This window comes from Dermacentor variabilis, chromosome 7 (assembly GCF_050947875.1).
Source record: "Dermacentor variabilis isolate Ectoservices chromosome 7, ASM5094787v1, whole genome shotgun sequence".
Classification (NCBI taxonomy): Eukaryota; Metazoa; Arthropoda; class Arachnida; order Ixodida; family Ixodidae; genus Dermacentor; species Dermacentor variabilis.
In genome coordinates this window covers 102,960,560-103,242,350 of record NC_134574.1, presented here as the reverse complement: position 1 = coordinate 103,242,350, position 281,791 = coordinate 102,960,560, and the positions used below count along the sequence as shown (strand labels likewise).

General features: G+C 46.4%; 7 protein-coding genes and 63 non-coding genes across 76 annotated transcripts in view; 63 read left to right on the top strand and 7 right to left on the bottom strand.

The window, feature by feature from the left end:
• The window catches only part of Atg2 (Autophagy-related 2), a 118,521-nt gene extending 102,913 nt beyond the window's left edge, over positions 1-15,608 (bottom strand). Inside the window, exons 1-3 of the mRNA XM_075698916.1 lie at positions 15,308-15,608; positions 6,657-6,825; positions 1,343-1,498 (exon numbers count right to left, since the gene is read on the bottom strand). Of these exons, the coding sequence (XP_075555031.1) occupies positions 1,343-1,498; positions 6,657-6,825; positions 15,308-15,472 (490 nt within the window). The 5' untranslated portion in view covers positions 15,473-15,608. The remainder of the gene's footprint in view (positions 1-1,342; positions 1,499-6,656; positions 6,826-15,307) is intronic.
• A 414-nt stretch (positions 15,609-16,022) lies between these two features.
• Positions 16,023-47,047, top strand: Coq8 (ubiquinone biosynthesis protein COQ8, mitochondrial). The gene is made up of 12 exons (XM_075698911.1): positions 16,023-16,591; positions 19,803-20,285; positions 21,221-21,287; positions 24,902-25,108; positions 31,094-31,179; positions 34,486-34,626; positions 35,072-35,153; positions 39,408-39,501; positions 39,631-39,772; positions 41,220-41,327; positions 42,490-42,642; positions 44,579-47,047. Exons 1-12 carry the CDS (start codon positions 16,394-16,396, stop codon positions 44,852-44,854), a joined length of 2,037 nt encoding a protein of 678 aa, XP_075555026.1. The 5' UTR covers positions 16,023-16,393; the 3' UTR covers positions 44,855-47,047.
• Positions 47,048-50,833: 3,786 nt separating this feature from the next.
• LOC142587718 (tubulin-folding cofactor B-like) lies at positions 50,834-68,873 on the bottom strand. The gene is made up of 5 exons (XM_075698913.1): positions 68,718-68,873; positions 63,832-63,998; positions 61,160-61,344; positions 54,410-54,562; positions 50,834-51,595 (listed from the first exon to the last, which is right to left on the bottom strand). The coding sequence occupies exons 2-5, from the start codon at positions 63,968-63,970 to the stop codon at positions 51,305-51,307; spliced, it is 768 nt and encodes a 255-aa protein (XP_075555028.1). The 5' UTR covers positions 63,971-63,998; positions 68,718-68,873; the 3' UTR covers positions 50,834-51,304.
• Positions 68,874-69,047: 174 nt separating this feature from the next.
• LOC142587717 (mitochondrial genome maintenance exonuclease 1-like) lies at positions 69,048-74,735 on the top strand. The gene is made up of 4 exons (XM_075698912.1): positions 69,048-69,823; positions 70,308-70,524; positions 72,327-72,459; positions 74,336-74,735. Exons 1-4 carry the CDS (start codon positions 69,064-69,066, stop codon positions 74,492-74,494), a joined length of 1,269 nt encoding a protein of 422 aa, XP_075555027.1. The 5' UTR covers positions 69,048-69,063; the 3' UTR covers positions 74,495-74,735.
• A 6,006-nt stretch (positions 74,736-80,741) lies between these two features.
• Positions 80,742-121,911, bottom strand: alph (protein phosphatase alphabet). 3 transcript variants are annotated; one of them, XM_075698909.1, is made up of 10 exons: positions 121,216-121,911; positions 98,960-99,080; positions 98,375-98,705; positions 96,931-97,278; positions 96,320-96,541; positions 91,349-91,466; positions 87,219-87,321; positions 83,915-83,975; positions 83,786-83,819; positions 80,742-82,087 (listed from the first exon to the last, which is right to left on the bottom strand). In XM_075698909.1, exons 2-9 carry the CDS (start codon positions 99,019-99,021, stop codon positions 83,817-83,819), a joined length of 1,248 nt encoding a protein of 415 aa, XP_075555024.1. In that variant the 5' UTR covers positions 99,022-99,080; positions 121,216-121,911; the 3' UTR covers positions 80,742-82,087; positions 83,786-83,816. The 3 variants fall into 3 exon arrangements, with proteins under 3 accessions (XP_075555024.1, XP_075555023.1, XP_075555025.1); XM_075698908.1 differs by lacking the exon at positions 83,786-83,819 and having other exon boundaries at positions 121,216-121,910; XM_075698910.1 differs by lacking the exons at positions 83,786-83,819; positions 98,960-99,080 and having other exon boundaries at positions 121,216-121,907.
• Positions 121,912-122,648: 737 nt separating this feature from the next.
• On the bottom strand, positions 122,649-162,803 carry Pgant7 (N-acetylgalactosaminyltransferase 7). 5 transcript variants are annotated; one of them, XM_075698907.1, is made up of 12 exons: positions 162,706-162,803; positions 161,922-162,070; positions 161,596-161,831; positions 157,969-158,135; positions 149,002-149,215; positions 146,177-146,353; positions 144,984-145,101; positions 142,071-142,196; positions 138,167-138,385; positions 135,792-135,890; positions 130,043-130,192; positions 122,649-128,682 (listed from the first exon to the last, which is right to left on the bottom strand). In XM_075698907.1, exons 1-12 carry the CDS (start codon positions 162,737-162,739, stop codon positions 128,545-128,547), a joined length of 1,827 nt encoding a protein of 608 aa, XP_075555022.1. In that variant the 5' UTR covers positions 162,740-162,803; the 3' UTR covers positions 122,649-128,544. The 5 variants fall into 5 exon arrangements, with proteins under 5 accessions (XP_075555022.1, XP_075555021.1, XP_075555017.1 ...); XM_075698906.1 differs by having other exon boundaries at positions 161,596-161,837; positions 162,706-162,802; XM_075698902.1 differs by having other exon boundaries at positions 161,596-162,070.
• An 11,255-nt stretch (positions 162,804-174,058) lies between these two features.
• Positions 174,059-185,907, bottom strand: LOC142586990 (uncharacterized). Its single transcript, XM_075697859.1, has 3 exons — positions 185,203-185,907; positions 182,288-182,537; positions 174,059-174,510 (listed from the first exon to the last, which is right to left on the bottom strand). Exons 2-3 carry the CDS (start codon positions 182,453-182,455, stop codon positions 174,187-174,189), a joined length of 492 nt encoding a protein of 163 aa, XP_075553974.1. The 5' UTR covers positions 182,456-182,537; positions 185,203-185,907; the 3' UTR covers positions 174,059-174,186.
• Positions 185,908-192,458: 6,551 nt separating this feature from the next.
• Positions 192,459-192,530, bottom strand: TRNAQ-CUG (transfer RNA glutamine (anticodon CUG)). The gene has a single exon. It is a non-coding gene; the product is annotated as a tRNA-Gln (tRNA).
• An 11-nt stretch (positions 192,531-192,541) lies between these two features.
• TRNAE-CUC (transfer RNA glutamic acid (anticodon CUC)) lies at positions 192,542-192,613 on the bottom strand. The gene has a single exon. It is a non-coding gene; the product is annotated as a tRNA-Glu (tRNA).
• A 15,699-nt stretch (positions 192,614-208,312) lies between these two features.
• Positions 208,313-208,384, top strand: TRNAE-CUC (transfer RNA glutamic acid (anticodon CUC)). Its single transcript has one exon. It is a non-coding gene; the product is annotated as a tRNA-Glu (tRNA).
• Positions 208,385-208,395: 11 nt separating this feature from the next.
• On the top strand, positions 208,396-208,467 carry TRNAQ-UUG (transfer RNA glutamine (anticodon UUG)). Its single transcript has one exon. It is a non-coding gene; the product is annotated as a tRNA-Gln (tRNA).
• A 93-nt stretch (positions 208,468-208,560) lies between these two features.
• On the top strand, positions 208,561-208,632 carry TRNAE-CUC (transfer RNA glutamic acid (anticodon CUC)). Its single transcript has one exon. It is a non-coding gene; the product is annotated as a tRNA-Glu (tRNA).
• Positions 208,633-208,643: 11 nt separating this feature from the next.
• TRNAQ-UUG (transfer RNA glutamine (anticodon UUG)) lies at positions 208,644-208,715 on the top strand. Its single transcript has one exon. It is a non-coding gene; the product is annotated as a tRNA-Gln (tRNA).
• A 93-nt stretch (positions 208,716-208,808) lies between these two features.
• TRNAE-CUC (transfer RNA glutamic acid (anticodon CUC)) lies at positions 208,809-208,880 on the top strand. The gene has a single exon. It is a non-coding gene; the product is annotated as a tRNA-Glu (tRNA).
• An 11-nt stretch (positions 208,881-208,891) lies between these two features.
• Positions 208,892-208,963, top strand: TRNAQ-UUG (transfer RNA glutamine (anticodon UUG)). Its single transcript has one exon. It is a non-coding gene; the product is annotated as a tRNA-Gln (tRNA).
• A 93-nt stretch (positions 208,964-209,056) lies between these two features.
• On the top strand, positions 209,057-209,128 carry TRNAE-CUC (transfer RNA glutamic acid (anticodon CUC)). The gene has a single exon. It is a non-coding gene; the product is annotated as a tRNA-Glu (tRNA).
• An 11-nt stretch (positions 209,129-209,139) lies between these two features.
• On the top strand, positions 209,140-209,211 carry TRNAQ-UUG (transfer RNA glutamine (anticodon UUG)). The gene has a single exon. It is a non-coding gene; the product is annotated as a tRNA-Gln (tRNA).
• A 93-nt stretch (positions 209,212-209,304) lies between these two features.
• Positions 209,305-209,376, top strand: TRNAE-CUC (transfer RNA glutamic acid (anticodon CUC)). Its single transcript has one exon. It is a non-coding gene; the product is annotated as a tRNA-Glu (tRNA).
• Positions 209,377-209,387: 11 nt separating this feature from the next.
• TRNAQ-UUG (transfer RNA glutamine (anticodon UUG)) lies at positions 209,388-209,459 on the top strand. Its single transcript has one exon. It is a non-coding gene; the product is annotated as a tRNA-Gln (tRNA).
• Positions 209,460-209,552: 93 nt separating this feature from the next.
• Positions 209,553-209,624, top strand: TRNAE-CUC (transfer RNA glutamic acid (anticodon CUC)). Its single transcript has one exon. It is a non-coding gene; the product is annotated as a tRNA-Glu (tRNA).
• An 11-nt stretch (positions 209,625-209,635) lies between these two features.
• Positions 209,636-209,707, top strand: TRNAQ-UUG (transfer RNA glutamine (anticodon UUG)). Its single transcript has one exon. It is a non-coding gene; the product is annotated as a tRNA-Gln (tRNA).
• Positions 209,708-209,800: 93 nt separating this feature from the next.
• On the top strand, positions 209,801-209,872 carry TRNAE-CUC (transfer RNA glutamic acid (anticodon CUC)). Its single transcript has one exon. It is a non-coding gene; the product is annotated as a tRNA-Glu (tRNA).
• An 11-nt stretch (positions 209,873-209,883) lies between these two features.
• TRNAQ-UUG (transfer RNA glutamine (anticodon UUG)) lies at positions 209,884-209,955 on the top strand. Its single transcript has one exon. It is a non-coding gene; the product is annotated as a tRNA-Gln (tRNA).
• Positions 209,956-210,048: 93 nt separating this feature from the next.
• TRNAE-CUC (transfer RNA glutamic acid (anticodon CUC)) lies at positions 210,049-210,120 on the top strand. The gene has a single exon. It is a non-coding gene; the product is annotated as a tRNA-Glu (tRNA).
• Positions 210,121-216,545: 6,425 nt separating this feature from the next.
• Positions 216,546-216,617, top strand: TRNAE-CUC (transfer RNA glutamic acid (anticodon CUC)). Its single transcript has one exon. It is a non-coding gene; the product is annotated as a tRNA-Glu (tRNA).
• An 11-nt stretch (positions 216,618-216,628) lies between these two features.
• On the top strand, positions 216,629-216,700 carry TRNAQ-UUG (transfer RNA glutamine (anticodon UUG)). Its single transcript has one exon. It is a non-coding gene; the product is annotated as a tRNA-Gln (tRNA).
• Positions 216,701-216,793: 93 nt separating this feature from the next.
• On the top strand, positions 216,794-216,865 carry TRNAE-CUC (transfer RNA glutamic acid (anticodon CUC)). Its single transcript has one exon. It is a non-coding gene; the product is annotated as a tRNA-Glu (tRNA).
• A 16,022-nt stretch (positions 216,866-232,887) lies between these two features.
• On the top strand, positions 232,888-232,959 carry TRNAE-CUC (transfer RNA glutamic acid (anticodon CUC)). The gene has a single exon. It is a non-coding gene; the product is annotated as a tRNA-Glu (tRNA).
• A 177-nt stretch (positions 232,960-233,136) lies between these two features.
• TRNAE-CUC (transfer RNA glutamic acid (anticodon CUC)) lies at positions 233,137-233,208 on the top strand. The gene has a single exon. It is a non-coding gene; the product is annotated as a tRNA-Glu (tRNA).
• A 168-nt stretch (positions 233,209-233,376) lies between these two features.
• TRNAE-CUC (transfer RNA glutamic acid (anticodon CUC)) lies at positions 233,377-233,448 on the top strand. The gene has a single exon. It is a non-coding gene; the product is annotated as a tRNA-Glu (tRNA).
• Positions 233,449-233,624: 176 nt separating this feature from the next.
• On the top strand, positions 233,625-233,696 carry TRNAE-CUC (transfer RNA glutamic acid (anticodon CUC)). Its single transcript has one exon. It is a non-coding gene; the product is annotated as a tRNA-Glu (tRNA).
• An 11-nt stretch (positions 233,697-233,707) lies between these two features.
• TRNAQ-UUG (transfer RNA glutamine (anticodon UUG)) lies at positions 233,708-233,779 on the top strand. Its single transcript has one exon. It is a non-coding gene; the product is annotated as a tRNA-Gln (tRNA).
• Positions 233,780-233,872: 93 nt separating this feature from the next.
• TRNAE-CUC (transfer RNA glutamic acid (anticodon CUC)) lies at positions 233,873-233,944 on the top strand. The gene has a single exon. It is a non-coding gene; the product is annotated as a tRNA-Glu (tRNA).
• Positions 233,945-239,033: 5,089 nt separating this feature from the next.
• Positions 239,034-239,105, top strand: TRNAE-CUC (transfer RNA glutamic acid (anticodon CUC)). Its single transcript has one exon. It is a non-coding gene; the product is annotated as a tRNA-Glu (tRNA).
• An 11-nt stretch (positions 239,106-239,116) lies between these two features.
• TRNAQ-UUG (transfer RNA glutamine (anticodon UUG)) lies at positions 239,117-239,188 on the top strand. The gene has a single exon. It is a non-coding gene; the product is annotated as a tRNA-Gln (tRNA).
• Positions 239,189-239,281: 93 nt separating this feature from the next.
• Positions 239,282-239,353, top strand: TRNAE-CUC (transfer RNA glutamic acid (anticodon CUC)). The gene has a single exon. It is a non-coding gene; the product is annotated as a tRNA-Glu (tRNA).
• An 11-nt stretch (positions 239,354-239,364) lies between these two features.
• On the top strand, positions 239,365-239,436 carry TRNAQ-UUG (transfer RNA glutamine (anticodon UUG)). Its single transcript has one exon. It is a non-coding gene; the product is annotated as a tRNA-Gln (tRNA).
• A 92-nt stretch (positions 239,437-239,528) lies between these two features.
• Positions 239,529-239,600, top strand: TRNAE-CUC (transfer RNA glutamic acid (anticodon CUC)). The gene has a single exon. It is a non-coding gene; the product is annotated as a tRNA-Glu (tRNA).
• Positions 239,601-239,611: 11 nt separating this feature from the next.
• On the top strand, positions 239,612-239,683 carry TRNAQ-UUG (transfer RNA glutamine (anticodon UUG)). The gene has a single exon. It is a non-coding gene; the product is annotated as a tRNA-Gln (tRNA).
• Positions 239,684-239,859: 176 nt separating this feature from the next.
• TRNAQ-UUG (transfer RNA glutamine (anticodon UUG)) lies at positions 239,860-239,931 on the top strand. The gene has a single exon. It is a non-coding gene; the product is annotated as a tRNA-Gln (tRNA).
• Positions 239,932-240,024: 93 nt separating this feature from the next.
• On the top strand, positions 240,025-240,096 carry TRNAE-CUC (transfer RNA glutamic acid (anticodon CUC)). Its single transcript has one exon. It is a non-coding gene; the product is annotated as a tRNA-Glu (tRNA).
• Positions 240,097-240,107: 11 nt separating this feature from the next.
• On the top strand, positions 240,108-240,179 carry TRNAQ-UUG (transfer RNA glutamine (anticodon UUG)). Its single transcript has one exon. It is a non-coding gene; the product is annotated as a tRNA-Gln (tRNA).
• Positions 240,180-240,272: 93 nt separating this feature from the next.
• On the top strand, positions 240,273-240,344 carry TRNAE-CUC (transfer RNA glutamic acid (anticodon CUC)). The gene has a single exon. It is a non-coding gene; the product is annotated as a tRNA-Glu (tRNA).
• An 11-nt stretch (positions 240,345-240,355) lies between these two features.
• TRNAQ-UUG (transfer RNA glutamine (anticodon UUG)) lies at positions 240,356-240,427 on the top strand. The gene has a single exon. It is a non-coding gene; the product is annotated as a tRNA-Gln (tRNA).
• Positions 240,428-240,520: 93 nt separating this feature from the next.
• Positions 240,521-240,592, top strand: TRNAE-CUC (transfer RNA glutamic acid (anticodon CUC)). Its single transcript has one exon. It is a non-coding gene; the product is annotated as a tRNA-Glu (tRNA).
• A 417-nt stretch (positions 240,593-241,009) lies between these two features.
• On the top strand, positions 241,010-241,081 carry TRNAE-CUC (transfer RNA glutamic acid (anticodon CUC)). Its single transcript has one exon. It is a non-coding gene; the product is annotated as a tRNA-Glu (tRNA).
• A 169-nt stretch (positions 241,082-241,250) lies between these two features.
• On the top strand, positions 241,251-241,322 carry TRNAE-CUC (transfer RNA glutamic acid (anticodon CUC)). The gene has a single exon. It is a non-coding gene; the product is annotated as a tRNA-Glu (tRNA).
• Positions 241,323-241,333: 11 nt separating this feature from the next.
• On the top strand, positions 241,334-241,405 carry TRNAQ-UUG (transfer RNA glutamine (anticodon UUG)). The gene has a single exon. It is a non-coding gene; the product is annotated as a tRNA-Gln (tRNA).
• A 93-nt stretch (positions 241,406-241,498) lies between these two features.
• TRNAE-CUC (transfer RNA glutamic acid (anticodon CUC)) lies at positions 241,499-241,570 on the top strand. The gene has a single exon. It is a non-coding gene; the product is annotated as a tRNA-Glu (tRNA).
• An 11-nt stretch (positions 241,571-241,581) lies between these two features.
• On the top strand, positions 241,582-241,653 carry TRNAQ-UUG (transfer RNA glutamine (anticodon UUG)). Its single transcript has one exon. It is a non-coding gene; the product is annotated as a tRNA-Gln (tRNA).
• Positions 241,654-241,746: 93 nt separating this feature from the next.
• TRNAE-CUC (transfer RNA glutamic acid (anticodon CUC)) lies at positions 241,747-241,818 on the top strand. Its single transcript has one exon. It is a non-coding gene; the product is annotated as a tRNA-Glu (tRNA).
• An 11-nt stretch (positions 241,819-241,829) lies between these two features.
• On the top strand, positions 241,830-241,901 carry TRNAQ-UUG (transfer RNA glutamine (anticodon UUG)). The gene has a single exon. It is a non-coding gene; the product is annotated as a tRNA-Gln (tRNA).
• Positions 241,902-241,994: 93 nt separating this feature from the next.
• Positions 241,995-242,066, top strand: TRNAE-CUC (transfer RNA glutamic acid (anticodon CUC)). Its single transcript has one exon. It is a non-coding gene; the product is annotated as a tRNA-Glu (tRNA).
• Positions 242,067-242,077: 11 nt separating this feature from the next.
• On the top strand, positions 242,078-242,149 carry TRNAQ-UUG (transfer RNA glutamine (anticodon UUG)). The gene has a single exon. It is a non-coding gene; the product is annotated as a tRNA-Gln (tRNA).
• Positions 242,150-247,197: 5,048 nt separating this feature from the next.
• Positions 247,198-247,269, top strand: TRNAE-CUC (transfer RNA glutamic acid (anticodon CUC)). Its single transcript has one exon. It is a non-coding gene; the product is annotated as a tRNA-Glu (tRNA).
• An 11-nt stretch (positions 247,270-247,280) lies between these two features.
• On the top strand, positions 247,281-247,352 carry TRNAQ-UUG (transfer RNA glutamine (anticodon UUG)). The gene has a single exon. It is a non-coding gene; the product is annotated as a tRNA-Gln (tRNA).
• Positions 247,353-247,446: 94 nt separating this feature from the next.
• TRNAE-CUC (transfer RNA glutamic acid (anticodon CUC)) lies at positions 247,447-247,518 on the top strand. The gene has a single exon. It is a non-coding gene; the product is annotated as a tRNA-Glu (tRNA).
• An 11-nt stretch (positions 247,519-247,529) lies between these two features.
• TRNAQ-UUG (transfer RNA glutamine (anticodon UUG)) lies at positions 247,530-247,601 on the top strand. Its single transcript has one exon. It is a non-coding gene; the product is annotated as a tRNA-Gln (tRNA).
• Positions 247,602-247,694: 93 nt separating this feature from the next.
• TRNAE-CUC (transfer RNA glutamic acid (anticodon CUC)) lies at positions 247,695-247,766 on the top strand. The gene has a single exon. It is a non-coding gene; the product is annotated as a tRNA-Glu (tRNA).
• Positions 247,767-247,777: 11 nt separating this feature from the next.
• On the top strand, positions 247,778-247,849 carry TRNAQ-UUG (transfer RNA glutamine (anticodon UUG)). The gene has a single exon. It is a non-coding gene; the product is annotated as a tRNA-Gln (tRNA).
• Positions 247,850-248,025: 176 nt separating this feature from the next.
• On the top strand, positions 248,026-248,097 carry TRNAQ-UUG (transfer RNA glutamine (anticodon UUG)). The gene has a single exon. It is a non-coding gene; the product is annotated as a tRNA-Gln (tRNA).
• A 94-nt stretch (positions 248,098-248,191) lies between these two features.
• Positions 248,192-248,263, top strand: TRNAE-CUC (transfer RNA glutamic acid (anticodon CUC)). Its single transcript has one exon. It is a non-coding gene; the product is annotated as a tRNA-Glu (tRNA).
• Positions 248,264-248,274: 11 nt separating this feature from the next.
• Positions 248,275-248,346, top strand: TRNAQ-UUG (transfer RNA glutamine (anticodon UUG)). The gene has a single exon. It is a non-coding gene; the product is annotated as a tRNA-Gln (tRNA).
• A 93-nt stretch (positions 248,347-248,439) lies between these two features.
• Positions 248,440-248,511, top strand: TRNAE-CUC (transfer RNA glutamic acid (anticodon CUC)). Its single transcript has one exon. It is a non-coding gene; the product is annotated as a tRNA-Glu (tRNA).
• An 11-nt stretch (positions 248,512-248,522) lies between these two features.
• TRNAQ-UUG (transfer RNA glutamine (anticodon UUG)) lies at positions 248,523-248,594 on the top strand. The gene has a single exon. It is a non-coding gene; the product is annotated as a tRNA-Gln (tRNA).
• A 176-nt stretch (positions 248,595-248,770) lies between these two features.
• On the top strand, positions 248,771-248,842 carry TRNAQ-UUG (transfer RNA glutamine (anticodon UUG)). Its single transcript has one exon. It is a non-coding gene; the product is annotated as a tRNA-Gln (tRNA).
• Positions 248,843-248,936: 94 nt separating this feature from the next.
• On the top strand, positions 248,937-249,008 carry TRNAE-CUC (transfer RNA glutamic acid (anticodon CUC)). Its single transcript has one exon. It is a non-coding gene; the product is annotated as a tRNA-Glu (tRNA).
• An 11-nt stretch (positions 249,009-249,019) lies between these two features.
• Positions 249,020-249,091, top strand: TRNAQ-UUG (transfer RNA glutamine (anticodon UUG)). The gene has a single exon. It is a non-coding gene; the product is annotated as a tRNA-Gln (tRNA).
• Positions 249,092-249,184: 93 nt separating this feature from the next.
• TRNAE-CUC (transfer RNA glutamic acid (anticodon CUC)) lies at positions 249,185-249,256 on the top strand. Its single transcript has one exon. It is a non-coding gene; the product is annotated as a tRNA-Glu (tRNA).
• Positions 249,257-249,267: 11 nt separating this feature from the next.
• TRNAQ-UUG (transfer RNA glutamine (anticodon UUG)) lies at positions 249,268-249,339 on the top strand. Its single transcript has one exon. It is a non-coding gene; the product is annotated as a tRNA-Gln (tRNA).
• The last annotated feature ends 32,452 nt before the right edge of the window (positions 249,340-281,791 follow it).

Below are 281,791 nucleotides of genomic sequence, written 5' to 3'. Positions count from 1 at the left end.
GTGTGCTTGTAATGAGGAAAAGTTCCATGAGCAGGCTTCTGCAACGGAACAAAAATAAATAGCAGCGAGCGAGATTCTGACTTTCACATTTGCAGGAATTGCGGTTCCAACACAGAAGAGGTATTCTCTTTCATATCGGACAAGGGTGTACATGACACTAACGGTAATACATTCAAACCCCATTATAACGAACTCAACAGTTCTGCGAAAAGTGCTCATTACGTCAGTTGCTTTATATAGGGACTCGTCCCTAAAAGCGCTCAAAAATCAATTGTGCTGTAGCTGGCGTCAGCAGTTACAATCCAACAGCCCTTAGGCCTGAAAACCAGATTTTCAGCGTTATTTCTGTTCCAGGTGTTCTCAGACCTAGCTGCATATTTCCATAAGGAATGGCACCCATTTCTTATCACCTGTCACTTTGAAACTGCAAGCACGGCTGCCATTTTTTATTCGAGAGCTTGCAATATATTTTACTACCAGCGGGACACGACTATTCTGCACAAGTGAGCAAAGCATTGTAGTCGGCTGGAAGCATAAACTTTGGAAACTACTACAGCATGCCATCATTCTGCGAAGGTCCCAGACAACATGGCGTCAGCATTACAACTGGATGACAGCCACACAAGGCATTAGTGCCGTCGCGGTCTTTATGAAAAATGGTGCATTGCCAGAGAAAGTGTGTGTAGGTTTTAAATGCGTCTCTTGAACACACAGTACTTTTGGATTGAATTCATGTAGGAGTTTTCCGATTAGTGATAAGTTTAGGGAAAGGTGTTGATGCCATAAAGCTTTATTTAATGTCAGCAGCGATGCCAGCCACCCACCACTGAGCTCAAGAAAGGGACACTACAAGACTTGAGAGGAAAGCAAAGTGTCAGTTGTACATAACTGCTATAACCTAATACACCATACTCAAGGGTGGATGTACTACACAGGTTAACCCAGGCTACCTGGAAGAAAGGAATTTAGGAAGGACAGAGATGACAAAACAGAAGGAAAGGTTGGCAAAGAAGTGAAAGAACGAGGACAGGAAAAGGAACAGACAAAAGCAGATTTTCCCCTGGCGAGTCAGTTCAGGAGTGCTGTCTCTGTGAAGCCAAGGCCAAAGGGGTGTGCTGCCTCCATCAAGGGGTCTTAAAAGGCCCAAGCATTCAGCGTCGGTTCAAATCCCAGGATCCCTTCTTTTTACCATGGAAGGCTACACGCAGGAGAGTCCAAACCCCCCCCCCCCCCCCCCCCATGTGCTTGGGGTCCGTGGTGTCGCAACACACGAAACACCTGCTGACACAGACGACCCTGCGGGGTTCCATCCAACCTGCACGCCTTTCCTGCCTCTGCTCACCAGTTTCGATGGCTTGAGCAAACTGCTCGAGGCCCGTGAAAGGTTCGGCAGCTGTGGGCGCCTCCTTCTCCGCATCCAGGGGCTCCTGCTTCAGGTACTCCTCGGCCAGCTGCATGCTCGACATCATGCTGCCCCACATGGGTTCAAACATGGACGCTGCACGCAGAGACAGGAAATAATGTCAAGCGAGACAGTTACCTCGCATAAAAAAACTGAAAAGAAAGAAATTAACGACCGAGCAAGACAGACAATGCATATTGACACGAGTACTTGTTTGCCTTTATCGGGTGACACGTTTCACCGCCTAACAAATGTTATCGCACAGCGCAAGAGGCGCCTGCATGTATCGGAAGTTTCTGGAATGTTATCGATGCTACCATCCGCTGTCTGTGACCGAACCTTGTGTAATCTGATCACATGTGTGTGCAACGCGAATAATGTACAACTTTGTGGAAGGCACGCTGGTCCCAGTGATTACTCTGGAACATTTGACGACTGATGTATAAAAGCCGACGCGCATGACCCACTGATCAGATTTTGACGATCGCCGACTGTGTTCGCCGTTGTCGCCGTTCTTTTAAGTGTAGCCTGTTTTTGTGGGCACAGGTTTGCCCAATAAAGGTTAGTTTCGTCTTTCACAGTATTGCTACTGTGTTCTTCATACGTCACTCCACGTGACAATGTGATTGCAGCACACTTATTTCGGGCATTTCTTTTGGGTTGTAAGCAGGCAAGGTGACATTACACGGAATAACCAAGGTCCAGCTCACACAAGGTGGTAGGCAGCTTTATATTAGAAGGATTTAAAGATAAAGAACAACATGTCCGCAGCATTTGCTTAGGCTTGCCAATACAGGACGAAGTTCAACAACTTAGAACCACCATGGCTAGCTGAAAGCTACAGCAGCAGTTTCTTCTATCAAATATCTAGCACTTTCCAAACACAGAAGGGTCCTCGCAGTGAAACCAGCTAGTGTGGCTTAGCATACAGACTTAACAGGTCTCTTCAATTTGGCTGCACTTTTTGCACTGGCACTGCATGTTCGTTTTTAAATGAATGAAACAATTCAAGGCTTGTTGTGTGCTCGGCACATTTCACATATTCGGTGCATTGTGTCGTAGCATCTGCTCCTACGACTGTTTTTCTTTTTGTATTAATGCACTCTCCATGGCCAGAAATGACTGCGAACATATATTTTTCCTTGATGTAGAATGGTCTTCGAAATATCTGGGTTTAAGTGCAAACTTATAACAATAGGTTGCCACCTGCCTATGACATTCCACTGCTGTGCTCAAAGGTTCAATCCCAGCGACGACAGCCACATTTTGACATGGCAAAATGCAAGAACAGTTGCATACTTAGACTTAAGTGCCCGTTAAAGAATCCCGAGTGGTCAAAATTAATCGAAGTCCCCCGCTAGGGCGTGCTTAATTCAGATCATGGTTTTAGTATGCAAGACCCCAGGATTATATTTTTTTGCAGCCTGCCATACCTGAAGGCTTGGCCTATCCAGAGCCACTTCGTCGTAGTCAGAATCAAGGTTGCAGTTTTGTGCTGAGTGCAGTATGCGAGGATGATAATGCCATCGTCGGCAGGAAAACTAGTGTCATCTAGTAAGAACTTGTAGAAATTAACCAGCGTGAAAGCATGTGCGAGACATTTAGTGAAACTTCTTCCAAATTCTTGCACTCTCAATGCAGCATTGCAGGCTTTACACAAAGGCAGACCTTAACGAGCAGATATTATAAATGACGCACATCCACGACCTTCATATGTGCTGCAAAATATTTGACAAAAAGATTCCGAGGTTCAATGTGCCAACACCACAATCTTGGACAGGATAACAAAACTATTCTAATCTGTCTTTTTTTTTTATCATTATTATTTTCCCAACGTCCACAATTAGCCCTCCAGGACAGGTGGAAAAAGCTTGTGCACCGTCCGTGTGAGCTGGACCCCAGCCACTTTGACTTATCACGGAAAGTTAATGGCAAATTTGGAATAAAAACATTAGAATAGTTGTAAATCACCCCAACTCCAATTATTAGATATGCTATAGTGGAGTGCTATGACTTAATTTTGAACAGCTGGCGTTTATGTGCACCCAATGCATGGTACACCTTTCTTGCATTCCGTCTCCACTGGAATTCAGCCACCACAGCCAGGATTGAACCCCCCAATCTTGAGCTCAGCAGTGCGACTGGGCTACTGCGGCAGGTAAAATTTGTTTTGGTTGCGAATGTGAGCAGACGGAGAAGTGTCAAGCCGTTGCGACACCTGCCGGGTGGAAGCATTTACATACCAGTGCGAGTTCACAGTGCTAGTGCTGTGATTACCAGAACGCAGGCTTGTCTCACTCAGCAAGAATCACGTGATGGTTCACTGGTAATACAGCATACTTATTTTACTTGACAGGGCACGCCACACTGGTACAACACGTCCGACATTCCACATTGATTTGTGCATTCGACAGCACAGCAAGCGTTCGGCATGAGACCCGCCACAAACACCGAGCCCACCGTTTTGAGCATTAGGTTTGCGGAGTAATTTTCACCAACAAAGCTGCTTGCAGTCCTCCGCACAAACTGCTGAAGTGTTTCCTTAATCAATATTATCATCCAGAACATGTGCAAATTACTGTTCAGTCTCTCAAGCTCGGAAAATTCCGTTGATTGTGCAACGGATCACGCACTTATTTTGCACACCTGTCCCGTGGCGATGGCGGCACAGCTTGGCTGCAGCTGGGAGCGAGCGTATGTGCATGCGCATAGCTGAATGAGAATGAGGTCCATTATTGAATCATGGCCCGGCAGTGCTGGTTAGACCTGGCTGGTGGGGGTGGTGGGCAGCAAGCTGTCGTGGAAAGGTTGTTCTGAATGGACTAGCAGACAAGTGAAAACAGATCAGCGGGATAGGGTGCGAGGTCACACACACTGACTGGCCTGACGGCCGCACTCGTGAAGCGGAATTGGTTGTTTGAGGCGATGTGCCGGCAACTACCGCAAATGCCTACTACCAATTTGTTATGTGTACTTAAGACAGAATGCCCAAGATCTTGTGTCGGCATAAAACTCCGGATTGTATTCGCACAACAGAGCATAAAGAGATAGCTTTGCCGAGTCAAGGTCGCATACGCTATATCTGAAGTTCGAGATGGCGTGCAGCTTGATGAGCGAAGGCAAAGCACACACACAGCCTCGACCATCACAAAATTTCAGGAAGGTATTCCAATGAAGCACAACAGAGTAAATTAAATACAGGGTTTGACTGAATCCTGTGTGGTCAGGAAGAGGCATGATGATAAATGAAAATGCAGACCAAGAAAAAAAAAAAGACATTTAGTGAAAAATTAAACATTTTGGCTTTTCCCCAACTTAAATTTGAACAAGGCTTTCCATCACAACAGAGTGATATCGGTGTAAGATGCTTTCAATCACAATCAAGCCTCAAAACTCTCGACTTGAAATTGGCTCCCTCCAGCAGCTTGCGCAAAGGTGCCAGTCACAACCAAGAAATTCGATCTGGATCAAGCTCAATCGCAATCCAAAGTACACTGTATGACACCCATAAAAAAAGATTCTGAAAGCAAAACTTTCCTTGCAGTGGTAAAAACGAAATCAATTTTGCCGTCGAAATTTGTTTTTCCGGACTGCCGGATTATGCAAATACCTTTGTGGCCCCTCTTCGTAACAAGAAAAATCGGTTGTCGATGTTCTGCAACTCACGACACGTGCCTCATTCAGTGCATGTTTTACAGTCATGCAGCTCCACACGCACGTCCCCCATTCAGTGGGCTTTCTTTATTTAGAACTCGGTTTAATTCGAAAAAATGTTTAGGCCCTTTCAAGATCAAATTATAGAAATTCAACTGGTATCCACAATGTTAGCAAGTTTGCCATAAGAATTCGGATTATGAAGCATAGTTTATTGGAAGCCCAAATGGAACATTCCGAACAGATGGGCAGTTTGTTTGCCAAGACTCTGCAGGTTGTGTGAATTATCATGGTTCAGAAGGAAACATCTGGCTCCCTGGACAATGTATAGAGCGCTCCACTATGTAACTAACTTCTTGCATCTTATAAGCGAGAAGAAAGGGGGTTAACCGAGGGGCCCGATTTTAATTAGTCATATCATGAGAAGCCAACAAACACTGACATCAAGGACAACATAGGGGAAATTACTTGTGCTTAATAAATGCAATAAAAAAACGATAAATTGATGGAAATGAAAGTGGATGAAAAAACAACTTGCCGCAGGTGGAGAACAATCCCACAACCTTCTTTTTTTATCTAAGATATACACTCCACTATGTAGCTAACCTCACATTTTAGGAACAGTCGACTGCCGTTAATTCGATCCTGACGGGTTGAACGAAACTGGTCGAATTATGCAGCAGGTTGAATTAAACAAGAGGCAGAAAAACATCGAAACACGCCGTTAATTCACTTGATAGTATTGCTTTTAAAGTTAACTTCGCCGTTGTACAGCAGTGTTATGCGGTGAAGCATACCAAGCGGGGTAAGGTGCCACTGACATAGCAGGTGTTCCTTAATTTACACACGCACACACGCCGTCTCCAGCCACAGTAGGAGCGCCGAGACGCCCAAGTTTACTGGCAGACTGGACTTTCCAAGCGTTTTTTTTTTCATTTTTACCGCCTTTCCCAAAACACAGATGGAAATTTTCTCCGCTTCTCGGTGCACGAATATAATTAGGGAACGCATCCTAGGCTTCGTTAACGGTCTCATATGCGACACGCTTGGCGGGTGAAACGAGTACTCAAATCGCTGCAGCAACGGCAGAAACAACTCTGAATGGCTACCAGTATGCTTACTAGGTGCTCGTCCTGTGACCGGAGACGGCGCGTGCGTGCCTGTATAATTAAGAAACGCATACTGTGTCTCATGAGTGCTGGTATGCTCCACCGTATAACACGGCTGTATTGCGGGGAAGCTGACCAATCAAGTTTGAATTATTTGTTGAAGGCCCATTTTGAGATCCAAATAACGGAAGCTTGGACCCACAGGAATTTATAAGTGCTAGCTGGAACCTTTGGTCGAGATCCAATTAAGCGAAAAAAAAAAATTGGATTAACCGGTAGTCAACTGTATACATAGTGTGGCCGACGGGATGGAATTTATTGCACATTTCCCGCTAATTTTGAGTCTGATCGTGCACATTACAGAATTTAAACTATTGCAACACTGTTCGAGTGATTCAAAACTTTTTTCAGATTCTCACTCCCCTAAAAAAGAAAAGACCCTAAAAAGAAGGGGACGCTAAAGCAGCTGTCACAGTGACGGCCGTCCATACCGTCGTCGATCCTTTCTTTGGGCTGTACGGTGAGCATGAGTCCGTCGACCTCGACAACGCTGTTGTCCGTGAGTGGCCTGGACCACGGGATGGCCACCTCGATGGTCGAGATGTAGCCCTCCACGAAGCGGACGGGAAGGTTGCACTTCTCGCCCAACTCATTGAGGCCCTGCAAAAAGAAAATGCGTTCTCGCAAAATCAAGGGCCTTGACGAGAGCTGACATTTGGGCAAGTTGGTACACAATACTACAGATACATGGCGGAAATAAAGGGCCCAACTGTTCTTACAGGGCAGAGATGCCTGTTGTGTATGTGTGTGTCTGCTCTGTCTCCGTCCGTGTAAAATGTTGCAGTTTCACTCCAACAAAGACCTTGTGTAAATGACATTTACAGAAGGCACTAAAAAATATTACTTAAGCTATATTTACTAGCAAATTACCCTTCTACAATATAAAAAGAAGCCGCTATTTTACCGCAAGAGTATGCTTGATAAGCCTGAAAACACCGAAAAACTAACGTCGAGTGGCGACGTCGCTTTGAAGTTTCCGCACCGTGACGTCATGGTTTTCGACACCGCCTGCTCAGGCCCAGTTCATTTTTTGCTTGTAAAGGTAGATTACACCCTATCATAAAGGAGCCGAAGAGTATATATAGCGATTTTCGAAAATTTTTACTTTGACATAACAGCTCAAATACTAGAATACACGCTAAAATCGGCGACGTCGCAGTGGCGTAGCAGCACTGGGGTTTCAACGCTAAAATGAATATTTCATTTCCCACTCTTTTCTATAAATGGAGTACTGACAATATTTTCTACTGACACTGCATTTTCCACTTTTCACTCTAACGCAAAATTACACCCTTCGGGTCGTAGTCGACCCGAAGGTCGTCTGTCTTGCCTGCATTTCCTTTCCTCAACACTGCGAGCCCGGTACTTCCAAGTCGCTAACGGCATGCACATTATCAGCAATGGCATAGCATTCTCGACAGGAAAGTAATGAGCGCAGCATTTTCAAGAAAGGGAACGCAAGTAAGACATATGACGATTGTTGTGTGGCAAATATGCACCCCAAAGAGTGCACATCTCTTCAAGAGTGCACTCTTAAGCCAAAATACACCCTTTTGCCACAAGGATATACTCTAAAAACAGTTTGCGCCCTTTGGGGTGTATATCTGTCACAACGATAATCGCCATCTGCCTTGACGCGTTTTCTTTCTTTAACGCTGCGAGCCCGGTACTTTCAGTGACGAACGACATGCGCGTTATCAGCATGACATAGCATTCCCGACAGGAAAGTAGCGGGCGCGGCGTTTTCAAGAAAGAAAACGCATCAAGGCAGATGACAATTATTGTGTGGCAGAGATACACTCCAAAGGGTGCAAACTTTTCTTACACTCTAAAAACAGTTAAAAACAGTTGCACCCTTTTGGGTGTATATTTGTCCCACAACAATAATCGTCATCTGTCTTGCCCGCGTTTCCTTTCTTTAACGCTGCGAGCCCGGTACTTCCCAGTCACGAACGTCATACGCGTTATCAGTGTGACGCAGCATTCTCGACAGGAAAGTAGCGAGCGCCGAGTTTTCAAGAAAGGAAACGCAAGCAAGGCAGATGACTATTATTGTTGTGGGACAAATTTACACCCCAAAGGGTGCAACCGTTTTAAGAGTGTAGTTTTGTAAACCCCGGAATACTGACAAGCATCAACACAACGCTGACAGCTCTTCTACCGTCAGTTTTGGTTTCGTTTTCCACAGGGCTACTGTGCCGAGATGTCATGTTGCAGAAAGTGGTCACGTGGCAGGATATCGCGAGATCTTGACACTCGCTGCAGCCTAGCCTCTCGCCTGCTACGCCGCTACTCACCAGTGCCGACGTTGCAGTACAGCAGTCGATCGAGCGAGGGTCAAAACGTTAGGCTTTACAAAGCGTCGCAATGTCCTGCCCCCACGTGACCACTTTCTGCGTCATGTCACGACACAGTAGAAACGAAACCGAAACTAGACAGCAACACTGCCAGAACGGCAACCTGTTGCGGCACGCTGTAACGGGGTGTCACGGCGTTAATTTCGACCACCTGGTTTTCTTTACCGTGCAAAATGCATGGTACACAAGCGTTTTTGCATTCTGCCCCTAAACATTGCCGTTCGATAAGAAAACATTCATCGACAGGCCGTGGCTAAGCAATGTCGGCAAATTTTGATCTATCATGATGTCACGATAACGTCGAAGTCGCCAGGTCTGGCATGTCGAGACCAGCTTTAGTACATTTTAAACCATTTCATCATGAAGGCAGAGGAGATTATGTACTAAACCCGTCACCATTTTTGTAGGCTAAACCGTGTGGGGATGCGCGACCCTCGCGCCTTCCCTGATATGTTTTTCCCGCATGGCGCGTCTCCTGTAATCCGGCTTCGCCGCGTGGCCTGCGTGATGCCCGCGGCGGTCGATGTGGTTGGGGCGCAGTGCGAGAGATGGCGCGAGTGTTGCGTTGCTAACGCCGCCTCACGGCAGGGTTACTTGGGGGCGCAGGGGAGGACAGGCTGGCTCTCTTCCCCGGCGGATAGGCTAACAGCGAGGACATCCCGCACGCGCGCGCCGACCGATGCTTCTGCGAGACCGTCTCGCGTGGCCGCCTTTGAACGCGCCACCGTTGGCGTGACCGAACACGCGAACGACCAGGCGTTGGGATCCAGCATGGGGCGAACATATTCGCTCGTTTTCCGGTCACGGTGAGTCGGACTTCTAGATTTGTCGCGCGCCCATCGGCATGTTTTGTGGATAGCAACTCGGCTAGCAGGCATTGATCTATGAAAGGTGCAATAAATGCCCTTGTGATTGTTTGCACTACTGTGTTGTCGTTCCTTTGTCCCAAGAGCACGGGTGTGAGAGATCCCACATCTGGCGCCCAACGTGGGGCTCTTGGGGCATCGGACGACAGTTTTAACAGTTTTGCTTCTTCGTTCGAGACCTTTGTTTGAACCGAAGCGTAGGCCTAGCGTGAATTTTGATCGCTAGCGTCGGCGGCCTGCATTCTTCAGCGAGGTGATGGTGGCTGTAGTGTGTTTGAACATGTCAACATGCTAAGCCTTTTCGCAAGTGTTTTTTTTTAATGACATTCGTCAGTACGAGAGCCACGTGGTCTGCATCCTGGGAGAACGAGGCTGAGCGCCCGCGGAGCCTAGGCAAGCCTGAAGCGAGTGAGTACGGAAGCCTCGTGGGTGGTCCGAATTTCTTATGTAAATAGCTTCTTCTATCTCTTTGACTCGGATGAAGTCGCGGCTCTGGGAGCCGGGTGGCCGCGGGCCACGGGTGCCACTACGGGCTGACTGGTATTGCGGCCTGGCACCGGGCGCTCCGACACCGTCTAGGACGGTGGGCGCCGTCAACTCGGATGCTGTGTGCACCGAGCGGAGTAGGACCACCTCACAGACCTGACGTCTCCTCGCGGCTGCCTGTTTTGTGCACATTTTGGGTGTTGTTTTTGGATGCTGGTTGTTGTCAGGGTAGCGACGCTTTAGGCCTAAGGCTTTACGAAGCTGCCTGTCGCACGTGGAGGGACATAACCTGGTGGACCGTGGCGTTGAGGTGTTGCAATTTGCTTCCCTCATTCTATTTAGCCTCGCACGAATTGAAATTACTCGTTCGACTCAAGGAAGCGAGCTTCGTTCACGTGAACTTAGCATCTGAGTAGCTGCCCGATCTTTGCTAGCCGAGTTGAACATCGTACCACGTGGGCGATGCGCATGCAGAATTCCTCACCCTTGCACTACTTTAGTGTTTGCCGAGTGTGTTGAGTGTACGCAGCGTGATTGGAGTCACCCCTGGCTTGCTGTCACCTGCACATCGTCTGCGCTACTGCCCCGGACTGCGATCGAGCCACCCCGGGCGATGGTTATGCTGTGGCCAGTTCGGCGCAGCGACTTCGGCGGCCTCCTGTATCCAGCTCACAACCCTCGGCGGCGGACAAAAGAGCCGGCGGTCCCCGACAGCTACGGCGGCTCTTCCCAGCAGGGCGCGTCGGCGCGAGTGACGCTTGCTCGTACCGACTACTGCGTCATCGTTTCCGGAGTCCGGGCCTGGCATCGTGCCGTCAAGCCTGCAAAGCTGCCGCTGTGACCGGCGGACGCCAGCGGTGCACCGGCGGACGCCAGCGGTGCACCCACGGACAATGTCGGATCGCATGCTATGGACAGCGTGGATATTTCCTCGGCGCGGCCACTGTTTTAATGTTCTACCTTGTTCGCGAAGCACAGTTTGATGTTAGACCGTGGGACATGTATCGCCGGAATATGTGGTGATTTAAGGTTGGGGGGATGTGGGGATGCGCGACTCTCGCGCGTCCCCTGATATGTTTTTCCCGCATGGCGCGTCTCCTGTAATCCGGCTTCGCCGCGTGGCCTGCGTGATGCCCGCGGCGGTCGATGTGGTTGGGGCGCAGTGCGAGAGATGGCGCGAGTGTTGCGCTGCTAACGCCGCCTCACGACAGGGTTACTTGGGGGCGCAGGGGAGGACAGGCTGGCTCTCTTCCCCGGCGGATCGGCAAACAGCGAGGACATCCCGCACGCGCGCGCCGACCGATGCTTCTGCGTGGCCGCCTTTGAACGCGCCACCGTTGGCGTGACCGAACACGCGAACGACCAGGCGTTGGGATCCAGCATGGGGCGAACATATTCGCTCGTTTTCCGGTCGCGGTGAGTCGGACTTCTAGATTTGTCGCGCGCCCACGGCATGTTTTGTGGATAGCAACTCGGCTAGCAGGCATTGATCTATGAAAGGTGCAATAAATGCCCTTGTGATTGTTTGCACTACTTTGTTGTCGTTCCTTTGTCCCAAGAGCACGGTGTGAGAGATCCCACAACCGATCGAAGTGGAGGTGCCCTCCACTCCGTCCTCGAATAATACATTTCGCATTTCAATGAACCAGAACGGGAACGAGGGCCCCAGTTATTGTTAGCTACAACCACATGAAGTCAACAGATAATGAAGCCAAGGAAGGTAGAGGTGAAATTTGTAGTTTTTTTTAATTGAAGGGTCGAAACGATAATTGCGAAAGGGAAGTGAAAGTGTATAAAACAACTTGCCACCAATCAAGCCACCCAATACTCGCACTTGTGTGGAAGTTAGAACACTGAACAGGCATTTGTTTAATAATTATGGGACTGTATCGCATCGGCACGTGTGCGCGCTAACTATCAATAGTAGCAGCCAAAACCACGCTGATAGCATGTAGCTTGACGTCGGTAGTGTCCACAACGGTACCATCTCCAGGAGCAGGCGGTCTTGACAGCATGTCCGCTAGGGTGAGCTGTTAACTGGGAACGAAAGTGAGTAGTCGTACCGCAACGATCTCAGAAAAACTCGCTGCACCCGCGGAGGCATTTCCGATATCGCATTTTTTTTGCTACGTCGATAAGAGGACGATAGCCACTTTCAAGTACCACTGAGTGGCCATGAACGAAATGGTGAAATCTTTCGTAGCCAAACACCAATGCGAGCGCTTCTTTTTCGATTTGGGAGTGCCGTTTTTAAGACACTATCACGGCCTCCAACCATCATCATGTCGCTGCAACAGAGCTGAACCTACGCTGCCTACGCCGTCATGTGAAGCATCGACGTCACCTTTGTTTCCCTGTTTGGATCGAAAATCGCCAACAGTGAAGCTGCCCCCCCCCCCCCCCACTCTAATGACCTGTATACGTCACAACATTCGTTTTCGTGCTCGTGTGTCCGTTCAAAGTGCACGCCGTGCTTTATCAGAGCAGGGTACGTATTTGCCGAAATAGTTAATAACACCTAGAAGAAAGGGGCCGTGTGTTAACGGTAACCGAGGGGCCCGTGTGTTAATGACACCGAGGGCCTTTTTCTGAAAACTGCACTGTGGTTTTTGAGAGCCACCGTAGCGATTCTCTCTAAGGTTGGAGAGTAAAATGCGGGATATATGCAGTACAGTCAGGGGTAAAGGGGCTCCGACTCCGTGTGTAAGGGGAAGTAGCTGGAAAAGGGGGGGGGGAGGGGCAGCTCTGTGCGAGGGGGCCCGTCTGGTTCTGAAGGAAAAGAAGAGGCGAGGCTGCCACGAAGAAACAATTTGCGGTGCAGGAGACAGAAACGGGAAGAGACCAATTTGCGGTGCAGGAGACAGAAACGGGAAGAGACTAACACAAAGTGCTCTTCTGGATACACTAGTGACAAGTGCCTTCTACCTTCATCCACCTTGCTGCGGGGGGGGGTGTTGAGGCACAATGTTGGCCCCCGCAGCAAGGTATACGACCTTACCCGGCGCGTTAAAAAAGTCAAGCGCGCACGCATGCCAGCATGCACGGCAACCTTGTCGCCGTCCACACACACTTCGGTATAGGATTTTGCATAGAGCAAGTACGACAAATCCTTTACCATGGTATACCAACAGGGCCACATTGCTGCGGCTATGAACCACATACATTCTTTGGAAGCAAATAAGATGAACAACCCCCATCTCCCTCTTTCTTTTTCTCCTCACCGCACAGAGGCACTGTCAAGCTATGACGCTCCCCAACTCCGCCGAAGGAACTCCCCTTCCAAGAGCGAAACCTGTTTTCCCTCCACGGGGGCAGTTGGGGGGCCTGTCGACCCTTTTCGGAGAATACTCATACGGGCGCGCGCACGTGTTTTTTCGACACTTTTTTGGGCGCCTTCTGGTAAACGCTGATGCCCGCCAGTGAAGGCTATTCCGGTGCATGTAAGCTCATGGACGCGGCACTTTCAAATGGCGCCAAGTCCTCTTCCCATCTGACAACGGTTCCGGTGAGGGAAGGTCAAGGTTCACAACGGAAAGCAAGCGTGACAGTGAGCGTGTTGGGAGTAACGTGTGTAGTCGGGCGTCAGTAATTTTTTTTCTTTGATGGGCGGTTGCAAGCAAATTCAAGGATACAAAAAACAAGCATCTAAAATTAGTTGCATTAAGTAACAGATCTGGGATCACATTGTTTCGTGAAAAATTACAGCCAACGTGCGTACGTATAATTATGTAAAACAGGCCTAAAAGTGTACAGGTCAAAGGAAATGTTGGAAAGTTCCAGAAATAACACAATGACTGAGATTTGCCTGACGACATCGCAGTTACGTGACATATTGCAACGGCGAAAGTGTAGTTTTTAAAGCCCTGTTTATATATGCAAGAGAGGCAGGGTGCATTGCGGGAGATCAACAGATGGAACTCTGTAATCTAACTGACCACGGAACAAAGGATGCGGTGACATAACGCTAGTATTTCCTGCCCAACGGCAGAGTGGAACTGCTGGTAACGGCCGAGTATCTCAGCAACTCGATCGGGGCGCGCTGACGTCTGACCGACTCAACAAATGCGAGAAAAAAAAAATGGTAAAACGAGTAAACTTGCTGCTAAAGGTCAATACGTGATGGGCGAAAAAAATTATAAAGAAGTGACATCTGCAAAGACTCGTTCAAGTCGCAAGATTCAGGAGTTGCTGCGCGCCCACCATTACAGACCACCTGCGCGACAAGTGCCCCAACAGTTGCGCGCTTTGCCCAGGCTCACGGTCTCCGCTTTCGGGCGGCTTCCGTCAAAAGACAAAAGAATTAGGAATTCACCGGTGATGGCACAAACAAGAAAAAAAAGTGCTGGGGGCAGGCTGTGAGCTATTTCCTAACTCGATCAAGCGATAAGCGGCCGAGATACCGAATATCGGACTGAACTCAGCGGACGGTAAAGCATGCAAACACAGCCACTATAAGGGTCAGCGAAGCTAGGATCGTTTTTATCTGCGCTAAAAGCAACGCGCCCCACACAAAGGAGGTACAGTTGTTTCATCGCGCCGCACAGCCGTTTTAAAGAAGGCGTTTTGTGAAGTATGCTAAACTCGAGAAAGACACACACGGCAGATGAGATTAAACGGCTCCCTGGACTTTAGAACGAAATTGGGTGGAAATGCCGAGGCCAGAATCAAATGAAATACTGTCGCGAAAATCGCAGGGCGGCCAAGAACACAGCTGCCTAGCTCAGCCTTGAACCACTGCTTCGGGTGACAACAACGCGTTGGAGCAGTGTTTTCCTCAAATTCACGTGGCGACGCATTTTGCCTCGCCAGCTGACAGCTACACAACGACCGTGCGCCGTCTCGCTCTGTTCTTCAGGGAGTCTTGCGCTACTCGTTGGCAAATGCTGCCCAGGTAACGGGGCATGCAACGCCCCATAAACAAACACAACGGTGCCGTCGAATCGAGCGTTTGAAAACAAACCAAGAAAATGAGCGATAGTCCGTGTCGGGCGCGTATCGACCAAACGTTGTCCGACGAGTTTGGTGGGGCGGACGATTTGGCAATCGTTTTGTTGCCTCGGAGCCGAGATCCGACCCGCGACCCGTTACAGACTCGGGGCAAAGTTACTTTCTCCCCCAGGACTGGAAACGAACGCAGTGAAGAAGGGCCCTCCCCTTGCACTGCGGGCGAGAACTTCGCGACCAATGTTTGATCGCACGCCAGAGTAGACAGTTTCCGAGAACAACGAAAAAGAAACGCAAGAGGCACGGTTGACCATCTCAAGTGCGGACAGAGCACGCGTCTTTCAGGCCCACTGGAACGCTGTTCGCTCGGGAATAGCACACAATGAGGTTCAAAGAAGTCGGGGTGACCCCGAAACAACAGTTATTCACCTTGACATCGAGGAAGACGTTTGTAACTCGGCCCTTGCCTTTGTAGAGATCTACCGAGAGCTGGTCGAGGCCGATGTTTTCCAGGAGAAACTGGCTCCCGTAACGACGCAGCAGGTACCGGCAGGCCCGCTTCTTGATGCCCTCGGACCAGTCAAACCACGGCATCGTGCCTCTCTCAGCCTAGCATCGCTGCAGGACTAGAAGCAGGCACGATCAGCTGTGCTTAGAGCCCACATTCAGTAAACAACAACACGCCATTCTGCTGCTCATGACATCAGGGATTTTTCGTCAGCGGAACGCGACGAAAGCGACACCATGCGACAACTAGACACCGTGCCTCAATGCTGAAAATCCTGAACGCTAGCCGGCAAGCCAAGTGCCAAATTTCTAAATTCTAAAGCCAATTCTAAAACCGTGGCTACAATTACGTAGTTTACAATCGCTTTCGGCGCTTTTAGTATCAGCAAGCATAGCCTTCGAGATTTGTTATAATTATTTTGATAAAACCACCGCAAAGCAAGGGGTAGCAGTAGGTAGAACACTTACCTGTGGGCTTAGCGGGCTTAGTTACTAAAAATAATTTTAACAATAATTAATTAAAACAAATTGCAATAATTTTATATTATTTGTTTTTCATAGATTAATTTAATTTAACAAAGGCATCAAACGTAAAATTTGCACTCGATAGTTTCGCATTTCTAGAGCAGACGTCACGGGTGGGCAAGTTTGGGCTAGCCCATGCTAGCCCATGAGCTAGCCGTATCGGCGGCGTAACTGCGATCCTCGCAAAAACGTGAAAATTAATGCGTTTAAAAAATCTGTGCCCCTTATGCGCATCTTAAAATTGCTGCCGCTACTACGCGGCTTAGGAGTATTGCCTGAGGCGACAGTGGTTTTACTCATTCGCTGGACTTGATCGCCGTTCCGGCGTTCTCAAAATTCCAGTTCTTCCCTCTGCTTGCCGCGGAGACGCGCATAGACTGACGGCTTGCTTCTGCGTGTCGACTCCCGCGGCGTCGTACCTCCGGACTGTCTAAATCGTGTAACATTCAATCTTTCGTTTGCGAAACTGCATACTTCGGCGCAATGGCGAACCACTTCCTCCCCGATCTCAAGCTTGTCCTGAAGGGCGCCGAACAAGTGGCAAAAGCCCTGTGCGAGCACGGCGCCTCCGAGCTTCGACAGTCGTGGCACAATTCGAGCGTCCGGACGGTGGCGAAGAAGGTGACCATGGACGTCGAAGATGTGGTCAGCAGCGCCGTGGCGAATCCTCAGAAAGCTGGGGTGAGCGTGTTTTCGTGATCGATAACGAACCATCGTTGTAGAAACGTTCCGATGTCCACGGTTATTCGAAAAACGCATGCAGTGCACAAGAGCTGGAAGAAAGTTCCACCACTTCAACCATTACTATATAGAATGCATGCATCCAGTGCATGCTTATAGAAACCAGCTGAACCCGGAAAACCGTGAATAAAATTGATCGTTTCACATATGCGGCACCTGAAACATGCATACCCAGTGACTTCAGAAACTTGCCTTACATAAGACATACTGGCAAAACAGTAAATGAGAAACGCCCACATTAACTCTTTGCAGAACAGGTGTTGCCAAAAGGTGACCCAAGACATGGGCAACACATTTTAAACCTCACTAGGATTTTGGTTTAGGATTCTGAGGAATAAACTTACCGTGCATACTTTTGGATGTGTCCCAATGAAATATCGCCAGTGCACACTTGTTCATGCAGCAGGCTGCACAATTTTGCGTGTTAACCTGCTATTCAAAACAGACTTGTACGTGACGAACTACATGTAATTACTTTTAACCAATTACGTGTATTGGTAGTTTTGTAGTTTAACGATTACTATTGTTTACATGATAACACTCCCTTTAATTCCATTACTTTTTTCAGTGACCGATTACATGTACCCAGTTACATTTTTCACGAAACAAACTCTGACAGGTGATGCAGCTTTGAGAACTTAAATTTGGTGGGAACTACAGAGTCCTAAGAGATCAGAACATGTACATGGGTTACTTCCTTCCCACATTTAGCATCCTGCAGCTGTGCAATCACCTGAACATGGCAGGCTTGCAGATTTGCGCACATGTCTTAGAGATCTGCGCTTTTCTCTCATCATAAATATCTCTCCCTTTCCCCTAGAAGCAATTATAGGTGGCCTTCATTGGTGATAAAAGAGCTGCTGCTGAATTTTTCTTCGCTTAGTGCAGTCTGTGGCTTCTCTGATATAAACAGAAGTTTTTGGCAGGTAAACTCAGGTTTCTATCTGTCACAGCAAAGCTTTCACCTCTAGTCGGTCGAAATTTTTCATGCAAGCTTGCACAGTGCTCACCCAAAAATGTGGGCCAATTCCAGAGGCAGTGCGAAGAAGTGGGAAGCGCTTCTTGGAGAAGCAAACAGTATGCTGTGCTGTCATCGCATGACGCAACGTTTGACGTGATGAAGTCATCATATTACGTCATCAGGTGATATCATTACGTGACAGTGCTGTTATTCTCGTATATTCAAATTACAATCCGAAGCTATCATGTCTGCAGCTTGTGTCTAGGTCGTACCTTACTATTTCTCAGACGAAATTTGCTCTGAGAAATTTAATTAGTTCACTAAGGCACTTGTACTTGGTGCAGGGCCTAGAGGAATGTGCATGTATGCTGCACTTCCTCACACATGCTTGCACGCGTGACGTACATCACTTGTGGCGGTGGCGCTTGTCTAACTTCGGCAACAGCTTCACTCCACGTCCACTTTCACAAGGTGGAATGGAGGCAGATTTTTTTTTATATTACGTGGTTCATACCCACCTATTTTTGTAATTGTTACACACACACAGTATTTCTAGGGCAGCATTATATTAACTTACATTACAGATCTAGAGACCTTTTCAAGGAACATGAACATTTTCTGACGTCCGTTACAATAAGTTGTTCAAGTTTAAATGGCTAATGAGTGTCGGACGCCTAGAGAAGGTCTATGAGATATTGGCCAACATATTGAAATGGCTCAATAGCTATGGCCACTTCGGACATTGTTGCCAAGTAAGCACCTAATATGATTTCTCTGTTTTTCACTGGCCCTGTCGCGAACACGTTCCCCTAGCTCCAGTGACAATGAAGCATTGTGCTTCATAGAGAACGCAGATCCGAGCATCTCGGTATTGAGTAACCACAATCGTTTGAGAGAAGTGTCCGTATGTTACTACACAGCCGTTCTCTCCAGCACATGTTGAGCAAGTTTTCAGTGTCGCTGAAGATGTGTCCACAAGAAAAGGAGGGAATATCACTGAATAAAATTTTTATAAGGAATACTTAGGGGAGATAAACCTTGTGTGAAGGGCTGAAAAGTACACATTGAAAGAACCAGACCAGTTTGTTTTATTTGCTGTATTTATGCAATGCTAATCAATGTAGGGGGAAAGTAACATTGCAATAATCAATTACATTTAGTAATTGCTCGGTTCCTTTTGTGGTACAGTAATTAGTAACCATAACCAATTACATTTTTGAACAAGTAATTGCAACCAGTTACCTTTTTTCTGAGACGTGTACATGTCTGATTCAGAACAGCTGTCGTTTACTGTGATTAGCTTGGTCGAGGTCTATTGAGGTCTACTGAGTGTCCATTGTGTTAGTATAATTATTCACGCAGTGAGTGCATGCCTTTATGAGCACTTGCATTGTGAACGCCATGTAGTGTTGTTGCTATTATCACCTGAAATTGCCTATAAATGCCAAGAGCTCAATACTTCTGGTATGGTTGACAGTACTTACATCCTCTCCTCACTCCTAGAGTCCTTGCGCAGGCATATGACAGAGTAAAAAAGTGAAGAAGTTAACCTTGTTTGTGACTAGCTGGCTTCCTTATGCACATTTATGTGCAAGAGAGAGAAAAAAAGAGGCTAGTACAAACAATTCATTTGTATGGGAGAAGGAGGAAGACACAGCCTATGTTGCCATTGCAGTGAGATGACATTTATGCATAAGTAAAGGTGAAGAGGTTAGCTTAAGAGGGATTCCTCTAGCCAGCTACTATGTGCTTTGAAAAGGGTGACAATGTGGTGGGAGGTTAGTTTGATAGGCGACGATGAGAACAGGAAGAAATACGTAATGTACTATTCTCATGGAGCGAAACACGTCAGTTGAGACCTAACAAATATGTAATGTGCTTTCGTTTCCGGCGTCTCCAGCTGCTGTCACATTTGCTTAGTTTTGGCCCTTATGCTTAGATCTAAGCTCCTGCCACCTTCAGTGACCAGACATATTGCGACCTCACGTCAGTCTCGAGTAAGCACACTTATTGGGTGTTCCGCTTTAAAATTTCTTCGTTGCGTTTCATTCCGTGGTTATATAAGTACAAAGGGTCTAACAGCTCAGTTCAACATTTGGAGGTTAAGTCAGTGCTGCTTTTGAAACATGTTGCCTTCAAGTACCTAAGCACTGCCTGTTGGGGCTCACACATACTTGTCTCTTCTTACAGCTAGAAGCTGCAAAAGCTGTCTCCGAGACCGTGCAGAGGTTGTCCGTGGTACCCGAGGGCATCAAGCAGTTTACGGTGCACGCGATCCAGCATGCACGGCATCAAGATGCTCACGCAGCGGATGCATCTAAGAAGCCATCGTGGGACGGCTTACGAGACGAAACCCATCTTGGCTACACGTCTAGCGCCATTCCAGAGGTGTCTGCAGCCTACACCAAGCATGGCAGGAACGTCAATGTGGCAGCTGGCGCTATGCTAGAAACCCCCACGGTGTACAGCCAGCATGTCGGCAGCGCCGACACAATGCCCAGTACAACCACGAGCGGCGTTGCTTCGTCAACACTGGACAGACCCGTTTCGCCAGTAGAGCCAAGTGTAACAACGGAACAAAAGCCTGATGCCCAGTTTATACAGCAGCGACCCGTCTCTTCTGGAAGCGCACCGGTGAAACCACATTTCGTGACTGCAAGTCATAAACCAATGGTGAGTCTATGTATTAGATATAAAAGAGTATGCTGCTGCCAAGAAGGGGTTGAATCAAATAAGAATCCTGCAGATCGCATGCATTGTGGGAATCAGTTTAAGCGAAGCTCTTATGTTCACTCTGCAGATGCGACCCAATGACATCATCACTTGCACCAACCAATCGGCACGTGTTAATAGTTCTCCTCTTGCTTTACTCCTCTCGGCGCCATACCCTTCTCACTGCTCACACCCTCCTCTCCACAGTCTAGCGACCGCCACCAGTCACCGTACCAAAACCTGCTGGAAGCCACAAGGAAGGCTTCTGGCAGATAAGTTATGTGAAAGCCCACAAGGTGGAGGAAGGTTCATAAAAGGGAAAATTGCCATCCATCCAACTGTAGCATGCAACTGTAGGATAAAGCTTCCTTTGTAGCTGCGTGCTACCATTGGATGCTACGGTCAGGAAAATGCCAAGTTTGCTATTCGGGAAAGAAAACTTCTGCTTAAAAACAAGCTCCACAGCAGCCCAATCCAAATGCTGACCACAGCACCAAAAGCTGCCCGACACCACGAAGAAAATATCGCTTTAAAATAAATTAAAAGGCCATGTGCCACTTGTAATGAGTCGAGGTGACGACTGTGGCTCTTCGTGGCCATGTTTTGTGCAAAGAAGTTGACCATCAGTAGTGCATTTCCTGTAACCTGCATCGGCAAATTCTTGGGCTTGAGCTAGTCTGAATTGCCACTTACAACGTGAAGCTCTTCTGTGATGGCAAAACAGCATCACTGCATCAAGTGCATTAACCTCTGCTACAGCCGGTTAGATTAATCTTGAAGCCGTGGTGGTCTGTTGCCAATGTCGCAATTTTGCAATGCGTGCCCTGTAAGAGCATTAATTTGCATACTGTTCTTTTGCTTTGTGACTTTATCAGGACTGGCAATTTCTCTTGCAGCTGACTGAGCACTCCAAGGCCTCAAAAGTGCCTGCTTCAAGAGTCGGAAGGCTCATTTCATACGGAGGTAACAACTTGTACATATAGTTTCCTGGCACACTGAATGTTGCATAAATTTGAACACAACCAAGTTGCATGGCTCTTCTGGATAAACCGCTACAATGGAATCTTGTCATGACAAAGTCATTTTTGTGCATGTTGGACAGAAATGACTTTGTTATAACATAGTTCTGGCATGGAAGTACCACTGGTATATCCTACACTTGTTATAAGTGTGCATGCTTGTATTGCAAAAAAAAATATATATATATATATGTCTCAGTCTGGTCTCTGCAAAATAAATGCAAGTGTAATGCCTCCTACAGGCTGGAAAGGGGTCCCTTAACATAATAATAATAATATATAGTTAACTTTATTTCCATCCAGACAATGATGAGGAAGAGTGAGAGAGAAGACCTTGAAATGGCTTGACTAGCACACACGTCCCCTGGGAAAAAACACACATATACATAAACCTGCATTTCTTGTTTATCTAGTGAACAGGGGTTAGTGTATGTCACATTGAGTATTGAAATAAGCGAGAGTAGTTAATGACAAGTCTAGGCTGTTCGATACAAAAACGAAACACCATGGTTAAAGTAAGTATAGCTACTTATCAATGTTGATAACCATTTGTGGTTGGCTGTGCTGATACATAGCACATGAACAGTGCTAAACTACAACCATTCAATCATATATAGGATCGGCACAAGCAAGACATTAATGCTGGTCAAAAATGCGCCACTTCAATTTGTTCTTTCTGAGAATTTCGCAGATTTACTGCCAGAAAGATATTCTGAGCTGCCAATTAAGTGAAGCAATGTTACTTTTGCTGTAACTGATATTGCTTGGTGGGATCTTGCATTTTGGTTTCATTACATATATAAATACTCATTGAAATAAAGCATGGCCAACAAGATTGCAGATTTACTTCATTATCCTTGACATAGTTTATCATATTCATGCTCATTATATCAGTTTGACGGGTGCTTGTTTCCTTCTTAAACTCCGCACGTACAGGAGTGACATATTTCAATGCATGCTGCGTGATGCCACATTTGCATATGTTACCTGCACACTTCATCCTAGACAGATCAGAAGCATCTATTTTCTGCAGTGATGCTAGGACGAAAAGTTTTGTAGAGAGAGGAACTTTTTAACTTTTTCAGGAATGGTATGATTACTCCATTTGTCATTGTTAGGGTGAAATGTAATGCACGCCAAGTTGTCTTGTTGCTGTGAAATCTGTGCTTTTTGGTCTTGCATGGCAGTAGACAATCTGTACTTCTGATTTGTTCATGATGAAATAGGCAAGTAGCACACTGTGAAATGCCACTTCCTCCAGATAATTTGAGCACGAAGAGGCCAGCAGTTTAGCCAGGAGCAGGTATACATGGCTCAATTGGCTCAAGAAATCCGATAACAGCAGACTCTTCTTACCATCCCCATCACTCACATATGCACACATACACTAGAGAGGGCACAGCACTAATTTGTCAGCCTCAGAGACTTTGGCCTGATTCACACAGCTGTCATCCACATCGTCGCTATCACTGCACCGGCGTCCATCAGGAGAGAGCGTTTCCTTGCCAGTTTCTTTTAAAATACGGAACACTAGCGAAGCTGGCTGATGCTCCTGACTTTGTTTACGTCCAGTTGTCTAGAAGAAACCAGTGAGGAAAGTCTCTATCCTGACAAGCACCAATGACGTGACAGTGATGGGATGGGACGGATGACGGCTGTGTGTATCGGGTCTCACACTACCCAGTGATGCTATCCACTGCCAAATTAAAAGCTGACCGAGTAAAGTGAAGTGTCAAGTGCTAGGGGGAAAATGCCCCGACGCATTTCATACTTAATAGGATTGCCCCAGAGCACTGTCTTCTCCACACATTTTGACTTGCCCAAACATTATGCCACACCCTCCCTTTCCTACACCTCAGAGAGCTGGATTGCTTTGCTGCTTGTTGTTACGAAATATTTTTTCAATTTGTATTGTTATGCAATATTTATAGATTTGCACGTAATAATTTTGAATTATACACTCCTCTTTTTCTCTGTTACATTTCCAGTGTTTCGAAATTGTGTTTCAATTTGTATTTGCCACTCTCTATGCATTATTTAGGTGCTTTACTCATAATGCATTCCTACTTTCTATTACATTTTTCCGGAGCTTTTCCTACTCCTTCGTCACTCTATTGTATTTTCTTTTTTTGTATGCACCTTTCCCCTCCTGCCTGGGCCTTCTAAGGCCTGCAGTATTCCTAAATAAATAAATAATAAAATAAAATAGCTACGCCCTACATTATGGCCACCATTGGTGGGACACACAAAACGCTCCAAGAGTCCGAAATGAACTCCAACAGCACAAGACTCAGACCAAAATGTCTTTAGGAATGAAGTTTCTCTATCTCCTTATAATTATTAAATAAAGTGCTCACTACAAACTCTCTCGCCACATTTTGTTTCATTTGCTTATCTTGACCAAGAGAATATTTACTTGGGTTGTAGCCACTCTGTGCATATTTAATGAATTTTTTTATTTACTTTATTTTCATGATTTAACCACCGAGTATGAGCCAGTAGGCGTGTACCCTTTCTTGGTCAGTCCTCTAGAACAGGCATTTCCCACCATGGCTCCTACATAAAACTCATCAAGCCGAAGGAACAAAGCAACAAATAATATAACGCAGCATCTGCGCGCTGAAATCCTGCTACAGTTGTGTTGCAACAAAGCATCGATTGCGTAATTGCCCCAAAATCTCAAGATATAGCCAGTCTGCAATCACCATTTTTGAGGGTCATCTTATATATTACTTTTTGCTGCCTTTGCAGAAAAGTTGTTTTACAGTCAACGTCCGATTTTTCGGACTCCTTAGGTGGCGCGAAAACGGCCGAAAAATCGGATAGTCCAAAGAATGAATGCACGCTTTTTACGGCTCCCAAGGGCTGAAATCGCCACAGGCTCACCCGAAATAGCTCTGAGGGTCTCCAGAACACTTACTAGGTGTATCGGTGCTCATACTATGACAGGAGACGGCGGGTGCACGCGTGTATAATTAAAGAGGTACTGTGTCCCATGACAGTGGCCCTGTTCCAGTCTTGGTGCCGCGGCCGCAATACATTGAATATGCGTAACCGCGTAACACTGCCGCATTGCGGTGAAGCTGATCTTTGGAAACCTGCATTTTGCAACGTTTGACCGTTGCCGTACTTTCTGCGCATCGAAGCCGACCGCGAGCATGACGAAGGCGAAATCGGCGCCATTGCTCACAGCGGCGAATTCTTTCAGTTAAAAACACAGCACTGAACTGCAGGAAGCTTGGTATTGAATGTCGAAGTAGCTAGGCCTAGCGTTGCCGCGGTGCCTACGGCTGCCAGTGGATCGGCGTGGTTAAACACTGCGAAATAATACAAATGGTGCTGTTGGTGGCTTCGTGTAATGCTGTTTCAGACCTGCGGTCACGGCAAAAAGCCCGGAGCATTAGACGGCGAAGAGCTTCAGCGTCCGAAATTTCAGACGTCCTTATAAATTGCCTCTGTAGGATATGGTGCTACGAAAGCGTCCGAATTATCGGGCATGTCCGAAAAATCTATCATTGACGTATTCGCTTGTCATCTACCCGTCGTCCATGCAACCAGGTCTTGCTGCTGGACTGGGCCTAGGCGCGCTTGCGGAAGTGACCCGACGGACCCTGGGCATGACGGACTCAAAGACGGACATCGGCTCAGCTGTGTTGAACGCTGACAACCCGTTCCTGACCCAGGCCAACATCAGCCGCATTGTGGACACGCTCTGCAAGGTCCGCGGAGCCGCACTAAAGATTGGTCAGATCCTCAGTATTCAGGGTGGGTGCTCCACTTTTGCACTTCCCAACTGCCAATTTGACATTGTTCAATTCCACCATAGCATTTTTGAATTCTATGGTATTGGCATTTTTTGAGCCATTCAGAAAAGGTGCAGCCACCCTATCAGCCAAACAAAGCTGATAATATGGCGGAATTTGACAGTGTCCGTAGATAGCATTCCTGCCCTGATGGTCTCCACAAACTACAAACAGTTCCACAACTACAAACAGTTATGTATGGACAAAAAGTTTCACAAGCCACTATGCGGACAAAGAAGGATTGTACACATTCATTTAACTATATATTATGCTGTATGGCAAACTGCACAGTCAAAAAGAAAACTTTCAGAAATGGCCAGGAAACCATGATGTCCCTACCCCCCAAGTAATAGTGAACACAAAATCAGTGGACTTCAGTGATTCCCCCAGCTCCGAACTTAGTTACTTAGAATGCAGCAGTCACAGACAGCCAAAGGCACCAGAATATTCAAGAACAGCTTTTGCATTGCAATGTATGCAATGTATGCAATGTATGCAAAGCAACAGCGTGCGCATGCGCTCCCATATATATATATGTATATATATATATATATGTGTATATATATATATATATATAAAATCATCAGTCATAGCTCTCGTAGTATAGCCCTCTGGGCCGTTTTCTTTTTTTTTCGAAAATAGTCCTATTAGGGTTATTATAATTACACGAAGGTATTTCGCGCTTGTCAGCAGCAGTCCCTGAGATAGTTATTCTGGCGGCTAGCTTCCCACGCTATGCGTGCCGCCCTCGCACCTGTTTAAGCTTTTCCTAGACGCTAGAGTTACACTATGTACGCGCAACCTTGAGCGATCGGAAAAACACGTTTTCTGCTCTCGGCCGACGGGAATGGGGGGCTTTGTTTCCGGCCGCAAGGCCCTCCAAGTCTCAGTAAGGTGCCTGGTGGTGGTCTCGTGCGGACGGTGACCTCTCGGTGAGCGCATATTTCCCCTCATCTTTTAAGAGGTTCAATACTTACACGCATTTGTCTCGCAAACCATATTTATTTCAAGGGAGTTTTCCACGTCTCAATAATTTCTCTTGTCGTATTCGAGTGCTGATTGCCGTGTTATAGTTTGTTAACGAAGCTTTCCCTCAAGTCTAAATATTTTAAGGCAGTTTTCCTAGTCTCTAAAGCCGCTCAAGTCCGCTCTTCTCCTCGGGCAGCAATTTCTCCAAGAAAGTATACCTTCCAACCACTCGGAATCACCAAAAATCCACCATCGCGGACAACGTCAGTCCCTTTCCAAGTAAGTATGAGGCTCGGAGCAGGAGTTATGGCACTTGAAAGTAACCTGGGGCCTGACGAACCAACCGACTGAGCTATCTTTCCGGGCAACATCCAAGGGTCACGAGTTCAAATCACCTCTTATGTTCCTTTTTTTCCCTTTTTTTCTTTTTAATGTCTTTTCCTTTATTTTATCACTGTATGGGAACCCTCCTTCAAAAAAAAAAAGAAAAGATATATATGGTCAATTATATATGGCCACACATGTGCAGGCCATAAATACCAGGTTCTCTAGCCGAGTGCCATCCGTGCACTATAACCGAGCTCAGATTGGTCCACCTTGACTGATCAAATAGGGCGCCACTGTAGGTGAAATGAGGCGCACAACTTCTGCGGGACCCGCCGTGGTTGCTCAGTGGCTATGGTGTTAGACTGCTGAGCACGAGGTCGCGGGATCGAATCCCGGCCACGGCGGCTGCATTCCGATGGGGGCGAAATGTGAAAACACCCGTGTACTTAGAATTAGGCGCACGTTAAAGAACCCCAGGTGGTCAAATTTCCGGAGTCCTCCACTACGGCGTGCCTCATAATCAGAAAGTGGTTTTGTCACGTAAAACCCCATAATATAATTTTTAAGTTTAACTCCTGCGGGGGCGGTAGAGTATCCGCCTCCCGTGCAAGAAGACCGTGGTTCAAATCCCGGTGCCGCGCAAATCTCCACCGAAAAAAAAAAAAAAGCCGTGTGTTGAGAAAATTGCACAAACAGGCCTGGAGTGCGGCCTGATCCCGGTGACCAGAACCGGTAACGCACTCTCTCACCAGAGCAGGATTGGCCACTCTGGTGCAGTACTTGGCCACAACCTCCTATATGAATACAACAATCAAACCCCAGCCCTCAGTCCCCAGCAGCCGCGAAGCAACTGACCACGGCGGCGGTCAGATCTGTGACGCTGCAGAGGGTGCTAAGAATACCTGGCTCCGGACAGGCCGCCATTGGAATCTGAACCTGGCAACGTTTAACGTTAGAACGTTATCTAGTGAGGCGAGTCTAGCAGTGTTATTGGAGGAATTAGAGGGTAGTAAATGGGATATAATAGGGCTCAGTGAGGTTAGGAGGACAAAAGAAGCATATACAGTGCTAAAAAGCGGGCACGTGCTGTGCTACCGGGGCTTAGCGGAGAGACGAGAACTAGGAGTCGGATTCCTGATTAATAAGGAAATAGCTGGTAACATACAGGAATTTATAGCATTAACGAGAGGGTGGCAGGTCTTGTGAAACTTAATAAGAGGTACAAACTGAAGGTGGTACAAGTCTATGCCCCTACATGCAGTCATGATGACCAGGAAGTCGAAAGCTTTTATGAGGACGTGGAATCGGCGATGGGTAAAGTCAAAACAAAATACACTATACTGATGGGCGACTTCAATGCCAGCGTAGGCAAGAAGCAGGCTGGAGACAAGTCAGTGGGGGAATATGGCATAGGCTCTAGGAATAGCAGAAGAGAGTTATTAGTAGACTTTGCAGAACAGAATAATATGCGGATAATGAATACCTTTTTCCGCAAGCGGGTTAGCCGAAAGTCGACATGGAGGAGCCCGAATGGTGAGACTAGAAATGAAATCGACTTCATACTCTGCGCGAACCCTGGCATCATACAAGATGTAGACGTGCTCGGGAAGGTACGCTGCAGTGACCATAGGATGGTAAGAACTCGAATTAGCCTAGACTTGAGGAGGGAACGGAAGAAACTGGTACACAAGAAGCCAATCAATGAGTTAGCGGTAAGAGGGAAACTAGAGGAATTCCGGATCAAGCTACAGAACAGGTATTTGGCTTTAACTCAGGAAGAGGACCTTAGTGTTGAAGCAATGAACAACAATCTCATGGGCATCATTAAGGAGTGCGCAATAGAAGTCGGTGGTAACGCCGTTAGACAGGGAACCAGTAAGCTATCGCAGGAGACGAAAGAACTGATCAAGAAACGCCAATGTATGAAAGCCTCTAACCCTACAGCTAGAATAGAACTGGCAGAACTTTCTAAGCTAATCAACAAGCGTAAGACTGCGGACATCAGGAACTATAATATGGATAGAATTGAACAGGCTCTCAGGAACGGAGGAAGCCTAAAAACAGTGAAGAAGAAACTAGGAATAGGCAAGAATCAGATGTGTGCGTTAAGAGACAAAGCCGGCAATATCGTTACTAATATGGATGAGATAGTTCAAGTGGCTGAGGAGTTCTATAGAGATTTATACAGTACCAGTGGCACCCACGACGATAGTGGAAGAGAGAATAGCCTAGAGGAATTCGAAATCCCACAGGTAACGCCAGAAGAAGTAAAGAAAGCCTTAGGAGCTATGCAAAGGGGGAAGGCAGCTGGGGAGGATCAGGTAACAGCAGATTTGTTGAAGGATGGTGGTCAGATTGTTCTAGAGAAACTGGCCACCCTGTATACGCAATGCCTCATAACCTCGAGCGTACCGAAATCTTGGAAGAACGCTAACATAATCCTAATCCTTAAGAAAGGGGACGCCATAGACTTGAAAAATTATAGACCGATCAGCTTACTGTCCGTTGCCTACAAAGTATTTACTAAGGTAATCGCAAATAGAATCAGGAACACCTTAGACTTCTGTCAACCAAAGGACCAGGCAGGATTCCGTAAAGGCTACTCAACAATAGACCATATTCACACTATCAATCAAGTGGTAGAGAAATGTGCAGAATATAACCAACCCTTATATATAGCTTTCATTGATTACGAGAAAGCGTTTGATTCAGTCGAAACCTCAGCAGTCATGGAGGCATTACGGAATCAGGGTGTAGACGAGCCATATGTAAAAATACTGGAAGATATCTATAGCGGATCCACAGCCACCGTAGTCCTCCACAAAGAAAGCAACAAAATCCCAATAAAGAAAGGCGTCAGACAGGGAGATACGATCTCTCCAATGCTATTCACAGCATGTTTACAGGAGGTATTCAGAGACCTGGAGTGGGAAGAATTGGGGATAAATGTTGATGGAGAATACCTTAGCAACTTGCGATTCGCTGATGATATTGCCTTGCTTAGTAACTCAGGAGATCAATTGCAATGCATGCTCACTGACCTGGAGAGGCAAAGCAGAAGGGTGGGTCTGAAAATGAATCTGCAGAAAACTAAAGTAATGTTTAACAGTCTCGGAAGAGAACAGCACTTTACGATAGGTAGCGAGGCACTGGAAGTGGTAAGGGAATACATCTACTTAGGGCAGGTAGTGACCACGGATCCGGATCATGAGACTGAAATAACGAGAAGAATAAGAATGGGCTGGGGTGCGTTTGGCAGGCATTCTCAAATCATGAACAGCAGGTTGCCACTATCCCTCAAAAGGAAAGTGTATAATAGCTGTGTGCTACCAGTACTCACATATGGGGCAGAAACCTGGAGGCTTACGAAAAGGGTTCTGCTGAAATTGAGGACGACGCAACGAGCTATGGAAAGAAGAATGATGGGTGTAACGTTAAGGGATAAGAAAAGAGCAGATTGGGTGAGGCAACAAACGCGGGTAAACGACATCTTAGTTGAAATCAAGGAAAAGAAATGGGCATGGGCCGGACATGTAATGAGGAGGGAAGATAACCGATGGTCATTAAGGGTTACGGACTGGATTCCAAGGGAAGGGAAGCGTAGCAGGGGGCGGCAGAAAGTTAGGTGAGCGGATGACATTAAGACGTTTGCAGGGACAACATGGCCACAGTTAGTACATGACTGGGGTAGTTGGAGAAGTATGGGAGAGGCCTTTGCCCTGCCGTGGGCGTAACTAGGCTGATGATGATGATGATGATGATGATGATGATGATGATGTATGCAATGCATGCATTTGTGACACTGTTGCTTGCGGTGGCCTCTGAAATAAATGCACACATGCCACTGTTCTCATGGCACTCCCACACTGAGACATTTAGTGCCTAGAGCAGCACGGACCCCAATTCGGTTACGAAAAATTCCACTGAGAAGGCCCTCTCCATACCAGTTGCTTCACCGATTTCTGCCACCACTTCTGCCATGGCACTCTGCAAATGGCATCTCGACACGATGTGATAAAACTGGGGAAAAAAAAGGTTATTCAGATCCCATGCATTGTTGGAACTGAGAAGCAAAGCTTTCATGAACCAGCAAGGCAAAATGACTCGTGACAAAAAAAATTCGGTGCCAACATGCAAGTTTATGCATGCTCGACTGGGCAGATTGTGCTTGCAGTAAAATACTGCGCACTCTCTCCCTGTTTCCACAGAATTTCAAGAGCCATAGCAGCAGCTTCAGCTGTGCAAAAGGCCAGCAATGTGAATGACACAGCATTTCAGTGGCAGGAGGTTCTGTACCACTCCAGATGTCGAATGACCCAGAGTAAATGAGCCAGCAGAGCCTGAATGTTGGACACACAGTTCAATTCACAGTTATAGGGAACACCACAGTAGTAATAAAGCTAATACAACTGGAACATTCTTTGTTTATATAAAAAAGCTGAGTTGCACTGATGTAATCAATTAGACATGCATTTACATAGATAAAGAATTAGCATGCGATTCTTTATGCCATCTTCCAGTGATAATCAGTGGCAGAACACTGTGTGTTCTGTTTAACGGTGTACCGCAGTGCACATTCTGTTACACTGTACTGCTGAAATTTCTATATTTGTGCAAGTTGCTTCTACTACATTCTTTTCCTCTTTTTCAGATAATACACTCATCAGTCCCCAAATCCAGGCAATATTTGAGCGTGTCAGGCACTCTGCAGACTTCATGCCTGAGTGGCAAATGGAGGTGAGGCCAAAAAGAAACAATCATGGGATTGCCACGTCATGCATTGATTTGGCTATGTTGTAATTGACTGCAAATTTCTGCTCTAACTGCTCATAAGGGCTTTTTTTTTTTGGCACTCCCTTCCAAAACAGGCAGTCAAAAATTTTTTCTCGTGTTGTCTGCATAGATATAAGCATTTAGATATGCAACTAACTGCCTTTATAAACTACCGTAGTTACTCGATTCTAAGCACCCCCTTTTTTTCACGATCGCGATGCCCAAAGTGAAGGGGGTGCTTAGATTAGAAAAATCTAGAATGACCCCCCCCCTCCCTCTTGTCGCTGCAACATCACGACGAGATAGGTGCGAGAAATAACATTTTATTTTGCAAACATTCAAAAGAAAAATTGGTCCAGACAGTGAACCCACCGCTTGTGCAGGATGCTCAGTCACCATCACTGCCACTCGAGTTCGTCGCACCGCTTGAATCGCTGCTCTCGGTTTCCCACAGCAGGTCGTCTTCCATTCCGTCGAAGTTGTTTGTGATCGAGCACTTCTTAAATGATTTGACCACAATGTCCACTTGGACCTTCTTCCAGGCGACCGAAATCCACTTTGCGATGGTTGATGAGGACACTTTCTGCAGCTTTCCCGTCGGCGTCTTCTTCAGGTCAGAGTTTCGCGCCCACTCTTCGTACTCCTGTCGGAGATTGGCTTTGAAGGGCTTGTTGACTGAAACGTCGAGGGGTTGCAGCACTGGCGTCATGCAACCCGGAATCACAACCACGTCGCCATTGATGTTCCGAAGCTTTGTCTTTACCTCCGGGGTCAGATGGCCGCGAAATGCGTCCAACAGAAGCATCGACCGCGTGCCTGCAGGTCCGCCGAGCAATGATTCCAGAGTGAGCAAGCGCGTTTGGCGACCTTGGCTACGCGCTCTTCCTAAGAAATAGGGGGGTGCTTAAATTCGCATGCAAACTTTTTTCCTAACCTTTTCACGAAAATAGAGGAGGGTTGCTTAGAATCGGGGGGTGCTTCGAATCGCGAAAATACGGTAGGCTTCATTGTAATCCTCAATGCAAGGTTTTGTGAGGAAACTTAGTACCCCTGAAATAAAAATTTTCTGCAAAAGAAAGACAAAGCCTCCCTCACAGAAGTCATTGAATATACTTTAGAAGCAGCAACTAGATCCCCCAACTCCTTTTCTATCCTAAATTTTAGCCCTCAAGTGAGATTTGGGTGCCAACATTCTTGCCACCGTGCCTGCACCGCAACAAACCTTCAATCGTTCCCCATCAAGACAAACGTCAAATGGAATAATCTGTTTACAAGTGCTATCCTTCATGTCAACCCTGCTCGCTTCGAGTTGCTGTTGAGTCATCTTACAGTGACACTGTGTATGGCTAGGGTGCCATGCATTTTTGTTCTCCGTGAACAAAAACTGTCATTATCAATGGCTCACACCCCTGTAAGCATTCATACACCCCTAAGCAAGCAAAACATGCAATGGCTCAAAGTCTCCTAAGGCAGAGGCTAGAAGCACTCAGCAAAGTGAAGTGAACAGTGCTTTCTTTCTAATTGCTCATACAACATACAGGAACAGCATGTCAAAACTGTCCTCATCAATGGCTCATACTCCGTGAGCAATGGCTCTCCCCCCCTAAGCAATGGCTCACACCCCGTAAGCAAGCAAAAATGCAATCACTCATAGTCCCATAAGGTTCTTGGCTACTCACTTTGCGTGAACTAGCTTTGATGACACTACCCCTGTCGTCATCAGTGATATCAATGTGGATGTGTTGGTACCAAAAAGGGAGCGGTTTACACAATGACTCATAGTCCTGCAAGGTTCATGGCTACTCACTTTGTTTGAATTAGCTGCGATGACGCTACCCCTGTTGTTGTTGGTGATTTCAATGTGGATATGTCGGTGCCGAAAAGGGAGCGGTTTATGCACTCAGCGTTGCAGACATATCCCTTGCGATTCCACACCAATCCGGCCCAACCGACCACACAGCGGCATACCTGCATTGATTTGACATTATCAAAAAATGTGATTGCAGTTGCGAGTGAAATAATGATCACCAATCAGGACAATAAATGAGTGTGCGTACCTTCCGTCACGATGACCACCCATCAAGACAATAAATGAGTTCATACCTTTGTTCAAAATTATGTGTCACCTCCGTGTCGTGTGCTAAACAGCTTCGCTAGTCAACCACCTTCACAGATTAGAATGGCTCATGATTTTTTTTGTTTAGTGTCCTTCGTTCTTGGGCAAAATCCGACAATCCCCGATTTTTTTGCACCCTAATCAAGTTTTATGAAACATGGGTTAAATTCGATTCCTCTGCGAACTTCATCCCAAAGTGAATTCTCTAAAGGACGAGTTTGATGAGTATCTTCCGGAACAAAGCCCCAAGAAGAGCACTCATATACTGGCCCACTGGCAGGACGACACCACCCGCTACTTCATCCTAGCCATCGCAGCAGCGACATTGCTCTGCATTGCGAACAATACCTAGTTGTTATGTTGAGAGGCCAACTTCGGGAACAAGGTACATTCCAAGCTCTGTTTGACAGGTCTGCAGTGGACACAGAACTGATAAAAATGCAAAGAATAATGTACGTCATCGAGGGTTTGTAATTACGAGCATCACACCTCTTGCGAAGCATATTTGTGTGTGCCATTGATTGTGCTCTTCTTCCGTGTGGTAAAACAAGTGCGTGGAGAACGAACTAAGTGGGAAATTGTCAAGCACACCTCTATTTGTTCTTGTTTGTGTGGCTTTTTTAAACAGTGCTAAATGTGCCTGCCAACAAAGATTTGTGTACTGTTCATCACATCACTTGTGAGCAGCTCCCCTTGTCACTAAATGTCCTGTGAGTGAGTTCTCTTGTTTAAATAAAACAAGTATGTTCAAAAGAAGACCCCTGCCCATGTTAATTGTGTGCGAAAGTTATCAGGAAAATCCCAAACTTGGGCTACCGGACAACAAAGATGCCCGATTTCTCCCGTTTTCCTCTTTGAAAGTAACAGCCAATTATGAGAAATTTAAATCTTGGAACTTAATTGTACTTAATTTGTGTTCTCACCCGCTTCTCAATAAACACTTTCTGCAGGGTCCTTGAGGTCTTTGAAGTAAATAAATAAATAAATAAATAATTGACTCATGGTTCTGATTTCAGTCAACACCAAATTTGCTTTGTTGTCAGGTTTGTGACTCATGGCGAAAAATGAAAACAAAAAGAATTGTATTTGTGCAAATATTCACTGATGTTCAGCACAAGCCTTCTTGACCCCCCACCTCCCACCCTCTTGTTCAGAGGGTGATGGTGCAAGAATTCGGACCCGACTGGGAATCAAAGGTGGCATCGTTCGAACGCAAGCCATTTGCAGCAGCCTCCATCGGCCAAGTTCATCATGCCACTCTGCACGATGGCAGAGCAGTGGCAGTAAAAATTCAGGTGTGCCTTTTCTCTCTCTCTCTCTTTCTTGATGAATGAGTGTGTTCTTGTCTGAGCACTGAAGCTCAGCATCATCATAAGCTTGGTTAGTCCATGAGACGAAGACGACCTCGAAATGCCAGGTTTACTCACAACTGCTCCTCTTTTTCAATGGAATAACTTATAATTATAAACAGCCTTAATATAGCAAAATAACTGTATTATGAACAGTGAAATCTCTACGCAGTGTTTGCTCACACCTACAAATTAAACGCCGTTTGAAAAATTTGGCGATTATGCGAGTGACTGGTTGAAATGGTTACCTTTCTTGATCTGAAACTGTGATTGACAGCTAAATGTCGCCGTGTTTCTTGGTCAGTTCCTTCATATATAAATTTGTCACTCTGCTTCAATGTCAAAAGGAGAAATGAATGCCCCCAACCTAAGGTGAGCTGTTTGCTTGCAGTATCCCGGTGTTGCCAAAGGAATCAACAGCGATATCAACAACCTCATGGCCATACTCAAGTACTGGGACATAATCCCGAGAGGTGAGGAAACGCGCCATCTACACTTGCCTCACGATGGTGTAGCAGTGTTAAAATGGCCCTGAAACACTTTTGAACATAGAAAAAAACGTTGTCAATTTGTGAATAAATGAGCCATATATTCTTGCACTGCATGCAGTGGGAAATTAACAGTCCCGTGTCAAAAGCAGCGTAAAATCGCTTGCTCTCGCTTCCGCAATGTCGTCGTGCAATGTCATTGCAGGCAGCTGAACCCACATCAGCTACTGGCTGATTTCGGGATCGTGAAAACATTCTCAGTAATGCAATTATTGCTCATTTGAGTTAAATAAATATATATTCCTGCGATCCCAGAAAGACAGAAGAACCGCTTCATCTTTGCAGTGCCAGTGTAAACATGACGGTCACGCATTGCTGCGTCTGCTGCGTGTGGCCTCCGAGATGAAGAGCGTAGCGTAGATACCACAGCCACCACGGGGTGCCACCAGAAGCTGTCTCGCATTCAACTTTTGGGTGGGGGCCAGTGGTGCATTGCTCCCTTGAGCCCCCTTGCCATCTCCGTTGTGTAGCTTCCAGCATGCTAGTGGACATGTAATGAAACAGAATTTGGTCCAATTACGATGTCTAAAGCATTACGTTTTGGGCAAGTTGGTTGTACACAGTTCTTATTAAACTTTTGCGCGCGCGATGACAGGATGTCGAACAAAGAAGGGACACACAACACGATGCCTAACTTCACTTGTGCTTGAAGAGTTTGAAAAATTATTGCGGCAGAATATTCATGAGCCAACGTAATTTAATAGTGGTATCATTCTATGATTAGTCAGAAAAGTGTTTCAGGGCCTCTTTAAGGTTGCATGTTCATCATCATCATCATTAGCCTAATTTATATTGGCCGTAGGGTAAGGCCTCTCTCACCAATCTCATTAAGTACCCTTGCCCTGCCTTGTGTCGGCTGACTACACCTTGTTCCTCCAAATTTCCTAGGCTTTTCACACCATCTAATCTCTCCACCACCTTGACTTGCATCTCCCTTCTTTTGCCATAGACTGTGTTATGATATGTTCAGATTGCAGTTGTAAATCTTGCAAACTGAATATTGGTAGTATTGATGACACTGGGTGTTAGTATCGCTCCAATAGTAACCACTGCTGGTCATGCACATAGCCAATCGTGTACCTTACGTATAGTATTATGCACGTCCAATCAAAATTCAAGGTGACCAATCGATGCGCATGCGGTCAGAGAGGTCACAGAAGCAAACGAATTCACACTTAAACCTTGATGTAACGAAGGTGGTCTTTAGTTCTAAAATTTAGAATCTAAAATTCTAGATTCTATTCTAAAATTCTAAATTCTAAAGATTCTAAAAGACTAAAGATAGCTAAAGAACAAAGAAAATTGGCAATTTTCTTCATTGTATTGTAATTTTGTTATATTAAAATTCGACCTTTTTGCAGTATGTACAATTGCCAATGGATTTTTCTTACATGGAAGGGGCCACAATTTTTTCTGAATTATTGGGCAATCAGAAAAAGCAAACTTGAATGGGAAAAAAATTTCATTTTGCTGAACTTGAGAGTCGGCTACAAAAGATACAGCTTTGTGCCGTGTCGACAATACTTTTACGTCAGCGGTACGAAGCGAAGCCATCCATGCTTTTACGTCCACTCTGCCCCTGCAGCTGATGCTGTCGCCCGTGGTGGGACGAGGGTATCATGAAAAGCAAGCGCAGTGGGGAGCGAATGCTTCGTCTGCATCTCACTTCAACTTGTCTCCGAAACTCAAGATTGCGCAACCTCCTGTACTAAATGTGCTGGAAGACGGCGTACGTGGTGCCACATCGTCTCAGCACACCCGCTCTTTGCACATGCAGCTGATGTTACCTCTAAAACAGGTCGCGCAGGCTGTGTACATGCTGCATACATGCGCCGCCACGGCCGCGCAACAAAGGGAGACATGCGCCAGCTTGCCCCCCCCCCCCACATCCTCCCCACTTGCGCGTTTGATCGTGTTACCAGGAGCTCACTCCCCTTCCCCACTTCCCCCTTGCTCATGTGAGAAGATGTTGCTCGTCAAGCCACCATCCTTCTGGGCTCAGCCACATGCTTTCACTCGCACCCAAAGCACACAGCGCGCAGGCCGCAATATATAGGATCTCATCACTTGGACTTTGTACGGAACATATTACACTGCTCCGCTACAGCAGTCGCTCTTGGTCAGCAGTTGCACGCTATTTGAGCGCCCCGTTTGCAAGCAGCCACTTCTAATTCAACCATTTGACCATCCGTGTCCATGGAAGTTTTCATTTATTGTCCCAGTATTCCTTCGCAATGGCAGTGAAATTTCGTTATATTGAAATCTTGTGTAAGCACACATTATATTGAGGGATCTAAAAACACAAGGAATAACTTTTAAATCAATAAAACAAACGATTGGAAATTGACAGTCTCCCAACTGCAGTTGACATCTACGTAAAATGAAGCATTACGTGAATCGTTGCAGCACAAGACGCCGACGTGCGTCAAACTGGTAGGGCTCAAGCGACCCGAGGCACACATTGTTGTTCTTACGGCTTCTAGCAGAACAGTTTGGCGGGAAGTCTTGACGTGGCCACTCAGCACAAATTGTTGCCGTGTGCGTCGAGCCAGTAGGGCCCAAGCTGCCTGAGACGCACATTATCGTTTTCCTATTGCGTAGTGTCTTAAGGCTGCCACGGGAAAACAAAACGAAATCGGGCTGGTAGATGACACCGAAATACAATACCTATGGTGCTGCCAGAGCGATGCATGACGCTGACTTTGTGCCTCCCGCAGCAGGGAATGGCGGCACACTTTGGTTGTTGCCTATTAAAAGCGGGCAACAACCAAATACACTTCCAATGGCACTATGGCCATGTGGTGTGAAACAGTGAAGTGAAGATGCTTATCGCAATAGGGTTGGTGGTGATAGCTATGAATGTGGCATGGAATGACCCGAGAGGAGATATTCTGGTACCAGAATAACAAACTTAGTGCACACCAGCGTTTTCGTGGGAGACGGTACGGGGGATTGAGTATTGCGGTGAAGCTGCTGCAGCAGGCGGCTACTGTTGATCATGTGCGCCTTGTGCCTTTTCTTGTTTACATGGGATCTAGTGGACAGAAAATGTGTATAATGCAATCACAGTTTGGCGATCTAATGAACTTTGATGCCGGAAGATTGTGTTTTCTGAGGACATATGAACCGGTAAAAAATAAGCATAACTGTATATTGGGTCATTATTTTGTGCTCTCGATCGCGAACGTTCGCACTGGAAAATCGTACGTAATAAGGATCGTATCAATGAGGCTCCGCTGTACACGTTGTTCTGTGGACAAAAAGTTATAAAAGAAGTTATGTATTTCATCACATAGAGAATTTGTTATGTTTAAGTTCGTCATGTCGAGGTTTAACTGTGCACAGAAAACTGTGTAAGAGACAGCACCCCCAGTAGCACCATCACTGCGCGCAATGCCTCTGCTCTCACAAGCCTATGCCTTTTCTAGCGGCCAGCTACTGCTGTAAACTGGGATGCCTGAAGTATCGAAACCGTGACAGGAAAGCCGAAACTGTGGCACTATGTGGCCATATTGTAGTGATCATATCTGGTTGATGCATAAGTGTAGTGGGCCTCTCAATAGAATAGGTACACCCGCATCTGATTTGCTCATTACACTTCGTACGGCTGTAGCGTGAACAAAATGTAGTTGTAGTCTTTGCGTTTGCACTTGCGAAATATCTGCACACTACGTACATTGTCTGAATGTAGCCTTACTCTAACATAGCGCTGGGGATCTCCTTTCTAGTATGCACTATATGACCTACTCAGCTCTACTTTTTTTTTTTTTTTACTTAGTCTCCTCTGGAAAAATACCAGCTGCACCCACTTGCTCTCTAACCCCGCACTACTATCTTGCTCTCTCTCTTAATTAGCATGGTGCCTATCAGTTTAGGCATAGGAAGACAGTGGTATGAATTGCAGAGAACTTGGTGGTAGCCTATATGTTAGAGATTCATAAAATACAGTTGGGCAGGTGGTACAATACGTAGAGCACATAATTGATTGCTCCATTAGAATTATGGACTTCGCATTGATCGAATGTTTTTTGTCAGATTATGGGATCGTTGCAACGGGAGTCAACTGTAGTAGTATAGTTGCACTGTTGTTAACCTAACAGCATAGCATTGTAGTGCTATGTAGACTTAAGATCAATGCTTGGAAAAGGCTTCTTAGAGAGTTTTCTGGTATTACTGCAGGCATGTACATTGACAATGTCGTATCCGTGGCCCGCCGGGAACTCACCTGGGAAGTAGACTACGTGCGGGAGGCCGAATGTGCCAAGAAGTTCAAGTATGTGCACAACTCGTACCTATGATTAATTTTTTTCTCCCACGTATTGACTTTTTTCTTCTGAGGGAGAAAGAACAAAGAAATTGTAGATTGTCTCACAGCTTTTTTTTTTATCTGATTTGTCCACAGGAAACTGGTGGAGCCATATCCTGAATACTATGTCCCAGATGTCATCGACGAATTGTCGACAGCCCAGGTGTACACAATGGAGCTCATCACGGGGACCCCTGTAGACAAGCTCGTCGACGCTTCGCAGGAACTGAGGAACAAGGCAAGTTATCCACTTGCCCATTTTATCTCGTGTGTTAGCAAAGCATGAAGAAACATTTGAGGCTGTGCCTCCTTTCTGCGCTAGTGAATGCAGCGAGACAAGTCCTGTTGTATATTTCCTGACGGCACATTCAAATAGCTTCAATTTTAGCTAGCCACATGCATTTCTGTACAATGTCTCACGTATGTTGGTAGCAAAGTGGAAGCTACAGCTGGCATCATCCAATAAGGAGTGCGACTACGTGAACGCATTGTGCCCCTTCGCCATGGAGCACCATCTGCCCTCGCAAGCGCACAGTGCGGCGTGAAACTTTGCTGTCGACGGCAAACTTAGCCCCATCGCCTCAGCCAAATCAATGAAAGTGAAAAGATACGAAAGAGGGGGGGGGGGGGGGACATGTGTTAGCATCTGATAAATACTGCAGTCGAACTTGCGAGCTATGGTTATTGCTTGAAAATTGGCATCTTCGACAGAAGATGGCATGCGTTCAGTGCATTCGCTGTACCCTAAGCTCCGCTGAGACAGAGGTTGCCACTGAATAGATTGCTATTGGGGCCGTTAAATCGGCCAGGCGCATGCGCGCTGACTGGTCAAGTTCAAATTATCCGGTAAAGGCCAACTTTAGGATCGAAATGACGGAGGTTTGGACTCTTAGAAATGCATAGGGTGGTGCCTATGCATTTCTATGGGGCCAAACTGTCTGAGGCATGAATAGCCATAGAACGAAGAATGCACAGTACCTTGGAGATTATAGTCGGAACTACTTTGTAGCACAGTCCTGAATGCCAAGCAGAGGCTCGTAACCTTGACTACACTGTCAAGAAATTGTGAGACAGACCATGGCAGACATGGAAATGGCGTGTCCACGCATGTCACAGTACAGTCGAGCCTTGTCATAACAAAGCGGCACTTGACATGAAAACAACTTTGTTATACCAATATTCGTTATTGGCATAATCCATTACTCTTTAAATGCTAAAATTGGCGAGAAACATCTTAGATCTATATTTGATAATTTGTTATATTCCTGCTCGTTATATTGGTGTTCAAATGTAGCACATGGGCAAAGGTGACGTGGCTGCTTTGCTGGAACTGCAGTATGACCCGAACTGTGTCACGTGTGCTTACATGAACTTAGTGTCCTCCAGGACTCCCCTCAAATCCACTTTGAACTCACGTGGTTGGTTCATGGGCTGCACAATGTACTTACGCTTTGGCTCAGTGCATGTGTTCTATTTCACTAGGCAGCCTCATCATCTGGAGTAATGTAATAGAAATATGGCGACTCGCTCCATTGAAGTATCTCTCTCTCTCTCTCATTGGTTGGAGAGGATGTGCATGCTGTGTGTCAACAAATAGGAGATAAATGAAGTCTGCACCCTACTCCAAAATAAGAGCAATGGTTTTGTATAAATCGGGAGACGTGATGGGTCCCTTTGGTCCACAGGTCAGTTACAACCTGCTGAAGTTGTGCCTGCTGGAGCTGTACGACTTCAACTTCATGCAGACGGATCCCAACTGGTCAAACTTCTTCTACAACAGTGACACTGACCAGGCAAGCAGTTCCCACTACTGGTATCGTAGTGATGTGCGGCTATTGCATTGATGCCTCACATGAGTGTGAAAGTGAATGTTGATTATATTGTTGCAAAATGTTGCAGGAAGAAAGCAGGCCCACGAGTGAAAAATAATGTATATTTACAACTGAGGTATATGGCGTTCAGGCAACTGCCAGACTTCGTCTTCCTCTAGTCCAATTCAACTTCTTCTCTCTTCACCGTAACAATATTGTGTTGGTGCTAAAAAGCCACCTATGTGCGTAAATCCATATTGCTCGTCTTGTACCACCCTGCTTCAGCGGTACCAGGACAAGCAGAGGCACAACGCCCTGTTGAATAACAAGCACAACCACAAGTATTCCTGCCAGAGGATTTGCTTGGAAGCAGGCTAGGTACGACTGAGACGTTTGCCGGCATTCTCCGGCCATGCCAATTTCGATGCCCCTTGCCTTGTTCTTTGCCAAGTCTAACAGGCGCAGGCTCTGTGGCCATTGTGATGGTCTACGTTTTCAACCGGTTTGTAAGAGGGTTGCGCCACTGGCAGGAAAGCTGCGTGGCTCCCAGCATGGGAAGAGAGAAAGAAGGCGTTTGCTCTCCTCGTTTCTGTGGTATACATAGGAGCACAGGAAAAATATGAACTTTCGTAATTCTCACATGACCCATTCTTCATTCCCCGCTCTGACACTTAGCCAGCACCGCCTTAGTAATATATAAGGCAAATATTCAATGGAAAGGAGACAGGGACTCTACTTTGCTCCGTGCCATTGCATGGCCGGCCAGGCATCCGTAGCATACTGATGCACAATGAAGTGGAGGGAAGAGACTATGGGCAGGAAGGAGCGATTCTTTATTCCAGCGAATGCTTTCCTATCTCTGTTAGGGGATGTGGTGCAGCGTGTGTATGCAGATGTTGTTGCTAGACTAAAAAGGTATAATTAGCTAGCATTGGCATGCTCCTCATGAATACCATTGCATGGTTACAACACCTAAAGCCAGAGTGCGTAACACTTTATGTTCTTAGTAGTGTTACAAACTTGAGAGAAGTTCAGTCCTTGCACTAAGCCTAGTAATGTCAACCTCAGAGTTGTGTCTAGCAATTCCTGTGAGGAATTTGTGATGACCAGCAGAGAAGCGCCAACGTGTGAACTCTGTGTGCAGCTCATGCTCCTCGACTTCGGTGCGTGCCGGGAATTCGATAAGAGCTTTGTGGACAAGTACATGCGGGTGATCAAGGCTGCAGCCGACTGCGATGAAGCCAAGGTGCTCGCACATTCTAAAGATCTCGGCTTTCTCACCGGCTACGAAGCCAAGGTAAGCCCTTATAGCGCACGTAAAAAACAAACATACAAAAAATCCTGTGGCTTCATTTTGAAGTCGGTTGGCACGTGTGCAAAAAAAATCCGGTGTAAACCATCTCACAATCAATGTCAACATTACTGCGATTAGCTTTGAAGCAAAGTGTCGACACACGGTATTGCAACTCTCCGCACGCATGGGGTACGTATGCAGCCCTGACGCTCTGTCGCACTTTCCTCTAGACACCCTGCGCCATCTAGTGCTGCCTCAGCATGGTGCATGTGTGAATACTATGTAGCGTTCAGACCAGATTGAATATTTATGGCACGGGTTCGACTTCGCTCTCCGCCGGATAAATTTTAATAATTTTTTTGTCTTTGAAGAGCACCACATAACCAGTGGCACAAACCCAGCGACACAAGTCGGTGTCAAAAGAGGTTCATTGAAGAGCGGCATATACCCAACCACACATAGCTAGTGACCCAAGTCAGCGTGAAAGCCATTCATTGATGAAAGGGACGTACCCAGTGACCTTAGTTGGCATGAAATAGGTTTAGTGAGGAATGGCACATAGTTCAGTGGCCCACTAACCCATATTAACATCAAAGAGGTTCAATGAAGTGTGGCACGTACCTAGCTTCACATATCCAGTGATCCAAGTTGGGATGCATGAAGTTCACATAAGAGCAGCGCATAAATAGTAGTGGCACGTAAACAGAAACAATTTGGCGTGAAACGGTTCAAATGATGAGCGTCGCACGTGCAATGTCACATACCCGTGGCCCGAACTAGCCCGATCATTGCTTTCGAACCCGGTCTGTTCATTACAGCAGCGTAATACTGTGACTACCGGACCATGCAGTACCCAGAGACCAAAGTTGACGGGAAAATGGTTAGAGAAACCGATAAACTGGCAGACACTCCCCGGAAAGTGCATGAAGTATCCTAATAATGCTTGTCGCATTAAAAGGCAGCACTTAAATGCTTGGCACTTGGAACCAGTCGAGATTGAGCTGGTGCAGTTTGCTATCCTCATGGCTCGGCTAAGACAAAAGTTGTGACAGTGATACAACGCGAGTTGTACTGAACTCTCAGAGGATTTTGACCCAGTTTCCAAGGCTTTTAAATGCAATTACTTGTATAGTAGCTGCTGCATCTATAAATTAAATCATGTGAAAGAGCAGTCTTTGGAACGTAAAACAATGTAAAACCATTCAGAGTGGTATTATCATGTGCCCATTTACAACAAATCTGGCAGGGGGTGTACAATCATGAAATATTGAGTATTCCAATTATTTTTGTTTTTCAGGTGACATCTCTCCAAGTTTATTGTGATTATCGAAGTGCCAGCAAAAGCACCCTGTGGCTGGTACTATCAGTTTTGTCCTAGTGTGTAGACAAACTACACAAAAGTGCATCTTCAATGTCGCGAAGTGCGACATTGAAAAGACGCAGCAATGCTACCGTCGCATTCAGTGCAGGAAAAAGGAAAGCATTTGCAAATTCTATGGATATGCAATTTCTCATAGTTGTTACAAGTGAAATGTTTCCAAAAGCTACATGGGAAAGATTATTCTTCAAAGCAGCAAGCAGCTAACAAGTGTCGTCTGCTATTTTTCCTGCATTTATATGCCTTTTTGTTAACAAATGTTCATATTGCTGTTTACGAAATAATGGAATACCAGAGATATAGATGGAAGCACTAGCTTCAGTGATTACGTGATTTAGAAAGTGCTTCCAAAAAGTTATGCAGCAACCGTTATAATTGGAAGCAGTAAACAACAAAGTAGTATCATATGCCCTTTCTTTGCCCGCATCATGGGCCTGCATAACCTTGTTTACAAATGTGTTATTTGTCTTCACATATCGGTATGTATGAAATAATGGAATGCCAGTAATGTAGACAGGAGCATTAGCACTTGGGTCAAGATAGCTTATATGGTTCATGCAGGTGATGCAGAAGGCGCACGTCGACGCGGTCATGATCCTGGGCGAAGCGTTTTCCAAGGATGGCCCTTTCGACTTCGGGACACAAAACACGACACGCCGGATACAGAACCTGGTGCCCGTGATGCTGCAGCACCGGCTGACACCGCCACCTGAAGAGACATACTCGTTGCATCGAAAGATGTCTGGGATATTCCTGCTCTGCGCCAAGTTGCGTGCCAACATCAACTGCAAGAAAATGTTTGACGAGACGTACGCTCGATACAGATTCGAGAGCTGATGCATCGTACATTAGCAGTGCGGGTCGACGGTACTAGTGTAGCATAAGGAACGGTCCTCATTCACGGATTTCAATTACTGGATCATTGGATTGTTGTGACAAGACATGCCACCCATGCTGTTGTGACAGTCAATTCTTTACGAGTATTTGCCGCAAGTGACCCTGTGAGTGCGCCAATAGACCCTTTTCCTTATTCTCAAGTGCACTTCATCGCAATGCACCTTCAGTCAACTAATGGCGGCGCTGGTCATAGTTCGAATGAAGACGAGGTGTTAGCTGCTTATGCTGGCATTAGTTAGGCTAATCACCTTGCAGGAAAGCTAACGTTATAATTAAGAAGCTAGTCCATTACGATTGCTTTTTAGGTAAAAAATGGCACCTGCCTCCCGCAAGACGTCTGCATTCAAAGCTCTGAAGTGGAGTGTGCAGGTAACACTATTTTGTAGCTACGTCACATTCAGATTTTGCTATGTGGACAGTTGCACCGATATGCATGCAGTAATCCTCCCAAAGCAAGTAACCATTGCCTTTTGAACACGATGCTCTTGATAAGTACACTCTGCGATTGAAGCAATCGTCTTACGTATGCAGTATCCTTTGAAACTACTATGGCAGTAAGTCTGAAAGCTTATTGCAAGCACGTGAAGCCGAAGCTTTTGGCAGCTGTCCCACATTTAATAAAAGTGCAGCACTTTTTCCAATGCGATACTGTTTCTAATTAAAGTTTTCACGTGATCAGTGATGATCAACCGGTAGCTAGTCATAGTAGTACTGTATTTTTTGGGCACATAACCCGCCACAACTGCGTATAACCCGCACCCTCAATTACAACATCCCGGAGAGAAAAAATATATACATACATCTGCGCGTATAATCCGCGGAAACCACTGCATACAACACTCAAATTTTTGCAAGAACAGTCTCCACTCGCAGATGCACAACTTGTCCATGTTGTATCTTTGGCCAGAGGCTCAGCTCCCCCATTCTTCGGCCATGCTGACAATGCTGGATTCACGTGCGGGACGTTATCACAGACGACTCAGTCACAGGACATGAATCTGATCACTTGGCAGCTAGCACCCTTGCCCACACGACAGCAGATGACAGCGCAGATGGAGAAGCCCGCACATGGACAACGACGGCAGAGCACATGCGACCGAGCCGAAAATCCCAACGGTGATTTGGCTCACCACCGTATCACAAAGCATGCGCACAGACCGAGGGAGTGCCATGGGAGCAGGCGACGCACCAGTTTGCCGGCGCAGAATGCGCTAACTACTTAAACGCAAAATCGCAACCTGTAAAGAGAAGAGGAATGGGCGACCGTGAAAGAGGGGAGCTTCAACATGCAGGAGTGGGGTTCCCGAGAATATAACGAAACGTTGAATGGCGCAGAATCTTGCCTTAAAGTGTAGCTTCACAGCAGCACGGCGCGCGTTGCCATGAAGCCACACTTCAAGGCAAGATTTACGTACAACCCTCGCTGCACACTTTACTGTTAGAAATGTTTTTATGCGGGTTATACGCACAAAAGTGCGGTACTTCGACTTGCTTGGCAAGCAGCGGCAAAGAATTTGCAAATAGTCTGTGCCATTTGTAAGCAGTGTAGGCCATATCCACAACACACCTTGACTTTTCCGAAAGCAGTGTCACTGACTGGTATAGTCAATGCACCTCTGACATTCCTTGGCGATATTAAAGTTACTTCATTATTAGGTTCTTCTTGCATTCACTCGAAAATACGGGAGAAGAGTAGCATTTCTGAAGCAATTGCTCATCGGAGAAATCGCCAAGGAGCATTGCAGAGCTGCGATGATTACTTCAGTTAACTGGCAGCTCTGCCCTCAGCACAGCTAAATCAAGGAGGAACATTCAATCAAGGTGCATTTGTGAATACAAGAGCTTGTTCTGCAGTCTACAAAGCATGCTCTTGCTCTTTTCAAAGAACAAAAAGTGCAGATTCTTGAAGCCAAGAAATTTGTGTTGCTTGCCACGAGTTGCTTGCACATAGCCAGCAATGCAAAGAGTTGGCACATATACTACAGACATTTAGCAATGGTGACTAGCATTACAATCTGCAGGGACACAATATACCGGTGTTTCTATTTAGCTACACATTCCTACTTAGTTGCAGGAGGCGTTGAGCATGTTCCTGTATGAATACCTGTTGCAATAAAAAGAGAAAAAGCCACACTGTTGGTTAAGTGTTCTTTATCAAATTTTTATTTACTTCCTTCTTGCCACAGCCTGCCCAAAGGCACCGCAAGTTTCTTTGGACGTCGGGGTTCACTTTGCAGTTCTCCAACCAGTCCTAGCAACAGCGTCCGTCGAACCAGTTGAGAAACATGTTCTTCGTGGGAATGTTGAAATAAATTAGAAGACAATGATGCGGAAACCATTACACAGGGCAGAAACTGCACGCTACCTTTTTTGACACCGACCCTGTCTTTAATTTAACCCCGCCAGCAGAGTTATTTTGAGAGTGTGGGACACTTGAGCAGCAAAGTTCATTTCCCACGTTTAGCGAACTGGTAGAACCAAAGTCAGTTACACAATCTGTCGAAGATCCGGCACAACTGTTCATCACCGGATAGGCAAATGGCACTGTGCGAATATATGTAATACATACTACAGAGCTTCATACAATGACTCAGGTGAAATCTCTGGCCAACTGTTTACTGAAACCGCCAGACAATGGTCAACTGTCACAGGAATGATCAGAAGCATGCGGCTTTTCACACAGTTGGTTTGAACACCTTTACGACTTCAATTTTTAACAGGGAAAGGCAGGCTAGTTGGTGGTGGATATTGTAATGCATTATGTAACTGCACAAGTGACAATGGTCAAAGAAGGAAACACAGTTCGATGGACCCTATTCTTCCTTCCTTTCGATGTGTGAATTCGGGTGCGGGTGTTACCCAAGTTAGAAATCTGCGCTTGTCCTGTGTGTTTCTTTCTTCGTCCCTTGTCATTTGCGCGGTTACAGAATGCATTACAATTACGATTTCAATTTTGTTCTACTTAAAGTTTAAATTGCACTTACAAGAGCTTGCTTCTGTATCAACAAAAAATTTCTGGCCAATCTATTCATATGCTGGCGGATTAGCCAGCGAAACTGTCGATCGCAGACCGAGCAACTATGGCCAAACTCCGCGTCCAGAAACATTCTCTTAAATTTGGAATTCGCCCCGGTGAAACTCAAAGGCGGTGGCAACTCGACACTTCTGCCGTTTGGACGCAGACTTGAACGACCTAGCTTGATGCTCACGAGTGGCCACCAGTGCACGGTCTTTATAGGCAGCTTGCGCTCGATGCCAACGATTACTCTCGCGTCTGCTCTCAGATGTTCTTCGGAAGCAGTCACCGGCCGTGTTCTTTGCTTTCACATGTGCACGCTGCCGTTGGTTATAGTCGTATCTCTACTGCTGATGCCTCTCCTTGTACTCGGCTTATTCTTCGACCACGCGCGCAATGCATGGTCTTCCCACTTTTCTCATTTTTGTTGGGAGTTGCAACTGTTGCGGTGGTTTACCTCTGCAATGCACAATCTGGTTCTTGCACACCGCAGCGCACATCCCCGCATTTTCCCATCACAACTGCCGTGCCGTCGTATTGAGGGCATACGATAGCAGGCGGAGCCTGCAGCAACGGCGGCCAGCGCGGGTGCACTCTCCCACTCCGCAGGTGCGGCGCGCGGTGAAATCGCGAATCCTTTCTTGTTTGCCTGTACTATCGTTTGTTCTCTTCTATTCGGCGCTTGCGCCGCTATCTTTTTTGTTCACTTTACGGACGTTAGCCAGCCCAGATATTCGCCCACATGAGATCACGCAGCGCCACCATCTTTTTGTTCACATTACAGACATTAGCCAGCTCAGATACCCCCCCACCCCCTAAGAGATCACGCATACAGCTCATTCAAACACGTCTATCAGGTAAACACCTTCTCTGTAAAAAAAAATTGTTTACACTGTCAGTGCAAGTGGTTCTGTACAATGTCGGCACAAATGAAGAAAACTGGCACTTGCCCGTGGTTCCACTTGTCCGTGCATCTGTGGCGTTAACGCTTCTAATATTGGACTTCTGTGCTAGTGGTGACCTGTGTTCGAATCCTGCCCTCGGACAATTTTAATGTTTGCTTAGTTATTTCATAATGCAGTGTTTCTTGAAAATGATCAGGTTGAAAAGTTATGAAGCTGTTTAAAGCCAGCAGAATGATGTTTAGGCACATTCACGTACCAATCATCATTTTCCCACGCTGGCTTAACTGTCCTGCTTTGCAGCTCCCGTACACACTAGCGCCGCATTTCCCTCTAGTAATCGTATGAAACCAATTAAAATGTGCATGCCTTGCTTCATTGCTGCACTCGCAAACAGTCGCAGCACCAGGCTACTGTACGTGTAGCATTTGTATGAAACTCCACGGTAAATCGAGCGTTTTTGTCACGCAAACCTACACAAGCGCAACGTACGACGGCAACAAGCGCGTACAAGAGGTGCACATTACAGTATGAAATCTGCACTGTAATCGGTCGAAAAAAAAAAAGGAGTCAATTTACAGAAGTCCAGTAACAAACCTAAGATGTGCTCAAAAATGAAAACTTAACGAGTGCAAGCGTAGTGACAATTACAGCGGCTAAACAATTCCAGCAGTCACTGATTGCGCCAGGCCACAAAGAGTGTCCATTCGAGTGGGCCGTTTCAAGTACTGTCAATGACTTTGGGGTTCAGCTATCTTGAAAGGACACTTTGTTACAGCAGAGCACATTTACACTCGATCCTCACAACAAAGTCGTGTGTGACACACAAATATATCGTTATATCCGACATTCGTTATAAACGCATCCATCGATATCGGCATAAAAAAATTGCAATTAGGTCTATGCAAAAGAATGAAAGCATAACGCCTCTGACAGGCCATCAAAGGGCCTCCTGCCAATTTAGACAGAAGATCGTCAATGGCTTGCCGTGCCGATACGAGTCATGCCAACAAAGCTAAATTAGACGCTTGCTTTACAATGCCGTGTGATCGGTGTGGTCGCACAGGATGAGCACATTGGGCCGGCCAAGCCAAGCCAAGCCATTGGCCAAAACATGCATGCGCTTACGGAATGTACCGTTTCAAGGCGCTCTTGCCAACTATGTATTTGACATTTTCGCTACCAAAACACATACACTGAGCTGCTGAGTGAATGGATATCTGCTTTGCTGTAACCAATGTTATCTTGGATTCCACATTTTCAGTTTCATTAAAGTACCAAAATAAAATCAATATGAAGCATGGCTAAACCAATTTTAGATTTACTTTGTTATATTTGAAAATTAATATATCTATATTCGCTATATCAAGGTTCAACTATACCACCACAGGTACTCTATCACACTTCATTAGTATTCAAATGCTCATAGCAGCTTAAGAGGAACATTCTTTTTTTTTATTTCTGTTGCAGACGGAGTTGTAAGCTTCGTGCCTCAATTTTGTTGAAATTTACTAATTTTCTGCAGTCCCTGCAAAAAATCTGAGGGCGTAAATCACAATCCTAATTCTGACTTCGGCAGAATATGGCTCTCTCAAGTGCAAAAATTTCATTGACATCAGTTAAGCAGTTGCGTAATTAAAACATTTCTGCATTTCACCTGTGGCATTAGAATAGTGAAATTTGAGTTGGCCACATGCTAAACTTTCCTCCGAAGTCTTGCGTTAAAGCCTACAGAAGAGTCTTATAACTGATCGACAGCTGCATTAGGAGCGATATTGGAATACCTTTTTCTAATTAAATACCTAAACGTTGAACTTCTGCAATATCGAGATTGGGTTAGAAGGGCATTGCTTCACCTCCCTAGTTATGCTGCAGAAAACTTGATCAATCACCTGCACTGTTAACTGAAAAGTGTGAAGCAGGTTCCACAACAGGTTCAGCAGAACAGCCTCCACAATTAAGCTCTTCCTAAACAGCGCAATTCTGTGCTTCTCAAGTTACTTCTTTTTTTGCTTACGCCACAATCGATTAAAGTAATATTAATAAGATTATTAACAATTCATCAAAGGGAACAGCTTCATTCCTACAACGCTGTGTTCACCAGCTACCCTAAAACTCCTTATTTTGTAACAGCTGCTGGTTCTGAAAGCACAAAAGCACTGGTCACCTAGTTCAATGGGCATCTTTTCTTTTAAGAACTTGAAATTTCATCCAAGATTCACTTTTTTGAAACGGACTGGCCAAGGTCTCCCGCCTCCTTTACAACAGTAGAGCCTTGCTCTAAATAGAATAAACCTTCGTGTAACTCTATGGTTATTCTCCCTCGTGAGTTTCTTGCCCTCCTCAAACCTGACGCATACTATGCGCAATAGAGTGAGCAAAAATGGAAAATCCCGTTCAAAAAAATTTACAAGGTAGTGTAAAAACAGACTACAAGCAAAAAGGCGCGTGTGAACTACGTGGTGCTTTCCACTACAGTTCTTCATTGAGGTCTATGTCGCCGCCATCGGTGCAGTCGCCCTCGGGCAGGAAGTTTCCGAGCATGAGGTCGGAGGGGCGCACGAAACCGCCGTACTTTGGGGGGCACTCGAAGTACCGCTTCCCCGCAACGCTGCCGTCGTTTTTGCCCAATGGAAGGTCATAGCGGACGCCGACCCAGACGCCCGGCTTGAAGTCGACCTCGCCGACATAGGCGACGGTCCCACGCCGCCTTGGCTGGCCAGCTATGCCGACCACTTCACAACGGTTCCCAACGTGAATGACCTGTGCAGAGAAGGAAGTGTTTCCAAGGCAAACATAAAAATTGAGTGCAGAAACAATCGAAGATGGCTGTCAAGGTAGCGTTGCAATCTTTTATGCAAGAAAATTTTAATCCACCAGGCTATGCAGCACAAAGTCACAAGAGAAACCCAGTTGGGTTTCGTTAGTATCATTGCGCTACAAATCGGGTGCGTGAAAATTTTTCCTTTCACAAGTTTCCAACCACTTGTGGGCTCCCGTAGAACTGATCTGCCATGTTCAATGTCCCTGCGCTTCAAGAGGTCAATAAATTCAGCCTTGCTTTGCACTGTGCCGGCCACCTGCTTGGCTGAGATGGTCTAGGGTTTAACCCCTGGACCAGAATGAATTTTTCTGCAACGCCTTCTTTCCGAGAAACTCATATGGGTATGCTACAAGTTCAGTGGACGACAATGTCTTTCCACTCGTGAATGTGCCTCCACCTCGTGGGATTCCACAGAACTGACCTGTTTTGTCCTGCTTTGTGCCTGTTGCCACAACTGCACCTCACAATTCAACATAGCCTTGAGGTCTCATGACAAACTGATGCATGTCATTCCTCCTATCACTGTGGCTGCCACATCAGAACCCAGCCAGAAGGAACCACACCCAGCACTCTTGCTTACCTTTCTTTCCTTCTTTCTTTCTTTCTTTTTTAATGGCCAATGTCACCATAACTAGCCTTTTTGCCACACCACATCAGCATATATTGCTCTTCGTCATGGCATTACGACAACGTTGATAACAACAGCAGAAGCTTGCATAAAAGTTTAACAAGAAAAAGAAGTTAGTGCCGAAACCATGTCGCCGGTAAGTCAGTGTGACACCACAGATCTCAAGGTGTATTCTAACAGTTGGGTCATTTCGGCTTCGCAAAAGTTCTTAACACATGGTCCTTTTTATCTTCGTCTCTTTTGGAATACAGTGTAGTCCATCATTAGCGACAAAAGATTAGAACTAGGTCTGAGCAGGTACTCTCACAACCTATGACATCATGGAGAGCTGACGTGGAAACTTCAGCACGGCATCACACTACCTATATTTCGTTGTTGCACCTTTCTTTTTTTTTTTTTGTCTTACCAAGCCTGCTTTCAGGGTGGCCCTTTTTTTTTTATTGGTATTTTAGAACGGTTGCTTACTAATGCAGCTCAACCTATTTTACTCTTTAACGCCCCTAGAAGGCTGCAACTCGGTACCTAGGCTACAGGCACTGGGACTCCCCAACTTCGCACAGCCATTCCCAGGTCGGCAGCCACTTCCCAGTTCGTTTGTGCGGCATCTAGAATGCCAGATGCTGTGGGGGCGCTCGACTATCTCGCGTCCCCCAACGTTTTCCCCGCCTGGCTCTCGCATATCCTGGACTCCGATTTCCTCCTGTAATACGTGCAAGACCAGTGGTCGGTGTAGTTGAGGAGTAGCACGAGTAATGACGCTAGCGTTCTGATGCTAGCACAATGTCACGACATGGAGACTTGGGCACAAGCAGAACTAGCTTCCGCCTCTTCGGCTGTGGCCTTGTGCTGCAATCTGTGCTCATCCTTCGCGTCTTCTACCAAAACAAACGTGGCGGAGGCTGCGTGCGCCCATGAGCAGTGATACGGAAAAGTTTTGCCAGTTGCAAATGTATTTCTCCATAAGACAAAGCGAAAAAAAATTCTTACGCTAAGCTCCACATCCTCCTGACTACAGATTAAAAAAAAAAAAAACATTGTTATCTTGGAATAGTTTGTTCCTGCCGAAGGAACATTGCTATGTTGCGCAAATGCAACAACGTGTACATTGTTTATTTTCTTCAGAAAAGTGAAGTGGCTCCCAAATGCTTTTATGGCCGAGAAATTCCTCCTGATAGTGAAGGCAGCGACCTTTCCAGGAGTGACGACAAGCACGAGTGTAAGTCCGTTTCTACTCAATATGTGTGCAAGAAGCCTTCTGATCGAATTTACTCCCCCCCCCCTTTTTTTTTTCAGAGGGATGTGGTGCATCCGCACGCTGCCGTGTCGCACCATCACGGGCACAGCCTTATGTCTGTGCTTCTATGTTGTCAATTTTGACAATAACACAAACACACTGTAATTGTTTCCTGGCTGCATGGGAATCTACATGATGTACTACACGAAATGTGGGAACCAACTGTGCTGCACAAGCAAGTACAATTGCTTCTTTTTGTTCCACACTAAATCATAGGTGCACCAATGATTGTCACGTGCAAATAATAATCTGAGTATGAATTGCACTAGGTCAATTTTTCCCCTTCAACTTCTTTTTTATCTGCATGTTGTTGCAAATATGCAACATACCTTTTTTTCTGCAAATTCAAACCACAGAAATTCGCTAAAGTTCATTTCCATGGGAGTACAGCTACTGTTATACTTCCCTACAACTCCAAGAATAATATTTTGAGGAAACAAAAAATTGTGCAGTAAAGGGTTAAACAGCATGCTGTGAGGTGTTTGGGATTTCGGCTATCCTTATATACTAAATCTACGGGACCTGTTGCAATGCCGCCAAGCTGTCTGAATAATCTGGCATGCCCGTCTTGTCAACTGGTGAGTAATTTATCGTTCAGACATGAAACACAGCACAATGATCCGACCTGCCATAGCTGCACTGAGCTTATCTAGCAAGACCGTGGCAAGCAGTGTACAAACAAATATGCAAGGCAAACCTTGCAAAAGTCCCAAACTGATTACAACAAAATCCACAAAAGTCTTGGAAAGGAAGCCATCCCCAACTTCCTTTTCGAGCTTCTCTTCACTGTTTGTCCATCACTTCTAATCAAGTGATGGAGCAACTAATCACCTTGAATATTTCCTTCTGTTTGCGCGCCTTCTCTTCTTCCAACTTGCGGGCCATTTCCTGTGCGTCCTCGTTGAAACGGCCGAGCCCATTCTTCTGCAAGAACGCTCGTGCTGTGTTGTTGCGTCGATTGTAGGCCTCCTCGGAAAGCTGCACCTGTAGATGGCAAAATAAAATAATAATTCTGGGGTTTTATGTGCCAAGACCATGATCTCATTACTGCTGTTAAACCTTTAACAACTGCATTGCAATTGCTCTTTGTTCTTGCACGTGGTGGTTTGATTTCTTGCGACAAATTCAGCAGTGCTGTACTTTATTAGAACGCTTCTACAGTACCAAACGTGCAGTAACCACCGAAGGTGATTTGTAGTGTAAGTGAATAGCCGAACATTTCAAGAAAGTTATTTGCTGTTTACATTTGTATTGACGGCATATCATCATCATCATCAGCCAGGTTACGCCCACTGCAGGGCAAAGGCCTCTCCCATACTTCTCCAACAACCTCGGTATTGGCGGCATATAAAATACCCAAAAAGAAATGTTTCATTTCTATCTAAATGTGCAAAACACATCAAAAATAGAAATCATCAATGAAAAGAAAAAAAATTTTTTTTTGAACCTTTTTCAGCAAATAAAGGCAGAAAACTGGAAGTGGACTTCACCCAAAGCCTCCTAAGTTTTTTTGTAATTTGTACAGATAGCTGTCGTCCCATGTGTCACACCACGGCAGCGGGAGATGTTGCATTGGTCTCTCTCCTCTGACTGCGCCGAACTTCTACCTGATCCTATGTTTCTGCCACACCAACACCAACATGTTTCTGCCAAACCAACAAATAATGCTTGCTGCCTGTCATTCAGTGTTGGCTGGAGACACTTAGCCACAAAACTTTGCACTCAATACCGTAACTCGGCAAGAAAAAATTATTTTTCTGATGTGTTACATGTAGGCAACATTCGTCAATAAAGGGTTATTTCAACTCTGACAGGACCAATGAAATTAGTCTAATGATAGAATAGGCAGAAAAGCACAAAAACACACAGCTGGTTAATATGGCAGTATTCACCTCGCCTCGCCTCAAACACATTGCCAAATCGAACAAGGAATCACTTTTCACTGCATAAAAGAAGAAAACCAAAATTCTTTTGAAAATAACATTAGCACTTCAAAACAAATTAGAAATTGAACGCGCACCCAATTTTCTCGCAGGAAAAGTGTAGCATGCCTCTGATTCTGGCAATAAGAAACAGACAAAACCCACAAACATTACTTACCTTATGTTCATCATCATCAGCCTCAGACAGCACTTTATTGCCATGTGTGAAAAATCATATGTCGCCCATACGGTTCATAGTGTGTTTGATATCCTGCACTTATTAAACGATTCTGCAACAATCCCTAACAATATGGTGGCCCACACCTAGACTAACCACTTCGCTAGTTCGTCCTGCAATGCTCCGGAACGCCAAGGACACGTGACACAACTTGTAGCCGCTCAAGTCAAATAATTTATCGTTTGAATGTGCTTTCATAATCAGACTGAAAGTGGCACGTTGTAACCATCATGCTGTGCGAGAACTCAATCTGCTGCTATCCATGGTCGCTATCTTCTCGTGGCAATAGTGATGACACTGGTTGGGCTGGCTCTGATGGTAGGATGTTTCGAATGCAGGTTTTGCTTTTTGTTTTAGTAATGAATTGCACTGCCCCAGCAATTTTCAGGCGAATTCTTTCAAAAAACAAAAACAAAACAGGAGTTGAATGGAATCGGCTAACTACTGTTAATACAGGTGAACCTCACAATAACGAAATCGGCGGGGAACGCGAGAAAGTTCGCTTTTGCAAGAATTTCGTTGTTGCGAAGTGAGATGAGACAGCGCAGATAGGTGATGCGTCGCAGGAAGAAACTTTATTATTGAAATTCCATTAGCCTACTTTTGCGAGGATATAGAACCTCATTGCCGACAGTGCAAAGTACGCTACATGCGTCAATCAGCCGTGGCAGCACTATCGTGGTGCAGTATGGTGCACTATTCTCGGCCAACTGCTTTCAGAGACACAATCACTTTTGAGATATTTTGCACAACTCAGCACTGGATGCAGAGCAACGCTGCTCCATGCATGCAGCAGCATTTATCCAGCGCACACTGTCACCCGTAGGTACTGATGCGTCCTGTGCGGAGCGCGAAAGTGATCAAATTTCGTATACCCAAAGGCAATCAATCAAGATTATGGCCCCTTCGTGCAAATCTACGTCCGGCGCCGAATCCGCACACAATGCCTGTCGGGTGGCACCAAAACCACCATTCTTGTAGCAAGAGGTGCATATTCCTGGCCGATCCTTTAACCACGGCGCGATGCGTGGCACTCCATGCTGCAACCACCATCTCAAGCACCATAAACAATTCCAGATCGGTGGGATGTGGATGTCCTTGTTTTTGCTGCATTTTTCTCACCGAGGTGCACTTTATGCACTTCACTAGAGGTATGTTCCATATGCCTGCACCCCCTGAAGCAGTTCACAAGGTGCTGCACACTGCCGTTTGTTTCAGCGGTGCAGCAATGGCATCCTCTGAACCATGCCGTTCATTTCAAAAGGTGCAAGGAAAGTGCAGGGCTGGTTCACGATTGTCGGTGCCTGTGTCGTCTGCCCATTGTCTCCCTGCTGTTGGTGCCAACTTGGTGCAAAAGTAGAGGTGCGAAACAGCCGCACAGCAGCTGACACAGTGCACATGCTCAAGCGCCGTTAAAGCCCCACTTGTGCAAGTCTACTGTGTCTACGCAAGCGCAGGTGTAGTTACGCCTCAGGAGCCAAACATACCAGCAGTTCAGGACTTGTCAAGCTTACGCACTCCATGCAAATTAGTTGAGAATAACAAAACACCTGCACCGCGTCTGCACTGAAAAAAACCGAGCTGCACAATTTCTGAACTTCTCGTGAACCACTCAGAACTGGTTCACAGTGGTGCAGGCGAATCAAAGGGACTGTACCAACTAGCCCAAGAATCAGCCTTGTTGGACCGTAGGTGTGCAAAAACCATTGTCAGAAGTCGGTAGCAACATGCGTGCCACTTCAAACAGGCGATCAACAAACAAGATGGCAGCCATGACGCGTTTTCAGCGCACGTGATCGCTTCTGGCACTTAGTTGTTTTTTGTAAACAAAAATTGTAAACAATAAGAGCAATGTAGTGGTATTTTACGAGTTTTTAGTGCAACAGCAATCACATTTGAGCACATATTGGTGCCTGCTAACCTTGCTCGAGTAGGTAACGTGCGGGGTTACGTTCCAGCAAATTTCGTTACTGCAGGATCGTAGTACAGCGACATTTTGTTGTTGAGAGGTACGAAATGCATTGAATCCAATGGGCGCTCGCCAGGGATAAGAAAATATTTCGTCACGAGAATTTTGATGTCGGAGGATTTCGACTGTAATTCATTACGAGCTACTGTTTTCGCTTTAAATGCTGGGGCAGGTCGAAAATGGGCATTTTAGACCGGAGATGGCACGTGTTCAAGGCATTGAGTTATGGGGTCCAAGGTGTGACCATGGGTCAAAGGAATGACAACGCAAGGAAACAGAAGTGGCATTTTGTCCACCTTTTATAAAGTAAGCTTGCCAGTCAAATTACCACGAATGGAACGTGCCGATAAGCGCTGACAAATCAAGGAGCCCGATTCACCATGCAAGGATATTGAGCAAGTAATGTTCACTCCTACCAGGCACCGCTGCCCAAGTCATTCACGGGTGAAGTCGGGCGAACGAGAAGGTGCATGCAGGACGGCTCCGTGAAGCACCTTGTCGAGCGTGCATGCAGTCTGTCCGTGCAAGCAGAGTTCCCACAGCCAATGAGGAGGAGGCTAGTTTCTCTTGCACCCGAGTATCCACACCGTCAGGCGATGTTAACAGCAGAAAACTCGCACCATCTCTTGTACTACTGCACAATGACCGACTACCGCCGCTGTGCCTGTTCCAGGAGACAGAGTTATGCGGGGAAAACAACATCGGGGGAAGCAAGCAAGTCTAGCGTCTCCACACACTGTGCCCAAGTACCGTCAAGATGGGTGCTGCGGCTATCAAAGTCACCACTGTGGTCATCGTTGGGGTCGGGCATGTGCGTGATGATCAGACAAGTTCAAGTCATCCACTGAAAATTAATTTCACAATTGAAATAATAACCGTTTGCCCTTACAGAAGTGTATAGACCTTTCTTCCATGGCCACATTACGTAGGCAGTAACACCACCTATAAATAAAATTAACCGGAGTTGACTTAACGGATGTCTACTATAACAGCCTACCCGACAGTACGAAGCACACTTGTTGAGTGGTTGAGCAACTGGCTGTGGATTGTGAGAGAGCCCGAAGCTGTAAAGTCATCACAGTTCTGCAAACTGCATCTAATAAGACAGATAACATGAACAAAATCAATGTACTGTATTTACTCGAATCTAATGCCCACCTTTTTTCCAGTAAAATGAGTCCAAAAATTGCATGCGCGTTTGAATCGAGTACGACCCTAAGTGCGTTACCATATCGCCATCGACATTTAAAAAATGGCCGCCTCGTACGCACTTCTAGCCTAGCTGCCGTAGCTTCTTCCATGTGCATACCTCCATGTTGTACGTGTAACCAGGCGCTGGTGTAACCTAGTCTACCACTTGTCTTCCCATTTTCTGCATTTATTCAATCAGCATGGAAGCGCTGAATGCAAAGACACGCCGAGTCCACCATGATGCCGCATTTAAAAGGAAAGTTATCATGTGCGCGGAGACAGACGGAAATCGGGCGACATCACGGGCGTTCGGGGTTCCCGAAACTTGTGTACCGGACTGGCGCATACAGAAGGAAAATATTTTCGCTAGCAAAGCAACAAGGAGAGGTTTCAGTGGACCAAAGCAGGGCCACCTCGCTGAGAAGAGCTGCTCACTGAATACGTGCAAGAGCAGTGAGTGGCACAGCGGCCTGTGACAACCAATCTGCACAAAGTAAGGGCGACGCAGTTAGCCCTACAGAAAGGGCTAATGCGTTGCGACTTCAAAGTGAGCAGGTGCTGGCTATCAAATTTTATGAAAAGAAAAGGCTTTTCTTTTCAAAGGCAGACAAGGATATGCCGAAAATTGCCCGAAGAATATGAAGAGAAATTGCACAGTTTTCAGCAGTACGTTTTGAAGTTGCGCCATAGAAAAGGCTACCACTTCGGACAGATTGGAAACGCCAATCAGACACCGCTCTACTTTGACATGCCTGCCACCAAGACCATTGAAAAGAAGGAGGAAAAGCAAGTGCGCATTTTGTCTTATGGCCACGAAAAAACTAGAGTCACCGCAATGCTTTGTTGCACTGCGAATGGGCACAAGCTGCTCTCGTATCTTATCTTCATATGGAGGACGCTCCCGAAAGGAATCGTGTTTCCGAGTGCCGTGATTGTGCGCGCAAATCAAAAGGACCACAGACTTGGTCGTTGACTGGATTGATGACGTTTGGCGGCAGAAACCCGGCGGCAGTTTCAGTCTGCGTGGGATGCTTGTGCTCGACGCATTCAGGTGTCACCTTGACCAGCGCATCAAGGACAAGCTGGCTGCATGCAACACCGACCTTGTCGTGATACCCGGCAGCATGACATCGCAGCTCCAGCCGCTCGATGTTTGTTTGAACAAGCCAGTGAAAGATAGAATTCGGGTGCTCTACACCAAATGGATTGTCAGTGGCTGCCACGAATTCATACCCGCCAATAAAATGAAGCATGCCTCGCTGCAGGACTTTGCTGGATGGGTGAAAGATGCATGGTGCACGATCCTGTTTGCCATGGTCAACAAGGCTTTTAAAAAGTGTGGGATTTCGAATGCCATGGACGGCACCGAGGGGTGAAATGCTTTGGTCTGTTGATAGCGATAAGGAGTCGTCTGATAGCGACGACGAGTGATATCTATTGCCCCACGCAACTCACGCTGGCGCAGTGAAAACCTTGTGGTTCCATTCGTGGTTTTAATCATCGCAACTTTAGTGTATAGGGATTAAATCTGTTTTTTCCAAATGAGAGAAAATAGTGTTTCTGTATGAAAGCACGAAGTGCGCGGCATTGTACTCTTTCTTTTTTTTCGGTCATAGAAAATGGATGCGTGTTACAATCGAGGTTTTTTTTTGGTCATGGAAAATGGGTGATGCGGTATTACTTACTGCTCTGAAATATACCACCAATTTGTGAGTAGGAATTTAGCAACACCCTTATAAATATCGCAACAATTTCACGTAGGCAGAAAATTAATAAATCAAATTTGTCCCCTTTAGATGCTCTAACAGATGTAGCTTACAGAACTGCAATACCTGTTCCCAGTGCAACGTTGCGGATTTGAAAACTTTGTGCTTCATTTTTCGGAAATTTTTGTAAAATGTTCTAGGCCCTAAACAAAATTTCTGCTTTTCAGTCATAATTTGACTTTCTCAAATGCAACAAATTTGATTCAAACCAGCCCAGTAGTTGTCTTATAAAGCATTTCTGGGTTGTACATGCGCATGCATTTGAATAGGGAAATCGGATTGGCCCCAAACTATGGCTTAATCTGAGAGATCAAATTTATAGTCTATACAGTGTGCACCTCTTTAACAGAAAAGCAGAAAGTAATCGCTCCTTTGTAATATCTGATGCTGCTAAATTATGAGGGATGTAATCAGTGTACTTCAATACAGCATAATTCAACACACGGAATTCAAACTCGAGGAAGAAAGATCTTTCCTTGAAGATGCAGCACCAACCTTCGGAACTTTTGAGAGGTCCTTAAATTCGTCGGTGTTCATCAGTGGATCGGAAACGTGCAGTATGAGGCCGTCGCAGATGGGGTATGCACTGAGACATGCACCATCATCGTCCGTCAGGTTCTTGATGATGTTTGCATCTCCCGAGTCACGTAGCTCCAGCCTCATAGAGCTGGCAGATGCACCTGTCAAGGGAAAAGGCACCAAACTTGTCAACATACAGACAAACCACGTTAGTACATACCTGGGAGGAATGCGGCATAACTAGCATATTTACTAGTACTTGTGCAAGGCCCACCTTTTTTTTATGCACAGTGTGCGGGCATTACACAGGGCAAGCTTATGGCAACTCACTGAAGCCTCAAACTCCACCCAGACTGCTATGCACAATAATGCAACCACTGGCAGCCAACTATGAATGCCTTTAAAATAGCTGCCTTCGTCACTTTCGCTGCTTTCACCGTTTGACGAGCTTGCCTCATCAGCGCCCTCCCAAAGCCGGGCGTCGTCTGTGCTGTCCGTTACTGTTAAAGATTCCCATCACCTTGAAACTCTAGATGACAGTTTCGAATGAAACCGCACGCCACGCACGCAAATTCTAAGCACACAAATCTTAGCCAGTGAGGTTTACTACCATCATGGTTAGCTACCGGACTGCCCAGTGAGCAGTAACCAGCAACCAAAAACTTAGCATCTGTTCACGCACACTGCTGCCAGTAAAAAAAGGGAGTAATACCAGAGTAAATGTTAGCTGAAGTATGCATTCTTCTTTCTTTTTTTTTTTCTCCCGGAAAAAGATGTTTTGGCCCTTTCAAGCTACAGGACAGGGGATACACACCGAGTGGCCTTTGGAAACTCTAGTAGAGAGAACTGTGGCAGAGCGCGTGATGCATGGACACACAGTGCGAGTGAATGTTTGTACAATGATCTACTGGACATTGTACTGAAAACCAATGCCGCTTCCCTTAAACAAAGCACCTGCAGCACTATAATGACAACCATCCCTGTTGCATGTTTCCAGTGCAGCGCGTTGCCTGCTAAGTGCACATCGTCTGGCATACTGCACCCACGTTTCATGCGGGCATCTTTGAATGGCAGCTCATTTTCGGTGACCGTGGAATACAAGAGTGCCTAGTTTTCGTGCTTTGGGTGCTCAATAAAAATGAAAAAAAAAAAAAAAAAAAAAAACAAGTGGTCAGAATTAGTCTGTGGCTCTCCGCCATGGCTGTGTCGGAATATTAGGCCTTGTGAGTCAAACCAAATCAAGTGGCTATAACTGTTTAAAGGAACACAACAAACAAGCAAAACTATCAGTTGAAACTGGCAAAGTATTCTTATACAAAACTATTTTCGTTCACTCAGTAGAACAGGTTTGACTGCCAGTAGAAAAAATGAACACCAAACTTTCATTTCAGTATGTCAAAGTCATGTCACAGATTTCAAAACATTTCATCCTACTTGGACCATTCTGGGGTAAACAAAAGTTGTCAGACCTCGTTAGGTTTTTGGTCCCGTTCAAATGCAATGTAGTCCTTCATCACTAATAGACAAAGAATTTAGACCCACGTAGCCACTCAAAATTTGTGACCTTACAGAACAAATGTGGGAGCTTCAGCATAGCCTAATTACCAGTATTTTGCTTTACAGTCTTTTCTGCTATATAGTCTCCTCTCATGGTAATAGTGGCTTTTTCAATAGGATTGTAGAAGGGCAATTTAGTAATGCAGCTCAATTTAACACGGCTCTTTAGAGTGCCTCTAATCTGTCAGAAAAAGAAACAGATAAACAGGAGGAGGTAAGTCTGCAATGGGACCCGCACTCAGATGCAGAATGTGACATCAAAATGTGCGGCTGCGAAACTCATCTTGTTTATAAATGTACAACATCTACACTTCACTCTCAATTGCATTACGCTATACAGGGATTATGAATAGATGAAACAAACAAAGCAGTTAACTGTGCTAATTCCTATGTGAGAGGGATTTTGGCATCTCTTAGTATCTCTCCATAAGGCCTTGACTGGTTGAGTGGTTGGATTCAATGTCCTAAAGCAACATAAGGGAGCCAACTTCATCCACAGATAAGGAATTGTTTTCATTGAAGAAATGCAAGTTTCAAAAGAGGGATTCACTAGCCTATTCTTTACTTCGCTTCATTTGTTTGTCACTAACAACAAATCAAACCTCTGTTTCCCCCAGGGGCATGCGTAGCCAGGGGAGGGCACACCAGGCATGCAGATTTTAATGGCAGCAGCCATTACAGAGACCACGAACGAGTTTACACATAACGCCTTCGGTCGGTCGGTCTGTCCCCCATTGCTAACCCCAAAAATTCGATCTGGACCACAAAATATGACTGCTGCTGCTTAGACGAATTGGAATTGTGGCAGGTGCTTTCCTTTTTGGCAGGAGTGCGCCCGTTAGTTTATCTGTGTGCTTTACTCCGTCCTTGCCTTAAAAGCACACGCCGCCACAGCATAAAATATGCTTTTCTTGCACAACTTGAGCAAGACCAGAACAGCAGAACACGAAGCCCCTTCTTTTGTGTTGCTGTTGTAATTTTGAGGGCGAACTGCATGTCTTCGTATCTTGTATTCAAATGATGTAAATGATGTAAATGATGTATCTTGTAATGAGGGATGACCACTCATTAGGCAAGCAAGGTGGACTCACCTGTGAGGAGTTCAAGCTTCTCTTTGATCTCCCGAATTGTGTTTGTGACAGGGAACTTGCGCTCCGAGAAGATCTGGCTCCCCTCGGTTCTGACGATCAGCTTGACAAAGGCCGGCGCAGCATCGCCTCTCTCGGACATTGTGAATGCTCTGTGTTGCCCGGACTGCCTGGAGAAAGAAGAAAAATTAATAAAAACAAAACCACAAGGAATGTGACAAAGACAACATGTTTTCTGTATCTGCCACGAATGCCATGCCAAAGCACTGAGCTATTTGCCATGTTCTCCTAAGAGCAGGGGTTCTACTTGTGTTACGACTTTTTGCATAACTGTTGGAAAAGGGACACAGCACAAAAAAAGACAGGCACACGAGAGGGCGACACAGCACTGTATGCATGTCGCTCTATCATGTCCCTGTCTTTTTTGCAAAGTGTCCTTTTCCCAATGAATCACCAACAAGCCCAAGCTTCTACGCTAAATTTTGCGTAATGCTAATTAGTGTGCCAGAACATTTCATTTAATGTGTTAAATGAAGGTCCTGGACCTTGAAACATCAGAAAGAAATACTAACAAGCCTCATAGCATCCTAAATAATTTACTATAACAGCTTTTCTACAAGCCAGTTTAGTTTCCCAGCAGATGCATGTGTCGCGATGTCGTGACACTGAAGATGGTCACGTGAGAGCAATACAACTGCGACGTTTTGGTACTCACTCTAACTCCCTCGGTCGTCTGTTATGCTCCTACGCAGTGCACGGCCAGACGCAGGACGTTCATTTTATGACAGTACTTTTATAAAGTTTCATGAAGTTTACTTGGCCGCTTGGTGCTGCTATTCTGACGTTCAGAATTAACGCAATGTCCCATCAAACTGGTAAGACTTAGGTGCCACTCTAGTAGTGCATAGCCACAAACAGCCAAGCAAGCAGATGGATAAAAACAGAGATCACTTTTGAAGACGAGGAAGTTCCTCCATGCTTTACAGGCGCCGCCTTTTCTCTAGCTGTGATACAATTCTTTTTTTTCATTTGCTTGTTTTAGGATAATAAAAGCCCAACAGAACTTCCCACTAGCAGGAGTTATTGCCAGTCATGACAAAAATTTGCTAACCATTAAGTCAGTGTAAAAGCACAACAGAAATTCTTGCCGACAGAAGTTATCACCAGATATGGAACTTTTATTGAGCCACTTTCAAACACACAACAAATGTTGCAGCCAACAGAACTTATTGCAAGGTATGAAAAGTACCGCTAACTATTAGGTCAATCTGAAACAAGCAGGACTTGCTTGCTGAGTGACATCAGCCTTGCTTTGGCACATTTAAGATTTAAGTAGCTTTCTACAATTCAGACTAAGGATCTTGGTTAAAAGAAGTGCTGCCTTAAAGGGGTCATAGCCATGGTTGTCCAACTAATCTCAGTTTATTATTGTAACTGTGAGTAATGTGGCCAATATGTTCATACAAGCAAGAAAACTAGGCTCTCAGCACGTATTTTAACCAAGAATTTCACTTTGAGATCGCTGCCTTTAAGCCCCTACTAACGAAACATAAATGCTACTTTGGCCTGGCTTGCGCACCATCAACAAGTGTAGGCCCACCGCTGTTTCATCTGCTCCAAAACATTTGAAAACCATGTGGGCAGCATGCTGGACTTTCCTTGCTGCACAAGCACTGGCACCAAGCAGCACAGCAAGGGCATAGCCATTGCACTGTGCCAGCAATTCTTTCATTAGCGCAAGGAAAAGGACAAACCAGAGAATGCTTGCAGAAGGCATCTCAGGCTGACCGCTGAGACGACACACGCGGAAATGAAATGCTGCATATACTGCGTGCATTGACCTCGCACAACACGTTTCATTTCATCACCCACCAGTGTTGCCAGGCAGCTGCGTGGTACATAGTTTCTGCTACACCAAATGTGCTCAAATTTTCCCGTACTGCTGTGAGATGCATATGGTTTAATGTGCAGTGCATAATTTAGGCTCCAAAGATTGTTTTCACGGCCCCTTTAGGCATATGAAGACTGTGTTAAATTACTACATGAGATTGTGTAATCATAGTTACACATTAGTTTGCATGCCAAGGCTAGTATTCATTTATTTCCAGGAGCCCCTTCCCTGCAATGTAATCTAAATTAACGATAGCATCATCAACACTGACAAGTAGAAAGAAATATGGCCTGTACACAATGACAGAAAACACATTTTCTGACTTCTTGCTACATTTTACCTTATTTTATTAGAACCTGACTAACGTCAAATTTCAATGCCCCTGTGTAACACTTAAATACCCAAGGAACAAACAGGTAATTTGTTGTGTTTCTATAATGATGTTTTCTGCCTTCCACTACAAAGCTGGGCACGTGTTCTGAAGCGATCCACTTCAGCGATAGTATCGCCATCAGGCATGCACCAATTGGCTGGTTGGGCGAAATTGGATGACATAGTGCCCAACCAGCCAATCAGCTCATCCAATCTTGCTAAAGCAGCCAATCAGCGTGCGTCAACGGGGAAGGTGTGGCCAAGGCAATAATTTTGCTCATCGCAAGTGATCGTTTCAGAATATGGCCCCTGAAGCGACCCCAATACCTGGCCAACCTGATGTAAAGTAAAAGCTCAAGCAATATACGGTAAAACCTCGTTTTGATAAGTTTCATACAAACAGAAATACCTTTATTATATTGTATACTCATGACACGCTAATATCGACAAGAGATCTTTCAGATTTACTTTGTTATACCGAACAATTCATTATATCCATGTTCACTGAATTGAGGTCTAACAGTAGTATGATGTAAGAGTATTTAAAAGGCATAACGAAATGAATAATTTAATCAATCACACGAACATTTGGATTCCCCCCCCCACACACACATAAAAAAAGGAGAAAAAGAGAAGCATGTTAAAGCTCAACAAGGCTCCAGATACCCTAGCGTTGATGTATGTGACTCAGGTATCTAACTTCACATCTAGTGCAGCATAGAACAAAAGCAGCTTGGGTGAATGCTCATGTCAGTAATTGGTGCCAGAGAATGCGAGAGGCATGCTAGGAGACCGAGACGATCACAGGGTGCTCTGAACCAACTAGCCCAACCATATGTTTTGTTCATATCGTTTCCTTTGTGGTGCATCAAGGTTCCATTTGCCAGAAAAAAACTTCAGTGACATGCATGAATTATGGAACAATCTAGACCTTACTGTGCCCCTAAAGGGCTGCCGTAGCAACTGCGATGGGCAATGGTTCTCGAAGAGAGGTCACAATTAAGAATTTAACCATTCCGGATATGTCTAGGTCGTTCATTCAGAGCCATCATAAACACACTTTTCAACAAGCACAGCCCTAATATGGACTCACTAGTTTCTCTATGAAAACTTCCCATGAGCTTCGCTTGTGCTGTCTCAGAGGAATCTGGGGCACGTAATTTAAAAGTTACATAGTAGGTTTACCGAAATTGCAAACTGGGCTTTGCTCTGGATTAATTTTGGCCACCTGGAGCTCTTTTAAAGTGCACCCAAATCCAAGTGTACAAGTGCTTAACTACAAAATGTGGGAATATAATGTGAATTAAGCATAACATTTTATGTTACCTGTATGGCCTGCAAAGAAACCGTTCATCTGATTTAGGGATTACACTGGGCATACGAAGCGTAAATAAACAGATGCAAAACTTGCATGCCAAGCATTCTCTTACGTTGAATAGATCTGCAAAGCCCTGCAAACAGAATGATCCACAGCAATCTACAAGCCCTTGTTATTATGAAACAGCTATGTAAAGCAAAAAGAAAGAAAAAAAAAAGTTCCAGCTGCCAACCTACTTTGGCATACATCAACAGTAGCGCCAGTACTCTGTTTTTTTTTTCTTTCTTTCTTTTTCCGTCACATTAATCCAAGCCGTCATTCACTATTTGACATAGTACAGGAAGCCTAAGCACAGTGAACATCAAAAACGACAGGCAGTTTGCCGCTGCTTTTGCGTTATGCTAATGAACACAGCACAAGTCTACGAGAGACGGCAGGACTGAGTCGACACGCTAGTTTCACTGATAGGATTATCCACGTCCCACTGTCCCGTTGACAACGCCAATCGCGGCACTACACAACCCAAACTCAATTAAACGGCGGCGCCTTTCTGCTTCCTGGTCTGCTCGCCGCGTGAAGATGACAACGCGACTGCTCGGAGACGCCGAGCAATTACGTAGGTGTGGCCGCGTCGGCGGCGCCTTATAAGGCAGTTTCGCGTGTACGACGAACGGGCGTACTTTTGTCAAAGTCACGCCGCTGTGGCGACGGGCACAGCTGACGCTTACAACGAAGTCGTGCTGCACGCACGCCTGAGATTGGGCAGCGTTTCGAGCGCGGATGGCAAAGACGAACGACGACTCGGACCAACGACACCGCCAGCAAGCAACGACACCGCCAGCAATCGTGCAATCAAGGAAACGTTGGCAGCGGTTCAAAGACCGGTAGTTCGAGAGACAGTCTGCTATAATTAGAAGCCATAAAAGCGTCGTCAATACGAAAAGGAAGGAAGGAAGGCCGGCGGCACGCTGAAATGCGCAAATAAAGAGGCTGAACAGGCGATAGATTCGACGCTAAGCGATGTCCGCACCTAAAGCACATTGACAGAACACAGGTCAAACCTGAGAAAGCACTACAAATGAAGAGGCCAGCAGGCTCCGAGGCATCGCATTTGCTAGTTTTCGATCTGGAACGCCGGTCAAAAACCTCTCGGAAATCGAAATATGTAATGAAGCAGAGTTGACATCGCGGCGTCCCTCCGCAGAAACTTTAACGGGACCTGTGTGTCACGTTTCACGGCTACGCGGCACGTTTTGCTGGAAAGACTGTTGGTGAGTAGTTAGGTAAAGAGAGTTTTCTGACACTTACCCGTTAGATTTAAGGGCCCGGGATAACGCTGTAGATTCTGGAAACTTCGCTTTCAGTCTAGCCTCTAGCCTGCGAGGCAGAGCTGATTCACGTCGCTGAGAAAAGGGCCAGCACTGCTTACTGACGCTACGGAAAACCGGAACAAAACAAACGACAAGCAAGCGAAATGCGCAAGTAAGTAAGACTAAAGCTGTTACTCTTAATTGAAGTAAAATCTAGGTGATACTTCTTTCGCAGTAAATAAAAACTTGAAGTGTGCTCATTAAAAGAAAAGCCTTTACGACGCGTTATTATGTAAAGGGATGTTTTGATCCAAATCGATCCATAAAGCAAGACACGTTAAATCATGATGGCGGCTGCCATGGCCGCAAACTTTGTTGTCTGCAAATCTTTCGCGCGCCACTCGGCGCTGGTACGCGACACAGCGTGCAAATGCATGAAATCAACGAAAGCGACAAAAATCGAGGGGGACGCCAAAGCACGGGCAACTAAGAATCCTGCGAGTGCCGCGAAAGCGGTCAAGAAATTCAACTTCGAAAACTTCTCTCTGTACGGGCCCGTGCTCAAGTCGACGAAGGGTACTAAGCTCGACAAAGGGCTGCGGCTGAGTTACCTTGACGAACGCGCTCCTCGTCGCATGAAAACCTCGAGGTTGGCCTGCGAAGAGCGCGAAACGGCGAGGATTGTCAGGGCGGGCGAGCGCGTTTACAGGATCCAGTTGGAGGCCGAACTGCTCGACGCTTTGACGGCGACCGACGATGAAGCGGCGCGGCTTGCAGCTGCGAGCGAAGACGCCGAACAGAGGGTCAACATCAGCGTCCCGACGAAGAGCTTCGACCTTGAGGCGACGCTCAACTTTCCTCTGCTCAACTTCCTGCGAGACGGCGTGCCTGACGATGACAACGACGGACCCGCGAGCGGCGAAGAAGTTGTGGCAACGACGCCGCAAGACTCGCCGCAGGACTCTCGCAAAACAACCAGGTACCCCAGTGTGACGACCATACTGAAGGATACCATGGACGAACAGTCAAGGTTCCGCCTGGAGCAGTGGAAACAGAAGATGGTGGCCGAAATGGGCGCGGAAAGTTTCAGGAAGTACCAGGAATGTAAGGACGTACGGAATCCGGTATTACGCGCCTTGTTTATTCGTCGGCTACGGAAGGCCTGATTTGCATGGACAGACCAGACTTTTGCGGCTTTTTATTTGAGCAGAGTACAGTACAAACACAATGATAGGGTGTCCCAAAGTTAAGAACTGTCAAGGGGACCTATACTGTACATAGCAACATGCATGCGACAGTCAGATATTTAGATAATTTATACATCTTTTTCGACAGAATATAGACCGGCTATTAGAAGTACAGGAGAGCTCTAATAGAAGAAATTAGGTATTATATAATAAAAAAAATGAAAAAGACAGCATAGAATGTTACCAGAAGAAATTAAACATCATATAATAAAAGTAAGGGCACATCGAATGTTAATATTCTTTTTTTTAAATATTGTTCGTATTGCATGCATACGCATACTTCAGTCGCGTCTTCTGTGAGTCACTTGTTTTATCAGTTCGTGGTTTTTTCTCATTCTCAGCGATCCTCAGCCAGGGCAAGTCACTGCACGTCAACATCCGTGACCTGCTCGGCGGGACGCCAAAGGAGGAAATCGTGGTGCAGCCTGAGAACGAGGGTCACTGGAGAAGCCTCGAATCTTTTTGGCCCGAAGTCAGCAAGGTGGCTCATCTGGAAAGCGCTGTGTGCCATCCACACTTACAGTATCGCGGAATCCTTGATTGCGTAGCCGTGTGCCGGTGCGTCTTTTGCCACCGCTGCTTGTAGTTTGTGGGAACTTGATTGCTTTAAGCGAGACTTGGGATCGTCATTTAGAAAGGGATAGGCTCTTTATGAAAACTGGAACGATTTGCCTGGTAGCACAGTACTCCAAACGGTGAAAAGTGAAATGATATGCCCAGGGCAGGTCATAGACATGGAACATATGCAAAAGATGCTACGGCCGAACCCTGTTATATCGCATCCGACATGGAAATACCTTTATTATATCCAATATTCATTATAAGCATTACTTGCTCACATTACATGCCATTACATGCTGATTTACTGACAAGAAACATTTAATGTTTGCATTGTTATATAAGTTTTTGTTAAATCAAGGTTGGACTGTACCACTTGCAAAACTGTAATTTTAACGTATCTCGTTGAGACCAGTGCCATGCGAGGTTAAAGGGGCTCTGAAACACTTCTCTAACTAATTTCAATGTCATTTCTCGAATCTCATGCTGCAAAAGTTTTTCAAATCCTTCAACTATAAGTTGAATGATCGCACCGATACCCGCCTTTCTTTCTCTTTTCATCTTTGCTAGCATGCAGGAAGCTACACAGCGGAGAAGCCAAGAGAGCAAAGCCCCGGTCAGCATTTGAGTGTTACGGTAGCGATAGCGCTCATAGCAGCCATGGTAAACTACGTCACACAGCATGCCACTGCCATCTGGGAGGCCACGCACAGTGCAAATATCAAATTATGTTTCTGTCTTTTTGAGATCGCAGACGTATATGCATAGGTCCGTAGTGCTGCTCTGTTTTAGTCCATATAGCACGCTGTTAGCGGTACATGAAAGAGCATTCCATTCAAGGTATGATTGCCTTTAATGACAGCCTTTCGTAGGGCAACATTATAAGCACATTAAATCAAACCTGGGGCCGATCTACTTTGGCGATACTATCACCTCGGCGATAGTTCGCTGTCAGACGCGTGCTGATTGGCCGGTTGAGCAAAGTCGGATGACATAGCTCGTCTGACTTTGATCAATACAACCAATCAGCGTGTGCCTGATGGTGAACTATCGCCTCAGCGATAGTATCACCAAAGCGGATCATTTCAGAATACGGCCCCAGATTGCTAGGTTACCCTTTTAGAAACCTTACAGCGTTTTTTTTTATGCCTTGCAACGTTTGTGTTGTGCTAAAAGATGATGTAGTTGCAGAGATAAAAGCAGCTGGAGTAGGTTGCTTGGTTCTTCAGTTCAAATGTCTTACAACAAACAGGGTAACAAATGTGCAAACCCTGCACTGTACTGCCAACCTCGAAATTTGCGATGTGAAGTATGACTTAACATTGGGCTAGTTGGTGAAATATCTTATTAAGCAGTTTTATTGGGTAAGTTCAGTCTGTTCTCATCAAGGAAAGCCCACTAGAATCGGCCAAACTGTAGATTTTTTATAAAGTACAACATCATTATCTTTTTTATAATATCCGTATTTGGGGCTACAATTTACCAATCCGTGAAATAGAAACGGCTAGTAAGCTGAAGTGACTGGCATTGCTGCAGGAAGATTGCACTACCTTTCGCACGAATTTCTTGTCTCTCCCAAAAGTTTCCCTCGAGCATCAAGGATGGTGGTCATATCATGAAGACAGACTTTAGTGAATGCTAGTTACGGAGGCCAGAAAATGTAGTTAGGTTAGGAGATGAGCCATATTAATCTGCACTGCACATATTAAGCATTGTATAGCTTTTCACATGCTTTTGGTGCTCTGATGCTGCATCCTCGTGCTTAATACATTGTCTTCGTTTTCCATCAATGCATTTGGCAGGGATGAGTTTGTGCTGATCGACTGGAAGACGTCCAAGAAGCCAAAGCCACTGTTGTCAGATACCTACGACAATCCGTTGCAAGTGGCAGCCTACATTGGTGCACTCAACTACGACGACAACTACAAAATTCAGGTGAAGAGGCTCCTTTTGCCTCCAAAATGAAGGTTGAATTCGCCTGGCTTTACAACCCAATTTTATGCAGCAAGTGCTAATGTATATTACCTCTGTGTTGCAGAAGCCACCACTGTCTAGTGTGTCCGAATTTGCATGCAACGCAATGCGGCAGGCGTTTCCATAAAGTCGACCACGCTTTTGTAGCACACAGTTGGTGCGACTGTTGAAAATGGCTTGGGACCTGTCATGCTGCATGGCATGACAGCCTGGAACCAGCCAGTTTTGCATTGCTCGTGACAGATGACACCACCTAGTAACTTAGGTGGCATCATCTGTTGACTCTCGTTCATACCAACTGCTGCCCTTGCACCCATTTAGAATCAGGTTACTCTATCCATTCTGTCTGATTGCTTGTGCAGAAGTAGTGCCACTAAACTTCTCAAGTTCATACAGAATAACTAAATACCTATATAGCCTTGTTCTCGAAAATTCAATCAGCTTTGTTTTTTTTTTTTTTCATGTCTTAGCGCTTTAAATGCTAGAGCACTTACAGCATTTAGATGCAAGAGCATTTCTTCGCGTACCCACTTGCCGTCGTGGCATAGTGCATATGGTGTTGCGCTGCTAAGCCCGAGAGCATGGGACCAAATCCCAGCCACTGCGGTCACATTTCGATGGGGGTGAAATGCAAGAATGCCCCTAAGCCGTGCATTGGGTGTACGTTAAAAAACCCCAGGTGGTCAAAAATTAATCCACAGTTCCCCACTACGCCTCATAATCATATCATGGTTTTGGCACATGAAGCCAGAATTTTAATGATGTCTCCATTCGAGTGCTCTCACATTGACAACATTCACATTCGCCAACAGATGGGCTCTACTGCAATATATTTTATAAGCGGCTTGAGCAGTACAATCTACTTGCACGTTTGTTCATCTTAATTTGTATTAGACATAAAAGGCAGCAATTATTTCAGTCACCCCACATAGCACTTCCTGTTGGCAAATTTACGCTTGTGCCCCCATGTAATATCTCACGAAAAGGGAACCTAGCTGTGTAAATAAATATATTACATACACTTGCAATATGTGAATGCCTTTCATTTTATAATCAATCAGCCTTATAGGCTTGCCATTATTTTATTGAACTCAGTCTATTTCTACACTTGATGCCGGAAGAAATGCCGACACCGGGGCTCGAGGACTCGCAAGCTGCGCGGCTGGCGCTTACAGGGGACCGGATGGTTGGCTACAGGGAAATAACCATTACAGATTGGGGAGGGTGCATTTTCCCCCCACACACCCTCCACTTAATAAGCAGAGGGCGATGGCATGGTGCCTCTTTCAAGCCAATATGTATCCAAATCTGGTCGATATCATCCAGAACAATATTTGGCAAAATGCAAATTTTGTCAAGAAAGGGCGGACCTGTGGATCACATTATCTGGGCCTGCCCTCGGGCACCCCGACAGGGCCAAAAAATTAAGACTGGGAAGCAGTGGGAGACCGTGCTGCTCAGCTTGGCCCCCGAAGGCCATCTTTTGGCCGTCCGGCAGGCCAAGGATGCTGCCAGAGCCCAAGGGCTTCTGGCCGCCATATAGGCAGGGTTGGCCCCCTTGCCAATCTGCCAGCTACATAGATAAAAGTTATTTATCTCTCTCTTTCAGCAGCTTTAACATTTTAATAAACTTTTCAACAACACATTGCACACGATATGAATGCAGTATTTGTATTATGTAAGGAGAGAGGCCGAGACAGGTATATTAGGTCACCTGACTGCATTGTACCATACAGTTCTGTATCAGAATTAATTTGTGGCACGCTTAGATTCTACCGCTAACCTCATCATTAGCATTGACCCCTCTTGCTTTGTTTTTGACTTGCAACAAACCCAGGTCCGAGATGCCATGATCGTGATTGCTTACGAAGACGGCAGTCCATGCCAGGTTCATCACCTGGGACCTGCACTTTGTCAGAGGCACTGGCAAAGATGGCTGCAGAGGCTACGCACCTACTGGAATCAGCTGCACCAGGCCGAAATGATGTTTGGATAATAGATTGAGAACATTTTGTGTGTGTTTTGTACTGTCATGGACTGACCACTTGAATAATACAGCCGTGCAATCCTCCAGTCTTTGCCTTGGAGCTATAATGAACAGCAGGCACCAGTCTTCAGCAGCGCTGTATGACTTTTCGAGAAAAAAAAATTCAGTGGTGTTTGCACATACAAGAACAGTTTATTTTACTATGGAATGAACAATGCCCTTATGAAAATTAAAGGTATGTTAACATGTAGCAGTGAGTTCATATTGTGTTCCACATATAGAGTGCACTGTGGTGTCAAGATTCAACACCTCCTGACAGTTGGTGACAATGGATGCCAAATCCTTGTGAATGATAAATTTTTGAGGCAGACTGTACTGAACTAGAGTTAAATTCATATGCATGATTTAGAATTTAATTAATATGAAATTTGTTAATAAGTCGTCTCGCTTTAATGAAGTTGCATTTGACACGAAAATGCCTTCGTTATGTCCAATATGCACATACAAACTAGTATTGGCAAAAAAAAAAAGCTCGCTATTACTTATATGCAAAAGAAACGTAATCATGATGCCTACGACAGGCTAGCTAAGGGTCTCCTGCACATTTTTATGGCAAGTCAGCTGGTTGTGCATATATGTGGCACAGGAACAACAATAAATACATACACGAGTTTTGTGCCATGGCTAATATGCAACAATACGATCAGTGTTATATCGCACAGGCAGCTGCAGTTCAACCCAAAGTGCAGAATGTGTCGTTTGAACAAGGACTTTTTTTCTCTCCGTGCATTTCAAATTGACCTTGAGTAATTGCCAACTGATTTTTTGGACACAAGACCCGACTCTGCGCTAGCACTTGGCCGTAGTGTAGCGCACGTGTGATCTTGCGCTCGATCGCCCATGAGGTACTAGAACAAAAATATTGAAGAGCTTCCTGCGACAGCTTGTCGCCAGTCGCCCCGCCAGCTGTCGGCAAATTTTCGTCGCAGCTGTACTGCCTAGGCCATTAGGCCTAAGCAATGCCGCTTGCACAGCAGTCGGTAGCCTAATTTTGGTTGTGTGCCGAGCTCACAGCTGCCATTTGCAGCATGTCATGTGCGACCACATCAAGAAACACACACTGCGGCGCCTGAAATTTCGATTTCCGTTACGCATGGTTTCTATGAACAGGTAGTGCGGTGCCGTGAGAAAGTCCGAATAAGCATGCAGGTCCGAAAAATCGGTCGGAGATTGTAGTTTACTGCTACCATTTATTTTGCGACATCTTTTGCCACCAGAATCCATATATGTTGAGCCATACGTTTTCGTTAATTTGGATTTCATGCGACCGAAAAAAATGTCCCGAGTTAACCGACTGTCGAATTATCGAGGGTATCAAGAAAACAATAAACATATGCTTACTACGTCAACACACTTTTATTAATGAATGACCAATTCTGCTTCCATTTTGCAGAAAAGCAGTGCGAAAGCTGCAATTCTCGTCATCTCATGACTGATTGACTCTCGCAGCTGCTAAGCTCTGGTCTCGCGACTTTGCAGTGCGGCCGTGGCGTGCGTCTTACACGCTTTTCGCTACCACGCGCACATTGCGATTATTTCTTTTGCGAGTAGACTGGTCATCAACAGATCGTCCGTCACTCGCAATGTAGCCGGTGCTTTTCATCCTCGACAACTTTGCATCGAGTTAGAGCAAAACAAACTGTTAGCTGCAATCGCTACAGACGAAACCGTGGTCGCCATCGACATGGACGCCGGCCTTGCGGATCAAGGAGCAAAATCCCCCAGATTTTGTCTCTCACACTTGCTTGTATTCGCGCCTGCGCACAAACGGCTGGCGATTCCTGAAATGAGACATTATTGCGGTTCTGAACATGGTTCTGAAGACATGCGGCTGATGCACACGCCGAATCAAAACAGAACTACTGTTAGCCACAACCGCTGCGAACGAACCCACGGTCGCTGTGGATGCAATCATAAATGGCGGCTACCAGAGAGTTCATATAGCCAAGGCATGTGGCTAATTTGGTGTCATGCGTGGTGGTGAGCGCAATAATAGAAACATTAAAGACACGAAGAGTTTCGGCTATGGTGACTAGTTTAGGCGTTGCTGTCATTCATATAAGATTTCTGTTGATGAGCATGGCGCTGCGGCCTCCATCGCTCAGTCTCGGTTGGACGCTCGCGAGGTCTTTGCTCTGTTGCATTACACATTTGCTCTGAGAGTTGTCCGAATTAACCGATGTGTGGCTAAGTACCTCCGAATTAACAAATTTGATTGCCTTAAATGCATACACCTGCCAGGGGCAGAGGACGAGTCCGAATGATCAGATTTTCCGAATTAACAAAGGTCGAATTAACGAGATATTACTATACTGTGCCAGATCTAGTCTTTTCGGTTTTGTACTATTGGGGGCGAGCTCCACCACTGGAAAAGCTGGCGCCACCGTCGGCGTGACGTGGCATGAGGGATCACGTGGACACAGCGGCTGCTTCGCAAGCGCCGAAGCGAGCTGAAAACGAAAGTTTAATGTCCCACCTGCGCTGCGGTTCTGATTAAGTGGCGAGGCTCTCCCGCCTTGGGTGTCAGTTTTGACAACATTTGAAAGCACTATAATAGGTAGTGGCTGCCTTTGGAAGCGTGCAGCATGGTAGGCTACTGCTCGGTGCCGCTGTGCCGTACGTACGCAACCGAGCCCGGTGTCAGCCTTATTCACACGTAGCCGCAGGACAAGAAGCTGCATGAAGCTTGGCTCGCGAAACTTAGAACCGGCAGACAGCCATCCGCTACAACTCGAGTATGCAGCAAGCACACACGCGAGGAAGATTTCTGCTACGGCGCCCGGACTACGCGATGTGCGGCGAGTAGCAGAAAACGTGCACTCAGACGCTCGCCCGCACCTGCTGCCTGGCTGACGTCATGACACTTTATTAGGTCTATGAACTTGTTGATACTAGATTCTGGCAAGTTCACTGAAATGGAAAGGGAGCGGCAAGAAGCGCATTAAAATATAGGCATGGCATATGGTCATGTACGTCTGTGTTATGAATTAATGCACTGGATTACGAAAAAGGAGCAGAGGGAAATCGCACGCTGAGAAGACCGATAAATATACAGTGCGACGCAACTTGAGAAATAATGTTGAAATGTCGAAGAATTTAGAAGAGAAAAGAAGATTGAATCGGTCGCGACGGCACATCGCAGTCCCCGTAGGCGTCGAAGTCTCTACAATGAAATTATTTTTGAAGAGCTCTGATAGCGCCCACGCAACAATGGCTGCTTGTATACTGTCAAATGCTCATTATTCTGCGGCCCAAAGCTCATGGCACGGTGCGAAAACGCGCACGCGGCGGAAGCGAAACAGTGCGCGGACAAGCATGCGGACGTGTTCTCTTTATTGTGCACAGTGCCATTTCTGTAAGGGGTACAGACCCCGTCAAGCCGAATTCATTTGTTTTGTCTGTACTTCGGTCATCTGTACGTGTATAGATGCAAATAAACCTGCATTGACGCGCATTCGGTCGCTGCATGCGAATCTGTGCGATCGCTGCATTGGGGCTTCATTCTATTACGCTCCATTTAGTTATACAAACACTATAAGAACATGTTTCACATAGTTTGCTTTCAGCGTTTACCTACCTTTCACGCAAGAAGCCGGTTCGGGAGACTCCATCGCGGCGACCGCGCGTAGTGGCGTGCACTGTACGTATTCGGTGAAGAGATAGCGTCTGTAAATGATTCTGTGCTTTCAGTTTGCCCAAGATTATTATTTAGACAGTAAAAGCTTCTCTCGTTTCGAAAGTACTTACAGAAATGTCCGGGAGAGCCCGCGCGTGGTGTTTTCGGTGAGCGCTGACAGCAATACCTACGAGGAGCGCGGCGCGCGATCCCTCATACTACGCCAGCGAGGCGCTTCCGATAGATGGCGACTCCGTAACTCCTCGCCGCCAATAAAGCATGACTAACCAAAATATCTTTATATTGAATTATATATTTCAATAAATATATTATTTATATGACGATATATCTATACAAATTTGGTCATACATAGTCTAGTGGCAGCTTTGTACCAGCCTGCAATGTTACATACAGCCGCAAGAATTTTTCGAGGTGGTGCTGTGCTAACAAAGTTGCAGGCATTTGACAACTTGATATGGCTGCTATGGTTTCTTGCTCGCCTCTGCTACCCTCCCCTCAAATGCTCACTCCTCGCATTCTACTCTTACCAACTGTGTGCAGTGGCATGAAAGCTACTTAAATCGTCTCGCAAAGCTACGTGTCCCAACTAACCAGGAACGAGAACCCGGAGGGCTCCTCTATACTCTGCCTCTGATCACCCTCTGTGCCCCCCCCCCCCCAAATGCTGACTGAAATCTCAACGGAAGCATCAGTAGCGCATAAATGGGTGAGCCAGCTTCTCCCTCTCCTTGGGAAACACAACCAGATCTTGTAAAGTTGGCACTCTCGCCCTTTTTCAGTCCCCCAATTAGCGGCCTTTACACTGGCAGCATCATGTGCCCATGGTGCTTCTGGCATAAACACGAGGGATGGGACAGGAAACGCCTAGAGAAGATAATGGGATTGGTTATTGAATGCGTAGCTTTCCTGCAGTGCACCGCGTGGCCATCTTTGGCAAAGATGACTATCGCAGCACTCTATACACAATGCATGCTCTTAAATTTTGTTCGAGGTAGTTTAGAGCCATTAAAAGGCTTCGGAACGGCGTCTGCCATGTTTACCTATTCATCCTTTCCATCACGGCGTTTCTATCGTCATTCATCGGGCCACTTCATCGCTGCCCTCACTACACAGTATTAAAATGAGAAATATGCCCACCACTACCTCGTTTTTGGGGTTGGCGCCAACTCCTGCCCCCGTGGCAACGTGCAGTTGGGAGACGGACATGCTAGCCACTGCATTATCATCCAGCTTTGGCACTTTATAATAGGTTTTGCGTCCTATACACACAGAGTGATGGAAATTCGTGCAGATATTTTGGAGGCCACAATAATTCATAGTTGCAACAAAGACAACAATGTGTGCGCATCGCTCTGAAGCTAAGACGTTTCTTTGGTCTAGTTGTTACAATTACGCAAGTACATGCAGCGTAAGTAGAGAGGATGGGACATTGACCAATCGGTACCACAGGCAGGAATCGCACCGACAATTGACAGAGACCCGCAGTTGGCGACTGATGCTCACACTGGCGAGCGCGACCTGCCCGTTGCCACACCGAAATGTCTTGCGATTTCTGCCATTCACGCCTGTTTGCACAACCATGGCCACGGCATCCTTTGACCATCAGCATACTTCGATGCCCTACTCTCACATATTGGTTAAGTAGCCGAGACTCCAGTCGCGCAGCTGAAGAATCGGTCAGTGAGAAACTTCACGAAAATGTCCGCTTTTAGACTAAGACAACATTTTCCCACCAACTTCATCGCGCAACCTCTGTCAGCCACCGGTGAGAATGCCATTAATAGCAATATATTAGTTGAGAATGTGCCAGAATAAAGTATCAGTTATGAGTGAGCGTTTCATCCGTTACAGCTTTCTCTGTTAATCTGCTTGCACTACAAAGGCTAAACCCCATGAGAGCAATGTTGTGCATGACGGCTTCAAGTGATAAAACGAGCCGTCCCTTGAACAGATAGCTCGGTCTTGTTGCTCGATCGCTCAGTTCTAGAAATTTAGAATTCGTCGCTTGTCGCCCAGGCTATGAGCGACTAGCCAATAGCGCGAAGCCGGAACTGGATGTACATCACTTGAGTACTACAGATCGTCGCATGGAAGGAGCAAATGATTCGAATTTTTATACGTGCAAGGACAAGAACTTCCTGCAAGACCCTCAGAAATATATTATGCTGCTTTTTACAGTAAAATACATCAACTTAAATTATTAAAGCACGCGTCACGCTAGTTTCGGCGCCTATATTGCTATATTGCTGCCCTCATACCGGCAACACCAGGGAGACATTGGTCGAAGTCGTCACTCACATGGGACACGACTTGTAGGCGACGAGCGAATGCAACAGCCATCTCCATCGCGTCGCTTGTTGCTATCGCACGCAAGATCACTTGCATGGGGTTTATACTTAAGTGCTTGCAACACCACTATCAAGTAGTTCTTGCGAAGACAGCAGTGTCTGCTGTGAAGAGCCTGCTACTGCTGCAGCAAATGAGTCGAATGATTTCCTGAGGTCTGCTTTTTCTTCTCAATGTGCATATAAAAGAACGATAACCAAAAAGAGAAAACACTTCACGGTTTTTTTTTCTTTATTATTGTCCTTGTGCTTGTCTCCTGCTGAGCCGTGGCGAAATACCCGTCAACGCTGAGAAAAACCTAACAACGCCGAGATATAATAAGGATAAAAAGAAAAAAAAACATGGGGAGGAGGAGAAAGATAAACACGAAAGAAAAAAATGGGGTAGGCATAAAATCACTGCTCGACGAAATCCTTAAAAACGAAACAACAACACTCAAACAAGAAAGACAGGATTCAGCCCCGACATTTGGTTGCTCTCTTGCTACCAATTACGTGCAGCATGTGCACACACAACACACACACAAAGTCACACACGCTGCCACTATTCTTCTGCGTCCCTGCTGCACGTTTATAAAGGAAACTTCGAGGAAGGAAAGAAAAAAAGTCACCACGGCCCTCGTTCACGATTCCGACGACGACAATAATATAATAATCATTGTATGGTAATTGTAACAACGGTCATTGTACAACACTGGGGATGATGTGAAAATCGTGGAGACGATGGTATGCTAGGGTAGACGGAAAGGCAGCAGAGGAGGGGGGAGGGAGGTAATGCGCGAAGGGAATTGACGTTGACGTAATGTGAAAAGAAAGAATAAGAAAAATAGACAAAAAAGAGCGAAGTGGGCTGTGTTGTGCCAAGACGAACCTACGTGGCCCTTCTCTTTTCTTGTGTGAGTGCAATCTGCGTTAGTCGACGATGCGCGTTGCGTCGTCGCCTGTCAAGGGTGATTGAGTGAGTGAGAATGAATGAGTGAGTGATGTGCAGTCTGCTTGTTTGCATCTTACAAAGGGCAGAAAAATAAGGTTCTTCGCTGAAAACAAATGAATGGAAAAACCTAAGACGGTAGTAGACTATGAAAAGTAAGGAAGGGAGAAGGGGGGAGGGGGATGCCGATGTGTCAACACCTGCCACGCACACGCACACACTACGCAAGTTGACACCGGTCAGTCAGCCAGTCGGTCGGTGGCTAGCCGCCATTTCTCTCCCAATTACCACTCTGCGAAGGTTGCTTCTAAGGGCCACCACAACCGCTGATGGCCATCAACGAGTACCAGTCCGTGGCCAAGCAAGGTCTTCCGATGTCTCTCCTGCTTTCCTTCGATTTGTTGCTGGCAGCCGTTCGTGAGCGGTTGGTTTGCTTATGGTTGCCGTTGCTGCCAAGCAGTCCCTGACGGTCGTAATCGGCAGCCACATTTTCACGGGGAAAAAAAAAAGGTGATGCGATGGAGGACACTTCATAGCGACGCTCCGTTTTGTGTTGACGAAAGCATCCATTCCTCTCAATGGTTTGCTGCTTCCTCTGCTTGTTCACAATCCTGTGACTGGCTCTTCACCTGCCAAATCAAAAGAATGTCTAAGGTACAACTTTTATTGTACAGTTGGCATCAAAAGTTTGCAAACCACAGGATCTGAGAAAGAGCTGAATAATTTTGCAGCGTGGGAATGCAGCCACATGTGCTCATTTCCAGCCTGTACTTGTACATGCAGACAACATAGTATTATTATTGATCCTTTAGATAGTCTCCCATTCCATTAGCCTAAGGAAGTCCACGGGTGCTCCTGTGACAAACTGTGACAAAGGTATTGATGTCCCAATGCTACGCCTTGGCCATGGGAGGCACCGCAGTGGAAGGCAGTGACCCGAGGCTTGTTTACGTGCACCCAATTGAAGTACACAAATGTTTCTCTATTCAACCCTCATCAGAATGCAGTCACATTGGCCGGGATTTAAACCAGCGACCTCGCGCTTGGCAGCAGAGTGCTGCAGCTATGTATCCATGGTGAAAACTGTGTGCAGTGCATAACCGTACCGTACACTCGCACGTCGTAAAGCTGCAAACGCTGTCAGCATCAGATTCACATCTTCCAATACTATTACAGCGAACAAGAAGCAATAAGACTGGCTATGCACCAACTAATGTGGCACATGAAATTGTAAGAAATGCAACTTGACAAGTGAAACAAAACAAAACAAAAAAACCTACTCCAATCAGTCTTTCGTATGAGTACTATGTTAACAATCAGCAGATATCCCTGTCACTAACGCTGGATTCACACGACAGAATTGTGATGAGCATGCAAATCGCATATCCTGGCATGTTACCTGTTCCCATGACCTCATCACTTGGTCCGCATAAAGGATTTGCGATGCAACTGAAGGCCGAATTGTTGTTGGAGTTTTTCGGCTACAGATATCAAAACACTGATGGTGCAATGCCTTACCCTGGCAATGACCATCTTCAATTTAAATCGTTCGCTGAATCGAAACGTGTGCAAACAAAAAGACCCAGTTCACACAATTAGCTGGGTGGCTGCAAGTGAAAGTGAGCAGTATTCCAACACATTTGCACTACAGCCCATTTTTTCTGGAGCAAGTAGGGTTGGCTCGTCTCCTTTTCTGTTGTGTGAATGCTAGCCACGAAATGACCCCATGTACCTCATAAGGCACGTGATTGATCTTTCTGCAATGCGAACCCATTACAGCAGGATTTATGTAGACTGCCGTGCTGACGAATCGCAGTACCAGCTGTACGTGACTGAACCTCAGTCGCCAACATGTCTGGTAACAGTGTAGTGGAGATCTCTAGATTGATGTTGACCAGCTGTTGTCCTTTAAGGTGGACGTGAATCTAAGCACGAGTGTGTTCACATTTTGCCCCCATTGAAATCCAGCATCCGAGGCCAGGAATCGACCCCGTGACCAGTAGCAGAACATCTAGCCACTGGGCCACTGTGTAGATGATAAATAGTGACATCTACAAGAAAAATCTACATGCATCTACATGCGCAGATTGTCTATCTTTTTTCTGGTGACCATTTTCCCCAGCTAACCACTGTAACAGTTATCTATAGTCCCAAAACATGCCAGTATGCAAGGACCAGTGATTACGCTGAAATGTATGATAAGCCGCCTATACATAGCCAACACACTTGACCCATAGATAAGATTCTGATGATGGACAATAGCACTACCGGTGCTGTGCTTGTTCTTCTGGGGACAAGTTCACTTAACAAAGAATTAAATTACTCACTCACAGTTTTGCACCTGCTGCTTATTCACTGTCACTACAGGTGTGAAAATGTAAAAAAAAAAGAAAACATAAGTGATTGCTGACGAATTGACCAGGGTTGGCCCAATATAAAGGAGAGGGATCTCTTACCGACTCTGATGACGTGGACGGGGGTTTTAACTTGCTGTACACTTCCTCGATGAAACTCCTCCTAGAAGTGGAAAAGGCGGGTGGCAAGGCTCGATTACATGTTTCAAACTTGCCAAGCCATCCCAGACAGAAATATGCATACGTCACGAGCCAACACTCAGATTACAATGTAGTTGCTGAATTATGACACTGCGTGTAACCCCTGTTTATTGGTCTATGCACCAGCCAAGCTATTCTGCAGCATTAACTGCCTTGTAACATAGGACTGGAAAGGATCAGGCCAACATGGCCTTAGCGTACTCCTAACTGCATATTCACTCAGAACCCATGCTCACAAACAGCATATTATGGCTATGTAAATCACAGTTCGTTCTAATTGAAGATACCCAATTAACATTTCAGTCGTGACTGCAGTTCAGATTTGATATAGACTGGAGAAATGTTTATCAAAGCGCCTCTGTTTAATGCGTCACATCAAGCACTTTATTAGCCCCAGCGAAGCTGAAAAAATGTTAAAGTCATGCTAACTTGAATTATATTTCTGTGTTCCCTTTAAGAGTGAACAATATTGTGTGAACAATATTGTAGGCTACACTGTGCACTTTACGAGAGTCTGGCACTTCTTTCCATTCATTTAATTTTGCATGGCCTGTTTACTTTCATGAATGCAGCCGCAATTAAAGTGGCATATACACTTCGCCTTCAGCATTTCACCCAATTTGACAGCCTTTTTTTTTCTGCGGAAAATAATAACTCTCTAAGGTGTGTAAAGCAGTGGACCAGTATACAACAAACAGTTACTAGTGGACGTGGATATCATTTTGGGTCTTAGGTGCATTCAAATATGGGACTACATAGGCCAAAACTCAAAACATGAAACGGCCACAGTGACTCGCCAACACTAAGTACAGTAAAACCCTATTAATTCAAAGTTGTAAAAACCGGAAACAATTTCTATATAAGTGGAGTTTCAAGAAAAGCGAGTTCACGAAAATACAAACTCCTGGCCACACAAAGACTACATAGAGCCTCTCAAAATAGGCGCCAGTAGCAGTTAAATTTCTCGCGAAGGCTCGCTATGCCAGAAGCGGCATTTTCAGTAGATCACTTTTGCAAGATATTGTGAAAAAGGCAATATTGCAGCCCTGAACTTGTTACAGTGAAACCCCATTGATGTGTTCCTTGCTGTTGTGTTTTCCTGGCTGCTGCACTGTGTTTTCGTGGTCCCAACCTAAGTCCCGCTGACTCCTATGTATTATGTTCCCATTTGATACAGCACCATTCTGTAATGTTCCCGCATTTTACATTGCATTTGAAAGTGGCTGCCACATAAATTTGATGGTGCAGGGAGAAATTGGCTCTCACATATTGCAACAGATGACCAATTTGTTGCAACAGGCAACCAATTCACAATTCATTGCAACAGGTGGTATATTGAAACAAACGACCGAATTTTGCAATAAATGACCAAATTTGCACAAGCCAGGCGCTGCACAGACACTGGGAGAAAGCATGCAGAGAACAGTTGGCAAAGCGTCTGAAAAAGAGCGCAATGATTAAAACCTACCGGGAACCATGCACAATGGGCCAATTCTGCCAAGTACAAGCCTACATTTACTTTGGGGCCTGCAGGGGTATTGTCTGCTTTTCACAACTGCCGGTTTTCTTCAGTCAGCTTCAGCGCTGTAGAACTGTATTATGCTTTGAAACGTACACAAAATACTGCGGCAAGGGCCACTGTCACGGAACACCGTATCTGTCCCTTAATTATACACATGCGCATGTGCCATTCCTGGTCACAGTACGAACACCGAGACAACTAATAACCGCACTGGCAGCCACTTGGACTGTTTCTGACGTTCTGCTGTGGCAATTTACACCCTTCCTGACGGTTACATTTTCCTGGCTGGTATGGTTTTTCCACGATCCCATTAAAAACGTACCTATGGGGTTCTACTGTACTTAAGAAAAAAACATATCAAACATTTGGCATAGCTGGCGTAGAGCTCAGATTGTGTGGCATCGTGAAGCATGTGCGTTAAAAAACACAGAAATGCAGAGCATGGCGAAAAGCTGACGATGCTCCGCACACGTGAGCGTGGATGTTGCGGAGGTCATTGTGTGCCTTTCTGCACCTGCTGCGTTACATCAGGGGTCAGAGCAACACTCCACCCACATTATCAATGAGAATGCAGCCAGCCGTGAATGGTGCATGACAGGAGTGCCGTAGAATGAAGTGGAATTCACTACAAACTTGCGGTCCTCTCACTTATTGGCAATTTCGCAGTTGTGCGCAAGGTGTGGAAACCTTTGGGCAATGACTTTTCCCCCAACATTTTTGCAGTCGAGATTTCGAGATATCCGGAGTATGGCACAAACGTTGCTCGAGATAAAAGGCGACAAATACATGGAGTTGGCAATGAGCCAGGTAGAAATTTCGACATAACTTTTAAAACCTTTTTAAACTATATGCCATACAGTAAACATAAGAATTGTGTTTTCTATGTACTGCATCAAAAATGTGAAATACAGAGGTTTTCCTAACAGCAATGCCAGACACATGCTTCAATTCCTCAGCTATGCCTTCGTAGCCAAAAAGTTTGCCCACTAATACGAGGAGGCCCAGCTGCAGAGTGGCATAAACGACATAATATGCCTGGCAAATGTGGGAGGCAAAGTAAGTTGATCAGGTTTTTCATGCCACAGTGGAGTTTAAAATTTAAACGACAAAGTAACTTTGTCACGTGACAGCACAACTTCCACACTTTCAAAATACAAAGATTATGCTTAGACGAAGCTACCTCAATAGCAATGAACCCATGTGAAGCGGCTGAAATACCCAAGACTCTTGCAGAATCACTACGACGCACCACGCTTCCAGAACTTCGGTCACATCCTCATTATGAAGGTTGAAGAATTTGCTTTACATGTGCAATTTTGAATTTTACACATTACTGCATACTTCTCAGACATTTCAAAATTGCAGCTTCACTGCCATACAGACCAGATAACTTCTGCATTGAGCGAATATCTGTAAAATATCTTTTTTTCAGTAGCTTCAAGTAGCCAAAAATACAAAGAATGTGGCAGTCTCTCGCTGGCAGCTGTGCTGCTCTTATTCTAGTCTTTCCATACAGTGCATGCCTGCAAGGAGTCAATTCCAAAAATGGCAACATTGGTTACACAGTGTGAAGAACACAAGAACTGAACAGTGAACTTTTTGACAGCTGCTTGCTGCAATCAATGCAAGCAGAGTGCACAGTTCAGAGGAGTTCAATTGGCCCTGGAAACGGTTTCCGCTTACTTGGCGAGAATTCCTCCACCGGGAGGGAGGCCGGGCAGGTCTTCCTCAGCAAGTGCCTGGATGATGTTGTTCAGCTCAGCGTCAGAGCCCTCCGAAACTATCTCTGAAATACAGAAGAAAGCAGTCAGACAAAATCTAGGCTGGTCAGTTAACTTATTCGCTAAACATCCAAAATTAACCAAGAGTTCATTTCGTGGACACGACACCAAGAGAAAAAGACAGGAAGAGGGGAAGAGGGAATACCATGCATTTCTAACACCTTCACTGCCACGGGTGGCACACGCATGACTACGCTGTGCGACTTCTCCCTGTCACAGGGTGTCTACCAAGTTGACATTTCCCAATTCCCTGAGTTTCCAGGTTTTCCCTGAGTGTCTTTGCAAAATTCCCTGAGTGACACAGAACTGTTTTATGTCAAGACGGGCTGAAACCATGTCGCCCGATGCTGTCACTCTCTAGTAAGCATATGAAAAACAAATTAAAGAAAACTTAATCCAGTTTAAATACTAAGGAGTAGCACTAGAGTAGGTAATCCAGTTTGAATACTAAAAAGTAGTAGTGAGTACGTTGTTCAAAAAGAGAATGGAAGGGGGGGGGGGGGTAGTAAAATGCACAGCAAATAAAATGTCTTCGAAAAGAATTGCAAATGGTGTCGGACATTCTCAAATACAAATAAAAAGGAGATGCGTACAGAAGCAAATATTTTCCCCCCAATACGAGCTATTCCTATCAACTGATAGCAAGCTCAGTGGTATGAGACCCGAACTTTGTCACAATTGAGATTCTCTCTCAACAGCTCGTAAGTAAACCTCAACTGTCCCCACATACTCTCAGCCCGTGCACGACACCTCAGTGTTGTGTTTCATTGCTTTAAAGAGTTTGTTTCGGTTTGGATTAGGGACACCTGCATCTCGGCATCAGCCAACACCGTCTTTTGAGCTTAAGCTCCTTCAAAACAGCGGCAGCATGCTTCCTTTCCCTTTCACTCCTCAATGCATAGGTCCTTTTTGTTCTTGTCCTTCCGCCACTTGTTCACCCCACGGACCATTTGAAGCACCTTCTTCGTCAGTTGCAGAGTCCACATCCGATTTTTCGGACTCCCTAGGGGCCACAAAAACGTCCGAAAAATTGGCCAGTTGGAAAAAATAAATGCCTGTCAGTTACTGCCCTTAACGGCTCAAACCGCCCCAGGCACAATCGAAAACGCTCTGAAGGCCTGTCGGTACACATATTAGGCATATTGGTGCTCGTACTGTGACAGGAGTGCCGCATGCATAGTTAAGGAATACATACTGTGTCCCGTGGCAATAGCCCCTTCCCACACTTGTTATGCTTCACTGCAATACTTTTGCGTACGCTTCACCAAGTAACATTTCTGTACAGAGACGAAGCTGACTCTCAGGGACCGGCATTATGCAATGCACCATGCTTTCCAAGCTTCTAAGCCAATCACGAGGACCACAAGGGCAGAGTCGGTGGCATTGCTGACAGCAGCAAATTCTTTCAATGGAAAACACGGCACCCAACGGCAAGAGGCTGAATAGCGAACGTTGAAGCAGCTAGGTCTAGCATTGCAGCAGTGGTGGCTACTAAAGCCCCTTTAACTTCGTAAAGTAGCGACACTATCCTCCTCTCTTTCATGCTCCCTCCTCGACCATGGCGCCGCCTACACTGCTCGAGCATAGCAATGGCGCCAACATGCGCTCCTTGCCACTCCGTAGACGCTTCTTGGGCAAAAATAGTGCTGATGCACGGCGCAAGGGCCCACGTGATGCTATTAAGCCAATAGTGACGCAGCGTCGGCCTCGGCCAGAGTGCGTGAAGAGGAGGCGGCATTCTTCAAAGCATGCCGCTACTTTGCAAGGTTTAAGTGGCTTTAGTGGCTACGGCTGCCAGCGGATCTGCGTGCGAGAGCGCCAGTTCGAGGCGGCGAGGTAATGAAAACGGCAGGGGCTTTGATTAATGCCCTTTCGGACCTGTGGTCACGACAAAAAGCGCCGAAAAACCAGACGGCGAAGGGTTCTTGCGTCCGAAATTTCAGACGTTCCGATTCATTGGCACTATGGGGTGCGTGGTGGTGCCGCAAGGCTGTGAAAATTATTGGGCATCCGGAAAGTCAGTCGACTGTACACTGGCAACTCCTCCAGCTGATGACAAGACGTCAAAGACTATTCATTACAATGCCTGTCTGTTACTAGAGCCAGCATTACCGCGACTTTCGACCTTTTCAATAAAATTGCAGGTAATTTTCCCTGATAGAGGCACAAATTCTCAGTTTTTCCTGAGTTTTTCAAGACTACTCAAAATCCCCGAGAATTCCCGGTTTGTAGACACCCTGCTGTCACATCCTCCTGAGTTCTGGCTATGGGGCATTTGTCCAATATATTGGAAATCAAGTACTCCGCCACTACCCAGGCCACACTATGTTTGAGCTTGTAAAACCGTATTGTCCAAAAATTGAGACACCTACTGGCGCCACCTATGGAGTTTTGTTGAAAATGCATTGCTAGTTTGGTCACCAGGGGTGTTTGCAATGGCGGCATTCAGCAGCACGGCTTTCTACATCGACCGCCGAAAAAGTAAGTTCTATTTCTCATACTTTATCGCTTGCTCTTTTTCTGCGATGAAATTTTGATTAAGAAACAGATTTTGCACTTTTGAAGCCATTTTTAATATTAAATTTGCTCTTTGCTACTGCATACCCACTACCCCAAAAATGACCGGGTAAAGTTCCAGTGTCTAATATATTGGACATCGTGCCGTGCTAAAACAGCCAAAAATTGTGAAATACTAAAATTCACTTTTCGTCTCTGTAACGTAAACATCAATTTCTGGAAAGCTCACAAAAATCTGTGGACTGTAATACACCTTGGAACTCGGGAGGATATTCCTCTCGTGCGACTGGCCTTTCCCACAGCATACAATCAACATTAAATTAAATTTTAATTATGGGGTTTTACATGCCAAAACCACTTTCTGATTATGAGGCACGCTGTAGTAGAGGAATCTGGAAATTTCGACCATCTGGGGTTCTTTAACGTGCACTAAATCTAAGTACACAGGTTTCTTCACATTTCGCTCCCATCGAAATGCGGCCACTGTGGCCGGGATTCGATGCCGCAACCTCGTGCTTAGCAGCCCAACACCATAGCCACTGAGCAACCGCGGCGGGTTCATGCAATTTACATTTTTGCTAGAAATCAACTGAAAGAAAAAAAATTCTCGTTGCTTCCTTTTTAACCATGCCGTGGTGCCATCTCTCTGCACTTTGAGTAAGTTTCAAACGAGCACAACTCCCAGGTAGCTCACCAATGTGTCATGTCGCACCAGAAGAATACGACAAGTGCCCCACCAATGGATCATAACACACATGAACAGACTAAAAAAGGTGCTGCCGCAGTGAATGCGTTCCAATTTTTCGGCTGCTTGTATGTTGCTGACGCAGCAAACGAGCAGCAGCCAAATTAGAATAGCAGGTACTGACGAGCAACGCAATGCCTTTAGATCACATTTGACTTCTTTCCCGAAACTTTGCTGTTGCCGATTTCACTTGCTTCAGGAATTTGTCTGTGTAAACTTGCGTGAAGCAAGCACCCCTCTGGCTTCCCTTTACCAACAGATTTTCAACGGAAGGCCTGGAGATCAACGAGTGAAACAGTTTCGTGAACTGATCTTTTTTTCTTTTAAACTTTACTCAAAATTTGTAAAGTAGTACAGCGGGCCGAAATTCACTGATACAGACAATTTGGCAAAGTTGGCAAGCATGTATGTGGCATAGCCATTCATTCATGAGACGTGAAGTCCACAAGCACGAAAGGACTGTCAATGCTACAATTAGTGGCCCCACCTAGCTACAGCTGCACTCATCCAAATTTGCAGAAGACCTGTGCTCAAACAAAAAATTTTTAAAATAACACGGTGATAATGAAAGAAAGGCTTCCATGAACTTGTCCTGAAAGATGTGGTCAATTGATCAACCTGCAGGTCCCCGCAGTGTGAATTGTGGAATCAAAGAGTGGGGATGCATCAGTCGGCGCATCGCCAACTGTTATGATCCGTGTCCACTCATGCAGCAAAAGCAAGGATAAGCGTATGTTCATTTGGGCCAAGCTGCTGCTGTCATCACTTGCCTGTGATCCTCTTCTCAATGAGCTGATTCAGTTCGCGGTCATGTTGCAGTGCCTCATCACTCACCGATGGAGCACCGGGAAACAGCACAAGGACAATGCTCATGTTGTCCTTGCTCCCCTGCATATCAAGATAGGACAGGCAAGGACACAGTAACTGTAAAGTATACACAGGTTTCAAAAAAGAAGGAGGCTTGCAAAGTTAATTGACATACAGTTGACTTCTGTTCATTTGGCTCTGGCAGGACCGATGAAATGCAATCCGGAGGGTCAAATTAAACAAGATGCAGAAATAAGAAATGCTAAAACACGCCGACTCATTACACAGTAATTGGCTGTTTCTAAGAAGCCCCCAAATCAAATGCACGCCCACTTTTTATGTCTTCAAAGTAAAGAACTAATGTGGAAATGACATCAGAGCTCCTAAACAAAGTGGAAATATAACATGCACCCAATTTTTTACTAAGAAGAATAAGCAACGACCCAATGGCTACCGATTTTCTAAAGTCAGCTTCGCCGCAATACAGTCAGGTATTGCGGTAAAGCATGCAAAAGCTGCAAACACGGTTTTGATTTCATTTCTGAGTGCACCATCCTGGCAATTTTCGGCCCAATTTTCTTGAAAAAAAAAGTCACATTAAAATAGACTAAATATAGTAAACAGACATTGTGAGCCACCATTGGAGCTTAAGAATCTTTCTGGGGTAGGCAGAAAACAGGCATTTTCGGCAGAAGATGACAAGTGTTCAACGCATTCACTGTCCCCTAAACTTCACCGAGACATGCTGCCAATAAAGGAGTGGCTATTCGGGCCACCATAGGGGTCACGTGCACGTATACTGACTAGTCAAGTTTGAATTATCCAGCGAAGGCCAACTTTAGGATCAAAATAACGAAAGTTTAGGCCTGTAGAAATGCATAAGTGCCGGCCAGGACCTTCGGTCGAGATCAATTAACCAGAGTTGAATTAATGGATGTCTACTGTATTAGTGCATGCTACCTATATCTTCTATACTGGCAGACAACTTTCTGTGGCTGTGAAGGGAAAGCTAAGGAGGCAAAGCACACAAGTGAGAGCGCTCCTGAAAGAGTCCCACGTTTTTATTCACGTTAGTTTAGGCTGGAGAAGAGAAAAAGGAAACACCTTATTAGCAACAGTTCAATAAGACAGCGCACCACTGAGTGTAAAGGTTTACTCATTTTGCGGCTTTTCCCTTTCGCACCTGGGGAAACATGAAACTGTCACACGTCTGGAAGCTGCGTTGACTCGGCGCCTGTTTTGAGCAACCCTAAGCACTGTCAAATGTTGCTGGACTACTTGGCGCTGTAACACATAAGCCCGTAGCTTTCCCTTCATAGCCACACAAAGTTGTCCGCGAGTATAGAATGGCTTTGTTTTCCCTTTTTTGCTAAAACACTCCTATTTTGTCTGTCTGCATGCAATAAACAGAGAACTCCATGCTTATTTACACTGCCTGAAGCTGAAGCTGTTAAGATAGGAACAAAAGGCATTTGTATGGATTGTTATACTAGTAAAGCAGCTAGGTAAGAATGTCTCTAATGGCTAAACTGGTAGCTTGTTTGCACTTAACGCACCCTTCCGTGCCTATTTCCATCGATATCCCATTATCGATGGTTGAAAACTTGTACTTTGCTGCTTCCCGAGCGCTCTCGGACAGCTAGTGCTATCTACTGTGTTATTCAGGAAGTATTTATTCAGTTTCGCTTTTCTTCCACTGCGTGGACATATTTAAAATGCCTCTGAATGGGTGTGGTCGGCGCAATGAGCACCCGTAGTTCCCAATATATAGCATCAATGCCTTGCATTGCTCATCCATTGAAAACATTGCATTACTAACGATTCTGACGCATCTGCATGCGAGTTTTTGGATTCAGAAACAGCACTGACATGGAACACAACTTCAGTTAGTCAGATTTCAGCACGGAGTTTCGCTTTCCTCTCCCAACCATTTCAAAGCTGCTGTGCTCTGTGTTAAACGAGTTAAACACATCCTACAGTCTCGATCATTTGTTGGCAGCTGCACAGAAAGTAGAGGTTTGCACCGCAAGATGGCCAGGAGTAGACTTCGGCACTGCACTAGTCACTAGGGCAAACATTATCTCATACATGTATACAGAAATTCTTTACATAGAAAGCTCATATTTAATGGAATATTGCACAGGTTCCTTGCATTGAAAATGCATATTCTGACATTTAAAAAATGCTTGTTTGTGCAAAACAATGATGTTTCCATATAATTTTTGTTTACGAAATTGGTGTTTACATATTTCTTTTCTAATTCTTTTTAATAAACATGTTTGCGAATAGTGTCGTCAAAAAATTTCTTTACAATTTGATTCTACGCGCTTTAGTACGATGCTTTTGGTAGGAAAAAATGTATTTATTAAGCTACCCAAGAACTGCTGCTTTTCCCACGGGAAGGAAAGTTAATTTCCACAAAGGCAGACTGTAATGGTGCATTTCCATGCACGAATGCAGTACTTGCTCCTTTTTTTTGTGAATTAAACCAGAAGTACATGTCACCCACAGCAATGGTGGACCAAGAAGGTTATATTCTCATGAAAGGAATAGTAAGACCTGCGCATGGCATGGTATTAGTTACGTTGTTCCTAATGTCCAATTTTCCAAGCGCACACTTCCAAAGTCAAAGTTAATTTGACATCGCACGACCGCAATATACATGATGCGATGCCAGGGACGACAAAAAGCCTAGGAAATTGGATTGACAAATGTCTGCGGTCCCTAAGAAGACAAAGCAATTAATAAACAAAATTTTAGAAATTCAGTTACATAAATAATGAATACAAATCAGTACACATTTTCTTTCTTTAGCAGACGCTGTGGGGATGCGCGACTCTCGCGCGTCCCCCGATATGTTTTTCCCGCAAATCGCGTCTCCTGTAATCCGGCTTCGCCGTGTAGCCTGCGTGATGCCCGCGGCGGTCGATGTGGTTGGGGCGCAGTGTGAGAGATGGCGCGAGTGTTGCACTGCTAACGCCGCCTCACGGCTGGGTTACTTGGGGGCGCAGGGGAGGACAGGCTGTCTCTTTCCCGGGAGATTGGCGAACAGCGTGGACGTCCCGTGCGCCGACCCATGCTTCTGCGAGACCGCCTCGCGTGGCTGCCTTCGAACGCGCCACTGTTCGCGTGACAGTACGCGCGAACGACCAGGCGTTGGGATGCAGCATGGGGCGAACATATTCGCTCGCTATCCGGTCGCGGTGAGTCGGACTTCTAGATTTGTCACGCGCCCATCGGCATGTTTTGTGGATAGCAACTCGGCTAGCAGGCATTGATCTATGAAAGGTGCAATAAATGCCCTTGTGATTGTTTGCGCTACTGTGTTGTCAATCCTTTGTCCCAAGAGCACGGAAGAGAACCCCACAACGCGTTACACAATTTCCAACAATATAAAGTAAGACACTCTACAATACGCTGCACAATCGAAAGGCTAATGCCAAAACAACTGCACAGTATACACCCAGCAGAATGAATAGCATTGTATTTTGACAAGAAACAAACACAGTAGAACCTCATTCGTATGTTCTGGAAAAAAATGTGAGAAAGAATGTGCTAGCTGGGAAACGTACAAACAGAAGTCACAAAAAAGTCGGCAGACTCAATTGCAGTTGAAACCTATGTAACGCAAGTGTCATGGGAGTTGTTGCAGGACAAAGTGCTGACGTGGTGCTGAATGGTGGGGCCCGAATGGCCCGAGACACGCAGTGTCATTTCTGCGGCTTCTGCATGCTTACGTTCGCGCTCCTCGAATTCGTCCTGCATCGGCAGTTTCTTCGAGCGGGGCATTCTGGCGAGAAGTTTTGACGTGTCCACTTGGCAAGGTTTGTTGCACCGCAGGAAATCGACACGCACTGTGCTGGTAGGGCTGAAATGGCACGCTGTGTTGTTTTTCTACTGTGTAGTGTTTTAAGTCGGTGACGAAAAACCAAAATAAAATTTAGCCAGCAGGCTACACCAGAATGCAATGGCACCAGAGCGCCATTGCATTGCATTGCCAGAGTGCCAGAAGATGAAGGTAATGTTCAGATTCTTGATGGTAATGTTCCGAGAACCACTGACGTAATGCCTGTCTAAATTGCATCAAAGCTATTGATTGTGAAATTTGACACTTCCAGGCTTGAATGACTTTTGAGGAAGCGGCTTTGACAATTAAAGCAGACATGTAGTGCAAAAATGCCTTTTGAGGAAAAGAAGCCAAAAAGAGAAAGGCAGCGGATCCCACGCCCTGTGAGAATCGATGTTATGCGAAGCCTACCAAGTTAATGAAACGGCCATGAGAGCACGAAGACATAGGCAGCTGTTTCATGACCTACATGACACGCATGTCATGACCTATCATTTATGTTTGACATACACTTTTGTCATACTATGCCAACTTTGGTACATACCAACTTAACGAACAACCATGAGAGCACCGAGATGTACGCGGCTGTTTCATGACCTACTTAACACACATACGATATTCACGTCATGGCCGGTCATTTATGTTCGTCATACATTCTTGTCACATTATGCCAATTTTGGTACATACCAAGTTCATGAAATGACCATGAGCACACAAAGACCTAGGTGGCTGTTTCATGACCTACATGACACGTCATGATATTTCATGACCTATCATTTATGTTTGTCATACACTTGTCGTACTATGGTGACTCTGGTACATACCAAGTTAACGAAACACCCATGAGAGCACCAAGACTTAGGTGGCTGTTTCATGATGTACATGACACACACGGCATGATATTCATGTCATGACCTCATTTATATTTGCGTGCACGCTTGTCTTACTACGCCAATTTTGGTACACACCAAGTTAACGAAACAACTATGAGAGCACCAAGACGTAGGTGGCTAGACAGATACTCTCAAAGTGGCAAATGTTCGCTGAGAAATGCTTCGCATTTAAAACAGCTCAGCACAGAACGTACCCGGTAGAGGCAGATGTCAATGACGGCAGCGCAGAGCTCTTCAAGGTTGTGCGAGATGCAGAGCTGGTGGTGTACAAAGTGGCACAGCTCCTCGTTGCTCATCACGTCCCAGATGCCGTCGCACGCGAGCACCAGGAACTCATCTGACGATGTGTCCCGCGCCTGTACCGTCACTTCGGGCTCAGGTGATACCAACTGCTCGCAGGGACCCCTTCCGGCCACCTGCGTGTTGCACAAGATCTTCGGTTGTGACACAAGGGATATCAGAGTTATAGCTTGTTTGCATATGTATGTAATTTATGGAATAGCTGGAGACAACGGGTTACAGGTGTTCTGTGTGGACATGAGCAGAAATGTGGCGCCTCCTCATGACACTTGAGTTCTACCAGAGCATACAAAACTACAGCGATGTTGAACACCGTGTGCTTGCCATAGCTGTGAGTTGGCACCACTGTTTCGTTGGAGCGAAATCATAAAATTTTTTCATCGCAATCGCCTGCTTCAGTTTCATTGTAAATGACACCAGCAAACAATGTTCACATAAAATGTGGTGTGAAACTGAACCTAATGAAAAAAATGCTACCTCAATGAGGATGTAAACAAGGACCCACCTGTTTGTACTCGAAGTCTCCCAAGGCTCGCGAGACCGCCAAGGAGCCGTTGACCCGCTGAATCATAACAGACCCGCCAGCCCGCTGGATGCGCTCCTTCTCCCCGGGATTGATTGGCTTGTGGTCACGGGTCGTGAAGGCCGGTTGGCCGTTCCGGCACAGGAGGGCGCGCGAGTCACCACAGTTGGCGAAGTAGACGTGGCTGGGCGAGATGAGGGCACAGACGGCCGTCGAGCCGCTCTTGTCCTCCCCCGAGGCCACCTCGGGTAAAGCGCGCATCTGGTCATCGAGGCAGAGAAAGCCCCGCCGGATGCCGGTGGCCACCCGCTCGGCCAGCTCCTCCCCGCCCTCGGGAACCCACAGAAAACACAAGAAAGAACAAAGAGGCGATTTGGGAAACAATTTTCGCAATGCACAAGAAAGAAGACATGGTAAGAAACTCATCTCGTACCAAAAAGAACACTGCCCATCAGCCTAGCATCGCTGCCATACTTTACAATTTTATTGCAAAATAAACTTGTGTCCAGTTAACTGCAGAACTTGCTTCAAAAGATACAAATACAAATACCGATCAGTTTCTCTAGAGGCCAGTTTTCCAGAGACAGATATTTGACACCAGCTTGAATCTTTAAATCAGCCTACAGCACACAAAAATTGTTTGTTCTTTACCCTTAATTATGTGTACAAACTGCAGGGATTGTCTTATTCATTAGCACCAATTGGCAATGACCATTGGCTGAGGCCATTTTTACAGGGCCCTTAGACTTTCTGTCAAGGATGCCAAGCCCAAAGGACACCCCATGAGTTTCTGAGCAATGTCGTTTTAAATTCACAGCCGGGAGCAAGGTCTAGGGAGGAGAATTTGTCCCCTTAAGGTGCAGTGTGCACAATTGTGCCTGCCAAAAGAATGCACAACGCAGCCTGGTGTAGCAGCATGCCAGAGAACTGAGTGAGCTAGAGTGAGTGCCAAAATGTCACAATGTTTTGTTCCTACGTGACCACCTCCCGCATCACGGCGTCATGACACCATACACCTCCTGAGAAAGGAAACCGAAACTGGTTGTAGAAAAACTATTAACACTAAAATATTTAGGGCACTTCGAGGCTTGTCAGTATTTTCTCTAGTGTATCAAGGTGCAAGAACTTCATTTAAACCAAAAGGTTAAACATAAAAATATGTCACATCAGCACTTTCATTAATGGCATGCTTAAAGTGCAACGCAAGCTGCTTGTCTAACCAGATTGAAAACCACAGATTGTGAATACATCTGAAGCCGACTAGGGGTGCTTATTCTGGACACGTGCAATTTTGCCACATTGACAAATTTACTATCTCTCCATCCCTGATCGGCTATCATGGTGGCTCAGGCAGATCCGGCATCTCTGGCTCTAGCCATCAACATGGCAGAGTTGAGCACTCTGTCCCTGCTGCTGCTACACTCACCTCTCCAACGTCTGAGGTGGAGGCCACGGTCTGGGCAAACTCATCCGTCTGGATGATGGCATCCAGCAGGTTCTGGGCGCAGTGGGCCGAGACACGGGCGCCCGCGTGCCCGTCGAAGACTGCAAAGAAGCTCCAGCGGTCCAGGCCGCAGGGCAGGCCCACCATGGCGCAGTGGGCATCCTCCATCTCGACGCGCCAGCCCTGCATGCTGGCCAGCGCGTATCGCAATCCATTGCCTTGGCCACCTTCTGTGTGCTTCTCCACCTTGGGCTTGTCCAGGAAGGCACCCATCCTCCCGCTGGTGAAGAGCCGCCGCTTGGACGACGGGCCCCTGTACATGGGGGGGGACATGAGCGAGTTGAGCTACTGTTGTAACCAGCATGCTCTACCGGCTCATGGAATGCCAGCACCCGTGGACAGGAGATGCCTCTGACTACCATCCAAAGCCCCTCTAGATGCGGCTCGCATTTCACAGCACTGCCTGTTTGTTATAAGGCAGAAACAATTGACAGTAGCATAACGCACAAAAAGGCGAGAGACAAACGGGAGCACTTATTGCAGTGTTCAATAGAGCGTAACACTCACCGAATAAAATAGCACATTGAATCTGACGTTTCAGAGCTGAAATGGGTTCCTCTCCACAACATTTCAGGGCCAATACGGGTCCTATATAGGTACCTCTCACACAGGGAGACCTGTATGGGCTCTGGAATGGGAGAATCAATATTTTATTTCGGGAATGTATTTTTTTTTTACTTTTGACAGACGGGTGCATTACACTTACAATTATTCAGAACAATGAGCGGTTAAAGGAGCACTGGGACACTTCTTGAAAACAATGAGTAAATGCTTCTTCTTCCAGACAATATTGCCACAAACATGCGAGCCAAATATTTCACTGCATGCACAAAGGAACCTACTACCTTGCACAATAGATCACTTGCTCTCTCCTGTCGCTTTGAAAACTTGCATTTCTTTCCCTGTTCTATGCGACATCAGTGATGACATTAGAACCGGTGCAACGGCCCATAAATGCCAGCCATTGAGTATATGCATGCACATATTTTGAGATTTTGCAGGAAACAGGGAAGTGGTGGTCGTTAAAGCAGCCTGCCCGTCCTGTAACCGCTGAACATTGTCTATTCGGACACATACTCAGAGTCGCAATTTTTTGTATAGCCGGCATGACAGTGGCAGTTAGCGCACGAAAAGCGAAGCAAAAAAGGCAAAAAAATTATTTCCTTTACAAAGCACCAAATAGCATCCCCCCTCCTTCCTGTGTCTGCCATTTTAATGCGAAGCTTCCTGTGCCTTATTCTAGGCACTCTGCGGGATATAGGTTCCTCTTTTACCTAGTTTGGGCTTCATCGATAAAGAGAAATGTGTGATTGAGGGTGGCAAATCAGTTCTGCAGAATCTTATGAAAGGGAAAAGCTGTCATCCACCAAATCAGGACCAATTTTTCCTCAAATGCAAAGCTTTCTTTTTGAGAAACCCATGTGGGTTTCCTTTGCAGCTTCGTGCTACATTCAGGTAGATGAAAATTCTTCCCTTTCGTGACCGAGGGTGATACTGAACATCTATCTTCATGCACCACAGCACAATGTTCTAATCATTAGGTCACAATCACATGTGTACTTCTCTTGTGCAACGAACCAACTAGGGTTCCGAGAAAACTGGCGCAAGCACCATGAGCCAACTTCTCACATTATTTTCTTGCGACAGCTGGTGCTTCGAGATACTGTATTAGAAAGCACCGATTTCCAGATCGGCCCACATTTCCCAGTCCTTCCCTTGTAGGAGTTAATGCAACACAGATTCTGTCTGACGTAGCACAACCTTCATAAGGAGGCCCAGGTTGAACAGGTCTTAACATTTCTTTGCCAGAATGCAAATGCTATCATTGTTCTAACATAGACCACATGACAGACATAGGTATGTACAACTGTATCACATTTAGTCGCCAGATGATGTTACAATCTGCGTTTTTTTCTTCTTACACCTGTCCAGTACATATGCAGAGCCTAACTGGCATGTCAAACTAATCAAACGACTGGAGTAAAAATCATGCAGTCACTGTCACACTATTATCAATGTAATAAATTTCTTGCTGCTGTCATCGCACACACCCTCTTGTTATACACATAACTGTTTGCTTTACACAAACATGTTGACACATCTGGGAATGCTTTGAGGAACTGTAAGCAATACTGAACAGCCAGCAACCAGCAAAATGCTTCACGTAACACCGAACCCAGAGCATTATTCACTTATGGTCATAGTAATCTTTCGACATGCTATAAAATATTGTGTACCTTTAAATACTTCATTGTTGCATACTTCCACTTCAGACAAATACATTGCAATGAATGTGTGGTAAGACAAATACTGATAAAGCAATACTTCAGTGCCTTATTGGAGGTCATTCTCTAAGCTTCAAGCCTTGCTAGCACATAAAAAAACACACGCACACAAGATAGGTAATTATATCATTTACAATATAGGTCCACAGTACAACTTAAGAATGTGTTCCGCATTTAATACGATATATAAATTTTATACATACTGCCACGTTGTGGTGATGATGCGCATTAAGAATCTAACTTTTTATTGTTTACTTGTGAGATAGAGGAAGAAAGGGGTGAGGGAGGTACTACAGCTGCTGTTTTTTTTCCAACTTGTCCACATTTTTGGAAGAACAGCAGCACCCCAACCTGTTCCACCTTTCTATCACAACTGAACCCTGACCTCCCCCCCCCCCCCTTCCTTCCTTTTCTTTCTTTTGAGCACTTTGATTTCCCTTAGCTTATTCTGTACACCATCTTACCTCTTTCATTACCGTGAGAAATGTGCTCATTTTCAGTGCTTTCATGTTTTAAAATTTTATTTCAAGACATAGTAGGCGTAACGTATACTGTGATACATAAAATCATAATGATACATAGCCCCATCACTCGTGCTTTCAGTGGATGTATAGTAGTAATAATTGCTCATACAATTTTAGAGAACTATGTGAAACTTCAGAGAAGCACCTGGTTCACAAAATATGCGCTTGGTTCCTAGTTCCCAATTTTTCTAAGTCAGAGCATGTTAAAAAAAAATTCTAAGGATTTGTTGGCACGAATGCTAGCTATAGTTGCACTTAATATTACTTGATAACGTTGCACTTGACGGTACTCAAACAGTTATTAAAATTACATGCACTCATGAGCATCTACCATTTTTTTTAGACATCGTTAAAGCAGCCTATATGTCTGGATCAAGAAAATTACAACCCCAGAGAAGCTTCCGTGTCTTCGTTGCTGGCACCATTTAAAAAAATTATCATGCTGAATAGAATGAAGCATAAAAGTGGAGTCCCTTTATTGAAGATGTCCTAGGAGCACTGGAGGCTAATCTCGACAATAACTCCTGTGGAGTTATCTTATTTTTCAGACTTCAGACTCCCCAATCTGCGAAGAATTGTCAGATCTGACAAACACCTAAAGTTCAGTCATCATCTCAGAGGGTGCATTACGTTGCTAAAAGAATTTCAGAATAAATGTATAACGATTCGTAGACAAACTGTCGATCAAATTGATTGATCTCTACAGGCACAGCAACGAAAGAGCTAAAGAGTCCTCCTCCCCCATTTTAAGTGGGGGAGAGTGAAAGGTGTAATGGTGCATTTTGACTGGCAGGCACACATGTTTGCAATGTTTTTCCGCCCGAGATCTGTGTGCTTCAACACTTTCTACTCGTGCTACAGTGTGCAGAAATAGTGACTGTCAAGTGCCCAGTGCAGCAATTTTTTTCCTAGATTTCTCACACATGTACGTAACTGAATATAAACTTGCAGTAAATGGGAAACATGGGCCAATTTGTGCACATTCACATTGAAAACCGCACAAAAGTAGACAGGTACAACGTAAGGTACACACACAGGGGCTCACTGTGTCTATTTTAATTCGCCGTCTGCTTTCGCAGTGTTTATCCAACGTTAACTTAGCGTACCGACACATAGCTTCAAAGCTGTACCAACTCCACCACACATTCTTTGCACGTAAAAGAATGAAAACAATGATGAAGTTTGGAGCTTGAGAAGCATATTTTAATTTGATACTAAAAGTTAGTTTCGAAATGATGTACATGGCATCATGACACCATGACACAGTAAAATCTGCCATTGTTTTGTAGCCATAAAGCTAGGTATGATTGAGCTGCCAATAATATGCGTGTGCAAATAATTTTTTGAGACCAAATCTGATACAAATTGAATAGTGCAAGAAGCAAATCAAATTAAATCAAATACTTTACGAATAATGAGCAGCTACATTAACCATTACTATAAAACAATGTTCGCATCCTAGTATTAATAATGTTACCAGCTTTCTGTTATTACACTGCGCATTATGAAGCTTTGCTTATCAAAAGCACAAATGGAGCATTAGGAACATATTTAGCTTGTTCACATGCCCAGGACTCTCCAGGGAATGCAAATGATCACAGTCCAACCAGTAAAGTCCATCTCCCTGAGAGACATAGCCCGCTCATAACCTCTCATTTTCTATGCCTACTATGGCCGAGGGGATGAAATTTAATGTACTTTTGCTCCAATTTCATGTTTTATGAATTGAAGATTCCAAAATATTCGAAAACTACCTATTACAAAAATATTTGTATTAACAGTGGCTATCCATCCACAGAGTGAATCCAACAGGAAAATATTTCGTTTGTTATTCAATAGTTTCGAATATTACCGAACCCCTAACTATTAATGATGTAAATAAAGTGCTTCATGCATCTGGCTGCACCTATGTGTGGTAACCGCGGCAATCACAGGAATGATGCGAGCCAATGTATTGGGAGTATCGTGGCATGATGCACCGATCCGTGGGTACGAAACCAAAAATGGCTCTTAGAAACAAGTATTGTAATAAATTACTTTGAGTTCTCTGTCCCTTGCCAGCATTTTTTCTTAAAGTTTTAGAGAGTTCGAATGCTCATTTGACACAAACTATTGGGAAGTTGTTTTGCGACTACTTCTTTGGCCAATCTGATCTTAAGACCAAAGTCTTGTGTCAGCAGTTCACGACTCCTAAATAGCACCATTGTTAGACCAGTGTTGTCTATTGTACAGCCAACATGGCCCAACAGTGGACATATATCTCCTTCAGGAGCTGTGCATGAAATTATATGCACCAAGATAAACTTGGACAAAATTCACACAAAAATCCTTAATCTGTTCTGCTGCAGTATGCTTTTAACCCCTTCTATACTGCTGTCATCATAAGGAAAGATAATGTGCAGCGTGAATTGATGACTAGTATGCCCATCAGCTTGCATCTAGTTGCAATTCTTGACACTAGGTGGCAACATTCGTCATAAAAGCATCGGTGGTGACCAAATCTACGCTCCATAGGGCGGCACCCTCTGGATTTAAAATGTGGATTTCAAAGGCTACGCTTTTGCCGATTGGATGCAGCAGAAGCGATCACGGGAGCCAGAAACACGTCACAGATGTGGGGTTTTGGACACCATGTATTGTGCGTAGTTTTTATTTCAAGCTGTTTCAACAGTTGTGCTTGAAACGTGGCTGCCTGCATGTTGCATTTCTAGAAAGTGTGGGGGAAATTTAGTAGAGTTTCCATCATTTTCCTGCGATAAAGAAAAGGTTAATGAATCCGAAGATACGAGAAATGCAGTCGTACCAAATTTTCAACTACCAGATTTCAGTGGGACCTGAAGGGGATGTCGGTCTTAATTGCTGTGCTGCTAGAGCAGTGACATGAAGTAGGTGACAATAAACTGCATTTAGATGTATGCAGCTGGGGGCAACAATGGCTACTCGGGTACGACATTCCCACTCCGATCCCCACAATAACTATCCTTGAGGAGCGCAGTCTTACTGGCTGAACCAAAGAAGCCGGTGCAACTGTGGCGAGAAGCCTTGGTTCACTGGATGTCGACGCCAGCTACGCATTCTATGGACTCCAAGATCGGCTAAGAGGCTGCAGTCTTGGCCGTTGCACTTCTGCAACTCCTGCACGAAGTACTGCAACAGAATGTGCCGTTGGAATCTGGGTTCCCTGTGCTTACGCAGCAGTTACAGCCACAGAAATTGTTTTAATAATAGTCGAACCTCAAAATAACAAATACTGACATAATGGAGTAAACAAAATTCTGTTGGTCGTGCCCCATTTCAATCAGTATTTTAGCACTATACTGATGCCGAAAATGAGACTATATTGCTTAGAACGGACTATATGCAACTATAGAAGAACTATATGGCCTACAGCAAAAAGAACACTTGTTCGCTCTAACCACAAAATGTGTATTCTGGCAGCAAAAATCTCAAATACTTGCCAAAGCAACTTCAAACTGCTCATTCTGGACATGTGTGCATATTTTAGCAAACAGCCTTGGCTTCACTGACCTCCTAGCTGACAAGCCAATATACAGGTATAGAGTGATGACACTGACTGAACAATTGCATATCAACGATGGTGCAAAGCACATTTGTAATTTCGCATTGTTTGTGTGCTATGTACCAGCACAGCAAGCCACTGACTGGCCATCGAAATCAGCAGGAGACTCCTTGCCCGCTGATCGGAAGTATCAATGTTAGCATTTCTCTCACATGGACCCAATCACAATTTTTTCATTATAAGGAGGTCTGACAATACTGTTTGCCTGCAAACAGCAATCGCTTGTAAAAGCCACTCCACTATGATTTTTCACTCCCATTATGAAATCTTTCATGTATTTGTGGAAGGCAACATTTGTCAGTCACCTGGGAACAACTACAAAGCCCTGGGTTTCACAAAATTTTCAGAATTAAAAAAAAGGACTCCGCTGGTTTGAGGTTCAAACCCGACACTAACCCATTTCCAAGCCAGCCACTCTACTATCTGAGCTAACCAAGAGGCTAGCAGACGGATGCGTGAGGCCGAATGGATCGAGAATTAAACCCTTTATGAACAAATGTTGCCTACAGGCAACACACCAGATAATGTTTTTCTTGCCAAGTTTTGGTATTTAGTACAAAGTTTCTCAATAAATGTCATTGGCCAACACTGAGTCTGAGCATTGTCTGTTGGATTAAGGCAAGAACACCGCACAAGGAAGAAGTTTGGCACACGACTCGCTTTTGTTTGAAAGCTCGGTCGGAGGAGACAAACCGATGCAAGATCTCCAGCTGCAGTGGTATCACACAAATAATGCAAAGCAAATTCAATGAATACGCCTATGGTTCACATATGATGCGTACTGTCTGCACAAGTTGCAAAGAAAAGGCATAGGGCAAACAAAGGGGTAAAGCTCGCTCCCAGTGTTCTGGCTGGTGTTGCCCCCCTAACTAAATATTTTTATCTTTTTGTCAAAAGCACTTATTTCCTGTTTATTTTGCAGATTCAGTTGAAGAATAAATATTTCTTTCAGGTATTTATGTGCCTCGCCCTTGAAGGGTCGAAGTTCTAGGACGCTGCGTAGAAAATTACTTTAGAAATTCCTTTGATTCCTTTAGAATCAGGGTAAACCATGACGCAGGCTGAGAAATGCGTGCGATCTGAGCTTTTCAGAGGCATGCTTGACTTTAAAGAGAGTGCCTACAAACGTGGACGATGGTAGCAAACAGCAAGATTTTTGAGAATGCTCGCAGCCATTTTTTTTGTTCCATGGCCACCTCAGCAGAGATATGGCATCCTCTTTTGTAAGCCCAGTAAACCACGGTCCGGGCTTAGAAAAGTGTAATTTTAGTGCCTCGCAAGACTTTGTTTAAGAGCACTTTAGAAAAGGTATTCGCAGATGTACACACTGGTAGCGAAGAGAATATGCTTTTTGTTGCCGATTCTACATCTACGGGCACTCGCCACAGGTTCTGTAATCATGTACATTAGCCAATGTGACACTGAAATACACTGCCGATTCTGTAGTTGTCACCCCCCCCTCCTTCCCTCAACGTGCTTACGCCTTACTTTGCAAATGAAGGATCTGGACTGCAAAGTGACAGCATTACCACTCAAGAAAAGTGTAACTAATAGACAGAATTGCCAGACAAGCAAGTCCAACAACTACAGACATCGCTAGCTTCTTTAAGTCCCCACATTGTCCCAGAGTTTGCCACACTGTACAATCTCAGCAATGCAAACGGAATTTATACAAGGCAGCCAAGTAAACATGCACCAAGTCATTAGAGGCAGTGTTGGTTAATAGATTTGTATTCTTTTAGATTAAATATCTCAAACTTCCTAGTCCTTGTCTATGACCAAGCAATACGAAATAGGAATGGTTATTTGCTCCAATAATGACTAAAGGACATTGCAAGGCAGTTTTGAAATGTCGCTTGTTAACCAAGCTCAACAGGAAATACTGAACAAGTTTCAGTAGGATGACCCTGTGTAGCCTTTACTTATCCTGCTAATAATTAAATTCTGGGGTTTAATGTCCAGAAACTGCACAATGGGTAACAAGGGACATTGTAGTAAAGTGCCCCGGATTAATCTCTGACCAACTGTGGCTCGTTAACATGCAGCTGAGTATAAGCAGACAAACATTCCTGCATTTTGTCTTCATAGGAATATGGCTGTGCTGGCCGGGAGTCGAATTCATGACCTCCAGGCTTTGCCTCTAATAACCAACTACTCTGCAACAAAGAATGCCAGACGGAACTTTGAAATACTAAATCCATCGGACCATGCCAGACTACACTGATTGAACGGTTTCCTTATGTGTCCCCTAAATTCATGCTGTATTCAAAGAGCTGTAGTGTGGGAGAAAAAAAAAAGAAAAAATGCAGCGGCACTTATTCCATCCAGCTTTAAGGGCTCGCTGCCAAGAGCCGACTCAATTGGCTGTGCTCCTTGCAGTTCAACCTCCGGACCCTGTGTTGACATGAGCGCCGAGTCAGAGTGTTAACCAAGATAAGAAAGCACGGCCCCCATGGAGGGAACGCACCAAGAAGGAAGTGTTCGAGAGGGGTGAAACTGCAAGTGTTTGAGCAGCACTGCCTCTGGCATGAGGCACGACAACAAAGAATCGCTAGGCTAAGTCCACCGCATCACGAAAACGGTGCGGCGGGCGAAAAGGGCCGTTCGCCATGGCAATGCGGCGCAGCCATTTTTGCAAGCAGCGCATACAGGCCCAGTTTGCGACAAGTGTCTTATGGTGTGTAAAATGTCGACATCACTCTCGTGACAAAACCATGCACAAGAGACTACTAGCCCCAAGCATGTGCCGCTAAAACATCGTGCCACCATTAGTTGTGCAAATGTGCGGTGCAAAGAAGCACACTTGCAGATTAGAAAAAGGGTCTAGTGAAGTCAAGCTAAAGTGATCGACCGGTGGTTCAAGGTGTCCAGAGCATCACTTTTACTGAGGACAAAGCTTTTGCAAGCAAGAAAATTATGCGAGCGTAGGTCAGGATCGGACAGTGAAGACATGGTACCAGTTTCCTATCACGTATAACTACCCATTTGCAATGGGCAAAGTGTATTGTATTGTAGCAAGGTGGCAAATTTAGTTCGTCGTGATTTATTATTATAAGATGGTAATGAAGCAACTGACAAGGGAATAAAAAGAATGCGTGCACATGAGTGCTGCATCTGCATTTTTTTTGTTTGTCATTTCCCGCTGTTACTACCATGCACTACTAGCAAACTGTAGTCAACAGTTGCTAATATCGCCACACAAAGCTCACCATAATTTTTATATCCCCCCCCCCCTCCCGAGTTGAATTTGTGAATTCATAATTTAAGCTCAATAAACCAAATACAAAGTACGTGGTAGCATTTTCGATACCGTGAAGTTCAGTTTGCTCAAAAAAGCATGTTTTTTTTTTGTGTGTTTGCAAATGTACCCTCCATGGCCAGAAATAAGAATTAACAAATTAAAATAACAGTGCAAGAATTTATAGAAAGTACAACTGTCCAGTTTTACTTTCATGCTGTTATAGTGTTCTGTCCAAATGAAAAGCTTAAACCTGCACGCTGGTCAGCTAAGTCTTATCATTTTCTTTTATATACAATGGCGCTTAGGTTTCCTGTGGTTAACTTAGTTACATTGCATTTTAGCACACAGGAAAGTACAGTTCAGCCAATTTTACTCTATTCTTCAATAGGAGAAGTACACTGGTGCCAGCTTTCTTCACACCAATCTCAGTACTACTTGCAGGCTTGAAGTGACACTGCTATCTGCCAGCAATTAATATTTGCATGGCCATTCAAGTCGCAATTGACTTTTCAGGAATGCGCCAGGATAGTTTTCCCATAATGCATGTGCTGCAGAACGTGGTGGCTCACGCATTACTGAAATGTCGATTAAAGCAAGGATAATGCTTCATCCATCCTTTTGTGCATTTTTTTTACATTTAAGGCACAGGTAACTGGTAATCCTCACTTTAACAATGCGCTTGCTGCCATATTTCAGGCAATTGTGCATCACAGGAAAGCCAGCTTTACACTTTTCTATAGGGTCTATTTTCTCTTAACTATAAAACCATTGTTGCAAGGCTCCTAGAAGGGTAATCTATCATTCTGGATTAATTCAACACCAGCCCCCCTGTAAAGCTAGCGACTGAGTAACTTCAGTGCCCAGCTTTGCTGGGTGATCACCTTCGAAATGCGCCCATTTTCCTAGGTGGCTACAAAGTGAAGGTATGCAATAAAGCGCTGACAAGAACCACAGCTGCAATAAAGCACTACCAGCTTGATGTGTGGCAGGTAGCTTCAACAACCTTTGAGTGTTCATGGTAAGCAGACAACTGAAAGCTGGAAAGCTAGCGTCCACAACTGAAGAACGTGCACTATAATACCATGTACAATATGACAGAAAACACTGTTTTCAGGCAATCATTACAATTACTAGAAGCATGCAGATTCGAGCCCAACATGTGAATCTGTACAGAGCAGCTCTCACCGTGACTGTTTCATCTCATGAAACACTTACCAGTAAAACACTGTTTAGCGAGCTGACGCTTATAGGTGTCACAGTAAATCAAGCACAAAACGGGAGTCACTTGTTCCCATTTGTTTTTTGTGTGTGCATATAGTTCCACATACAATATATTGAGAGTTCCATGATGAGCTAAATGCCGTTACTACAGCCCCTTGAATTCATATTGAGCTGTTCTCCCCCCCATACTGCTGACAAGGGTATGTTCCTCACATAGTCAGGAACAAATTGAAAAAAAAAAAAAGGCCTGAAGACAATGTCAATCCTGAAACAGCCCTCCGTGCTGGCCATTTATGAAGGCTCCTCAACTTCAGTCATACCCAGCCAGCTAGAAAAACGAAACCAAGCTTTGAAAAAACAGCCAATACTACAACTTTGTCAAAATGCCACCTTAAACATGAATAATCGAGCGTCCGTGACCAGGAGTGAACAATACAACTGCCTGAACATTTCCAAAGGCTAGGCAATCAAGTGAAACTGCACAACAGACAAAACCACAGGACAAGAAAGACGCGGATGCAAACCCATAGCACGAGCAATCCGGAAAAACAGGAAGTGCTTACGCAGCACTGTGCACGCCCCAGCGACGCCACATGTGGCAATGAACAAGTCATGGCAAATGTATTTGTGTGCCTCCTGCCAATTCGAGGTGCCGCGTCAGAAATGGTCGCCTTGGTGAAACAACGTCGGCATATCAGTGCTTGCGTTATCTGCTCTCCTTTTGCACACGTTCATGCCCTCGTTCCACTGCACTTTTTCAACGTATTAGCACTTCTGTTATTTAACTTCTATGCACATGTCCGTGGCCTTTTTTTCTTTCGCTGTATTTTTTTCAATCATGCAAGCGCATCTGACAATGTTTGATAACCATGGCTCCATCATGCTGCTGTGAGTTCACTTCCCCGTCGACTCCTCGCAAGCCATACAACAGATAAACTAGGGCAAGCGTGTTGTTGTGCCCTTTGAATGACAGCTCCATTAGGCTACCAAAGCAGAAAGGACCTGGCATGCTCGACTGCTCCTTCCACACAGCTAGATGGTGAGCAGAAAAATTTTGAAATTTCTGCCCAATCATTTGAGATTTATTGATTGACTGATTGATCTTAACGTCCAAGAGCAACACTAGGGCTACGTGAAATAATTCTGTAGTGGAAGGTTGCAGGTTAATTTTCGCCATCTGAGAAGTGGCAGATTGGGAGTACGGAATTAGGCACTAGATGTTTATGTCGGCCACATGCAGTCATCGCAGAACTACTGTGATGTTTGCAGTCAGTCATCAAAACATGTTTTGCTACCAGTCCTCCTAGCAACACGAGTCACCCATTAACCATTTATCCCCCTCCACATATATATTAATTTACAAACCTAGCTATTTATACGTTTTTAGATACTACATCCATTGTTATGAAAGTTGAACTGATTGTTTTGAAGTAAAACAGTAAATCAGTTTATTCTGACAAAGCGTTATTTTGAGACTACTTTCGTTAATTTCATGGCGAAAGGTTGATTACTAGGAGAGAAAATGAAGCTCAAAGTTTCAATTGTATGCATTTTGCATCGAAACCCCAGTCAGTGCGATGTCGCAGATGTTTTTGAATATTTGGGTTGTTTTGGCCGAGGAAACGTTCCTGGAACTTGGCAAAGTTCAGTCTTTGTTGCTTCTAGAACACAATGAAGTCTATATTTACGTATTAAAATTTTAATTAGGCCCGAGCATACGGTGTCAAAATTCACGACGTTACAGCAAGCTGGTGCAAGAACTTTGAGGCGGCATTGCCGCCAGTCTTGCTTTTATGCTTTTTGTGGTTTACCAAGCCCCTAAGAATGGCTTCCTGGTATCGTAGTAGCATAATCTACTAATAGAGCTAAAATTCTTCTCTTTATCTATAAAATGAAAAAAAAAAACCTATAACATGAAAAGCAAAACTTGCAATTGTTTCTAGAACTCTGTTTAAACCGACAATTCATTTAGATCAACCCCTTAACAAGTTGAAAAATAGCAGCATACTAGGTAGTCCTCTACTGAACAGCTCCAATGCCCTGCACAACTTGCCTGGACAGATGACGTGCCCAACGTATGATGGAGCAGGTGACAACAGCCATAGGAAACCAGTCAATCACGAACTTCCGCTGCTAAAGCTGCCAGCTTATGCGAGCCAGGAGGTCTGGCAAATTATTCACGACGAGAGCAGATGGCTTCGCCATAATGGCTCACTTACAGGCTCCAGGATCGACTTGGCGGATAAGGGCAATAAAGAGTCAACGTCACTGCTCAATTATTAACAAAATAGGTAGGTGTTTGGGTGTAAGACAACTGCGCAACCATCAACACAAATTGGCCAAGGAATGCTGAGATGAAAGCCCTCATGCAATTACACAACTTAAAAGAGGTCCTGGTAACCCAATTAAAGAAAAAAAAAAGGAAGAAAATGTTACACAGACAGAGGCAAGAAATAGATGATGAGAAAAAAGCTTTCCTGAGCTCCTGGTTCGCACGCAGCAAAAAGGTTTTCCAGCAGAAAGTGTGACACGGACAGAGGGGAAGGCAACATGCTGCTGCACCAGCAAAGCAGCACCAGCAACTGAATGTTTAAAATTCCTATGCCTCATGATATAAAAAGATTTAAAACAAGTAATAATGTTAGTTGCTATCCCAGCTGCATGTCATCTTTCCTTCTGTCTATGCCAGTGCTTTCTGCTGAAAACCCTTCGTGTGAAAATACCATCCTTACGTTTCAACACCACGAAGTTATTAATTGGACGATTGCCTTGTATCGAAACCAACACTCCTCCTATCCAGACGTCAACGCAGTGTGGACGCCAACCATTGAAGGGTCCTACGAAGGGACTCACCCTACCATTACCTCAAAACCTGAGCAAAGAAAGAATGAAAAGGACAGAAGCACGACAACGAATTGAAAGGCGAAGTTATACGTTTAACACAAGTCCAATCACCACTTATCCAGAGGTCAAAGCTGCGTGCACACCAACTCTTGACGGGTCCCACAAAAGGCCCTCACTCCGCCCTTTACCTGTCAGCCTGAGCGAAGGATGAAAACGACGGGAACGACAATGATTTGGGAGTCACAGTTAATTAGACGTTTAATACAAGTCAAATCACCACTCATCCCTCAGCGCTTGTCCAGACGTCAAAGCAGCATGGACACAGACTGTTGCAGTGTTCCACAAAAGGCCCTCCCCTTGCCCTTTACCTGGCAGCCCGAGTAAAGAAAAGAAGGGAGGACAACGACGACAAGCGGGGTGTAACCGGTTGCTTCCTTGCCACAGATTCCAAACCAGTCTCTTCAGAGGCAGAGTTACTGCGGATTATTGCGAGCATGGGCGTGGTATCGCAACGGAGTCGACGAGGGTGATTTGCTACTGGACAGTCTTCACATTCCCTAGTTGACTTGCCTAGGGAATATGACGGTATTAAAAGAGGAGACATTTCGAGAGTGAGGAGAGGGTCCTGATGTGAACTGTAACATTTAACTTGCTCCTGCATGGAGTGTGCTTCCGTAACGGGAGCCACATAACTAAGCTAAATAAACCCTTTTCCTTCATTTTCTACAACCTGACGTAGTAGTCGATGGGCTCGGTGGATTCCATGCCCCGAATGCCACCTGAGCCGCAACACTATACACAGCTGTATTTACAGGAACACATATAGCACTGCCCAGAAAAAAAAGCTTTCGTAAGGTTTTGTCATCTTGACAGCAGCCGTAAGCATTCTCCCGGTCAGGAGTAGTCACTGTTATGTAACAATATTGTTGTTTAGTGTGCCAAACTGACCCACCAGCTATGAGGGATGCCATAGTGGAAGGCTCTCTGGATTAATTTAGACCACCCAGGGTTCTTTAACCCTCTAATGGATCCTGACAATCTCGGCTCCTTACGAGTGATCATTACATTTGGGCTTGTGACAAGCCCCCTTTGCTACTTAGATGGCAAGTGACATTCTATAATCATTGTTTTTATTTAAATGGACTTCCTGTAACATCTGCAAAAATATTTCTCTGTTTTAACCATGTTATAACAGTGTGCTATGTTGTGAATGAGTCACTATGATTAAGAAAAAAGAAAGAAAAAGCCCTTCAGGGTTAACATGCACCTGGATCTAAGTATGCAAGCACTCATGCATTTCACCCCCATTGAAATGCAGCCATTTCTTCTGGGAATCTAACATGCAACCTTGTGTTAAGCAGCAGAATGCCATAACCACTGAGCCATGGCGGCAGGTGATGTTCTAGCAACTGCCACAACAGCGCAAAAAATGTGCATTACATTTTTATGTGCACAGCAGCAAAACATGTTGAGGCAAGACCCCAACACTGCTTCTTAACTTGCGATTGATCTTTGATCTTACTGCAACAAGACAACACTACATGATGCATGACATTTGGGCCAGTAATGCTCCCTGCTGGTAATCATTTGAAGATTTTAAATACCTTTTATTTTTTTTTTCACTGTCAGACATGCAGACCGTCATGCATAACAAGTGAGCAGCTAATTATACTGTAGCTGGTTGCTTGCTTCAGGAAATGCAGCGATTATATGAAAGAGCAAGAGCGATGACCAAGCTCTTTTCAAGCAAGCCATTCTGTCATACAAACATCTCAGTTCAGAGAAATGCATGGCACTTGGCCTGTGGCAACAGTCAACAATATTTACGTGATTGCTCTTTCACTACTGCCAGGCAAGAGACAACAATACTTCGCTACTAAATATTGCCTGAATATTCTAATAAAAATTTCTTCAAAGCAGATGAGAATTAAACGAGTGTAATGTGAAATGAGTCATTACAGGTTTGCTTTGGGATGCAGAAACTCCCGCTGATACATTGATATTGCATCAGGTGTCGAGCCTTATTTTCAACAGACAATAGCAATCTACTTGGTCAATTATAAGAATCTTAGTATGCATGCCTCATCTTTCATAGTGCAAAAAACGCACCTGTTGAAATTTGCTGACCAATCAGATTCCCGTGCTCACAGCACAAAAAGTCTGCAAACAGGAAGCAGAAGCAGAGATCGTGCAATTTGGTCTTGCAAGGCCCTACGTACCATCAGTGCCACTCCGAATCAGATCTCCAAAATTCAGTTAACCGTAGAAAATGACAGCATATAGCAGCGTTTTGGATACACTGGAACGAATTTTCAAGGCTAAACCCCATGAGCGCGATTTTGTGCGCGACAGCGACGAGCGACGGATCGGGCCGTCGTGTGAACAGATCGCTTGGTCTTGTCGCGCGATCGCTTGGTTCTGCAAATCTAGAATGCGTCGCTCGTCGCCCGGAAGTGCTACGAGTGACTAGCCAATAGCGCAAAGCCGGAACTGGATGTACATAACTCCAGTACTTCCGATTGTCGCACGGAACGAGCAAACGATTGAATTTTTATACGTGCAAGGATAAGAACCTACTGCAAGACTTTCAGAAATATTTTATGCTGCTTTTTACAGTAAAATACATTAACTGAAGTTAATAAATCACACGTCACACTAGTTTCGGCGCCTATATTGCTGCCCTCATACCGGCAACACTGGGGAGACGTCGCTCAAAGTCATCGCTCGCATGGGGTGCAACTTGTAGGCGACAAACGAATGTGACAGCCATCTCCATCGCGTCGCTTGTCGCGTGCAAGATCGCTTGCATGGTGTTTATACTTCTGTTGGAGACAGTTCAGCACAGTAATCGCTAACCCAATTACCACACTAAGCTTTACTAGCTCACATTTTTTGTATTTATTTTTGTAAAGATGTACTCATGGTCAGAAATAATGGTGAACAAGTTGTTCTAATTCTTCTTGATGTAAGAATGTATTTGGGCTTTTACAGGGTTAATAAAATGAGCACGTGTTTTATGTTCACTAGTAAACATAATGACGATGACAACTTACAGAAATGACAAAATATTGTGAAGCTGCAACATGCATGGTGCCTCGGCTTCAATTTCGAAGGCCACCTCAATGTCTTTGGCATCGATTTTCTTTTTCAGTCCTCCAATTATTATCTGATAGTGAAAATCATGCCCACACACAAACATACAGAACTTAATGCACTACCTATAGTAGTGCTTTTGATACACAAAGGAGAGAATTCCCCTCCCCCCCCCTAGCTGTGGATAGTTCAACAAAACTATTACTCATCAGACCCCCTGACTCATCTCCTGATGTCTTAACTGCCTAACAAAACCACTTACTTCTACATAATAAACATAAAATTATACTTGTCGGTGACTAACTTTCCATCAATTAACAGGAATCACTTACAAGCATGAAGCTGCACGTAATGCAGATGTTACCTTTGATAGCAACCTTGTGCAGACTGTTGAACCCACGCGTGTTGTCAATACTCAAGTTCCGTGTTCGATCTGGTGTTTGTAGATTGTCCCATTGTTGACTATGTTTCTATGCAACCCGGTTTTTCTTATCACTTGTTTGTTTTTGTTTCCTTTCCACTTTGTACAGGCCATGTAAAGAATTTGACTGCATTTAAATCTGTAAAAAAATTACATGTGTGCTGATGACGACGCTATCTTGAATCATCTTGAAATAGAGTTCACTGCAATTTTAGAGGACGATCCTTTATTGCTTTGGGTGAAGTTTAAAAAGATCTGCTTATATTGGCTCGACCATTTTGTACCCATAAAAGTTAAAAAAAGACAAATAAACTCCTTGGATGAATAGACATGTTATTCATCCGAAACGCAGGGCCAAATATTTGAAAAACCAGTGGTCTCCTTCACATGCATTGCATGAAGTTTGAACAGCACTCTGAGGCCGTTCAAAAAGCAAAAAAATTACAACACTACTTTGCCAAATTTGATTAAAGATGATCCTGGGAAGCTTGGGAATTATATTAAGGAGTGCAAACAACCAGTATATAAGATTTCAAATAGCAATGAAATACTGGATGATCTGCAGGTTGTTGCTGACCATTTAATGTTCAATTCCATAGTGTGTTTTCTGTTGCATCTATGAATAACTCCACTGGTCTCTCGTCAAATTCCTTTGATGTTAATTTCATGTCTTATGAAGGCGTGTTGAACATGCTGTTGAAACTAAGGGCAAAGTCATCACCTGGACCGGACAGTATAACCAACGCCTACCTTCCCCGCTATGCTGAACCATTAGCGAAGTTTCTCGTAATTATATTTCAATCTTCCTTAAAGACCTCTTACATACCTCATGATTGGAAATTTGCACATGTAGTCCCCATACTAAAAAGGGAGATCTGTTGTCAGTTTTAATTTACTGCCCCATATTTATAATTTCTTTCTTCTTGGAAGTATCTTGAGCATATTTGCAGCCACCAGCATAACAAAACCTTTTGACGACGACATGTTACCATCTTAGCAACAAGGTTTTAGGAGAGGCTTTTCAACCATTACACAGCTGGCTTCCGTTGTTTATTTTTTGGCTCGCATTCTACATAGGACGGGTCAAGCTGACATGATCTTGGATTACAGTAAGGCTTCAGATCGCATTCCATACAACAAATTAATCTAGAAACTACATATTATTGGCCTTCCGGATTTTCTTATTTCCTGGGTTTCCGTATACTTAAATGATCGCAGGCAATATGTTGAAATTAATGGGAAAAAAATCTAGCACTCTTCTTGTATCATCAGGGTTACCTGCAGTGTCCTGGGACCACTTTTGTTCCTTATTTATGATAATGATTTAGTCACAGTTATTAATGAAACAAAAATAGGCTTATTCGCATCGCCAGCGGTATAGTTGCCCTTAACATGGCCTTCAATGCCATTCTGCGTGTGCCATTCAGCTTCCGTAATGTCGCTCAAACATTTCAGTGGTTCATCGATCAAGTACTCCGTGGCCCGACTTGTTGCTTTGTCTATTTAGACGACATTCTTATATTCAGTCACTCTGCTGTGGAACACGAATCTGACCTTCGTAAGGTGTTTGAACGTCAATATGGCCTGCTTGTAAACATCTTGAAGAGCGAGTTTGGCATTGCTTCTCTCGATTTCCTGGGCCATCGAGTAGACGAACTTGGCATCTAACCCGTCCCATACTCTGTCCAAGTTATTAAACATTTCCCATCTCCATCTCCCACCAAGCAATTTCAGGCATTTCTGGGCCTCATTAATTACCATCGCCATTTCATTCCCTCGTTGTGCTTCAATTTTGCAGCCTCTGCACATTCTACTTTCTTGCACACCACGTGTAGTGTGCTATATCGTTGACTAATGCTGCAACAACAATTTCTACAATTTCGGCAGCAAGTTTTTGACGCACTACACTCTTTATCGCACCCTGGAGTATGTGCGACACAACGTCTGGTCACTTCCCACTATCTGCGGTCGCGTATGAATGCTGTCGTCCACTGCTGAGCTCAGGCATGCATACGGTGCCAGTGCACCAAGGTCAACTAACGCACTATGGTCATTTTCCACTGCCAGACGTTTCTTTTGGCCACATCCACATCGACGCATCCTAACAAAAAGATCAGCATTTAAAGTTTTTGTATTCATTACTTAATCGGAGGCTCGGGCTCGACCCAGCCCTTTACTTATCCCCACTTGCTACCCAGTGCACTCGTAATACGCACCCGCTTTCTCTTTATTTTCCCAGAAAAAATGTATTTAAATTCTCATTGTTTCTGAAAACGATGACTGGAATAATCTGTCACCTGACTGCCTATTTGTATAATCAGAACTTTGTCTTTGCAATCCACTCGATAATGTTACCATTTCTGTATTTGCATTTTCTCATTGTATTTCTTAGCAGTTGTGGCAATTTGTATTTTGAATGTTGCTATTTATTTTATTTTAGTTCAATCGTGCACATTGTTTATGAGTGTGTTTTTGCCCCTTCGGCTTGGGCCATGTGGCCTGCAGTATTTCTTTAAAGATACATATATTTACTGCTGCACTTTTACACTTTACATTATATATGATACCAACAGATGCCCTATCCTTGACCAAAAATGAAGATGAGCAAGTTCTATTTCTCCCCGATGTGGAACCGTCTACGGCCCTTGTAGCGTCAACTTGCAGGCACGCTTTACAACCGGTGTCAACACAACACGGGGGCACCACCTTCGATCGCGATCGAGCCCGATCGAAAATTTTTCGATCGTCATTAGCTCCTTCGCGCGAAGCTGCGGAAAACGGAGCCGCCAACAATCACGATCGCGCCGGGCGAGTTATTCCGCGTTAGTAAACAAAACGAGGCATGCCGACTTACAGAAACGCAACAACCACAGAAAAAAAAAAAAAAAGATAACGGCTGCCGCGCAGTGGCTCGGGGTTCAGTTTCAAAGGCCTCCAGCCGGCCTCGCGCGCGTCGGCGGTTCTTCCTCCCTCTCTTCTCCGTCCTTCGAACACGCACCATCCGATATCGAAGTGCGTGCGTACAGCGCCCACGCACTGAACGAGGCACGGAACACAATCGCCTTTGCCGGAACGGTCCGCGTCGTGATGCAAGAGCCAGACAGACAGCCCGAATGACTCACCCGCTCTTGAAACGGCTCCTGTTGCTCGGCGCACGCTTTTCGCAGCGGGGCAGGAAACACGCGGCTTCGAGCGCGAGTGTAAACACAGTCGCTTTCGCTATAGGCGCGTCCTTGTCGCGTCGGCGCTTCTCTCCACGTGGGTTGCGCGGCCGGCTCCTTTTGTGCCTTTATTTTTCAATTATTGTTTCTGCTGAGCAAATCGGAACTGCTCTGCCGCGATGGGAAATTGCCTCGATCTTGCGACGGTCAGACGTCTGGCGGTTTCGATTCGGTCGGCGCAGGTATTTTTGTTTTGGCTTTTTCGTTCGTTGCACTAGAGGTCGATAAATGTTGCACAAGAATTAAGGCAGGTAGGCCGCCGCACTTTTACGAATTTACGGGGAGACGGAATTGACCTATGTATGCAGCAGGCTAGGTTAAAGGGGAAAAAAAAAAAAGCTTTTGTAACGAAATCTCTGGAGTGCTAGGCGGCGGAAATTTTCGAACGCGGTGCCAATGAACATGTTTTTCCACATCTTTGGGACCAAGCGTGTGATCGTCGACAATTTCTTTTTTTTTGTCACCCTTTCGCACCACGGACAAAGGGTTGCTGTTGTGAAATGCCCCCACGCAAGTTCTGTTCGCGCAAAGCGAAACTATGCTGCGCCGTTTCACGGCTTCACCACAACACCTGCCTCCGCCGTTCCAAAGTTTTCTCTCGTTTATTACCGGCGGCATGAAGGCGTGGATTGTACCGTTGCCAAGTAGACCTATGTCTATGTACTGACGCATAAACGATCTACAGACACGGGCAGTTATTACTGACGTGTCGAACCGGTTATTCCTGATCGTTAATCACAGAATGGGTATCCCCTACCTCCGAGGTAGATCATCCTACCGTTACTACGTCTTCGAAAAGCCGCAGGCTGCTGCTATCACGCACGACGCCAGAGCTTAGAAAGGGGAAAAGTCGGCCGGGTCACCCAGCCGCGTAGCACGTCGCTGGGTCGGAGAAACACCTGTCTAATAGGGGTAAAAACACAAGAAGCAATGCATACAACGGGGGAAAGGGGTTGCAACGTCCTTCATCGGAACGGAGAAGCGCTAAGCTCTTAACGGACGTAACGAGAGGAAAAACCGTAGCCGCAAGCCAGCTTCTGACGCCGCAATGATTGCCGCACTTAAGCGGTGCCATTGCAAGAAAAACGGTTCTTCTCAACTCGAGCTTCGTGAAAGGGGGGGAGTGAACACCGCGGAAACAAGCAGCAGACGTACGAGATAAGCTCGGGACAGGACACCGCGGACATCTTTAGCTATACAGTGCTGTCGCGTGAATGAAGTTAACATGCGCGCGGGTTGCCACAAGGACAACGCTCGCCCTTCGCGTCATGCCGTAAAACGGCAGCAGATCTCGCGCGGTCACTAGATAAAAGCCGTACGTCTTATATCCAATGAACGCGCGATTACAGTTGAGGCAAGTTCTTATACCCGTCCAAGATAACGAGCGAGTAGCAAACAGGGGCGGCTGTCGCGAGCCGCATATATCGAGCAGGAGCGGCGTTTCCGAAAGGGAGACCGCTTGGCGCTGCCTCTTTCGACGCGCCGAGCAACGGCTGTTTGAAGTGGCAGGCAGCGGCAACGCGGTGACTCACCGCGCGACCGGCAGAAAATACTCCCCCCACCCCTCGCCGCCTCTTTTCCGTTCCTCCCTTCCTTTCCCAGGTCCAATCAATACCGAGGCAGCGAGCTCGCCTACCCGCCTTGCGCCCCCGGTACAAAAACACCTCGCTCGGAGTTTGAGGCCACTGCTGCCAGGGCCATCGCACAATGCACAAGCAGCACACCTGAGAGAACCGCTCAGATGAATTCGCCCACCGGCGTGCTCCCTGCACAAGCGAGGCAGCAAGCCTCTAGTTTTCCAGCGTCATTTTATTCATTAGTAGAATAAAAAAAAAAATTCAAGAGTTGCAGCAGCATCCAGGCCAGAGGGCAACGAAAAGGAAGAGGGTGACGATCTATACCCTCCTCCTCCGCGCACATCCCCGCACCAGCCGTGCTCGCATTGCACAAGGTCGCTAGCTCTCATCGCCAAACCCCGCATCCCAGATCGCAGCACTTCAATGCGCCGCGTCGACCGGCGTCCCCGTCGGCTTCGTACCTGCCCGTCAACGCGTGACGAACGCTTGCGTAGCGGCGCCGACCGTATGACGCATTAGGCCTAGCGAGAAGCTGTGGGGGAGGGAACGCGGGGGTTGCCTCCGATCGTTGGTGCTGCTTTCGAGGTTTCTCTTTGAATTTTTTTCTAAAGCCCCGATTTCGCTATGGGTAACGTAGTGCGGCGGCTCGTGCAGCAGCGAGGACGAGCAACAGACAGAGGCAGGCACTCGCTGGTGCAACAACATGCGCGGAGCAGGTAATAACGAGGAGAGGGAGACTCGCGGTGGCTTTCTTACCTTCGCTCAAACCGGCGCGGCTTGGTGTGCCAGGGTACCGCGGCACCGGCGACTTGCTTCAGTATCCGTCTCGTCTTGTCATTTCGTCATCGTGCCACCGAAGGGAGAAACGCCACCGACGGGAACGAGCGGGATTCGACGAAGGCAGTAAGCACAAAAGGAGGGATTCCTCCTTCACACCGGCCAAGGTGCCGTAAGAAAAAAAAATAAAAATAAAACACGCGGCCGCGAACGCTTGAGGTTGCTGCTTGGAGCGGGCCCGAAGCGCGTCCGTCAAGTCGACGCACCACACAACACAGCAGCACGACGGTTCTCGCTTGCAAAGCGAGCAGTAGCAAGTACGCGAGTCGTCACACTCGGGAAGTAACGACAGCGGAGGGTCAGCGGCGTAGCCTGCTGCTTGAGCGGCCAACTGCACTTGCACCGCGACCGTGCAGCGGCGGCACCACCACCACCACGCACACACACACACACGCTCCTTCAACCGCCGCTCTCGCTCGTCACGCCCTACCGCTCACAAATGGTCCACGGTGGCGGCACGACATCGGCACTCGGCGCAACGACACCGCAGCGGCGACGAATTTCGACAGTCGCGGGAGCTGCCGCTACGGCTACGGGGAGCATGCCAAGGGAAATACCCCCCCTGCGTCTACGCTTGGCTCGGACCTCTCCCGTGCGCCCAGCGAGCGCTGCTGCTGCTTTCCTGGCCTAGCGGACGGCGCGATATGCTGCTTGCTTCCGCACAGGAGCATGACGTCATCCTCTAGCCTGGCCGCTGGCTGGCTCGCTGGCGGCACGAATGGAGTAGTATACAGTTACGGCATCGCTCGAGCGCGGATCGGCTCGCGAAGCAGCGGGCTCCGTGTGTGCGCGAGCTTGTGCTAATCTTAGCAACGGGGTCGGCCTCAGTGCCCGTAAAAAGATAGATCGCGCTTTGCTCCCGATGACGGCCGGATTAAAGCTCGGAGGATGACGAGATCGGAAGATTGCGCCCGAGCGCGGCTAGCAGACGACGCGAGGGCCACATGCAGACGACACAACGCATCTTGTCCCAACAGGATAAACGACTTTGCTCTTACCCTGATGGCGCCTCAAACTCGGTAAGTAGGTCAGCAGTAACGGTTTTGGACTTTGTTACAGTGTTCACATGCTATCATTCGCAAAATGACACTGCACAAGTTACATGATCAAAAGCCCCAAAATAATTTGAAGAATGTATGTTTTCGGCTTGGCTTAAGACATCCTTTCACTGGTGACACTAAACTCACTTTAACCAGCATTTAAAAACGTATAGGGTTTATGGGCTTGACCTGAAACATCCTTCGACTGACTGTGCTCAAATCACTTCAACCAATGTTGAGGACTGTATAGGTTTGACCCTAAAACACCCAGCGTGTGTCATGTGCAAATAAAAAAATGAACGAGACATGTCATCCCATACGACACAGCCATCATAGTATTTTATTACTCAACGTGGCATGTAAAAATTGTCTTGCAGCATCTGCACCAAAACCATGGGTTTCACGTATTGCACAACGATGCTAATGACAGTGGAATGTTTTCTTTGAAATGACTCTTGTTTCCAAACCTTTGCATTGTACGCGTCAAATGAAAATTTGAGTTAAGTGTGTCACCACACAAACACATGAAAGATGTGTCATATAGTTGCTTATGTCAATCACACCTGTATACATTAAAATTTGCTTTCTAGGGCTCTTTCTTCTTTCTTTCACCCTTAAAAAAAAAGAGAGAGATGTGTTGGAGCTACAATCTTGTAGTTTCAAATGAGACAGTGGAAATTGCATGCAATAATGCATTCCTCTTGCATAGCGATTATGGAAAAGTAGAAAATCCACTGCCGCAGCTGTATACTGTTATAATTGGCGTTATTTTACATATGTGAAGTACACAATCTAGCATACGACACCAAGTGCTATGAGCGTAAACCATATGAAGTGGACTACACTGTGCCATCAGATTATATAATGTTCCATCATGCATGCAACCAGCATTTATGTACCCTAGCAACATTGCTGACTTTGTTAAAGTGGCCCACTGACAACTTCAAACAGCACACACATAGCAACTTTCAGAGACATGATGATCCCTTGCACACAATCTTTACAGCGAACATTGTTTACCAATGAAAGTAATGCAAAGTGTTACACAAATTCTTCCACTTTTCACAAGAATTGTGAAGTTTTAACACTCTTCAAAACCCTGGCTGTTACAAATGCACACCAGAAGCACAAAATGCATATTTTTAACTGCCCTACTGACGACAAAGAGTAACCATGTAATTTGTTAGTTACTCATATTTATCTTAATGAAATGTGAAGTTGTCATAAACTATCAAAAAGTTTGCATGCAGCCAAAACACTTCAGGAAATCAGGAAAAAAGTGAAGAGATCACAGATAGCTTCAGATGACATTCAGTGAACAGTCTATGGAATGCCTTAATGACTCCCTCTGTATGACACAATGCTTCAACTAGGTTATGTGTGGCCTGTTATTGACACTGCATTCAACACCCATTCATGATCTCAAACAAAGCATGGCTACAGAAGTTCTATATCATGGTACTTCTGCGGGCTTAGACAGGACAACTTTGTTTCACAAAAATTTCGACTTTTTCACTTCACAAATTTCTGTTCCTCAACATTTCTGTCTCCAAATAAAGAATCAGATTCAGATGGCAAAATTTGTACTCCTGTCACGCGTGCACTTTCAAAGTCACCTGAAACCAACCAGTATTGGAATACATGAGCCCTATAGGCTCATTTGCACAAACTAGTGGAAGGGAGCTAATAGGGCTCGCAGATTTCGGTTGTACTTGGTTTGAGTGTTCTTTGAAAACATTCATGTGACAAGGCTATTAATAGATACATAAAATTGCAGTATTTATGTTCCAAAGCAAGTCGCAGGCTACAAGTGACGTTATAGTAGGGGACTCCGAATTAGCTTTGACTACCTAGGGTTCTTCAACGTTCACCTAAATCTATGTACACCAGCGTTTTCACATTCTGCCCCCATTGGAATGCAGCCAGGTATCAAATTTGCGATTCCGTGCTCGGCAGCACAGTGGCATAGCCACTTGAGCTGCCGCTGCGAGTCAGAGAGGTGTGTCCCAGTTTAATACCACTGCCGCATTAAAACTTTAAGGTGTGCCTGAGTCAATGCAGATTGAGCACTGCTACATGTTGCCTTCAAGCATGCTTGACTCCTAACTCACTCGAGTTTCTATCACACTGAGAAAGTTCAACGCAGACTGACTTAAAGGCGATCAAAACTGCTCACGTAACAGGGGCTTTAAACTGCACCAATTGTCAAATGCCAGCCAGCACATTATGCGGTTCAAAGCTGACTAACTTTGTCATGAGGATCAAAAGTTACCCAGTGGAAAGAGCACCGCAGGATTTTCCTAAACCGTGTGTGGTAGTACTATTGGCCCCGAATGTTCCATCTTCAACCACTTAGAACAGCTATACCTGGGTACTGCAGGCAGGTTTGCCATAAAAAAGCACATTCCTGACTGAAATATTTACGTAATGTATATATGTACATATATATAGTTTTCTCACTTGTACGACGCACATTTCAAGGCACATGAAAACTGTTGTAGAACGAGCAACAAATGTTCAAAACTGTGTAAACAAGAAAAGGAAAGGAAAAAAATAATATCTCCATGCAAGCACGCACATGAACACACACTTGATGCTTTCACACACATTGCCTTAGAAACCAAAAGTGGCACTCGGCATTGCACTTCCCAGTTTCAACATTTACTGAAAAACGTAAAAAAACAAACTGTCAGCAAATAAATGAGCAAATTCAAGCTATTCGCATCATCACTCAATCCCAAAAATCAAACATCAAAATGAACAAAAGAAGATAAATGGGTATTGATTCCCGCTAGACAGAGTGCATACACAACACACATACAGACGGCATATTCCACTTATTCTTACTTCAACAAGAAGTAAAGAAAATGAGGTGACAAATGTTTTCCAAAGGAAAAACAGTACTGATTCTGAGAATCTGACTGCGCATGTCAGGGCAAACTCTTATCACATTGAGCTAACACAGCAGTTCACCAGCAAGAACACAGAATAGAGCTCTGCTCAAGGCATGGTGGAATCAAGCTTCGAGAACGCTGTGTTTAACACTTGAACCACACGTTACAAAGAGACACTAAAGGCACAAACATCGAATCAGCCGAGGTTGCTGAAATGCCAAAATCTGTTTTATGCTAAGGGACAACTGCAAGAACACAGAATAAAGCTCTGCTCAAGGCATGGTGGAATCAAGCTTCGGGAACGCTGTGTTTAACACTTGAACCACACGTTACAAAGAGACACTAAAGGCACAAACATCGAATCAGACGAGGTTGTTGAAATGCCAAAATCTGTTTTATACCAAGGGACAACTTATCGCAAGCTTGACTGACTTTTTCAAAACTGTTCTGAAAGCACCACGAAGCTTGCGTGCGATGCTGACTAAGAATTACTGCCACTGTGCGCAGGCTCCAGTTATGATAACGAAGCCAGGCAGTTGCTACCCTTTATTACACCACCTTATTACCATAATAAAGCTTTTAAGAATTACTGACATTACAATTTCGACTATCCAATTTCTTTTGTTTCTTTTGCAATAAATGGCAATGCGAACCCATGAAGCAAATTCTGGCAAGCGTCAGAATGCCTCATGTTATTTATTAGAAAACTTCCTTCTACAAACCAATTTCAGCTACAGAACCCTAGAGATGGATACAGTGGATGGCTCGTGACCTCACTGTACATAGGCTCACTCCACTCCTGCAATTGCCGTGGCTGCCACAAGATATTACAGCCATAAGAAATGTCTGCAGTGCTCTCATCTATTTAATTGTGAGCAATGTCATCATGCCTATCCTTATTGCAACATGGCGTTGTCAAATTTCTCTGTGCCGTGACATTATGATAACGTTGATGACGCTATGTCTGCTGTTTCAGAGACCAACTTTGGTATCAGATTAAAATGTCCTGTAAGTGTTCCCCGAGCTTCATGTCTGGCGAGTCTCATCCTTCTGCTTGCGAGAAGCGTGTGGCAGAGTTTCTATGACTTCAAAAATTATGTGTTCGTATTCCTTTAAAGGCCAAATGCCAATGCAATTTTGGACCACGTATAAAGGCTACTTTCAAATATGGTAGACACAAAATAGCCACCATACAAAAAATTTTCTTTGCAAACAGTTGCAAAAGTTGCAAAAAATTTCATCACTTTAACTTAGCAATGGCCTTTAGTGCCACTTGGAGCAACTGATAATAAGTGGTGTGTAACTGAAAAAGAAAGAAAAACAGCAGCAGGTGCGAAAGCAACATGGTTTAATTAATGGTTTTGGGAATGTGCAGGGAAATGAAGGGTATAGGACCCTCGAAACAACTTAACGTTCCAAAAAAATTTTGTTTAGAGAAGCATGCACGGCCCGAGTAATGCTACAAGTGGGGGCCGGTGCTGTGTTAACATTTGCCAATCTAGAACCAATGCGGGCCAACATTGGCTTTCCTTACGGTGCTGCTAAAGCACATTCCTGTAATACTGCTGAATTTTATCATAAGGATTAAAAGTTACCCTCAAAACAAAATTGCAGATTTAAGCAGAAAAAACGACAAAGCCCGTCTCAACAGCACTTAATTAGAGATGGCGAGCAGGCAATAACTGCAAAGAGAAATTAATGGAGAGAGAGGGCAATCATGATCATAAAAATAGGTAACTATTGCTGCTTCTGATCCAATGACCCCCCCCCCCCCCCCCATTAAAGTTAGCTTCGAGGCAGCTTGAAGCCAAGTTGAAGCTTGATTCGTGCTAAGCTGGGCAGTAGAATGGAGCTGGGATACTGATTCAAAACCATGAACACATGTACGGCTTTGGCCCGCGATAAGACAGTCAGACTGCAGCACCGGATGTGGTAGGAATGTCAGATTGGATGTAAGAGAGGTAGGTGCTGGTGCTTTTGGTCAGTTTGCCAATTACTATAACAGGTTCAAGCTTCACTGACAGCCAAAAACTAGGAATTTCTGGAATCAACAACTCCTTGATATGTTTCGGAGATAAAGAGGTAGCTTCTTCCTTTCTTTTTTGCAATTCATTCAACGAGAATGCACACATTAATCAAAGTTGCATCGCTGTGAAATTGCTTGTTTCATCGCTTGTTTCACAGAACTCGCAGAAGAGAAATTATGTCAGATTTGGGCGTACCCTCAAAGGAAGGTATAGCGGTGAATCCGGTTTGGCAGATTATGAGGCAAGAAAAAAGAAACTACAACAGAAAAGGACATTGTGGTCAACAGGTAAAAACACCTGAATGAAGAAAAACAAGGAACGAAAGAAGTTTAACGGAACTAGTTCAGCTGAATCGCAGAATGGAGAGTCTTTCAGTGCGCTCACAGAAGAGTGAAGATCACTGCAAAGTTCCATGATTCACAGGCAAAAGTAGGGCAAAGACGTGAATAAGACCAATCTGGAAGTAAGTGTTTAAGAGAGTGAAAGAGATAGGTCTACTGGCCAGGCTGGGCAGCATAGTTGGAGATTGTTTAAAAAAATATAAAAGAATAACATCAGCCTGCTTAAAATATATTAAAAGGAAAGAGATAACGTCGAACAAGGCTTCACAAGAAAAAACAAAAAAAAAGAAAGAAAAAGGAAGCAAGACCAAATGTGTGACTGCTTCTTTGTGTCATCTCACCCTTGAGCCGGCAGCGGTACACCATGATCCCTGGACGAGTCCATGCTGATTTCCTTCAAGAGTCAACATCACATACACGACAGCATAACACAGATGCACATATACGCACACAACACCTCGGCAGAGACCAGAGGCAAGTCCGGATGTTGCATGTAAAAAAAGAAAATAAGAAGAAAAAAGAGAAAGAAAAGAAAAAACATATGGGATACTTGAGAACAGACGTCGATGGCAATTGCAGACGTCTGCAGATTCCAGAAGGAATGACGAAGTGGTTTGGGTTTACTGAGTCACAAACAGGGCGAACGTGTCGGAAGTGTTCAGCGGTCGCTCACCCAGAAATAGCAGCACACACTGCGTCCACACTGTGACAACGCCATGCATTTTCAATGCTGTCCTTGAAACCTTGAGGTCTAGGCGCAGTGGAAGAAGAAAACATCCTCCAGCCACCAAAAGAAAAGAAAGAAATAATAACAATAACAAAAAGATGAAATAACTAACAAGTCTCCATGCACCACATGTGGGGGCAAGCAGATTCACAGGGAGAGCGCAGCTTAACAGCCGTTGTGAGAGGGGGGCTAGCCTATACGACCTCCGGGCAGAGGCCACTAAGAGTCCTGAATCTCACGGAACGTCCATTGCTGGTTTAGGCTACTGTCGTCGCACTTTTCGAGATGCACCTTGTAACTGCGCTTGCTGTAGGACAGGCACTTCTTGTGGGTCTTGTGGTATAGGTGCTGGGTGTCCTGCAAGTGTTAGCACCAACGATGCAAAAGCGTTGTCGAGACAAGTGGAGTTTGAACGTCGTGACCAAATTCGCGAATGGGCAAGAACTGTCGTACAACGTGGAGGTAACATGAATCTGATGCCTTTGTCATGCAGGCACAAAAAAATAATGCCAGCTGCTGAATGTCTTAAAGAAACACTAAAGAGGAACACTAAATTAGTTTAGAGTGACGAAGTCTTTCACAACATTATTTTCGTTATCTTGTGGTCACAGGTTGATTAAAGCAACAGGAAATGAAGGTCAAAGTTTCAATTTGTGAATTTTACGCCAGGACTCTAGCACTGGCATGTCAGTGTGGTGCCCCGGATTTTAACATATTTCTTTTTTTGTAATTGGGCAATTGTGGCTCAGTGAATATTCTTAAAACTTACCACATTCTATTTTTGCCTCTTTTAGAATATACAATGTAGTCCATCTTTGTGGATAAAAAATTAACTAGACTCGAGCAGATACTGTAAAAAAATCGATGACATTACGGTGAGCTCGTTTGCTATTTTGATGTGGTCCAAAATTTTATTGCAGCTGGCCTTTAACTGACCTGGTTTCAAGCAAGGCTCACTCGAACAACACTGTAGCAAAGATGAACACAACTCTGTAGCAAAGATATCCACCAGCGTGTCTTTGCTACAGTGTTGCTACAGGTAACGGCACTCCTACCACCGTGACCTGTTCAAGCAACCGAGCTCGGCACCTCACCGTAATATCTTTTTCCCCCAGTGGTGACGTGGTGACATGACAGACAACAGATATGTGAATGAAACTTCACTTTTGTGCCGCATAACCTAGAGGAAAATCTGGTGTCACCGTCTATGCAAGTTTTCCAACAGCAATCATGCCACCGTGACAATCCCGGTTTGGTTATGAATGTGCTTAGCTTGTCTCAAATGTGGCTGGGTATAAAACATGGCTATAGCCATGCAAAATAAAGCTTTGCTTCTGGTTCCCCCATACTACATCTTTCAAGTTTACTCGCATATATATAAACAACAAGTATGCGAAGAAACATACAGTTAACACTGATGCACAGTGATCTCAGACTTCGTCATCTTTCCACAAAAACTGTATAACATGAGACGGCGTTCGCCTGACGGGCCCATGGCATCACTGCGGCTATTAGGGCCTTGGACTAGGGACTTCTCTCTCGAAACATACACAGCCAGCGAAAAACGGTCTAGGGAAAAAGATAAATAATGTGTGCACGCCACTACGGAAGCACCAGTTTTCTCCCTCTCTAACGCTGTGAAACTATGCTCACGATAGAAACGTGACAAGAGGGTTGATGGGTGCGTGGACCACGCCTTTCAGGCAAGCCTACTCACCACACTGTATTCCCAGGGCCCATCCACAGTTCCGAGTGAGCAGTACACCACGTCCATGCTATTCGTATTGGCATCCATGCACCGCTCGCCCAGGCCCAGTTGGCCCTCCGCATTGAGCCGGAACACCTGCGAGCGTCGCCGCAAGACACGCTAGCGTGGTGGGACGACGGGATATGGGCCACGCAATCAGTTCAAGAGAGCGAGAACTGTCAGTTTTAGAAACCTTCACCACCTTGGGAGGCTGTTGCAAAGCACATGCAACTCAGAGCGAATGGCTGGGCGAGCAGCGATTGAGCGTGTCAGTGGTGGAGGCTGGTTTCAATGGGCTGTGTTACGTAGTTGCAGTGTTACAGCATTACACAGTTGCATGGTTGTTAACAACTGCACGAAGCCAATGAGAGGTAAAGGGAAAAACATTCTCGCTTTTCATTGAAATTCAGAAACAGCAATGAAAATGGAAATTGAAGTGGAAGGCAACTTGCTTCCAAAGGGAGCTGAACCTGCAACTGCGGCACAACGCATGTGATGCTTTGCCAATGGAGCTACGGTGGCGGCTGTCCCACCATCAACTTCCTTGAGTAATTTTGTATGTGTACACGACATGTAAAGTGTTTGAGAACACAGCTTCAGATCTTCATGATGTTAACATTCTCGTTCAGCCCTTCTAAGTGCCAAACGTTGTCTTCACCAAACCCTTTGTCACCTATCTTAGTACATTTGTTCCAGTGTAGCAGCCTCCAGCCTGACACACGAGACACCTGTGCGCTTTCCTTGGCTTCATTTGTCTCTTGGCTTGATATGGCTATTACTAAGACAAAGATCAAGTCCCTCGGTCCTTTGACCCTGCTCACATAAGTCGCATGGCTGCATTTTAAGAAGTGACGAGCTGCTTTTCTTGCATTGGATTTACAGCTTTCTTCTATTGATGCATTTGGTAGAGCCTTCATATTTTTCATCCGTTGATGATGAGATTTGTGCACGTGTATAGGTGTACACTGCCTAGCTGCAATAAGACCACTGTCGTTAGTAAGCGCTGTGTTGTCTCCTTTTCTGTTTGCCCTTGTTTTGCTGCACTGTCCTGAACTGTGTGCTGTTTCAGAAGCAGGGATCTGTAAATAGTCAAAACTTTCAAGTAACGAATCGAATATCGTCCTATTCAATTTGATTTCGTTTTCAAACACACAGTCGCTATTCGAAAGTCCGAATATTTCTCGAATAGTTCTTTTAATGCTTTGCGTCATCGGCTGTACATGATCAGACATGAAATTGGAGCAAAGATAACTATACTCCCATCCACAGTGGACATTACATGCAAGATCATGCTGTTATGCTCGGAGAGCCAGAAGGTATATAAGGTATATGCGAAGGAATACAGAGATTTTAATTGGCCAAAAATGCTGCCTTTCCAAACTGCATGCAAGACCACGTATCCTCCAAAGAGCCCCAAGTTAGCAAACAAACTGCTTAGTTGTTCTTTATGCTCCCTTTGTGCTTTTAATAAAGCATGCTTTAAATAATGTGCAGTGTAATTATATAAACATTATGCTGTGAATGCCAGGATGTGAAAGCTGCTTGATAACAATGTTGAGAAGGCTGCACGTTATTTGCAAACTACATGAAAAATATTCAGATGCTATTCTATTTGCACTCGATTAGGTCTCAAGAGATAATACAGTAGAACCTCGTTGATACGTTCCCGTTACATACGTTTTCCCGGCGCCAACGTTCAAAATCGAGAACACAGAAAATGACCCAATAGAGCTACGCTCATTTTTTACCGGTTCATACGTTCCCGGAAAATACGATTTTTTCGGCGCCAACGTTCGCTACGTCGCCAAACTGCGATCGCATGATACGGTTTCCGGCCGCTAGATCCCACGTAAACAAGAAAACGCGCGAGGCGCACGCGATCGTGAAGTCTATAGCTGCCCGCCGCGGCAGCTTCACCGCAATACTCGCCCGCCCGTCTCGCGTGAAAACGCAAAAGCGCACTCAGTTTTTCATTTCGGTGCCAATATTCTGCGAGGTCGTCGCACGCGGCATTCACAGCTAGCACTGCATGCCAATCACATTGCGATAAGCATCTTCACCTATCTGTTCCACAGCGCGCGGTGCCGTCGGAAGCGTAGCGCAAGCTTTTCATAGGCGATAACCGAAACGCGTCTCTGTTCCCTGCTGCAGACTGCTATCGTGTACATTTTCAGGCCCCACGTGAACAAGAAAAGGCGCGAGGCGTGCGCTATAGAGAACAGTCTATACACAGCCGCCCGTTTCACGTGAAAATGACGGCGCGCACAGTTTCTCATTCCGATACCAGCAAATCTCCGCCCGACTCGTCGCACGCCGCATTCACAGCTATACTGCCGCCAAACCTGTTGCGATAAGCACCTCCACCTATCTGTTTTACAGCGCGCGATGCGCAGTACCACTGGTAGCGCGTACTGCACGCGTTCAGTGGGCGATAATCCAAACGCGCCACCGGTCTCTGCTGCAGGCGGGGCGCCGTGGGCATCACGTTTCGTTTCGGCGGCGTCCGGCTTCGCCCACCAGCTCTATTTCGGCGCGGTTTCCCGTTACCCCCGAAACACCACGCTATGGGAAAACAACAAAGCGCGTCTCGGACCGCCGGTGCACTGCCAGCTCGACGCGCGTCTCGGGCCGCCAGAGCAATACCAGCTCGACGCGCGTCGGCGTCTCGTGCCGCCACGATCCGCGCGACGCTTCGCATTACGTAAGATGCCAACAATTGGTTGAGTCGGTCAATAGTTTTGTTTACTTCGGATAGTACGTTTTCCCCGTTCGCACGTTTTTTCTAGCGCTTCTTTTTTTTTTTTTTACGAAACGTACGAACCAGGTTCTGTATTCGCAGACCCCCATTCAGAAGCCATGCAGCACCCGCTAGCCCAATGTGGTGCACTACTGCATTTTAAGAACCACCAAAGCTGCACATTGTGTATATATATATATATATATGCATTCTTCCATCACAAGCTTTACAACTTTCGGCTACAATTCGACCGGTTCAAGGAATGTGAGGAAAAGCGTCACAATTAAGTCCTGCGTGTGCCTGGCTTACTCCAATGTGCTACAATGCATCTGCATGTGCGACACGGAGCCGTATACAGTGTAAACTCACTATAATGACGTCACAACCAACGTGAAAAATGCTTTCGTTATATCTGATATTCGTTATAAGTATACATCCCTTCCAGGCACTATGTACACAACATATACATGCCAAGATAGTGCATCGAAAGCAAAAGCACTGGTGAAGATATCTATGCTTAAAATATACTGCATATATCTCGAAACACTTCTTATTGGAAGTTTTAATAATATGTATAAAGTGCCATAGTAAAACAACTTGGACAGTTGTACGTTTGATTTCAGTGTCATTATGTTGTCATGTGGCGGATTCACTTCTTTCAGTGTTTCTCCCAAGGTTTTGCGTCAAGCATATTATTCAAGTGGTTGCATAGGTGTTCCCAAGTATGCTAGACACGAACAGTTCATGTACACACATCTAACATTCCTACGCACAGTTTTCGCAGGGAGTCCACATTCTGTAAAGTTGAAAAAGCTCACTGAAGAATTGATAGTTCTAGATTCACTTTGCATCTGTATACTTTCTATGATTCTGAAGATGCAAGAGGGACTAAATTTCAATGGACAGAATTTAATTGCCACCTGAAGGGAATGTATTCATTACGTGCCAACGTAAGTGAGAAAGCTTTTAGATTTACTTTGTTATATCCAATAATCTGTTATATCTATTTTCGATATTCGTGTTTCAACTGTAAAAGAAGTGAAGCAGGAACTGAGGGCTAAGGAGTGACAATGAGCACCTGCAGATGTGTCCTGTGGCAAGACTGTTCACACACAAGCAGTCTTACAACCTCGAGAAGGCTGCAGAGAAGTGCAACATTCACATTGTCCCTTTGAGCACAGGATGACCTGTCACGAATGCGTCACTTGGTATGAATGATGCAAGGAGAGTGACGGATGGTTGTGGGAAAAAACCAACCGCACACTCTGTCGAGTGCAAAAGTTCGGTGGCTTTAACCGATTCTGCAGTTCCGTGGCAAATGCTACATCAACCAGATGGAGCTTAAGAGACCACAAGGCACTGCGGCCCTGTGCTCTCTGTTGAAGCGCTGCGACCAGCAGTGTCATCTACCTGATCAGCTCTGTATGTGCAAATGCCCTCCAGCTTTCAACTGCCTGCGTGTTTTGAGATAGCTCTATAGGCAGGTGGATAGGAAAATGATCAAGGCATTTCACATCCAAAAAGTAACAGACAAGTGCTGAAGCACTCCATCACTGGCACTCAGCCACAAAGAGGCTAGTTATATTGAAGAAAAAAGATATTATACAGATAGAACACACATGTTGGAATCTGCATGATGCGAAGTTTTCGCAAGCACTTATAAAGCTAAATGCGATGCATAGAACTGCCTTTGTTGCCATCCTATGCAACGTATGATATCATGCAATGTTTATGTTCATGCACCACACAGGTCGCAGCTTTAATGTCGTGCAATGTCTTATGCTTATGCACTACATTGTTCACAAGCTGTGCTGAAATGCAAACAGCAGTTCATGCGAATACATGCCACAAGACATATTGACGCAGTGATGTCACGAGGACAAAAACGGTGCTTCATGTTTTTCCAGGAAAGAACTGCAAAATGTGTACACACAGAGAAATGCTATGGAAAAGACAGTGGTAAGGTTGACTACTATTCTCGCTTTTCATTTCAGTATTGTATAAATTTTTCACCTCTGCGATTTGAAGTTAGCGCACTTTATCCTGCCTATTTCTTCTTCTCTTGCACCTGCTTGGAAAGTGCCCACATTAGCCCAAACATCATCATTAAGCCCAGCTTCTGTTGCACAGTGAGAGCTGTCACATGAGCATGTTTAAAAATTACCAACCACATTGCATGAAAGTTTCCTTCCGAATTATTTAATCGACCCACTACAGTGCTGCCGTCTAAGATAACGGCAGGAAACTGACGGGATGGGGCCCTGTCCACCTTTGGTGCTGGAAAGCTGGAATAAGCATAATTAACAAGCTGTACTCTTCCAAAGGAGTTATCGACAGGATCTTGCAGGTGAGACGATTGCATCCACCTCCTGCTGCTCTCTGATGTCTAAGGAAAGAAGTACAGACGAACCTGAATACTGTAACGGATGTGGATATAATGAAGTAAGCCAAACATTTTTCTCACCAATATTAGTGTGCAATGAGTATATGCTTATAACGAGTATTGGATATAATGAACGTATTTTTGTGTTGGCTGTGATCTCGTTATATTGAGCTTTACAGCTGCATACGTATGGTTGCTCTAGATCTCTTAAAAGCCTGCTTGCCTTCACAAAAACCATTCTTTTGCACAAAACAAGAGCGCTGCCAGGTGCTGTAGCATAGCTTTCAACACTATAAAGCATGGTAAGTTATATGCAACATTGTTTTCTTATTTTATACCAGAGCTAATGAGAAAAAGAAAAGTGGACAGCTACAAATGAAAGCTACTTTACCTCATACTTAATTGTGCATAAAGAGTTTATGATTAAGTGGTATTTGCCATGGAAAACAGAAAAGCCAAGAAGGAGGCACAGGTCTAGGAAGTGGTGGGCAATGAAAGGAAGTTGGCTAGTGCAAGCATGCTTTAGAAGCTGAAGGAATACAGTTAGGTTGGCCCCCTGCGAAGTGAGGGAAAAAAATCAGCACAAGGGGGACACGCACCTGGTTCCCTCCGGTTCCGTGGCAGGCCGACAACGCTGCAGTTGATGGCGGATGAGCGCCCATGGCATCGAGACACTGGCCGGTTGCATCATGCCTGATCTGCACAGGTGATGGGCGAGAATGTGTAACAGTTTCATCATGTGAGCGTATAGAAACATGAGCTACAACTGTGAGCACCAAGCGAGCGAAGGTTGAAAGAATAAAGAAAAAACACAATGTCCCCACCACCTTGCTATAGTGTCACATTATTGGCTTTTATATGCAGGTCTTCAATACACAAGTTTGTTAACACACAGTTCAGGTTTGGTTGTGCAATGTAATACAAATTAATATCGACATACTCCAAATACAAGCAACTGCCAGACAGCCGGCAGTCTATTTCATTCAATGACAAAGCTGTACCTGCATGTCAGCAAATTACACATAAAAAGAAAATTCTTCCGCCCATAACACGAAGCAGTGGCTTAATATCTGGCAAAATGTAACGTGCAGTAAGTGTTAAGACTGTTTTGTACGGTGGTCGTCGGAGTGAACATTCGCAGGGTGAAAGTGGGCGAACTCCTTTCGAGAAGTAAAAGAAGTGCGAGTAGTATTCATTTATGGAAATTGCGGCCTCCCAGCCGTGAAGTTGAAAGACAGCTCTTCTTCCTCCTCTTACCAAATCCAGACTTAGCCACAGTCTCTACTAAAACAAGCCTTTAGCTTCTTACTGCTGTACTTGCTTGGCTTTTTTCAGATTTGTGTTTGGGCTACCCTGCTAACAGGCCTCATGCTATCCTTGAAGAAAACTAGACGACGGCAGTGCTATCCAATAAACATGCAACATGCAAAGAAGCTGACCGCTAGCAGATGAAGACTAATAAAGATAAAGCAGACCTGCTTAATCATTTTCATTACACATAGAAAAAAAAACTTAATTTAGGAACACTTCTGCAACTGGTAAGGTGACATGCTGGATCACGAAGAAGGCGCAGACGCCAGTTTTATAAAGTACATGGATGCTGAGGAGCGGGCGTCAGCCAGTCGTGGAAGCTGCTGGGGCGATCGTGCCCTTAATGATTGGTATTCTTCACCGCTGTAAAATTGGCAGGGTGGCTAACTGGTAGAACCCTGGACTGCCAATTGATTGGCAGCATGCTCAAATTCCCCAGGCACAATGAGAATTTTTCTTTCTTTGTAATTTTCTCACAAAAGATTTGGGGATTCCGGCAACGACACCAGCGGACATCAAAAAGACCAGGGGAGCGAGCCCATTACAGCTGTCACTGTAGAAGGAAATGTCAAAGCTAAGATGAAAGCACGGCATCAAAAAAATTCTCAATCCATGCTGCTTCTCAACTTCAATAGCGGGCTTGATAATCAAGAGCCAGCGGCAACATGGAGTGAAGCTTTTCTTGTTGCGGCGCTTTACTTTTGGCTTTCTTGTTTCCCATTTCTTCGTGCGCCATGTTTTGACAACCTCATAACTATGCATATGTAACACGACAATCGAGCCAAACAAACTGTTGCTAATGGTGCTTTGCACCCCTCAGGCTTTCTGTGTGTCAAATGTTATTGCAGCAGTGTCCTTTGTTAATTCTGGGTCACATGTTAGAAAACTAGCATACCTGCTGTGACAGAAGACCAAGAATAGAATACATAGAATACATATACACCAAGGCCAGGTTAGCATCAAAAGAAGGACCTTCATTAAGCATTGTTCTTGCGTTCGCTTATTGTGATCTAACTAACACACTCTTTCAAAACTGATTGTTGTCTGTAGTTGTAAATGTTCTGATATTATATACTTTTCCTGTTCATGCGTGGATATTTTTGCCCCATACAGTCGAATATGATTAATTCAACTCTGGTTAACTCAATTTTTTTCAGAATTCGATCTTGACTGAAGGTCCCAGCCAGTGTCCATACATTTCTTTGGGACCAAACTTTTATTATTTTGATCCTGAAATTAGCCTTTGCCAGATAATTTGAACTTGCCTGGTCATCACGCAATGCTTGACCCCAATAGTGATTGCACTTAGTGATTTCAGTAGCAGTAGTGTCCGTCTTGGCGACACTTAGGATAGAGTGAATTTGACGAACTTGTGTCATATCTAGTTGAAAATGCCCAATTGCAGCCTGTCCTAGGAAGATTTTAAAGCGAGAATGGTAGCTCACCAACCGAATTATTACAGTATTTACCCGATTCTAACGTATATTTCTTTCTTACTTTTTTGCTTGTGTCTGCCTGCTTGCAAATTCCTTTTGCTGTGCACTGCAGTTATGTACCTTTGTTACTGTCCTACATCACAAATGCCATGTGGCATGTGCCTAGGATCCCAGGGTCCTAGGGATCCTAGGGAAAATGAAAACTGATTCTGATACTCAGCACTCGCCTCTCCCCAGTAGAGGTTCCTGGGCAGCAAGGGAAAGTTCTTGAGCACGTCGTAGGCAACATTCTTCATGAACCAGCGGAAGCTCTTGCACTTGAGCTTCTCGCGGAGTGCCAACTGCGTGCTCAGGTCACCAGCATCATAGTAGGTGGCCAAGGGCTCCCGGGTGTAGAAGTACTCCTTGTATTCGTCCATCCACACCTCCACCACCCGCTTGTAGTTCTGCAGGCATGATGTAACGAAAGGGGGAGAGTGTGCAAATTTTAAAGGATTCGGAGCCAGTGAGGTAGGAGTGTGCCTCGTGGCTTCCAATAGTTCCTCCATTCCGCAGCCACAGCCACTCCCGTTTACAGCGATAGCTCTTCCATTTCACAGCAATAGCTGCTCCCTTTTAGCGATAGCCCTTCCGTTTCACAGTAATAGCCGCTCCATCTCACAACATTTATTTATTTATTTTATTTGTGGTACCCTCAAGGTACATAGTTGTACATTACAGAGGGCAGGGGTGAGAATACTTTGCATGAGTAAAAAATACAGGATTAGTTCTAGGAATTCGAAGTGCAGGAAACAAAAGATGTTGAAAAAAAAAACTATAAAATATATACATAACAACAAAAGAAAAGACGCTTACATAATATGAAGTAATTAAATACACAAAGAGTACACTTTACTAGGCAGACAATGTCCACAAATAAGTATGTAATTATACAATTTGCTACCATACATTATTTCATGTTGATTAGTGCATTCTTAAAATGAGTTGGGTCAGTGATGCTTACTACTGATGTAGGTAGATTATTCCAATCGATTGAAGTCCTAGAAAGGAATGCTTGTGAGCATGTGACGGTGTTATGACGGGGTGCGTTAACTCTATGTATGTGAACACGACGAGCTGAATAATAAGGCACAGGGTAGATCTGGTATGCGTTGCGGTAGTAGATATTATGAAAAAGGGAAATGCATGATTCCTTTCCGTGAACAGATAATAATGGGATTTGAAGGGTACTCCTAATTAATGTAACACTAGCAGTGCGATGGTAGTTAGCTAGAATGAAACGAACAGAGCAATTTTGTACTGATTCGATTTCGTTAACTATGTGATCTGATGAGGATCCCAAACGGATGAGGTATATTCCAATTGGGGGTGGACGTAAGTTATGTACAACAGGCGTTTTAATCAAACAGGTGCAAGTGAAAAATTTCTCTTCAAGTATCCTAAGGAGCAGTTAGCTTTAAAAATGAGATATTGTACATGCTGCTTCCAGGAAAGACGGTTAGCTATATGAATGAATGAGAAATTCTTGTTGATAGCCACTCACTTTAGCAGCAATAGTCCCTACATTTCCCAGGGGTAGACCTTCCCTTTACACAATAGCACCTCCATCTTGCAATGATAGCCACTCACTCTAACAGTAACAGTTCCTCAATTTCACAGCGATAGCCACTTACTCTTACAGTGATACACCCTCACTACAGTGACAGCTCCTCTACCTCCTACATTTCGCAGTGCTGTTATGAACTTGTCCCTGCCGTTCAGAATGACACTGGCGTCTGTTGCTGATATAGTCAAATACTTGAAAAAACTAACACTGTAAACTGCCTTACCTAGGCATTGCACTGGTTTAATGCACATAAGCAGTGGTGCCACAAAGCCAACACAGATTAATCAAAGTCATTGCAGGTTTACTACAACATATTTAAGGACAAATAAGGGCCTCATAACAAAGTTACAGCTATCACTGTCACTGCACTGTGGATTAACCCGAAGCACCATGGTCATTTCCAGCAGGGAAAAAGCTGAATAGTTTAACTTGAAATTTTCAGCAACAGGTTGTGTGGACTGAGGTGCGCCCCACCACCTTTCTGCAGGTGTTTGCCCCATTCGGTCCCTGCTGCTCTTTCCTTTCCACCAGTAGCGGGACAGAGCAAAGAATGGGCTGTCCCTCGGCTGTTTCTTTCCGTGGGCCACTAACGTTTCACCAGTTTAGACAGGAATTGACCGTTTACTCGCAGTCACCCGCAGTGCAGCCACAAATAAAAAATCCTTACATTTAAGTGTCAACTGCAACAAAGAGCAAAAGCCTTTCACAGTTATTGCAAGCATATTCTCCTGACCTTAAGTGCATGACGATCACATGCTTCAGTTTAAATATATATTCAGACATGTATCGCACGCAGACTTAGTGGCGCCACCTCTAGATTGCACACGTCCAGGAGGGTGCGCGGGAGAGGAGCCCAGCTGCACACATGTCTTATACATGACACGTTTCACTGGTGGCAAGACGGTGCATCGTTACACTGCTTTCATGCTAATCGGATAATTGCTGACACTCCTCGCGCGATGGTTTCTGCTGGAATTTTTTTATAGGTAATTTTTCTGACACCAGAAGTTTATGCTTCAGCAACAGGGCATGGACAGCAAGAATGCACCTTCAGAATTCGTCTGGCACATGCTGGTAAGGTCTCCTTATGAAACTGCATTGGGCATACAACAAACGAGGACACAAGGCAAAGGTAACACACACAAGGTAACATGCACAAGGTAACACACACAAGGTAACTCCACAAGTGCTGAACAAGCGCTGACTCACTAGAGTCAGCGCTTGTTCAGCACTTGTGGAGGTTCGCCTGGTAGAGGTTCTGATAGCGCTGGTAGAGGTTTGCCCAGAAGTGTGGTGCCAGTTCATGTAGACGGCATTGTATCTAGAGAAGCCTATCCCATCCATGTGTGATGCAAGTGTGGTTGTGGCCATGTGGTTACCCTGTTGCTGCTTGGGATCAGCTAATGTGTCATTGGTGGGGGTTCAGATTCTACGATTACACCTACTTATGTTTCTTTACATTTTGTTAGGTTGCTGTTCGAAAGGAAGAAATTGCATATCTTGGTAATATCTGTACAGCAAATATAGCAGATTTAGAAGCAGCATGCGTGACCTGAATTTCTGAATACAAGAAGTTCGCCTGGAAATGTAGTGTCACCACATGAAACAAACAGTAACCACTGCCTTAGATCTCACATACAAACAATGGAAAAACATGGGCAGGGTAGTTAAGAGTTTAAGTACTTAAAACAGAACATTATGCTATACCATAAGCTCCTAAATGTGTCATGCATTTCTTTTTTTTTTTCAGTATTACCAGATTTTACCACCAGGCTGCGTGGTAAGCGACCACATGGCTAACACGCATCTGTCCACCCCTGCTTCTGAGCACATGGCCAGGTGAACATTAGCAGACAAAATTGGTTGACTGATTGATTCATTCATTCATGGGGCTTTACCTTCAAGAGCAACACTCCTGCTATAAGAGACACCATAACGGGGGACTTCAGAATCGCCTGGACAACCTGAGATTCTTTAACGTGCACCTAAATCTAAGTACATGAGCGTTTTTTTTTTTTTTTGCATTTTGTCCTCATTGAAACCTGGCCAGTAATCAAACCTGTGACGTCGTGCTCGGCAGCAGAACACTGCAGCCACAAAGCCATCGTGGTGAGTGTGACTAGAGCACAGGAGAAAAAAGGGGGTTAACCGAGGGGCCCGATATTTATCAGTCATATCATAAGAAGCCAACAAACACTGACACCAAGGACAACATAGGGGAAATTACTTGTGCTTAATAAATGAAATAAAGAAATGATAAAATAATGGAAATTAAAGTGAATGAAAAAACAACTTGCTGCAGGTGGGAACTGAACCCACATCCTTCGCATTCTATGCGAAGGTTGTGGGTTCGGTTCCCACCTGCGGCAAGTTGTTTTTTCATCCACTTTCATTTCCATTAATTTATCATTTCTTTATTTCATTTATTAAGCACAAGTAATTTCCCCCCATGTTGTCCTCGGTGTCAGTGTTTGTTGGCTTCTTATGATAGAGCACAGGAAACATTCTGCTCCATCAATACACACCACAGTGATGAGAGGTCCCTTGCGCTTCTGGGCCAGCTTGCCAAAGCTGTAGGGCATGAAGCCGCGGTAGACGTGCCCGACCCGCGAGCACGGCACCCAGTAGATCATGCCACCGCACTGCCAGATCTGCACAGAGAACAGACACGGCAAATGGTGCAACACGCAGTGGCTTCTCCAATGCACATAGACATGGAAGTGGAAAGCACTTTAAAAAAAAATACCGGAGCATTTTGTTTGGCTAACTGGCTTTGTTACCTGGTGAAGGGAGCTAGGCCAGGGTGTTGCTGAACAGTGATGAAATACAACATGAAATGAGTGGGGAAAAAAATTCTAGCGCCATGTGGGATCCCTTTAATGGCAGAATTTTCCACATTTCCACCCGCTCCCATTTGCCTTGCTCACACAATCTGTGCAATCAACACACCTTGCCTTCTACGTTCCTGGACATACTTTGTTTCCAAACAGTGGCAGAAAGCAATGAGAAATTCAAGAAACCTTTGAAGCATCAAGAAAGCAATGGTGTAGCCATCGAAAAGAGGCTTTGAAGTTCTGCAAATACTAAAATATGTGCCATTTCATCAACTTCAACTTTTTTCTTTTTATTTCCTTTTGTAATATCACAGGCTTCATAACCTTGCGTAGCAAAGTTTAAAATTGTTCCAACTTTCAGCAGTGATTGTAAAAAAAGGACTATGGGGCCTAAATAAAAATTCATTGCCCAGAAGTTACTAGAGCTCCATTCTTTCTCTTAAAGGTGCTTGAACCACCCTTGGGGTTCAGTGAACAAAACTCAATTTGGAGAGTACAGTACAAAGCTGTGAACATCAGAGCCACGTTATATGAAAAGCTTAAATCCTGGGGTTTCGCATGCCACAACCACGACGTGATCATGAGGCACACTGTAGTGGGGGGCTCCGGGTTAATCTTGACCACCTGTCTCTATCGCCTCCAACGAAATGCGGCCGTGGCGGCCGGCATTTGATCCCGTGCCCTCAGGCTGAGCAGTGCAATGCCAAAGCCACTACACCACCAACGTTGTAATACCAATTGCAATCAGTAGATATTTTTTTTTATTTAGGCCAGCAAATTAACTTTCTTTTAAAAAAATTATCAAAAATTGCAAAGCCTAAATAGCTACTTTGGTAAAATACAGCACCCTTGCTACCAAGTGTGACTGAGTTAAACACATCTACACTCCATTTCGCACATAGCAGGCAATGACAGAAAAGCTAGAGAGACTTCTTTTACCACTCCCATTCGCAACTAAAAAATACTGCATGACAAAGGAAAGAAAGACGCATGTGTGCGTCGTGTAATTTGATGTAACATTCAGTCTTGTACTCTTATGCAGAAAAGGATGACATTATTACATGGTGGACACCACATATCTAGACCCATTTACCACCGAATGAGTATGTAAGACACGTTTCTGCAAACAACAGCCACAGCGTAATTCTTGGGAATCACGATCAAACCACAGAACGCCGCATACTGGAAGCACTAAAGTGCACGAATACATAATTTTATGTAACCTTACGTCCAGAAGTTGTAGTAGTATTATATGAAATGAAATCTTTATTCCTCTCCTTATGGTTACCAAAGAGAGATAAGGCAAGGGAAAAAGATGCACACAGAAGCTCGAAAGCTCCATTGGATAGCTATTCTGAAGAAAGTTATTCTGTAGAAAGCGTCGCAGATCAAAAGTGAATGCACTGCAAAAGGCACTGACTGCGATTTCTATGACTGCGCTATTCGCATAGCTTCAGCAGCATTGCCTGCCAAATATGTAACAGAGTATAGCGATGCAAAGGTTCTGGCAGCAGTGCAGCTTTCATTTTTTCCTATTGTTTTGTTTTGCACAACAGGAGAGCTTTTACAATTCGTTGTGGTTGAACACATTGGCTCAGGATGCTGCCCCTAGCTGCCTTATACCTGACGCATGGCTGTTTTAACAACAGTACTGACATCATGAGAAAAGAAGCTCTGTGCTGTATGCCTCGCACCCCCCCCCCCCACCTTCTTCTCTCGATGTTGTGCTTTTGCTTACCTGAAACTATTTGTGCCTTTTATGCAAGCAAAACTACCTTATACATAACACGAGGCTTAAGAAAAAGTAAAACGGCAACTTATTTGATGTGCAATTGCCTCATTTTCCCTTTCAATGGTCATACTGGTGCATGCAATGCAGATGCTAGTGCAGTGATTCTGCGTCTTCTAATATTAGCATGGAGCTCTGCAGCAGAAGGCAGGGCTTAGGTAGGAAAATGTGAAGTGCTGCTCTCGATACGCATGGGAACAAAAAATTGGCAGTGGCTTAGCTCGGCTATGCCAGGATATACGTAGCGAAAGCTAAGGCATAGCATGGTTAGCCTTGGTTAATCTTGATTGCAAGTCCAGGTTAGTCTGGTTGTCTAGCTATGTTGCCACGTTTAGCCAGTCCTTTGGCGCGCTGTTCGTCTGTTTCCTAGGCAATTCGTTTCCTCTTCATCTCGTTCTGATGTCGATTCCAGGCCTCCTCCTGCTTATCAGAATTGCCGCCGTCCATACTGCCGCCTCAACTGTGGTCGGGGCGCACGCGATCTCTTCTTTTCAATCGTCCGACATGTTATCAGGCATGCGACACAGCTGGCAAAGCGAGCGGAGGCAAACGAAACGACGAGGAATGCAGTGGGACGAGGAATGCGGTGGGACGAGGAATGCGGTGTGACGTCATGTGCCTCCTCGGAACACGGCCACAGCGAAATCGCAAGTTCAAGGCCAGTAAAGCTTTCGCTTTAAAAGAGAGAATGGATATTTTCTCTCCATGCTTTGTCTCTCTGTGCCACTGCTAGCCTTCTCAAATAAACTTTATGCCATTCCTGCAACAGTCTTTTCAAGCGTCCCTTCGGCTGATATTAAAGAAACCAGCGTTACCTTGAAAGATAGCTCAAAGTTCTCGCCACCCCAGACTAGTAGGCCAGGATCGTAGCCACCGAGTTCGAGGAAGTACTCTCGATTGATGGCAAAAAGACCACCAGCATGTGTAGGCGACCTGCAAATATAAAAACGATTCTTCAAGGTGTCATGTACAGATATGGCAACAACATACTTTGCTTATTTTACAGCAATAGCCGTTACGCATTCTTTAAGCTCATGGTGTGCCTACAAGCCCAACTGTAGGTCATGCCACAAAACCATCTATCTGATAACCTTTGCTATTGATACATGCATAGATGCCCTCTGAATGTTTCTTTAATGCTCGTGAGAATCATAATGTACCAACATTGAGCAATAAAGAATTCTGGTGCTAGCAAATTTCTTTCAACCTAGCATCTCCATTACTGCAAAATTGAGCCCTATGTTTGATATTGTAGGTAGTATCAATAGAGGAAATGTGGTCGAACGAGTGCGGTGAGCAACTCTAAGGTAACAGAACCTAAAAACAACTCTAAAGGAAGTGAACGTACACGTCCATCATGTAAACAAAGCAACTATGTTAGAGTGAAGTAGAAGAGCCCAATAACTATGATTATCACATGCATAGTTTAAAGACACTTTGGTAAAAATAATAACAAATGGGCCGCTGAAACCAATCCTCCAAGTTGTTGCTCATGGTGTAGGCTGTTTCCTGCTTGACTTCAAGCAAAGCATAAGGTTACCACAACAACAAAGTAATCATAACAACAAGTCATAGCCATAAAAATGAGGCATTGATTGATTGAATAAATGTTTACTGATCAAGATGGCCTACGAGCAATTGAGAAACGAACGGCCCAGTGCTGCTCACCTATTCTGGGTCTGCAATGCTCATTGAGCTGCCCATATGGGCCATCTTCAGTCAATAAACCCACCACCTACAAACTACGAGGCCTGCATCAACGCAGCTAGCTCTAGCAAACGCAACGTAGAAGTGTTAGACTTGCGCTTAATATATGCTAAAGAGACAGATATCCCGAGTCGGCTCTAACCTCACACCCTAACCTCCTTTTTCCTCATTCTCAAAGATGAGGCATAAAAACAAGTTGTCTTGAAAGTCAAGCAGAGGAGAATAGCTACTGCTGTTGGTGGTAGCGCTAAGATTCTGCTTCAGTGGCCCCTTAGAATTTTCGTTCATCCCTTGGACTCACTTGTAGGGCTCGCTGTGGTATTTCCGCCTCTTGATTTCCTCGTCGGGGATTTCAATCTCTTTGTACAGCATGCCCCACTCGAAGATGCCACGGAAGTGCTGCCGGCCATGGTAGACAGGCCGGTACTCGAACGTATCCTTGTCGATACCGTCGATGACTGGCACTGTCATTGCACGCCTGCAGTGGAGTCGGAATGTGTTAAGAAGGTGCAAAAAGAAAGCTATATTTTGGGCCTGTGCAATTAGACAATTTATTATTTCTCCATTTTATTCCTTTCTAATCAGCCATTGCTCATGGCTAGCCGTTCTTGGTGATAACATAGATGGAGCACAGCTCAAACCACTGACAAAGCCCAAAATGTGAAAGAATTGGAAGGCAAAGGACTGTCCCCGTCCTGATTACAAAAGTAACCACGCAGAGATCTTTCTGTAAAGCTAGCTTTTGCCCTTTGAAAAGCTTAAAGCTGGTTTTCCTGCAATGCACAAGTGCCCAAAACGTGGTGACAGTGACACAACGATTGCTGTGCAGCTGGTACTTTCCAGTTCATTGTGCTTTGTGCTCTTTCCTAGCCAATTTGATGCTTCACACAAAGAACAATGTGCTCTCCAAGGCAAACGTATATGGAGCAGGATACATACAACATACTAGTTACCACACATTTTGGACAATTACGCACTGCAGAAAAGCCGACTCGACATCTTTCTAAAGGTCCAATTGCCATGCAATCAAATGTAGCAGAATGCTGCCGAGGGAATCCATTTCTGTGTCCACAGTCAGCTCACTACAGTCAGCTCACTGCCATTTCATCAGTGCATGAAACTTCCTCAGTCATGCAAGTTTCTGCAGAAATTGCTTGGTTCATGCGAAGTTTAGTTCTCGTTTGCTCACTCAAAATATTAGCAGGTAAGGTTTGAACGTGGGTGTCCAAACAGACAACAGTGAAAAGAAGTGAAAACATCAAAGGCTAAGCCGGGCTAGTCTCCGTCAAGCAATGCAAAAGAAGCTACGTCTTTCTTTTTTTATTGATTTATTTAGGACAATATTACAGCAGATTCTCTTAGGGGACACTGCTAAAGGCAAACATTTGCCTGGCTGGGCCATGCCACCCGTACTGGCAGCAGCAGTATGGAAAAACCACTTTGCTTCGGCAAGTAACGTCCCGTCTTTGCTTATAAATGTACATGCAGCTAGGATGACTGCACCTTCGACATGATAGTTAAAGGAGCAGATGGTAAAGGCAAATATTAATTCAAGGTCAAATGGCTAATTAGTGCTCCTGTGGTGCTTCCCATAACTTTAACAAGAACAGCAACATTATGATACCAAGAACTTGCACCTGGGTTGGTTGGAAATTCATGTTAGTAAGTAGCTTCAGAGCACAAAAGAGCACTCTCATATGTACGCATGCATTTGTATGAGAAAGTGGGGTGGGGGCGTCTTTTCCTGGGGTGTTTGTGCATTGTGCGAGCATGTGCGTAGTGTGAGCGTGTTCTTTTGTGCTCTGAAGCAACCTACTAATATGACACCAGCTTTCATGAGATAACATGGCCGTTTATATTTGGTGAATAGCAGTGAACCAACCACTGGTAATAGAAAAATTATAATTACATTGACTTTTTTAGAAAATGACAGGAGATGCAGTTTGGCTGCTTTTATCAAATGTTCCCAAAGAACTCAGTCAAGGTACATTTTCACACCTGTTTGCTGGCGCTTTCTACAGGAGGGTGGCGTTCCTTCTGTGTGAGCCTCTAACCACAACATTCTGCAATGTTTCAATGCCTGTCCAGTATTACTGAAACCAGGGCGGCACTGAAACGTGGCCACTTTCCTGTGGTTGATCACAGGGTATGAAGCATGGCTAGGGTCGCATCAACTATTATTGTGTGTCATATGGAAGCATAGGAGAAGACACAGAGCAACAGCAGCTCACGGCCCATGCTCTACAGCAAAAGATGGTATAAAAAATGCTTGGGAATGTGGCACCACCACTGCGGACAACTGGCTTTCATGCATTGTAGAGCGACTCGTCAGACATCGTAAAAAAATACAGAAGACTATGCTCCAACCCAAAACAAGCAGCGATAGCAAGACAGAGCATGACCTCCATGATCACTGTCGCAGCTCCTTCCAAGCTCAAACTAAAGCAAGTACAGTCGGCTTCATATTTTCCGCGTCACAAATAAAGCTCTGCGTTTTGTAAGCCAGCGCTGTATGTGTTTTGGGTCTTGTTGCATTGTTCAGTCGTGCACTATCACAAACTAGTGCAAAAAGTCATCACTGCTTGAACATGAAGCGTCTTTCTTTATCTACTGGGCAAGGAGCACAGCCTGGTAAGAGTTGATTAGATTCCTGAGCATTCCTTTCACCTGCTTGTTTGCGTGCAGGCACAGCACGATTCAGTGTTAAAGGAAGCACGCAGTTAGTATTCGGGCCTCACTTATTGCTCGGGTCTAGCACGAAGGTCCACAGGCTAACTTTTTATGTATAGATACATGTCCGATTGATTACATCAGCCGCGTCTTCCTGATAAAGGCAAATAAATGTTCCACTTATATCAACTTTATTCATTATCATCATCATTCGTTCCTTATCCCTGTTCGGGCATTACATAAGGGGTTACGCACATTGGTTAAGTGCTTTCTTTAATAGTGGACAGTACTGTTTATGTACCAAGAAAAAAAAACTATAGTTGCAATGCCCAGCAACATCTTACATTCCTTTCTTCTGCCTCTCTGGCTCATGCTGATTCAATAAAGATGCGCCATTACCAACCAACCCAAATGTTGAAGCGAAGCCAAGTGGGAAAAAGAGCCTTCTTTTCTTACTTGTTGGCCCGGATGGGTGCCAGCAGCGGCGGCAGCCAGTTGATGCCCACCTCGCAATGGGCATCCAGAAACAGAACCACGTCGCCATGCGACTGTTCCGCCCCGTAGCTACGCGATCGGATCAGGCCCTCGCGCTCGCGGTTGCGCACCAGGCGCACCAGGCCTCGTGGGAAGTTGTGCGCGATGTACGTCTCCAGCTCGCCCTTCAGGTTCTCTGCAGCAGCAGGAGTAAAAAAGAACCAACAAATAAATTATTTCACCATGGGCAAGTCGCCAGCAGCAAAGGCAACGCTTAGTAATTGCGGGGTGCACCCTTGGCTACATCGCGACTCCTTGACATTTGTTTTCCCCACATGACTTTGCAAGACTCACGACGTTCGTCTTTTCTGCACAATGTTCTCGAGGCTCCCCTAACACATTTGTCTGTGCAAGATGGGGATGTGCAAGATGGAGGGAACCAGTAATATGGTAGTTGCACGGCTACAACAGATGGCAATAACATTCCACTACCAGAGCCACCTGGCAGGCGCCGGCAGCACATGTGGCAATTTGGTATACACTGAAGCAGCAAGGTCGTGTGCAAAATAGAATGAAGGCGAAGCTTAGACTGGGGGTGCCATCCTGCATGCTGTCGAATTTCGCAACACTGTCAAATTCTGTGATGGCAGTGTTTCGGGCCAATCAAAGAGGCAATAGCAGCCTTCTGGGCTAATCAGAGCTGACAACATGGCAAATTCAACATTACGGCAGAATGTGACAATTTCCAGAGTAGTACCTCTCCTGTTCAGTCTTGCCTTTGCCTTTCGTCTGAGTTTGCACTTGGCATTTTTCCAACTTGGTTCCTGCTCTTTGGCTGCATGTCATCAGCACAAATACTGCCCACCTGCTAGTTGTTAAGCTTCAAATGCCCATTTCATGTTAGGTTTTCTCACTTAGTTTCAAAGCATGATACTGGAAATGGGTGAACGCTATCATTGGCTAATAGGCCCTTAAGTACACGGACAGGATGAGCAAATAATGCCCATTTAGGCCTTGTAGCCCAGTATGGGTAAACATAAGCCTTGTATTTTTGTAAGGACATCGTCAGTTGAGTGTTTCAGTTCAATTAGCACAGATTTTACAAAAAGCTCCAACTTCTATTCTGGTTAGCTGGAACTTCGAACACAGAAAACAACAAATGCATTTTTGTGTTTGCACTTTAGTTTTTGTATCTACTGCTCCCAAGAGCACTGCGGTCACATGCAATCGCATGTTAGAGACACTGGTCCTTGCGAGTCAGAGTTTTAAGAACCACCTGAGACTTTGTATATCCCATATTGTGACATCACGAAAGGCAGTCCCATGTTAACAGAACGTCGAGATGTTTTGGAACTCGCTCCAGCTAACTCGGTGGTATGTTAAATGCTGCTACATCAAGCCGCACAATGAGTAGCAGCTTAGGAGGCAACTGAAAATGATGGAACGAGTGCCAAAATCGTCACATCATCTCGCTCCAATGTGACTGCCTTCTGTGTCAGGACGTCACGAGACAGTACACTCACAAGTAAATGAAACTGAAACTGGTTTGTAGAAAAGCTATCACAGGAAGTTATTTAGGGGACACCAAAGCCTGCCAGTACGTTTCCTGGGGTTTCAAGATTCAGGACCTTCACTCAACGCAGAAAACTAAAACTAGAAACTGTCTCGTCAGTGGAAACTGTAAGCAACCTGACAGCCTTTATGGCAATAAAGCTTCACTGCAACACGCCGATTGCTTCCCACGGTAAAAATACTACAAGCAAAATTCATTAAATTATTATGATAAAAAAGAGTCAAATACGCCTGAGGAATAGCGAAACGAAAACAACAAGATCAGCTGACTTTAGTGAGCGATTCATCTCATTCTGAGCAGCAGCAGGCTCTTGCAGCGGATATTCCCATTTTATAGAGAAAATTTTTTTGCAGTGAACATGTCGTCCTTCTCCTCCTCCACTATGGTACTGCTTGTTGTGGCTGCTGAAATGCATACACAGGAGCCACCACTCTTGGAGTCCAGTGGTCCAGTGCTACCACTCTCGGAGTCCCGCACACGCAACTCGACACGAATGACCAAGCACCAAAAGTGCACTACAGCACGATGGTTAGCGTGCCTAGCACCCAACTATGCATTCCTGCAGGGGCATAAGTTAAAATCTCAGTGGCGGTGGTAAACAAAGCTTTGTTTCTCATTGCGTTGTGGCAAGAGTGACGCTGAGGAAGAGAAGGTAGCCTGGTGATGACGACAACGGCCGTTGTCGCCAGTGTAACAGAGAGTTAACACAGCAGCAAACATCCTTTTAAGCTTTCAACTGTTATCACAGCTATACAGGCGCCAGTAACTGCCAAATATAAGAATGATAACTGACACTGTATTCCAAATTCAAGAGACTAATAAGGAAAAGAACCAGACCACTAAGTACAGACTGTTCTTTGTCCATGCCGTGGCAGCAGTGCATTTATGACCCCAGAAGACTTCCGGTCATACATTTTTTTGATAGCCAAGTTAGCCAACTAAAGAAAGAAATGTCCAATGATTACGATAGTCCCTAATGTGAAATTTGGGCACAGCTGTACATGTGTTTTCATTTCGCGATGTATTCAGGCAAAGAATTTGAGATCGAAATCACCACAACCTCTGGCATTGGGCCAGTATCGTCAGTGCCTTTGCAGAAGGAGGGGCAGTATGGGAACGTTGGCATGATGAGCGGCATTGGAGCCAGCTGTGGAAGAATACGACGGCAGAGGCACAAGTAGTGTCACGAACATGTTCACGCGGTTATGCCGAAGGACGGCAACGAGCCAGCTGCGAAAGGAGACGCCGACGAATCTGCAAGAAGTGGCACGAGTGGGTTGGCACGGTTACGCCGAGGGGCGCCAGTGCTCAACCAAGGAATGACCACCTAAGAGCTGTGCTCTAAAAGTATTTTGTCCTCTAGTCTACAGGCACGTGCTCAAAATGTGTCCAGGTATAAGGACTGCACTGCACTGCACCTAGTAGTAAAACTCATTGTTCAAACATTCTAACTCTACAGCAAAAGTGGTGCTATATACTTGTACGCTATTGCAATTTGTGTTGTTCAGATTAACCGAAAGTCTTTTGGGAACTCTGTTTGTAAACATAAAAAAGGTCTACATGCATATCATGGCATATCATAAAGGCTGTGTTACATTTACTGACAACTTTCTGTAGCAAGTAAATGAACATAATGGAGGCAAACTGCGCACGTGTGACATCACTCCTAAAAATGCCTCTAGTTTCATTTGTATTTGTTTAGGCTGGTGAACAGAAAATATGAATATAGGGTACCCATATTAAACTAAGACATAAAATACAGCATCCAGCATTAAATTTCTATATTTTGGTGTCTCACACTGGTCTTGTACGTTTTTGCAAATGTGAAGCCTTTGCAAGCAGCAAACTACACTGATTCAGCGTCCGAGAAAGCATTGCCAAATTCTGCCGGACTACTTCGCACAGTAACGCAAGTGCAGAAGCTGCCACAGAAAGCTGTCAGCGAGCACAGGGCTCTTTTCTGCTGATGTGTCACTACTAAGAGGACAGCACCACACCTATTATAATACTAACATACGTGAATATCTCAGACAGCTATCAGATGTGCATTACCTTCAGTAATGTCAGCAAAAAATTCCAAAACTAAAGCAATACAACTATCAATGGAGAATTGTCTTCCACGTTCGTGAACATTGCTGAAAACAGGGGGGGGGGCAGCAGCTCCTAGATGTGTGCAGGTTGCACTAACGTCAGCCATATCTTGCAACACAATAGCTATAGCGGCAAGCCGAGCTGAATTGGAAAACTGGCTTTCACATCCCATGCATACAATGCTAGTAGGAGCAACCATAAATCATGATGTCAAACAACAATGTCTAAGCTGAACCGCTGAAGTATATGTGAAAATGCAGGTACTAAGCTGCTAACAATGGTGCAGCCAGGTAACTGGGTAACTGGGTAACTTCGTAGTGACTTATAATTAACATCATCAAAAAAAACATAAAAGAAACCAAGGACCCTGATATACACGGGAAGGACAGAAACAAGGTGCTGACTTTTAACTTAAGTAAAGAAAAGTACTTGCTTCACCGAAGCTCCGCTGGTGCTTCTTTGGAAAATATTGAGCCAAAGTTCGCGATATAAGGTGAACAAACTTTACACGAGCAAAAAGCATACAGCAGGGGGCGAAACAAAACCTGCCTGGTGGCACGCATTCTAGAGTGAGTGCCATAGACCTAACCCGCAGTCACAGCATACAAGGCTTCCTCGCCTTGTTCTACGGAAAGAAAAGAACAGCTCGCTTAATACATGACCGCTCAGGGTGTAATCTAGCAACCTGTGAGAGTGACATCATTTCTCTTGTTTGTCATTAGGCTGTGCTGACATTGCTCTCCCCATATACTGATGTAATGCCTGAGCATTACCACTGGCTAGGTCTATCATACCTCACTGCTGAAAGAACAGCAAACAGACAACGAGCTCTCCTCCCAAATACTCATTCATGGAACCTCCCTTATTTGTAGTTGATGTGCTTCAACAGAGAAAATGTATGTTGGCTCGAGTAAGAAAACAACAAGAAAAAAAGAAAAGAAAAGACAGCACAGGAACAGTAACTCCATGCCACTTCTACGCAGATACAGCTCAGCACCCAAGTGACTTGCACAAACATACAAACACAAACCACTAAGCAATTCATCTGCAGTCTCTACACCTTTAGTTTTAACAAATATTTAGCATATGTACCCTCGTAGTAGTTGTTCAAGAATAGAAAGTTTGCAAGGCCCTACTGGATCCGATGCTGCAGTTATCCAAACGTAGGTTAACGCATCTTCATTTACCTTTATGAACAGTTATAATGGAATGCTGTGCCATGGCGTGAGCCCCTCGATTTGATGAAAGCACACCAGCACGAGTGTCTGTTAACTGGAAATTTCTCTTTAAAACAGGAAGTCAATCAGCAAGCTGTGCCTAATTCATTTTTTTCACCCTTATTTCTAAATATGCTCGGTGTTTACGTACAAGTTCAGTTGATCTCTTACTCCAGTAAGTGTGGGGCAAAGTCTTCCCAAGAAATAATGGAAATTACCGATTCCAAAACAAATGAGCAAAATAACATGCTAAAAAGAAAACATCCACAGCATTCATTCAAGCACACATTGAACTTTCTCACAACAAAGTTGCATTCGACATAAAAATACCTTGCTTACATCTGCTATTCGTTGTAAGTACACATTCATTACATTCTAATATTAAAAAGGAACACCATAAATTTACCTCACTACACACCATAATTTGTTATGCCCATGTTTGTTATATCGAGATTTCACTGTATTGCCCAGAAATAATGCAAGTAAACTAACACAGACATCATGCGAGAGAAGGGCAAAAGTTTCAAATGTATTTCCAAAAACTACGATAAATAGCTATTTGAAAAAAAAATTAATGGGTAATGAAAGTGAAGAAACATAGCGTTCAATCAAACACACACACACAATCAGGCTAAATACTGCACAGAACAGCACAGGATGAAGTGTAAGAGCTGTAGGGGGGGGGGGGGAGGACGGGAACTACAGAAAAGCAATATCCCCAGCAGCACCGAGAATGATGGACAGCTGCACGGAAAAAAGTGAGAAGTGTGACAGCTGGCGCGCCCCTTTAAGCGTGTCTTGCACCTGCAGGTCTTGGAAGCAGATCAAAAAGCCATCTGCGCCTATTGCCTCGACACCTAACCATTTTTCTTGCTTGCTCCCGACTCGCGTATGTGTGACACGGAACAAGGAGAAAAGAAACGTTAACGACTCTAGGTGACAAACGTGTTACACTTTTCACTGGCTCCCTCGACTTTTTTTCACCACAAATGTTATTCCTAGCACGGGAAAAAGAAAGTAAAACAAAGAAAAGCTATTTGGCTTGTATCTCTTGTATAAAATGTTTGAATCAAATTTTCTTTTTTTTTTGTTGGTTGGAGGTCTCTTTCACTTAAGGACCAATTTAATTAACTTCAGAAATTTAAGAAACTTAACAAGCAATTTAGTTACACTGTAAGGTGTTTGGTGGACTAGTTATAGTAGTTTGCTAGTTGCTAACTACTAGCTACTATTATTAAGTTTATTATTTGACAAATTGGCTGGCTGGTTAGTTTTATTTGGATTCATTGTAGGTCTCTTTTAGTAATAGCTAGCTACTGACTATATTAACTTGCAAGTTAACTATGTGACAAGTTGTTTCATGAATTGGTGTAGTTGTATAGTTGCAGTTGAATCGATTGCAGGCCTAGTTTGTTGGCTAGCTACTGACTACTAGCCAAGTGATTAGTGATTATCAGCTAGCAAGTCAACTACCTGATTCATTGTTTGGTTGGTTAGTTTACTTAGTTGGCTCTGTTGCAGGTTTTTTTTGTGGACCCACATACAGTGCACACAAAAAAAGGTGAAAATGCACCTAGTTTGCAAGACGACAAAGGTGTTTGTGGAAAGAGCAATTCAGAATGAACCAAATCTTTTTAGGACTATTATATCATCGCATGCCACTTACAATTCTTCAGAACACTGGAAGCAATCAATATTTTGCAATATGCAAACATACAACAATGACTAAGCTCTTTGCAGGGTGCAGAAACAAACAAAAAAGGAGTGCTTTTGCAAGTGTCAGGAGCTCCAATGGCTAGTTGTCACACAGAAATAAAGTTATTAGTTTTGATCCTCAATTTCTAATACCAATGCCCTCACAGTCTCTCCTGAAGGCAGTGTGCTATTTCGGGTGAAAGGGTGTCAGAGTTGCATGAAGAATAAGATCTTGAAGATTTATAATATGCATTTCAACTCAGTATAAGCAAAATGACCCAGATTCAAGATGGTCAAGTATTTCTAATTAAAATGTGAAGGTCCTTTTATGAAGCACCTAGATGGCAAAGCAATCACGAAGCTGACCTCCTTCCGTCCCAACTTTACCAAGGGCGTCGTTGCACCTTTTTCATAGTTTTATCTTTTTTAATCACAGCTGCGTTGGAATGTGACTGAACCTCAGGCTTGCTATCTGCAACTGAGAGGTCAGTTGTGTATGAAGCGCACACAAGTGCGAAATAAATAAATAAATAAAAACAAAATTAACTTTGCTGTGGTTTTCACATTCACAAACCTTCTATAAGCAAGTGTGCATTTCTGTTGGCTGCTTTCACAATTGTGCGGTTTGCTTAGTACAGAGAAAAATGTAAATTTGCAGCTGGTAATGAGAACACAACTGGACAAATATATATATACTTTTAAATGGGTTTCATCAACCCTCACTGACCAGGAAGCCCAAGTCAACCACTCTGTGCTGCCTTTCTGGTAGCCAGATGACCAACCACACTACACTACTTTATTACCTCTACAACAGCAATACTCCATGCTGTATGGCATCATATTAAACAATAAAACTTGCTAAAGGCAGATGTAGAAGCCCATTATGGCTTTGCGATAGTGGCTCTGCTAGAAAGCTAGAACTACGAGTCACAGATTCCAATATAACTGCAGTGTATCCAGAAATGTGTGAATCTACATGCAGAGTGACAAAACACTCAGCTAATGAAGTCTAAACCAATCATAAACGCGGCTCGCTTGAAAGGGCCCCTCACCAAGTTTGGGAATTGCAAACAGACAGGTGTGGTGTGTACCCAAGCAATGACTGCTGTGTTTACAAAGTATCAAACTGTTACGCTGCACGAGGGAGCTGTAATTTCAAATGAAAGCCTGCGCACACTCCTTCTCGAGGAAGCCCCGCTACCTGCTGGGGAATCAAGGTCCGCATGCATAAACGCCTCTACGCAGGATGCACTGACTGCAACACCACTGATTATGTATGGCACATGATTTTGGCAAGTCATCAAACACAGAAGACGTGAAACCGCCACTGGAAGTAAGCCATGCAGTGAGAATGAACAAGAAGAAAAAATTCACACGGAAACTCCTCTGGGAGTTGTCTAAGCATGCGTAAGCTTCGTGCCACTTGCTCATCTCCCCGCCGCCCGGCGTCATTATGAATGTTACCAAACTTGATCCAACCAGTATAAACGACAGCGCTGCGGCGACGCAACTGCTGCCGACGACGGTGCAAGGTGAATTGATGGCGCAAGCAAACTACTGCAGGTGGCGGCGGCAGGTGCGCTGATGACATTCCGATTGTTATAAGCTGTTATCGCTCTTTAGCACCTTATCCAACCGCGTCGAACCATTATGAACTGTGATCAACTGTACTCCGGCGGCGGCTGTGTATGGAGTGGCCGTGCGGGTCGTATTTTGAAAGCAATCTGCGATGGGAACAGAGTGCACTGAGTGCTGACAGCTTCATGTGTGCCGTGTTCTTGGCACTTAGTTCACGTTGAAGCAAGAGTTAGTACTAAAGTCAATTCGCTGGTTGCTACGGGCCCTATCTTGAAAGCAATTGTCTGTTTGTTTGATCTTCTGAATGTTTAGAGTATTGGAGAAAGAGAAGCAGGGAACAGTTTGATAGGACTGGATCCGTGACAGGCACAGTTAACCGCACAATGTAGACGGAGAGGTTTGAAGGACGAGAGTAAAGATTGAGGAGATGTAAACAAAGTGCTACACTGATAAGCATCTACAGATTACCTGATTAGCTCAAGCAGGCTAGGTGACCACTTATCAAAATCCTGTTTCGAAGGGGATGCCACCACCAACACCACTACAAACATCGCCATCATCACAACCATCACAAATCCCCAAAGGGCCTGACTGCAGACCTTCGAAGTTGGAAGCTTCACTATCCTCCATTTGTCTTCTCCTTCGCACGTACTCGGCGATACACGTTGTGCACGAACGTGGGAGAGCTGTTACACTAAACCTAAATAAAGCAAATTTGCACGTTAAAAATGCACACGTTAAAGCTACACATCCTGTGTTCACAGGGAATATGGTACGGCACATGTAACACCTCACCTTTGTCAGAGTAGTCATCGACCAGCACCACTTCCTTGAGAAACTGACGCGGAGAGCGGTTGATGACACTGTGCACGGTCCGCATAAGCACCGACAGGCCCTCGTTGTGGAAGACCACCACCACGCTTGTTGTTGGCAGGTCTTCGGGATAGTCCCAGTACTTGCACCTGCATCAGGCATGTTTGTACACTGAAACGTCACAACAACAGTAGCATTTGAAACAAAAATACGTTAGTTATATCCAATATTCATCATAAGCACACCGGCATATACTGTCGCAAATAAAAATAAAAAGTGACTGGTTCCTTGCAAAAGGAACACAAGCATATGCGATGCTTCCAACAGGCCAGCAGAGGGCCTCCTGCAGGTTTTGCTGGCCTGTCAGTGGCTTGCCGTGCCGATACCTCACATGTGAACAACGCTCATTTACAAAAGTGCTTTGCACCGCCATCCATGTGCAACCATGCAAGTGGTTGCAAGTGGCATGGTCACACAGGGTCAGCACACTGGCTTGCTTGGTGTGGGCCAGCGATGCCAAAGAATTTTGCCACAATGTGCATGCACGTCCAGAAAGTTCTGCTTCAAGTTACCCTTAATGAGGATTCAATATTTTTGCCCACAGAATGTACGCTCTGAGCTGTGAGTAAACAAATATTCACTTCGCTATGATGAATATTGTCTCGGACCAAGATTGCTCAGTTTTGGCAATAAAGTAGAATACTCAGTGAAATAAACCATGAAATAAACTACCTAAAATAAATATGAGACTTATGTTGTCACACATGAAAATTCATTATATCTGTGCTTGTTATATCAAGGTTTGACTACTGTTGTGAAGGGTTGCCAAGCTTTCATGAAAGGCCACATAGCACTTGCTAGCCCCTTACAACCTTCACAAAGTTTGAAGTAGACAGTCAGATGTGCTTGAAACTGGGACAGTATGCAATCTAGTGCTTCCTGAAATGAACAGTCTGAAACAATTGTGGCAGGAGCTTTGAAATACACAACTAGCATATTCTGTGGGCTTTGAATAACAAAAGAAAGAAGGCAACAGCTGTTTCACTTTCGAAATTGTCATAAAGCATGTCTACTGTTTGCTCCGCCACTGCCCAGTAGATTATAATAAAATGGACGGCTAGAGAAAGAAGGTGTCACCAGCCCCCCAAAATTTAAAAGATTGTAGGATCACTGACTGACTCTGAAAGGACTACAGTTCCTACGGTGTCAATATTTCTCTTAGCTGGTTCAACTGAGTCTGCATGTATCATCACAATAAACCCTGGTTTGCAAAGAGTGCCAATGAACACAGCTTGACCCATGCAGTAATGTTAAGTACCACTGGCCATAAGGCCAAGCAATCTCCAAAATGAAACAATTTCCTGTGAGCGCTTAAATTATGTTCAAGCCCACTGACCCCAAAGAGCCAACAGCACATAAATAACCACATAACATAAACACTGCACCAGTTCTTATGAGTAAGTATGAAACCTTTCTGTGGTAGCTAGTGGCACTCTCTAACGTCTAACATAATATATCAGGCTCTTCTTCTTTTCTTGAGCCTTTTCTCTAAGCAGCTATATAAAGCACGTTTAAACTCTTTGACGGTGCCCTGAAACATATGATGTTACCTGCAGCATTGCAACACAAGTGACACAACAAAGAGCCAGCCAAGCACATGCTTCTTTGAATTCAGCTTAATGTAGAAGCACAGAGCAGGTGTGACTGTGGTATCAAAGGATGACCTTGTGTGACGTGCTGATGAGTAACCCTTAGAGACAGGCACGTTGAAACAAAGAGTATACAGTTACATATAAAGTTAATAACAGTAGGTCCTCTCTACATGTTGCAATACTGCCACCATGAAACATTCGTCTTCGTTGCTACCAAGGCAGGCAATATTCAAGCAGTCACTACATTTGAAAGCAAGTAAATTAGCATTTAGGTGAAACAATGAAGAATAAGTTTTTTTATTTCTTTTTTAACTAGCAAAGCTAATGGCTTTGTGCATGTGTGTGTTTATAACATTATACCGAAGCCAACAGCAGCAAATTATCCAGAACAATTTACAAACCACTCTGCTCAAATCCAATGTTTAATGCAAGCACCACAGTGATCTCAAAAGAAAGCTGGTCACAAGGGCACAATAGGTTGCTGTACTTATGCTGGCAACAAGCTATTATCAGAAATGCTTCTCCCTAGAGATGTTTGGCCACTGTTAGTGTGCTCAATAGGCTTGAAATGTGGTTCTGGCATAAAGGAACTAAGCATAAAGAAGAAGGGACGGAAAGAGCACCAATTTCTGGCCCTCTTTCTGTCCCTTCTTCTTTACACATAGCATTCCTTGCACCAGAACCCCATTTCAAGCACGAACCAACTAGCCCAACATCCCATTCTGCATTCTGCTCAACAGGCCTTTCTGCCTCGCATCAATTCCTTGAGTTTGAAGGTTTGCTGACGCGGTCTTTATGAGCAGCAGTACTAATGGCATTTATGGGTCGACGCTGGCGTCGCTTTTCACTATGACGACATTGGGACTTGACGATGTGACAACTTTACGAGCTGGGTGCCGCTACAGCCCTGTTGTCATTGTGCACAGCTGCGCTTGCAATAAGCTATGTGACGCACCCGGCTATTTTCTTTTCGAGTGCGCCTATGGCTTCTACCCTTCTGGCTTGTGCCACAGGTGCGTCCCAGCCAGCTGGTGTGCCGGTAGCAGCGGAGCTAGAGAGCGTGTTGAAAAGGAACACAGCCTAGCTATAAATATTTTATACAGGAACTGTTCAGGCAGAATGCGACCAAAGCGCCTGTGGCTGAAATCAAATATGAAAAATCCATGTAGGCACAACAATGTGAATGAAAAAACTGAAAGCCACGATTACATTTACTTCTGTACATTTATCTCTATACACATTACTTAAATGTAGAAGAAACATGACTCTTGCATGTATGACAAATACAGCACAACTACATCTTCAAATGACATGATTCCTACACTGCAACACTTTAATGAACACTTGCTAACACAACACTGATGAGTACAGTGTTGCAACTGATCACTGTTGGAGTTAATAATGCTCAGCTGTCACGACTGTTGCAGGGCGTCAACATCACTGCCAGATATCGTCAATGAAACCAAACGGCCCAGAAAGCTTTGCTTACATCGATTCGCACAGTGCGTATCTGTACACACGGTTCTCTTCTAAGTGAGCGACAGTGACTGCAGTGTCCAGTGTGCCAAATCTTAGCTTCTGTAGGCAGCAGAGTTACTGAGACTGCTTATACACTGGGAAGTGTCTAATATAAACACGTAATGTTCATGTTAGACAACATAACTGTTCACTAGGCACTATAGTATAGCACTATAGTATAATCTAGTATAGACTATAGCCTACAGCACAGTAATAGACCCCGAAAGAAGCAAAGCAACGACGGTCATGGCAAGCTAGGAAACAAGTACGTGTGACATCATTTCCGACGGAGTCGGACAATACATGGAGATGGCGTCACCCTGATAAGCACTAAATTGTTGCGGTCTGACACGTGTCATTTCTGTCGGATCGGACAGACGAGCCGCGCATCAAACTTGCACCTCAGTAAAGGGAACGGACTGTGACAACGAGAACTCACTCTTCTAGTCGCATGTCCGGGACGCTCCGGTTGGGCGAAATGTGATCGCTGGCCACGACGTTCATGCCGTACTGCATGTTGGAGTCGGCCGCACTGTTCCTGTCCCGCTCGGGTACGTGGTAGGCGACACCACCTTCACCGGGTCCCTTCACCTTCCGCAGCTCGTGCCGCTTGGGCTCGAAGTTGCCCAGCGTACGGTCTTTTCTGAACACCGGCATCGGCGGCGACACTTCCTCCTGCTCCTTGAAGGGACCACGTTGTTTCGGATGAACGAACGGATACGAAAGGTTCGCGCGCCCAGCACCGATCGGCCAAAAGCGACTTACTCGTTCCCGATAGTACTCGTCACCTGTTGGCTTGGGCAGGAAGAAAGCGACCACGCATATGAGCAGGACGATGGCGCATACCAGCTTGATGATGCGGCTGCGCCTGAAGCTGACCAGCTTCATGGCCATCAGGTCGGCAAAGCCGAATGCTGCGACAGGATTAACAGGGAGGTGGCTTATACCGTGAAGAGACGCGCGGTACAAACACTCGAGGCTTGTCAGCAACGCGGGGACGTAGGAGACAACGACATCACCATCGCAGCGTAGCACGCGCACGAACTTGCATTCCCACACGATAACTCGCACACACACACAGAACTGACCGTCCCCCTTGCAGAGCGGTCAACGTTCTTCTCTCGAGACCTTTGGAGGGCCACGCATGCAGGCAGACGATCCGGACCAACACGACGAAGAGCAGACGACGGGGGCCGCACGGCGGCGTTTCTTTAGGCGTGAAAAAGCGTCGCGACTGTCGAACGCGGAGCGTATAAACGTCAGTCGGCGAGCGCTAAGCTGTCGGCGACTAATTGGTTAAGCACGAACCGCGACTAGCGAACACACATTCAGCGTGCCACTCGCAGTCCACGACAGCAGTTTTTTTTGTCTGAAAAACCGGCAGCGCAGCCGAGGCTTCCCCGACGAAAACTGATGTCGCTGGCGACGGCGCAGCGGTTACCTACTGGTTGCGCCGGCTTCGCTTTCGTTTCCAAGCGCTTCTCCGAATGCGATGCGTTGACTAAACGCGACTAGTTGTAAGTTGTTTACGCGGAAGAAGAGAGTTCACCTTTAGAGCTTGGCCTGGGCTTTCTTCTTGCCATCGTTCTCTTCTTCTAGAATGCCAGTGTTGTTGGTTGGTTGACCCCCCGCGATGTGGTTCAACCGACTACGGGGGAATCGGGTGGTCGCAGAAAGAAAACTGAAATGTGAATTTCGTAAATAAAAGAGAAGATATATTGGCTCAAAAGATAGCTACCCTTAGGGTGATGTTACAAGCATATGAAATAATTTCTTTCATAGGAAGACGAAGGGAGTGAGGTGAGTATATGATGTTTGGGTTGTTTTTCGCAGTTATTCCTGATAAAGTACTTGGTATAATCAGCGAAAGGGCTACAAGACCGCAATTAACTGCAATGATTATTCTCCTGCTGATAACAAAGATAGGTAGTGACGATAAAGAGCACATATGTTCGACATTGGTGATCGTGAAATTCGACTGCTACTATTAGCTACTTGTCTGAGCATCCTTGCATGCTTATGTTACAAGCAGTGAAGGCTGCGTATATGTCTAATCCCAACAAATTGTACCAAAAATCCTATGTCGGAGCAACACGTGAAAACGGGCCCTCTCGGGAATGTACACGCGCAGTTCAGGGAAAAGTATACCCCAAAAGTTTTTCTATACTTTGCGTGCCTTTCTTCTACTGTCCGGTCATGAACACTGTGCCGCACTGATACGTGATTTTCGTTGTTTACTTGAAAGTACCAGATGCGCAGCCTTAAATAGACGCTAAAGGGCAACAGCATATCCGTTTGGAGTGATAAAGTGTTCTTCCAAAACCATTGTTTTCGTTCATTTCGCGGTAAGAAGTCTCTTAATTATTAAGGTCAAAGTTCAATTTCGCGCCGAAACTTCAGCGCTGGTGCATCAGCGTGACGTCACGGATTCCAAGTTGTTCGCTTGTGTTTTAGCTGTCGGTGGCGCAACAAGTGTTCGGTTATTTTTATACAGAATGCGATATAGTCTATTATTTACCGATAAAAAATTATACCTAGGCCCGAGCAGACGCCGTCACAATCTATGACGTCACCGCAAACTGGTATGGAAACTTGAAGGCGCCGTCACCACCCGTATTTTGTTCTTGCGTTGTTTTCTAGCTTACCAAGCCTGCTCCCCTACGACAGTGGCTTTTTTCGGTATTGTGGAAAGGTAATTTTTTAATACAGCTCAACTCATAACTGATTTCTTCAATGTCTCTTAAAAGAAGAAAGGACGCGCACCCAAGTTAGAACGATTATTGACACCTATCTTATTTCCTGTCACCCATTCTACCTGGATCGCTGCTTTACCGCACAGACTTGAGTAAGGGCAAGCCCCCCTTTTTTTCACTATTTTGACGAGGTGCGGCCCTTACACGGGACCGAACCTCTTAGTAAAAATGGTGCTGGCGAAGCCGGCGACTTTGCACACCCCGTTTCATGGAGGAAGGATAAAGATAGCAGGGGAGCACGCCGCAACGTGATTGAAGCCAAACCTGATGGCCCAACACGTGATCGTAGGAAACTCTATGGATCGCACGTCAAAATGCGAGGTTGGTTTTAGTGTTTCCGTTCGGCAGGCAGAGCCACGACAGTGCAACGGAACAAGCGCGCACCGAGTAAAAACTACTGGAATAGCTACTGGGAACCAAACGTCTCAGCAAATCGCGGTTCTTCCTCCGTGATCTCGACGCAAGAGGTCACGTGCTGCATCGCTGCGGCTTCACGGAACGTTCGCTTGCTAAGGTGCAAGCTCCACCACAGGAAAGGCTGGAGCCACCGTCGGCGTGACGTGGCATGAGGGATCACGTGGACACAGCCGCCGCGTCGTCTGCTTCGGAAGCGCCGAAGCGAGCTGAAAAAGAAAGTTTTTTGCGCCGCGGTTCTGATTAAGTGTTGAGTCTTTCCCGCCTTGCGCGTCTTCTTGACAACATTTGAAATCTCTATAATAGGTAGTGGCTGCCTTTGGAGGCGTGCAGCATGGTAGGCTACTGCTCGGTGTCGCAGTGCCGGACGTACGCAACGGAGCCCAGTGTCAGCCTTATTGACACGCAGCTGCAGGACAAGGAGCTATGTGAAGCTTGGCTCACGAAACTTAGAACCGGCAGACAGCCATCGGCTACAACTCGGTACGCAGCAAGCACAGACGCGAGGAAGATTTCTGCTACGGTGCCGGGATTGCGATGTTCGGCGAGTAGCAGAAAACGCGCACTGAGACGCTCGCCCGCGCCCGTTGCCCGGCTAATGTCATGGTGCTTTGCTATATGAACTTGGTGATGCTAGATAATGGCAAGTTCACTGGAATGGAAAGGGAGCGGCAAGAAGCGCATTAAAAAATAGGCATGGTATATGGTCATGTCTGTGTAATGAATTAATGCACTGGATTACGAAAAAGAAGCAGAGGGAAATCGCACGCTGAGAAGACCGATAAACATAGAGTGCGACGCAACTTGAAAAATAATATTGAAATGTCCAAGAATTTAGAAGACAAAGAAAGATTGAATCGTCGCGACGGCACATCACAATCGCCGTAGGCGTCGAAGTCTCTATAACGAAATTATGTTTGAACAGTTCTGACACCGAGCACACAACAATGGCTGCTAGCGTGCTGTCAAATGCTCATATGCTGCAGTCTTAAGCTCACGGCACGGTGCCAAAACGCGCTCACAGCGAAAGCAAAACATTGTGCTCGGACATGCATGCAGACGCGCAGTATTTTAAATATACATCCAGTTTTCTTGCAGAATAAATAGCTTTCCAGAAATGGAATAAATTCGACTTTATTGCGTAATTAGCTATATATATAGGTCGCTGCGAACCTGTGCGATCGCTGCATTGAGGTTTCATTCTGTTATGCCCCATTTCTTTATACAGACAGCCTACTATAAGAACATATTTCACATAGTTTACTTTCAGCGTTTGCCTACCTTTCACGCAACGAGCCGGTTCGGGAGGCTCCTTCGCGGCGACCGCGCGTAGCGGCGTTCGCTGTACGTATTCGGTAAAGACATAGCGTCTGTAAGTGATTCTTTGCTTTAAGTTTGCCCAAGATTATTATATCGACAGTCAAAAACTTCCCTCGTTTCGAGAGTACCTACATAAATGTCCAGGAGGGCTGCCGCGTGGTACTCTTATTGAGCACCGTAAGCCAAACCAATGAGGAGCGCGCTGCGTGATTCCTCATACTACGCAAGGGAGGCGCTTCCGACAGATGGCGACTCCGTAACTCCTCGCCGCCAATATCCTTCCTTCGTGCGCAGGATGTTCTGTCCAGCTACGGAGCATCTGCAGATTTTTTAATGTTTGTCTCAAGTTAAATGGGACACTCTGTATAGAAACTGAACGGGATCGGTACTTCAGAACGTAACAGCCGAAAAACCTAAACACAGGAAAGTATTAAGTTAACAACGATGTTGCTCTATATACATATAGCAGTCCTTATTTTACAGCTAAGCTGTTAAGGGCCGACTCATAATCAAAGAACAGCCAGTAACGCAACCTGCGTCGGAGCGCCGAATTAATTTTGATTGTATTAAAATGGAATTCACTTCCCGTAACCTGAATCGAATAGACAATTTTCTAGCGCGGCTTATTTTTGCTAGAACTTTCACTTTTGGCTTCTCACGTCGGGTTCTACTGGCTCCATGTTGGAGCTCAACCGGGAGTTTGTACGCGTCTGTGGCGGTGATGAGGCTAGTGGCCGTATGACTGGAACATAGTGAAGCAATTAAAAAAGAAACATTCACGCAGAGACTCATCTGGAAGTTGTCTAGGCATGCGTAAGCGTTGTTCCACTAGCTCGTCTCCGCTGCAGCCCGGTGTCATTATCAATGTTACGAAAATTGATGCGGCCAGAATAAACCATTACCGTTCGTTATCAACCTTATCGGACAGGATTCGACCCTTGTCAACTCTTACCGGTCCCTGTGAACCGTTATCGGTGCTTATTAACCTTATGAGAATCTTGCTCCGACCATTATATAAGCCCTTATCGCTCTTTGGCACCTTATCCATCCGCGTCGAACCATTATCAACCGCGATGAGAGCCGTATAACCCCTCATCACTTCTTATCATCCTTATCGACTCATTGAATGCTTACCTGTCTGTGATGCGCTACGCGAAGCGCATGAGCCCCCAGAGATCGGTGGCATTTCGGTCGGGGAAGAGAGAGAGAGAAAGAACACTATTTGTCAGAGTTGAGAGCTGATTGATGGGCTCGTCAGGAAAGACAGATGGCCGCCAGGCGGTGCCTGACGGTGACCTCTTCGGCTCGCTCCGCGACTCGGAGTTGCACGTCCGGGCTGGAGCTAAGCAGCACTTCCTCCCAAGGTGAAGGAGAGGCCAGCAAATCGGGGGGAGGGGGGTCCTCCTCACAGTCCCAGAGGATGTGACTGAGCGTAGCTAGCTCGCCGCACAGGTGACAGCACGGACTTACTCTGTCCGGGTAAGTACGAGTATACGTAGGGGTTCGGGAATGTGTGTCTGTAACCTGCGCCAAGTGCTCTCCTGGCGCTTGTTTAGTTTAATGTGTGGTGCGGGCCTATAGTGTGCCGTGTAAGACGGTAGTGTTGGGTTATGTCCTGATGTGAGTGCAGCTAGGACTTCGTTTGAGGTATCCGGTTCCGGCAGGCCCTCCAATCGGCTGACGAATCCTCGCGCATGTTGGTGGGCCGCTTGTTCCCTGGATTCCTCGCGTGTGCCGGGACCCATATATTCTACTCTGTTGTACAGTGACTGTAGGATCTTTAGTGTGGTCTATGTCACTATTCCTCGCGCAAAGTTTGTTTTGGCGGTTTTGGAGTCGCTCATAACTATAACACGTCTGTTGAGGCTACAGCCAACGCAATGGCAGCTGCTTCCGCTTCGGTGGGGGTGACCGCGCGTAGAGAGTTCGAAGCTGCCTGTGCCTTAAAGTCCTGGGCCTGGAACGGCGCAAATGGCGTAGGTGTGGGGTCGATCATAGTACTGGGCTGCGTCGACGTACGCCATGGCGGAGTTGGTCCCATACTTCTTGTGTAGGCCCTGGGCCCTCGCTCTTCTGCCGTCGTGGTGGCCGGCGAGTGTATATTTGGGAAGTGGTTTGATGATGAACACGCCCTTTATGTGTGGTGGGATGGTGGCGAGGTCACTTCCCGTCGGGGACGCTCTGAGGCCCATTCGAGCCAGGGTCCAGCGGCCGGTCTTGCTACCTTGGAGACGGTGAACCTGTCAACTGCGGTGTGCTTCAATGAGTTCGTCGATGGTGTTGTGAACTCCCAGTTGAAAAAGTTTCTCGGTGGATGTGTGTCTTGGTAAGCCGAGGGCTACCTTGTATGCGTGTGGTATAATGCAGTCGAGGCGAGCTCGTTCTGTCTTCTGTAACTGTACGTATACGGTGGTGCATAAGTGAGACGGCTGACGACAAAGGCCTGGAATAGTTGGAGCAGGTCCTTCTGCTTCATGCTTTGCCTACGCGCGCTCACTCTGTGTAATAGTCTCGTGGTCTGGTTCACCATCATCTGGAGCCGGTCAAGAGTGATGCCATTCCGCCGGTTCTGCTGAAGTATCATGCTCTGTACTCGCATGTAGTCGACGTGGGTGACCGGCTGCCGGTTTACGCGTATCGTGATGGGAGGTGGGGTGACTTGTGCTGAGGATCCGGAGGAGCTCCGACTTGTGCTGGGAGCACCCTAGTCCCGCTTTGTTCACGTGTTTACACGACGATGTCGGTGGCATGTTGGAGCGTTTCTTCAAAAGTGCCGTCCGAGCCTTCACAAGTCGAGAGCGTCATGTCGTCGGCGTATATATAGCGTGTGTCTGAGTCCCGGGACTTCATTGAGTTTCGGAGGTAGGGTGCGCATTGCTAAGTTGAATAGGAATGGTGACAAGAATGCGCCTTGCGGCGCGCCTTTGTCCCCGAGCCGGATTACAGGCGAGCGCAGGTCCCCGACCGCGAGCTCGACCGTCCTATCTGTGAGGAACGACCTGATATAGGTTCGCTCGCCGGGTTGTAAGTCGGCTAAGTTATCGAGCACGGCCTTGTGGAGCACGGTCTCAAAAGCCTTACGGACGTCGAGAGTTAGTAGGGCTTTCGTGCTCGAACCACTGTCTGGATGCGAGAGGTCGTGGCGTAATTGAAAGAGGACGTTCTGGGCAGACAAGTGTGCTGGAAAACCGAGCATTGTGGGTGGTGGGAGATCGTGTTGCTGTGCAAAGATCTGTAAGCGGCAGAGTATTACATGCTCCATGAGCTTTCCTAGACAGGAGGTGAGTGAAATGGGGCGAATATTCTCTAGGTTCAATTTCTTGCCCGGTTTTGGTACGAAAACCTCCCGTGCGTGCTTCCACTCGGAAGATAAACGGCTGGAGCGCCAGCACTCGTTCATGTATTCGGTTATTGCTTCCACCGACTTCGGGTCGAGGTTACGCAGCGCCTTGTTCGTAACTCCGTCAGGGCCCGGAGCTGACGTCGTGCGTAGTTTGTGCAGCGCAGACCTCTGCCTCCAAAATATCAGCATCCAGCTGTTCATCGGGAGCTCCGATGTAGTGTGGCTTGTGCATGTCGCTCTCTCTCGGGGTGTTAAAGGGAAGCTGAAACACTTTTCGAAAAAAATGAGTTCTCTGCGGCATTCTACCGTTTTGAGTCCCCTGAACACGAATATCTGGTTCAAAAAGGGCGGAAACAAACGCAAGCGGCTGTTTTTTCAAGAAAACGCGCACCAGCGCCTCAGGGCATCGCGAGAACGCCGCTGTTGCCCGTGATTGGTCGGGGCCGCTGTGACGTCAATCGCGGCAGTCGCCGGCGGTCGGCGCCGCCGCACGCCACCTTTTCAGAGCGTAGCACGCTGTTCTGTTCTGGCTTCATAGCTGAGTTGTAAGCATTATGGAACGTTCTCGCTGTCTCGGACAGCTTGTATTTTCGCCGTACACGTTCGAACCGACAGCCTATACGGAAAACGATGGCAGCAATGGCGGTAACGGCGGCAACGACGATGTTGAGCGTGCCAACAGCGAGAGCTATTTGTGCACCTTCTCGCGCGTTGGAAATCTTAGCTGGTACGTATGTTTTTTTTTTTCATGTAGCTGCACGTTCCAATGACGGGAGAAAAAAATGCGCTAAAGTGTCACTGGGGACTTGCTGCTGGAAGAATGCCGAAGCACTAACTTCTCATTAGATTGTAAACACGGGTGCAATTCCGCGATGTCAAGCACCTTGCCGCTGCTTGTCTAAAGTCTCGTGGTTTTTTGAGTGTTGATACACGATCGCGAACATAAGTGCCACGTTTCAAACCGCGCACATGCAGTGCGTATCATACACATCCAGAGATGGCCAGTGGTATTATATGTGCAATATTCATACTATGGTTCGACGACTTTGCGATTGTGGCTCGATCAAGAATCGGTATGCGTGCTCCATGCTAGTGTTGACATAAAGATAATAAACAGTTTTAGCACCACCGTGTGGTAGACACTATAACTGCAACCGTACGTCGAATGTCACTAGGCAAGCCTATACTCCATTTCATACCTCAGGTGCAACGCTGTGGAAGCTACGCACGAAGTCTGGTCACTAAAATTTATTGCTGCGCGCGTTTCCGTCTATGCTTCGCAGCGTGCCAGCGGCGTTTGCTCGCGGGAGCATGTACGTGAACCTGCCGCGATGGGCAGCTTCGCGAAAGAACATTTTACGAAAATCGCAAAAGGAAACAAACGTGAGCGGCGGCGGCGGCAGATCTCTCGTAGCGTCGTTCAGTAAAGCGCAGGACAGAAAGAGGCATGCCAGCACATGCCAGCACGCCGGTCCGGCAGCTCGGTCGCCGCGAATGACTTCAATATCGCTGGTTCTCTCCTCTGGCAACCACATCACCCGGCGCTCCGGGAAGCGATGGGGGCGTGTCCGCGGGGGTGATTTAGAAAGCGATTTCCGCCCCTTATATTAATAAAACGAAGAAAAAATTCGGAACCGTAAATTATTAGGTCTGTTCTTCCCAATCCCAGCAATTCAAGGAAATTGAAAACCGTTTCAGCTTCCCTTTAATGTAAAGGCTGGCGAGCTCCACCAGCAGCTAGCTCCTCGTCGGTGCCAGGGTATTGATGTATTATAGTTGTGTCAATTTCTTGCGTGCCGCCGACTTGGCGTTGCCGGGATCCCGTAGGTATCGCAGCAGGTGACACGCCTTCCTGCAGCCCAGCTGGCCGTTGAGGCTGTTGCAGATCTGGCCCCACTGCTGACGTTCCAATGCAGAGGTGTGAGCCTTCATCTCCCGTTCGAGCTTCGCTATGCGCCGTTGCAGCTTCTTGTTGTGAGGTTGGCGCTGCCACCTGCGCGTGAGGCTTTCGCGCGCTTCTCACACGTGCAGAAGGCGGGAATCCGTCGATGGCTGCTCTTGAGGTGCCGCCATTTCGCATGTTGTGGAAGTCACGTGGCGGCTCAGCGACCTGATCCATTCGTTGAGATCCGATATGGAGTCGAGTGATGTTTCTTCGCGAAGCTGAAGGAACTTACCTCACTTCGCAATGCGGGCCGTGGCCGCCTTCGCCCTGCTGGCGGCCGTTTCAAAAGTAAGCGACAAAATGTAATCATCCCTGCCGACCGTGTGGCCTGTGTTCTACCAGCGAGTGACCGGTATGTTCTTGCAAAGGGAGATGTCGTGATGTAGCGTGTCTGCACGCACTGTTACCAACCCGTGTGGGTTGTTGTAAGTCGTTCAGGATAGTAAGACCTAGAGCTCGCGCGGCCTCTTATAACCGGGTGCTCTTGTGGTCGAGTTTTGGGTAACCCCACTCAGGGTGTTTGGCGTTGAAGTCGCCCTAAATCGGTAGTTGCGCTCCTTTGGCCAGCAGGGATGGTTTGCGGAGGACTAGTGGAATGTCAGTTCTCTTTTCTCGTGGTGAATTGTAAATGCTGAGGACGAAGAGCGGGCTGTCTCCCCTTCTCCCCGGCAGTATTTCAAGAAGTGTGTGTTGAATTTCTGTGCCCTCATGTTCGTGTTGTGTGGCTGTAAGTTTGCGGTGTACACTCTAAAATAATTTACTCCCTTAAAAGTGAAAAAGGGTGTAAATCTGTCTATAACTCACACCCTCAGGGTGTGAGTTATAGACACATTTACACCCTTTTTCACTTTTAAGGGTGTAAATTACTTTACAGTGTACAAGGATGGCCGCGTTGGAATGAGGCCTGCCGGCCGGTCCTAGCTGGTTGTATAGAGTGTAACCTGGTAGTTTTACGGGAGTGTTCGTCTCTTGGAGAGCTATGATGCCTGGCGCGTCTTGTGTGTAGTCTTGGATGTGAAGCTGCAAGTGCCCCCGCTTAGCGCGGTAGCTCCTACAGTTACACTGCCATACTGCCAGGGTTGTTCGTGGAACCATGTTGCTATGGTGTGGGTGTGGGGGCCTGCCTGGCGGGTTGGTGTTGGTGTGTGGCTGGCTTCTTACGAATTTCCTCTAGGATGTAGCTTTGGCTGGTGCTCGTTGTTTCTTGTAGTGCGGCGAGCTATGTGCTGTGCTTAGCCTGTGTTGCTCCACGGAGCTCTTGAATGTAGTGTGTGTGTTTACCGTATCCGTGCGGAACGCGTGAAATTCCTGAAGATTTGTGTTTATGAGTTGATTGATCGCGTTAAAGCGCGCCTCCAGCTTAGCTTCCAGGGCGGAGACAGCCGCCGTAACGGCTGGCAATGTTCGCTTCGGTATAGAGCGAGGCAGGGTGTGGCTACCTTGCATTTGTTTGAGGTTTGCAGCTGTGATGTCATGATAGTGGAGGCGGTGGAGTATTCCCGTGTTTGTGACGCGGGTGTGGATATCGGAGTGGATGTGTGCGAGGCGAGGGCCCTGTCTACCTTAGCTTTAAGGGGTTGGATATAGCTATTTAATTTAGCTACCTGGGACTGCTGAGCGGAGATTTGGGCTTGCTGGACCGAAATATGGGCTCTCAAGGCAGAATTCTCCTTTGCCATCTCCCTCACCTGTGAACTGGATGCCAGCGGCGCTGGGGGCCCCTGTTGCGAGGCCACCATATTGAGTGGATCTCCAAGGCCTCGGCTGGACAGCCGGCGCCGCCTGCCGAGAGGGATCGGTAGGGGAAAGAACGCCCCAGCGGAAGGCGCACCGCGCAACTAAAGTCCCTAGATTTTCTGCTCTAAATATCTAGGGACTAAAGATCTAGGCATTTGACTCAGTAGAGATACCAGCAGTCATAGAAGCATTTCGTAATCAAGGAGTACACAACGCTTACGTAAATACATTGGAAAATATCTACAGATGTTCTACAGCTACCTTAATTCTACACAAGAAAAGCAGGGAGATATCTATAAAGAAAGGGGTCAGACAGGGAGACACAATCTCTCCAATGCTATTCACTGCGTGCTTTGAAGAAGTATTCAAGCTATTAAACTGGGAAGGCTTAGGAGAAACGATCTACGGCGAATATCTCAGTAACCTTAGGTTTGCCGATGACATTGTTCTATTCAGCAACAATGCAGACGAGTTACAACAAATGATTGAGGACCTTAATATAAAGTGTAAAAGTGGGTTTGAAGATTAATATGCAGGAGACAAACATAATGATGAATAGCCGGGCAAGCGAACAAGAGTTCAAGATCGCCAGTCGGCCTCTAGAGTCTGTGAAGGAGTACGTTTACCTATGTCAATTAATCACAGGGAGCCGTGATCATGAGAAGGAAATTCATAGAAGAAATAAAAATGGGTTGGATCGCATACGGCAGACATTGTCAGCTCCTGACTGGAAGCTTACGATTATCATTGAAAAGGAAGGTGTACAATAAGTGCATTTTACCAGTGCTGACATATGGGGCATATACTTGGAGACTGACAAAGAAGCTTAAGAACAAGTTAAGGAACGCACAAAGAGCGATGGAACGAATACTGCTAGGCATAACGTTAAGAGACAGAAAGAGAGTGGTTTAGATCAGAAAGCAAACGGCTATAGTCGATATTCTGAATGACATTAAGAGAAAAGAAAATAGAGCTGGGCAGGTCATGTAATGCGCCAGTTAAATAACCGTTGGACCATTAGGGTTACAGAATGGGTACCAAGAGAAGGAAAACGCAGTCGATGACGGCAGAAGACTAGGTGGAGTGATGAAATTAGGAAATTCGCGGATGCTAGTTGGACGCTAGCGGGCGCTATAGTTGGAGGACAGGGATAATTGGAGATGGTAGGGAGAGGCCTTCGTGTTGTAGTGGACATAAAATAGGCTGCTGCTGTTGATGATGATGAGACCCTGAAATAATACATTTAAATTATCCCGTGAGTTATAAAACAAAGCTTGTTCTATTAGTTTTTGCAATGAAGCAGTAATGCTCGTTTCGCGAAGCATTTCACTGCAGAGCGACGCAAAAGAAGCCTAATTGCAACGCGGAATTTAGATTGAAAAAGAAAAGGCAGAGAACACCTCATTTCATTTATGTGCAATCATATACACTTGTTCCACGACACAATTGTAAAAAAAACAAACATACAAATAACTCGACAATTCTTAGCATCGTAAGAAAGGCCTCCAGCCACTGCTTTCACTGCTCGCGAGCGGCGACAGGGGGCCCCGCGAAACGGCTGAGAGAGCGCCGCACGTGATTGGTCAGCGCGTGGGGCTCCCCGCAGCGGCCCCTGGCGTCGTCGGCGTGCATCGCGAACAGCACGGCTCCCGCGAATCGGCGCGTGGCGGCGAACAGGCGCGTCGAGTTGGGTCCGAGGCCGGCCTGCCAGAAGCGGTCCTTGTGCACCACGTGGCAGTCGCCGTGCGGCGAGTAGTGGCGCTCGTAGCCCAGCCTGGCGGCCATCTCGCACATCTGCCAGTAGCTTGAGCCGGCGGTGATCTTGACCGCGGGGTCGCCTTCCTGCAACGCAATGAACATTGCCTGCATTTTCCCACTGTCCCGTAGAGCAAGGGTAAGGAAAAAAAAAATATTCTGATGTTATTTTAGTTAGCGCAAAATTATCCCTCCTCCTTTAAAACTCTTTGTCCACGTTAGCCCGTTCATTGACGAGTGTTGCCTACACACAACACACGAGGAAAACAGCTTTCTTGTCGAGTTTCGGCACTGAGTACGAAGTTTCTGGCTAAGTGGTTTCCGCCAACACTGGATGACATGGAGCAAGCGTTCATTGCTGGTTTAGAGCAGGAATACAGTGTACGAGGAAGATGTTTGCCATGCGATTCGCGTTCTTTTGAACGGTCGGTCGGAGCTAGGTGCCGGACCGATGCGATATATCCGGCCGTAGTAGTCTCACGCACGTGATGTAAAGCACATAAAATGTACACCTAAGGTTGGCATACGGCGAGACCTGTCTACACAAATTCCAGACGAAACCATAGGTGGCTTGCAGGCCTGGTTTTTTCCCTACTTGTGCTGAAAAAGTGCCGGCAAAATATTTTTATTTTCATTTATTAGGCTTATTCTCGATGCGTTTCGCCCATTTAGATGATGAATGAATGAATGAATGAGCTTTTGTTATTAATTGACAAGAGACAGTACAAGGGAATATTATAATGGAGGAGGTCCCGAGGTCAAATACTGTAACGGGACCTCCTGTACAGCGTATAAGTAAATATATAAACAACAGTTGCAACAAATAATGTAAAATATAAAAAAATAGCAAACGTAGATTTGGTTTAGGTTTGACAGTACTAATACAAATCAGCTGCACACATGCTCGTAAAAAAGTGTAATAATTATTATTACATTCGACTAACTATAGAATTATAACGCCATTATGAACGTAAATGGATAGTGAGACATGACCCAAATGAACTTTTACTTGTGTAGCGTAACCAAATGTACATTTGGAAGGGAGAAAAAAAAAAAAGGACAACTAAGTGGTTGCAGATGAGAAAATGTGGTCTTTTAGTTCTCGTTTAAATTGAAACAATTTACATGACTTAATAGTACGAGGTAGTGTGTTCCAGAAGGAAACGGACGTAAAATGGATACTCTGCTTACCGTAATTTGTGCGTACCTCGGGAAGAATAAAGTTATTGTTTAGTGCAAATCGCGTAAGATTAGTATTCATTAGCCAAGACTGAGGTATCAGACTGTTGCGGTGAGCGTTATCTAGTTGTCTGTATAAAAACATACCAAGATTAAAGTTAATAAGTTCGTCCAAAGTAAGAATGTTATAGTTATCCAATAACTGTTTGAAACTGAAATGGTTAGGACTAAATGTAGTTATTCTAACAGCCTGGTTTCGTAATACTTGTAATGATTGTAAGTGGGTACGATACGTATTGCCCCAGCATGCAATGCAATAGTTTATATGTGAATGGATAAATAAATAGCATAAAGATAGTAGTGTTTTCTGGTTAAATACATACCGAGCTTTTAAAAGTGTCCTTATTCCGTATGTTGCCCTCTGCCTAACGTTGGCTATGTGTTGACGAAATTTAAGTTAGAATCAAGTTCTACACCCAACTAGCTACAGGAACTCCTACGCGTGATAAGATTATTACCAAAGTAGAGCGAAGAAATGAATGCGGATGAGCGTTGGTGGGACGTGAATAAAATAAATTTAGTTTTACACGAGTTTATATTGAGCTGATTGATATTGCACCAATTTAACACGTTGTTTAAGTCGGCATTAAGTTTCGAAACTAGATTCCCTACACAAATGTCAGAGTTAAAGATAGTTGTGTCATCTGCATAATGTAGTTAGAAGATAGCAGGTAATTAAGCAGGTCGTTAACATATATTAAAAACAAGAGTGCGCCAAATATGGATACCAGAGGTACACCAATGTTTGTTATCATTGATTTAGAAAGAACACCATTAATTCTAACTCTTTGTGTTCTATTCTTTAAGTAATTTTGTATCAAAGTTAAAGCAGGACCTGTTATTACGATAGATTCAAGTTTAAAGGATAAAATGCGGTGGTTAATTTCATCAAACACTTTAGTTAGGTCCACGAACACTGATCCAGCATACATGCCCTTATCGACTGCCATATTTAATTGTTCAGTTAGGGCGATAAAAGCAAGTTCGGTTGAATAGCCCTTGCGGAAGCAGAATTGGAAAGGTGAAAGAATACTAAATTTAGATAGGCACTTAGTTAGGCGCTTTTCTACCAGCCGCTCAATAACTTTGCTAAAAACGGGTAGAGTGCATATTGACCTATAATTAGTAATCAAGGCATGGTCACCATTTTTAAATAAAGGAGTAATTCAGCCTTGTTTTAGTTCTTGTGGGAAGGTTCCAGCATTGAACATTACGCTAATTACACTTGCGAGAACATCTGAGATTAGGTGCTTGATGTGATTCGAATGCATATTATCAAGACCTGCGCTTGCTGTTTCTAAATTTCGTATAATGTTTTCTATTTCCTGTGGTGTGGTTGGAAAAAGGAAGAATGAGTGAGGTAGGTGTCGCATTAAATGGTTATACTGCGTGGGTATATACAAATCGCTGCTACAGAAAAATTCTGTAAAAGCATCAGCAATGTCTTGTGAGGAGGTGTACGCTCTGTCGTTATGAATAATTTCCTTTAAGATATCGCGATTGTATCACCTATTTACAAAAATAATTTATCTTTCATTTCTTACTAATGTCTTTTCTGCATTCTAATAGTTTTTTCTCGTAATAAAGTTTTTTAGCTTTTTTTAGATCGATAGCAAGAAAGTTGGAACATTTTTTGTACCTCCTAGTCAAATTGCCGTTAAATGACCGTAGTTTCGTTTTCTTATAGAGATTGTCTTTTTTCCACATCAAGGCTAGAAGCTTATCTGACAGCCAAGGATTCTGTGGGGACGCAAACTTCTTTTTTTGCACCTCACTTTGCGGGTGTGGCAGTCAAAATACGAATTTAGTACAGATATGAAGAATGAGAAGGCCACTTGTGGATCTTTCATATCTGCTATAGAAGACCAATCAGTTTGGCTCAGTGAATAAATGAAAGCTTCTTTGTCAAGTGTCAGCTTTGTGTAAGTGACTTTGACAGAGTTTTCGTTATTCCGAAAGCGTAAAAATATCAGGTAGTGATCAGTCAGATTTTGTTTCAGGACGCCTGCGTCTGGTGGAGGCAGCAAATATGAAAGCGCATGATCGATCATTGTACCATCCGCAAAGTTAGCGTACCGCGTGGGCACTTTTATTAAGCATTCGTAACTGAAGCTATTGAAACAATTTGAATATTTTAAGGCGCAGGCAGACGAGTTGTCTGCGAGGTTAATGTTAATATCGCCTATAATTATAACGTTTTTATTCTCGTCTGCAAGGATATTCAGCACATCATGAAGCGCGGCGCAGAAATCATTCATAGACGATTAAGGCGACTGATATACACAACCTACTATTAGACTTTTTGTTGTCCACATTAATGAAGTCACTTTTAGGTTCGACCCACACTGATACACAGTCACGTACGCTGAGAAAAAGGTCGTGCCTTCTTTTGTACGTAAGAGTGCTTAAAATATAGATTGCGGCACCGCCATGACAGCTGTACGGACGATTCGAGTATTCTGCTTCATAGTTAGGAAAGCAGAACAGGTTCTTGTCGCGGTCACTTCGCCAAGTTTCCGAGATCCCAATTATTGAGTATGAGAATTGAAGTGTCGCAATCAGATTTGAGAAGTCTGCGTATGCTTCGTGCGTTAAAATGAATGATAGATTTGTGATTATTGGACATATAATTATTTAGCCCGTTAGTTGTAAAATATGATGACATTGTGAATTTGTCTGGTGACGCGATTTGTCAAAGTCGAAGGTAGCTAAGTGATCACAGAAAGGTCTGCCTCCGTGACGGTCCAAATAAACGCGGCTGCCAGTTGTTTTGCGAGCCTTTATTTCGCAGTTGTCAGTCCGTAAGAATGGCCATTTCTTAAATTTCTTTACAGTTGAGTCCTTAGAAAAGAGGGCCTTACTTTCAGTTGTTACGTGGCCATTTACGTATAGCGGCGTTTATTACCGATATGCCAATTCACCTACAGTTAGCCGCGCTTTCTTCGCCTTTGTCACGAAGTCAGGCTTTACCGTTCGCGAAATAAAACGGGCAATGATGTTTTTGTTGTCAGTTTTGGTAGGCGCACGGTGAACCACCTCGAGATCATCTGGCGATACGGGGCAACCACTTTTGTCGCCAATGGCTTGCATCCCCACCAGGCAGTCTTCTCCTTGTGTACAAGGAACACCTTTCACCTCGAAGTTGTTCAGCCTCGAATGCTGTTCTAGACCCCCCACTTTTTTTGTGAGCCTGCTGCTGCTAGCTTTTAGAGCGTTGTTTTCAGCTATACCAGTGCAACCTATTCATCCTTCATTTTCTCTACCAGATCGTTGACGAATTCCACACTGATCACCAAATTATCCATTTTTGTTTTTCATTTGAACAACGTCTAATCCCGAAGTGCTAATTTTTAGTAAGAAGTTTTCATACATGTCATCAAGAAACTCGGAACTCGGATTCTCAAGCTTAGATTCAAGTTGCCCCACTCGTATTGCGAGTTCGGCGTTTGAGGGCATTGCGCTCTGGACAACAGAGCAAGGTTTAGGCGGCACAAGAAAAAGAAGGTTGCAGTAAAATAGTGAAGCTAAGTTCAGTGGGTTCTCGCGCAGATAAATACGCTCCGCAGAATTCTGGCAGCAGCTGCGGTGACAAAGGCAAGAGATAATGAGCTTCTGACAAACCTGCAGATGCAAATTAGCTTGGTTATTGCGCGTGCTTGCTGTCATGAAAAAATGTGACAAAAAAAGATGAAAAATAAATGTTATTTTCGGGTATATATACATGTGTCGTAGTTATATCGTATACAGCTAAGAGAGTATAGAATCGCGCAAGTCAACAAATTGGTGACACACGAGCAGACTAGACTGATTCGGTGATGGGGAACGCCAGAGTGAGCAGGTGTAGGAATGATTTAACGGTCACTGTGAGGTAATGAATCGTGCAGCACGGTTTCGCACGGCTTAACTCAAGGTATATCTATTGAGTAATCTTGTGGTGGCTATTGTGGACATGGTCAAATTCCGCCATATTGTCCAATCCGCCATCTTGTTAGCTGTGATTGGACCACAGAGCTGGTACGACCTCTCTGATTGGCTTAATATGCCGCCATTGCCGAATTCAATAATAGGAACACATTTGACAACGTCCCGAAGAGCACACTCGGTTACCGTTCCAGATGGCCTATAGGCATTCTCTGAGTTTTGTGCGCGCGAATGTTGCGTGTATCGGTATACGAATTAGTTGGACTCTAGAGGATTCACGCACTAAGGAATGGTTGCGTCATTTTTCATTAAAGAAAACAATAAATAGCAGCAGAAGTCAGGAAGTCATGCTTTCTCGATCCCCCACATTCATTCTTTTACGCTTTTGCATCACGTGTTAATCGAGCAAACGGCCAGCGCATCCTTCTAGAGTTTCCGCATTGCGCGTGGATCAGACCGAAGTTGAATTTGTTTCTGTTCTTGCACGTAATAAACGGCGCTACAATCCTACTATTTGTAAAGTACTGCACCACCCTAGATGAAGTTTGTCTAATTTAAAACAAAAAAACCACATCTACAGAATCAGGTATCTGAATTTTGATTGAGGGCCCCAATATTTATTTAATAGGACGATTTAGCTCGACGCCAACTTCAAATTGTCTATTCAGATATATGTCAGATGCAAAAATGCTGCCATTACACAACCGCTCAAACAATTTGGATGAAGCATGTTGCACTAAAGAGAAAGGTAATAACTCTACTGACTTATGAAGCAGAATGATGATTTAGGGTCTCGAAGTTACGAAATTACAACAACAACAACAACAACAACAACAACAACAACAACAACAACAACAACAACAACAACAACAACAACAACAACAACAACAACAACAACAACAACAACAACAACAACAAAACCCAGTGCCCTTCCACTCTGCGAAGAAGGATGACCAGCGAATCTGTGTATGTGGGCCCCTTCATGGCGAACTGCACCTCCGCCACAAGTAGGCCCGGCACTGCACTATCTTCGGGATCAGCCCACGTATAGGGAGTGCTTAACGCCTGCTTCACCAAAATATTGTTTTTCAGGTTTTCCGTACTTATACCGTACATATAGACTAACGTACATTGAGTCATATCTACAGAAACAAAAATACAACAAAACTTGAAAGGACACAAGGTTGGTTCATAACAACGTGAGATTGAACGGTCTCCTGACATCGAAGTAACTCCATTCGCCATTACTTCTATTTTCTTAATGACTGTCAGGGACATTGGCAATCTGAAGATTAAGAAAGAGGGAGTCCTATGACTTTTACAACAAGCAGCAACAACGAATTCAGGGCAAAGCAGCTTTGATTGTGTACGCAACTTCATAGCAAGTTCGCGGAACACTTCGTGCACCATAAAGAGCCGAATACGATGAAAATGCCTTAAAATCCGTGACGTCGTACTGAGGCAACGCACTGAGGTTGCTGCGGGAAACTTGAGAAAAAAAAAATAGGGTAGGCTGTATCGTTGAGGCAGCCGCAGTGGGGGAACGCGAAATGTCTTCTACGTGCTGCAGAGGATGAGTGGACGTTATAGGCTACGGAAATAATGTTAACGCGCGTGACATTTATCCATGCATTACAAAGCTTGCACGCTTAACTTGCGATACAGTCAGTTGGGGGTCCTACGGCCTATTCATGCAATCGTGCTCGCTTCCTAGTCGCATAGTGGGTCCACCGTGGTCAAAAGCGCCGGGCGCGGATTGGCATCCCTCTTTCTTGCTTGCTTCCGCGAGACAATTCACGTCATTTCTGGGCCCTATGTGTCGACCGCGGGGGTGCCATAGCCGAGCAACCGTAAAATTTCTCGATCGAATTGCAGACATATGTCCATCCTTATATACTCGATCCTGACGAGCACATATTTGAGTTTGACGAATTACGTCTACTATGGCCGAGTGAGCTCGCTCAGGAGCATATACAGCAAAACTATGCCTCTCTGAACGCCGAGCGAAAGTTTGGCTCCGATTACGTCACGCGTGGAGCGACAACGGCGCCATCTGCGCAAGCGACCCATGCGTGATCGAGTAATGGCTTCGTTCCTCTACAGGACCGCACCAAAGTAAGGCGCGTGTATGCTATACGGTTGCAAATATATTTAGGGCGATAATACTGCGTAACGTGTTTTTTGTTACATGCGGCTTTAGCAAGCGAATAGATTGTGCTCACCCAACTGAAAGACGGTTCGCGTCAAAAAAAGAAGCTTAAGCATGATTTTCTTCGGTAGGAGTCAACGTTCCCCAGCTAAATGAACAAAAACAGTGTTTTGAATTAATACCGTATACACGGCTCTCTAGACTGATTTATTTGTTGCTCCTTAGAGTCCCTTTAAAATGAGTTACGTTTAACGTCTTTTGGGACGTGTCAAGCAAGCGTATGTAGCTTTTAAAAAGCCCGAAATGACCATCCGGCGTGCATACCGGAAAATGGAATTGATTTCAGTAATGTAGAAAGTTGGGCTAGTTGGTGATTAATCGTCACGCCTTGCTGGTGAAGCAGCGCACTGGCACGGACACGGCGAAGACACACAAGCAGCGAGGTGTCGTGTTTTCTTGTGTGTCTTCGCCGTGTCAGTGCGCTGCTTCACCAGCAAGGTATGACGAAATCGATTTCGTTTCGCCGCGGTGCATGCAGACGCGATCGCAACGTACGTGGAACGCGCCGGACGAGTTGAGGAAGTAGCTGGTCGCCTCGCAAGTGACGCTGAACAGCAGCCGGGGCGCGAGCGACCGCTCAAAGTCCGGCAGCGCCTCGTTCACGTCGGCCAGCAGCCGCGACAGGCTCGGCGCCCTCGTCGCGCCTCCCAGTGCGAACGGCATCGGGCAGGCGGCTGCGTCCGCCGGCGCCGGAGACAAGTCGTGCGTGCGCAGAACCACGACGTCCTGCACCAGGGACAGCACGCTGCGCGGCGGCCCCCAGCCACAACCCCAGACGCGTATATAGCGTGTGACATGGCTACATGTAGTTGTTAGGAAGCGAGGCGTTTCTGATGTTACAGACTTCGGATAAAACGGACGTTTCTTGTCGGATTATCGGGGTCCGTTGTAACAACAGTCAACTGTATTCGCTTCTCCAAGGGACGGTACCTTGCGAGGAGGCACCATGACGTGTATCAAAGAGTAAACACAAGTACCCAGACTATACCTGTCGCGCACATCACGTCTCTTGACCCGTGGCACACTAGGGACCACACCCGTTGTCACCACACCCGTTGGTTGGCAGAATAAACGGAACTCACTGAGACTCACTGAGAAAAATGTTTTTTTCTTCTTCTTCTTTTGCGTAGGGCTCACTCGCACGACTCATCCACACCAAAACTCTTACTCAGCCGGGCTCACTCGATCGGACTCAGACTCACCAAACTTCTACTCAGCGTGGGCTCACTCGCACTCCAACTCACGAAAGTTCTACTCAGCAAGGGCTCACTCGGAATCAGACTCATCAAAGTTCTAATCAGCCGGGCTTAATAGGACTCAGGCTCACCAAGATTCCACTCAGCAAGGGCTCAGTCAGACTCGTATTTCACTCGAGCTCACTCGGACAAAAACTCAGGGTACAAAGACTCAGACTCATACTCAGTATGAGTATGAGTGAGCTCAAGTGAGTCGGTTCATGCGCGAGTTTGACGACCTGAACCTACAACCTCGGTCCCTACCTGCAACAATGAAGTTATCTTTTCTTCTGCTTTGATTTCCCTCTTTTTACTTATTTTCTACATTTCAATTTCAACCGCATCTATTTACCCCTACGCTTACATTGGCTTCATTGCCTGTACTTTATGAGGTTACTCGTGTAAGGGCCGCATTTTAATTTCGCGCGATTTTGGCGGGACCGGGCCATTTGGCCGAACTTTTTTCCGTCTACGAGTTCAGCGAACTTGCTTGCTTTCCCACGGAACTTCGGTGCCTTGCGAGCTACTACGTAGGAACAACGAACAGCCGGTTGTGACTGCGCATCGGACGTCAGAGGCCAAAGCTAAAGGTCTCGCCATCTAGTAGCGGCGCGCAAAAGTACTCTGCGCGCGAGAGTTCACTGATGTGCGCGTGCGGCGTCCGCACCGAATGCAATTGCTTCTCAATTCAAAAAAAAAAAAATTTTTTTACCAAATTTTGGGCTGCTTAGTTTGGGGTGCGGCCCAAACTAAACGGATGCGGGCTCTACTCGAGGTTATACGGCACTTACTACCACCGACTCCTCTAAAGCTATATCCTCGTGCGACCATTTTTCACGTTGTAAGGCACATTGTCTTCAATTCTTTTTCAAGTTATAATTCTGAAACGGCTACGTAATCCAGAATATAAAGTTGGATGGGAGTGCAACTGTAAGAAAGTGGTCTAGCCATGTTATTGCCGCCAGGGGTCTCGTGAAAATGGACACTAATTTGATCACTAAGTCACCGTGCCCAGCCTCTTGTACCTGCATATCTGGGTTTAGGCAAAGAGAGCGATAATAAACCTCATTTTAAGAGGAAGCTTTAGCTCGGGTGCTCCTATCTAAATACATGTAAAAGCAGAATTCGTTTTTCTCGGCAACCACTGCACCAAATTTGACGAGGTTTATTGCGTTTAAAAGAAAAAGTTAAAATCTAGTGACTGTTGATTTCAGATTTCAGGTTTCAGATAGGTCGTGAATTTTTTATTAAAAATTGGCAAAAATCAAAAATTTTCAAGAAACGAAACTATCAAGTTTACAACTCTAACTCAGCAACGGAAACTGATAATACAATTCCGTGAATTGCATCTAATAGTACATCTAAAGCGGACAAAATTGATAGGTTACACATGAATGTCAAAAAATATAGCAAAATGAAAATATAGGTTTTGCAGAACCCTTGTAAACAACGTAACGAATTCACGTAAGATATAAAATGACGTATCGCATTTGTCCGCTTTCAATAATCTGATGGATCTCGTTTACAGAACCGCGATATCTGCTCTTGATGCAGAGTTATGAATTTGTGAACTTTGTGCTTCCATTTTTTTCAAACTTTCGAATTTTCGAAAGTCTTTTTAACAAAATTCAGCACATAAATAGAAATTCCACGACCAACAGTCACTAGAATTTCACTTGCCCTCTCAAATGTAACAAATTTCATTCAAATCGGTCCAGGGGTTATCTCAGAAAAACGTTTTTGCGTTTTTACATGTATTTGAATAGGCCGCGTCGGAGTTGGGCCCGAGCTAAAGCTTCCTCTTAATAACCACAATCCGGGTTCGCCCGCTTTGTTCTAACTTGTCGTCTGTCTGTCAAGCTCAGCTGTGTGATCAGCTCGAGTACGGCCTGTTCCTAATTGGAGGCAACGAAAACCAGTTTTTATATTAAAACCTGAGGACATTAATTTATTTCACCCACTCGGTAACACTGCTGTTGGCACCTAAACGAGGTATACCAAAAATAAAAACAATAAAAAATGGCAGAAAAATAAAACGAATGTTCCCCGTTCGCAGCATATATAACCAGGCAATAAGAAGCAACTTGAAAAACGATTATGTTCTTCATCTGCCCACGACTGTCGGGAAGATGTGCTGCCTATATACGTGCAGGTGTGCGTGACCGTCGCGTATACCTCTTGATCGACAGCGGCCCGTCGGGTTGATCCTTGTGGAAGGAGACCACGGCCGACACGAACAGGCCGACCTGCCCGAGGTCGTCGCGCAAGCGCCGAAAGTGTTCCAGGAACTCGGCGTCCGAGACGGTGGCCGTGGGGTGCGACCGGTAGAAGAACAGGAAACCGTCCAACTGCTTGGAGTGCAGCCACGTGGTCGTCAGTGCGCTCAGTTCGCTGGGAGTCGAACCCCGGACCTGCACTCGTGCGGCGCATTGGTTCCTTTCACTGATTATGGACGGCTTCCGGGTTTGCCCCCCTCAACATAGCCAGCTAAATTTATCGGGCAATAAGCACAAGGTTTACAACCTGGTGTTAACAGCGAAAAACTTACACAGGGAGACGAGACGAGAAGACGAAACCACGAGCGTTCGTGGTGTCGTCTTCTCCTCATGTGTCCCCCTCTACGCTTAGCACTGTTAACACCATGAAGGAAAACCGACAAGCCCAAGCTGCTAATTAAGCAAGGTTTAGAGTAAGGCCGTAGAAGTTCAACCTTGTTGACAAAAATACTGAAGGGCTTCGAAACACAATCGAGGCGCTTGTGTGCGCCTCTCCAAAGGCTTCGTATCGTGACTTCTGCTGCGCTGCCCTTCCTACACTGCGCAAGTCGCTGCTCCATACGGGTACACGCACGTGAGACGAAATACTGATTGACAAAGAAGAGGTAAGGCTGACCACACACGGAAAACTAGAGCGCCATTAAATAACTTCTGCTACACCCTGCGTAATTGTCTGGCGCGCACTTCCTTCTTGCCTGGTTGCAGAAGACCGCGGTCGTCTGGACGCCGTCGCCGAAGAGAGCGTAGAGCGGCAGGTTAGCGTGGCCTCGGCGCAGCGCCGCGGCGAACGCGTCCGCCCCGTCGGAGCCTTCGTCCTCGACTCCCCGGTAGCGCACCCCTCTCGCCGTCAGCTCTACGCAGCAGTAGAGCACAACGGTGCATAGCGGCACCGGCACGTCTCGGAGATGGTAGCCGCGCCGGCCGGGCTCGTACACGCACCACAGCTGGCGACCGCCGGCGGCGGCGGCGGTGGTGGTGGAGCCGCCATCGGCTTGGACATTGTCGCGACGCCCCCAGGAAGACTTGGCGCGGGCACGTCCGTCGGCGTAGCGGTCCGACACTCTGGCCTTCTTCTGCAGAGCGCATACGAGTCGACCGAGATAACGTAACACTGTGGACTCTACATGGAACAAATTTATCCCGACATAAACTAACCTAATCAACAATAAATCTTGGGAATATGGCCAAGATCTTCCAAGGAAGACCCGACCCGCTGAAGACGAGTCGCTGGCGCGTCAGTCCCGATGCCGTCTGCCGCTCTGGCGTTCTGCAGAGCGCATATGAGTAGTCCGCGAAGACGTAACACCGTGGACTTTACTTGAGAAACGTTGGTCCTAGCATAAGCTAAACTAATTAGCAAGAAACCTTGGGGCTATGGCCAAAAAGAGATCTACGAAGGCATGTAGGCAGGATCACTATGGCGATTTTCTTTTTTAGGTATACGTGACCCTCAACGAAATTGGCGTCGTAGTCTGCCAGCCACCGAGACTTGCGATGTTCTTTCGCTAAGCAATTTGAAGCTTTGCCGTCCTTACTCAATATGTTTGCGCTTGAACGGATGATTTGTCTGCCTCATTCTCCGCGCTTGCATGCCTGTTACCCGTTTGTGACATCAGGGCAAGAGCGGCAGTGATAGTATCAATGGCTTTAGAAGGGTGTTATGCTTTAGCTGACACGCTAAGCTCTCGGATAGTGAGAATATTTTTCAGTTCACAGGTGCCGCTTCTCTTCGTCGAGTGAAAACCGATGCAGCCAAATATTTTACAACACATAAACACACCGCAGCTGATGATGCACGTCACATATTTGCGTAGCCACGAGAAATTTCCCCATACTGTAGTTACCGCTACGCCGAAAGGCTGTCACAGTGTTTCTTCGACGACCTTCCGTGAACTGGCGTCAGGCAAATTTCACGGAGAGCGAGATAAAACATCTCCAAATCGTTCCGCAGCACGCGACAGCAACACATTCAAGCAGCGCCGCTGCGGCTCACATAAGCCAGAGAGGAGGAAAGGCTCGCCGCGCGCCCTTTCCTCCTCGCCCGATGAAAAGGTGTATGCGTATTAGAGGTTCGATTGCGCAACATTTGGACGACACGCACGGAAGAGAAACACACACTTCGCGATACATGGCTGGCACGGAGAATCTGCCTCGTGCGGTACATTGCGAACGGAGCGAGGTGTGGCGCGTCTTTCTCGCTGACCAGGAGATCGCGAGAGCCCGCGCGCGGATGACGCCTGTTGGGCGCGATTCCCAGCAGCCGCCGCCATGCCCTCCTCCTCCGCTTTCCGCCTCGTGGTTTCGCTGCACCCTCCTCTCCGCATTCCTCGCGTCTTTCGTCTCCCGCTGCGCTCCGCGTTCGCTTTCAACTTTCGCTGGGATCGTTCGCTCGGTTACGCCGACACTCGCCGCGGAACGGGCGCCTAAAGGAGCTGCGCTCTGAAAAGATAGATAGGACCTCTGGAAAAATAAAAAAGAAAGAGCTTGGTGGCGCAGCGCACCGCCCCGTTTCGAAGGGGACGCTCGTAGCATCCATCCATCCATCCGTTGAGAGACGTGCCGTAGCTTCTAGGGCGCTGCCCCTTCTTGCCCAGCAGGAATTGCCTTGCGTGTTGCGTCGCGTCAAAATGTCGCACCCGCGTTTATGTTTGAACACCAACCGAGGAGTCCAAGCGCAAACGCTGAACCTTGCTATCGCTGTCAATGCCTGATTAACGATTAACAAAATTTCTCAAGTTAACTTTTTAAGTATTCGCTTGGCGGCACATAATGCAATTCACGAATTGTAGACTGTTGAGTTGGCAAGGCGTTTGTACGTATGCTTGAGAGAGAGAATAAACATTTTTATTGGGGGAATGCAGCTTTGGAGAGGCGTCCTCATTCCAGAATGCCTTAAGCTCGGGCCGCGTCCTGGGCCCTCGCAATCAGTCGTTGCTGAACCTCGAGGTCGGAGTTGGCCAAGGCTCTCTCCCAAAGCTCGTTGATGTGGTAAGGGTTCAGAGGATTTAATGTTGCCGCTCTGCAACCCCCTACTATGAGCAACCTGTGAGCAACAATTTTATTGGAATATTTTTGTTAATCAGTGTTTTATACATGTTGATTTCTTGCGCAAGTAATCTCTGCCGCTTCTAGTAATACAGTTCAAGCACTACAATTATATTTGCCACAGGCTGTTCCTCAAACGTTCTAAACAAAAAGTCTAAATAGTCTAAACAAAAAAGAAAAAAATGTCTGTCATTCATGCTCTACGAGCATTGTATGGTGCTAAAGTGCCTGAGGGACCCGGGCTCTGCGCAGAAGCGGCATTGAACGAATTTTCAGAGTGACATAAGTTTTCCAAAGTGTGCGACGAAAGAGATCGGCGTTCTAGTTACTTTTGCGCTTCAATGCATAAAAGCGCGTTTTATTAGAAAACTAAGTTTAAAAACTGTGCACGTCTTGCCGCAAGTTTGATGGCGCGTATCTTAAAAATCCAGGGCCACCTTCAAAATTTCTTCCAAGTGGGTATGCCTCTTAAATTCACTGTCTACGATTCGTAAATTGCAATATGTATACTGCAACCTGTGAGCAACAATTTTATTGGAATATTCTTGTTAATCAGTGTTTTATACATGTTGATTTCTTGCGCAAGTAATGTCTGCCGCTTCTAGTAATACAGCTCAAGCACTACAATTATATTTGCCACAGGCTGTTCCTCAAACGTTCTAAACAAAAAGTCTAAATAGTCTAAACAAAAAAGAAAAAAATGTCTGTCATTCATGCTCTACGAGCGTTGCACGATGCTAAAGTGCAAAACCCATTAGAAAATCCATAAGACGTGTTAATGATCATGCCAAGTAGAACCTGACAAATTTCCTGCATCACCAGGATGGCAGTCTATCTAGCATGTATGGACTAGAACGAACTTCCGACAATATTCGCTTTGAATATATGACACATTATGCTGATCACTTAATCGACAGACCGGCGGTATCGACCAAAGAAGCTATAATTTAAAGCTTCTGGAGTGGAGGTGGCTCACCGAAAGTGAATCTCGTCGCCGCCATCTTGCTAGGGACAAAACGACCGCGCCGCCGTCGTTATAGGGGTCGTAGCAGAGCCAACCCCCGGAAGGCGAGTGCTTGTTTTGGTTTCAAGGGCCATGCGCGCTCCAAGCGGTTGCCGATTATCCCACTATATATTTTTTTTATTTCTCTTTTTGATAATTTTAAATCGGCAGAAACGAGGGAAGCGGTTGTATTCGTGCGTCCGTCGAGCTTGCCTCCGCTTCCCCTTGCCACTCGCCCAGCGATAACGCAAGTCGGATCGCGCTTGGTCATCTTACTCGGTTGTCGCCCCAAGTATAGAGATGGGAAAGATAAGACAGAAAAGCTTGATCAGGCGTGCAACGAACGGAAGACGCAGGAAACCGGGCCAACGAAGCATTAGACGAAGACGGTCAAATGGCTCTGTGGTGTTGTAACACCGGCAATTCCATTTCTGCGAAGTTTTTCAGGTTTCCCAATGACAGCAGGTAAGCACAAGCATTTTACTTTATTTTCATAGCAGGTATTCATTTGCATGAGTAAAACAGTTCTGTGCAAGCCTGAGTGGACTGACATAGGAGCAATGTCGCTCAACCCATTCGTCATGACGGCAGCCCATCTGCTGCCGATGGAATACTTGTACGGAAGGGCTTGAGTGCGTTTGTTTGTTCTTATTGCTTAGTTACCTTGCTTTAGGTTTAGCTTCGGTGTGTGCAAGTTTTTGAACACTTGTATTACAGACGAGGCGCAACGTTGTTTGTTTTGCCAACAAAATGTATTTACTAATACCAGTAGTACAAGTATAGACCATTTTTTGCTAATTAAGTACGAACTGGTAATCGACCTTGCGATGAAGAGTGCTATTAAGTTTTTTTAAATTAATGGTTCGTTCCTTGCGTTGCTGTTGTTTCAAAACAGTGTCCCAATACTCGCTGTGCTTTTCTGTATATGTGAATATGCCGCAAAGTATGACGACGGGTAGATTATATTGGCTTGTAAGCGCTATAGAAATATACTCCCTCATTCGGCATGTAGTTCAAATAATGAGAGCAATTATAGGCTACTGCCTGTGCATGCAGATGCATGTAGAGAGTTTAAAATTATGTGGGTCCTTACTTCTCATACTGTCAGTGAAATACATGTATTGTACTCTATTACTCTATTCTTTCTGTAAGCCACATTTTTTTTCCATCTTCACACAGTGGAATGGTTGTCATTTGTTGGTTCAGCATCGCGGGAAACTTATTCTTCAGTGGTCGTTTCGCGCCGGCGCCGTTTACATTCTCGTTGCTGTCACCTCCGGCGCTCCTCGTACGCATGTTGTTCTTTGGGGGGGGTGCGAACTATACGTGTCCGCCCCATCGATAACGCAGCTGTTTTTAGCGCCGCTACGTACAGTCGACCAAAAAAGTTTGCGGACCAAGAGATGTGACAAAAAGCTGAATATCTCCTCAGCCTCAAAACGCAGCCTGGTCTTCCCATTTCCAGCCTTTATTGGTACGTGCGAACAACATTCGGATGCCCGGTTTTACTGGCTGCTTTTAAGCGCTACTCGTATATTTAGAATTTTCTGAGATCTCGTGGTCCGTAAACTTTTTTGGTCGACTGTGCATCTCTTGCTTATATACTGCGATAACCTTGACGTCACGCTATTTTTCACGGCGTGCGTTCTAATCTGTTCCGCATTTTGACATCTGCGCCGCCGCACTGCACCCGTGTGGGTTTGCTAGAAATTTCGCTAAGTCCGTTTCTATTGCCGGACGCCGAAAAAAACTACGGAAGGATAGTCATATACAGCTTCCATTGTAAAACATTCAACATTTACTTGCGTTGAGTTTTGGCTGACTGAGAAATCGGCCAGCTTCGGTTGATCCATTTCACACCACACGAACAAAAATTAACAATTGATGGTGCCAGGAAGTTATTGTTTCTACTACCCCCCATCATATACGCGGGCTAGTTGAACTGTAGCCCTAAACTTAACCACAAGTTAAGAATTTCAAAGCGACTACTTTCACGAAATGATGAAATGTAATATATTGCCTGCGCATATTGGTAGTTAACGACGATTTGCTATATGAATATATTTACTATAGTTGCTTGGCACTGGTGTGTAAGAGCGCTGTCACAGTGCTCTAAAAAACCAATAGGAGCTTTCAAGGCAAACGCGGCAGAAACAAAAGCGCTTCGTAAACACGGCACACTTCAGCGGGTACTGCTACGCGATTTAGCCAATGGCGTCGCGCGGCCAGCGGACCTGCAAGAGAGGACGAACACATTGCATGCGAAGCGGGAAAATCGGGCTACGCCGCAAGCCTCTTCCTCCCGGCGGCGCGCCCTCTTCCTCTACCTGATGACGTCGTCAGTGACGTCATTGAGGCATTGTTTTGTTTGTGAATTATTTCCAGTTGGATATCCGGCAACTGCCAGGGGTGGAAGCGGATATCCGCATGGAGTTTCCGCATCCTGGTTTAACTTGCTCCTGTAGGCGGCCACAGCGGCTGCCACTCCAGAAGCATTAGTATATAACCTGCGTGCTTGGCACCGACAAATCGATGTTTATGCAGTGAATTAGGAGTGGACGCTGCTAAAGTGAAATATTGGCTCGGAGCAGACCAAGATATATATATATATATATATATATATATATATATATATATATATATATATATATATATATATATATATATATATATATATATATATACACACACACACACACACACACACACACACACACACACACACACACACACACACATTGTGAACTGTTGTTTGCTTACTACACTACGTATATGAAGAAATAGGGGTTAGACCTTTGAAACACTTCTTTACTGATAAAGGCCGGAACGTCGCGTAAGACACGTCTCAGAGGATCACGCTATATGCATACATGCATGCGTATAAAGATAATTTTGACGTTTCGGCTAAAACGTCGAAAATCAATTCGTGTTTTCAATAATTTAGCAATTGCCAAGTACATGCATTTTCTCAACACACACACACACACACACACACACACACACACACACACGTATATGTACCTCTACCACGCGACCGGCTTCCCACATACTTCAACTTTCACACTCGTAATGACAATGCAGTACGGAAAAAAAAAAAGAAACGGGAAAGGTCTCACCGAGATTTGAACTCGGATCGCTGGATTCAGAGTCCAGAGTGCTAACCATTACACCATGAGACCCTAACCAAACATTCCGACGCCGGGAATCGAACCCGGGCCTCCTGGGTGAGAGCCAGGTATCCTAACCACTAGACCACGCCGGAACGAGAAATTTACCATCTAAGGGAGCAATTGCATCCTAGTAAAAGGCGGACCCTCTGCAAAGAAAGAAAAGAGATCTAGCAAATGATGCTTCGCACTTATTTGATATGCGGTTATGGTTTCTAAGCCGTCAACTAGGCTGCACTGCCACTACAGAACTCCATCGCGGGCGTGCCTGCTTTGCGTACCATGCAAAGCCTCCGTGATCGGGCGGTGCACAAGTGTGCAGTTCTCTTATTCGTTGCGAGATGGCGCCACGTACATAGACGTTTGCATCGTGGAGAACCGGAGACACGAAATTTGATTTCTTGAGCAACGCATGGTCCACATTTTATTTTTCCTATTCATAGAAATCTACGGAGGGAGGTAGAGAGACAGAGAGAGAAAGAAAGGAATTTGAGGGCGGGTACAGTTACGCGTAATTGCGAGTTGCGAAGTTGATAATAATGAAACCGGGAACTCGAAGTTCAGACGATTAAATATATTACTGCTCGCAACGCTGTTCGTTTGTTTTAATGTTCCCATTTTTGGCTAAATATATTTTTCTTTCGTTGACACCGGTTACGAAACGTAGTTTGAAGATGCAACCGTCGGTCACGTCTTGCGCGTGTTCGGGCCATACTGGAAATGGGGCGATAACTTGTGCCGAAGTAAACTGAAGCCGTCGCCCTTCGATTGCAACAGAATATCCGGTGAAGCCTTTCATGTCTGGTAGCATTCCAGTATGAATGGATGCAGAAACGTAATCACTGAATTTTTGTCAGAAACGGCAAGAAGGAATGCGCCGTCGTCCCTCGCGACGCCGCAGTCGTTAGCCAGCAAACGAGGTGGATGAGAGGGAGACCGATTCTTTGAACGGGTGCTGGTGAGGTTTGCAATGGCCGCACGCCAGGCATGTCACCGTCAGGGGACACAAGCGATGCGTGAAAAATGACTCACCCATGCACAGGGACGAACGCACACCAGATGCACAAGCAACAGCAAGCCCTCGTGGTAACAAGCAACTGTAGGTCGTCTGGATCAAGCCGGTGTGCAGAACGAAGTGAATGACAGCTATGTGCACTCTGTGATGTGTAGCTGCTGGAGTTGAGCAGGTCTCTTGGTTGCTCTGTTAATGGGATCGCATTCTTTACCTAGCTCGCCCGCACTTGAAGTTTGAAGTTTATTTGTACTGCCTGCTTACAGGAACGGGAGCAAAGACTAAAGGCTACGTAGCCTGACAAAAGGCATCTGCTCCTATTACAGTTCGTGTATACCGCGGTTGTACAGCGGGTGTACACCTTGTCTCTTTGTTTCGCGACTTGTGGGTGTCTTACAGTGTGCCCCAGGCAACGACGATGATTATGACGATAAAGGACGATGACGATGAAGGCGACAGGAAGACTATGACGGCATGGTGACAGCGACGACAAAAGTTTCATTTCCCTAAGGGGAGTAAAACTGTAATATTGAAGTGTCAGAATAAATTTATTAGTATAAAAAGTATTGGCAGTATTGCATAAGGGGTGGGCGTAACATGTTGCTGTTTACTGTCACACAAGTTCTGTTTGCTTTTGCAAAGGGATCGGTGTACAACTCAAGGAACCGGCGGACGAACAACTAAAAGGCTTGCCAGTCAAATCCGTGCGGTGGTTGAAGGCCACACGAAGGACCACGTACGCACTGAAAACTGCCCTATTTTTCCCATTCTTATTGTGCGCTTCTCATAGAAACATCGGGGAACCCAAACCCTCCCGCGCCGTCGAGTGCTGGTGAACTCCACCTTTTCATGGCACGGTCACGGCGTGCGTGAATGCGCCAGTATAGTGCCTACTGTGAGATATTCCGCATCGGGTTCCGGTGACGCGAATAGTTCGGTTTTTCATAGTTTCGTTTTCCACGTCAGGAGCCGCACGGCGCCGGAGCGCGTTTTGAACTGGTACTACAGTAGCCTTCAAGTGTAACGTAACTAATTACTTGCCGTATTATCGAGTGGAGTTGAGGCTACATTGCGTGATTACTGGATTAACAGTTATACAGTAAAGAAGTAAGGCGATGCTTCTATGCCAGTGCTCCTTTGAGAAAACGTAATCGGGAGTAGATGTAAGCATGAAACGGCTACCGGCAAATGAGATTGGTTGAAGATGATACTATAGCCACGATCTTAAAATGGCTGCAGTGCATGTTCGCAACGGCACCCCGCCCCCCCACGTCACACCTAACTGCGCCATACTGTGCACTGGTCCATATGAACGCAATAATTTCCTGTCATGGACAGAACCTGTTGGCAAATATAGTCTCGGTCAAATGGCCATTCGCGGTGCGCCGGTCTCGCCGCGGAACTCGCGGACCGCTGACGTTGACAAGAGCACTCAGCGCCAAAAGATGACAGTCAAGTGTATAGGGCCCCGTATCTGGCTTTTGAACGTCGCTATTGGAAATGACAACTAAAACTTCAGCGTACCAGAAGTTACAGCTTGAGTGATATTGTGTGCAAACATTGTAGGAAGAACTTGGAAGCAATATTTTTTGTAACTTGTTTGGGGAGTAACTAGCGTATGCAGTGGTGTTCTGACTGGTTGCTCGGATGATCTCGTTTTGTCCTCGCAACTTTCCCGGGTGTTCTCGTTTGAGTGCCCGGACAACGGCTCTGGTTTTGGGCTCAAGGTCACTTGAAGATTCGCCGACAACCGGAGCTAAAACCATGTCACGCTTAAAATATACTATTTCGGTGAGCGCGTTACCAGAACTGTTTCCCGTCATTTCACATCAGTAAAAGGTAGGGTGGTGCCGTCACGCGATAAGTGAGGCCGCGGTTGAAGTTGCCTCCCTGAGCCACAATCAACAACGGAGTTATGCGGTACACTACCACCATAAAAATGCTATCGCGTTAAAGAAAGGTTAAACTGTGTGAATTAATATGCAGCCTGAATGTCCATACTAGCACAGTGACACTAATCTAAATTTAATATAATTTACTTAATTTTCTTGAGTAAACATGGGCACGATTGTCCCCCCCCCCCCACACTTTTTCTGCCCCGCGGGGAAAGAAACTAGAAAAACAGCTTTCTTTCCACAAAATTCAATTCTTTTTTTTGCGAGCCCTCACAACTCTAGTGGAGTATATACGACGTTAGGTGCAAGATGCAGTGAACCGCAGAAAAACATACGGAAGAAACGGAGGGTGACATACTATACGACGACGATAGGAAGTGGCAAGTTGCTTCCGGCTTTCAAAGACAACAACACTGGTGCCTTATTGTATGATCAATGAATATGAACCTATATGCCCGCGATTTTAAAGTTGTTCGAGGTCATATTTAATTGTATTCTTGGCGAGAGGTTCAAGACGGGCGAGGCGTGCATATTCTAGTTTTTATATGTAGTCAAGTTACTGTTTAAACCAGTTAAAAAAAACCAGAGACACATGACACAGCAGTTGCAGCGCGCTTGCAATGTATTCGTCGTTGCGCACAACGCGAGCACGTGCTTCACTCCCGTCTTATGCGCATGTCGTGCACTGGATCTCTCTTCGTTGCCGGAACAAAGCGGGTTCTGAGATCCGCGGCCGCCGCCGAGCAGAGCACCGCACCACCGAGGGTCTCTGAAGCGCGAGCGCCGCTTTGTCAGTTCAACGAATCGAGATCCTGCGCACAACCGAGTGAAGGCGATCAGTATTGTGGGTAAGTATTGTTTCAAGCGAGGGTAAACCCGAAAAATGCGAGGAGCTAGTTATTATGCTTATCGCAGGTACGTGCTAATACGCTATATTCGTACATTCACATATGTTCTATAAAGTTTTTTCTGCTTTCATTTCTGTAATCCTATAGGGCTATATTTATATATAACTTCCTGCCTCTACTGTCTTACGCTTCTCACTTTATTAAATTGTTTCGTATTTGCTGGCCTTGAAGGTTCTCACTAGAATATTTAAGGGCAGCAAATACGAAAAGCAGGCTTCTTAAAGGTTCTCACTGGAACCTTTAAGGGTGAACTGAGTGATGATGATGACGCCGACGACGCGTTGAGCTTAGGCAGTCCGCCAGGCACGCTTGAAGAAAGCGTAGACATGCATACTGCTGAACAGAGAGATCTGTAGATGAATGGTTTGAAGCATCGGTATTGTTATTTTTTTATCTTCCTCTTTCTTCCTGTCATTTGACTGCGCTTGAAGGTAAGCTGTAGATTCCACGGAGTGTATATTTATGACAGTTTCAAAGAGGCGTTCGGTATTGAGAGGGAGGCCTTGATAGGCAGATAGCGATGTATGCCAGACAACCATATTACTAAAGCCTTTTTCCTTGTTGGCTACTACAATTACTGCGGCTAGTACTCCTATTACTATACTGCTACTATGCTGTAGTACTACTATTGCCTAGTATTACTCAACCTTATTACTTCCGCTACCTCTACCATACTACCTATTACTATTGCTATTATTACTACTCCTGCATACTAAATACTTGTAACATGAGCCAACTTCTAATAATAAATTCTGATTCTAACACTTCTAATGGCACTACTGCTCCTACTGTTGCCACAATCACTATTATGCTACTTGTAGTGTGTCCTCTAAGTACCAGTACCGCTTGTACTAGCTACTACTACCCCTAATACTGACTACTACTACTACTACTACTACTACTACTACTTGTACTATATCGCACTATTTTAACTGCCACAACTATTACCACCACTTTACTACCACTACTGACGTGCTATTGTCCCTGCTGGCGCTGCCGCTGCTGCTGCTGTCGCCATGCGCTACTACCACCACCACCACAGTGACACGGGTTAATTATAACACTGACGCAAAACGTGTTTCCCGCGACGTGCAGACACGTTTCTCCGGCCTTGACTTAACTGTCGCGCTTTAAGTTGAGATAGCTCCACCATGTGCCACTGTGGCGCTGTTCCTTTCATTGCTTATGTATATAGAATACTTCGTCATTGTGATGTTTATTTCGGGCAAGTAAGAAACCAAGGAAGGAGCGCCGAAAGCGCCCCGCATAAGCGGAAAAGAATAACACCACAGTCACCTCGCAATCCAATAATGCAACCAAACCATGGCTTCCAGAGTGCCACGGCTACAAACCTTTCTGCTTTATATTCTTTTAGATAATACATTCATTAATTCAATACAATAATACAATCATTATAATAATGCAGTCATTAATCGCCGGGCTTGCGGAAGCCTGCAAGTACGAGCCAACCAGCCCAACAAGACGTTGCTTTAATCTATTGACATTAAAATGCAAAGCAACGAGGCCACAGGCTGTCCTCATCATGCTACTAATGCACTTCACTGAATAGCGTCTATTGATTATCTATAGTCCAGTTCAGAAGATGGTGTTTGTTTCGTTTCACATATAAGTAGGGACGTCCATACGGAAGGACTTGTCTCCCTACTCGAATTCGCTACCAGATAATGGTGCGTCACGTCTGAAAGAAATACATGGGGACGCGTCATATAATCCGATGCAACGTGAAGTACAATAAGTTCATCTCGCAAAATGTGGCAAACCTTTTAGGCGGAAGGCATGGCAGGTCTAAACTATTTGCCACCGAATGGGCGGTGTGACACGCATCTCGGTGCCAGCAGCCACAGCTCAAAGCATGCTCTCGCCACTCAAACATAGTGTGTCGCATTAGGGCTGGGCGAATGTGAACGTGACACATAACGCGTGATTTAACCCAACGTGAAGTTCACAAAGTTCTAATTATAATGCGTGAAGTAGACATGCGGTAGAAAGCGTCGCAGACCAAATGCAACTACACTGCTAAATGCGCGGAGTGGGACCTATCACCGCACTATACTCAGTAGCTTCAGCAGTGTCACCTGCTAAGTATGTTAGGCATCTCGCCTGATAAATATATTGTCCTCTGGACTCACCTCGATTAAGGCCTTCAGAGAAACTGCCTCTTCTGGGCGCACCCGGGAAGGACGGAAAAGCGTCAGGATTAATGTCACCTGCACGGGCGGAGAACGAAACAGACGGCACCTATGCGGACGCTACAAAGAAATGTTCACGAGCGGTAAAGCGGCAAGCTGTTTGAAACTTTAGAATCCATTGCTTGAGCTGGCAACACTGCCGAAATAAACAAAGATGGCTGCGAAGTTCATGTTGACGGCGGCTCTTTCGCTTGGTGGTGTGCTGACGTTTCGCGTGGGCCCACGGCGCCGAACTTGGGTGTTTCGTCGAAGCCGAAAGGGCCCTTGCTGTCCATCAGCTTACTTAGATCGGTCCCAACTATTTCAGCGACAACACAGGGGAACTAGTTGAGCTCTACGTGCAAACGTACAACCTGTCCAGCGAGCCGTGCATCAGATATTTTTCTTTTAGAGACAAAAGTCCTTTGAAGCGAGCCGGGCGTTAAAAAAAAAAAAAAATAGAAGTGTGTATGCGTAGCGAGCCTCTGTGAAAAATGCAAGCACTTGTTCGCGGGGTTGCTCCACTGCTACAAGTACGATACATGACTGTTTTCGTTCTTCTTAGGCAACCCTGCCCTACGACACGTGTTGTCTATCACACATATCTCACAATGTATAGGCGGTAGCGACTGCCGTGCTTTCAGCAGCTGAATACGAATGTTGGGCACTGATATAACGAGGCTAACAAACTGTGGTGTTACCTGGTCAGTGTGTCTCGGGATAAAAACAAATGAAAGTTCCGTTTGTGAGTCGAGGCCGCACCCTTTCATTTATAGTTAGCTGGTGCGTGTGACAAGGTCGGCCGCGTCCCATGACCATGGCGCTTGTTCGGGGTGTGCGGCTCGGTCTTGGAAACACAGCGGACGCCCGCCGCGTGTAGGAATTCTAAGACTCCGGCGAAACAAGCGAGTAACGACTGATCGGACCAAGTTGAGAGTCTCTTCCAACCTCCTTCCAATTCTTTAGCAAACGGCGCGAATAACGGGACACAGAAAAGAGACACGCGGCGCAGGCGTGAACAAGCCCGGCTAGCCACTATTCTGAAGTTCATATCTTTCCAAAATTTAGCGAGGGTTTTCTTTTAGCAAAGTCAGTTGCATTAGTCTACAAGTACACGACTTGGAAATGAATTCAGCCAGTTGTAATGGACATTAGCTGTGTGTGCAAAGTGTCGGAAAGCAACCTATTCAGCGGCGCCGTGCGCCCGTCGAACCCTGCAAAGCTGGGACGATCGAGCGCTGTTTGAAGCAGTTGCTTCCAAATTTATTGTGAGGCACATAAACTGACAATTCGACGCGTTGAATGAAAAAAAAAAAAAACGGCATCCTCTGCTTACACCGCTAAACTAAAGCATGCTATGAAAACGATATATCGCCTCGCGACAAGATGTGTGTCATGATCATCAGGCTTACCGAAGTATCATTCCTGCCATACCGTGCCCGAAGACAAAAGTACATTAGCAAGGATATTCCTGGTGCTTAAAACATTAGTAACAGCAATGCTGTGGCAGAAAACTATAAACGAACCAAACCAAATGAAGCTTAAACGTACATTACTATAATTTATTAAATCGTCTATCTATCTATCTATCTATCTATCTATCTATCTATCTATCTATCTATCTATCTATCTATCTATCTATCTATCTATCTATCTATCTATCTATCTATCTATCTATCTATCTATCTATCTATCTATCTATCTATCTATCTATCTATCTATCTATCTATCTATCTATCTATCTATCTATCTATCTATCTATCTATCTATCTATCTATCTATCTATCTATCTATCTATCTATCTATCTATCTATCTATCTATCTATGTACACACACAAAGTACCCTGCGCGATTTTAAACGCCAGCAAGGTATTTTAAATAAATAAAAGTACACCAATGGTCTACTCGCAGAGAAGAAAGAAATCATACCGAGTTAAGTGTTCCGAACAAACAGCACAGTCTCGGTCCCCTTTTCTCAAAGACATCCGTCTTTCTTCATTTTCGCGTTTGTGCGCGGCGGCATCACGTCGAAAATTACGCTACAGCAGCGTAGCGTTCCGGACACTTCAGTGAACTTACGCAGGGCAGCTGTAACAGGCCTGTCGTTGGCAGTTAGGTGACTTGCGCCGAATAGGTTCGACATTGACAAAGTTGAGGCAGAGTTGGCCGGCTCGGCTTGTTTCTTCCTTTCTACGTAGCGCTGTACCAGTTTTACAGTGCAATACCAACTCGCCCAATCCTCAACCCTAGGAAACACGATGCAAAACTGCATCGACGAGCCATCCGTCGGCACGGTGCCTGCTGTCGACAGTGCGCATGCGTGTCCCATCATCGCGGCCGGCGTGTCATTTTGGATTCCCTGACGAGCTATGTGGGTGCGCCGCTCGCGACAAGATGGCTGCTCGTAAACAGCTTCCAGTTAACGCGAAAGATGAAGAGTCGAAAATATAGCGTCGGCATTCCTTCGACAAATTCTTTCTTTTATTCTGAGAACCATAGGCTTTCAGATGGGTTGTCTGCCAGGAGAAAATAGTTACGAACTTACGAAGCACAGCAGACGAGACCGAACTCTCTATATAGAAGTTCAATTAACCTCATAGCAGAAGATTTATAGACTTTCTGTGAACTCGAGTTTAACTATACACTTTTTCTAAGTGAATGCCACAAGTGAATACCACAAGTGCTTTCGTCGAGCGCGGCCGCACCGTACGCAGCCGGGGATTCGAACCCGGGCCCAGCGCTTACGTGCCTTACCTGCAAGGCCAGCACCGCGGCTGCCATGCAGAAGACGATGACGGTGCGCTTGTGGCCACTCAGGCGCTGCAGGGGGGGCCGGCTCGAGGTAGTCACGTCTTCCGCGCGACTGTTGACCAGCGCCTGCTGGGACTGTCCGCTAGACGATTTCAGGTGCATGGCCGAAGGCACAGGTATAAGCGGAGGCGCGCGTTCGAGCGGGGATGATGTCCCGGATGCAGTCGCCCCGAATAACGCCGGACGTCGGTGGGCACAGCACGACCCAGCTTTGCGTGGCGACTCCGTAGAGGGAGCACGCGATCTTCTTCTTCATCCTTTACGACGATACTGACGTCATTTTGCAGATATACGTTCCTCTACTTCCGACTAGTGGTCTATAGCCTCAACTTTGTCAATATGAAACGTGTTCGGCGCATGTCACGTAACTACCATGGACAGGTCTGTTACAGCTGCTCTGCATAAGTTCACTGAAGCGTCTGGAAAGTTACGCTGCTGTAGCGTAATTTTCTATATGAGGGGGGTGGGGTCGAGCTCGATCATACTTTAAGGTTTTTTTTTCTGAAGCCCAACTAAAATTTAGGTATGGCTAAGTTGCGCAATCTGGCATTTCTTGTTTGATTGTCTGCTTTTCTTCTTTGTTGTGCCAGTGTGGCCAACCCACCTCGTCAGTATGAGCCACGTGTCGAGGCCACAAGAAGACAATTCTTTACTTGGAAACCTATTGTCATAGAGGTATTTCGTCTGCCTTGAATGATGTTCTGTTTACTGAAAGCTAAAAATGTTTTATCAAATTTTCTTTGATGGTATTTCCTTGTGATTCTCATCTTCTTCCAAAATTGCTGCCCGTTGTATGTCAGCCTCAAATGCCACCCGATTTTCAGATATCCCCTCATAGTTGATGAGCACCATCACGTTCAGTCAGATAAGTTAATAAATCGTAAGGCGGTTTAATTAACAAGCCAGAACGTTGCACGATACACAGGCAGGTCTGTTGATCAAGCGTCGGACACCGAGCGCGCGAGGTTTGTTCTCGAACGAGGCGCTGACGATGCGCTTGAAGCACACGCCTGTCTTCCTCGCTACAACGTCCCCCCGGAGAAGAGGCCGCCATCCTGTCGACTCAAGGGGAGGAGAGGACAACCGGGTCACAGTAAGGTTTAGTCGCAGCATGTGTACCGTCTCACTTCCACGGCGCCTTCCACGGCTCGACAAGGTAATTGACAGGAGACGTCTGTTGCACGACGCGGTAGGGACCGTGGTAGTTGGCAGAAGTTTAGAGGAAAGGCCGGGAGGGGTGGAAAGTATCCGAGGCCAGGCTAAAGTGTCTGGATGATTTGAGCTGGTGGGTCGGTCGTCATCGCGACGGAACTCTTGCTGCCATTGGTCTTCAGTCGTAAAAGAGCGGGCTAGCTGGCGGCATTCTTCGGCGTATCTGGAAGCTTCAGACAGTGGCGTGCACACCGATAGGTCAAGTCGGTAGGGGAGAATCGTGTCGAAGGTGCAGGAAGGTTCACGGTCATATACGAGGAAGAATGGGGAAAAGCCCGTCGTGGCCTGTGAGGCGATGTTGTATGCCTAGGTCACATGTGGTAAAAAGAGGTCCCAGTTGGTGTGGTCGGACGCAATGTATATGGATAGCATATCGCCCAAAGTGCGATTGAATCGCTCATTCATGCCGTTAGTCTGCGGGTGACAGGCAGTAGTGGTGCGATGGACAGTACGGCAAGCAGTAAGGAGCACGTTAACCACCTCGGAAAGGAAGACACGTCCTTTGTCACTGAGAAGTTCCCGGGGTGCACCATGGCGAAGTGCGAAGTGTTGCCAGAGGAAGGACGCAACGTCGCGCGCTGTGACTGTTGGTAGGGCAGCTGTTTCTGCATAACGTGTGAGGTCATCTACGGAACCGACCATTCAGTGATTCCCATCGGGTGTGTAGGGTAGAGGGCCGTAGAGGTCGATGTCGACGCGTTCGGATGGTCGAGAGGGGCACGGGATTGGCTGCAAGGGGCCACAAGGGCGGCGAGCAGGATACTTGCGGCATTGGCATTCTGAATATGAGCGGACGTACTTCTGTAGAAAACTGCCCATCCCACGTCAATAGAAGCGCAAGCGGAGCCTGCTGTACGTTTTGAAGAGGCCAGCGTGGGCGCATTGGGGGGTCTGCATGGAAAGTGGAGCACACGTCTGCGCAGAGGTGGCGAGGGACGACGAACAACTACTTGCGACCGTTTGAAGCGTAGCTGCGGCGATAGAGCAGTCCATCCCGTATCGTAAAGTGAGAAGATTGACGGCAGCGAGGACAGGGAGGGCGAGTCACCGGGGAGTCAGATAGGCAATCCAAAAGAGCCGCAATCCACGGATCCTTGCGCTGATCCGCAGCCATATCGATGAGCGCTGGTGACGAAAACACCTAATCGATGGTAGAAAGGCAAGTCGTGTCCCTTGACGTGGGGGAGCGAGAGAGTGTGTCGGCGTCGGTGTGTTTGCGGCCAGACCGATAGACAACGCACATGTTGAAGTCTTGTAACCGGAGGGCCCAGCTGGCGAGGCGGCCTGATGGGACTTTCAATGTCGACAGCCAACATAGGGCGTGATGGTCTGTAACGACATCGAAGGGACGGCCGTGCAAGTATGGTCGAAAATTTTCAAGGGCCCTAATTATAGATAAGCACTCCTTTTCAATTACGAAGTAATTAGATTCGGCCTTGGTTTTTGTACTGCTGGCGCAGGCTACCACGTATTCGCCGTATCCACTTTTGCGCTCAGCGAGGACAGCCCCAAGTCCTACGCCGCTGGCGTCCGTGTGAACTGTGAGAGCCACGGGGTCGAAATGGCGCAGTACGGGCGGCGATGTGAGCAGACGGCGCAACGTTGTAAACGCGTTGTCACAAGCTGGGAACCAGGTAGAAAGGCCGGTTTCGCCGCGCAGAAGGTGGGTTAACGGAGCAGTGATAGAAGCAAAATTCCTCATAAGACGATGAAAGTATGGGCAGAGCGCGATGAAGCTTCAAAGTTCTGCCAGGGTCGTTGGTTTCGGGAAATCGGTGACAGCGCGAACTTTAGAAGCGTTGGGTAAAATGCCATCTTTGGAAACCAGGTGTCCGAGTATCGTTAGTTGCTTGGCTCTAAAGCGACATTCCTTCATATTGAGTTGGAGGCCTGCATTAGTCAAGCTCTCGAGACGGCACAGATGAGAGGCGAAGTCAGGAGAAAAGACGACCACGTAATCAAGGTAAAATAAGCACGTCTTCCAGTTTAAACCACGATCGTCCATCATCCGTTCAAAAGTAGCAGGAGCATTACAAAGACCTAACAGCATAACGTTGAATTCATACAGGGCGTCTGGTGTTACAAAAGCTGTTTTTGGGCGATCGGCTGGTGCCATGGGTACTTGCCGATAGCCAGACCGTAAGACGAGTGAGGAAAAGTACTCCGCGCCTTGCAAAGAATCGAGGGCGTCGTCAACGCGCGGCAAAGGATATACATCTCTGCGCGTTATCTTGTTAAGACGGCGGTGGCCCAGGCAAAATTGGATGGACCCAGCCTTTTTATTCACAAGGGCTACAGGGGACGCCCAGGGACTGTTAGAAGGTTGAACCACTCCGTGCTGAAGCATATCGCTAACTTGGTCTTCCATAGCACGGCGCTCTGTGACACGCGATAAGGTCGCTGGCGCAGCGGAGCGTGGGCGCCCGTATCGATCTCTTGATACGTACACCGTCGATGTGCGGCCCAAACTCGCTTGTTGACACTTGAATGTAAAGGAGTACTTAAGAAGCAGGTTGACAAGCTGGCAACGTTGTGCGGGGGCTCAGGTTGGTATTCATAGAACTGTCGAAGACGTCCGGCGGAGACAGGGGTAAAGTAGGGCAACAAGCCAATGTACTGATCTCGGAGCAGGTGCCATCAAGAGGGTCATCGAAGATGGTCGTAGAGTCGATGCGCTCGAAACATCCAAGGAACTCACCGCGATGCAAAGTGAGGGGCGAGGCCTAATCGTTGGAGACAAGCATATGAGTGAAGCTCCCGTTGACAGTGAGGACAGCGAAGGGAAGAAAAGATCGTCGATGAACAAAAATATGCAACGGTGTAAAAAGAGTAGTGGCATCTGTAACATCGTTGGAACAGGTAGTTGTTATCACTGATTAGTGCGGATGTACCGTAATGTCGTCAGCAACGAGCAGCTTGGCGCCGGAATCATCAGCATCATCAAGTTGGGCGTTAGGAAGCGGCGAAAATTCGATTCGGCGCGAGAATAGTCAATGACGGCCTTGTTATCGCAAAGGAAGTCCAACCCCAAGACGATGCCATATGAGCGTGAAGACAGAACAACAAATTCGACTGTGTACGTGAGTCCTCGAATGGTGATGCGGGTAGTGCCTGCAGCAACAGGGGTAATGTGCTGTGCACTTGCTTTACGGAGCGACAGGGCAGACAAGGGTGTCATTACTTTTCTGAGGGAGCGACAAAGTTCTTTGTTAATTACAGAAACGGCGGCTCCTGTGTCAATTAGCGCAAGTGCGACAGTTCCATCTACAGATACTTCAGTAACGTTCGTCGGAGAATAGCGAGACCCTGTGCTGTTCGACATAGACGCAGTTCTTGCCTCGGGAACTGCGGCGACTAGTTTTCCTTTTCGGTATAGGAGTCGGAGGACGGCGCATTGGCGAAAGCGAACGGCGTCGGGGAGGTGGCGAGCGGGGCTCGTAGTGAGGGCTGGCGGTGCGTTGAGAAGTCGGGCCCAATTCGCGAGGCGACAAGAAGAACGGAATTCGAGGGGCGTACGATGGCGCAGGTTGGTCAACTCGGGTTGAGTTGACGGTGACAGAACCGTGCCACATGACCAGGCATGCCGCAGTAGAAGCATATTGGGTGGTTGGCGGACGTGCGCCATGGTCCAGTGTTGGCTGGTATCCTGATGGGAAACGCTGGCGGACGTGATAGTACAGCGGGCTGTGGTGGCGAGAACGTCGGTAGCACGGTCCGCGCTACAACTTCAGCGTACTTTACACGTGCACGCGGGGACGGCATAGCCTCAGATACTTGATCCTGTATCATTGTCGCAGGTTTGGAGTCAAAGATGGCATAGAGCTTGGAACGGCACTCAGTAGAGACAGATGCCGAGCAACTTCGGCACGGATGAACTCTTTGATCTCCCAGAGCAGGGGGCCGTGGTCGGGCGCCGTGGTCGGGCGCCGTGGTCGGGCGCCGTGGTCGGGAGCCGTGGTCGGGGCCGTGGTCAAGCTCGAAACAGATACATCCTGCGTGGAAGAACACCGGGTCAGGAGACGTTGTCTGCGGAGTTCATCGCAACTCTGACAACGATAATTGATTTCGACGACAGTCGGCAGGTTTTTTGATAGGAGCATTTGAAAGGCGTCATCTTCAATGCTCTTCAAAATACGACGGATCTTATCGGATTCGGTCACTGATGCATTGACGCGCTAGCAAAGGTCGACGATGTCTTCTGTGTGGTTGGTGATGTTCTACGCGGGCTGCTAGGAACAGTTGCGCAAGCGCTCTTCGGCACGAAGCTTTCGCATCGCGGGCCGACCGAAAACTTGCCTGAAGTTCGCCTTGAAATCTGTCCAGGTGCGAAGGTGGGATTCGTGGTTGTCGAATCACACGTTCGCGACGCCTGGGAGGTAGAAGACCGTGTTGTTCAACTTGTGAGCATCGTCCCATTTGTTGTGGGTACTCACGCGTTCATAGGATGAGAGCCAGTCTTCAAAGTCGTTTTCGTCGGAGCCGCTGAAGAGGGCTGAATCACGTTGACGCAGCGAGCCGGAACAGAGAAGCGTGGGCGAGGCCGGCGGTGGTGTTTGGCTTGCGTCTCAGGCATCATGGGTGGCAATTTCTGACTGCGGAGTTCCAGCGTTGGGGAAAACCTAGCAACCTCCACCAAAATGTAGGGTGGTTTCATTAACAAGCCAGAATGTTGCACGATACACAGGCAGGTCTGTTGATCAAGGGTCGGACACTGAGCGCGCGAGCTCTGTTCTCGAGTGAGGCACTGACGATGCGCCTGAAGCACACGCCGGTCTTCGTGGCTACAAAATAAATAAATAAATAAATAAATTGTCAGGAAGATCGGCACGCTGAAAAGCCCTGTTGCCATCGCGCGGCTCAGACCCAGTTCGGTCTCTGGCTGGGCCCTACCTGCTGGTACTGCGTATGTCGCTGCTATTCTACGACCCGAATAAATTCCCTTTACAATTGTTGGAGCTGCTGGGGTACTACAAGAAATTTGGAACTTCGCGATCAGACACCGCAGCCTGTCTTCTTCGTCATGGTCTGTTGTACCGCTGTAGATGGCCGGGTTGCGGTGACGCAGCGGCCCAGGCCAGACCGCGGTAGTCATCGTGGCAGCGGGTTGTGGTTGTGGTGCCCTTTCTTCCGGCATAATGAAGACTCGCTGACTGCGACCGGGTAAGCATCCACAACCAGTGGAACGGCACCAAAAAACTGAATTATATACACGTCGTTTCATCTGAACGGTATCGACAGCGTGTGGCATCACAACCACGAACGTGATCTAACGATGTGGACGGTCTTCAAAACTAAAGTGACGGAGCTATTCGGGCACCCCACCGTTCGCAAGCTTCGTGCTGAGCAACCTTTACGTGGTCGTGCGCAACAGAGTGGATACACATTTGCAAGTTATGTAGCAGATGTTGTCGACCTCTGTAACCGTATTCACGTAACAATGGCTGATGCCGAGAAGATCAGGCATATCTTAAAAGGCATTGAAGATGCCGCGTTCCGGATGTTGTTGGCCCGAAATCCGGTAACAGTGTCTGAACTCGCCAGTCTCCGTCAAACCTTCGATGAACTGCACAAACAATGCGTAGCCACCCGCCAATATCCTCCTCAGGCCACTTCAATGTCGGTCTTGTGTGTAGCCCCGGATAAAAGTTAGCTGCTGCTACAGATAAAGGAGAGCTCTCTACGATTTTTTTTTGTTTTGGCATATATTCGCTGCAATAACAGAACATTCGCACCCATGGAAGCCACCTTGCGCAGCGTGAAGCTGCGTTCCGGCGTAGTCTAGTGGCTAGGATACCTGGCTCTCACCCAGGAGGCCCGGGTTCGATTCCCGGCGTCGGAAAATTTGGTTGTGGTCTCATGGTGTAATGGTCAGCACTTTGGACTTTGAATCCAGCGATCCGAGTTCAAATCTCGGTGAGACCTTCCCACAATTTTTTACTTGCTTTGACGTATATTAGATGCCATGGCAGAGCATTCGCACTGATTGAAGCCAACTTGCGCCACGTGAAGCTCCGTTCCGGCGTGGTCTAGTGGCTAGGATACCTGGCTCTCACCCAGGAGGCCCGGGTTCGATTCTCGGCGTCGGAAAATTTGGTTGTGGTCTCATGGTGTAATGGTCAGCACTTTGGACTTTGAATCCAGCGATCTGAGTTCAAATCTCGGTGAGACCTTCCCACAATTTTTTACTTGCTTTGACGTGTATTAGATGCCGTGGCAGAGCATTCGCACTGATTGAAGCTAACTTGCGCAACGTGAAGCTCCGTTCCGGCGTGGTCTAGTGGCTAGGATACCTGGCTCTCACCCAGGAGGCCCGGGTTCGATTCCCGGCGTCGGAAAATTTGGTTGTGGTCTCATGGTGTAATGGTCAGCACTTTGGACTTTGAATGCAGTGATCCGAGTTCAAATCTCGGTGAGACCTTCCCACAATTTTTTACTTGCTTTGACATATATTAGATGCCATGGCAGAGCATTCGCACTGATTGAAGCTAACTTGCGCAACGTGAAGCTCCGTTCCGGCGTGGTCTAGTGGCTAGGATACCTGGCTCTCACCCAGGAGGCCCGGGTTCGATTCCCGGCGTCGGAAAATTTGGTTGTGGTCTCATGGTGTAATGGTCAGCACTTTGGACTTTGAATCCAGCGATCCGAGTTCAAATCTCGGTGAGACCTTCCCACTATTTTTTACTTCCTTTGACGTATATTAGATGCCATGGCAGAGCATTCGCACTGATTGAAGCCAACTTGCGCCACGCGAAGCTCCGTTCCGGCGTGGTCTAGTGGCTAGGATACCTGGCTCTCACCCAGGAGGCCCGGGTTCGATTCCCGGCGTCGGAAAATTTGGTTGTGGTCTCATGGTGTAATGGTCAGCACTTTGGACTTTGAATGCAGTGATCCGAGTTCAAATCTCGGTGAGACCTTCCCACAATTTTTTACTTGCTTTGACATATATTAGATGCCATGGCAGAGCATTCGCACTGATTGAAGCTAACTTGCGCAACGTGAAGCTCCGTTCCGGCGTGGTCTAGTGGCTAGGATACCTGGCTCTCACCCAGGAGGCCCGGGTTCGATTCCCGGCGTCGGAAAATTTGGTTGTGGTCTCATGGTGTAATGGTCAGCACTTTGGACTTTGAATCCAGCGATCCGAGTTCAAATCTCGGTGAGACCTTCCCAATATTTTTTACTTCCTTTGACGTATATTAGATGCCATGGCAGAGCATTCGCACTGATTGAAGCTAACTTGCGCAACGTGAAGCTCCGTTCCGGCGTGGTCTAGTGGCTAGGATACCTGGCTCTCACCCAGGAGGCCCGGGTTCGATTCCCGGCGTCGGAAAATTTGGTTGTGGTCTCATGGTGTAATGGTCAGCACTTTGGACTTTGAATGCAGTGATCCGAGTTCAAATCTCGGTGAGACCTTCCCACAATTTTTTACTTGCTTTGACATATATTAGATGCCATGGCAGAGCATTCGCACTGATTGAAGCTAACTTGCGCAACGCGAAGCTCCGTTCCGGCGTGGTCTAGTGGCTAGGATACCTGGCTCTCACCCAGGAGGCCCGGGTTCGATTCCCGGCGTCGGAAAATTTGGTTGTGGTCTCATGGTGTAATGGTCAGCACTTTGAATCCAGCGATCTGAGTTCAAATCTCGGTGAGACCTTCCCACAATTTTTTACTTGCTTTGACGTATATTAGATGCCATGGCAGAGCATTCGCACTGATTCGCAACGTGAAGCTCCGTTCCGTGAGCTGGGTGAAAACTCCGATGAAGTATCTCGGAGTTCCCCTAGACAGTTACAATAGCAGTGATGAATATTGGAGGAACCAAACAAGTGACATGAAAGAAAAAGCAGACAAATGGAAAGGTACTAACCTGTCTGTTTTTGCAAGAGCGACAGTTTGTAACATCTTTTTAATTGCAAAGTTATACTATGTTATGCAAGCGTTATATTGTTCTAGACTAAACGTGCAAAGGCTGCACAGAGTGTTTGCGGTTTTCATATGGGGTTCAACATGGAAAAGGTGCAGCCGAACAAATTTGTTCAGAAGAGTGAAAGACGGGGGTGTGGGATTAGCCCATCTTTTTGTTCGACAACTGGTCAACAGATTTTTCTTTTTCCGCGATGTGCGCGATCCTTTTCTTCGCACCGTATGTCAGCTCAGATTAAGCAACACATTGCTGGCACATGTCACAACGGCAAGCATGAATGGAACACTTCGTGGCTATCTTAAGGAAGTGGCCGACAGTGTCCGTTTCCTTACTGTTCGGTTTTCAAATGATTACCTATGTCAAGTGAAAAGGAAAACGCTGTATAAAGATGTTTGTGATATTGTATTCCCAGTGCCGCTATACAGAGCCATATACAGTGGAGGGCAAGGACAGGACGTTCTTAAACGGGTGAAACGCATGCAGGTGCCACCAGGGGTAAAATCCTTCTTTTTTAAGCTCCACACTGGAACCCTGTCCGTTAAGACGTTTATGGAAGAACGAGGCTGTCTCGTACCGTGGGGTTCTCACTGCTTGATCTGCAAGAAGCCCGAAACCATAGATCACGTGTTCTTGCACTGCTGGGCTGCTGTGTTCTTCTGGGACGTCTTGAAGCGAACCCTGAAGAAAGAATTACCTGTAAACCCCCAAGGGATCAGGTATCTGCCTATTAAGGATGAAGACGGCGTCCCATATGACTTCATTATGTTGAATGCTCTCCACTGTGTACGGCGGTCTCGAATGGCTGGGTACCACTGCGATCCCGGCGCACGGCCGGTTCATATATATTTCAGAGAATGTATGTCGCGGTTTGTTGATGTACAGAAAATGCAAGAATGTGCACCGGATTGGCTGTCGAGGCTAGAAGCTCTCACAGCCATGAAGGAATTTTAATTTGACAACGCCGGTCCTATACGGACGGATGGCATTATTGTAATTTTTTTCTCTCTTTTTCTCGCTGTTGTGCATTTCTGAGATGTGCGTAATATTTGTATTTTCTGTGTTCTGTCAAAGACCGGCATTAAATTAAAAAAAAAACTGCCGAAAGGACGAGTAACGATCAACACCGTGTTTTTACACGGGGATGTACGTGCGAGACCCTACAAGGTTGAAGACTTCAGGGACGCCCTATTGCCGACGGGCCTGCTACCTGACGTGGTATGCATAGGGGCGTACCAGATTAACCACGTCTGGGCGGTGACTCTCAATGATGCGACTGCCACAAAACGCCTGCTGGCCATGAAGGAAATGCAAGTGAAGGGACGACGGTGCGTCATTGTTGACCCACAAGCTTAGGCTTCACTGGCTGCTGCACGGCGTTTCCGATGAGGACATCCGGACGGCGTTCGCAACATTTGGCAAGGTGGAAGAGGTGAGCCGAGAGCGGTGGCGTGTCCAAGGCATGGGAGACAAGACCTCTACTACCCGGACTGTGCTCCTGAAACTGAACAGCGGCGTAAAACTGGAAGACCTGCCTCATCAGATGCGCGTCGGCGGAGAGCTAGCATTGGTGGTCGTTCCCGGGAGGCCCATCCAGTGTCTGCGCTGCCAATGCACGGGACACGTCCGCCGAGATTGTAAAGTTCCCCGCTGTTCAAGATGCGGGCGTTTCGGCCACGTTGATGCTGACTGCGTCAAATCGTATGCAGCCGTGACAGGACCAGCAGCGAGTGACGTTGCTGCAGAGCACGTTATGGACGTGGTCGAGACGGAGGACGCCGCCAAAGGAACTGGAGACCTGGTTCCGACAGCGACAGTCAGTGGGACATCCACCGTCGGCGCAGAAGGCACGGTGGCTGAGGCTCGCGAGAAGACGAGCAAGACGGTACCGGTCCTGTCTTCAGTGGGTCATGCTTCGGGAGGCGTTAACGACGAGGCACCCGATCATGACACGACAGCAATGCTGCAGGATGAGGACACCAACGACGGTGAGCAGACTGCAACTCTCGGTGCCCCAGTCAAGCACCCCCACGACGCGACCAAGGAGCGGGACGGTAGTGCAACCAGCACCAACGAGGGGCCACCGCCGAAGGCGCCTCATGGGAGGCGGATGGGCTTCAAGCCAAAACCTAATATTCCGCCTGAAAAAAAAGCCTGTTGTCAAAGTGGTGACGGCGACCAACGCCAGCAAGCCGGAAGGTCCCGGAGGCGGCTAGCCGAGGGCTAGTCGTGAAGGGTAAGCACCATGCTCCGGGCCTACTTTTTTTCTTAGTTAAGATGGCTCTCTTACCGTCACTTAGTATCGCCACATTAAACGTGAGAGGGTTGGCGGCTAGTCGTAGGCAAAGTCAGGTCCTACGGTTGGTCACTGACCAAGACATAGACGTACTAGCCGTCCAGGAGACCAAGGTTGACGGAGAGGAGGAGACCGGGAGCATGGTGCGGCGTTTCACGACTAGATATTATGCGGTCGTGAGTCACGCGGTAGGGACGTCCGCCGGTTGTGTTCTGTTTGTAAAGAAGTTGCCTGACCTTGTTGTTCAAAGTATATTTTCATGTCAGTCCGGAAGGATTGTTTATTGTGATTTTGTTTATCGTGAAATTGAATTTAGAGTCATGTGCATATATGCGCCGAATTCTGTAGAAGAGCGCACCTTATTTTTTGAGAACCTTTTTCAGTATATTAGCAGCAATAAGTGCATGATTTTGTTGGGGGATTTTAATTGTGTTTTGAGTGCTCGGGATAGAGCCAATAATGCCGGTGTTCGTGACAGAAGCAGCAGTGTGTTGACTAAACTAATCATTGAAAATGAACTGGACGATGTTTGCGAGTGTCTGGAGGGGGAGCGGGAAGTAATGTACACGCAATTTCAAGGTATTAGTCACGCGAGGTTAGACCGCATGTACATATCGCAAGACATGATTCCAAAGTGCCATAGTTATTCTGTGGCCCCAGTATCGTTCTCAGATCACTGCTTGGTGAAATGTAACATAGGCACGGAGAGGAAGAGAGAATCTTTTAATTGGGACCTATGGAAAATGAACGCCTTACTACTAAAAGACCAACCATTTGTAGAGGCAGTACATGAGGCCGTTAGGGAGGTTCGTGAGGAAAATAGTCAAACAACAGCAGAGAAATGGGAAGGGTTCAAACAAAACGTAAAAATGAAAGCCTGTGAAAGATCGAGCTGTTTAAAGTTTGAGAAGGAAATGAAAGAAAGGGGCTTGCGAAAGACACTTAGGCAGCTGATAGCGCTTGAGTGCGAAGAGCCAGGGGCGTATAAACAAGATGTGCGAACCATTAAAGAAAAAAATCGAACAGTTCGACAAAGAACGGTACCAAGGAGCGATTCTGCGCGCAAGAGCAAATGCATTAGTAGGTGGAGAGACGCCCACTAAAAGGGCGCTTGGACTTGAAAAAGCGCAAGGTCGAAGGAATCACGTCGATAAGATTCTATGGAATGGCACAATTGCCGACGACAGTAAGAGTATAGGCCAAGCGTTTTTCGAGTATTACCAGTCCCTTTTTGCGTTTCAAGAAGCGAATGTAGACGAGTTCAAAAAGGTCTTCCTCGGTCGCATGCCGCGATTGAGTGACGACACAAAAGAACGATTAGAAGAGAAAATAACAGAAAGCGAAGTTGAAAAGGCAATTGATGATTTGGATCAAGGCAAATCACCAGGACCTGACGGCCTGGGCGCTTGTTTATATAAAGCTTTCAAGAAGGAACTGTCACCGTTGCTAACACAGCTGTTTAATGATGCGTATGAGAACAAAGCTTTGCCACCTTCTTTTGGCAAAGCGCATACCATACTCCTCCCTAAGAGTGATCAAGTGGAGAAACTTAGGCTAGTGACATCTTACAGGCCGATATCTCTAACCAATGTAGATTATAAAATTTTCATGAAGGTTTTGGCAGCCAGACTTCAAAGTGTAATAAAGGAAATTGTCTCAGATCACCAAACGTGTGGGATCAAAGGAAGGTCGATTTTTTCGAATATTCTCACGATGCGGTGCGTGCTCGAGTGCTGCGACGTCACCTCGGGTGGAGTCGCAGTGCTTCAGCTCGACCTCGAGAAAGCCTTTGATTGTGTCTCGCATGGTATTTTGTTTGCCATTTTGGATCACGTTAATATTGGTTCCATCATCGCTGAGGGAGTGGCGTTGGCGTACCAGAACTGCACAACACGATTAATTGTGAATAAAACATTGGGGGCCCCAATTAACGCCATGCGTTCTGTGCGTCAGGGCTGCCCCCTCAGTCCTCTTTTGTTTGGAATTTACATAGAAACTATGTGTTTGGCCATAATTCAAAATGATCAAATACGCGGCTATAGCTTGGCAGACACCGAAGTCAAGCTCTTGGCATATGCAGATGACATCGCAGTGTGTTGTACAAGCAAACAAAGTGTAACGGAAACGATAAGCGTAGTGAAAAGTTTTTGTGGTGTGACGGGCAGTAGAGTGAACTGGGGGAAGTCCCTCGGTTTGTGGCACGGAGAGTGGTCTCCGGCCCCGGACAATTTTGCAAATGTGAGCTGGATGAAAACCCCGACCAAGTATCTAGGTGTTCCCATGGAGAGTTACAAAAATAACGACAAATACTGGATGAACCAAACAAAAGAAACTAGAGAAAAAGCAGAAAGGTGGAAAGGCATCAACCTGTCCATTTTCGCTAAGGCAACGGCGTGTAACATGTTTTTTATTACGAAGTTGTGGTACGTCATGCAAACGATCTACTGTTCAAGAGTAAACGTGCAAAAGCTGCACAGAGTGTTCGCGGTTTTTATCTGGGGCTCTACCTGGGAAAGGTGTAGCCGAACAAATCTGTTCAGGCACGTGAAGGAAGGGGGGCTGGGCTTGGCGCATCTTTTTGTTCGACAGCTTGTCAACCGCTTTTTGTTTTTTCGCGATGTGCGCGATCCTTTTTTGCGCACCGTATGTCAGCTCAGGTTGAGCGACGCACTGCCTGCATATGTTGTTAGTACGGCAAGCATGACCGGAACAATGCATGGCTATTTTAAGGAAGTGGCCGACAGTGTGCGTTTCCTTTCAGTTCGTTTTTCAAACGATTATCTGTGTCACGTGAAAAGGAAAACACTGTATAAAGATGTGTGCGACATTGTGTTCCCAGTGCCGTTATACAGAGCCATATACAGTGGAGGGCCAGGACAAGACGTCCTTAAACGGGTGAAACGAATGCAGGTGCCACCAGGGGTTAAAACCTTCTTTTTTAAGCTCCACACAGGAACGCTCTCTGTGAAGACTTTTGTGGAAGAACGAGGCTGTCTTGTGCCGTGGGGATCCCACTGTTTGATCTGTCAGAAGCCGGAGACCATTGATCATGTTTTCTTGCATTGCTGGGCGGCGGTTTTCTTATGGGACGTTTTAAAGCGAACGCTGAAAAAGAAGTTACCGGTGGACCCCCAAGGGATCAGGTATCTGCCAATTAAAGATGAAGACGGAGTACCGTATGATTTTATTATGTTGAACGCCCTCCACTCTATAAGGCGAGCTCGCATGGCCGTGTACCATTGTGACGCCGACGCTCGGCCAGCGCGTATATATTTCAGAGAGTGTATGTCAGTATATATTGAAATGCAGAAAATGCAAGAGTGTGTTCCGGATTGGCTGTCGAGGCTCGAACCTCTGACAGTCATGAAGGAATTTTAATTTGACAACGTCAGTCCTATGCGGATGGACGGCTTCGTTGCGCTTTTTTGTTTCTTGCCTTCCTTTTCCTCTTGCAAAAGGCTTGCATTTGTGTCATGAGTGTGAAATTCATATGTGCGATGTTATATTGAAAACCGGTAATAAATAAATATAAAAAAAATCGGGCGTGGTCTAGTGTCTAGGATACCTGGCTCTCACCGAGGAGGCCCGGGTTCGATTCCCGGCGTCGGAAAGTTTGGTTGTGGTCTCATGGTGTAAAGGTCAGCACCTTGGACTTTGAATCCACCGATGCGAGTTCAAATCTCGGTGAGACCTTTCCGCAATTTTTTACTTGCTTTGGCGAATATTAGATGCCATGGCAGAGCATTCGCACTGATTGAAGCCAACTTGCGCAGCGCGTTGCTCCGTTCCGGCGTGGTCTAGTGGCTAGGATACCTGGCTCTCACCCAGGAGGCCCGGGTTCGATTCCCGGCGTCGGAAAGTTTGGTTGTGGTCTCATGGTGTAATGGTCAGCACTTTGGACTTTGAATCCAGCGATCCGAGTTCAAATCTCGGTGAGACCTTCCCACAATTTTTTACCTGCTTTGACGTATATTAGATGCCATGGCAGAGCATTCGCACTGATTGAAGCCAACTTGCGCAACACGAAGCTCCGTTCCGGCGTGGTCTAGTGGCTAGGATACCTGGCTCTCACCCAGGAGGCATTGGTTCGATTCCCGGCGTCGGAAAATTTGGTTGTGGTCTCATGGTGTAAGGGTCAGCACTTTGGACTTTGAATCCAGCGATCCCAGTTCAAATCTCGGTGAGACCTTACCACAATTTTTTACTTGCTTTGACGTATATTAGATGCCATGGCAGAGCATTCGAACTGATTGAAGCCAACTTGCGCAACATGCAGCTCCGTTCCGGCGTGGTCTAGTGCCACTTCCGGCCACCGCAGTGAACGGTCGCGGAATGTTTTGCTCCGAAGGGGCGGTTACAGCGGCCCAGCAGGGCCGCGGTCTCAGGTTGAACGACACACCGAAGGATGACTACCAGGTTTTTTTGCCGCAACTACCTACAGGATCGACACTTACAACGACCGTTTTTTTGCACGGAGACGTGAAGGCGAGGCCCTACCGTGTCGAGCATTTCCGTGAGGCACTTGACTATCTGCAGCTGATGCCAGAAGTGGAGGCCCTCGGTGCCTATCAGATGAACCACGTCTGGGCCATCACTTTCAAGGACGAAAAGGGCAAACAAAAGATTTTGTCTGCTCCAACCTTCAGCGTAAAGGACCACCGATGCATGGTGATAGACCCTCGAAATCAAGACGTCAGGATGAAGCTGTATTGGCTTCTACATACGACTCCGGACGACGAAGTCAAAGGCGCCCTGGCTCCTTTTGGCAAGGTCAGCGAAATTTCGAGGGAAAAGTGGCGCGTTGCAGGCTGCAACGACAAAGGCTCCCACACGCGCCTGGTGTCCCTACGGCTGAAGGTAGGCGTTACCGTGGAAGACCTGCCTCATCAACTTCGCGTCGGCGAAGACTATGCACTTGTGCACGTCCCAGGCAGACCCCCGCTCTGCCTCCGGTGCCACGGCACCGGTAACATACGGCGCGAGTGCCGAGTTCCGTGTTGCAAGCTCTGTCGTCGCTATGGCCACGACGAGAGTCAATGCGCGCGTAGCTACGCCAGTGTGACCGGAACTGGGCGAAGCGACACCGTCGATGAGCACCTCATGGACCAAGTCGACGCGGAGGAGACCGTCAGTGGAGGCGAGAAGCCGACAACGTCGGGTGCCACGCCTTCTGTGCCATCCGAAAACAAGGGACCTATGAAAGCTGGGGTCACTCAAAATGGAAAGAACGACGAGCCTCAGAATACTTCAGAGGCCGTGAAAACTCCTACCAACTGTGCTGCCGTTAGCGAGACAGACGAGACGGAAGAGAGCGGTACCGCAATGGAGGGCATCAACTCGGAAGGAGGAAAAACCAACCCTGGCGTCGCTGTCTCAAAGAGACCACGGGAAAATACCACCGAAGACGAAAACCGAGAGAAGGTCAACGCCGGTGAACCGCCCCCAAAGGCAGGGTCCCACCGTAGGGCTCCCCTGAAGGTGAAGCCCAACGTGCCTCAAGACAGGAGGACTACACCGACAGGGCCTCCGGGTTAGCGGAGGGCGCTGTCCGAGGGACGACTTTACCGCTAGACTGGAGCGGGACGCGCAGCACGAAACGTCGCCATGCCTACCGACAAGGAAAACGCCTCGGCTTCGCCATCCTTGACGAAGCACTCAGAATTAGTGCGATATAACAGTGTAAGTGTGCGTGCTGTCAATTCGGCACAATCACCCAGCGATCCGCTTGACCTGTCGCTTTCTGTGAATTCAACGTCCTTATCGGCATTAAGAATAGGCACGCTGAATGTGCGCGGTCTCACAGCAAGAAAGCGGCAAGTGCAGTTAAGACGTCTGCTAAAAAAAAAATACTATCCATATTCTAGCCTTACAGGAGTCAAAAATAGACAGCGAGGAGCAGGTGGACCGCATGGTCCAAACTTAGGCATTAGATTTCAACGTTTGTGTTTGCCATGCCGTTGGAAAGTCTGGCGGTTGTGCTATCTTTCTGAAACGAGGTATTGGAATCGTTGAAGAGGGTGCTATCACCTCCGATGACGGACGGTTAGCATTGTGCGACTTTTATGTAAACCAAGTACAATGGCGAATTATATGTGTGTACGCGCCGAACCAAATTTCAGAAAGAAAAGCTTTTTTTTATTGTGTCGCTGGCTTTCTAAAGTGTAACAGGCAACTCATTTTGCTTGGCGATTTTAATTGTATTTGCATGCCCGAAGACTCAGTGAAGAATGAACCAGTACGGGACAAAAGTGCCCTACAGCTTAAGGCGTTGGTGGATGAATGTGGCCTTGTCGATGTAGGGGACATATTCCGTGGAAATCAAGTGCAATTTACCCACTTTCAGGGCGAAAGCCACGCACGAGTAGATCGCGTTTATATCTCTTCGGATGTTATGTCTATGTGCTGTAACTATGCCGTGAAACATGTTAGTTTTAGTGATCAGAGCTTCGTAATGTTTGAAATAGGTAGAAAGCGCAAAATCTCTGCATTCAACTGGGAACTGTGGAAATTAAATGAACAGCTCTTAACTGATGACACATTTGTCCAAATAGTACGCGAGAAATTGGAAATAGTGTCCACGAATCACACAAATTTCATCGAAGCTTGGGAACAATTTAAGTGCGAAGTTAAACTAAGTGCAATTGACAGATCATGCATACTACGACATAAAGAAAAACAAAAGGAAAAAGAACTACAGTGCACACTTGATTTCCTTTTGAACGCCGAGACTACAATACCGGGTTTGTTTAAAAGTGAAGTCGAAGATGTTAAAAGACAGATGGAACAGATGGAAGAAGAAAAATATAAAGGCGCTGTTATTAGAGCGCGTTCAGAGAGGCTTTGGTTAGGCGAAAGACCAACTAAGAGAGCGATTGGCGAAGAAAAAATATACGCAACAAAAAACGAAATAAATGAAATTCGCTACCAAAACAAAGTCTCGACAGATAAGAACGTCATTGAAACAGCATTTGTAGAGCGATACCGTAGTTTGCTTGGCAACGAAGTGCAAGTAAATGATATATTTATAAATGACTATGTTAAGCAAATGCCAAGGCTTGACGAGGAATTTAAACTAGAGCTTGAAAGACAAATTACTAGAGACGAAATCAAACAAGCGATTGAAGATTTGAGCAAAGGAAAGACACCTGGGGCCAGACGGCCTCGGATCAGCGTTCTATAAAGTTTTTAAGAATGAAGTAGCAGAAATACTGTACCATGTTACAGCAGAAGCCTACGATAGTAAAAAAATGCCTCCATCGTTCAAACTAAGTCACGTAGTTCTAATTGCTAAAACCGATGAACCCTCCAAATTGCAGTCAGTAGAGTCCTATCGGCCCATAAGTTTGACAAATGTAGATTATAAGATCTTTATGAATGTACTAGCAAGAAGACTCCAGTCAGTAATTACAGCTATAGTTGGCCCACATCAAACATGCGGGGTTAAAGGAAGAAGCATATTCACAAACATACATACCACCAGAAGCATACTAGAAGGTTGCGACGTTTTTTCCGGAAAGATAGCAATGCTTCAACTAGATCTAGAGAAAGCTTTCGACAAAGTCGCACATGGCATACTGTTCGCAGTGCTAGAACAAGTCAACGTAGGCAGCGTAATAAGTGAAGGCGTGAAAATGGCATATAATAACTGTACTACTAAGCTTATCATTAACAAAAAGCTTAGCGAAGGAATCCCAGTAAGGTCTAGTGTGCGCCAAAGATGCCCAGCCTCAAGCCTGCTATTCGCCATATATCTTGAACCGTTCTGTTTAAAAATTCTGAACAACAAAACAATATGCGGCTATCGCTTCTTAACGCACGAAATTAAAATCCTCTCATACGCAGACGACATCGCAATCTTTTGCCGAACTCAAAAAAGCATTGAAAGTGCCATCAAGGAAGCAAAAACATTTTGCAGCCTAACTGGAAGCGCCATTAGTTGGCAAAAATGCCTAGGATTCTGGCACGGTGAATAAGACGAGAGGCCGACTCAATTCGAAGGTATGAGGTTTACTGATACGCCGGGCAAATACCTTGGCATTCCTTTGGAACACTATCGCGGAAACAAAGACTAATGGGCGGGTGAAATTGACCGGGTTAAATCCCAAACAACAAAATGGGGCGGACGCGATTTCTCAATCTTTACAGGTGGAACTGTGTGTAATATGTTCATCGTAACAAAAGTTTTCTATATGATGCAAGTGCTTTGCATAGCAAGGATGTCTGTGCAAAAGTTACACAGACTGTTTGCTGTCTTTATTTGGGGGTCGAACTGGGAGCGTACTAGTCGTCTGAACTTATTTCAGTTAGTTAAAAACGGAGGGCTGGGCTTATCGCATTTATTTCTTAAACAAGTTGTTACACGGTTCTTTTTCTTGAGGCAACAGAACGATGCCTTCCTGCAGAGTATTTGTCAAGTGTTTTTGAGCCAGGCATTACCCGAATACATAGTGTCATCGTATTCTACTAATCATGTTCCATTGAAAGGATTTATGAAAGAAGTCGTTGATGCTTTTAGTTTTTTGAAAAGTCACTTTTCGACTGAATATCTCTCGGCTGTAACAAAGAAAAAATTGTACAGAGACTTGCTTGATGTGATGTGTCCTGTGCCGATCTATCGTTCCTTATATGTACTAGGACGAGAACGTAATGTTTTGAGTCGCGTTAAAAAGATGCCTGTTAGATCGCCGGCCAAGACGTTTTTCTTCTTTCTTCACATCGGCACGCTCCCTGTTAAACCCTGTCTTAAAGGAAAAGGTATTTTTGTCCCTTGGAGTACTAACTGTACAATATGCAATAAGCCCGAAACCATCGAGCACGTATTTTTAGACTGTTCAGGCTCTGTTTTTCTGTGGGACATATAACAAAGGACACTCAAAAAGCAACTTCCACTTACACCTCACGGGATTCGATTTCTGCCGTTTGATCAGACAGGGGACGTGCCGTGTGATCTCCTGATGTTGTTGACAATGCACAGTGTATGGAAGACGCGAATGGATGTAAGACACGAGAATGTTAAATCACAACCATCAAAAGTGTACTTCAGAGACGCTATTATGTACGTCCGCGACGTCTACAGGACACTTTCCGATCCTCCAGAATGGCTACCTGTGTTTGATCAGTTACTAACCCAAGAGCCGTACTAACCTAACAACACGGGACAAAGTACGAGTCTCGTTTTTAATACAACCTAAGTGTATGTATGTCGAATTCCAACAAGTATCCCGATCCACTGTACGAGGAGAAATCCGGCAATAAAGAAAAAAAAACGGCGTTGTCTAGGATTCTGCTTCCGGCTCCCGAGCTGAACGGATCGCGGGATCATGAGCTCCAGTGGAGCGGCTTATGCAGCTGTTAGCCGCGGCAACAGGCTTTCGACATCGGAAGATAAGGATTACCAGATTATTTTGCCTCTGCTACCTACATGAGGCATCGTGTTAAACACATTTTTGCACGGCGACACTCGTGTTCGCCCGTTTCGCGTAGAGGATTTTCGGGACGCGCTTCAAGCTCTTGGTATGCTCTCTGGCGTCGTCGCCCTTGGAGCGTACCAAATCAACCACGTATGGGCGGTGACGATGAAGACAGCCGAGGCGGTCCAAAAGCTGGCTGCACTGAAGGAGCTTCAGGTCAAGGGGCGTCGCTGCCTGGTCATCGACCCTAAAGAACAGCAGGTGAAGAATCGTCTTCACTGGCTTCTTCATGGTGTGGTTGATGAAGACGTAAAGACTGCGCCGGCTTCCTTTGGCAAACTCATGGAAGTAACCCGGGAGCGCTGGCGAGTGGATGGCGTTTCCGACAAGGGCTCGACGACCCGAGCTGTGCTGCTGCAGCTGAAGGCTGGACTGAAAGTCGACGACCTGCCCCACCAGATCCGCGTCGCCAGCGAGCTTGCGCTGGTCGTAGCCCCAGGTCGCCCCATGTAGTGCCTGCGCTGCCGGGGCTCTGGTCACGTTCGTCGAGAATGTAAGGTTCCCCGTCGCTCCCGGTGCAGGCTTTTCCGACACAACGACACGGACTGTGTACGTTCATACGCAGTAGCCGCGGGGTCGGCGGAGAGCGAGCCGTTGACATCAGACCACATGATGGACGTGACCGAGGCCGAGGAAGCGGCCAAGGGAGCTGGAAGCGGCAATGCGGTGGCAGAAGCGAGCGGGACGACGACGCCGACTAAAGGAGGACCGAATAATGTCCCTCCTCCCGACGAGCCAGAAACCGCACTAATCAGCGTCAGGGTGGCCCAGAAAGAAAATGAGAGCCGCCAGCCGGCTACTGATACTACGGAGGCAGCGGAAAACGACAACGCGACCCCTGCTAGCGCCCGCGTCGAAAGCGTCTCGGCACCGGTGAGGAGGTCCCTGCAGCAGGAGGAAAAAGTCGACGGAAAGGCCAGCGGTGACTCCGAGGCGCCGCCGGCTAAGACGCTACCCGGCAGGCGCTCCACCCTCAAGCCTAAGCCTAACCTGGAGGCTGACTGTAGGCTCACCCCGAAGCCGACCAAAGAGGAACTCGGACGACGGCCACCGGATGGCCACGGAGGCGTCTAGCGGTCAGCTAGACGTTAAGGTGAGCACCATGCTCCGGGCCTTCTCCCCTCCCGTTTAAATCAGTAATGGCTACCAACCCGTCGCTTAGCCTCGGCACGCTAAACGTTCGAGGTCTGGCCGCCAAAAGGAAACAGAGTCAGGTGTATAGACTGTTAGTGGACCACGACCTCGACGTTTTAGCAGTGCAAGAAACCAAGGTAGACGGCGAGGAGGAGACCGGGAGCATGGTGCAAAGGTTCACGTACAACTACTATACGGTAGTGAGCCACGCCTTAGGGACTTCGGCGGGGTGTGTCTTGTTCGTGAGGAAGCTTCCAGGCCTGGTTATAGACGGTTACTTCTCGTGCTCTTCCGGTCGACTTGTCGTTTGTGATTTCAGCTATTGCGATGTCCAATGGCGCGTGCTGTGCATTTATGCGCCTAATACAGTGCAAGAAAGGGTAAATTTCTTTTTGAACTTGAAGCACCACTTCTCTGTGCACAAAACGATAGCCTGTGTTGGAGACTTCAATTGTGTATTGAACATCGAGGATAGGTCTACGCGACGCGTAATTTACGACAAAAGCAGCGATATCATGGCGCAGATCATACACGAGTTTGAATTAGAGGATATCGCTCAGTGTTTCGGGGCTGACCGAGAAGTGAGGTACACCCACTTCCAGGGAATAAGTCATGCACGATTAGACCGTATCGATCTATCATATCAATCAGTAGAAAAATGTCAGTGCTATGCAGTTACTGCCGTATCCTTTTCTGACCACTGCCTGGTAAAATGCAGGGTGGGCCGCAAAAAAGAACGAAAAGAATTCGTCTGGGAACTGTGGAAAATGAATGCTGAGCTTCTACGGGATGATACTTTTAACTAAACGGTAGTGAATGCTCTGAATTCTTTCGGAAAAGACAGTTCTATGAAGTTGGGCGAGGAATGGGAGCTGTTGAAACAAACTATTAAAATCAAAGCAATTGAAAGAAGCAGCGCACTACGACATGAAGAGAAGGCAGGAGAAAGGGATTTAAAAACATTACTGGAAAAATTTGTGACGCTCGAATGCATGCAACCCGGCGCTTATCAAGAAGATATGCGTGCTATTAAGAAAAAGCTCGAGGTTTTCGATGAAGAGCGTTATCGAGGCGCGCTCGTGCGTGCGAGAGCAGAAAGACTAGCATGCGGGGAAATGCCTTCGAAAAGAGCACTGGGATTAGAAAAAAAGCACTCCAGACGCAAATAGATTGAGGCCATCGAATATAACGGGGTGGTAGTAACTGATATGAAGAATATAGGGCGTGCCTCCTTTGAACATTTCCAAAAGCTTTTCGCATTCAGGCCCGTCAACATGCAAAGTTTCAAGCACTTATTTTTGCAGCGAATGCCACAGCTGTCGAGTGACGTTAAAGAAACGTTGGAAGGACGAATAACTGAACAGGAAGTGATAAAGGCCATCGAAGACCTGAACCCTGGCAAGTCACCAGGTCCAGACGGTCTTTGTGCCGCTTGGTAGAAATCGTTCAAAAGCCACCTAGCTCCTATCTTGACCGCAGTTTTCAATGAAGCATACGAAAAGAAAATATTTCCACGATCCTTCGGCCAGTCCCATACAGTACTAATACCTAAAACAGAAGAGACCGAGAAGCTCAAGCAACTTTCCTCCTATAGACCCATAGCGCTTACTAACTGCGACTACAAAATACTGATGAAGGTGCTGGCACGGCGTATGCAGTCAGTCATTAAGGAAGTAGTCGGCGCACACGAAACGTGCGGCATTCGCGGAAGAACCATCTTCACTAACATCCATAAGTTGAAGTGTGTTCTGGAGTGTTGTGATGCCATGTGTGATGCAGTTGCGATCCTCCAGCTTGACTTGGAGAAAGCGTTTGATTGCGTTTCTCACGAGATATTGCTCACCATCCCATAACATGTTAATTTTGGCCACATCATCACTGAGTGGGTGACCATGGCGTACCGGAGTTGCTATACGAGACTTATAATTAATCAAATGCTGGGGGCCCCCATTAACGTGAAGCGCTCCGTACGCCAGGGTTGTCCACTTAGCCCACTCCTGTTTTGTGTTTACATAGAAACGCTATGTCAGGCCATAACTGAAAATGAATACATTAAGGGATTTTGCCTCCAAGCAGCAGAGGTGAAGTTATTGGCATATGCTGACGATGTGGCTGTATGTTGTAAAGGTACGCAAAGTGTATTGAACGATGTGAGTATCGTCAGACAGTTTGGTTAATGCCACTAATAGTTTCGTGAACTGGCAGAAATGTTTGGGGTTTTGGCACGGGGGACGGGCGTCCACACCAGACCACTTTTCGAGCGTAAACTGGGTCACGACGCTAGTTAAGTACCTTGGCGCACCCCTTGATGCCTACAAGGACAGTAGCGAGTACTGGAAGGAGCGGACAAAAGAAATAAAAGAAAAAACCGACCGATGGAACGCCGGCCACCTGTCAATGTTCGCGAAAGCAACAGCGTGCAACATGTTTCTCGTAACAAAGATCTGGTACGTAATGCAGGTCCTACAGTGCTCTTGGATTAATGTGCAGAAACTGCACCGCGTGTTCGCTGTTTTCGTGTGGGCATCGAACTGGGAGCGATGCAACCGAGATAATCTCTTCCGGCGTGTGAAGGATGGCGGTCTGGGGTTGGCGCACCTCTTTTTGCGTCAACTGGTCAACAGGTTCTTCTTTTTTCGAGACACAAATGACCCATTTCTACGCACCGTTATCCAAATGAGGTTGTCAAGATCACTTCCCGAATTCTTTGTAGGCACCGAAACAATGCCAGGACCAGTTCGTGGTTTCTTTAGGGAAATAATTCAGAGTGTTTCCTTCTTGCGGGTTCGTTTTTCTAGTGCATATTTGTGGAGTGTAAAACGGAAAAAGTTATATCGTGATTTATGTGACAGTGTTTTGCTGGTACTCATGTACAGAGCCCCGTACAGTGGAGGCCCAGGCCTAGATGTATTGAAAAGGGTGAAGAAGATGCCAGGTCAACCAGCCACTAAATCGTTCTTCTTTACACACCGGCACTCTACCTGGTAAAATCTTTCTTGAATAACGTGGGTTCTACATGCCATGGGGAACCCACTGCCTTATATGTAAAAAAACAGGAAGCATAGATCATGTCTTCATCCACTGTTGGGAAGGGGTCTTTTTCTGGGACGTGTTACAAAGGACTCTAAAAAAGGAGCTACCTATAGATCCCCACGGAATCAGGTTTCTGCCAGTATATGACGACGAAGGTTTCCCGTACGACCTGATCATGCTTACGGGCCTCCACTGTTTATGGCGCGCAAGAATGGCGGGTTACCATTGTGACCCGGATGCCCGACCGGCGCGTCTATACTTTTGTGAATGCATGCAACGGTATGTCGAAGTGCAGAAGTTGCAACAGCCTGTTCCTGAGTGGCTGTCGAGGGTTGAACCCCTGACAGCACTAAAGGAATTTTAATCCGACAACCCCCGCAGGGGCGTCTGCGTCAGCAGGCGTTTGGTGTGTTGCGACACCACGTACCCGAGCACACGAGGGTTGGACCCTCCCGCGTGTAGCCGTGCGCGGCTTAGCCGTGTCTGGGGAAAAGGGGATCCTGGGGGTTGAGCCGAAGCTGGGTGTTTGGACCTTTAAGGCCCCCCGGCGGAGGCAACACACCTCTTCGGCCTCGGCTTCACATAGACGGCACCCCCGGACTGACCCACCCGGGGGAAATCGGCAGTCGCCTTTTCCTGTCCTCCTCTCCAATCTTCGTCTTTCTCTCTCGCCTTTTTCATCTTTCCTGTCTTCTCATCACTTCTCCTCACTTCCTAGTTTCCCGGCGGCAAGGGTTAACCTTGTGTAGCTAGCCAGCCTTGGTTATGCTGTATTTGGTTATAGCAGCGATGTACGGCTGGCGTTGGCAGGGTTTCTCTAGCAGAAAGTCCTGTCACGTCCCCCTGTTGGGCTCCATGGTGGGTGGTCGGCATCGCGGCCGAAAACCCAACTGTACTCATGGAAAACGCTTTTCCTAAACTCCCTGATCGCCCTCAGAAACGAGGGCGCACCGAAGAGATCTTCCAGTTTTTCGGACGCCAAGTCCAGAATTTTCCTCGTTTTCATGTAATACACGCAGAAAAACCAGCTAAACAAGTGCGAACAATCTCCCCGTTCCTTGTATCTAAGTCTCTTACCGAACTTTTTGGTCCAGGATATAAGGTGTCGAGGATGGCTAGCGGTGACCTCCTCCTGGAGCTCCGCGATCAAAAGCAATTTGAGAAACTCCCTCAGCTAGTATCATTTGGGGACACCCAAGTATTAGTAACCCCGCACCGCACGATGAATACCTCACGCGGCGTTGTCTCGGACGATGATTTGCTGGAGCTCACTGAGGCTGAGCTCTTAAAGGGCTTCAGCGGACAGAATGTTATAAATGTCAAAAGAATTAAGATGAGGCGAGATGGAAAGGAAATCCAAACAAAACACCTGATACTCACTTTCGGTTCAAGTGTCCTCCCCGAGTCTATCGAGGCCGGTTATATCAAACTTCGTGTTAGGCCATACGTGCCCAATCCTCTTAGATGCTTTAAGTGCCAAAGGTTCGGCCACAGTTCACAGAACTGTCGAGGCCGCCTGACATGTGCCAAGTGCAGTGACAAAGAACATTCCTCCGAAACGTGCCAGAACACTCCACATTGTGTCAACTGTGAGGGCGAGCATGCCGCATACTCGCGGTCCTGCCCGTCCTGGAAAAGAGAAAAAGAGATTGTCACAATCAAAGTCAACGAAAATATATCTTTCAAGGAGGCACGTAGGCGGGTGTCATACCTGTCTAAGAGCAGCTTTGCCGATGTGGCGCGTAAGGGGGCAGCGTCACAACGGCCTCCGGCGGCTGTCCGACCCACAGGCAGTGAGTCGGCAGTTACGCCATCTGCCCCCGCGGCGGTTGCAGCTAGCGCTGCTCCGTCAACCGAGGAGAAGGGACCATCCACCCCGAAGGTGGGTGCAGCCGAGGCTGCCCCAACCTCCGAGGCCCCTTCCAGCGCTGGCAACGGCCAGCGCAGCCAAATCCCTCAGAAAGCCCCATCGACCTCCGGGCTGGTGGGCGCAGGGGTCTTGCCCTCCAAGGCGGGACTCCCTCTGAAAACCTCTCGCTCGCAAGAGCGCTTGTCCGGCGCCTCACACGAGGCAATGGACACTACGCCTGTCCCCAAGGCGCACCAAACGCCTAAGGAGCGTCGAGAATCGCTCGAACGCTTCAGAAAGAACCAAACACCTATTACAGGGCCTCGAAAGGGCTCTGTAATATAAGGCATCCACTCCGTTTCCGTAAACACAACACTAATTTACCTTAAACATGGATACACAAATAATTCAATGGAACATCAGAGGTCTCCTTAGAAACCTTGATGATTTGCAAGAACTCATCCACAAACATAATCCAAAAGTGCTGTGTTTACAGGAAACACACTTAAAATCTAAACACACAAACTTTCTCCGTACTTATGTTACGTTTCGCAAAGATCGCGATGATGCCGTCGCATCATCGGGTGGTGTTGCGATTCTTACTCATAGAAGTATTGCGTGTCAACCTTTACAGCTACAAACGCCCCTTGAAGCAGTGGCGGTTCGAGTTGTCCTACTAAACAAACTCATCACCATTTGCTCCCTTTACATACCCCCGCATTACCAACTGAACAAACATGAATTTCACTCCTTGATCGATCAATTGCCAGAACCTTATGCTGTTCTTGGCGATTTCAATGCGCACAGCTCCCTGTGGGGCGACTCTCGTATAGATGCACGAGGTCGCCTTGTTGAACAGTTCCTTTTTTCTTCCGGAGCGTGCCTTCTCAACAAGAAAGAACCCACATATTACTCTCTTGCAAACCGATCCTTTTCGTCAATAGATCTTAGTATAGTCTCCCCGTCTGTACTGCCTGAACTTGAATGGGAAGTTACCGACAACCCTTACGGTAGCGACCACTTCCCTATACTGCTAAGATCATATAAAGAAAACGAATATCCACCATACGCTCCTAGGTGGAAGATTGAGACAGCTGATTGGGAGAAATTTCGATCTCTAACTAGTATCTCATGGGCTGACCTGTCTTCGTTAGGAATTGACGCTGCAGTCGAGTTTTTTACAGCATTCATAATAGATGTCGCATTTAAATGCATATCAGAAGTAAAAGGCTTGGCATATAAACGGCGGGTCCCGTGGTGGAACGAAGACTGCAGGATCGCTCGTAAGAAACAAAACAAAGCGTGGGGGTTGCTACGCGCTTCTCCCACTGCAGAGAATCTAGTTAACTTTAAGCAAGTAAAATCCCGAGGCAGGCGAACCCGCCGACAGGCCAGAAGAGAAAGCTGGCACAAGTTTTTATCGAGTATTAACTCGTTTAGGGATGAGGCCAGAGCCTGGAACAGAGTTAATAGGATTAGAGGGCGGGAAACACATTCGCTCCCCCTGGTAAACACACAGGGCGATACACTGCAAGACCAGGCAGACTCACTTGGGGAATATTTTGAGAGCGTGTCAAGTCAAACAAATTATACACAATTCTTTCTCAAATACAAACAAACAGAAGAACGTAAGCCAATAACAAGAAAAGGTCGAGAGAATGAGCCATACAACCGTCCTTTTTGTATTGCCGAATTGAGAGCTGCCTTGAGCGCGTGCAACAGCTCCGCACCAGGATCTGATAGAATCATGTATGAAATGCTCAAAAACTTACACAATGACACGCAGGATACACTACTCACACTTTTCAACACCATTTGGGATGCAGGGTACCTGCCAACTGCGTGGAAGGAAGCCATTGTGGTCTCTGTTTTGAAACAAGGCAAGGACCCTTCCTCAGTGGCAAGTTACCGCCCAATAGCCCTCACAAGTTGCATTTGTAAGGTGTTTGAAAAAATGATTAATCGGCGACTCATTCATTTCCTTGAACTGAGCAAAATCCTTGATCCCTATCAGTGCGGCTTCCGAGAAGGGCGCTCCACAACTGACCATCTTGTACGTGTAGAAGCAAATATCCGGGACGCATTTGTACACAAACAATTCTTCTTATCCATATTCCTCGATATGGAGAAGGCGTACGATACGACGTGGCGTTACGGAATCTTAAGAGACTTGTCAGAAATGGGCATCCACGGTAATATGCATAATATAATAGAAAGCTATCTGTCAAATCGTACCTTCCGGGTAAAAGTCGGCAATGCATTCTCACGCCCTTTTACGCAAGAAACGGGTGTACCCCAAGGAGGCGTGCTGAGCTGCACGCTCTTTATCGTGAAGATGAACACGCTTCGTGTTTCATTACCACCCGCCATCTTTTACTCTGTCTACGTGGACGACATTCAAATAGCTTTCAAATCGTGTAACCTCGCAGTCTGTGAGAGACAGGTACAGCATGGCCTGAACAAAGTCTCAGTGTGGGCAGACAAGAATGGATTTAAGATCAATCCTGACAAAAGCTCTTGCGTTCTTTTTACAAGAAAGAGAGGCCTGGTTCCGGATCCTTCCTTAGAACTGTGTGGACAACGAATACCTATCAGCAAAGAGCACAAATTCCTAGGTGTCATACTTGACTACAGACTCACTTTCGTCCCCCACATTAAATATCTTAAAGAAAAATGTCTGAAAACAATGAACATAATCAAACTTCTATCCCAGACTACATGGGGTAGTGACAGAAAGTGTTTAATGAATATCTATAACAGCCTCATTCGATCACGACTAGACTATGGTGCCGTGATCTATCATTCTGCAGCACCGAGCGCGCTAAAGATCCTAGATCCGGTCCACCATCAAGGAATCCGACTGGCCACTGGCGCTTTCAGAACGAGTCCCATACAAAGTTTATATGTAGAATCAAATGAGTGGTCACTTCATCTGCAGAGAACATACATCAGCCAAACATATTTCCTGAATGTCCACTCAAATCCACAACATCCCTGTTTTAATACCATTAATGACATGACATATGCTACACTCTTTCGCAATCGTCCCTCCGTAAGACAGCCTTTCTCGCTGCGTGTGAGGGAGCTTAGTGAAGAAATGCACGTTCCACTCCTCGAGCTTCCCCTAATGCATCCAGCCAAGCTGCTGCCTCCGTGGGAGTGGCAGCTCATACAATGTGATATATCTTTCGTGGAAGTCACAAAGCATGCTCCAGAGATTGAAATCCAAATGCATTTCCGGGAACTCCAGTACAAATACTCCTGCGCTGAGTTCTACACAGATGCATCGAAGTCACGCGACGGGGTGTCCTATGCAGCCGTCGGTCCATCCTTCTCGGAATCCGATTTACTGCATCCGGAAACTAGTATCTTCACGGCTGAGGCCTACGCAATACTGTCGACCGTGAAGCATATAAGGAAATCAAAACTCAAAAAATCAATTATATATACGGACTCCCTAAGTGTTGTGAAGTCTTTGATATCGTTCTGTAAGCACAAAAATCCTATAATCATTGAACTCTATTCCGCCCTAAGTAAAGCATATGTATCTAACCAGCATGTGATAATATGCTGGGTGCCTGGACATAGGGGCATCCAGGGTAACGTGTTAGTGGACCAAATGGCCACATCAATTGCATCACACACTGTTAATTATGGCGCTACAGTCCCTGTCGCAGACCTGAAGCCTTTCTTAAGAAGGAAACTGCGAAACTACTGGCAGCGCTTGTGGGACCTAGAAACAAATAATAAGCTGCATGTAATAAAGCCACAACTAGGTTTCTGGCCTCCTGTAACAAAATCACGCCGGACAGATGTCCTATTCTGTCGTCTAAGAATAGGTCACACTTTTGGTACGCATAACTTTTTACTTACTGGAAATGAGCCCCCAACCTGTGGGAGATGCGGGGAGAGGCTGACCGTCCTCCATGTCCTCCTGGAGTGTCGGAAAGCCGAATCTGAGAGAAAGAAACATTTTCCATTAGCATACCGGCAGCGCATTCTCCTTCATCCTGTAATGTTACTCGGCCCAGAACCACTCTTTGACACTAACGCAGTCCTAGACTTCCTGAAAGATGTTGTGTTACATGTAATTAGCCCTATACGTTCATAGCGTCTCCTCTCTCCAGAGGATGCTGCTGTGATAGCTATTTTGTATAGCACATGCCTCTCGGCCCTTGCGTTTGAAGGGCTCTGGCGAGGCAGTAGTGCTCTTAGACAGTTCTAGTCTCTCGCATATTTTATATAATGCATCATTATTTTAATGTATTTTAGTGATCATAGTACATGTCTTTAATCATTGCCATAATTTTATTACGGGTAATTTTTATGCAATTTACACAAACTCTTTTAGGCCCTTCTACAGCCAAGTCACATTAAATTCACAGAGCCCATCAGACCACGACATATTCATTACCACTAGCATGGCGCTCTTTGGCCATACCTGGCCCTTGCGCCATTAAACCTCAAACATCATCATTAATCCGACAACGTCATGCCACAGTAGCGGACGGCAACGAATGTAAATATTACTGTTCTTTGTTCCGTTTTTGTATTCATTCCTTTTTGCTTCTTTGGTCTTCGTTTATATCATTTAGGAATTCGTGTTGTGATATGTCGAGGACTGGCAATAAAGAAAAAAAAATCCGGCGTGGTCCAGTGGCTAGAATACCTGGCTCTCACCTAGGAGCCCCGGGTTCGATTCCCGGCGTCGGAAAATGTGGTTGTGGTCTCATGGTGTAATGGTCAGCACTTAGGACTTTGAATCCAGCGATCCGAGGTCAAATCTCGGTGAGACCTTTCCACATTTTTTTTACTTGCTTTGACGTATATTAGATGCCATAGCAGAGCATTCGCACTGATTAAAGCCACCTTGCGCAACGTAGAGCTCCGTTCCGGCGTGGTCTAGTGGCTAGGATACCTGGCTCTCACCGAGGAGGCCCGGGTTCGATTCCCGGCGTCGGAAAATGTGGTTGTTGTCTAATGGTCAGCACTTTGGACTTTGAATCCAGCGATCCGAGTTCAAATCTCGGTGAGACCTTTCCACATTTTTTTACTTGCTTTGACGTATATTAGATGCCATAGCAGAGAATTCGCACTGATTGAAGCCACCTTGCGCAACGTAAAGCTCCGTTCCGGCGTGGTCTAGTGGCTAGGATACCTGGCTCTCACCCAGGAGGCCCGGGTTCGATTCCCGGCGTCGGAAAATGTGGTTGTGGTCTCATGGTGTAACGGTCAGCAATTTGGACTTTGAATCCAGCGATACGAGTTCAAATATCGGTGAGACCTAACCACAATTTTTTAGTTGCTTTGGTGAATATTAGATGCCATAGCAGAGCATTCGCACTGATTGAAGCCACCTTGCGCAACGTAAAGCTCCGTTCCGGCGTAGTCTAGTGGCTAGGATACCTGGCTCTCACCCAGGAGGCCCGGGTTCGATTCCCGGCGTCGGAAGATGTGGTTGTGGTCTCATGGTGTAATGGTCAGCACTTTGGACTTTGAATCCAGCGATCCGAGTTCAAATCTCGGTGAGACCTTTCCACATTTTTTTACCTGTTTTGACGTATATTAGGTGCCATAGGAGAGCATTCGCACTGATTGAAGCCACCTTGCGCAACGAAAAGCTCCGTTCCGGCGTGGTCTAGTGGCTAGGATACCTGGCTCTCACCCAGGAGGCCCGGGTTCGATTCCCGGCGTCGGAAAATGTGGTTGTGGTCTCATGGTGTAATGGTCAGCACTTTGGACTTTGAATCCAGCGATACGAGTTCAAATGTCGGTGAGACCTAACCACAATTTTTTAGTTGCTTTGGTGAATATTAGATGCCATAGCAGAGAATTCGCACTGATTGAAGCCACCTTGCGCAACGTAAAGCTCCGTTCCAGCGTGGTCTGATTCCACTTCCGGCCACCGCAGTGAACGGACGCGGAATGCCTTGCTCCGTAGGGGCGAATACAGCGGCCCTTGGCCGTGGCACCAGGTGTACGGATAAGCCTTACCCGGATTATCAAGTTGTTTTGCCTCATCTGCCTTCAGGTACATCAGTTTTGTATACAGTATTTTTGCACGCGGATGTTAAAACCAGGCCGTATCGGGTCGAGCACTTTCGAGATGCGCTCGCGCGTCTTGCACTGCTGCCGGAAGTGGTGGCCCTTGGCGCCTTCCAAATGAACCATGTGTGGGCGGTGACCTTCCGTGATGAAGCTTCGAAGAAAAAGATGCTTGCGGCAGAAACATTCAACGTGAAAGACCAGCCCTGTGTCGTTTATGATCCCTGCAACCAAGGCATCAGACTGAAGCTTTATTGGCTGTTGCATTTCGTTCACGACGACGAGGTTCGAGCAGCGTTAGCCCCTTACGGAAGGGTTACAGATATCGCCCGCGAAAAGTGGCGGGTACAGGGATGTAATGATAAAGGGTCCACCACCCGTTTGGTGACACTCTTGCCAAAGCCTGGAATTACAGTTGAAGACTTGCCTCATCAGGTGCGCGTCGCGGAAAACTTAGCGCTCGTGCATGTACCAGGAAGGCCCCCGTTATGCCTCCGGTGCAATGGAACTGGACATATCAGGCGCGAGTGTCGCATACCACGCTGTGCACTCTGCCGACGATTCGGCCACGAAGAACAAGACTGCGTGCGATCCTATGCAGCGGTAACAAGTCCAGTTAAAGGCGACGAGATGGCTGAACACATAATGGACCATGCTGATGCCGATGCAGCATCCCGAGCAACGACCGAAGAACCGGCGGCAGACAGCACACCCTCTGACGCGTCTCCACTTCAGGAAAACTCCACTGGGCCCGGCGATAGCCAATCTGGCGAGGCAAAGAGCGTGCTGGTTGGGAAGCCGACTAACGACCAAAACGTCAATGAGAGAAAGGACGCGATTTTAGTAAGCGCATCAGTGACTACCGCGAAAGACGAGACCGAAGGCATTGAGGATGTTGAAATGACAGCAGCCGCTAAAGCAGCTGCAAAGAGGCCTCGTGAGGCCACTGACGGATCTCAAGCCTCACCCGAACCATCGAGCAGCGGCGAGCCGTCGCCGAAGACCGCTATAACGAGACGAATGGGCCTCAAACGGAAGCCGAAGATACCGCCTAATAGGCGGTCGGCTTCAACATTGACCCCGACTTAGGGGCGCGAAGTGTGTTCAGCCAGCCTGTCCTCAGTATAAGACGTTACATAGCGGACAAGTAGAATGTGACCTGTGCTGGTTTTTGCTATCACTGCCTGTCCAGATGTGAGTACCGTTCCGTCTGTTTGCTAATCCAAAAAATGGCTGTTAATCTGACATTTCCCCTTTGTGTAGCTACGTTGAATGTGAGGGGTTTGGCATCCCGCAGGAGGCAGTGCCAGTTAAGCCGTCTCTTGTTGGAAAATGACATTGACATAATGGCAGTGCAGGAAACCAAAGTAGAAAGCGAAGAGCAAACGCACAGAATGGTCGAACCTTTCAGGTATAGGTATAATGTATGTGTGTCTCATGCTAGAGGCACTTCAGCGGGTTGCATGATACTCGTTCGAAAATGCACCGATATTGTAGCGCAATCTGTAGAGTCCAGTGATGATGGCAGGCTACTATTCATCGACTTTGGCATTTGTGGCCTCCTTTGGCGTACAATATGTGTGTATGCTCCGAATAACATTAACGAACGTGTAGAATACATAGATAACCTGAGAACATGCATGACGTACGAAAGGAACATAATTTTATTTGGAGACTTTAATTGTGTGTGCAGGCCGCAAGACAGAATCAACAGATTGACTTACCGCGATAGAAGTGCGACACTATTAAACGCGCTTGTAAACGAGCTTGAACTGGACGACGTTGGTTGTATTTTTGACGGTGACGAGCACGTACAGTATACGCACTACCAAGGTGTAAGTCATGCTAGACTAGATCGCATATATGTTCCGGCAGCTGCGATACCACACATTACTACATACAAAGTAAAGAACGTCACATTTAGCGATCACTGCTTGGTGATAGCGACACTAGGAACCAAGACAAAAGCGTCAAAGTTTAGTTGGAACTTGTGGAAATTAAATGATACACTGTTGGATGATGAAATTTTTGTTAAAAAAGTAAAGGAAAGGATAGAGGAAATATGTTCGGTTGAATCTTCCAATTTCACAGCGCTTTGGGAGCAATTTAAAAATGAAGTAAAGATTGCGGCGATTGAACGAGCTTGCGTGCGGCGCAGCATTGAAAAACAACAAGAGAAAGAACTTAGGAGCACGTTAGATTATATGATTGCGGTTGAGAGTGCTAACCCTGGACACTTTAGCAAGGAACTACGTGACCTTAAAGGTAAGCTCGAAGTGATAGATGAAAAGAAATATCGTGGAGCGATCGTCAGAGCACGGGCTGAAAGACTATGGCTAGGGGAAACGCCTACTAACCGGGCACTCGGGGAAGAAAAAAGGCAAGCAGTAAAAAAAGAGATAAAAGAAATAAGATATAAAAACGATGTGACGCGCGACAAGGAACTGATAGAGAAAGCGTTTGTTGAATGCTATCGAAAACTGCTAAGCCCAAAAATAAAAGATACAGAAGCCTTTCGAAACGAATTTTTGTCGCTCATGCCAAGGCTAGGCGCTGAAGTAAGACAAACGCTTGAACGGCCAATTAGTCTGAGTGAAGTAAAACAGGCCATTGATGAACTAAGCACTGGCAAAGCACCTGGGCCTGATGGACTAGGGGCTGCCATTTACAAATGCTTCAAGGAAGAACTGGCACAAGCGTTACATCGCGTGATAAATGAGTGCTATGAACAAAAAAGAGCACCTTTATCTTTTAGAAAATGTCATGTAGTACTCATTCCAAAATCGGATGATCCCAGGAAATTGTTGGATGTTGAGGCCTATCGACCTATGAGTCTTACGAATGTAGACTATAAAATATTTACAAAGGTGCTAGCCAAGAGATTGCAGAGCGTTATCGCACACCTCGTATTACCTCACCAGACATGTGGCATCAAAGGAAGGACAATCTACACAAATATACACACCGCTAGAACTATCCTAGAATGCTGTGACATGACTCAAGATAACATAGCTATGATACAACTGGATCTTCAGAAAGCATTTGATAGAGTTAATCATGACATACTACAGTTATTACTAGAACATTGTAATGTAGGTAGCGTTATCAAGGAGGGCATCAAGATGGTGTATGAAGAGTGTGCAGTAAACCTTATAATTAACAACACCGTAAGTGAAAACATTCCAGTACTGTCAGGTATAAAACAAGGGTGTGCCTGTTCGTCTCTTCTTTTTGCACTTTATTTGGAACCCTTATGTTTAAAAATTCGCATAAATAAAATGGTGCATGGTTACTCCTTTTATGCTACTGAAGTTAAAATACTGGCATATGCCGATGATATAGCTATATTCTGCAAAGACAAAGACAGTATTAAAGAAGCTGTTAAGGAAGCTACATCATTCTGTAGTGCTACCGGAAGTGCCATTAGCTGGGATAAATCTCTGGGCATTTGGCATGGAAATTGGGGGCAAGAGCCGGAGGCGTATGCAAACATGAGATGGACAAGTATTCCTGCTAGATACTTGGGGGTTCCTCTCCAACATTATGGAAATACTGCAGAATACTGGGCAGGAGAGACAGAAAGGCTCAAGGATCAGTCTGAAAAATGGGGACGGCATAACTTTTCTATGTTTTCCCGCGCTACAGTCTGTAATGTGTTTTTTGTTGCAAAAGTGTTTTACGTACTTCAAGTGTTCAGTATGAGCAGAACTTGTGTCCAAAAATTACACAGAGTGTTTGCCACCTATATATGGAATTCTACCTGGGAACGCACCAGTCGGTTAAACTTGTTCCTTTCGGTGCGACACGGAGGGCTTGGTCTGTGTCATTTATTTTTGAAACAAATAGTTTCAAGGTTTTTCTTTCTGATAGACCAGAGAGATGTTTTCTTGCGTACTGTTATACACATGAGGTTGTGTAATCATACCCCGGATTATATTGTCTCATCAAATGCAGATACGCGTGGAACACTGAGCAGTTTTTGGCGCGAAATAGTGTCTGCATATCAAGTACTGAAGCCACGGTTTTCCTTAGAATATTTGAGCGCAGTGGCACGTAAACGATTGTACAAAGATCTAATTGATGTGTTTTTACCAATACCGTTGTACCGCTCCATCTATCAACTAGGACCAGAACGAGACGTATTAAAACGAGTTCGAAAAATGCCAGTAAGAGCGTCATCTAAATCATTCTTTTTCCAACTGCACACGGGCACGCTCGCTGTAAAACCGTGGCTTCAAAGCAAAGGTATCTTTGTCCCATGGGGATTACACTGCCTGATATGTCGAAAGGAGGAAACGATAGAACACATCTTTTTGGACTGTCACGATGCTTTTTTCTTGTGGGACATCCTTAAACGGACACTTCAGAAAGATTTGCCAGTAACACCCTTTGGTATCCGATTCTTGCCATGTGAAGATCCAGATGAAATGCCATGCGACATGTTCATGTTACTGTGTTTGCATAGTGTGTGGAAAACGAGGATGGCGGTCAGAAATGCGGATGTCAACGCAAGATCGGCCATGCAAAACTTCAGTGAGAACTGTGTGTACATACGAGATGTTCTCAAAATCCAGAGGAACCCACCGGATTGGATACCTGTGCTCGATAAGCTGGCTTCTCTGAAGCCATTTTAGCTTCACACTCCAGCCATGAAAAGGCTCACGCGTCTTTTATTGTACTTGTAAAATTGTATTTAAGAGTTCTGTGTTTGGAAGTGCCAAACCGGTAATAAAGAAAAAAAAATCCAGCGTGGTCTAGTGGCTAGGATATCTGGCTCTCACCCAGGAGGCCCGGGATCGATTCCCGGCGTCAGAAAGTTTGGTTGTGGTCTCATGGTGTAATGGTCAGCGCTTTGGACTTTGAATCCAGCGATCCGAGTTCAAATCTCGGTGAGACCTTTCCAAAATCTTTTACTTGCTTTGGCGAATATTAGATGCCATGGCAGACCATTCGCACTGATTGAAGCCACCTTGCGCAGCGTGTTTCTCCGTTCCGGCGTGGTCTAGTGGCTAGGATACCTGGCTCTCACCCAGGAGGCCCGGGTTCGATTCCCGGCGTCGGAAAGGTTGGTTGTGGTCTCATGGTGTAATGGTCAGCACTTTGGACTTTGAATCCAGCGATCCGAGTTCGAATCTCGGTGAGACCTTTCCACAATTTTTACTTGCTTTGGCGAATATTAGATGCCATGGCAGACCATTCGCACTGATTGAAGCCACCTTGCGCAGTGTGTTACTCCGTTCCGGCGTGGTCTAGTGGCTAGGATACCTGGCTCTCACCCAGGAGGCCCGGGTTCGATTCCCGGCGTCGGAAAGTTTGGTTGTGGTCTCATGGTGTAATGGTCAGCACTTTGGACTTTGAATCCAGCGATCCGAGTTCAAATCTCGGTGAGACCTTTCCAAAAATTTTTACTTGCTTTGGCGAATATTAGATGCCATGGCAGACCATTCGCACTGATTGAAGCCACCTTGCGCAGGGTGTTCCTCCGTTCCGGCGTGTTCTAGTGGCTAGGATACGTGGCTGTCACGCAGGAGGCCCGGGTTCGATTCCCGGCGTCGGAAAGTTTGGTTGTGGTCTCATGGTGTAATGGTCAGCACTTTGGACTTTGAATCCAGCGATCCGAGTTCAAATCTCGGTGAGACCTTTCCACGTTTTTTTACTTGCTTTGACGTATATTAGATGCCATGGCAGAGCATTCGCACTGATTGAAGCCAACTTGCGCCACGCGAAGCTCCGTTCCGGCGTGGTCTAGTGGCTAGGATGCCTGGCTCTCACCCAGGAGGCCCGGGTTCGATTCCCGGCGTCGGAAAATGGGGTTGTGGTCTCATGGTGTAATGGTCAGCACTTTGGACTTTGAATCCAGCTATCCGAGTTCTAATCTCGGTGAGACCTTTCCACGTTTTTTTACTTGCTTTGACGTATATTAGATGCCATAGGAGAGCATTCGCACTGATTGAAGCCACCTTGCGCAACGTACAGCTCCGTTCCGGCGTGGTCTAGTGGCTAGGATACCTGGCTCTCACCCAGGGGGCCCGGGTTCGATTCCCGGCGTCGGAAAATGGGGTTGTGGTGTCATGGTGTAATAGTCAGCACTTTGGACTTTGAATCCAGCGATCCGAGTTCAAATCTCGGTGAGACCTTCACACGTTTTTTTACTTGCTTTGACGTATATTAGATGCCATAGCAGAGCGTTCGCACTGATTGAAGCCACCTTGCGCAACGTAAAGCTCCGTTCCGGCGTGGTCTAGTGGCTAGGATACCTGGCTCTCACCCAGGAGGCCCGGGTTCGATTCCCGGCGTCGGAAAATGGGGTTGTGGTCTCAAGGTGTAATGGTCAGCACTTTGAATCCAGCGATCCGAGTTCAAATCTCGGTGAGACCTTTCCACGTTTTTTTACTTGCTTTGACGTATATTAGATGCCATAGGAGAGCATTCGCACTGATTGAAGCCACCTTGCGCAACGTAAAGCTCTGTTCCGGCGTGGTCTAGTGGCTAGGATAGCTGGCTCTCACCCAGGAAGCCCGGGTTCTATTCCCGGCGTCGGAAAATGTGGTTGTGGTCTCTTGGTGTAATGGTCAGCGCATTGGACTTTGAATCCAGCTATCCGAGTTCAAATCTCGGTGAGACCTTTCCACAATTTTTTACTTGCTTTGACGTATATTAGATGCCATAGCAGAGCATTCGCACTGATTGAAGCCACCTTGCGCAACGTAAAGCTCCGTTCCGGCGTGGTCTAGTGGCTAGGATACCTGGCTCTCATCCAGGAAGCCCGGGTTCTATTCCCGGCGTCGGAAAATGTGGTTGTGGTCTCATGGTGTAATGGTCAGCACTTTGAATCCAGCGATCCGAGTTCAAATCTCGGTGAAACCTGTCCACATTTTTTTACTTGCTTTGACGTATATTAGATGCCATAGGAGAGCATTCGCACTGATTGAAGCCACCTTGCGCAACGTAAAGCTCCGTTCCGGCGTGGTCTAGTGGCTAGGATACCTGGCTCTCATCCAGGAAGCCCGGGTTCGCTTCCCGGCGTCGGAAAATGTGGTTGTGGTCTCATGGTGTAATGGTCAGCACTTTGGGCTTTGAATCCAGCGATCCGAGTTCAAATCTCGGTGAGACCTTTCCACGTTTTTTTACTTGCTTTGACGTATATTAGATGCCATAGCAGAGCATTCGCACTGATTGAAGCCACCTTGCGCAACGTAAAGCTCCGTTCCGGCGTGGTCTAGTGGCTAGGATACCTGGCTCTCACCCAGGAGGCCCGGGTTCGATTCCCGGCGTCGGAAAACGTGGTTGTGGTTTCATGGTGTAATGGTCAGCACTTTGGGCTTTGAATCCAGCGATCCGAGTTCAAATCTCGGTGAGACCTTTCAACATTTTTTTACTTGCTTTGACGTATATTAGATGCCTTAGGAGAGCATTCGCACTAATTGAAGCCACCTTGCGCAACGTGAAGCTCCGTTCCGGCGTGGTCTAGTGGCTAGGATACCTGGCTCTCACCCAGGAGGCCCGGGTTCGATTCCCGGCGTCGGAAAATGTGGTTGTGGTCTCATGGTGTAATGGTCTGCACTTTGGGCTTTGAATCCAGCGATCCGAGTTCAAATCTCGGTGAGACCTTTCCACATTTTTTGACTTGCTTTGACGTATATTAGATGCCATAGGAGAGCATTCGCACTGATTGAAGCCACCTTGCGCAACGTAGGGCTCTGTTCCGGCGTGGTCTAGTGGCTAGGATACCTGGCTCTCACCCAGGAGGCCCGGGTTCGATTCCCGGCGTCGGAAAACGTGGTTGTGGTCTCATGGTGTAATGGTCAGCACTTTGGGCTTTGAATCCAGCGATCCGAGTTCAAATCTCGGTGAGACCTTTCAACATTTTTTTACTTGCTTTGACGTATATTAGATGCCTTAGGAGAGCATTCGCACTAATTGAAGCCACCTTGCGCAACGTGAAGCTCCGTTCCGGCATTTCGGCTTTCTGCCGCGCTAGCGAGCGGACGTGCCGATCATGAGCTCCGTAGGAGCGGCTTCAGCGGCCCAGCAGGGCCGCGGTACCAGGAGTTTTGCCTCAGAAGACCCGGAATACCAAGTTTTGCTGCCTCAATTGCCGACAGGTCGGATAGTTTTAAATACAGTTTTTCTGCATGCGGATGTGCGTGCCAGGCCGTATCGTGTGGAACATTTCCGAGACGCGTTGGCTAGCTTAGGCCTACTTGCCGATGTCATCGCCCTAGGGGCGTATCAGATGAGCCACGTTTGGGCGGTTACTTTCAAGAGCGACGAAGGCGTGAAAAAGCTTTCAAGCGCCAAGAACCTCAAGGTGAATGAACATCGGTGCATTGTCGTTGATCCTGCCAATCAGGCCGTGCGGCTGAAGTTGCATTGGATGCTTCATAACGTGTCGGACGAGGATATACGGACAGCCCTGTTACCGTTCGGAAAGGTCACGGACGTTTTCCATGAAAAGTGGCGTGTTCAAGGAGTTCAAGATAAAGCATCGTCGACACGGGCGGTGTCCCTGGTTCTGAAGACTGGTATGACCGTAGAAGACCTGCCCCATCAACTTCGTGTAGCTGGTGAGCAGACCCTAGTTGTGGTACCGGGCAGAGCACCCCTTTGCCTGAAGTGCCGAAACACCGGACATGTCCGACGTGACTGCCGCGTCCCGAAATGTGCAGTATGCCGTCGCTACGGCCACCAGGATACGGAATGTGTTAAGACTTACGCATCCGTCGCAGGACCTGCGCTTCGAGAGGACGTGGCTGACCTGTTAATGGATGAGGCTGACGTTGATGAGGCTTCCCGCGTGCTAGTACCACCGGCGGACATAGTTGCAACACCTTATGTGCCGGCTGCTAAAGCCACGAAGGTGGTAAATGTGCTGCCTACGAGCCCGAAAGATGCAGTGCAAAGGCCATGCGACGAAGGAGCCAAAGAAGAATCGGCCGCAAAATCCGCCACTGCCGAGGAGGCCGCCACGGAGCACGGACCGGCAACTCCCTTGATGGACGTCGAAGAATCGAGTGCAAGCAATGTGGCTATGAAAAGAGCGAGGGACTCGACCGGCAACCTGGACGGCAGCCTGGACGGCAACCTTGACAACGGGGCCAAAGACGAGCCGCCGCCAAAAGCGCAGGCGGGTCGTCGTGTGCCCGTGCGCCCGAAGCCAAACATCCCGCCGGACAGACGGCCGGCGGCAAAACCGCCTAAGTAGGACTCGGCGCCTACTGGGGCGCCCGGACTAACGTCGTGAAGAGATGGCGTCCTTTTTGGAATCGGGCTTCGCGTACGCTCTAAAGGTACGCGTGTGGATCGAGCGGTTTTCAGTGCAAAAGTTATGCATGAAAATTTTTCTACAGTGTGTCTGGATCGCTTGTTCTTCAGCGACACCGTGCGATCGGCTTGCTTTTGCAGATAAATGGCGGTGAAACTAGAGAGAGCACTGAGAGTTGCCACGTTAAATGTCCGTGGCCTTGGAGCGCGAAGGAGGCAGTATCAAATTAGCCGCTTGTGTATGGAGAAGGAACTCGATGTAGTTGCCTTACAAGAAACTAAGGTCGAAACCCAAGAGCAGACCGATCGCATGGTGACGCCTTTCACGGCGCATTACAATGTGTGCGTGTGCCATGCGAATGGCACATCAGGCGGATGTGCGTTGTTAATACGGAAGAGTGCTGGTATTATTGAAGAAAGTGTAACTGTTTCTGAAACTGGCCGCTTGCTTATTGTAGATTTTTCTTTTTCCCACGATTTGTGGCGGCTCGTATGCGTTTATGCGCCAAACAATGTGAATGATCGATTTTTGTTTTTTGAATGTATCGAGCAATATCTAAAATGTGATCGCTTTGTCATATTACTTGGTGATTTTAACTGTGTGTGTTCTCCGGAAGACCGACTAAAAAGGGAAAGGGTTCGCGATAAAAGTGCTCTCCTTTTGAGCAGACTAATTGAAGACCACAACTTAGAAGATGTGGGCCTAGTCCTCACTGATGGTATGATTCCGCAGTACACGCACATTCAGCGAAATAGCCGAGCAAGGCTGGACAGAGTGTATGTTTCTGACGACTTGATCACCCTTTGTAATAGTTATAACGTCGCACCGCAATCGTTCACGGACCATAGCCTGGTAAGCTTCTCGATTGGGGAAAAAGTTAAAAGAACACGATTCAACTAGAACATGTGGAAATTCAACGAAAAGCTGCTTGATGATGAACCATTTGTGCGCAGAGTTAAGGAAAAGATAACAGAGTTGATGACAAATGAGGGTGAATATTTTACTGCCACATGGGAGGAATTTAAGATTCGAGTTAAGTTCATTGCAATAGAAAGAGGAAGCAGCCTTCAGCACGATAAATTACAGAAACAAAGAGAGCTGCAAAGACAGCTAGAATATCTGTCAAGCGCACAAAATGCGGGTCACGATCTATTAGCTGAAAACGTAAAGAAAGTAAGACACGAGCTTGAAGTTATCGACGCCGAGCGATACAAAGCAGCAGTTATACGCGCTAGAAGCGAACGCCTATGGATGGGTGAGATACCAAACAAACGGGCAATGAGCGATGAAAAGCGTCACGCGTCAAGAAATGAGATCCAACAGATACGTCTTCAAAACGAGGTGACGTCAGACGCTTCGTCGATTGAGAAAGCTTTTGTGGAACACTATCGCGAATTGTTCGGCAATGTGACTCCTTCTGGACTGGCCTTCGAGAGTGAATTCATGAGCGAGATGCCAAGGTTGGATGACGACGTTAGAGAAAGTCTTGAGAGACCAATAGCTGTGTCCGAGATTGAAAGGGCGATAGAAGAACTGCCATCAGGCAAATCGCCAGGGCCGGACGGCCTAGGCGCCGCTTTTTACAAGGCATTCAGTCAGGAGTTTGCGTGTATATTGCACCGACTACTCTCAGAGGCGTATGAATTTAAAAAAGTACCACCCTCATTCCAGACTTCGCACATAGTATTAATTCCGAAAACCGATGAACGGGAAAAGCTCCTTTCAGTAAGTTCATACAGACCGATAAGTCTGACCAACACAGATTACAAAATATTTATGAAAGTACTGGCTCGACGATTTCAAAGCGTGATTCAGCAGCTTGTAGGGCCACACCAGACGTGTGGCATTAAAGGCCGCACCATTTTCACGAACACCCACATTGCAAGGAATGTGCTTGAATGTTGCGATGCCATTGGGGGTCGGGTGGCCATGTTGCAGCTAGACCTTGCGAAGGCGTTCGACCGGGTGTCACATGAGGTGCTTTTCGCTATACTGCAGTACTGTAATGTTGGGAGCGTCATTGTAGATGGCGTTAAAATGGCTTATGAAGACTGTTACATGCAGCTTATAGTTAATAAGTGTCTTAGTTCGCGGGTGCCACTCCGCTCGTCTGTACGGCAAGGCTGTCCCTTGTCTCCCTTGCTTTTTTCCCTGTACCTCGAACCCTTTTGTATGGCAGTCATACGGAATGAAAACATTCGTGGTTTTAGGCTGCACGCCGCAGAAGTTAAAATGCTAGCTTATGCAGATGACGTCGCCGTCTTTTGTGAAGACAGGGAAAGCGTGGTCGAGGCTGTCCGCCTTGCAAGATCCTTTTGTAGGTACACTGGTGCCCAGATAAACTTCGAAAAAAGTGTTGGGATATGGCATGGAAGCTGGGACGCGACACCCACAAAATTCGCCGGTATGCAGTGGACTACAGTGCCTCCACTGTATCTAGGAGTGCCCCTTGAGCACTATCGGGACTCGACACAGTTGTGGACCGGCCAAATAGAATCAATGAAAGAAAAGATAAAAGGATGGCAGGGCCGGGGATTGTCAGTGTTTGCACGTGCTTCAGCTTGCAATATATTTTTAATTGCCAAAGTTTGGTACATACTGCAAGTAATGTTCATGTCCCGTGTAAACGTTCAAAAAATGCATCGAGTGTTTGCTACCTTCATCTGGAACTCCACTTGGGAGCGATCCAGTCGAACAAATCTTTTTCGCACAGTTCGAAATGGGGGCCTTGGGCTCTCACACTTGTTCATTAGACAGATCGTATCGCGGTTCATCTTCCTGCGAGATGAAAGAAATGTTTTCCTCCGTACGGTCATTCAGGCGAAAGTGGCAACAGAACTGCCTGAATTTGTTGTGTCCACATCTAGTGCTATCACTAGAGCGACTGGGTACTATCGTGAAGTCGTTGCATCTTTTAGAATACTCTGCGCACGTTTTTCGCTGGAGTACTTGTGCTCAGTGAGAAGAAAGAAACTGTACGCAGATTTAGTTGACAGTATGTTACCTATCCCACTGTATAGGAGTGTTTATTGTGGAGGCCCAGGAAAAGATGTGCTGAAACGAGTCAAAAGGATGCCTGTAAGACCTGCTGCGAAAACTTTCTTTTTCCACCTACACACGAACACCCTCCCCGTTAAAGTATGGCTAGAACAGAAAGGAATATTCGTACCCTGGCCTACCGATTGCCGGCTGTGTAAAAAGCCTGAAACAATTGAACACGCCTTCATTGAGTGTTGGGACGCTGTCTTTCACTGGGACATCTTGCAGCGCACTCTTAAAAAAGAACTCCCCATAAACCCCTATGGAATTCGGTTCCTTCCAGTTGAAAGCGATGACGGGCCACCGTTCGACATGTTCATGTTGCTGGGTCTCCACAGTTTGTGGAAAACAAGAATGGCTGTACGTCATGCTGATGTGAATGTGTGCTCTGCGCGAGAGAACTTCATTGAAAGTATGTCACTATTACGAGAAGTGTATCGTGCACAAAGCGAAACCCCAGACTGGGTTAGCATCCTTGATGAGCTGGTGTGCCTCAAGAAATTTTAGCGACCATCCCACCTGATGTGATGTGGGTGCACTGTGTATATGGATTTGTTTTTTTTGTGTGTGTTAATGTCTAAGCAGGCAATAAAGAAAAAAAAATCCGGCGTGGTCAAGTGGCTAGGATACCTGGCTCTCACCCGGGAGGCCCGGGTTCGATTCCCGGCGTCGGAAAATGGGGTTGTGGTCTCATGGTGTAATGGTCAGCACTTTGGACTTTGCATCCAGCGATCCGAGTTCAAATCTCGGTGAGACCTTTCCACATTTTTTTTACTTTCTTTGACGTATATTAGATGCCATAGAAGAGCATTGGCACTGATTGAAGCCACCTTGCGCAACGAAAAGCTCCGTTCCGGCGTGGTCTAGTGGCTAGGATACCTGGCTCTCACCCAGGAGGCCCGGGTTCGATTCCCGGCGTCGGAAAATGGGGTTGTGGTCTCATGGTGTAATGGTCAGCACTTTGGACTTTGAATCCAGCGATCCGAGTTCAAATCTCGGTGAGACCTTTCCACAGTTTTTTGCTTGCTCTGACGTATATTAGATGCCATAGGAGAGCATTCGCACTGATTGAAGACACCTTGCGCAACGTAAAGCTCCGTTCCGGCGTGGTCTAGTGGTTAGGATACCTGGCTCTCACCCAGGAGGCCCGGGTTCGATTCCCGGCGTCGGAAAATGTGGTTGTGGTCTCATGGTGTAATGGTCAGCACTTTGGACTTTGAATCCAGCGATCCGAGTTCAAATCTCGGTGAGACCTTTCCACATTTTTTTACTTTCTTTGACGTATATTAGATGCCATAGAAGAGCATTCGCACTGATTGAAGCCACCTTGCGGAACAAAAAGCTCCGTTCCGGCGTGGTCAAGTGGCTAGGATACCTGGATCTCACCTAGGAGGCCCGGGTTCGATTCCCGGCGTCGGATAATGGGGTTGTGGTCTCATGGTGTAATGGTCAGCACTTTGGACTTTGAATCCAGCGATCCGAGTTCAAATCTCGGTGAGACCTTTCCACATTTTTTTTACCTGCTTTGACGTATATTATGTGCCGTAGGAGAGCATTCGCACTGACTGAAGCAACTTTGCGCAACGTAAAGCTCCGTTCCGGCGTGGTCTAGTGGCTAGGATACCTGGCTCTCACCCAGGAGGCCCGGGTTCGATTCCCGGCGTCGGAAAATGGGGTTGTGGTCTCATGGTGTAATGGTCAGCACTTTGGACTTTGAATCCAGCGATCCGAGTTCAAATCTCGGTGAGACCTTTCCACAGTTTTTTGCTTGCTCTGACGTATATTAGATGCCATAGGAGAGCATTCGCACTGATTGAAGACACCTTGCGCAACGTAAAGCTCCGTTCCGGCGTGGCCTAGTGGTTAGGATACCTGGCTCTCACCCAGGAGGCCCGGGTTCGATTCCCGGCGTCGGAAAATGTGGTTGTGGTCTCATGGTGTAATGGTCAGCACTTTGGACTTTGAATCCAGCGATCCGAGTTCAAATCTCGGTGAGACCTTTCCACATTTTTTTACTTTCTTTGACGTATATTAGATGCCATAGAAGAGCATTCGCACTGATTGAAGCCACCTTGCGGAACAAAAAGCTCCGTTCCGGCGTGGTCAAGTGGCTAGGATACCTGGATCTCACCCAGGAGGCCCGGGTTCGATTCCTGGCGTCGGATAATGGGGTTGTGGTCTCATGGTGTAATGGTCAGCACTTTGGACTTTGAATCCAGCGATCCGAGTTCAAATCTCGGTGAGACCTTTCCACATTTTTTTTACCTGCTTTGACGTATATTATGTGCCGTAGGAGAGCATTCGCACTGACTGAAGCAACTTTGCGCAACGTAAAGCTCCGTTCCGGCGTGGTCTAGTGGCTAGGATACCTGGCTCTCACCCAGGAGGCCCGGGTTCGATTCCCGGCGTCGGAAGATAGGGTTGTGGTATCATGGTGTAATGGTCAGCACTTTGGACTTTGAATCCAGCGATCCGAGTTCAAATCTCGGTGAGACCTTTCCGCAGTTTTTTACTTGCTTTGACCTATATTGGAAGCCATAGGAGAGCATTCGCACTGATTGAAGCCACCTTGCGCAACGTAAAGCTCAGTTCCGGCGTGGTCTAGTGGCTAGGATACCTGGCTCTCACCCAGGAGGCCTGGGTTCGATTCCCGGCGTCGGAAAATGTGGTTGTGGTCTTATGGTGTAACGGTCAGCACTTTGGACTTTGAATCCAGTGATCCGAGTTCAAATCTCGGTGAGACCTTCCCACAATTTTTTACTTGCTTTGGCGAATATTAGATGCCATGGCAGACCATTCGCACTGATTGAAGCCACCTTGCGCAGCGTGTTGCTCCGTTCGGCGTGGTCTAGGATTGCACTTCCGGCCGCGAAAGCCTACGGACGTATTTTTCATGTGCTCCAACGGAGCGGTGTTAGCGGCCCAGTTTAGCCGCGGAAACGTGGACGACATGGAAGACAGCCAGGACTACCAAGTGCTCCTGCCTGCTTTGCAAAAAGGTCGTATTGTTTTGAATACACTTTTTTTTTGCACGGTGACCTACGAGCAAGGCCGTACAGAATCGAAGACTAACGGGATGCCCTTGGACGTTTGGAACTACTGCCTGAGGTTGACGCCTTAGGAGCATTTCAGATGAATCATGTGTGGGCTGTCGCGTTCAAGAGCCATGAAAGCATGAAGAAGCTGTTGATTGCGCCGAATATTACTGTGAAAGGCAGAAAATGTCTGGTAGGAGACCCAAACAACCAAGATGTCCGAGTGAAAATCCACTGGGTCCTCCCTAATGTGACGAACGACGACGTACGTGTGGCCTTTGAGCCACACGGCGAGGTTATGGAAACGACAAAGGAGTGCTGGCGTGTCCTTGGCATTTCTGAAAAAGGTACGACAACGCGCGTGCTGAACCTCAAGCTGAAGGCCGGGGTCGCGACTGAAGATATTCCATATCAAGTACGTGTCGCTGGGGAGCCTGCTCTCGTAGCTGTTCCAGGCAGGGCGCCACTTTGCTTGCGCTGCCAGGGTAAAGGGCATATCCGCCGCGACTGCCGGATTCCGCGATGCTCACGGTGCCGACGCTTCGGCCATGACGTAAGCGAGTGCGTGCCCACGTACGCAAATATAACGGGCCACAGAAAGGACGCTGACATATTGGATAATATCATGGACGAGGCTGAAGCTGAAGAAGCAGCTGCCACGGTGACGAAGGAAAAAAACCTGTGGAAACACCTCCGGCAGCGGTACAACAACGTGAGCCAGCTATTGAAACAATAAAGTGTGAAAAAAATCTGGCCGGTGCAAACAGTGACGACGCGCACAACAATATGAATGGAAAATGCCATCAAGGGAAACCTTCTAGTGAAGCTATGGTGACGTCGCCAAATGAAATACCGGCAGTACAGTGTCAAACAATGGAAGGCGTTGTAGAGGCGTCGGCAAAGCGCATGCACAGCGACAGTGTCGGCGAACCGGACCATCTGGGTGGTGCAGGTGGTGGGGGGCCGCCTTTGAAAACGGCGTTCACGCGACGAACGTCGTTAAAGCCGAAACCGAACGTTTCTCCTGATAGACGCCCGGTGGATAAACCGCCGAAATAAAGGCGGGGATCCGCTTCCCCTTGGTGAGTGAGCAAGATGGCACCGAATAAGCGACGCCGCCTAGACGATGCTGTCCCGTCCAGCTACCGAACTTCGGTTGAGGAAGCAGGCGAAGGGCAGCGAGTTCATCCTGACCCACTACTGCCACAACTGAGTGAAGACTCCACTGCATCCTTGCCTTCTGGGGTAAACACTGCCCGATCCGAGTGCTCTTCACAAATTAGGGACGAAAAACTTGTTCTTCCCTTGCGTGTTGACACTTTGAATGTACGGGGATTGGCGACTAAGAAACGGCAAAATCAACTTTATCGACTTTTTCTGGAAAATAACTTGTACATGGTAGCCGTACAAGAAACAAAGATAGAACGTGAGTAGCAGATGGATCGAATGGTGGGAACTTTTCGTTCAAGTCTCGGTGACACCTTCCCGCAATTTTTGCCTGCTTTGGCGAATATTAGATGCCATGGCACAGCATTCACACTGATTGAAGCCACCTTGCGCAGCGTGTTGCTCCGTTCCGGCGTGGTCTGATTACACTTCCGGCCACCACAGTGAACGATCGTGCAAGCATGTGCTCCCTCGGAGCGATTACAGCGGCCAATGGCCGCGGAACTAGGTCTTCTGACAAGCAGGCTGAAGATTACCAGGTTGTTTTGCCGCATCTACCCGCAGGTGATTCCGTTTTGAATACGGGTTTTTCGCATGGTTGCCTAAAGGAAAGGCCGTATCGTTCCGAGCATTTCCGCGATGCACTCGACCGTCTTTCACTGCTGCCGGAGGTGGTTGCCTTTGGGTCATACCAATTGAATCACCTGTGAGCAGTGACGTTCAAGGACGAGGAAGGAAAGAATAAGATACTGGCTGCAGACACCTTCAATGTCAAGAATGAGCGCTGCATGGTTATAGACCCCTGCGACAGAGGAGTACGCCTGAAGCTCTACTCCCTACTCCATGGTGTGCCGGACGACGATGTGCGAACGGCTCTGGCGGTCTTCGGAAAGGTAACTGAAATCATAAGAGAGAAATGGAAGGTGAAAGGCTGCATTGATAAAGGATCAACAACGCGCTCCGTAACACTAAAACTGAAAGTGGGCGTCACCATCGAAGATCTGCCTCATCAACTTCGCGTTGCTGAAGATGTCGCACTCGTCCACGTTCCAGGCAGAGCTCAGCTCTGCCTCCAGTGCCGCGGCATCGGCCACATACGTCGGGAGTGCCGTGTTCCACGTTGCGGGCTCTGTCATCGCTATGGCCACGACGAGACCCAGTGCGTGCGCTCCTACGCCAGCGTAGCAGGCCCAGCCCGGAGGGATTTGGTTTCCGAGCACATGATGGACGCAGTTGATGCTGAAGAAGGTACTAGAGAACATGGCGAGGAAGGAAAGACTGAGGCAGCAGTGCCTCTGCACACCCCAGGCGGAGACGCTAACGAGCCGAGTAGCGAGGAAGATCCTGGGCCTATCGCTACCGTAGCGAACCTGGACACACCGAAAGAAGACACAAACAACACCCAAGACCACAGCAGCGATTCTTTTCCGGAAAACACGAAAGCCACAGAGGAAATTTCCACAGATGTCAATATGGCAGCGTCTGGCAGCGGACCTGCAAAGAGAACCCGAGAGGAAACTGGAGACACTTGTGCAAGAGGTGATGGAAAAAGCACCGTAGAACCTCCCACAAAGGCTGCAACGTCCAGACGGCAGCCTTTCAAGCCAACGCCAAACCTTGCGCCGGCCCGACGGACTAATTCAAAACTGCCGCCTTCTTAGCAGCAGCTTTTTCCTTTTTTTTCCCTTGGACAACCCCGCTCAGTCAGCGGAGTACTTGTTTGCGTTAATACCCTGGAACAGCCACATATATGGAAGCCTTGTCAGCCCATGCCCTTGTTTGACGTAAAAATGTGAGTAAAATATTGGCAATAATCCCAACTTGATATGGCAGCAAACTGTAAAAATGCCTTGCGCATCGCAACTTTTAATTCAAGAGGCCTTTCTGCACGAAGACGGCAATATCAACTAAGTCGCATTCTCTTAGAAAGTGATACAGACTTGTTAGCGGTCCAAGAGACCAAAATCGAGAGTGAAGAACTTACTGATAAAATGGTTGAAGTCTTCCGTAGCAGATATAATGTATGGGTGAGTCATGCAGTTGGTAGGTCCGGTGGTTGTGCTATCTTTATTCGAAAAAGCATTGGGGTTATTGAATCTGTGTCTAGTAGTGAAAATGGCCGGCTAGTATTTTGTGATTTTGTTTTTGCTGAAATTGCGTGGCGTGCTGTTTGTGTCTATGCACCGAATAGAATCAATGAGCGGCAAGTTTTTTTTATACTGTGCGACCTTGTCTAGAAAGCGAAAGGAGTGTATTACTTCTTGGCGACTTCAATTGCGTATGTCGACCTGAAGATTGATCGAGTAACAGAAATCATAGAGATAAAAAAGTGCAGAAGTATTACGCGTAATGATTGAGGAGAATGAACTCGAAGATATTGGCTTAGTGTTCACCCATGAAGACCAAGCAAAGTACACTCACTTTCAGAATATGTCTCATGCTAGATTGGATCGAATTTATGTGCCTGCTGAATTTGTACCTTTGTGGTCCCATTACCATACGCAGCATGTGAGCTTTAGTGATCACTGCTTAGTCATGATTACTTTAGGTACAAAGAAAAAAGTGTCAAAGTTCAACTGGGGGTTGTGGAAATTCAACAACAAATTGCTATACTACAGGATGAAATTTTTGTTGCAAAGATAAAGGAATATATAAACGGTATGCAGCTGAATCAAACATGTCATTTTATACCGGTGTGGGAACAGTTCAAGATCGACTTCGAAATCGCCGCTTTGGAAAGAGCAAGTATTTTAAGGCAGAAGGAAAAACAGCAAAAAAGGAGCTGCATATTGCGTTAGATTACATGGTCAGCGCAGACAATGCTAAGCCCGGGTGGTTCTCGAAATAAATAAAAGAAGTAAAGTCGAAGCTTGAGATCATAGAAACAGAAAAGTATCGCGGCGCAATGATAAGGGCGCGGTGCGAGCGGCTATGGTTGGGTGAGACTCCCACAAAGCGCGCGCTCAGCGATGAGAAGAGACATGCACTATCGAAGGAAATTAGTGAAATCAGTTTTCAAAATAACATTACTCGAGAGAGTGAAATGATAGAGCGTGCCTTTGTTGAATATTACAGAAAACTTTTTAGTCATAAAGCATGTGACACTGAAAGGTTTCAAAGTGTTTTTCCGCCGCTCATGCCTAGTCTTGATGACGAGACAAAACAGTCATTTGAAAGGCCAATAACGGTCGTAGAAGTTGAGCAGGTCATAGACGATCTCAGTCCTGGTAAATCACCTGGCCCAGATGGTCTCAAGGCAGCTGTATACAAGTTCTTCAACAGTGAAATGGCAGAATTTCTACACCGAGTTATTGAAGAGTGTTATGAAAAGAAACTAACACCACCGTCCTTTCGAACATCCCACGTCATACTCATTCCAAAAACTAATGACCCGGTCAAACTGCTTTCAGTAGAAACATACCGACCGATAAGTTTAACGAATACTGATTACAAGGTCTTCATGAAAGTTTTGTCTCGCCGTTTCCAAAGTCTTGTAAAGTCCCTTGTAGGTCCGCATCAGACATGCGGAATTAAAGGAAGATCTATTCTTACAAATATCCATGTAGCAAGAACTGTTCTTGAATGTGGCGATTCCACGCAGCATCGGGTTGCTATGCTTCAACTAGATTTGAATAAGGCATTTGACAGAGTCGGTGCACGAAATATTGCTCCTTACACTGAACCACGTCCAATGTAGGAACTTTAGTTCTAGAGGGCGAGAAAATGGTGTATGCCAAATGTACAGTGAAACTTGTGATTAATAGGAAACTGAGTGAAAGTATTTGCGTTGAAACTTCTGTAAAACAAGGCTGTTGTTTATCATCCCTCCTTTTTGATCTTTACCTCGAACCCTTTGGTTTAAAAGTACTTGCAAATCCGATTATTCGGGGCTACACTTTTTTCAATACTGAAGTTAAGGTCCTTGCTTACGCTGACGATATAGCAGCCTTTTGCGAAGATGAAAGAAGCGTGCGTGAAGTTGTACGAGAGGCTAAGGATTTTTGTACAGCAACAGGAAGCGTGATTAGTTGGTCAAAATGTGTTAGCTTCTGGCATGGCAACTGGGAACACGCTCCAGACACGTTGTGCAACATACAATGGAACACCACTCCGGATAGCTATTTGGGAGTTCCACTGAAACACTATAAGGATAGCAAGGACTAGTGGGTAGATGAAGCAGGAAGAGTTAAGTTACTAACAGAAAAATGGGGGGGGGGGACATAATTTTTCTATGTTTTGAAGAGCCGCTGTTTGTATTGTGTTTCTAATTGCTAAGTTGTATTATGTACTGCAGGTGATAGGAATTACTAGAGTTTCTGTACAAAAACCGCATAGGGTGTTTGCAGTTTTTATCTGGGGGTCCACTTGGGAGCGCATGAGCCGTTGCAACCTTTTTCATCAAGTTAGAAACGGGGGCTTGGGACTATCACATTTATTTTTCAAGCAGATTGTGACGAGATTTTTTTTCTTGCGTGAACAGGCTGACGTTTTTCTTTGTACTGTAATCCAAGTGCGGTTACAGGATTCCTTGCCAGACTGCGTAATATCAACGTGTTGTTTGAGGCCCGCAGTCTTATCTGGCTACCTACGAGAAGTTGTATCTTCGGTGCAGATTCTTAGGGCAAGATTCTCCTACGAGTACCTAACGAGTGTGACACGTAAGCGTTTATACAAAGACCTGCTTGATGTTCTTTTGCCGATTCCTGTGTACCATGGGTTGTACCAGCTGGGCCCTGAGCGTGACGTCCTCAAGCGTATTAAGCGAATGCCAGTGAAACCTTCAATGAAATCTTTCTTTTTCCAACTGCATACCGGCACACTACCTGTGAAGCCATGGTTACACAGCAAAGGCCTTTTTGTTCCATGGTCTGACAATTGCTCAATTTGTAGACAACCGGAAACAATTGAACATTTTTTTCTTGACTGCCATGACGCGATATTTCTATGGGATGTACTTCAAAGGACATTAAAAAAAGACCTGCCTTTAAGCCCTTTCGAAATTCGGTACTTACCTTGTGCTGAACCAGAAGGTGTACCCAGTGATATGTTCATTGTCATGTGCGTGCACAGAATCTGGCGAACAAGAATGGACGTCAGACATGCGCATTTGTATCCCCAATCGGCAAGACACTATTTCGTAGAAGCTTTCATTTATATTAGGGATATTTATAGGGCCCTAAATGATCCTCCGGAGTAGATTACTGTTTTTGATGAATTAGGCAAAATTAAGCCATTTTAAAACATACGAACTAGCCGAATGGCTAGGGATTTGATGTATTTTTGTTTGTTGTTATGTTTGTACAATGTTCATCACAAGGTAATAAAGAAAAAAACTCGTGGCTGAGTGGTAGCGTCTCCGCCCCATACTCCGGAGACCTGGTTCGATTCCCACCAAGCCCGCCTTGCAAGTTGTTTTTATTTATGAATTTCATTCCGGGATTTTTTGCTCATGGCCAACGCCGCCGACACCGACGACACCGGCTTTCCTGCGACACGAGCTCCTTAACGCTGTCGCGTTAATAGCTGCGGAGAGACTACGAGTGGCAAGATGTTCTTGGCTTGAGATGGGGGCGGGAGGGTCCCGTCAGCCCAGGGCTCCACTTGCTGCTCTGCGGACCCGGTCAATCAGACTCACCTGATCTTCTAGGCTCTCGATGGCCAGCAACCCCTCCCACCGCTCCGGTGTAGGGTGTTGCATGTGGGTATGGCATGGATGGCCTGACATGCCCACGTGATATGGTACAGGGTGGTTTAGGTGAGCACCATGGGCAGCGAGGAGGGTATGCCGTCCCTCGTGTGTCTTGAAAGCGGTCTGCCACGTGGCTAAAGTGCGCTCCCGCGCTAGCTTCATCTTAAAGCGATCTGCGATGTTTTCAGAGTGCGCGTAGTGCTGGTAGCGTCGTATTCGCTGCGCTTTCGATGCTTCGTACGCGTTGAAGCGGCAGATGCACGGAGGTCAAGTGACCCGCGGCTGCTGCCATGATTCCTAACTCCAGCATTTTCACAGACAGTTCACTAATTCACCGAGCGATGTGTGTTCATGCTTACCTGTGCGCGTATGACACTGCTGGCTAATTCAGTTAAAACACGTTGACGGGTTAGTTGGTTTGTATCCATGATAGAATGTGTAAGCGCGACTGAACAAGGACGTAGACAAAAGCAGACACACAATGACAGTGCTGTCTCCGTGTGTCTGTTTCTTTCTGCGTCCTCGTTGAGTCACGCTTACATATTCTATCATTGTTAATTTAGTTATTAAGCGAATGTTTACAAGTTTATACGGCCGATGGAACTACTATCCTCACTTCTTACAGCTACCTAATAATTTGCTATCGCAATCGGTTCTTCGCCTTTCGGGTGGAACTGCGAATTTTCCTCATATGCACCAACTCAACTGCGTGCGTAAGCACAAGTTACTAATCTAAGCTGGGCTTGGGTACCATTTCCAGTATATGATAAAATAAAGCGTGCATGTGTATGGGCCTAAAATTTATGGTTTTACAATATCCTACCTGGGTGGGTAGTAAACTTGCGTAAAAAATGCAGCACACTGACCAAAACCGTGGCTAATATAGGGAGCAGGCATTCTGCCGGTGTAGACTCACTTGAAAATTTTGTTAGGAGTTCGTCCTTATTTGCTGCCTTCGATTACATAACTAATGTCGACATAACTGTGAAAACACGTGTTGAGAATATACTCATGACAGCCAATAGACACCCTTTATATTGTTATGGGCTTAAAAGTAGTCACAATGTATTTACAGGATATATAAAATAATGGTATTAGTAATGGTAATCTTGTAATATGTACAAGATGGTAGACAGCGCGCGAAGTCGAGAGCGTCGTCTTCCGACCGAAGCGTCCTCGTCAGCGTGTCACATGACCCCGGTGACTGAAGCACCGGCTTGGTGCTGGTTAGGAGGCGGGCGAGTGGTACGACTTAAGACGCGCGACGTGGACCACGTCGGAGCGATGCTGAGCCACGGTTGGCTCAAGAGGGGCGATTTCGTACGTGGCGTCAGTTACTTGACGCAAGACACGGTAAGGGCCAGAGTATATATAGCGTGAAAGTAACTTCTCCGAGAGGCCAACGCGTCGCGACGGGGACCAAAGGAGAATCAGGGTGCCCGGTGTGTAATGGACGACACGATGTCGGGCGTCGTATAAGCGCCGCTGATTGTCCTGCGACACCCGCCGTGGTTGCTCAGTGGCTATGGTGTTGGGCGGCTGAGCACGAGGTCGCGGGATCGAATCCCGGCCACGGCGGCTGCATTTCGATTGGGGCGAAATGCGAAAACACCCGTGTGCTTAGATTTAGGTGCACGTTAAAGAACCCCAGGTGGTCAAAATTTCCGGAGTCCTCCACTACGGCGTGCCTCATAATCAGAAAGTGGTTTTGGCACGTAAAACCCCAAATATTATTATTATTATTGTCCTGCGACTACACAAGTCGACGTCGGGCAATATGGCGCGCTTCTTGTGCTTTGAGTATGTCTTCATGGGCGCATTCAGATGTGAAATTCAGACTAGCAGGCAGAACTGTGTCTGAACGTAGCGTAGGGTCGTGGCCAAGCATGAGCAAGAATGGAGAGAAGCCTGCGGTGTCATGGCGAGACGAATAATAGGCGAAAGTAACCAACGGCAACGCAACGTCCCAGTCGCGGTGGTCAGCAGAGACATACATGGATAAGCATGTCTGTGAGGGTTCGGTTGAGACGCTCGGTTAATTAGACCGTTCGTTTGTGGATGATAAGCAGGAGCAAGTTTGTGTCTAGTCGTGCACGACTGTAGAATGGCACTGACAACATTAGAAAGTAGCGGCCTCAGTCGGTGAGGAGCTGTGGAGGGGGACCATGGTGAAGGATGACGTTCTCTACGAGGAAGTCAGCGACATCGGTTGCACAGCTTGTTGGAAGAGCTCGTGTGATTGCATATTGGGTGGCGTAGTCCATTGCTACAGCAATCCACTTGTTTCCCGAAGCAGACGTAGGAAAAGGGCCTAATGGATCAACACCTACACGGAAGAAGGGTTCAGATGGTACGTCAAATGTTTGAAGGCGGCCAGCATGGAGTTTTGTCAGCTTTTTGCGCCGTTGACAAAGGTAACACGCAGAAACATAACGGCAGAGGGCACGGTATAGACCAGGCCAAAAGAAGCGCCGACGAACGCGGTCATAGGTCCGTGACATGCCAAGGTGACCAGCAGCCCGGACATCATGAAGCTGGGCGAGAACAGTCCGACGCAGATGCACAGGCACAACGAAGAGTCGGTCAGGGCCGTCCGGGCGCATGTTAGGGCAGTACAATATGCCATCGTGAAGTTCAAACATGCGAAGGAAAGGATCAGGCGTCGTTGAAGTGAGCCTTTGAATAAGATTTTGTAAGGTGGCGTCCTGGCGTTGTTCCGCTCCGATATCACGAATAGCAGCCAGAGAGAGAGAGAGAGAGAACGGTGACAGGGACGCCGGTCGCAGAAACGTCAGGTGGGTCAACAGGATGGCGCGACAAGCAGTCCGCATTTTGATGTGACCGGCCGGTCTTGTATACAACTGAATAGTTGTATTCTTGAAGGCGCAGAGCACAGCAGCCAAGGCACCTGAAGGATCTTTCAGGGACGAAAGCCAACACAGAGCGTGGTGATAAGTGATGACTGTGAATTGCCGGCCGTACAAATAAGGGTGGAATTTGCCCACTGCCCAAACGAGAGCCAGACACTTAGAACGACAGACAGCTGAGCTAGTTGGTGAGGATTCATTATGCAAAAAAAGAAGTAAGGTGTGCAGACAGGACACAAGAGTAGAGAAGTGGACAACACGAACGCCGACTATCAACTGAAGGGAGCACTGAGGCGAAAAAAGAAAGAAGACACAAAACTCATCTGCGCAAGCTCAGGAATGGTAACACCACGTGTCAGTCGGGTACACGTGTGGGCCTACGTGAGAGATAACAGTTAAGGCACTTAATCTCTTCCTTATGTAAAGTAATCGAAGGCTGACTCACGCACGCACTTCCACCACTATAGATATGCCATGCCTCTACCATCAGACGCATATCTTCATTCTTATGCCTGTACAATATCGCGCATTCATCTAACTCTGGTGTGCAGTTACAATGTTGGCAATGTAGGGAAAGATTAGAAGGCGATCCACCGCTTAACGACCTTTTATGTTTCGTTAGCCTCTGATTGATACACCGTCCCATTTGCCCTACGTAGAACTGGCCACAGCTAAGGGGAATTTTATAAACCACACCCATACGACAGTCAGTAAAACTGTTGTTCTTATTGTGCTTCACTGGACAAATATCTGTTCGTTTTTTGCCTTTTACCTGCTCCTTTTTTCTCTGTACGGCAGCGCATATCTTACCTAGCTTATTGGGAGCAGCGAAAGCAACATTAACCTCATATCTACTTGCAACTTATTTAAGCCTCTGCGACACTGAATGAATATACGGAATAACCACTACTTTTATTTTTTGCTATTACTGCTTTCTGTAATCACGTCCGTCCCTCTAGAAACTGAATTCTTTAGGCGCTCAGCCACAGTGGTCACTGCTACACTAGGATAACCTGCTTCTAATAGGCGCCGTACCTGCGCATTAAAACTGGCGCTCATTTTGTGCATGCAGAATCTGGTGAGAGAAGACTTAAGGCACGATATGGCAATTCCGTTTTTTACTACTTTGGAATGCTTGGATTGGAAGTTTAGCAACGGCTTCGAAGATCTTGGGGAGTACTGCCAACAAACATGATTTTGTTCGAAGACCAAGGAAATGCCAAGAAACTGAATTACGCGTCGCTGGAGAAATTCCTTGGTAAACTTTAATCCTCCTCCATAAAGTTTAAATTGCTCACCTACTGAGGTAGCAGCGGAATCGAATTCTTCCCTATTGCAGAAAATCAGGTAATCATCAACGTAACGAAATATCTTGATGACGCTATCACCTAAGGCTTCCTCTAAGCAGTTGTCAACCTTACTCAGGTAAATATTGCTAAGAATAGGGGCAACCTTTGAGCCAATACAAATGCCTGATTTCTGCAGAAGAACGCCATCTCTCCACCCAATCAGCGTCGACTTCATGTACACTGAAAGAATTTCTAGAAAAGCTCCCGTGGAAACACCGCGTCTGTCAATAAAAGCCGACTCTTGCACTTGTTCTTTAACGCACTCATTTACAATTCGGCAACCCGTCATGCGGCAAGGTAAAATACAGGTCTTCGATATCCATACTAAAAGCTGTACAATCACCAGCATTTTCCTCTCTCAAACACTGAACTAGTGCCTGAGAATTACGCAAGCTAGTCTGAAAAAACAAGTGAAGCTAAGCAGTTCTGTAGGTAACTAGCGACACAGACCTGCCACGTCCCTTTCTCTGACACTATAGCACGAAAAGGAATTTCTTGCTTATGGGTCTTGGCCGAGAAAAACAGTTCTAAGGTGAGGGATTTTGCTTTCTTGACATTACAGACAACCCTATCAAGATTATGTCTTGACAAGAGGTCAACCGCACGTTGCTTAACCACCGATGGCTTGAGTTTTACTGGCTGTAAATTCTTTTCTAAGGCTGAAATCGCTTTTTCTGAAAACATGTCATCTGGCATAATTACGAAATAACCTTCCTTGTCACATATTACTGGTCTAAGTTTATGCTCCACAAGGTAATTAACTAACGGTCGGACAGGGTCAGATGTCTTAAAATGAGAATTTGATTGTTTAATGCTAGCAATGCAATCTGAAACACAGCGCGAGCGTTCTTCTTCCGGGATGAACCTGGTTATGTAGCGCGGTATGCTTAAAACGTCAACGGGTCTTATGTTAGGCTTAAAACAGTGCCAGACACTGGCGTTCGGTGATAGAATACTTGCGCTCAGCAGGGAAAAGAAGGCGGCTGGTGTAGGCAATAACATGTTCTCGCCCTTGTTTCTGTGCCAAGATAGCTCCAATGCTGTGGCACTGGCATCGGTACGGACTTCTGTTGGCGCTGATGCATCAGTGTGAGCGAGAATTGGCGGGGAGGTACGCAGGTGTCGTCTCGTGCGGACGCCATCCTCTCGGTAAGCGCGGAGATGATCGTATATTCCCTCATCTTTTAAAAGGTTCAATACTTCGAAGCATTTCTCTCGGAAAGCATACTTAGTTCAAGGGAATTTTCCATGTCTCACCAATTTCTCTGGTTGTATTCAAGTGCTGATTGCCACGTTATCTGTTGATAACGTAACGTTTTCTCAAGTCTCTAAATTTATTAAGGGAGCTTTTCGCGTGGTACCATGGCCACGCACGTTTATATCTCCTTCCGTTTCTCTACCGCGGGTGCGCTTTAGAACCACGGCGCTGCAATTATGCTTCAGTAATTTTCCTTTTCCTTTCTTTCCCTCCCTTATACTCGCTATATATATATATATATATATATATATATATATATATATATATATATATATATATATATATAATTGTCAGTCATTGTAGTCGTAGTACAGCCCTCTGGGCCGTTCTCTTTCCGAAAGTAGTCATATTAGGGTTATTATAAATAGACAAAGGCATTTCGCTCTCGTGATGCAGCAGTCCTTGGGATAGTTACTCGGGCTAGCTTCCCACGCTAGGCGTGCCGCGCTCGGCTCGCACCTGCTTAAGCTTTTCCTAGTCTCTAAAGCCGCTCGAGTTCGCTCGATTCGAACTAAACAATGTCCGCGCAACCTTGGGCGATAGGAACGCACGTGATCTATGCCCGGCCGGCTGAGAAATGGGCTTCGAACCGGCCACGGAGCTCCATGTCCCAGTAAGGTGCCTGGTGTAGTCTCGTGCGGACGCAATCCTCTCGGTAAGCGCGGAGATTATCCTATATTGCCTCATCTTTTAAAATGTTCAATACTTCGAAGCATTTCTCTCGGAAACCATACTTAGTTCCATGGGAATTTTCCATGTCTCACTAATTTCTCTGGTCGTATTCAAGTGCTGATGGCCATGTTATCTGTTGATAACGTAACGAGGCTCTGGACAGGAGCTATGCCGCTTCAATGTAACTTGGGGCCTGACGGACCAACCGGCTGAGCTATCTCTCCGGGCAACATCCAAGGGTCACGAGTTCAAATCCCCTGTTCTCTTCTCTTTTTTTTATCTCTTTTCTTCTAGTTTACAACTAAAAAAAAATATTTTCTCCTCTATTATTTATGGCCACTCATTTGCAGGTCATAAACTACCAGGTCTCTCCAGTTCAGTGCCATCTGTACGGTTTCACACACATTAGATTGGTCGACCTTGACTGATCGAAGAAGGCACTACTGTAGGTTAACTGACACGTGCAACTCCTGCGGAGGCGAAGAGGTAGAGTGTCCGCCTCGAGTGCAAGAGGACCGTGGTTCAAATCCCGGTGCCGCGCAATTTTCCATCAGATAAAAAAAATCCGCGTGTTGAGAAAATTGCACAAACAGGCCTGGAGTGCGGCCTGATCCCGGTGACCAGAACCGGTAACGCAATCTCTCACCAGAGCAGGATTGGCCACCCTGGTGCAGTACTTGGCCACAACCTCCTATATGAATACAACAATCAAACCCCGGCCCTCAGTCCCCAGCAGCCGCGAAGCAACTGACCACGGCGGCGGTCAGATCTGTGACGCAGCAGAGGGTGCTAAGAATCAGTGGTTCCGGACAGGCCGCCATTGGAATCTGAACCTGGCAACGTTTAACATTAGAACGCTATCTGGTGAGGCAAGTAGCAGTTTTATTGGAGGAATTAGAGGGCAGTAAATGGAATATAATAGGACTCAGTGAGGTTAACAGGACAAAAGAAGCATATACAGTGCTAAAAAGCGGGCACGTACTCTGCTACCGGGGCTTAGCGGAGAGATGAGAACTAGGAGTCGGATTCCTGATTAATAAGGAAATAGCTGGTAACATACAGGAATTCTATAGCATTAACGAGAAGGTGGCAGGTCTTCTCGTGAAACTTAATAAGAGGCACAAATTGAAGGTCGTACAGGTCTACGCCCCCACATCCACTCATGATGATCAGGAAGTCGAAAGCTTCTATGAAGACGTGCAATCGGCGATGGGTAAAGTCAAAACAAAAACACTATACTGATGGGCGACTTCAATGCCAAGGTAGGCAAGAAGCAGGCTGGAGACAAGTCAGTGGGGGAATATGGCATAGGCTCTAGGAATAGCAGGGGAGAGTTATTAGTAGAATTTGCAGAACAGAATAATATGCGGATAATGAACACCTTTTTCCGCAAGCGGGTTAGTCGAAAGTGGACGTGGAGGAGCCCGAATGGTGAGACTAGAAATGAAATCGACTTCATACTCTGCGCGAACCCTGGCATCATACAAGATGTAGACGTACTCGGCAAGGTACGCTGCAGTGACCATAGGATGGTAAGAACTCGAATTAGCCTAGACTTGAGGAGAGAACGAAAGAAACTGGTACATAAAAAGCCAATCAATGAGTTAGCGGTAAGAGGGGAACTAAAGGAATTCCGGATCAAGCTACAGAACAGGTATCCGGCATTAACTCAGGAAGAGGACCTTGGTGTTGAAGTAATGAACGACAATCCTATGGGCATCATTAAGGAGTGTGCAATAGAAATCGGTGGTAACTCCGTTAGACAGGATACCAGTAAGCTATCGCAGGAGACGAAAGATCTGATCAAGAAACGCCAATGTATGAAAGCCTCTAACCCTACAGCTAGAATAGAACTGGCAGAACTTTCTAAGTTAATCAACTAGCGTAAGACAGCTGACATAAGGAACTATAATATGTATAGAATTGAACATGGTCTCAGGAACGGCGGAAGCCTAAAAGCAGTGAAAGAGAAACTAGGAATAGGCAAGAATCAGATGTGTGCGTTAAGAGACAAAGCCGCCAATATCATCACTAATAGCATGGATTTCGGCACGGGATGTCGACAGTAACACAATTGACTGAAGTTATATACGACCTAGCACAGACTATTGACAACCGCGGTCAAACATATATAATATTTCTAGATTTTTGCAAAGCATTCGACTGTGTGTGTCACAACAAGCTAATTGCGAAATTCGAGTCAATTATTGGAAATGGAAGCATTACAGCCTCGACTAGGGATTTTTTATCACAACGTTCACAGTTCGTTTTCCATGATGAAGCATCACCTGATACAGTTCCTGTCACATCTGGCGTTCCCCAGGGCTCGGTCTTGGGGCCCTTACTATTTTAAATTTACATCAATGATATCGTCAATAACATAGCGTGCAGCATAAAGCTTTTTGCAGATTGCATTATATATAAAGAAATAAGTTATGAAGATCACCCTACTTTGAACAGATGCCTTAACGAGATAAATAGAGATATAAACGAGATAGGAGAGATAAACTCTCCCCTGCTACTCCTATAACCTATGCCATGTTCCCCCACTGACTTGTCTCCAGCCTGCTTCTTGCCAACCCTGGCATTGAAGTCGCCCATCAGCATAGTGTTTTTGTTTTGACTTTACCCATCGCCGATTCCACGTCTTCATAGAAGCTTTTGACTGCCTGGTCATCATGACTGGATGTAGGCGCGTAGACCTGTACGACCTTCAATTTGTACCTCTTATTTAGTTTCACAAGAAGACCTGCCACCCCCTCGTTAATGCTATACGATAACCTCTACTACAATAAATGTTTATTCTGTCCGTCTCTGAAGGCACGGCATATTTCGCGCATTGTCCAAGCTGCCTCCTTGATGGTAGCGCACCGCCAGAGTTTACGTGCCCCGATGTCCTTCAAACACCACAGGCGGCACAGGTGTTAGAGGGCCGTAGAAGTGTGCGGGCCTGAATGACTGCAGGTGTGTCTGCTGCTGGAGCTGTTGGGAGAACAGGTTCGGGTACACGGGTTGCTGCACAAGGTTTAGCTTGACATGGAGACTAGCGAGTTCGTAGTGGAGCCTCGCGTTCTCCTGTTCCAGGAGGGCGACCCGCATGGCATTCAGTTTCTCCTTGGCCCTTCGGGTATCCCGGGACCTCTTGGCGGACTCGTTGTTCTTGCGGCGTCGTTCCCTGTACGCATTGTCCTCGTATTTGGGTAGGCGGGGGCGTCGCCGCCCGTTGCGGGTGGGGCCGCCGTCGTTAGCGGCAGAGGGATCGCCGTTCGGGGAGCCACCGCTTGCGGTGATGACGCCCCCGTTGGCGCTGAGCGGTCCTCCGTGCTTAGTAGTTTCGCCGTTGGCGACGGGTCCGCTGGTAGATGTGTCGCCATTGGTGATAGTCAAAACAGACGAGTCGCTGTTCTCTGGCGACGTCGGGTCGCCTTCTTCACCGCTGTCGGCACGGCACGTCGTGGCGCCGTTGCTCAGTGGCGGAGACGACGTCGTGGCTAGCTGGCGCGCAGAGCCGGCGGCGGCAGATGGAGAGCCCGTCGTCCTCGAGCCCGTGTGGTGTCCTTCTTGGCATCCGTTCACGAACTCGGCCCGCAGGCAGGTGTCGGGAAACACCGCGGACCCCGCTTCGGCCGCCTGGTCGGCGTCGTGGAGACCCGTCGTCGCAGCTGGAGCCGCAGGCAAGAACTGGTCGGAAACGCTGTACACATCCATGCCGAGTCGCTCGGACTTGCTCATCGTTGACGAGGCACTCGGCGGCGGGCTAGTAGACGCGTTGACCGGCGGATGAAACTGCAGGGACGTGGTCGCCGGCTGCTGCGGCGGTGGTCTGACGAGCGCAGGCACCGGGGAGACCAACAGGTTGCTCCTCAGAGGCGACGGCAGAGACGTCATCAGCGTAGAGTTGTGTAGGCCCTGCTTCGGGTCGCTCGCCCCGCCATGGCCGTTCGCGTATCCATTCTGGAACGGCGCCGGCGGTGACGTTGAGGCGGGCGTGTTCGTCGTCGTGCGAGGTATCAGCAGCGACGGGTTGCGATGATGTAACTCCGGGGACGGCAGCGGGTTCGACGCTTCTGGGTGCGAGCAGGCGACGCCGAGAGAAACGCTGTCCGGAGACGGCCTCCGGTCGTCTTCGGGGGACAACGGCGAGGAATAGGAGGACGCCGCTGCGCGCTTGAGGGAGAAGTCTAGCGGATGTACGGGCGGCTCGCGGTCTCCTTCCGCGCTCCCGCGAGCGCTGCGGCTGCGAAAGTTGCGGTCGGGACAGCAGCTGGCATTCGGGGACAGATGGTCCACGTCGATCCGTGGGCGTGACGGGCGGACGGGTTTGGGGTGCCGCGTCTTCTGTTGGTGGTGGCGGACCATGACGTTCCTTACAATGCTTCCAGAAGAAATGTTGTGCTGCGTTGAGAAGTAGCAGAAAAAAATGCATTTTAATTGCTTCAGTATATAAATTTGAACGAGAGTATACGGGGTGATCACTCTTAAATTTCTCGCAACTTGCTAAATATCGGCTGTGGCAGAGAACATAATTCTAGTCTCTCAGCTGTATTATTAAGACCGGCCGAGATTACTTGCACAAGAAATCAAAGCACACATTCAATGACAGAGAGAGAACTTTATGTCCTGAGGTAGGCTACCCCTCAAGGCGGTAGAGCAGCGGGCCGCTCCCACGGTTAGGCCGAGCCTCGCCGCCACGTCGCGGGCCCTCTGGACATCTGAGGTCTGAGCTCCTGAGCATGGAGCTCCATTACTTTTCGGTCGTGCGTTTACGACCCCGTAATGAGGGCCACTGCTAGAGCATGTGATCTAACGTACAAGCGACGCCACCATCCTGGCATATTAGATCAAGGCCTTCGATGAAATGGCTTTAGAAACAAGGACTAGGGTGTGACTTGGTATGAACCATGCGGAGGGTAGGTGCCTATGCTCTAGAGAGCTTCTCATGGGGTAGGGGGAAGACCCTCCTGCCCAACTGATGTTTGATGATCTGATTAAAGGTGAGGAGAACGGTCCTAAAGAGCGCTAGTTCGTAGTCCGAAGATCTCCCAGGCTGCCCAGTGTGGTGAATTAATTCGCGCCCTCGGACGTGGACGAGCTCGTTCAGTATGGCCATGGAGGCCACATGTGATCCGAGGTGAGCCGGAAACCCGGTGATTGCGCGAGGAGAAACATCCCTGTGACCTAAAATGCGAGGTACTTCAGCTGTTACCGATCCGGACGCAAAGGCCCTGACCGCTGCTCGTGAGCCTGTGTAGATTTGTTGCCTAGAATCGTAAAGGAGAGCGAGGGCGATAGCTACCTGCTCAGCCTTAGCGGGAGTGGCGTTCCGGATAGAAGTGGAGTGGAGAACAGAACCTGTGTGATCAGCCTTGATGGCCGAGAAGCTAGCCGATCGACCGTACTGCACAGCGTCTACGAAGAATGCAGACTCCGCGGGTTTGCACGAACGTTTTTAGCGGTCCTTCACCCCTGGCCCTCCGCCTGCCCGCATTGTGCTGTGAAGGCACGTTACGAGAAAAAGGAGAGACCGTAATGTAACCCTTTGCTCACTGAATAATTACTACCAGCACATATTGCAATTTACGAATTGTATCTGGTGAGCTTCCAACTCGTATTCACTTGGAATGAGTTTCCAGAATAGACGGGTTTAGTTTAGCGTGTTTAGAGTAATAGCGGGCTCAGGGAAATAGCGGAATCGAAATGCGCATACGCAGAATGTTAAATGACCCATACCGCTCAGCGTACGCACGCGCTTTCGCAGATTTATAGGGGCCGTGAACAACACCTCGGGCTCGTTGAAAAACATAGCCCGCGGGTAGCATACGCTGCTGTGAATATCTCAGCCAAGTTGTGCTGTCGTACGCGGTGCGCGAAGTCACCTTTCTCTAAAAGACTTTTTTCAAATAAAGCCTGCTGCTTATTTTCTTCTGGACGCTTTATTTCGTAATAAAGGGGATACCCAAACGCGACTGCTATTGGTAGCTGCGGTCGCCTAATAATAATATTTGGGGTTTTACGTGCCAAAACAACTTTGATTATGAGGCACGCCGTAGTGGAGGACTCCGGAAATTTTGACCACCTGGGGTTCTTTAACGTGCACCTAAATCTAAGCACACAGGTGTTTTCGCACTTAACCCCCATCGAAATGCGGCCGCCGTGGCCGGGATTCGATCCCGCGACCTCGTGCTCAGCAGCCCAACACCATAGCCACTGAGCAACCACGGCGGGTTGCGGTCGCCTACGTAGCGTAGATATCGTGGTCGCCGCGGGGTGCCGCCACGAGCCCATTGTATAAGCGCACTGCGGCTCGCCGCGTTTGGCTTATGTTTATTGCGTCAAAGGCGTCGAAATAAGAACTCGTGGCGTCTATGTTAACATCCAAAAAGAAATTTGAACAAGGGGCCGCGGTGACATATAAAAAGATTAGGTTTGCGGGCACGCCCCCCTCCGCCTTCGCAGTGCAAGGCATTGGAGAAGGAACGGGAGCACAGCGGAGGCAGTGTTTGATTGCAAATAACTGCGCTCCTGCTAAACGCATTGAGGTATTTCTTGCGGTAAAGTATTTCTGAAATACCCTATTTTCACTTCAAACGCCTTTCTCTACTTCGATAAAAAGTGGTTAAGAACCCTTTGACGTTACCGTCTTTGCGTGGTTTACGTAGCTTAATGCAAAACATGGCGGCGGTCTCGGCCGCCCGCTTCGAACTGAATATGGCGTTGTTTTTGTAGAATTCACTCTCTTTCACCCAAAAGGAAATGAAGCTCATTAGGGCCCAGGACCAGACTTCTCAAATCCTGGCAGTCCAGAGAGCCCGCGAGAAAGCAGTCAGGTTTCACCTGATAGTCCCCGAGTAGGCCTAGCCAGGTGGCGTTGAGTTCACTCGCGTCTATTCTGGACCGGATAAAGTTGTTTCACTCACTCACTCACTCGTTGCAAATGACCACGTCTCAGGCCGCTTCGATGACATAGTATTTATGTTTTCGGATAACCTTGAGAAATTTTCGAGATAGCTTCTTGTTTAGAACGCGTTCAAGCTTAACGAGAGAAACCTCATCAAATGATGATGGTGGTGAAGTGGTAACTTTCCCGTTGAACGGGTGCCCGTTACAATTACGGCCGGGCGCAATTGCATTAAAAACACTACAAAGGTGCGTTCCATGAAGAATGGCTGAGTCGGAGATACCAACGTCACCTATCCACGAAGTAGGTAGATAGGCGCATATGGCCTCTGAGATCGCAAGGTTTCAGGGACTATCGTAGACAGCTTGTATTGTTTCAACACATATCGGCGATCATGGAGAGTACAAATACAACGTACTCCTGAGTTTCATTGCACTGCCTCTCACACTTTCCGCAAGCACACACAGACAGAATCACTTGATTGCACTATGTATTGAAAATTCAAAATGTCATTGAATAGCCACCCGCACGTAAACTACGCTATTAGCCCCGAGAATGACCTAGAGGGGCGCTGCGAGCGCCGCTCGCGTGACGTCAGGGCACGGACTCGCGCCTGTCGTCTGCTGCAGTTCGGGCGGTGTCCGGACGCCTTCTTCAGTGTTTCCGTTTGCTCGCTCTCGTTCCCAATGCTTGTACACTTATGACGGGCCTCTCAAATGTATATTTTACGATGTCTTCGTTCGCGAAAATGTAATCAAGGAGCTTATTTCCTAGACAACAATATATTTCTTGAAGGCAACGCTGTAGTGCCACCCGAGGGAGCTCAGACCAGCCCATTATGGGTTTTTCATGCGCGGATCTACACTTTCCATTGGTAGCTCATGTGAATAATAAAAGCATAGACGCAAAAGCACAGCACATAAGAATCTAGTTAAGATTCCATACCCACCATAATGCAACATGAGTGTCACAAAGAAACGGTGATTATATATGACTTCTGCAACATTTATCTTGATTCTAACTCGCTAGAACATGAAACATGTTGGCTCACGACGAGTAGTTCATATCGAATTTTTCTATTTCTCCACAGAAACCCTCGGCAGTAATACGAAGACTTAATTACCACTGCAGTTTAGATTCGGCCAGCACCACTTGCGTTTTTAACTGGTTCTCAAAATTAGGCCGTTCTTCAACGGTTAAATTTAAGTGGCGGTAACTTGAAGCAAAGCTGATTGAGGTTTACAGCTGTTTGCATCACACAGAAAGGAATGTACCAATATTTATTGCCTTTCCGTGCTACACGTTCAACTCACTTAATTGAGCAATTTACTGGTGCTTCTTGCTTGAGAAACAAGCATGATGAATCTGTTTGGCGAACTGACACAGGCTGCTGCGGTCAAATATTTGAGTGAAATATGCCTTTTGGACCGGTTCGCTGCAGCCAGCAAGAAGCCTGAGGCCCATTCATTAGTTGCGTTGCACATATTCAAGATATCATTGTTCCCCAGTGGAGGTCAAGTGTTCATGTGATACTTGTGGTGTCTTCTTTAAGAGGCGGGTACGCGACGTTTTCTCTTATGCACTGACGAAGCAAATAGTTTGTGTAATTAAACAACGAAGGATCCAGACATGTTGAGGCAGGACATGCTTGCATTTTCCATTTCAACACAGCCTAAGCTGCGCCGTAGTGCCTCGAGTATGCTATAGGCATTGTAATTGGAGCTGTAAAGAGCTACTTCATGGTTTCAATTCAAAGTTGCTGTGAAATGCTGGGTTTGGCGAACAAAGCGCGCCTCGCCATAACGACAGTCGGTTGCTTCCGTTGCGGGAGGGGTGTGCCATATCGTCGATAAAAGCTAGTGAGGGCCACTATGACACATTTCATCGCTTGCAGGTGATTGCATGGTTCTCGATCTTAACCACGGAATTTTCGTTCATGTGTTTGCTGTTATGGTGTTCGTGAAGTATATATATTCTATACACGATGCACCGTCGTGTTAAGAGGAAGCTTTAGCTCGGGCCCAACTCCGACGTGGCCTATTCAAATACATGTAAAAACACAAAAACGTTTTAGAGCGCAGCTCTTTGGCGTCCGTTCCTGGGTTTCGCGTCGTCGTCGGCGTCGGCCTCGTAACCAGCTCCGCCCCCCTTTCATCCCCCCAGCACTAGCAGCGACCGACTGATACCGCTGGATGCCGCTGACGCCGCTAGAGAGTCAAGATAACGTGACTGCATAGAACACCGTCGCCGCCATGCAGAAAGAGGAGGAAAGGGTCACCCCCCCCCCCCCTGTTCTTGTGTGGCGGATAGCTGGGGTTGACTCACTATCGCCCTCAGCGGCATCAGTCAGTCGCTGCTATCTCTTCCCTCCTCCCTTTATCGTGTTGTCCGCTTGCTGCGCGCGCTTCTGCCCCCATCGTTTGCCGCTGGGTGTACACGCCGCCCCCCTCCGCTTCCGCTTACTGCTGGTTGCTCTCGACGGCGGCGATGAGCCTTCGCTTCGGCGGCGCGAACTGCAGGGTCTTCTCGGCGGCGGCGATGAGCTTCTGCTTCAGCCTCGCTTACTGCTGGTTTGCTCTCGACGGCGGCGATGAGCCTCCGCTTCGGCGGCGCGAACGGCAGGGTCTTCTCGGCGGCGGCGCTTAGCCTCTGCTTCCCCCACGGCTGTGACAACCTCGCGAGGCACTTGTATAGATCTCGTCTTTGAGAATCAAGCATTGGTGTACCAAGTCGAACATATATCAGTGTATTTCTCCGACCACAAAGCTTCCTTCATGACTGTCAAGAACTGTTAGTGGAGTCTTTGTTAAAGGAATACGTGTGAAAAATAAAAAAAAAATTATGTGATAGCGCATACATGTGTTGCTCGATTTCTTTGCCTCAATCTATCCAAAAGGTGAAACAGCTTATTTGCTGCGCTCAAATTTCGCATTAGGAAGTAACGTAATCGTCGGTAATTTTTTCTGAGATAACCGCTGGACCGATTTTAATGAAATTTGTTATATTTGAGAGGGCAAGTGAAATTCTAGTGACTATTGGTCGACGAATTTTTATTTATGTCCTGAATTTTCTTAAAAAGACTTTCGAAAATTCGAAAGTTTGAAAAAAATGGAAGCACGAAGTTTACAAATTCATAACTCTGCATCAAGAGCAGATATCGCAGTTCTGTAAACGAGATCCATCAGATCATTGAAGGCGGACAAATTCGATACGTGATTTTGTATCTTACGTGAATTCGTTACGTTGTTTACAAGGGTTCTGCAAAACTTATGTTTTCATTTTACTATGTTTTTTGACATTCACGTGTAACCTATCAATTTTGTCCGCTTTAGATGTACTATTAGATGCAATTCACGGAATTGTATTATCGATTTTCGTTGCTGAGTTACAGAGTTGTAAACTTGATAGTTTCGTGTTTTGAAAATTTTCGATTTTTGCCAATTTTTAATAAAAAATTGACGACCCAAATCAAAAATATGAAACCAACAGTCACTAGATTTTCAGTTTTTCTTTTAAACGCAATAAACCTCGTCAAATTTGGTGCAGTGGTTGCCGAGAACAACGAATTCTGCTTTTACATGTATTTAGATAGGAGCACCCGAGCTAAAGCTTCCTCTTAACAGCCAATGCGTTTCTGGATGCCTAGTTCAGAGAACGGTGAAAGTAGTGCCAAACCTTTTCACGCAAAATGCGCGCCTATCTCTTCTATTTAGGCCTTAATACAGTTGCCACATTTGAGTAAAACAACTCACCAGAGTGATAAGAATTATGAAGAAAGCTTCGCTAGGCAGTGTCCTTCTAACACGGAGTTATAATGTTGACACCAAATATCAAGGTTTTTCTTCCAGGTAAATGCTATGTCTCTCATACTTAATTAATAAGGGAATGTTAAGTGGTTAAAGGAGCATCATAAATAACTTCGCGTGTTGAACTTGCAGACGTTCTTCTTAAGCAAAATTTATGAACAGACATGGTGCATATACGCATTGCAAGACCAGTAGACCCCTTCAGCGCTACATAGCTTGCTGTATCCAAGTAGCAAATTTTCATGACTCACGCGGTTTCAAAGAAGAAACTGCGGTCCACGCATGGCAACAGAAATAATCCGAAATAACCTTCTGTAAGTACGGCTCAAGCCACCAATACCCCAAGCACGCACCAAGAAAACGAGCGCGCGCGGCAGCCGAGCGAGCCGGAGCGAGCGGCGTCCTGGCCGTGACGTCACTCGCGAGAGGGCGCCACTCGAAATTCTCGCCGCTGGAAACGCCATACTAATTCGCCCTTTCCAGATACGCTAGCGCCACCGCGCGGATGCTTTCGGTACCCGGGAAGGGGTGATGGATTTCCCGCTCACGCGGTTTCTGCAACTGTGCGGGCGTTTTGGTACTCTTCGATATGGAAAAAGAAAACAGTCGACGAGTGAAGAACAACCGCATGTGTAGTGCGCCACAATGCACAAATCATGCAGTATTTGGAAAAGAAAGCCTTCACCAATTCCCAAACAAACAGAAAACGGAGGAAGTTGTGGGCGATCAAGCTCCTCATCGGGAAGCATGTGAGCGAATAAATGTTCGCATGTAGCGAGCATTTCAACAGACTTGTCTTGGGGGTACCTTGGTGAGTTTAACTGACCGTTGCTCAATGATTTCATTCTATTTTTGTGGCGAGCCCTTACGAAAGCCCGCTGAAGAGAAACGCCATGCCTTCGCAAAAGATCCCGCTGCGGTCCCACGAAGCAAGAGCCAGACCTAGGGTTGGCCGAAGAACTCCCTCTACAGATTCCCAAAGTAAATTTAAGTACGCAAGTGTCATCGTTTATTAAGTTTTCTGCCTGCACTCGTGCTGTTTCGGCAAATACTCTGCGATGGTGCCTGACGCTGCGTCGCGAGCATTGCAAACCAGAGGACGTATTCCGCAACTGTCGTATTCGTTTTATGCGAGAATGAGGCAGGCGGTCTATGCACAAGGCGCTTGCTGATTTTCTTTCTGGGGGGGGGGGGGGGGCGTAGTAAAAGGTGTGTACCGATCGGAGGTTGAGCGCGCGCGTTTCTGATTTTGTATTTTTTTTTTGGCCCAAAGCATCTCTTCTATAACAATGTTGCAAGAAACAAGGGCCAGGACTACGTACCTGAAGCGGTCATTGATGAAGAGCATGCGAAAACGCTAATCGTGCTGGAAACGGGGCGCGCTGGCACACCTCTTCGTCTCGCTCATATATTGCAAATCGGCACTACTGAAATGTTGAAGTGTTACCTGGCATCATTAACAAGCATTCCGCATCTAAACCGGTGCATGGAGCCATTTATCTTGCCGTGAATGCACACGTTTATTTTATGCAACGGCATGGGGAGTACAACGCTTTGTTTACATCCGAGCGCTACCGATTAACTGCTTGGTGTCAATTCTTGTACATCGCGTACAGATTACAAAACGTAAGGAGAAATAGTGACCACTTATCTCGTCGTGAATGCACACAACGTTTACTTTATGCAGCGGCTTGGGGGGGGGGGGAGGGGGGCGTTACTGCGCTTTGTTTACATCCGAGCGCTACCGATCAACTGCTTGGTGTCAATTCTTGTACATCGCGTATAGATTACAAAACGTAAGGATAAATAGTGACCTTTACGGCGCCGGTTACACTCCAGACTCGAACTTTTATATTATGCGGTGGGCCTCTCACGGCGTTTGTCTGCAGGCAGAGTGACACGACCTGGACGGCCGCTCTTGTCTCTCGTATTCCACACCATATTATATGGCCAGCGTTAAACGTAGCCTCTCCCTCTACAACACATCTCCTTGGCAATGTCAAGGATCGCGCTTAGAGATACCAGAGGCCCTTGGGCCGCCTGCTTCTGGAGATGCGCATGCTTTCGTATCGCCTCCATCACCTCTATCCCCGCCATACTGAAACGTTCTCCGCGCCACCTATAGGCGCTAGAATGTGCGAATACCTGTGCCACACGGGCGAGGTTAATGTCATTAAAGGTTTAAGACGTTAAGTTTCTTAATGCCATTATATTTCGATCGCTGCTACACGCGCATACTTAATGACATTAAGCGTAGCGATGGCGATAGCTGCAGTGAAACGGTCAAGTTTGCTCGCCACTCGCAAAACAATAAAGAACAGTTATCTAGGGAGCAGATGTTTAAGAAATGGCATGAGAAACACTTAACAGTTTACTTAAGGAATATCATTGTTACACCCAGCCGTAAACTGTTTGAAGCCAAAGCTAGCTCGACAGCCAATCCATAGCGTAGCCAAAGCATTGAAATTTTAAAAAAATAGCGCTCACAGCTCCAAAGCTCTCAAGCAGCGATCCTGAATAATTTGACCGTGTGATTCAGTTTGTTCTGGTGTGTGTGTTTCTCGGGTGAAGCATCGTCGAGAAATTCGAAGGCTTCAGTGCGAGGTCAACAAGGCAAGGAGCCGCCGCCGTGCAATCGAACAGCTTCTCCTGGCCAATGCGCTCACGATTAGTGTTCTAGCCGTTAGTAGCGGCACGATCTCTACGAAAATAAAGAGCTCCTTTTAAAAAGGTGAAGAATATATTAGTTGTTTTTATCTAGAAGTTCGCCTCATGTCGTGAGAATATGGGCACTATACGGCCACGGCGGGGTCATTGTAAACGAGAGTACGCATTCGATGGCCAAGCGAGTTGTAATAATTGTAAGAACGCACTACGCCGCGAGAAAGAGCAATTTTTTTAAAAGAAAGTGAAGAATATATTAATTGTTATTCGCTAATAATTCGTTTAGTCACGTCAGAATGTGGAGACATTGGGAACGAGAGTACGCATTTGACGGCAAAGTGAGTTACGAGATCGCACTACGTCTCGAATGGCATTAAGCTTCAATGCCATTAAGCCGGCCCGTGTGCCAGTTAGCCAGTGTGCCATTAGTCAGTTAATGTCATTTTCTGTGCCCGTGTGGCAGGGGTACAAAACTCTTTCTGCAAAGTTCGTTTCCGCAACGGCGACGGTGATTCCGTTAACCCCGATATTACACTAAAGTTATTACATATTACACTAACCCCGATATTACTCTAACGTTAAACAAGGGCTGTGATGGTAGAAAAAAAAAAGTTTCCGGATGTCCTTAGCTATCGCCTAAGAGACGCGAACACGAAAGCCTTGTAGAGCGTACTGCAGTTGACCTTAATCCACCCTAATTCACGTTAACAGGCCTTACTTCGCCCCAATCCTCCTTCATGACCTTAATCCGATCACAAAGCAATAATTAATTAAGCATGCTAATCATCAATCATCTCTTCAACACGGCTGGACATGTTTTGGTTCGTTTCTGGGCTTTCTTGGGTCACGTGATATTTTCTGGTCCTCACAACAAAACCTTAAAGCATAACATATCAAAGGCTTTCGCCTTAAAATGAAAAACTTGCGCAAAACAACTTGCACGAAATGCCGGCCCTTGCTTCGCACCTCCGCGATGCTTTTCTTCATAAACGAACGCGAGCGTTGAGCAAGGCTAGCTGGCACATATTGCGCGACAAAGCAAGAACTCGAACGATGAAGCGCTAGCCTGCAACTGACGTTTATTCGTGCTTTAGTCCAGTGTATGGGCAAATAGCCTGGAAAGAGAATCACAAGTGCAAAGGAATCTGGACAATGTGATTACGTCTGATTTCATACTAAGTGTCACTGACCCTGTCGCGCACGCAGACAAGCACATTAGAATTGAAGGTGTGCTCACATGCTGTGCTACCGCAACCCCCCTCCCTCGTGTATGTGTTGCCTATATTTCGCATGTTATATGGTTAACATACTTTCTGATTTACATATATTGTGAGAATCGTCACCAGGATCCAGAGAGCATTCATCATCATCATCATCAGCCTGGTTACGCCCACTGCAGGGCAAAGGCCTCTCCCATACTTCAACAACCCCGGTCATGTACTAATTGTGGCCATGCCATGCCTGCAAACTTCTTAATCTCATCCGCCCACCTAACTTTCTGCCGCCCCCTGCTACCCTTCCCTTCCCTTGGGATCCAGTCCGTAACCCTTAATGACCATCGGTTATCTTCCCTCTTCATTCACAGAGAGCATTCACATTCCTCCAATTGCAGTGCCAGGCTGCTCCATCCTATAAAGGGTTGATCATTTTATTAAAGCTCAGTTGTAGCAGCTTAATTGTTGTACTTGAGCTGGACTATTTGAAGAGGCGGACATTACTGGCTCGATAAATAGAACGTATGTTCATGTAATGATGAAAGTTTCACTAATTGTTTTCATTAATCACTTCCTGGCTCACATACCAAATTTCGAATTGCAGCTGGTGAGCTTCAAAGGCATATCCACTTTCTTTCCTTTATTAACGCTATAGAAAATCCGGCGACGGCATCTCGAGTCAGATATCACTTCCACAAGAGATTTTCGAACCACATATACGTAGGCCTTTCATGTGACGCAAAAAATTCACTTAATTGAATTTTTCAAGCTCAAATACGCAGAAAAATCGTAAACTACGACTTACAGACAAATTACAGACATGATAGCTCTCGGATTGTAATTTGAATATACGAGGAAACGTAATTCGGTTACGCGAAAACTCAAAGAAACCCCCCTTTTCAAGTGTTTCTAGAAAGTGCAAACCGGAGACGGCATCCGCCATTTGCGCACGCCGGTGCGTAAATATCCACAGAGCAGCGCGCCCGCTTCCTTTAAACGCTTGCAGATGGCGCTCGCCTCCGCCGCATCACGGCCCATGCCGTGGTCCATGCAAGAGGCCGCGCTTTGACCAGAAAAAGCCCGCCTTCGTGCGCACCGTTCGCCCCGAGCGTTTACCGGTAAACATTACGGTTACATGCGCTGCAGCTGCCGGGAAGCGTGAGAACCAGTCAGGGATCTTTGAATGCTGTCGGCGTTCCACTCTCCTAGACATGCCGGCATTGCGGAGCGCGGTCGAGTTTGTTTACGCTCCGCCGCCGGATGCCCGCGCGGTGACGCAGTGGGCACGGTCGCTCCATTTAGTGATCGCCATGTCTGAAGGGGCAAGGTGCTCACTGGTGTTGTATAAGTCGCGGGTCGCATCTTTCGTCGTGACGATAGATTGGATTTTTTACAAGCACTGCTCCAGGAGAGCACATGTAACCGACAAACGGAGGCCTCAGGAGAGCACCTGAGGTTATAATAAAGCAGGAGGTGCAGGGTCTCCGGGGCACCCAAGGAGCAGCGGGGGGATCAAAGCTGGAAGCAAGGCGGCCCGTGGGTGGGGCAAAGAGGCCGAAGCGTGTGAGGGGGTGTTCGCATAAAAAATTGGCTGTCCGCGACTGCGGACAGCCGATCTAATACGCCCCTGGCACGCGCAAGCCTCTGCGAGCCCCAACCCACGGACCAGTCCGGGTTCTAGCTTTGGTGTCCTGGAGGCGTCACAAATAATGCGAAATATTGACACGTTGCGTCAATTAGCAAAAAACACGATTGGATAAATATAATTACGTCCAGCCGCCAACTCGCGAGGATAAGTTCAGCTCTACCGCGCCCCGCGACTTCTGCCGGCACGCCGACGGACAAACGCATACAACACGCGCTAAGAAGCTCCTCCGTAGTGCCTAGGCAGAGTCACATATTCAAGAGTCATATATATCGATGGGCCCGGGGGCACGACAGCCATGACAACAGCCGCTCACCTGCGAGGCCTTTTCATTCTGCAGCTTCTGCTCTCATGTAGCCCTCCACCATGCGGCAACGGACGCGCTGGTCACATCCCGGAGGTCTCTAGGCTCCCGGCTTGGCCAGACGCAGAAAATGACCTTGATTTGCCACACCGAACGACTCGTACCCCGCCGACATCGCGAGTAACTAATACATCGCCACCCAATGCTCCGCTTCACGAGCCATCGCCTTGGCTCTCACAACTGCGCCCCCTGGTTCTGCCGATACCGAGCCACCAGATAACGTCGCATTCATCACAGAACTATACAAGTGTGACACCGTGATGCGTGGCTTTCTATGGGCTCGGGAGCACGACAGCCATGTCAATAGCCGCTTACCTGCGACGCCTTTTTGTTCTGCAGGTAAGTTATCAGTATTCATTGTATGCATGGCGTACTCGTTATATGGCCCTTGTTGTGCTGCCGAGCGGACAGTGTTGTAATCATATTGCTTTCGATTGTGCACGTGTCCTTTATCAACTACTAATGCTGTCAGGAAACGTCGAGTTAAACCCAGGCCCAAACACCCCTGCAAGCGAAACGCAAACGTCCGGCGACATAATGACAGCACTGACTAAAATTCAATCTGCCGAAACTTCACTGATAACGAAAATGAAATCCGTGCAACGTAAGCTGTCCCAGAGTGACAGCGCTATAAAGGAGATTAAAGACCGTCTCGCCGAAATCGAAGAAGACGCGCATCCCTGGTAGTAATCAAAAAACAAGTTGGCGATATCCGGGCGCTTGCCGATCAAAATGCAAAAGATATCTCGCCGATTAAGACCAGGCTGGATCACTCGGAATACCGCGCACGACGCTCAAGCCTGCTCTTCTTTGGTTTAACAGATCGCGAACGTGAAACGGGAGCCGAGTCAGAATCGTTAATAATAGAACTATGGCGTAAAGAATTAAATATAACTGTTCAGTCGGTGGACATCGAACGTGCCCACCGTTTGGGCAAATTCAAAGCAAACCACAACAGACCGACTATTGTTAAACTTTAGCATTTCTAAGTAAAGGAACAAATTCTTTCACGAGGTAGGAAACTCAAGGTCACTGAATATGGAATTTGAGAAGGTCACTCTTCTACTACTCTAACAGCTAGAAGGCGTTTAGTCGAATTCGCCAAGACACAACAGAAGCCATTCAAGCTCCGACACGACAAGCTAACAATTGGCAACAAAGCTTACACGCTCGATTGTGACAGCCGAAAGGTTTTCCCTTGTACTTTATATGCCTAGGCCCCAGGAATGCTAACTCCAAGAAGACTTTCTTTTCGTTTGTTTTTACTAACATTAGAAGCATTTTGCCGAAGCTTGACGCTCTCGGTAATCTTGCCGACGCAACAGAGTCTGGTCTAATCGTAATTACTGAAACATGGCGTAACTCTACAATAGAAGACTCTTGAAATAGTGCCACTTTTCCATTATTTCAATTTCTTCAGGAATGATCGAACTACCAAACGTGGCGGCGGCGTATTCATTGGCGCACGTAAGGACTTTCCGTGTACTTAAATTAAGACATCGTCCTTCTTAGAAATTCTGTTCGTCCTATGTAGCACCTCTTACCCACTCACAATAATCGCAGTCTGCTATCGCCCCCCTGGTAATGATCCTAACTTTGTTGCAGAATTCCACGAAACATTGCGTTCGGTAACTGAATTACATCACCACTCTCCGAGGTTACTGTTCGGTGATTTTAACCTTCCCGCAAAAAGCTGGACTAACTTGACATCAGCAACTTCGCAACACAGTACCGAAAGCGATTTTGTTAACTCATGCCTAATCTTTGGATTAGCGCAACCTGTCACTGAACCTACATGTCAAAGTTTTAATTCTTCTAACATACTCGACCTCATTTTTGCTTCTTATCCTCGCAAAGTATCTGCAATGACGCATCTGCCTGGTCTTAGTGATCATTCCATAATCCATGCATCGTACTCCTCTCAACTTACGCGTACACAACCTACAAAGATAACCAAAGCGATCAGACTGTATGGCAAAGGGAATTACTCGGCAATTTAACTCGGAACTCGCACATTTTGCTCCTTCATTCCGCACCAGTTTTTTGATGCGTTCTGTCGACACTAACTGGCTGCTTTTTAAAAACAAAATTCTCGATGTGTTCGCAAGATACGTACCCGTTATCACCCTAACCGAAAAACAGTCATCCCCGTGATTTAGCATCGCACTAAAGCGTCTTAACAATGAAAATAAAGGCTTTTTCGCTCGGCTAAAGGGTTTAACAACGCAAGCGCATCGAATGAATATTAGCTTTCAGAAAAAGAATTCCAAGCTCTAGCCAATAAAGAAAAACGCACTTCTTTTTTTCGTAACCGCTACCGACTATGTTAAAAAAGAACACACACAATTCCGGAAGGTTATTAACCCTAATAGCTCCCAGCCATTAGCTCTTTCTGATGAACAAAACCATCGTATTCCCGATTGTGAAACTGCTGAACAGCTTAACCGTACTTTTTCTTCCGTCTTCCCAATTGAACCTGTCAACATATTACCTCGCTTCCCTTATTTGGATCATGCAGTCATGCCTGATATTACCTTTTGTCCTTACGGCATTGAGAAATTAATTGATT

Excerpts from the sequence above, each read along its gene's own strand:
- LOC142586990 (XM_075697859.1), bottom strand. The coding sequence starts at position 182,455 with ATGCCGTTCGCACTGGGAGGCGCGACGAGGGCGCCGAGCCTGTCGCGG. Across the intron at positions 174,511-182,287 it reads ACTCGTCCGGCGCGTTCCAC|GAAGGCGACCCCGCGGTCAA; the intron begins GTACGTTGCGAT and ends ATTGCGTTGCAG.
- LOC142587718 (XM_075698913.1), bottom strand. The coding sequence starts at position 63,970 with ATGTCCGAGAGAGGCGATGCTGCGCCGGCCTTTGTCAAGCTGATCGTC. Across the intron at positions 61,345-63,831 it reads GAAGCTTGAACTCCTCACAG|GTGCATCTGCCAGCTCTATG; the intron begins GTGAGTCCACCT and ends TTCCCTTGACAG. Across the intron at positions 54,563-61,159 it reads ACCTCTCAAAAGTTCCGAAG|GTGCAGCTTTCCGAGGAGGC; the intron begins GTTGGTGCTGCA and ends TGCCATCTACAG.
- LOC142587717 (XM_075698912.1), top strand. The coding sequence starts at position 69,064 with ATGATGGCGGCTGCCATGGCCGCAAACTTTGTTGTCTGCAAATCTTTC. Across the intron at positions 69,824-70,307 it reads TTTCAGGAAGTACCAGGAAT|CGATCCTCAGCCAGGGCAAG; the intron begins GTAAGGACGTAC and ends TCTCATTCTCAG. Across the intron at positions 72,460-74,335 it reads ACGACAACTACAAAATTCAG|GTCCGAGATGCCATGATCGT; the intron begins GTGAAGAGGCTC and ends CAACAAACCCAG.
- Coq8 (XM_075698911.1), top strand. The coding sequence starts at position 16,394 with ATGGCGAACCACTTCCTCCCCGATCTCAAGCTTGTCCTGAAGGGCGCC. Across the intron at positions 16,592-19,802 it reads CGAATCCTCAGAAAGCTGGG|CTAGAAGCTGCAAAAGCTGT; the intron begins GTGAGCGTGTTT and ends CTCTTCTTACAG. Across the intron at positions 25,109-31,093 it reads TCAGATCCTCAGTATTCAGG|ATAATACACTCATCAGTCCC; the intron begins GTGGGTGCTCCA and ends CCTCTTTTTCAG.
- alph (XM_075698908.1), bottom strand. The coding sequence starts at position 99,021 with ATGTTGTGGAGAGGAACCCATTTCAGCTCTGAAACGTCAGATTCAATG. Across the intron at positions 97,279-98,374 it reads CCACCTCAGACGTTGGAGAG|GGCGGGGAGGAGCTGGCCGA; the intron begins GTGAGTGTAGCA and ends TGGGTTCCCGAG. Across the intron at positions 96,542-96,930 it reads GAGACTTCGAGTACAAACAG|GTGGCCGGAAGGGGTCCCTG; the intron begins GTGGGTCCTTGT and ends TGCAACACGCAG.
- Pgant7 (XM_075698902.1), bottom strand. The coding sequence starts at position 162,739 with ATGGCAAGAAGAAAGCCCAGGCCAAGCTCTAAAG. Across the intron at positions 142,197-144,983 it reads ACTTTGAGCTATCTTTCAAG|ATCTGGCAGTGCGGTGGCAT; the intron begins GTAACGCTGGTT and ends TTCTCTGTGCAG. Across the intron at positions 138,386-142,070 it reads AGGGACCTCTCATCACTGTG|AACTACAAGCGGGTGGTGGA; the intron begins GTGTGTATTGAT and ends TCATGCCTGCAG.